This window comes from Lemur catta, chromosome 1, assembly GCF_020740605.2.
Source record: "Lemur catta isolate mLemCat1 chromosome 1, mLemCat1.pri, whole genome shotgun sequence".
NCBI lineage: Eukaryota > Metazoa > Chordata > Mammalia > Primates > Lemuridae > Lemur > Lemur catta.
The window spans coordinates 113,388,237-113,631,006 of NC_059128.1; the positions used below are offsets into that span (position 1 = coordinate 113,388,237).

The 242,770-nt window shown below is 53.0% G+C and overlaps 14 protein-coding genes across 30 annotated transcripts; 9 read left to right on the plus strand and 5 right to left on the minus strand.

Annotated features, from left to right (window-relative positions):
• Positions 1-17,670: 17,670 nt before the first annotated feature.
• TNFSF9 (TNF superfamily member 9) lies at positions 17,671-20,469 on the minus strand. Its single transcript, XM_045551455.1, has 3 exons — positions 20,215-20,469; positions 18,908-18,947; positions 17,671-18,334 (listed from the first exon to the last, which is right to left on the minus strand). The coding sequence occupies exons 1-3, from the start codon at positions 20,467-20,469 to the stop codon at positions 17,835-17,837; spliced, it is 795 nt and encodes a 264-aa protein (XP_045407411.1). The 3' UTR covers positions 17,671-17,834.
• An 18,640-nt stretch (positions 20,470-39,109) lies between these two features.
• TUBB4A (tubulin beta 4A class IVa) lies at positions 39,110-45,479 on the plus strand. Its single transcript, XM_045548657.1, has 4 exons — positions 39,110-39,301; positions 39,834-39,942; positions 40,085-40,195; positions 43,663-45,479. The coding sequence occupies exons 1-4, from the start codon at positions 39,245-39,247 to the stop codon at positions 44,718-44,720; spliced, it is 1,335 nt and encodes a 444-aa protein (XP_045404613.1). The 5' UTR covers positions 39,110-39,244; the 3' UTR covers positions 44,721-45,479.
• A 4,168-nt stretch (positions 45,480-49,647) lies between these two features.
• On the plus strand, positions 49,648-58,464 carry DENND1C (DENN domain containing 1C). 3 transcript variants are annotated; one of them, XM_045548671.1, is made up of 23 exons: positions 49,648-49,784; positions 50,812-50,876; positions 50,959-51,002; positions 51,142-51,191; positions 51,692-51,811; positions 51,899-51,968; positions 52,072-52,152; positions 52,233-52,298; positions 52,393-52,446; positions 52,559-52,669; positions 53,508-53,608; positions 53,694-53,739; positions 53,860-53,961; positions 54,034-54,159; positions 54,950-55,054; positions 55,695-55,785; positions 55,875-55,915; positions 56,142-56,213; positions 56,860-56,901; positions 56,978-57,076; positions 57,261-57,328; positions 57,471-57,678; positions 57,785-58,464. In XM_045548671.1, the coding sequence occupies exons 1-23, from the start codon at positions 49,768-49,770 to the stop codon at positions 58,409-58,411; spliced, it is 2,406 nt and encodes an 801-aa protein (XP_045404627.1). In that variant the 5' UTR covers positions 49,648-49,767; the 3' UTR covers positions 58,412-58,464. The 3 variants fall into 3 exon arrangements, with proteins under 3 accessions (XP_045404627.1, XP_045404636.1, XP_045404644.1); XM_045548680.1 differs by lacking the exon at positions 54,950-55,054 and having other exon boundaries at positions 49,678-49,784; XM_045548688.1 differs by lacking the exons at positions 49,648-49,784; positions 50,812-50,876; positions 50,959-51,002; ... (1 more) ...; positions 51,692-51,811; positions 51,899-51,968 and having other exon boundaries at positions 52,113-52,152; positions 52,238-52,298.
• Positions 56,362-61,345, minus strand: CRB3 (crumbs cell polarity complex component 3). Its single transcript, XM_045548700.1, has 5 exons — positions 61,214-61,345; positions 60,800-60,975; positions 59,985-60,052; positions 59,307-59,450; positions 56,362-58,965 (listed from the first exon to the last, which is right to left on the minus strand). Exons 2-5 carry the CDS (start codon positions 60,879-60,881, stop codon positions 58,894-58,896), a joined length of 366 nt encoding a protein of 121 aa, XP_045404656.1. The 5' UTR covers positions 60,882-60,975; positions 61,214-61,345; the 3' UTR covers positions 56,362-58,893.
• Positions 61,346-63,453: 2,108 nt separating this feature from the next.
• On the plus strand, positions 63,454-77,025 carry SLC25A23 (solute carrier family 25 member 23). Of its 6 annotated transcripts, XM_045548726.1 has the most exons (12): positions 63,757-63,794; positions 64,394-64,514; positions 64,765-64,891; positions 65,474-65,561; positions 65,984-66,095; positions 66,983-67,141; positions 67,227-67,379; positions 67,617-67,724; positions 68,679-68,846; positions 72,712-72,862; positions 73,891-74,071; positions 74,555-75,793. In XM_045548726.1, exons 3-12 carry the CDS (start codon positions 64,861-64,863, stop codon positions 74,796-74,798), a joined length of 1,395 nt encoding a protein of 464 aa, XP_045404682.1. In that variant the 5' UTR covers positions 63,757-63,794; positions 64,394-64,514; positions 64,765-64,860; the 3' UTR covers positions 74,799-75,793. The 6 variants fall into 6 exon arrangements, with proteins under 6 accessions (XP_045404711.1, XP_045404691.1, XP_045404675.1 ...); XM_045548709.1 differs by lacking the exon at positions 64,394-64,514 and having other exon boundaries at positions 63,472-63,794; XM_045548735.1 differs by lacking the exons at positions 64,394-64,514; positions 73,891-74,071; positions 74,555-75,793 and adding an exon at positions 76,936-77,025 and having other exon boundaries at positions 63,460-63,794.
• Positions 77,026-80,557: 3,532 nt separating this feature from the next.
• SLC25A41 (solute carrier family 25 member 41) lies at positions 80,558-86,186 on the plus strand. The gene is made up of 7 exons (XM_045548766.1): positions 80,558-80,799; positions 80,952-81,107; positions 81,616-81,768; positions 81,950-82,057; positions 84,819-84,986; positions 85,074-85,221; positions 86,014-86,186. The coding sequence occupies exons 1-7, from the start codon at positions 80,605-80,607 to the stop codon at positions 86,184-86,186; spliced, it is 1,101 nt and encodes a 366-aa protein (XP_045404722.1). The 5' UTR covers positions 80,558-80,604.
• Positions 86,187-87,618: 1,432 nt separating this feature from the next.
• On the plus strand, positions 87,619-99,054 carry LOC123636019 (KH-type splicing regulatory protein). Of its 7 annotated transcripts, none has more exons than XM_045548810.1 (20): positions 87,619-88,037; positions 89,726-89,822; positions 90,491-90,529; positions 90,873-90,912; positions 91,808-91,857; positions 92,149-92,220; positions 93,052-93,109; positions 93,409-93,583; positions 93,772-93,870; positions 94,209-94,307; positions 94,397-94,499; positions 95,192-95,292; positions 95,411-95,555; positions 95,644-95,804; positions 95,888-95,997; positions 96,409-96,497; positions 96,555-96,779; positions 96,860-96,937; positions 97,022-97,182; positions 98,221-99,054. In XM_045548810.1, the coding sequence occupies exons 1-20, from the start codon at positions 87,789-87,791 to the stop codon at positions 98,227-98,229; spliced, it is 2,160 nt and encodes a 719-aa protein (XP_045404766.1). In that variant the 5' UTR covers positions 87,619-87,788; the 3' UTR covers positions 98,230-99,054. The 7 variants fall into 7 exon arrangements, with proteins under 7 accessions (XP_045404766.1, XP_045404774.1, XP_045404777.1 ...); XM_045548818.1 differs by having other exon boundaries at positions 96,579-96,779; XM_045548821.1 differs by having other exon boundaries at positions 96,579-96,704.
• Positions 99,055-99,320: 266 nt separating this feature from the next.
• Positions 99,321-111,871, minus strand: LOC123636091 (adenylate kinase isoenzyme 1-like). The gene is made up of 4 exons (XM_045548825.1): positions 111,772-111,871; positions 109,010-109,110; positions 100,833-101,024; positions 99,321-100,140 (listed from the first exon to the last, which is right to left on the minus strand). Exons 1-4 carry the CDS (start codon positions 111,836-111,838, stop codon positions 100,075-100,077), a joined length of 426 nt encoding a protein of 141 aa, XP_045404781.1. The 5' UTR covers positions 111,839-111,871; the 3' UTR covers positions 99,321-100,074.
• A 74-nt stretch (positions 111,872-111,945) lies between these two features.
• On the plus strand, positions 111,946-123,057 carry GTF2F1 (general transcription factor IIF subunit 1). Of its 3 annotated transcripts, none has more exons than XM_045548824.1 (13): positions 111,946-112,325; positions 112,409-112,455; positions 113,162-113,234; positions 117,582-117,775; positions 118,558-118,728; positions 120,825-121,009; positions 121,512-121,665; positions 121,763-121,824; positions 121,922-122,041; positions 122,164-122,237; positions 122,322-122,460; positions 122,620-122,737; positions 122,818-123,057. In XM_045548824.1, exons 1-13 carry the CDS (start codon positions 112,314-112,316, stop codon positions 123,023-123,025), a joined length of 1,557 nt encoding a protein of 518 aa, XP_045404780.1. In that variant the 5' UTR covers positions 111,946-112,313; the 3' UTR covers positions 123,026-123,057. The 3 variants fall into 3 exon arrangements, with proteins under 3 accessions (XP_045404780.1, XP_045404778.1, XP_045404779.1); XM_045548822.1 differs by having other exon boundaries at positions 111,947-112,325; positions 121,760-121,824; XM_045548823.1 differs by having other exon boundaries at positions 111,947-112,325; positions 121,760-121,824; positions 122,821-123,057.
• A 3,051-nt stretch (positions 123,058-126,108) lies between these two features.
• On the plus strand, positions 126,109-126,663 carry PSPN (persephin). Its single transcript, XM_045548826.1, has 2 exons — positions 126,109-126,256; positions 126,341-126,663. Exons 1-2 carry the CDS (start codon positions 126,109-126,111, stop codon positions 126,661-126,663), a joined length of 471 nt encoding a protein of 156 aa, XP_045404782.1.
• A 258-nt stretch (positions 126,664-126,921) lies between these two features.
• Positions 126,922-128,654, minus strand: ALKBH7 (alkB homolog 7). The gene is made up of 4 exons (XM_045548829.1): positions 128,332-128,654; positions 127,571-127,744; positions 127,352-127,476; positions 126,922-127,150 (listed from the first exon to the last, which is right to left on the minus strand). The coding sequence occupies exons 1-4, from the start codon at positions 128,533-128,535 to the stop codon at positions 126,988-126,990; spliced, it is 666 nt and encodes a 221-aa protein (XP_045404785.1). The 5' UTR covers positions 128,536-128,654; the 3' UTR covers positions 126,922-126,987.
• A 2,288-nt stretch (positions 128,655-130,942) lies between these two features.
• LOC123636123 (caseinolytic mitochondrial matrix peptidase proteolytic subunit) lies at positions 130,943-136,769 on the minus strand. Its single transcript, XM_045548827.1, has 6 exons — positions 136,452-136,769; positions 136,302-136,373; positions 135,706-135,802; positions 134,101-134,288; positions 133,203-133,308; positions 130,943-131,303 (listed from the first exon to the last, which is right to left on the minus strand). Exons 1-6 carry the CDS (start codon positions 136,647-136,649, stop codon positions 131,131-131,133), a joined length of 834 nt encoding a protein of 277 aa, XP_045404783.1. The 5' UTR covers positions 136,650-136,769; the 3' UTR covers positions 130,943-131,130.
• An 8,605-nt stretch (positions 136,770-145,374) lies between these two features.
• On the plus strand, positions 145,375-159,283 carry ACER1 (alkaline ceramidase 1). The gene is made up of 6 exons (XM_045548830.1): positions 145,375-145,467; positions 154,028-154,142; positions 154,233-154,374; positions 155,283-155,420; positions 158,724-158,861; positions 159,115-159,283. Exons 1-6 carry the CDS (start codon positions 145,375-145,377, stop codon positions 159,281-159,283), a joined length of 795 nt encoding a protein of 264 aa, XP_045404786.1.
• Positions 159,284-165,393: 6,110 nt separating this feature from the next.
• Positions 165,394-227,801, plus strand: MLLT1 (MLLT1 super elongation complex subunit). Of its 2 annotated transcripts, XM_045548831.1 has the most exons (12): positions 165,394-165,557; positions 174,964-175,144; positions 184,577-184,659; positions 207,949-208,092; positions 211,619-211,744; positions 215,594-216,145; positions 219,768-219,855; positions 221,820-221,928; positions 224,179-224,278; positions 224,562-224,633; positions 224,877-224,948; positions 225,107-227,801. In XM_045548831.1, exons 1-12 carry the CDS (start codon positions 165,546-165,548, stop codon positions 225,233-225,235), a joined length of 1,668 nt encoding a protein of 555 aa, XP_045404787.1. In that variant the 5' UTR covers positions 165,394-165,545; the 3' UTR covers positions 225,236-227,801. The 2 variants fall into 2 exon arrangements, with proteins under 2 accessions (XP_045404787.1, XP_045404788.1); XM_045548832.1 differs by lacking the exon at positions 211,619-211,744 and having other exon boundaries at positions 165,520-165,557.
• Positions 227,802-242,770: the final 14,969 nt, after the last annotated feature.

Consider the following 242,770-nt stretch of genomic DNA (forward strand, 5'->3'; position numbering starts at 1 on the left):
TTATTGTGTAAGTAATACATATTAATTATAGAAAAATCAGAAGTTACAGGTGAACAAAAGAAAGAATAATTACTCATATACTCACCGTGAGAACACCATTGCTTTCATTTTTTTTTTACTTTTGTAGACATTTTTCTTTGCCTATGTATATTTTTTTCTTGACACCTTTTTTAAAACTCCTTTTGAACAGAAAAGTCTGCTATTCTAATATTAAGACTTTGATTCATATGAGAATTGGTTACAAATTCAAATTTTCATGTCATCCCATGACAGGTGACAGACTACCCACTTGACCTTCTGCCCAGTTTCAGAAGGAGCTGAATGCTGGCAGCTATGTTAAGAATACAAGGTCAGTGCCTATCAAATTGAAACTAGTCGAAACTAGTCATGACCGTAGGATGGCTACCTTGCCCTCCCCCCGCCCCCCCTTCACAAGTACAGTTGATTTTGCAAGTAATTAAATGACTAGTATAAAATACTCAGGAACATAAGGTAGATGCCATTAAAGACGGATGTGTTGGTTTTAATTTTGTCTAACGTAAATATCTATAATTTACCTTTTTTTTCCTTTGGGTAAATACCCAGTAGGGGGTTGCTGGATCAAATGGTAGTTCTACTTTTAGTTCTTAGAGGTATCTCCATACTACTTTCCATAGAAGTTGCACCAGTTTGCAGTCTCACCAGCAATGTATACATGTAGCTTTCCCTCCCCATCCCCACCAGCATCTGTTGTGTTGGAATTTTTTTTTTTTTTTTTTTTTTGAGACAGAGTCTCACTCTGTTGCCCTGGCTAGAGTGCCATGGTGTCAGCCTAGCTCACAGCAACCTCAAACTCCTGGGCTCAAGCGATCCTTCTGCCTCAGCCTCCTGAGTAGCTGGGACTACAGGCATGCGCCACCATGCCCGGCTCATTTTTTTCTATATATATTTTTAGCTGTCCAGATCATTTCTTTCTATTTTTAGCAAAGATGGGGTCTCACTCTTGCTCAGGCTGGTCTCGAACTCCTGAGCTCCAACGATCCACTCTTCTCGGCCTCCCAGAGTGCTAGGATTACAGGCGTGAGCCACCGCGCCCAGCAGGGACTTTTTGATGAAAGCCATTCTCACCAAAGTTCGGAGTTTGGTGATATCTCATTGTGGTTTTGCTTGGCATTTCCTTGATAATGAGAGACACTGAGCATTTATTCATGTGTTTCTTGGCCATTAGTCTATCTTCTTTTGAAAAGTTTCTGTTTCTGTCTTTTGCCCACTTTAATTTTTCACCAACTGTCTGAGAATTTTATTTTGCCCACTTTTTAAAGGGGTTGTTTGATTTTTTTCTTGCTGATTTGTTTGAGTTCTTTGTAGATTCTGGTTATCAGCCTTTTATTGGATGTGTACCATGCAAATGTTTTCTCTCATTCTGTAAGTTGTCTGTTTGTAATTTGCCTAACAAAATCTGTCTAATCTAGTATATTAACCTAATGTTTTTATGAATTAAAAATGAAGATGACTATATGTGTGGTTCAAAAAAATTTTAATTAAAAAAGTTTTAAAAACCTTTGGTTTGGGTTTTACCATTAGTACTTTATTTCACATGCACTAGACAATGCTTTTAAATTCCCTTCCATCTCCCTACCCCCACCCCTGACTCATCCACTGGTGCCTCTTACCCCTGTGCAGAGACAGGCTTTAACACATTTATTTACTCATCCATATTTATTAAGCACTTACATGTGTCAGGCACTGTTCTTGATGCCCTGAATTCATCGCTGCACTTCAGTGCACAGAATCTCTTGCCCTCATGGAATTTACCCTCTAGCAAGTCAACACTGGGTCTGTCTGGCCTAAGGCTCTACAACCTCCAGGAAACAAGACACCTTCATCTCAAGTAGACACTTAAGATGCATCATTTCATTACATCCTCCTATCAAGCCTGCAAGGTAGTGCGGCAGAGGGTGTTTTCCAAAGATGACTGCCACACAACATCGTCCACCCCAGTAGCCTTTCTGCAGTTGGACCTTCCCCTTCCAGAGTCAGTTTCTCCACCTCATTGAACTTGGGTGGCCCCTGAGGAAGGTTAACCCATTTGCAGACGTGACTCTCAGGAATAGTGTTTAACTGTCCTGACACCTTCTACTTCCTGCCTCTTAGAATCCAGCTGCCAAGCAAGTCCACCATGCTGTCAGAAGCCCAAGCCACACAGAGAAGACACGAGTATGTGCAACACTGGATCTTCCCAGCTCAGCTGAGCCGTCACATCATCCCATCTCTGGTGTAATCCTGTGAGCAAACAAGCTTCCAGATGTTTCCAGCTCCCCAAAATTCAAGTCACCTCCAACCACTGGAATCTTCCGAGCTGAGCCACTAGGCAGAAAGTAAGTCATTGCCACCATCTCTTGCCCTGATTCCTGACCGACAGGATCCATGAGCATAATAAAATGGTTGTATTTGTTACGCAGCACTGGATAACTGAGAGACTCTCCAAAGAAAATAGAACAGAGTGATGTAACAAGTAGTGAATCAATCGGGGGGGAAGTAGCTTTTTTCTTTTTCTTTTTCTTTTTCTTTCTTTTTTTTTTTTTGAGACAGAGTCTCACTCTCTTGTCTGGCTGGGCTAGAGTGCTGTGGTGTCAGCCTAGCTCACAGCAACCTCAAACTCCTGGGCTCAAGTGATCCTCCTGCCTCAACCTCCCAGGTAGCTGGGACTACAGGCATGTGCCACCATGCCCAGCTAATTTTTTCTATTTTTAGTTGTTTGGCTAATTTCTTTCTATCTTTAGTAGAGACAGGGTCTCGCTCTTGCAAGGGCTGGTCTCAAATTCCTGACCTCGAGCGATCCTCCCTCCTCAGCCTCCCAGAGTGCTAGGATTACAGGCGTGAGCCACCTCGCCCGGCCAGGAAAGTAGCTTTTTAAATGAGGTATCGAGTAAGAAGACGACCATTGGCTGTCCCCCGGTTCTTGAGCCTTTGAACTTGAGGACTTGGGACTCAGGTTCCATAATCACGTGAGCCAATTTCTTATAATATATCTCCTTTCACGTATGTATATACATCCTATTTATTCTCTTTCTCCAGAGAACCCAATTTATACAGGCCTCTACGTAGAAATTGTAGATTTAATGCTCCAGTTTGTGGAGTTAGAAAGAGCTCTAGTTGTTTGCTATGTTGCCTGAATCATGGAGCAAATGGTGGCCTGCACTGAATGAAGTTGCCATTCCAGCACTGCCTTGGTGTACCAGGAAGGGCATGGGTCCAGGTGTTTAGGGAGATTGAGATGTCAGAGTGGATTTACCATGTAAGATTTCCCACCCTAGGAACGTGTGGGTGTGGGAGGACACAATTTTCATGATTACTGTGAAAAATAAAGTTTTAGGGGGAGCCCCAGCACCCTTGAAGAGCTCTGTTCTTCTCTGTTAGTGCCAGAAATTACAGTGGGAACTGCTACCATCGAGTTGGGAGACCTAAATATCACTACAACAGGGATACTTGGATGCCAGAGGATCAGTGGACACACTTAATTACCAAAGGCAAGGTTGGCACAGTAACCCTGATGCACAGCAGATTCAGAGCTGCAATCAAAACAGTCCGACTGACAGAGACCTGTGGCACTGGCTGCTTCCTCAAGCTGTTCCTCATAGTGACATAGACGGAAGTCTACTAAATTGTTTTTTGGTTTTTTTTTTGAGAGGGTCTTGCACTGTTGCCCAGGCTAGACTGCAGTGGCATCATCATAGCTCGCTGTAGCCTCAAACTCCTGGGCTCCAGGGATCCTCTGGCCTCTGCCTCCCAAGTAGCTGGGACTATAGGTGCTATAACACCACACCTGGCTAATTTTTCTATTTTTTTTGTAAAGTTGGGGGTCTCACTCTTGCCCCAGCTAGTCTCGAACTCCTGACCTCAAGGGATCCTCCCACCTCAGCCTCCCAAAGTGCTAGGAATTCAGGTGTGAGCCACTGCCCCTGGGCTACTAAATTCTTAGTTGGTCTGCATAAGCAGAAAAGTTCTGGGTCAAGTGAACAAAAAAAGTCTAACACAAATCATAAAAACAGAGTCACAGCCCCTCGGTCAGTCCTGAAACCAGAACTAATTGGGACTAAGAGACCCAGAAATCCCTTGAATGAAAGTGAGTCTTTCTCCCAGCCTTCTGTAAAGGGACCCACTACCTTTGACCCGGCTGCCTTTATCTTGCGAAAGAGAAAGCAAGTAGACCTTTCACGGACCAGTGCACACTGAGTCTGAACTGATGCTAATTTGCAGGAACCCAAAAGGTCATTGTAATCTACCAGTCAGAGTAGGGCCTTTTGTTTTTTTTTTTTTTTTTTGAGACAGAGTCTCACTTTGTTGCCCAGGCTAGAGTGAGTGCCGTGGCGTCAGCCTAGCTCACAGCAACCTCACACTCCTGGGCTTAAGCGATCCTCCTGCCTCAGCCTCCCGAGTAGCTGGGACTACAGGCATGTGCCACCATGCCCGGCTAATTTTTTTTGCTATATATATTTTTAGTTGGCCGGATAATTTCTTTCTATTTTTAGTAGAGATGGGGTCTCACTCAGGCTGGTCTCGAACTCCTGACCTCGAGCGATCCACCCACCTCGGCCTCCCAGAGTGCTAGGATTACAGGCGTGAGCCACCGCGCCCGGCCTGAGAGTAGGGCCTTTTGAAAGTCAGGTATGACAGTGGGCTATTCTGAGATTAACCAAGTGCTGACTCCAATTGCAGCTACTGTACCCGATGTGGTTTCGTTGTCTGAACAAACCGACAAACACAGGTCCTGTCCCTGGTATGTAGCTGTTGACCTGGGAAATGCTTTTCTGCTCCACACCTATTAGTAAAACTCACCGAAAAGCTGTCTGCTTTCTTCTGGCAAGGCCAGAAATGCACCTTTAGGGTCCAGCCTCCCAGCCGGGGTATATCAACGCTCTAGCCCTGTGTCATAATTGACTTTGCAGAGATTTTGTCCAGTTCCCCCTCCTACCCACAAGACAGCTCACTGGTCCCTTGCACCAGTGACATTAGGCTGACTGCACCTAGTGAGCAAAAAGAAGCAACCACTCTGGGCTTATTGGTAAGGTGTTTGTGTGTCCGAGGGTGAGAAACAAAGCCGGCAAAAATTCAGGCGCCTTCCACCTCAGCAAAATGTCTAAGAGTCCAGCAGTGTGCAGCGGATCAAGACATCCCTTCTAAGGTGGAGGCGAAGTTGTTGCATCTGATGCTTCCTATAACCAAGAAAGAAGGGCATTGCCTCGTGGGCCTCCATGCATTTTGGAGGTAAAATACCCCTCATAGGGGTGTGTTACTGCCGCCTGTTTAGCAAGTGACAGCAAAAACCACTAGTTTTTTTTTTTTTTTTTTGGTTTTTTTTTTGGTTTTTTTCTTTTTTAGAGAAGCTGTGTTATCCAGGCTGGTCTCAAATGTCTGTCCTCAAGCAATCCTCCCACCTCAGCCTCCCAAAGTGCTGGGATTACAGACGTGAGCTACCGCACCTGGTGAAAAACTGCTAGTTTGGAGTGGGGCCCAAAACAAGAGAAAACTTTGCAGCAGATCCAGGCTGCTGCGCCCAACCTGCTCCACCAATGGACATGTTACACAATTGCAAAGATGTGGAAACAACCCAAGTGCCCATCAACCCATGAGTGGATTAACAAAATGTAGTATAAGTATACCATGGAGTACTACTCAGCCATAAAAAAATGGCGAACTAGCACCTCTTGTATTAACCTGGATGGAACTGGAGACCATTTTTCTAAGCAAAGTAACACAAGAATGGAACAAACAAACACCACATGTACTCGCCATTAAATTGGAACTGATCGATCAACATTTACGTGCACACATGGAAGTGACACTCATCGGAAATCCAGTGGGTGGGAGTGGGGAGGAGGAGATGGGCAAATTCACACCTAGCAGGCACAATGCACACTATCTGGGTGATGGATGCACTTATGGCTTTGACTCAAATGGGACAAGAGCAATTTAAGTAACCAAAACATTTGTACACCTATAATATTCTGAAATTCAAAAATATATATATATATAAAGAACTTTAAAAAAAAAAAAAAGAACAATAGATTGGCCTTTTGAAGACCCAGCTACGGTGCCAGCCAGGTGGCAACACCTTGCTGCAGGGCTGGAGCAAGGTTCCCCAGAAGGCAGTGTATGCTCTGAATCAGCGTCTGATATATGGCATTGATCTCCCAAAGCCAAGATTCACAGGTGCAGGAATCAAAGGGGTGGCGGAAGGAAGTCATGGCACTGCTTCCCATGACCCCCAGTGACTCACGACCAAATTCTTAGCTTCCTGTTTCTATGACCTTACGCCCCGCTGGCTTAGAGGTCTCAGTTCCAAATGGGAGAATGCCTCCCCCAGGCGACACAATAATGACCCCATTGAAGTGGAAGTTAGGACTGCCACTGGGCAGGGAAGAGAGGGGAAAAAGGAACGTTCTTCCCCAAATGGCACAACTAAAAATTGTCATCATACAGTTTTTTGAGGTCCTTAAGTACAGGAATGACTCTCAGAAGCCACATTTGTACGTCTAAAATGACAACAGCTGTCCGTCTTTTCTACTGAGAAAAAGTGTATGGTCTTTTAGACTGCGAAAGCGAAATAAAAACAGCTCCCAGGTAGTTCCCATATACCGCCACCTAGGAAATACATTAGACTGGGGAGGCCAAGTTATTAAGGAAGTTTATCTTCTTTTCCCAAGAATTTCAATCCACTCTTAAAAAAAAAAAGTCAGGGCAAAAACTTAAAAAAAAAAAAAATAATAAGACTGTCATGTGGGCACTTTGGATTCCTCGTTCCTCTGAATCAAGCCAAAGCAGAGAATTTCTGCTCTGGCTGGGGTGACTGAACCTCACAGCCAAGGGGAAAACTGGGCTGCTACTCCGTTGTGCAGGGAAGGAAGAACATGTCTGCAATACAGGTGATCCCTTAGGCAGCTGTCCCTGACCTTTTTGGCACCAGGGACCATTTTCATGGAAGACAATTTTTCCATGGATCAGGGAGGGGTGGGATGGTTTCAGGATGACTCAAGCACATTACATTTATTGCACACTTTATTTCTATTATTATTACATTGTAATATATAATGAAATAATTATACAACTCACCATAGGTTGGGGACCCCTGCTTTAGGGTGTCTCTTGGCATTACCATGCCCTGTGATTGAGGTCAATAGAAAACTACAATTCAACCCAGGTAGGATGACAAACGACCCTTCAGGAATAAAGGTTTGGGTCAACCCACCAGTTCACAGACCAACAGAGGTGTTTCCTGAGGGCAGAGGCAATAGAAAGTGGATGGTGGAAGAAGAAGGCAGCTATAAATACCAGCTACGGCCATGTGACCAATTACAGAAATAAGAACTGCAATTCTCACGTGTATTTCTTCCTTATTTTGTTATGAATGTGTTTGTGAGTGTGTGTGAGATCACAAAGACCTTTGTTTTCTTCCCTCTGCGTCTTGTCTCATTATTAAACATCAGATGCCCTAGCCCTCTGGGAGGCCGAGCCGGGTGGATCGCTCGAGGTCAGGAGTTTGAGACCAGCCTAAGCAAGAGCGAGACCCTGTCTCTACTAAAAATAGAAAGAAATTGTCTGGACAACTAAAATAAATATAGAAAAATGAGCCGGGCATGGTGGCACATGCCTGTAGTCCCAGCTACTCGGGAGGCTGAGGCAGGAGGATCGCCTGAGCCCAGGAGTTTGAGGTTGCTGTGAGCTAGGCTGACGCCACGGCACTCTAGCCCGGGCAACAGAGCGAGACTCTGTCTCAAAAAAAAAAAAAAAAAAAAAACAACATCAGATGCACTGACTTTATGTGGTAGTACTGAAGGATTGTTAACTTTCCATCATAGCATTTAAGTTACAGGATATCAAGAAGTGACGGCAGGCGAGGTGGCTCATGCCTGTAATCCCAGCACTCTGGGAGGCCGAGGTGAGGCAGGAGGATCGCTCCAGGAGTTTGAGACCAGCCTGAGCAAGAGCGAGACACCATCTCTACTAAAAACAGAAAAAATTAGCCGGTGTGGTGGTGCGTGCCGGTTGTCCCAGCTACTCAGGAGGCTGAGGCAGGAGGATCACTTGAGGCTGCAGTAAGCTATGATGAGCTATGATGACGCCACTGCACTCTACCTGGGGCAACAGAGCAAGACTCTGTCTCAAAACAAACAAAAGTGTGAACATTGCCCAAGGGCTTTGCATGCTCTTCTGGGAAAAAGGTTAGTGCATTTCTGGTTTTACACAGCATAGTTGTACCATGTTAAGTAAAAGTATGCCCTTATAATTGTCTTTATTTGGAAATTAAACATGATTTTTAAAAATGTGTATGAGTGTCAAGTTGACAAGGGGTAGACTTGTGATGATGGTTAATGTTATGTATCCACTTGACCAGGTGATGGTGCCCAGATTTTCGGTTAAACATCAGTCTAGATGATGCTGCGAAGGTATTTTTTAGATGTGATTAACTTTTAAATCAGTAGACTTTGAGGAAATCTGACTTTGAGTAAAATCCCTGGGAGACCCTCCATCATGTGGATGGAACCCATTCAATCAGCTGACAGGCTTAACAGAAAAAGACCGAGATACCCCAGAGGAAGAAGGAATTCTGCCTCCAGATTCAAGCTGTAGCATCCATGTTTCCCTGGGTCTCCCACTTGCTAGCCTGCCCTGCAGACTCCAGACTTGCCAGCCCCTATTCCTGTGAGCCAATTCTTTAAAATCTCTCTATCTCTCTCAATCTCTCTCTCTCTCTCTCTCAATCTCTCTCTCTCTCTCTCTCTCACACACACACACACACACACGTGTGTGTGTGTGTGTGTGTGTGTGTATGTGTGTGTGTGTGTGTATCCGCAGGCCATACAGTCTCTATTACAGTTACTCAACCCTGCTGTCGTAGCATGAAATCAACTATAGACACATAAACAAATGATCGTGGCTGTGTTCCAGCAAAACTTCACTTACAAAATCAGGCAACGGGCTAGATGTGGCCCGAGGATTATCGGACTCCTGATCTAAAATATAAACTGCCTGAAGCCAGAAACTAGTCTCTCTATCTTACTCTGTGTCCTCAGCACCTAGAAAAAATATTGGCACATTAAAGAGCCCATTCTACTAAATGAAGAAGTATCACAAGAATGGAAAAACAAGCCCGATACGTACTCACCACCAAGTTGGTATTAATTGATCAACACTTATGTGCACACATAGCAACATTCACCGGGTGTCGGGCAGGTGGGAGGGGGAGGAGGGGATGGTATAGTCACACCTAACGGGTTTGGTGCTCACTGTCTGGGGGATGGGCATGCTTGTACTCTGACTCTGGCGGGGCAAAGGCAATCTATGTAACCTAAACATTTGTACCCCTGTAATATGCTGAAATAAAAAAATTTTTTTAAGCCCTCAATAAACATATGTTGAATAAATGAATGAGTGAATGTCAATTCCTTTGCACTTAAATAATGAGCAATGGTATTTAAACTTCAATATGTCTCTGAAAGTTTAATAATGGTTTTCCTCGACATTGAGGGACTATCTTCAGAGATTTTATTATTGGCGTATTTAAATATGTTTTAATCTAAAATAAAATAAAATCTTCCTATTTTGGAAGGCTTTTACACTCATGCTGAAGTCTTTTGTTTGTTCTATTATCTATGTTTCTTCGGGTGTTCGTGCTTTTTTCCTGTTGTGGCATGTGGGGTATCTCTTTTATCCTTAGTTGTGTGCTCATCGTTGAGTTTGAAAACTCCCATTCTCCTGCCTGTTCTATTTTCTATAACCTGACATCAGAAGAGGAGTGCTCATTACTTGGCTTTTTTTTTTTTTTTTTTTTGAGACAAGGTCTCACTCTGTCACCCAGGCTAGAGTGCAGTGGCATCATCATAGCTCAAGGCAACCTCCAACTCCTGAGCTCAAGCAATCCTCCTGCTTCAGCCTCCCGAGTAGCTGGGACTACAGGCACCACCATGCCCGGCTAATTTTTTCTATTTTTAGTAGAGACGAGGTCTCGCTCTTGCTCAGGCTGGTCTCGAACTCCTGACCTCAAGTGATCCTCCTGCCTCAGCCTCCCAGAGTGCTGGGATTACAGGCATGCGCCACTGTCTCCAGCCTACTTGACATTTCATACCCCCTAAGACCTAATGATATCGATCCTTAGATCTGCTTAATACATGGGCTGGGGAAACAGTAAAGTCAACGGGGCTGGTCCCACGTTTCTTTCTAAGCAATCACTTTGATAATTGCCCTAAGACTTCCTCCTATTGAATCCACTCACATGACACCTGGAATTTCCTGGAATTTCCTGGCCTCTGAGCCTGTGGTTTCTTCTGATTTTGTTTCTTCCTCATCTAACCTTGATCTTGTCTGATGTGAAACAAAACTTCCAAATTATATGCAGGAGGGGGGTTGCGAGGGGAGAGTGAGAGACAGAGAGAGATGGATAGAAAGATGGAGATAGAGATATAGACAGGTAGTTGAGGGGGGTGGAAATAATGATGTAAAAGAAACAAAATGTTACCAATTTTTGAATCTGGGTAAAAGATAAAATGAGCATTCTTTGTATTTCTGTTATTCATGTAGCTTTTCTTTCAATTAGAAGTTATTTCCAAGTAAATAACTTTTTAAAGGAGCTGCCTACACAGGCTATCTCAAAGTCTTCACTACTTTCTCAAGCCACTCTGGTGCAACGTGATCCATTCATGCAACTCAAAATACCAACAGCCCTTGTAAAACCACCTCGTGAATCCTGTAGTGCAAAATCCAGTGAGTATTTTCAGTTCCCATCTTTTTTTGTTTGTTTGTTCTTTTGTTAATGAGTTGGTTTAATTCCAGGTGACACAGAATTTAGGATAGCACGAAAACCAAAGAGCAGAGTGTGGCAGGATTCTGGGCTGGGTTTACTTTAAATTCACAACTGAAGGAGGAATGACTGAGTAAAAACAACTAAAGAAAGGGTGAGCTGCTGTATCATTACTATTTTTTTTTTGCTAAGGTTTCTTCTTATGGCTAGGCATGGTGGCTCACGCCTGTAATCCCAGCACTGTGCAAGGCCAAGGCAGGAGGATCACTTGAGGCCAGGAGTTTGAGACCAGCCTGGGCAAGAGCGAGACCCCATCTCTACTAAAAATAGAAAAAATTAGCCAGGCAAGTGGTGGCATGTGCCTGTAGTCCCAGCTACTCGGGAGGCTGAGGCAGGAGGATCACTTGAGGCCAGGAGTTGGAGGCTGCAGTGAGCTATGATGATGCCACTGCACAGGTGACAGAGCAAGACTCTGTCGCAAAAAAAAAAAAAATTCTTCTTGAGGGGGAGGTTGTAGAGAGGTTAATTAACAGGTACAAATATATAGTTTAATAGAAGAAATACAAACCTAGTGTTTGTTAGATCAGTAGGGTGACTAAAGTTTACAATAATCTGTTACATATTTCAGAAGACCTAGAAGAGAATAATTCAAATATTTCTAGCATAAAGAAAAGACAAATTTTTAAGGTGACAGATATCCTGCTGTTTTGATCTTTACAAATTATATGAATGTATTAAGTTATCACTGTACCTGGAAAATATGTACATCTATTAGGTATCAAAAAAAGATGAAAAACAAATTTTTGAAGTTAATTTTTAAATGTACAACAGGCTTCAAGACAATGCTTTATTCTAGCTACGGTGGCAAAAGATGTTATGATAGGGAATACAGATGTTTAAGTAGGAATGGAACCAAGGGTCACCATCACCCCAGGCACAAAGAATGGCTTACTTTTTTACTTTTTTGCCAGATTTCTTTCTTTCTTTTTTTTTTTTTTGGAGAGAGAGACAGAGTCTCACTCTGTCAGCCACGCTGGTGTGTAGTGGTGCGATCACAGCTCACTGCAGCCCTGAACTCCCAGGCTCAAGCGATCCTCCTGCCTCAACCTCCCAAGTAGCTAGGACTACAGGTGCACCACACCAGGCTAATTTTTCTTACTTTTTGCAGAAATGGGGTCTTGCTATGTTGCCCAGTCTTGTCTAGAACTTCTAGCCTCAAGTGATCCTCCCACCTCAGCCTCCCAAAGTGCTGGGATTACAGGTGTGAGCCACTGTGCCTGAACTTACAGGACTCTAGACACCCTCCTACCCCTGGCCCTGTGCACATGCCGTCCCTCCCCACCTAGAATTCCCTTCCCCAAACCCTCCTTTTACCTTATGCCCCTCAGACCATCAATGCCATCTCCTCATGACTGGATTGATATAATAATAAGAGCTCTCACATATGGAATCAGATGCCAGGCAATGTGCAATTGAACCCGTTAGCTCACTTAGTACTCCCAAGAACCCATGTGATACAAATTATTCTCCCATTTTACAATTGAAGGCACTAGGCCCAGACAGGTGGAGGCACCTGCCCAAGGATGCACAGACCAGCCAGACCCAGGCCTTGACCTCAGCTCTGTCAAACTCTCAAACGCGTGCTCTGAAGACCTCACTACCCATTTCCACTCCTTCCTCGCCATACGACCCCCAACACACACATATTCATAAGAGCTGCTGGTGGACGTCTCCCAGTTTCTCCACACTGAGTTGCTACAGTGGGCAAAGCTAAGGGTATCCTCTCCGTCCCCATCGCAGACACCAGGAGTTTCCTGAGCAGACCAAGCCAAAGATTTAGGCAGCAATACAACGATGAGAAGCAACCTTGATTCTGCAAGAGAAGTTGGGGGAATGAACTTGAGAAGTGGCCCCTGGGAACCTCAGACCGGAAGTCCCCTCCAGAAGTGGCATACCTACCTCAAGGTTGTGGATATATTCCTGTTTTGTAACATCCCACCTCTTGTAAATGGTCCTGGTTCACACCTCTGCCCCTCATACAAATCCACGCTCCCTGATCACACACCGTAGAAGCCAGATATGTTTAGGAATCGAGAATTTAAAAAGGGAATACGATATATGTAACATATATTAATATTACCCGACTCGGGGGGGTTCTGGGACAGCACTCCATAATCTAGCATACTGACATCCCTGTTTATGTGAATCTTCATGATAAATAAAAACCCTAAATACATTTTCATGGATTTAGTCAAGTTTGGCTGCCAAAGGAGTTAAGACAAACTTTCTGGTTTGGGCCATTTGGGGTTCTTTTTTTTTTTTACAGCTTTATTGAGGTATCATTGAAAATAAAAATAGTATTTATTGAAGGTGTGCAACTTGATGTTTTGATACACCTATATACATTGCAAAATAATCACCACAATCAAGTTAATTAACACACCCACCATCTCACATAATTACTGTTTTGTGTGTGGTGAGAATATGTAAGATGTACCCTCTGGGATTTTATTTGAAAACTGACCCAACTGGAATTCAAATACTGACCTGATATTGGGTGATATTAAACAATTATTAATTTAAAGAAAAATCTACCCTCTTAACAAATTTCGAGTATACAGCACATATAGTATTGCTAACTGTACATTATAGGCCCAGAGCTTATTTATCTTGTATAAGTGAAAAAGGTTTGTGCCCTATGACCAACACCTTCCCGTTTCCTGCTACCCGCAGCCCCTGGCAACAACCATTCTACCCTCTGTTTCTCTGTTTGACTAGTTTAGATTCCCGTATAAATGAAATCATGCAGTATTTGTCTTTCTGTTTGGGAATTTTTAGAATCTCGGATTCCAGATGCTATGATTGCATTTTTCATCTCTGCATAACTGGCACAACTTTGCAAATCCCGCCTTAGTAAGAATGGATTCATAATGTTACAACTGTGTCATGATAACCCCTCATCTATGAGCTGTTGTTTCTTTTATCTTTGTCATACTTGCTCAATATCTCTCTCAAGTGCGCACATATTCTAATCATTGCTAACATTTACCAAGTGCTAACCATGTGCATTGAGTGTGTATTAAATGATCACCTCCTGTAATCCTCCTTTTTAGTTTGCTAGGGCCAGAAATTGGGGTGCTTCAGCAACAGAAATGTACTGTGTCACAGTTCTGGAGGCTAATTGTCCAAAATCAAGCTGTTGAAGGGTTCGGTTCCTTCTGAGGGCTGTGAGGGAAGGAACTGTCCCAGGCCTCTCTTCTTGGTTTGTAGATGGGCACCTTCATCTTCACATGGTGTTATCCCTGCTTGCATCTTGGTCCAAATTCCCTGTTTTTATAAGGACACAGGCCACATTGGATTAGGGCCCACCCTAAGGACCTCACTTTAACTTGATCACCTGTGTAAAGACCCTGTCTCTAAATAAGATGACATTCTGAGTTCCTGGAGGTTTAGACATCAACACAGAAATCTGGGGAACACAATTCACCCCACACTATTCTCTTATGTATTCCATGAGGTTACTAGGAAAAGGACCAGTGCTCCAGGAAGTCCAACTGTAGAACTCACCCTGTCAACCACTCTGCCTGTTAATGGTGTGTGATCTTGGGCTAACTTCCCTGGACCTCAGTTTCCTTGCCTATAAAATGGGAATAAAAATAGAATAGTACCTTCTCATTAAGGTCATCAAAAAGCAATTAGTTGGGGGCAAGGGCAATATACGTAACCTAAACTTTTGTACCCCCACAATATGCTGAAATAAGAATAAAAAAAAAGAAAAAAAAAAGTAATTAGTATCTGAGACAGTAAACATTAATAAATGCATCTATGAATCCTAGCACTTTGGGAGGCTGAGGCCAGGAGTTTGAGGCCAGGAGTTTGAGACCAGCCTGGGCAACATAGTGAGACCCCCATCTCTATAAAAAATACAAAAATTAGCCAGGCATGGTAGTGTATGTCTGCAGTCCCAGCCACTTGGGAGGCTGAGGCAGGAGGATCACTTGAACCCAGGAGCTTGAGCTTGCAGTGAGCTATGATGATGTCACATGCCCTCATGATGTCACTGCCCTTCGTTGCCCTCAGGCAACAAAGCAAGACCCTGTCTGTTAAAAAAAAAATGCATCTGTGGTTATTGTTACTGTTGTAGAATTCCATCTGCATACCCTTGTGTCTTGGCAACATCCTACAACATTATGGGGTCAGGTGCCCTTGCTGTGGAACACACCCACGCCCAACATAACCCAGAAAGCAGGGCAGTCGCTGGCACGCCAAAGCTACCAGAAAAAACACTGAAGGACTTGAGGATCTACATGCTTAGGGGCTCCAGTTGTAGAGGTCAATTAGCTGCACAGAACAAAGCCCACTCCAGAAGAAAATTCATGGGAGAACTTTCAGGCATCTCATAACCCCCAAGTGTAAACACTAGGTATCTTGAGTTAAATAGCATCCCCGTAAAATTCATGCCCTTCCTGAAATTGCAGAATGTGAATTTATTTGCAAACAGAGTCTTTGCAGATGCACTTAGTTAAATTAAGATGAGGTCATACTGGAATAAAGTCAATATTACTGGTATCTTTATAAGGGTCACACCTGTAATCCCAGCACACTGGGAGGCCAAGGTGGGAGGATCGCTTGAGGCCAGGAGTTTGAGGCCGCAGCGAACACTCCAGCCTGGGTGACAAAGCAGGACCCCTTCTCTTTAAAAAAAAAAAAAAATGAAAATAAAAGGAGACTTGACATAGAAGGAAAGCAGCCCCATGACAACAGAGGCAGAGATTGCAGTGATGCATCTGCACAAAGGATGCTTCCCTGGAGCCTTCAGAGAGAGTTTGTCCCGGTTGACACCTTGGTTTTGGACTTCTGGACTCCAGGACTGTGAGAGAATAAGTTTCTGTTGTTTAAAGTCAGCCAGTGTATGGTACTTTGTCAAGCAGTCCTAGGAACAAATGCACTAGGATACTCCACATCACCAGGAAGGGGCAAGTGATAAGGAAAACCCCCATCTATTACTTGGCACAGCAGCCACTTGAGACCCCCACCCCTCACGGAAGACCCTCATCAGCATAATACTAAACTGTCTTCTGGCCCATCGACTAATCTATTACCTGGTGCATCAGCATAACACTGAACCTATTACCTGGTATATCAGCATAACACTAAACCTATTACCTGGCGCATCAGCATAACACTAAACCTATTACCTGGCGCATCAGCATAACACTAAACCTATTACCTGGTGCATCAGCATAACACTAAACCTATTACCTGGCGCATCAGCATAACACTAAACCTATTACCTGGTGCATCAGCATAACACTAAACCTATTACCTGGCGCATCAGCATAACGCTAAACCTATTACCTGCCGGGCATTAGTCACCTGAGACCCCAGCCCTCGGACCACCCCAACTTAATAAAAGTGGGAAAAATTGGGTAGACGGGGCTCAGAATTTGGTGGCGAGACCCCTCTGAGCCCGCCCGCGAATAAACCTCGATTCTCCGACTCTCCGTGCGCCGCTCGGTTTGTCCTCGGGACCACTCGCTGTAACACTCGCTGTAACACAAGTAGGAGACCAAAGTAGCTCCTCTGTCTAGGGCTGTGCGGTCTCATCTGGGAATCCCTGCACAACTTCCTCCCCTCCTTTCTGCACACGGGTCTTTCCACGATTCTCTCTGACAAGCAGTTTCCAGTTCCTGGCTAATGCAGTCTCTGGGGCCAGGTCCACCCACATTCCTGGGGGAGAGACCTGATTGGCCCAGCCTGAGTCACGTGTTCACATCTACCCAATCAACCGGGGCTAAGGAATTACATCACCTGGTGCCAGGGTTGCTATTCAAAATAGGCAACCACCCAGTAGCCAGATGATGACCTGTCAGATTTGCAGCTGGCCTCTGGACCAGAGTTCTAGGGACAACCGGAACCTGGGTTAAGGCTTGGGTTAGCGATAAGGGGAGAAATGTAACAGAATATCTGCATGGTGGGGAAATTATGGGGTTAGAAAAACTGGCCAGGTCTGGAGAGAGGAGGGGGACAGGGCTGTGCTGGTAAACATTTAACAAACGGCTCCCTAGAAGGGGGAGAGAGGTGCCTGTTTATTACAAATTTTACTGGCAGAAATGATGTAGCACAGAATTTACAAATAATGACAAAATATAAACTACTCTTCCTTGCAAGTTCTGTATAGTCAATTGATTCTTGCACAATTTAATTTTTCCCAAATTCTTGTACCCATCCCCTAGCCCTGGTTGCAACTGACAAGTGAATGTGGATTCATGCATTTCTTTCAAATAAAAAGATGTGTGCTGCCACATCTGGCGCTCGTCAATGAAGGGAAAGATTTCTTTGCTGAATCAGATAAGGTTTTAAAACACTAGAGGAATGCTTCCTCAATTTTGTGTGTGTGTGCTATTTATAGTAACAGCTACAGGCAAGATACACTTGTTAAATTTAATCAACAGGCGTGATAGACAGCAGATATTCAATAAATACCATCTGGAGGAATGAACAGAGCTTCCTCCGTACAGACGTACATGTTTCTTTCATAGTAACATAAATACCATTTGAGAGGGTCCACGTTGTCTTCCGATTTCTCCCTAGCACCTACACAAATGCTGGCACGTAGCAGGTGATCCATAAATACACATACAATGTTATGAATTAATATAAAGTATAAGTCCAGCTACTCAGGAGGCTGAGGCTGGAAGATCACCTGGGCCAGCCTCGGAGACACAGTGAGACCTCTGTCTCTAAAAATAAAAACAAAGAGGGAAAAAGGAAAAAAAAAAGCCCTTTCTTCAAACTCAGAGGACTTTCTTAAAAAAAAAAATATATATATATATATATATATAAAAATATATTGTCTGAACTCAGGCTCAGAATAAATACGAAGAGTTCGACTTGGGGCAGGGGTGGGTAGGGGAGAGCCCTCGAGGAGGTGTTAGCAGCGGGGACCCCTGCCCAGCCCCTTGAGGTAGAGGGGCCCTGCCAGCACCAGGGGCCACAACTATGAGCTATGACCGGAAGGGGATTCTGTCCAGGGGGGCAGCACCCAGGCTGGGGGTCACGTGGGCCTCGGCGAGGGGAGTGCGGCTGGGACTTCGGTGGCCACCTGGAAAAGGCCCAAGACCGTGGCGCGCTGGTCCAGCTGCCAGTACTGGTGCGCCTCGGGCCCGGCGCTCAGGTGGACGCCCAGGCGCTGGCCGGGGCCCAGATGCAGCAGGCGGCTTCGGAAACCAGAAACCGAGTGCGGGGCCTCGGAGGACGCGGGCGGCAGGTGCACGGTCAAAGTCAGAGCGGCGGGCCCCGCGGGGGCGTTGGGGGCGGCGGCGACGGTGCGCAGCGGCTGCAGGTGCAGTGCCAACGAGACCGAGCCCGAGTCCGAGCCGGGACGCGGGAGGACGGCCACGCGTCGCAGCTCGGCTTGCAAGAAGACGTAGTAGACGCCGGCCTCGGTCACCTCAAGCTGCCGCGCGTTCTTATCGTAGCTCACGCCGGGCGACAGGGACACGCCGTCCAGGCCCGGGTCGCTGTACCAGCCCAGTGGCCCGTCGGTCAGCAGAACTGCGGGAGGGGAGAGGTCCAAGCTGAGCACCGCCGCCCGGCCCTGGGGAGGAGGTGGCTGGGCCCTGGGCCGGAGGGGACGAAAGTGGGGAGCGAGGTGGGACTGGGGGAGGGGGAGGAAGGGATCGAACAGAGGAAGAGACCTTGAAGTCAGTCCGGAAGGGGAAAGGACTCCAAGAGGGAGGGCGGGGAAGAGGAGGGGTGGGCTGGGGCGAGGTGAGGGACTTCTTGGAGCAGGATGAGGAGGGGAGGCGGGTGTGGATCGCCCATAGCCCGCCAGGGGGAGAGACAGAACTAGGCTGGGCGCTGCGCGAGCCAGTCCCGGGCGCTGAGAACGCACAGGTGGGGAGGCGACGGCGACCACAGACTCAGAGGAAAGTCAGGAAGAGGGGTCGATTACGTTCAAAGAAGAGAAGTGGCAGCTTTCAGAAGGGGCAGGATTGGAGGGTGAGAAGGGTCCCAGCCCAGAGCCTCACTCTCCCGGGGACTCCTGTTCTTGGTGCCCCCCGCCCCGGCCAGCCACCACCACCACCACCACGAGTAGGGGGCAGGGAAAGCGTGCAGGACACTCACCGTCTTCGGCCACCAGCTGTCCGAAAAGAGGAAAGCCCTGCTGAAAGTGGAAAAAAGAAATATGAATGGAGGCTCCCCTCGAAAGTGGGACTCCTGGCCCCACCTACACTGGCCCTCGGAGTCCCCGAGGGTCTGCGCAGACCTTGAGCCTGCGGTCTCCTCCCCACTCCAAAAGAACACAGGCGCCGGGGCGCCAGGCTGGTGGCTCCGCCTGCTCTAAGAACTCAGGAGGGAAAAGAGGACAGATGCCTCTTCTTCCAGCCCCCTCCCACAGGGGCACCAGCGGGGGGCAATCCCCCAGAGGTCTCGGGAGAGGAAAGGGGGGATACCCCAAGGGTCCAGGAGGAAAAAAACGAGGCTCTCTGGGAGTTAGCAAAGGTCACCTCAGTGGTCCCGGATAAGGAAGAATTGCCCCTCGGGTCCGGAACCGAGAAGGGGCTCCCTCCCCTCTGGGGCCAGGGGTGCAGATGGGGGCTCGCGGGGGTGCGGGATGAGAAGGGATGCCTCCCCCATGCAAGATGGAGAGGGAGAACCCTCGGGGGTCGGAGAACTGTAGAGTCTCATCTGGGCCTAGGGTTGTAGATCGGGACTCAAAATCCGGGGTGTGCTGGGCGCGGTGGCTCACGCCTGTAATCCCAGCACTCTGGGAGGCTGAGGCGGGAGGATCTCTTGAGGTCAGGAGTTTGAGACCAGCCTCAGCAAGAGCGAAAACCCATCTCCACTAAAAACAGAAAGAAACTAGCCAGATAACTAAAAATAGAAAAAATTAGCGGGGCATGATGGCGAGTGCCAGTAATCCCAGCTACTCGGGAGGCTGAGGCAGAAAGATCACTTGAGCTTAGGAGTTCGAGACCAACCTGAGCAAGAGCGAGACCTCGTCTCTACTAAAAAGAGAAAGAAATTAGCCAGACAACTAAAAATAGAAAGAAATAGCCGGGCATGGTGGCACGTGCCTGTAGTCCCAGCTACTCGGGAGGCTGAGGCAGGAGGATCCCTTGAGCCCAGGAGTTTGAGGTTGCTGTGAGCTAGGCTGACGCCACGGCACTCTAGCCCAGGCAACAGAGTGAGACTCTGTCTCAAAAAGAGGAAAAAACAAAAGAAAGGAAAAAAGTGGGGTGCGAGATGAAAAGGGGCGCCCCCTCAGTGCTAGATGGGGAAAAGGAGCCCTCCAGGTCCGAGAGGGACAGTTGAGTCTCCTTTCCCCTGCTCCGGTGCAGAAGAGGTGTCCCCAGGGGTGCGGGATAGAGGAGGGGTCCCAGAGGGGCGGCAGGGGTGTCCCCTGGGGGCAGCATCAGGGCGCGCCTCACCTGCTGCGGGTCGTCGGGCGGCAACTCGGGGCCCCCGCGTTGTATCGGGGTGGGCGCCGGGCCGGCCGAGGCGGGGATCCCCTGCACTGCCCAGTAACGGACCACGACGAAGGCGGCGGCGGCGGCGGCGGCGGCAGCGACGACCACGACGACGGCGCCAGTGACCAAGAGCCCCACCACGACGCCTCGTCGGGCGCAGGGCGCGGGCTGCCAGGGGGTCTCTGGGTCAGGGACGGCGTCGGGGCTGGAGTGCATGGCAGGCAACAGGGGACTGCTGCCCCGGCCCGCGCACCGCGCTTTTATACCGGAAGCCGGGCTTTCCGGGGCGGCCCGCGGGGATCCCGGCGACGCGCGCCCCGCCCCTCTCCTCTCCTCTCCACTTTCTCCTTCCCGGGCTGCTCGCTTCCACTCGCGGCCTTCCGAGCTCTGCTCGGTTCCGCTTTCCCTGCCTCGCTCCTTCGTCCTCCACCGCCCTGGTCATCTCTCTCTCTGCCTCTCTTGCTCCGAGTCTCTGGGTGGCTCCGGGTGACTCATGCGCCTCTGTCCCTATTGTCTCTGCAGGGGGAGGGAGGCGATCTCTCCATCTCCGGGCCACATTGTGTCTCTGCCTATCTCTGCTTCTGTCTCTTTGTCTCTGACTCTCACTGTGTCTGTCTCTCTCTACATCTGTGTCTCTTCTCTGTGTCTCTCTCTGCCTCCGACCTGTCTATATTTCTCTTTCTCTGTTTCTTTCTGTGTGAGTCACTGACTGTCACTGTTTCGGCGTCTCTGTGTCTCTCCCTATCTATGTCTCTAGCTCCCTTGGCCTCTCACTTTGTGTTTCTCTGTCTCTCCCTGTTTCTCTCTGTCTCTGTCTCTGTGTCTCCCTGTCTCTGTCTCCCTCTGTCTGATTCTCTCTGTCCCCCTCGTCTCTTTCTCCTCCTTCTTGGTAGCCCCTAAGCCCGCTTAGGCTCCCCCGGGGCTTCCACAGCGGGGTCAGGGTCCAGCCAGGCCTCCACCACTCTCACTCCTGGAGCACACATTCCCCCCACACACCCCGACATGGACCCCCGAGTGTCATGCCCAGCCCCCGCCCCCACTGCACCTTCCCCAGGACCCCTGGGCCTCCCCTGGCCTTCCCCCCACCTGCCCACCCAATGCTTCCCGTCACCGGCCCCTGGAACCCCACAAGCAGAAGGCTGGAGAGTCCAAGTGGAGAAATTCCCCTGACAGGAGAGGGACAGCCTTGAGCCAGATGCAGGAAACTCCAATTTCCCATTTGTTGTCGTAAATGAGGTGGAGGTGGGAGGATTAGCTGAGAAGCGGACAGAACCTAGCCCCAAAAGAGGAAGCTCCCCCGGATTGAGAGGGAGATGGCCCTAGGCTGGCACTGAAGTCCTGGCCTGCCCACACCCGCTGTGGTCCACACTGGCCAAGTCCCCTTCCGCTGGGGCAGCCTCACTGTCCCCATGGGAGAAGGACGTGGGGGACCAGACAATTCATCCCTCGGCCAGCAGGGGTCACCAGCCCATAAAATGCTGGGAAATTTTGACTCAACTGAACAAAGTATCTTGTACTGCCAGTCCTATATTGGATCCCGCATTGGGCCTTGCTGGGGAATTACAAGAAAGCAATAATGATACCAGCGTGGGGCCCAAGCAGATGGCGTGCCATCCAGAACATGTTAGCTATGCAAATTTTAGCACCCCAGCCTAGACCCACAGAAGCTCTAGGAGGAGGAGCCCAGAAATCAGCGCTTGAAGGAGCCCTCCAAACAAACACTCCAATGCTCACTCAAGTTTGAGAACCCACAGCGTCGTGCCAATGTGGTGATTCCTATGCACCTGCTACCCCTCCGCCTGCAACGTTCTTTCCCCTGGCCTGCAGCCCGCAGACACCTCGCCTTTTCACTCTCCGTTCAAACTGTCCTTCCCGTCAAGATAACAGATCGAACTGGGCTCTGCTTTCACTGTCACTGTTCTCTCCTGAAACCCCGCCACAGTAACAGTTTGTTTGTAAACCAAAAAAAAAAAAAGCAAACTAGCAGAGTGGAAATGTTCATTTCCCTAGAATTCCGCCACCCTCAAGACTTAGTTATTGGTGACTTCCGCTAATCGTGACAGTTTGGTGGATGGTGGCTAAAACGCAAATGTTTATCTTTGAGCTTCAGGGGAGTCAGAAAAAATAAAATACAATAATAAAATAAAATATACATGTTGGCCATAGATAAATTTGCAAAACAGACACCAAGTCTTCTCTCTTCCAGAGAAGTGGTTTTTTGTTTGTTTGTTTGTTTGTTTTTTGTTTTGTTTTGTTTTTTTAAGAGAAATTAAAATGGCAGTGTTTCTGGAAAGAGGAATGCAGTTGAGGGTGGGGGAACCGTGCTGAAGACAGGAGTGGTCATCGAACCTGGAACGTGACTTTGAAATTGAGACACACCCAACCCTTGCCACCTCCCCCAGCATCCAGCAACCAGAAGATGAGAAGGTAGAAGATCCCTCTCTTAGGAACCTGGCCAACCAGGAAGATAGATTTAAAGATATTGATGCCAAAAAGGTTTCTCATGATACCATCACCTTGCCAAGAAATTCACAGGCCACTGGCCAATTTGTTTATTTATTTTATTCGTTTAAATTTTAATCTTTTTCATAGATGGAGTCTCACTCTTGCTCAGGCTGGTCTCAAACTACTGGTCTCAAGAGATCCTCCCACCTCAGCCTCCCAGAGTGCTAGGATTATAGACGTGAGCCACCTCACTCGGCCTATTTTTTGTTTTGTTTTGTTTTGTTTTGAGACAGGGTCTCACTCTGTCACTCAGGCAGGAACACAGTGGAGCGATCATAGCTCACTGCAGCCTCCAACTCCTGGGCTCAATCAATCCTCCCACTGTGGCTCCCAATGTGCTGTGATTACAGGGAGGGAGCCACCACGCCTGGTCTCAATCTGTTTATTGTTAATATTAAGCCCTACACCCACAGCAAGCCACAGCCAAGGATTAATTATTTAAACTAACAAGATGACAGAAAGAGAAATTTGGAGGTCATTCTGTTCAGACAACCCAAATGAAATCATCCCTCTTTCCCTCCCTCAGGCCCTGGTTTCATCATCCCATCAGATTTTTTTACTAAGTTTTAACCCAAAATGTCCTGGTTCATTTATTTATTTATTTGCTTACAATTGTTTTCCACATGAACTCACAAGCTTGTGAGTGGCATCTTTATCTGCTTTGTTCCTATTGCACCTCCATTGCCTAGAAATTTACAAGCCTCAGTGATGTTTATGGAAGGAACAAGGAATGAAGGAATGAAAGAACGAACGAAAAAAAATATACCACCTAAAGGTTAAGAACATAGGTTCTTGGCTGGGTGCAGTGGCTCACACCTGTAATCCTAGCACTCTGGGAGGCCAAGGTGGGAGGATCACTTGAGGTCAAGAGTTTGAGACCAGCCTAACCAAGAGCCAGACTCTGTGCTAAAAATAGAAAAATTAGCTGGGTGTGGTGGCTGCACCTGTAGTCCCAACTACTCGGGAGCCTGAGGCAGGAGGATCGCTTGAGCTCAGGAGTTGGAGGTTGCAATGAGCTATGATGATGCCACTGCACTCTACCCAGGGCGACAGAGCGAGACTCTGTCTCAAAAAAACAAACAAAAAAAGGCATAGGTTCTAGAGCCAAGGTCAAGAAACTTCAGTCTTTGAGCCAGATTTGGCCCACAAACTAAGGATTTTTCTTTTGTTTATTTTTGTTTTTAGGAAAAAGCCAGAGGAATAATATTTCGTGACATGTGCAAGTAATTTGAAATTCACATTTCAGTATCCATAAATGAAGTTTTATTGGCACACAACATGCTCGTTCATTTTCCTGTTGTCTATTGTGGCTTTCCAGCTCCTATGACAGAGTTGAGTAGTTTTGACGAGAGACCAGCTAGCCACATGGTGCCAGGAGCCATCACGCCTGTAATCCCAGCACTCTGGAAGGCCGAGATGGGAGGATGGTTTGAGCCTAGGAGTTAGAGACCAGCCTGGACAACATAGGGAGACTCCATTGCTACCAAAAAAATTATTTTAATTAGCCGGGCATGGTGGCCCATGTCTGTAGTCCCAGTTACTCGTGAGGCTGAGGCAGGAGGTTCGCTGGAGCCCAAGAGTTCGAGGCTGCAGTGAGCTCTGATGCCACTGCACTCCAGCCTGGGCAAAAGAGCCAGACCCCATCTCTAAAAAAATAATAATGAGAGTTTAAAATTTTTAAAAATAAAAAAAGAGACTAGCTAGCCCACAAAGCCCAAGTAAATACTGTCTGGTCCTTTTTGGAAAAAAAAAGTTTGCTGCTTCTGCGCTAGAGTCTTGAATTCCAGCTCTTCAGACTGCTTGCTGGGTAATCTTGGGCAATCTGCTTCACCTCTCTGATTCAAGTCATTTCCCACGTGTGTTAAATGGGAATAATAGTAGATCCCAAAGAGTGGTCGAGAGCTTGCTGTGAGCACAGTGCCAAGCACATAGTAAATGCTCAATAAACTGACCTGTTGTTACTGTGATCACTGAACCCTCTCTACAGCTGTGGTATGTCATCATCCCTAATACGTGAGCATAGAAACTAGTACTCCAAAAGATAAAGTCCTTTGGCCAAGGTCTCACAGTGACTGCTCTGAACTCCCCTCTATGCTGGAGGGCTTGGCAGAGTCCTGTATGTGCCCACCAGGGAGGGGAAAGAAAGCCTCCCAGCCTGGGAAAGGCTCAGGCCACAGTCAGGGAGGACCATGACGCTCTGTGGTTGGGACATCTGAGCCAGACAGCCCTGCCCACTTTGGAGCACTCAGCATCACCGTCAACCTCTTAGCACCTCACGTTCAGTGGAGTCACACCTCTGTGCTCAGCAGTCTCCCCGAAGCCAGCGTGGGCCCTAGTGTTCCTCAGCTACAGGGGAAAGGGTTCGCTATCACCAGACCCAAGGGAGGGATTGGGCAGGAAGTGGTTGGTGAGGACAGCACCCTGGTCTCTGTCTGGGGAGCCCCTCTTCTGCCTCTGAGATCAAGTGAACAGGCACCTCCCCAAGGAAGTATGCCTTGATTTTTTTTTTTCCTAGCAAAAAAATAATCTCCTTCTCTCAGAGGCCCTGCAACATGCTCCCCAGCCTCTGCCCATGGGGGCAGAGCGACAACTTTTTCCTGGCCTGAAGCCTCTGTTTCCCCCAGGACAGAGCATATTAGCTGTGTTTGCTGAGTAACTGGCATGGTGAGTGTGACAGCAAGAGACCAAATGGTGAGAAAAGGAAGAAAAGAAGCAAAGAGGGAAGGAAAGAAAGGAGTGAGGTTGGTCTTGGGCCATGGGAGGATATCTTCTAAAAGAGACACAAGGAGGAGAATTACATCATCCAAATTAGTCAAGTCCCTGGTACTGCTGGGTCTGGGTCTCCTTGGCCTTGGGTAAGCCAGGAAAACACAGACCTGGCACCTGCGTGTGTGCACCTGGAGTACTGTGTAAGGATTGCAAGGTATGTTTGTGCAAAGTGATTAAGCTTTGAGGAGTTGGGGTACATACCCCAATATTCTGGGATTGTGGGTTTCCAATGCAATGCCGTGTCCTTGGGGGATGTTTCCGGTTGAGGAACATAGCATAGCACAGGATCTACACTGCTTCGCTTGAGAGCCCAGCTCTGCCTCTTGCTAGCTGTGTGATCTTGAGAAAATCCCTCTACCTCTCTGTGCCTCAGTTTCCCTGTATGTGAAGTGGGACTAACACCAGTGACCACCTCATGGGATTGTTATCCACAATCAGGGAGCCAAGACAGTGCCTGGCATACAGCAGGTGCTCAGTAGGGTTAGCCAAGATTGCTGTCGGTGAATTGAGAGTCCGGTGTCTCCATGTGACAGCTGACTCCGTGGGACTCCATGAACAAGGGTGGATCTTGCAAATGAACCACCGGGGTCCAGAAACTAGTGCCCACATCTAAGCAAAAGGCAGACAGGTGTGGACGTCTGGTGCAACATTGTTCAAAGTGGAAATGACCTCAACAGTCACTGGAAGGAAAATTGTTTCGACAGTCAGGCAGTGGAGGTGGTTGACTCATCTCTCGATAGAGATCTCCAAGGGCTAAGAAAACAAAGCAAAGTACAGGCTGCTGTGTACAGAATGCATGTTTGGTTTCAGAGCAGAGATCTCTTGGTATAAAGTATTTATGGAAGGTATGCAAAAACTGAGGGGTTCAGGGGTGAGAAGATGTGGTGGATCTTTTACGGTATGTGATTTTGCCCGCTTGCATTTTCCGTGGGTTAGCTTTGCTAATGCTTTGTTTTGCTTTTTGAATATTGAGCACAAAATCGTGGTCAACTGTACACACATGAAGAATGAAACCAGTGGCCACAGCTGTTGGAAAGAAGGGAAAATTTAACACCAGTGACATCAAAGACAGGAAATGGTGTTTCCCTGCTATGGCCAGTGGGAAGACACAGCAGTGGAGGAGCCAGGGGTGGGGAAGACCCAGGCAGGCCCCAGGACCCCTTCAAAAGGCACAAGGAGACAACTCACCCTGCTGGGAAGTAAGCCAGCCCGCCCTAGAAAGGGAAGCCCAGCAGAACAGCCACCTGGAAGGGACTCTCCAACTCTTCAGGGGAAGCAGCCACCAGACACAGTAAGACATCCCCCTCAGGACATATACAATCACACAAACCAAGACACACACTCAGACACACAGTGCAGACATACATATAATCACACACATACATACCCGGAAACAAAACCACACATATACAAGGTCGGCCACCAAAGCTAGCCACAGACACACACAGAGGACACAGTGGACATATATTCAGGGCATACCTTCAGGCATACCGAGAACAGAACACACCATCACAGACACACGATCACACACATATCAAAGACAGATGTGGAGATGCACCACACAGGCATACACGCAGTTACACCCTGAGACAGACGCCCAGGGACACAATCACAGATATACGGGGCAGGAACCCCAGCTAGCCACAGACATACACAAGGACACACATTAAGGGTGTACACAACCACACACATAGGTAGACACAGAGACACACAATTCAGGCACACACAAAATCACTCATACTGATACAGACACCTGGAGACAAGACACACAATCACAGACACATACAATCACAATGGAGACAACAGAGACCATGTCACACCCCCAGGCCCAGGTGACACAAGGAGGACCATGGTCACATGTGCTCACTAACACATAAACAGCCTCAAGGAGACTCAAGGACTCTGAGATATGCAGTGAGACACCCTCAGTATCAGGCACCCGGAGACCACCAAAGGCACACGAGTCCAACCTTAATTAAGAGATGCGCAGAGACACCTGAAACCAGAACACAAAAGGCAGCACCATCAAAGGAACCAGGACCCACCCAGAGCTGTTTGGAAGAAAGGACACCCATGTAAGAAAACCCAAGATCCTCCTTCTGAGGAGAACCATGTGAAACCCTAAGACCACCTAAGATCCAGCCCCCAGAAGAAGAGACCCAGGTCCAACTGCAAGACCACCCAACACCCACCACCCTCTCAGGAGACCCAGGTCCAACCTGAAGACCACCCAAGATCCACCCCCAGAGGAGACCCAGATCTGACCCTAAGACCACCCAAGATCCACCCCCAGAGGAGACCCAGGTCCAACCCTAAGATCCACCCCCAGAGGAGAGCCAGGTCCAACCCTAAGACCACTCAAGACCCACCCCCAGAGGAGACCCAGGGCCAACTCTAACACCACCCAAGACCCACCCCCAGAGGAGACCCAGGGCCAACCCTAACACCACCCAAGATCCACCCCCAGAGGAGACCCAGGGCCAACCCTAACACCACCCAAGATCCACCCCCAGAGGAGACCCAGGACCAACCCTAAGACCACCCAAGATCCACCCCCAGAGGAGACCCAGGGCCAACCCTAACACCACCCAAGATCCACCCCCAGAGGAGACCCAGGTCCAACTCTAAGATCACCCAAGATCCACCCCCAGAGGAGACCCAGGCCCTTGCCTCTGGGGACCGCGATCCTCGCCCTGAGGAGCCCGGTCCGCGTGCGGACCCTTCCCTGCAGCGACAGCCGCGCGGACGGCGGGCGCCCCCTGGTGGACCCGAGCCAAGGCCCGGGGCTGCGCGGAGGAGGCGCCCGGGGCCAGGCCTGCCAGTTCGCTCGGGGTCTCGGAGCATCGGCGCAGAGCCGGGACAGGAAAGAGCGCGGAGGCAGCGGCGGCCGGAGTCGGGCTGGGCAGGACCCTGGACGCTGGAGCGGAGACCGTGGGGAGACCCCCCCCCCCCCGCCGCAACCCCCTCGCCCTGGCGCGGCCCGGGACCGCGACCACCCCTGCAGCGGTTCCCATTGGGCCGCGTCCGGCCAATGAGGCGCGGCCGGGGCAGGAGCAGGGCGGCCGTTGGACAGAGCCCCTGCCTGCCGGCCTGGCTCTCAGCCTGAAAGTGACCGCCAAGAAATCGCTCAAGACCTGGAATGCCCAGTGCCCAGCCAGGATGACCAGCGACACAGACACAGCCACGGCCCACGGGCCCCGGAGAAAGGTGGGCCCTTCGTTCCAGGGCGACCCCAAATCTCCCAGCCCCAGCCCACTTCCCTGCCATTCTCCCATTCTCCCTGAGCCCCGCCCACTCCCCAGCCTCCCCCTTCCCAGGTCCTCCCACTTCCCTGCCATTTTCCCTAGGCCCCGCCCACTCACACTGCCATCTCCTCTTCCAGGCCCTGCACACTCCCCTGTGATTCTCCCTAGGCCCCGCCCACTCACCCCCAAGCCCTGCCCTCTCCTCAGTCCCTCCCACTTCCCCGTCATTTTCCCCAGGCCCTGCCCACTCCTCAGCCCCTCCCACTTCCTGTTATTCTCCCCAGGTCCCGCCTACTCGCCGGCCATCCCCCTCCTAGGCCCTGCCCACTTCTCAGTCTGAGGGTCTGTGACCCTTTGCCTTATCCCTTTAGGCCCTGCCCCTTTTATTGTGCCCTACCTTCTTCCAGGTCTCATCCACACATCCACACCCGTCAAGACCCCATCCCAGAGCTGCCGCGCCCCTGGCGTGTGGCTAACGAAGCTACAGGGGCCTCAGTTTCCCCAGCCCTGATCTGCCCACGGTGGTCTTCACCATCCCTGCCAGCTTCCCCCGCCCTGCGGCCTCGCTGGTTCGCGAACTCTAATCCCAGTCCGGTAGACATACCCACCCCATCGCCCGTCCCCTGCCCCCACCCCCGCAGCTGATAAAATCCTCACAACACATGGTCACGGCCACTCAAGCTGGTGGTCCTGCAGCAGAGCCTGTGGCCTGCCGACCCACGCAGGACATCCCCACCGGCCTCGCTGTGGATCTCTGGGACCACCAAGATGTTGGTGGCTCTGGACGTGTTCTGTCTGATGCTGGTGAGCCCCCTCCCCACCAGCCTTGAGCACCCCAATCCTGGAATTCAAGGGGCCTTGTTGGACTCTGTCTTTATCTGAGGGTCGCTTGACTGGGGGGCTGGTGACTCATACTGGGTGTGGTTGCAGGGTGTATCTGTATGTATCTGATCCAGTGTGTGTGTGTGTCTCACTGGGTCTCTGTGTTGCTCCCTGGCTACGTGTTGTTTTGGTTTAGGGGAGGTGTGATGTTTATCCTGTGTGACTGGGTGACTCCTATGCTTGTACTTGGTCTACAGGAGCCTGTGTCTATGCAGACATCTGGATTGGGAGTGGATCCAATGGTATTTGTGTATCTGGGTATGCATCTGAGTCCATATGGGCCTATGGGTTGTGTGTATATTGTTGCATTGTGTGTCTGTGTGTGGCTATCTGAATCTGTGTGTCTGGGTTGGACTGTGTGATTGTATCGTGTAACTGTGTGTGTCAAATTCTAGGCGTGTGTATCTTGCATCTGTGTGGCCTGTGCTTGCCTGAGGTCTAGACGCCAGCTCCTCCTAACTCCCCAAAGGGCAGACCCAGCGACCAAAGCTCCCTCTCTAGAGAGGGGAGGCCAAGCTGGGATGCTACCTTTGCCCCTCCAAGCCCAGGAAGGGAGTTAGGAGCTGTGGGAGGCTGGGTTCCAGCCACTTGGTTCTGCCAGACTACAGAGGGCACAGAAACAGCAGAGTCAAGAGAGGGGTGAAAGGCCTAGGGGGAGGCCTTTGGAGTGGGTGGGGCTGACAGAGAGCTTGGTACCTGCTGGAGACAGCCCCCTCCCATGCCTGGCTTTAAGATGGCTGTGTCAGGAGGCAGGGGCCCCATCCCAGTAAGCTACAGAGCCACAGCTATAGGCATAAACAAATGCACAGATCCCAAACACAGCCATACACACATATCAGCACAACCTACATGTTCATGGACATACACACACAACCTCAGACACACACATACCATTCCCAGATCACACAGAGAAGCACACATACCCCAAACACATATTCACACCACACCTAAGCATGATGCATGAGATGTGGACACACATCTGAATTCATGCACATCCTCAAGCACACAGGTGCATATACCAGGAAAACACACACACACACACACACACACACACTTCCATAGACACACAGAGTCCCATACACACAAAGACACAGAGACTTGCACACACTGAAAAAGACACACTTTCATGGCCACAGACTGACTCACAGCTACATAGAAAGACACATACACCAGAGAGCACACATCCACAGATTCACAAAAAACATGCTCATGTTATGGATGACATAGATATCTATAGGCATGAACACAGACACTCACAGATGCACAGATATGCAGAGCCACAACCATACACACATTCGTTCATACATCAGGACACACATACACATACAGAAAAAGTGAGTTCTCCCACCCTTGTCCCCTCATTATCCTGAGCCCCTTAACCACCTGATTCTAAGACCCACAAATGCCACATCTGCCCATCCTCCCAGCCCCCCACACCACCCACCATCTCACACAACAGGGAGAGGGTGCTGACTGCAGCGGGGATGAGAGGGCCCCATCCATGGATGGGTTCCTGGGGCTCTCTCCTCCTCTGACCTTCTGGCCAGACCATCCTCCCTGCACAGCCTTCCTGCCTTCCCACCTTGTCCATGCTGTGGAGACTCAGGGAGGACAGACTGGCCCGAAGGCTTAAGGAGAGTAGGCCTCAGGTTACTTAACCATGAGTAGGGTCTTCTCTGCCTCCTGCAGTCAGCGTTCCCACCCTGCTGAGTGAGAGTGGTTTGGTGGCACCCCACTTCCAAGGCTTCTTTTGTAATGACATCAGATACCCCCAGGTGTCCCACTACGTCGTCGAGGACTCAGCATTCATCACCATAGGCTTCTTAATCTCCGTCTTCACAGTAAGGGGCTGGCCACCTGCACCCAGTGTGGTGGTGACATGCCACACGTCAAGCTTCACCCTTTTCCTGGAAAAGTGGGAAGCACTGCCCTGAAGCAGGAGGAAGTCCCACCCCTTATCCTAATGAAACGGGAACTCTCACTGCTTGATGGCATAGAAGAAAAACCTCTCCTTGAGGAAAAGGTAAGCTCACCCCTTGTTGACATAGGACAGAAGAAACACCGGCCTCTCTGGCTTAGGCGTGGAGCAGGAGGAAGTTCAGCCCCCTTCCCCTAACAGACAGGAAACCCCCATCGCTAATATGCATAAAGCAGACAGCAGGCCAGACCCCTTTTCTTGGGAGTAAGGAAACCCCCCATTTTCAAACATGGGGGAAATGTCCCATCTCTTTTTCCTGGTGGTGAAAAGGGAAGTCCCACCATTTTCAGGCACTTGGGAGGAAATCTATACTCTCTTCCTGGCGTAAAAGGAAGTCCCGCCCCTTATGGATATGGGACAGGAAATCCTGCCTATATCTGTCCTGAAATAGGGGAAGCCCCTCCCCTTTTCCTGTTGTAACAGGAAGTCCCGCCCCTTTCAGATACGGGACAGAAAATCCTGCCTATATCTGACAAAATAGGGAGAAGGCCCACCCCTTTTCCTGGTGTAACAGGAAGTCCCACCCCTTTCAGGTATAAGATTCCTGCCCATGTGTGACATAAGTTAGGGAGATTACCCACTCCCTTTTCTTGGTGTAAGGGGAAGCTATGCCCCTTACCCTAGTGAAGGAGGAAATCCTGCCCAGTTCAAGCACAGGGGTGGGCAAAGTCTCCCATTTTCATGTGTGGTGAAATGAGAAGCCCCACCTTTCTGGGGGGTTTAGTGGAAAACTCCACCCGTTCCTTTTCCATATGAAGAGGGGACATGTGAGCTGAGACAGAGCATTGAGGATCTCCCACTCTATTGTCCCCCCTGCCCCAGCAGTGATTTACGCCCTACCTCTACCCCACGCCACCCTCCCCTCCCCATGCGGCCCTGCAGATCAGCCTGGGAGAGATGATCCACATTCAGAACCTCCGGCTGAGCCCGCGGGCCCTATTGGGCAGCACCTACGTGGTCATGGTCTACAAGCAGCTGGTCACCTTCATCTTTGGCAGCATGGCCAGCTTCTCCCTGGCCAGCATCGCCAAGATGACCACTGGACGCCTGCGGCCTCACTTCCTGGCCGTGTGCCTGCCAGACCCAGCGTCCTTCAACTGTGAGAGTGGCTACATCACCAACTACACCTACACTGGGCACCCAGAGGCAAGTGGGTGGACAGGGAGGGGACTCTCAGGAAATATCCCCTCCCTATCCCAGCTCCCTGCTGATCTCAGCCCTCTTCCCTGTTCATCTCCCAGGAAATCCTTCTACTCCGAGCAAGCATCCCTCGGGATGTACTGCATGGTTTATCTGGTGGTGAGTGTCGTGGGGAGGCAGGCCACACACCCAGCAAAGCCGGAGAACACTCCATTGTCCCCTCCCATCCCCCTCCCATACTGGGCACCAGCAGTGCCAGGCACGGCTTCCACAGAGCTTGTGTGTGTGCCCCCTGGAGTTGGGACGGCTTCTCTTAAGACTCATTCAGCTTCCCTGTCCTGAAACAGTGACTTCCAGAAAGTTCTGTCTTTCCCCGACTGCAGCTGGAGAGGGCCCGTGCAGGGCTGGGTCTCCACCAGGGCTGGGGGAAAGAAAAGCAGACCCAGCTGAGGCGAAGGTGGAAGGAGTGGCCAGGGAGAGGAGGTGGGAAGGACGTTTGGGAAGCAGCCAGTGATCCAGGGGCCCAGCACACAAAGAGAGCATAGATTCGGGTGCTGGAAGCTGATTGCACCCATCGGAGCCAGCCCAGAGCACCAGGCACCATGGTGGACAGATTTATGACACAAACAGAGGCCGAGGCTACAGGGCACGTGACAGTCACACAGCTGCCTCAACTCTAGCAATATTTTCTTCCTGAAAGACAACCCACTGGACTGCAAGCCCTTTTCTCTCTCTCTTAAAAAAAAAAAAAAAAAAAAGTAACAAAGTAGATACAGCATCCCATAGTGACAAAGAGTAAGGGCTTTGGACCCAGAATGCAGGGCTCTCTTGGCTCTGTTCCCAGCCTCAGCAGTGTATGACGCTTGGGTGAGATACTCAATGTCCTTGGGCGTCCATTTCCTCATCTGTGAAATGGACATGCTGACAGCACCTGCTTCCTAGTTGTGGTTTCACAAGTTAAAATATAACCAACCTGATGCACATTAAGTGCTTAGAACAGGATCTGGCCGTAGATCTGGTCTAAACATCACTATTCTTATTAATAATAGGTAAAGTGGACTCCCTCTGTCCTCTATCCCCACCTCCTGGGAGGATTGGGGGCTGGGGCGCACATCAGCAGTGCCTCGAGGCTCACCCCTGCCCTGGATGGCAGACAGATCACACACAGCTAGGACACAGGCCTTTCCCTGGTTTTGTGGACCTCAGAAAGGGTGGTCAGTTTTGTGAGCAGAATGTTCTGGGTGTCTGAGAATTCCTTCACCTCGCAGAGGTGCTGCTTGGTTTCTCCCTGAAACATACAACAGCCACTTTCTCATTCTTGCTGCTCCGTCAAGGAAGTAGATTAACCTGATGTTTAAAAACAAGAATTTTTTGTTTTCCATTTTCCATGTCAAAATCAGGAGCCCAGCCTCAACTTTTGCAGGGTTCCTTGATGAGGTTGGCCCAGTTTGATTGGAGATCCAATGCTTGCAGGAGGTGGGAGTATTGGGCCATGGTATCGGGCTCACCTGTACGGTGTCAGTTGACTGCTTGTCAAATCCTCCATTCAATATCTAACAGTCCTCCCAACACTGGCTAGTTAATAGAGTAAAATTTTTTTACAATGATGGTTTTGGGGGCCACAACCAATAACCCACCTTACATGGTGAATTCCATTGTCATACAAAACTGGCAGGGTAGAATGTCTTGCTGCACAGGTGGCCACAAAAATGTGGTCCTTCTAGATATGGGCTCCTGGTCTTCAAGGTACTGCCCACCCTCCCACTGTTCCCCAGCTTTATGTGCAGGTACACCCCTGGGGACAGAAGACCAGGTTCTTACGGCCAACCTTCCAGTTCCTCCTCTTATCCCTGGCTCTGGTCACTGGCTACATCCAGACCGTGGACTATTGGCACCACCCCTACGATGTGGTCATTGGATTCCTGCAAGGAGCCTTGATGGCCTTTTGGGTGGTAGGTGTTGCGTGGGACGCCTGGATACCAGGGTGACTGTGCTCACCTCGGAACCGCAGGCACAGCTAGCTCTCCTGACCTTCCGGGATTGGAGCCCAGGAGAAGCCCAGGCTGGGGAGGAGTGTGGGTAACATCACCCACCCCGAACCCCTCTCTTCTTTGTCCCCATAGGCATTCTATATCACCAACTTTTCTACAATTGGGGCAATACTGGGTCCCAAAAGCTCTGAATACTAGAAGCCCACCTCTCCCTTCTCCACTCACTTCCCCCTTGTCCTTCCTCTAGATTCATTTCCTAAGGGCCATCAGTGAGCCCAAGGGATGCCCTGAGACAGAAAAAAGTAGAGGTCCCCACAGACCGTGTACTTCCCAGGGAACTGTGTCTGGGGCTGAGTCCACATCCAATTCATCCCTGCCCTGGTGGGTCGACATAGGAAACCCCATTTTTCTGGGACTGAGTTTATATCCTCAGTCAGCCCCCTCCCAGCAGGGCCACTTCCTTTTTTATTCTTTCTTAAAGACTGTTGATACATTAAAGAAATTAAGAAATGCCAACACAGGGTTTACAAATTCTTGATCTACAATCACACAGGTTGGCGGACTTCCTGTTTCGCTTGGACACAGTGTGTCTCTGTGATCACTTATAACACCACATTGGGTGATAACCTCAAAAGTATAAATCGGAGTCACTCCTCCTCACACTACTGACATTGACATTTGGGGTTGGAAAATTCTTTGCTATGGGAGCCCTCCTGTACATTGTAGAATGTTGAGTGGCATCTGTGGGTGCTCCCTGGCCTCCACCTATGAGATGCCCTGAGAACCCACCAAATTGTAATGAACAAAAATGTCTCCAGACATCAGGAGGCATCCTCTAGGGGTGTGGGGGAACAGAACCTCCCCTGCTTGAGAGTTTCTTGGCTGAGGAAGTTTAGCAACCCTCAAGGGACGCTGCACTCCACTATTATCTGACCTACTGAAGTCCTAGGACACCACACACATTTAAATACACACACTGAGGGCTCTTCAGGAAATGATGGTGGATTGAGCACAGTTTCAGCCCATCTGGTAAACTTGTTCAGACCGAATATGCTTTGGCTGCTGTAGCTGGAGCCCCCCCCCCCACCAATGGTAATTAAACCTGTAAACAGTGTGATAATTGCAACTGAGGAGAAATGGAAATCTCTTCTGTAGGATGAGCAAACCGTACACAAAGTAGAACCAATCACCAAGCATATAGGTTTGGTGTATATGGACCATATTACAGAAAGTTTGCACACAGGGCTTGAAATCTAACTCAGCCAGCCTGAGCAAGAGCGAGACCCCATCTCTACTAAAAATAGAAAAAATTAGGCAAGCATAGTGGTGCATGCCTGTAGTCCCAGCTGAGGCAGGAGGATCGCTTGAGCCCAGGAGTTCAAGACCAGGCAGGGCAACATAGTGAGACCCCGTGTCTACAAAAAATAGAAAAATTAGCCAGGTGTGGTGGTGGCGCCTGTAGTCCCAGCTATTTGGGAGGCTGAGGCAGGAGGATTGCTTGAGCCCATTGAGGTTGCTGTAAGCTAGGCTGACGCCATGGCACTCTAGCTTGGGCAGCAGTGTGAGACACTGTCTTAAAAAAAAAAAAAAAGAAAGAAAGGAAGGAAGGAAGGGAGGGAGGGAGGAGGGAGTGAGGGAGGGAGGGAGGGAAGGAAGGAAGGAAAGAAAGAAAGAAAGAAAGAAAGAAAGAAAGAAAGAAAGAAAGAAAGAAAGAAAGAAAGAAAGAAAGAAAAGAAAGAAAGAAAGAGAAAGGAAAGAAAGAAAGAAATCCAACTCAGCAATAGTATTGTGTTTACCAAGCACCCATTCCCCACATCTCAGCCAATACAGAGAGCCACCCCAGGATGCAAGAATACACCCAGCCAGGTGGTATTGGTCGATTTACACTTTACTTATTTCGGGTTGGAATGAGAGATGACAGTATTTATTTCCATGAGATCCATCAGGAGTTTGCATTGCTTGGAAAGCCACAACACTTGGAAAGAATGATATGAATGGGAAAACTTTCCTTGAGGAAAGATACAACTTGAAGACGACTTTCAATACAGCTGTCTTAATCCTAAAGGAAAGGTTTCAAGAGAAAATGGTGGAAGATAACAGAGGGTTGGAATCTGTACTCAGCAGGATTTAGGAGGCTTACTCCAACTGAAGTTAAGGACTAGTTGCTGCCGTGCTATAATAATGAAATATCTGGAAGATCCACAGTTTTAGATATTCTCTCTCCTTCAACATGTTTAAAGTCTGTTTTAGGTTTTGTTTTGCAGACTTATTTTACATATTATTTCCACATGGTTTAATGAACTGATTCCTTTTTAAATGACACTTGTAAATCATGATAAATTCTTAAATCTAATTCCCAGGTTTTTAGGAGTCAGTAAAAGCTTAACATAGTTATTTACTGCTTTTTATCTCCGTTGGTTTCCGGACTACATTGCAAAGCAGAACAATGAAATCACTTTTTAGTCTTCATGCAACACTGGGAATGTCAAATCTTTATGCCCTTTTTACTACCAGACATTGCCTATGTCTCAGGAAAGCAAAAATGCTGATTTTGGCAAACATCACTGCTTTTAGAGGTGGGAGAATCCGTAGACTTTCATAGACACATGAAACAATACAGGTGTTTTTCAGGCACTGTTAGGTGTGGATCAATGAAACCCTACAATGTCTTTGAGATTATACTGGGGCCGTAAAGAGTGCTAAGCTAGATTGATTTCCTGTGGGAGCTATATTATGCAAGTAAATAAAAAGCGGTTTGCTGGAAAGGGGGATGCATACATAAATACACAAACTGAGTGGTGAGGGAGAGATGAAATCACAGTGGCTGGACAATCGAGCTGTTCTAACCCATATGCAGTCCAGCCCGTCTGGAATTCATTTTGGCGTCTAGTGTGACCTGGAGATCTAATTCAAATTTTTGCCCAAATAATTAATGCAGGGTTTCTCAGCCTCAGCCCTGTTGACTTTTGGGGCTGGATCATTCTCTGGTGGGGGGGTCCTGTGCACTTTATGGGGCAATGAGCAGCTTCCCTGGCCTCCCACCAAATGCCGGTAGCTCTCCTGCAGGCACACACACACCCATGGATGTATGACAACCCAAAATGCCTCCAGACATTGCCAAGTGTCCTCCGGGGGGAGGGCAAAAGTACCCCCAGCCCCATTGAGAACCAGTGGTCAAAATTAGTGGCCTTTGGCCAGTGTGAGGGCCAAACTGCATGGCCAACATGGCTTACCCCACCCCCAACCCACTATACACACAAGTCCTTAAGTGGGTGCACCAAGGCTGAGTGAGGAGGAGGCTTCCTGGGAGGGCAGGGCTGGAGGCTGCCCCCGGAAGGAGGCCCCAGGAGCTCTGGCCTCCACTGGAGGGTCAGCACAGAAAGTCCCAGCCAGCCCCTGATAATAATTATAATCACAATAGATACAATGTGTTGTCACCCTCTGTGTGAGGGTAACCTGAAGCCGTTCCATCATGGTACCCTCCCAGCAGCCCTGGAGGGAAGGCATTCTTCATTACCCCTCTTGCAAATGAGGAAATTCAGGCAGAGAGAGAAGCAGCCCGTGCACAGAGCTAATGAGAAATGCAGAGGCAGGGGAGATTGTTTGTATTAATTATAAATTATAATATGGGAGTAGAGAGGGAGAACAAGGCAACCCCTCCCTCAGAGCTCACTATCCCCCCCAATATGTAAGCCAGCTCCAAATTTTACCCAAGCCAGGCTAGGGGTGACCCCACCTGCAACAAACAGGTGCAAAGCCCAACAGAGGTGTCCAGGGGAACCACAGCTCCCCACCGGCTTCCACCAGCATCCCCCACCAAACACAAAAGGAAAATCCGGGCTTCAAGAAGAGCCCTCCGGGAACCAACCGCCACTCCCAATCCAGATCGCTACTCCAGAGCCCCCAGCTCGCCCCCCACCCAGGAGCCCTCCCTGTTAATGCAAGGGTTCTGGCCAATGGGGAGCGGGGCTGCGGGCAGAGAAACTGAGGCAGGGCCTGCGCGGGGGAGGGGTGGACTTCCCAGCTCCTTGTTTACCAAGCACTCCCCCTTCCCCTGCTCAATTGCTCCGAGTGGCCAGGCCCGGCTGGGGGCGGGGAGGGGTGGGGGGAGGTGGCACTGACGGCGCCCGAGGGGCCTCCTCCCACCCTTCTGCGGCAGGGGTGGGGGCACACGCAGCCCCGGAGCGTCCCAGCCGGTGCCCCCCACTCAGATCCCGCAGGCCGCTGCGGAGGGAGATCCCTGCATCCCCGCCACCCCCACCCCTGCACCCTCCATCCCGGGGAGGGACCAGGGGGCGGAGCGGGCCGGTGACCAGCCGTGACGCGAGCCCCGCCCGCCCATATAGACGCTCCCCGGGGGCGCAGGGACCGTGCTCCGCCGCCAGCCCAGCGCCGCTGCCGCCGCATCCACAGCCCGCGCAGCCGCCGCAGCTTCCAGCGCCCGCGCCACCGCCGCCGCGTCCGCCAGCAGCGCCACCGCCATGCGGGAGATCGTGCACCTGCAGGCCGGCCAGTGCGGCAACCAGATCGGGGCCAAGGTGCACGGGGAGCGGGGCCACCAGGCCCCGGCAGGAGGCGGCCGTGGTGGCCGAGAGGCTCAGAGCGGGGTCCCCGGAGCTGGGGTCTTTGGGGGACAGGGTTCCCAGGAGGCCGGCACCCCAGGGACGGTGGGGGAGGGGTGGCCACGGACAGGGCCAAGCCGGGAACAAAGAGGCCTATAGGAGCGGGACCCGGCCTCTGTGCGCTTGCCACAGCTGGCCTCACAGCTGGACGACTGTCCCCTCCAGGCTCACAAAGAGACCCCGCCCATCCCCCCACCGAGGGCCGCAGCCGGGGTTCGCTGGCACTGGCCGGCTCCGAGAGGGGGTGCTGACTCCGCGGCACCCCGCCCCCACCGCTGCCTTCTCGCTGCCTCATCCTCGTGTCAGCACCACCCTGCCTCTAAGTCCCCCCTCTCACCTTGCTGGGGGAAGGAGGCCACCAGGGAGGGGCTTCAGAGGGACTACGGGGAGGTACCGGGCCTGGCCACCTGCTCCGGGTCTCTCAATCCTTCCCACCACCCCCCTGCAGTTTTGGGAGGTGATCAGCGACGAACATGGCATCGATCCCACTGGCACCTACCATGGGGACAGTGACCTGCAGCTGGAAAGAATCAATGTGTACTACAACGAGGCCACAGGTAGGGCGAAGGGGGCACCTCCCGCCGTGGGGGTGGCAGGGAGCATGTTCCGCCTGGGGGTGCAGGGGGCAAGATGCTCCCAGGTGCCTGCCTGCGGGGTCCTGGCCCTCACCAGAACTGCCCTCCATCTGTCTCCCTGAAGGAGGAAATTATGTCCCCAGAGCTGTCCTGGTGGACCTGGAACCCGGCACCATGGACTCAGTGCGCTCAGGCCCCTTTGGCCAGATCTTCCGGCCTGACAACTTTGTGTTTGGTAAGTCCCCACCAAGGAGCGCAGACAGAGAAGCCTCCTTGCTCCTTATGTTTCCAAATGCTTGATGAAAACCCTCTACCTAGCACCCGCAGAGTCAGCACTGTCAGGGGGCCCTGATGCGGGACACCCAGGCCACCATGGGAGCCCTGGGGAGCAGCAGGGAATCCGAAAGGTACAGAGGGAGCTTCAGGGAAGGCTTCCTGGAGGAAGTGGCATTTTAATTCCACAGTCTGAATGGACAGCAGACTGCCTGGGTGCGACTCCCACACCTTCCACTTCATACATGCAGCAAATAGTGAGCACCTACTGCATACCAAGCCCTGTTCCGGAAGCTGGGGATACAGAGGAAAACAAAACAGCCCCAGTGGAGCTCACATCCTGGTAGAAGGAGCTGGGCAACAGAGAATTTTAAAGAAGTAAAACTCAGCTGATGATGGAGTCAGCTGAGTGACTTTGGGTGGGTTCCTTAACCATCCTGTGCTTCAGAACCCTCATTTCAAAAGCAGGGGTTATAAAATGCCTACCATTCGGGATCATGAGGCTTCACGCTGTGAATATGGGTAATTTTGAACAGTGCCTGGCACACGGAGAGGGAAAACAAGCATTTGGTGTCATTTTCATTATCATTGTCACCATCTGCAACCTAAAAGGTGAGTAGGATTTGGCTTGGCCAAGCAGCATTGCAGAGCCAAGAGATGGGAATGACATATGTGAAGGTGGTGGGGCGTCCACACCCTTTGACAGTCCTTCCGGGAAAGCTCTCCTGGGCCAGGCCTGCCCTGTGCGCGTGCACGCACGCGCACACACACACACACACACACTGGCCTCAAGCCCTAGACTCCACCCTGTCCCAGCCACTCTCCTTCTCCAAGCTTGCTGGCTTAGAGTTTGTGATCTAGGAGGATTGACAAGACAAGCTGTGTGACTTTGGACAAGTGACTTCCCCTCTCTGATCTATACGAAGGTTCCAAAAGATAATGATGCACCTGTGTGGGCGTGGCCCATCATAGGTCCTGGGGGGAAAGGGGTGGGGAAGTATGGAATGAGGTTGGCCAAAGGGCATGAGGAATTCTAAGATAACCCTGGGGCCAGGGGTGGGGGACTCACAGGTGGGCCAAGAGATCTATGGCCTCTGGGAGGTAAGTGGGTGGGGGACAGTGGGGCAGCCAGACCACCTGGCTCCTGGCTGCCCCACTCACTTGCAGTGTGACTTTCTGGGGGTGACCTAACCTCTCTGTGCCTCCCTTCTCTCCCCTGTAAAATGGAAGTAAGAAGAGTCCGTGCATGCCTTGGGGAGTTGGGGAAAGGATTCAGAGACACAGGCCATGCCCCGCATTTGGCACATCTGAGATGCTCCATGTAGTCAGTCTTTGAGGTTCATTATTCTCTTTTGGAAACTCATACAGATTAAAGAAGGGAAGTAACTTGTCCAAAGTCACACAGCTTGTCTTGTCCATCCTCCTGGACTCCAAACTCGAAAGCACCTACTGCATGCCAGATACAATGGTGATGGAGACAAATCCCTTACTTTCCATGAGGTTATGTTCTAGTAGGGGAGCCAGACACAAGCAGAAAAATTTATATGTATGATTGAGTAGTAACAGGTGCTACACAGAAACTAAAACAAGGTAAAGGGATTGAGAATGAGGAGGAGGGTTCATTACAGATCAGGATGGGGCAGTTAGAGATGGCTTCTCTGAGGCAGTGACATTGAGTAGAGACCCTAAAGGAGGCAAGGGAGAAGTCATGTGAGTACCTAAGGAGAAAGCATCCCAGGCAGAGGGAAGAGCCCGTGCAAAGGTCCTGGGGCAGGACCACACCTGACGTGTTGGGGGCATAGCGAGGAGGCCCATGTGGCTGGAGCAGAGAGAGGAAGGGAGGGTGGGGAGGGGACAGGGCAGGTGGTGCAGGGCCTTGTGGGCCACGGGGAGGACTTGGGCTTTGACCCCGGAGAAGGTGGGAGCCATGGAGGGCTGTGGGCAGAGAGGAGCGACGGGACCTGCCTCAGGTGCTTACGGGTACCCCCTGGTGGTTGCTACGGGGAGGACAGGCTGTGGGGTGAGGGTGGGAACCTCACTTATCCAGGCAGAGGAGGAGATTAGAAGAAATATTCACAGTATCACCACCCAATCTTCTAATACTAACCCTTGTCATCCTGGGGCTTGTGAGATTATAGGCAATAAACATGATTAATAAGAAAACATAGGTTTGTCTGTGCCCTCAAGAAAATAAAGCAGGGAAGAGGAATAAGAAACGGGAGGGAGGCTGAGCTCAGTGGCTTACACTTGTGATCCCAGCACTCTGGGAGGCCGATGTAGGAGGATCACTTGAGGCCAGGAATTCAAGACCAGCCTGAGTGAGACCCGTCTCTACAAAAAATAGAAAAATTAGCCAGGTGTGGTGGTGCACACCTATAGTCCCAGCTACTTGGGAGGCTGAGGCAGGAGGATCACTTGAGCCCAGGACTTTGAGCTTGCAGTGAGCTGTGATGACACCACTGCACTCTAGCCCAGGCAACAGAGCAAGACTCTGTTCCCCCCACCCCCCAAAAGAAAAGAAATGGGAGGCATTGCAGCTGTGTAGAGGGTGACCAGGGATAGCCTCATGTAGGCTAGCAAAGTCCTGAAGGTGAGGGAGGGAGGGAGCTTGGGGAGGCCTGGGGGAAGAGCTCACCAGGCAGAGGGCACAGCCCATGCAAAGGCCCAGGGGCAGGACCACACCGGGCATGTTGGAGGCCCAGCGAGGAGGCCCACGTGGCCAGAGCAGAGGAGGGGGAGAGAGGGAGGAGGGGAGGGACAGGGAGGAGATGGGACAGGTTGTGCAGGGCCTGGTGGGCTTCAGAGAGGATTTAGGCTTTTTTTTTTTTTTTTTTTTTTTTTTTTTTTGCCCTGGCTAAAGTGCCATGGTGTCAGCCTAGCTCACAGCAACCTCAAACTCCTGGGCTTAAGCGATCCTACTGCCTCAGCCTCCTGAGTAGCTGGGACTACAGGCATGCACCACCATGCCCGGCTAATTTTTTCTACATATTTTTCGTTGTCCAGATAATTTCTTTGTATTTTTTTAGTAGACACGGGGTCTCGCTCTTGCTCAGGCTGGTCTTGAACTCCTGACGTCGAGCGATCCTCCCGCTTCGACCTCCCAGAGTGCTAGGATTACAGGCGTGAGCCACTGCCTGGACTTGGGCTTTTAATCAAAGGTGGGAGCTGTGGGATGGTTTTCGAGCTAAGCTGGGGCATGACTGGATTTAGGTCTTCCTAGGATCCTTCTGGCTGCCTGGTGCAAAAGTGCAAGGATGGAAGCAGAGAAAACAGTTCCTTATCATCATCATATTAATTACTGATCTTTTATTATTTTTGCTACTGTTGTTATTATTCAATTACTAGGCGCCCTCCAGGTGGCGGGGAGACAGGGTTGAGGGTGGGGTCTCCCCTAGATCACCTGTGCGTCCCCGCCCCTCCCCTCTCCAGGCCAATCGGGAGCCGGCAACAACTGGGCCAAGGGCCACTACACAGAGGGCGCCGAGCTGGTGGACGCGGTCCTAGACGTGGTGCGCAAGGAGGCGGAGAGCTGCGACTGCCTGCAGGGCTTCCAGCTGACCCACTCTCTGGGCGGTGGCACCGGCTCGGGCATGGGCACCCTGCTCATCAGCAAGATCCGCGAGGAGTTCCCAGACAGGATCATGAACACCTTCAGCGTGGTGCCCTCGCCCAAGGTGTCCGATACGGTGGTGGAGCCCTACAACGCCACCCTGTCCGTGCACCAGCTGGTGGAGAACACGGATGAGACCTACTGCATTGACAACGAGGCCCTCTATGACATCTGCTTCCGCACCCTCAAGCTGACCACGCCGACCTACGGGGACCTCAACCACCTGGTGTCGGCCACCATGAGTGGGGTCACCACCTGCCTGCGCTTTCCCGGCCAGCTCAACGCAGACCTGCGCAAGCTGGCCGTGAACATGGTGCCCTTCCCGCGCCTGCACTTCTTCATGCCCGGCTTCGCGCCGCTGACCAGCCGGGGCAGCCAGCAGTACCGCGCCCTGACGGTGCCCGAGCTCACCCAGCAGATGTTCGACGCCAAGAACATGATGGCCGCCTGCGACCCGCGCCACGGCCGCTACCTGACGGTGGCCGCGGTGTTCCGGGGCCGCATGTCCATGAAGGAGGTGGACGAACAGATGTTGAGTGTGCAAAGCAAGAACAGCAGCTACTTCGTGGAGTGGATCCCCAACAACGTCAAGACGGCCGTGTGCGACATCCCGCCCCGCGGCCTGAAGATGGCGGCCACCTTCATCGGCAACAGCACGGCCATCCAGGAGCTGTTCAAGCGCATCTCCGAGCAGTTCACGGCCATGTTCCGCCGCAAGGCCTTCCTGCACTGGTACACGGGCGAGGGCATGGACGAGATGGAGTTCACCGAGGCCGAGAGCAACATGAACGACCTGGTGTCCGAGTACCAGCAGTACCAGGATGCCACCGCCGAGGAGGGCGAGTTCGAGGAGGAGGCCGAGGAGGAGGTGGCCTAGGGCCCCTGCCTTCCTTTCCTGTCTGCCCCACCATGGGGCATCTGACCTTTGACCCCCTAGAGCCCCTCTCTGAGCCCTAGACCCCCACTTCCTCCCTGCCGCTCAGCCTGACTCAGCTCTGACCCTGCAATTTCATGAATGTCACTTTGCCCTGACCCTGGCAACACCTTTGGAGCCCATTTCACCTCTGACCTGCCTCACCTTTGACCTTTGAGCCCCACTTTATCTTTGACCCCCCCTTGAGCTCTGCCAATTTTGACACCCCCAGGACCCCCACTTCACTCCTGATCCCATAAACCCTGCCTTGACCTCTTCACCTTTGACCCCCCCATGAATCCCATTTCACCTCTAGACCTATGAGCTTTGGTTTCATTTAGATGCCTCCCTCTGAGCCTCAGATTCCCCTCACCTTTGACCCTGAGCCCCAGCTTCCCTCTGGCCCCATAAACCCTGCATTTAACTCCACAAGTCTTCCTTCACTTTTGACCTCTTCTTCACCTTTGACCTCCCCCATGAACCCCATTTTGAACCCTCCCTCTGAACCTCTCTGAACCTCTGACCTTGCCTCACCTTTGACCCCCCAGGCCCTAGTTCCCCTCCGGCCCCCCATAGTCCCCAGGTCCTACCTCACCTCATCCCCCTCAGCTCCTGCCCCCTTTGGCTTACCTGGGGTGGTGGGACACCACTGGCACCTGTGAGGAAGAGAGGCTGTCCCCACTGCCCTCCCCACCCTCCTTTTCCCTCCTTTACCCTGGATAAATAAATTAATTGTTATCTTGGAAGCTTCTGCCTAGTTCATTTTTCATCTCCTTGTGCAGCTAGCAAAGGCTTTTCCCTGCAGGGTGGGGGTGGGTGCTGACCTCTCACCTCTGGGCAGAAGAAATGGTAGGGAGGGGCAGAGATTTTGGAGTCAGGCAGACCAGGCTATGCCACTAATGGGCTGTGTGGTGTGGAACAAGCCATTTGCTCTCTCTGAGCCTCAGTTTCCCCACCTATAAAATGAGATCAGAGGTTTTTCCCCAGGAATCCCACACACCCACCACAGGGTTGTTTGTGAGGATTCAAGGAGACCTTGTGGGCACAGAGCTGCTGCTGTTCTCTGTGAGGCATCTTGCAAGTATGGAAGGCAGGAGGAGGAAGCTCTAGGGGAGGGTGCCAGAGAGATGTCCACCTGGGCTAGCACCTGAGTGGCAGTCCTGCCTGAATAACAATGTAGCTCATACACATGGAGCTCTACAGTGTGCCTGGCTCATGCCTCAGCTCATGCAACCCTCAAAACCACCCTGTAAGGTCTGAGCTTTTATCTCCTTTGATACTAAGATTTAGAGAGACAAAGCGTATCAGTTAGCTTTTGCTGAGTAACAAACTATCCCCTAAAACTTAGTGGCTTAAAACAACAACACACGTTTATTTTGCTCATAAATCTGCGATTTGAGCAAGGGCAGGGCAGGTCATTCTGCTCCCTGTAACATCAACTAGAACATCTTAGCTGGAGGCTGAGGAAACTACTTTCAAGGTGGATCTCAACTGACTGTCCAGGTGGCATCAACTATTGGCTCAGAGCTTAGCAGGAGCAGGTTGAACAAAGTCCTCAGTATTCTTCCATGTGGGTCTCTCCATAGGCTGCTTGGGCTTCATCACAACATGGTGGCTGCATTCCCCAAGAGCAAACATCCCAAGAGAGCAAGGCAGAAGTAAATGCAGAAGAAAAATGCATTGAGTTTTTATGACCTAGCTTCAGAAGTGATATAGTGTCACTTGCCCCAGACTCATCAAGGCAGTCACAAAGTCCTGTCCAGATTCAAGGGGATGGGATACAGACTCCACCTCTTGAGGGCAGAGTGGCAAGATTCTAAAAGAGCATGTGGGATGGGAAATAGAGCTGTGGCCATCTTTGGAAATTACCGTTTGCCACCCAGAGTCACATGCCCCTGGTCACATGACTATTAAGCATTCAGCTGAGATTCCAACCTTATCAGTTGAACTCTAGAACTCTGATGCTACTTTGTCAGCCAAAGTTCAGTGTGGGGACCATTCTATGTATATTAAGCAGAAAGGGAGTGAATACAAGAATTTATGGGGCTTGCAAAATCACTGGAGGAGCTCAGAGAGTGGGCTGTAGGCCAGTGTTTCTCAAACTTTACTGTGCAAAAGAATCACCAGAAAATAACTTGATAAAGCACAGCTTCCTGATTCCACCTTCAGAGTTTCAGATTCAGTAAGTAGGTCCAGGGGTGGGGAATGGGGGAGGCTAAGACTTTGCATTTCTAACAAGCTTCACAGATGACACTAATAATATGCGAAGGAGACCACACTTTGAGCAGCCCTGGAATAGGTCATGCTCCCATCTCGATACCCTATAGCTGAACCACCAAGGAGCTGCTTCCTTTCTACAGTAAGAAAGGTGGAGGCTGCTACCAGAACCATGACCTGGAAATAGGTCCAGTGGAGAAAAAAAATTCATTAACATAACATCCATGTCTCCACAACTTTACTTCTCCGCAAAATACACAAGCACGCATGCATACACACACGCACACGTGGGCTCACTTCCACTTTCTAAATCTCTCATGAGCATTTCCAGTAGGTAGAATCAATTCTGTAGCCAGAAGTGGAGATGCAAAGACATCTGGGAAATGTAGTTTTTTAAAAAAATTTCCAGACTCAGCATTAGGTAGGCAAACCAGGGAGAGAGGTAGGTGGGAAGGAGGGATGCTGAGAGACAACCGATTATGTCCACCACATGACACGAGACCACCAGACCCAGGCTAGGGTCCCAGCTGTCTTACAGGCTCCCACCACAGCCAGGAGTAAGGAGGGGTGTAAGGAAAGCATCTTGGACACCAGACTGCAGCAACAACCAGCTCAGCAGGCTGGGCACAGCACTCTTTTTTAATCCTCACCCAATGGATTTGCCATTGAGTATTTGTTTGCAATTGAAGTTCAAATATAAAAAGATGTCCTCGGGAGGCTCAAGGGTATGAGAGGCAGAAAGAGAAGCCCGGAGGTCTCTGCACCCCTATTCTCCAGGTGCCCTTGGAGAGAAAGGGGGACCCGAACTCTGTTCAGGCTCATCCACCTGCATGTTAGTTGGGGCTTTGGAAGTGTTTGTGTGTGTGTGTGCGTGCATGTGTGTGCATGTTTTCACATGCTTGTACACATGCCCCCCTTCTCAGCCTCCTACTAGATAGTGGGGGTCTCATGGGTATAAGTGTGTGTCCTCATAACCCCTTGGGCCTGGCATCTCTTGGGGTATCTGGGGGTAGGTGAGTGTGGGTGTGTCTATGTACCTGGTTGTCTTAGATACAAAACACCATCCAGGCTGCTATAACAACATACTTTAGACAATTTATATTTTTCTTTCATAATTTTTTCCAGGTATTTTTATTGAAAACTTTTTTCAAACGTGAGGGTGTTACCGAAAGTTCAATACTTGTCCCCATGGCCAAACAAAGAATGAAGAATGAGGACAAGCAGTTTGAGGAAAAGGAAAGAGAAATTTATTCATTTGCTGGCACATGAGGAGGATGTCAGACCCTTGTCTTAAAGTACCAACGTCCTCCAGACTGGATAATTGATAAACAACAGAAATGCATTGTTCACAGTTCTGGAAGCTGGGAAGTCCAAGATCAAGGCGCCAGCAAATTCAGTGTCTGGTGAGGGCATATTCCTCCTAGATGGCGTTTTCTATGTGTCCTCAGGTGGCTGAAAGGACAAACAGCCTCCCTCAAGCCCCTTTTATAAGGGCACTAATCCCAGTCACAAGGGTGGAGTCCTCCTGACCTAATCACCCCCCAAAGGCCCCACCTTTTAATACTATTGCATTGGAGATTTAGGTTTCGACATATGAATTTTGGAGGTACACACGCATTCAGATCACAGCACTAGTCCATCAAACTGCATGAGGTTGTAGATGATGGAATTCTGACTGTTTGACTGTGGGTACAAGGTGGTTTCGCACCTCACAGTGTGGCTGTTGTATTTTAATTTTCCTAATATGTCTGCAGGTTGTCGTGTGCATGTGTGTGCAACCATGAGTGGCTGTGTCATGTTCTGTCTTTCAGATTGCAGGTGTGTCCGTGGATCCTTGTGTCTCAACATGGCTACATCTGTCCACCCTGGTGCCTCTGTCTTTCTGAGTCTACAACTCGGCTTGGGTGTGTCCAGCTGTTGTGTGAGTCCAGCTGTGTCTCTCTCTGTGTCTAGCAGGTCCTGGCTGTGTCTGTCTCTTGGTTTCTGCTCTACCTATGTCTGTGTTCTGTAAGTTTTTTGTCTATTACATGGGTCTATTTCTCTGTTATCCTGTCTGTGTCTATGGCTGAGGTCTGTGTGTGTGTGTGTGTGTGTGTGTGTGTGTATGTGTTGTCTCTGTCTGGAACTGCAGTTTGCTGTCTCTCTATACCGAGTCACCTTGCTGGGGTAGGACTGATTGCTCCTGTGTGTGTGTCATCTCTCTGTCCTTGCCGGTGTGCGTCTGTGACTATGTTCTGACTGTAGAACTCACTGTCTGTCCGTGTCTGTCTGTTGTGAGCGGCTGATCTGGACTTGGTCTGCCTGTGTTGGTGACTTCCTGTCTGTCTGTCCCTGTGCCTGTGCTCTGTGATTTCTGTGGTCTCCATGGCCCCTGTGTCTACTCCCCGGCCACCATGAATGGCCAGTGTGAGTGGACCAAGGAAAAGAAGAGTTGAGGGAAATGGAAACATTTTAGATAGACTGTGAATCTTGCCTGCTGCAGGGAAGGAGAGGAAAGGACCCGGGTGTGATGTGGGGACCAGACGTGGCCCAGCCTGGCAGGACCAGAGCTGGGGGTCTGGCTTCTGAAGCTAACCGCTTACTGCCCACCCGTCCCAGAGAAGGCCAGGAGAGGCAGGATGCCTGGGTTTCTCGCAGCAGGTGGGGGCAGGGCCTCTGTCCGGGGACGTCACACGTTAAACTTCCTCTCTCAGCCACACAGGAAGCTGAGCCGGCTCGGGGCCCAGCCCCAAACTAACACAGGCCCCGGGGACCCCTGGGGAAAGTGCCAAGCCAGGCCAGCCCTGCAGGGACCATGGGATCCAGACCCGAGTAAGAGCTGCCCTGTCTGTCTCTCATCCTCTAGACCGAGACTCCCAGACTAGGCCTGGGTTGGGGCAAAAGGGGGCTGGGGCTGCGGCAGGCTGGTGGGGTGGAGTGACCCACAGGGGCAGGTGGCTGGAATCAGGGCAGACACTCAGCTGTGGACTCTACTGGGGTGTGCTCAGGCAGGACTCAGTCCCCTCCTTGCTCCCTCTCTCTTTCCGGTGTCGCGTGATTGTGTCTATAACTCTGGGAGTGCACGCACCCCTCTGAGCGTGTGGTATGTCTCAGTGATAGCTTCCGGGGGTCTGCAGTGTGGGTGATCAGGGGAGAGGGGAGGCTGGGTGTCCATGAGAGTGGGTGATCGTGTGTGACTCGGGTCAACATGGGGGTGAAGTGCCGGAGGACCCCATGTCAGGGACTCTGTTTGCCATTGGTCTCCCTCCTGTTCCACTTCTTGAACCCAAGTCTCAGCATCCTCTGTGTGGTGTGGGGGCAGGGAGGAAGGCAGAGAATGTAGAGCTTAGGAAGTACCAGAGCATCCAGCTCTCCCTTCTCTGACGAGAAATGTGGGGCTGGCCACCGGGACTCTCTGGGATCTCGTACTCGGAGACACACAGATGGCCCCCGGGATGCTCAGACAGTTACCCAGTGACACTCGCAGCCATGCAAGAAAAGACAGGTGTCGTTCACCCTCACACTTGCTCAGCCATACACACTCATAGTCCCACCCCAAAGATGTAAGGACATCTTTTCAGGCAGACACCAGAAGGAATTACACACACACACACACACGCTCACACAAGCCATGCACTCAGCCACACACAGTCACCCACTCTCTTGCTCTGTCCCAGACTTGTTGCATGCATAATCAACACCGCTGCATGCACACCGCCACCGCCACAAGCCCCTGGGGTCATGTGTACGCCAGCATGCACACACACACAATCACACACATGTGCAGAGTGGCAGACAAAACCACACTCATGCACAGAAGCTAGTCCCTGGACCCGCTAAGCCCTTTCATGTCCCACAGAGGGGGTGCCCCTGCCGTGTTTGATTGGTTCTTCGAAGCGGCCTGCCCTGCCTCTCTGCAGGAGGGTGAGTTGGGCACATGTGGGTGGAGGGGGGCATGGAGGGTGGGCCTGGGGCCCTGAACTCAGAGGCCTGCACTCCCCTACAGATCCCCCAATCCTGCGGCAGTTCCCTCCAGACTTCAGGGACCAGGTATTCAGGCTACCTCCTTCCTCCCCCGGGCCCAGGGCCAGTCCCCTGGGGGGAGGGAACTTCAGGACTTAGACCTGGAGTCCAGGGGTGGGGGCCAAACCCAAGTGGCCAAGCAGCCTGTGTTTCTCTCCATCTACAGGAAGCTATGCAGATGGTGCCTAAATTCTGCTTCCCTTTCGATGTAGAAAGGTATGGAAGGACCCAGAGAACCAAGGGACCCCTTAGAGAGACCCCAAGGATTCAACACCCAAAGACTCAGATACCTGGAGACTCATACTCCTGGGGACTCTGAGATCCAGGGACTCAGACACTCAGGGATCCCGACAACTAGAAATCTATATACATAGGGACTCAGAGACCCAGGGATCCGGGGATCCAGGGACCCAGGGACTCAGGGACCCAGAAATCCAGGGACTAAGGAACCCAGGGGCTCAAGGGATTCAGGGCTCTGACACCTAGGGACTCAGAGACCCAGATACCCAGGGACCTATGAACACTAGGACTTAGAATACCAAGGGACCCAGAAAACTGGAGACCCACACACCCAGGGACCCAGGGACTCAAGCATGCAGAGATCCTGCCAACTAGCGACTTATAAACCCAGGGTCCCAGGAGCACTGTTAGGGAGGGTGGGGGTGGCCAGAGAGCCAGGATGCCCAGGTCTCTCTGAGAGCCTTTCCCATCTCCAGGGAGCCCCCCAGCCCCGCGGTACAGCATTTCACCTTTGCCCTCACGGACCTAGAGGGCAACCGAAGATTCGGTTTCTGCCGCCTGCGGGCTGGTGCCCACAGCTGTCTCTGCATCCTCAGGTGTGGCATATGAGGGTCTGGGGTAGGGGGTAGGAAGGCCCTCGAAGCCTAGGGGCGCTTCATGAAACCAGTCCCCTCTCTCCACAGCCACCTGCCTTGGTTCGAGGTGTTCTACAAGCTACTGAACACAGTGGGAGACCTCCTAGCCCAGGACCAGGTGAGACCAGCCCTGCTCTCACTCCTACAGGAGTCCCACTCCCCGCCCCTCCCAGGCCACCTAGCCTGAGTCTTGGCCCTCAGGACCCCCGACTCCCACCCAGGTCTCAGAGGCTGAAGATGTTCTTCTCGATCTACTGAAGCAGTCCCTGCCTGGGTCCCAGCCCTCAGTGGATCTGGAGCCGGTGAGTAGTCCCCCAGCCCTGGGCCCTAGGTGGGTGAGGAGGCTGCGCCCTGGGGACCACACAGCTATACTCTCCCCCAGGGCAGCAGAGTGACGATGTCCAGCGCGCACGGCGTGCAGCCACCTGCCCCCGGGAATGGCAGGCCGGTGAGAGGGGCTTGGGGACCCACCTGAAAGGCCGGGTGTCCAGGTGAGGCCAGCCCCATGACTGATTGATGCCCCCTGCCAATGTCCCCTCCAGCTTTCCTCCTTCGTGGCTCCCGATTCTGACCGCCTGCCGTCCATCCCTGAGAACGTGAGTAGGGAACCGAGAGGGGACTCCGGGTGCGGGGACAGGTCCCCAAACCTGGAGGGGTATGCCAGCTCCTGGTGTCAGTCAACGCCCAGAGCACCTCTCTGCTCCTCAGAGGAACCTAACGGAGCTGGTGGTGGCTGTGACCGCCGAGAACATCGTGGGGCTGTTCGCCGCACTCCTGGCGGAGAGGAGAGTCTTGCTAACCTCCAGCAAGCTCAGCACAGTGAGGGGGTCTCCCAGCGGGCCAGGGGGTGGAGTGGGTCTGGCTCCGCCCGTGGTGGGTGGAGCCTGAGGCCAAAATCCTGGCCCCACCCCTTTGATGGTCAGGGAGAGTTGAATCCTGGCTCCACCCCTATGGGGGAATTGGAGGGAGGAGCGCTGTGGCTCCTCCTCTCTGGGAGTACTGAGTCCAGGCTCCACCTCCTATGCACCATAACAGGCCTGGCTCCGCCCCTCTGGAGGATGAGACCAGAGAGCACTAAATTCTAGCTCTGCCCCTTGGGGAAAGGACAGGTGGGAGCTGAATGCTGGCTCCACCCCTGGGGGCAGGGCGAGAGGGTTGCATTTTAGCTCCACCTCTTTAGGGTGGGGTTAGTGCATTATGGCTCCACCCTAGGGTGGGGCCAAAGTGTTGCATTTTAGCTCCACCTCTTTGGGGTGGGGTTAGTGGGATGTGGCTCCACTCCTAGGGAGCCAGAGCAAGCTGAATGGTAGCTCCGCCTCTTTCGGGGTGGGATCAGTGGAGGCTCGTCCCTGCTCTACCCCTATGGGGTGGGATCCAGGAAGGCTGCATATTGGCTCTGTCCTAAGGGAGGAATTAGAACGGGTTGAGTCCTTGCTCCACCCGCTCAAAGCACACTGTACCCAGCCAAATTCTCGGTGTCCATATGATTCCTAAAAGGGTCCCACTTTTCGCCCCTTACCCAGAAGCGGGGAGGGGAGGGGGGACAGGAGACTGGGGACGTGGGAAATGGAGCTGGGACAGCCACCGTCTCAGAGTGGGTCCTCGAAGTTGGGAGTCCGGGCCCTGACTCCACAACCCCCACCCCATGCGTCTCCAGCTGACATCGTGCGTCCACGCCTCCTGCGGGCTCCTGTACCCCATGCGCTGGGAGCACGTGCTGATCCCCACGCTGCCCCCGCACCTGCTGGACTACTGCTGGTGAGGGAGGGGTCTGGGGAGGGGCGGGGCCTGGGGACAAGGCCTGGGGACGGTGCCCCTGTGACCCCACGCCCTCGGTCCGCAGCGCGCCCATGCCCTACCTCATTGGAGTGCACGCCAGTCTCGCCGAGGTGAGTGCCGACCCCCCGGACGGTGGAGGCGGGAGGGGTCCCCCTCCCTCTGTATCCCCAGATACCCTCCCCTGCCAGGGATCCTCAGGCTCTGAGTGGCTGTCCCGCCCTCCCCCGCAGAAAGTGCGAGAAAAAGCCCTGGAGGACGTCGTTATGATGAACGTGGACTCCAACACCTTGGAGACGCCCTTCGACGACGTGCAGGCGCTGCCCCCAGACGTGGTCAGTGTCGCCCGCTCCCACCCTTCTGCGCACCCCACCCGCCCACTCAGCGCCACCCGCTTTGTCCTCTAGGTGTCCCTGCTGAGACTCCGGCTAAGGAAGGTCGCTCTGGTCCCCGGGGAAGGGGTGTCCCGTCTCTTCCTCAAAGCCCAGGCTCTGCTCTTTGGAGGGTACCGAGACGCGCTCGTCTGCAGCCCGGTGAGCAGCAGGGACAAGAAGGGAGAGGTCTCGTGTGTTCTGGAAGGAATCACATTAATAACGATACCTAGCATTCATAGAATGCTTACTTCGGGCCTCTGTTTCATCTGTAAAAGGGGATCGCAATAGGCCCACCCAAAAGGGTCTTTTGAGACAGTGAAACAGCATATTCCAAGCACTTTGAATCCTGCCTAGCATATAGGAAGCACTCCATAAATGCTAGGTTTTATTATTATTATTATCTCATTTAATGCTCACAACAATACTATGATGAGATGGATCCTATTGCATTATAGTCCCATTTTACATATGAGGTTTGGAGAAATTCCACAGTGGGTGAATGTGGAAGCCAGGACCTTGACCTTGAACTGCTAACTTCTCAAGCCTTCTTCTCTGTTTTTCACAACCATTCTTTACAATCTTTGAGGGGCGGGGCGGGGGTGGCCCAAGGATCATTTGAGCATCTGATGTTCATGTTGGCTCTGCCTTGCAACACATCCCAAATCTGCACCTGTCCCGCCCGCCAAGCACCACAGCTTGTCTTCCCTGCAGCAGCCAGAGACCACCTGTGAATACCTAAATTAAGTCATGTCCCTCCTCTGCCCACAGCCCTCCAGGGCTCCCACCTCCCTCAGAGGAAAAGCCCAAGTCCTCCTTGCGGCCCTGCACAGGGGTCAGACATACAGCAGGTGCCTGATCAATGCTTGCTGCACAGAGAAGTGGTAGAATGAAGGAGGTGACCGGGGACAGGAAAGCCACAGGGAGCTCAGGGTGCGGATGCTTCTTCCAGGGCCAGCCAGTGACCTTCAGTGAGGAAGCCTTCTTGGCCCAGAAGCCTGGGGCCCCCCTGCAGGCCTTCCACCAGAAGGCGGTGCACTTGCAGCTGTTCAAGCAGGTGCGCCAGAGCCCTGAGGGGGGAGCCAGGGCTGGAAGGGGACTGCTGGGTCCCTGAGGGCCAGGCTGGAGCCAGTCTGGCAGGATTCCCAGGGTCCCTGGGTCGGGGGGAGGCAGGACTGCAAGCACTCCTGAGCTCCTAAAGATGGGAGCCCGACTCCTCCTGGGCTCCCAAGAGGGACTAGGGTGGGACGAAATTCCCAGGTCCCATAAGCAGGGATCTTCCTGGGTCAGGGGTGGGGGTCCACGCAGTCAGATTCCAGAGCAGGCAAGTCCTGACTGCTGACTCCCCTTGGCAGGGGCAGGGGAGGCAGGTCAAGATTTCTGCATCCTAGGGACATGGGGGGAGGGCTGGTAAGTAGGCTGGACTCCAGATCCCTGAAGGAGGGGGATCAACCTATTCCAGGCTCACTAGGAAGAGGTGGGTTGGTCTGGAGGATTGAGGTTTGGTCCCTGCGGACAGGTCCTGACTTGCGGGGTGGGGAAGAGGGTTGGATCTCTGGTTCCTAAGGTGGGCTCCAGTGCCCCAGGTCCTAAGGGTGGCTCCTGGTGGGGCCAGGGATGGCTTGTCCACCTCGACAGCAGGCAGACTGCTGAGTCCTCGTGCACAGATGTGTCTGACTCATTGACTCCCACCCCAGTTCATCGAAGGCCGACTGGAGAAGCTCAACACGGGGGAGGGCTTCTCAGATCAATTCGAGCAGGAGATCACCTGCTGCGGAGCCTCCTCAGGTGAGCTCAGCCCTGGAGTCCCCACCCCACCAGCACCTTCACCCTAAAGCCTGCCTTCAGTGATGCACAGCCCTCTCTCTCCACCCCAGGCACGATTCGCTCCTATCAGCTCTGGGCAGACAACCTAAAGGTAATTAATTACACCAAACACTCATTAAGTGTTTCTTATTGGATTAACTGAATCCCACAACAGTCGCCAGGTAGGCTCATGAGCTGGCTCACCCATAGAAGTGAAGAAACAGACATAGATTCAGAGAGGGAGAGGAACTTGCTCAGTATCTCACAGCCTAGGGTGGGGAGATGGAGTCTGGTCCCCAAATGTCCAAGCCTGTCTTCATTGGTATGTTATCCCCCAGAAAGGTGGTGGCGCCCTCCTGCATTCGGTCAAGGCCAAGACCCAACCAGCTGTCAAGAACATATACCGCTCGGTGAGGCTGCACTGGACAGGCCATTCTTGCTGGGGTGACAAGGGAGAGGGAACAGGGGACACTTTGATCACTTAGTGGGGATGAGACATTTTCACCCCAACATTCTAAGTGCAAATGTGTTTATCAGACTAAACCAGCATTTAAACTGTTAACAATTCTTCCCACTTTTATTTTTCATAGTCCATACTCATTTTCATCACAATAATTTCCTGCCTATTTAAAATCGACAGCCAAGATTCACTGGCCAACATCTTTTATCCTCAGAAACAATCCCAGCTTCTGCCCTGTGGTTTTTTGTTTTTTTCCTCCCAAACCGAAAAGTTTCCTGGGGCCAACTTTAGCAGCTCAACATTGTCCATTCTATTCTTCACGGCTTTTGAAACACAAATACCTTTTTGCCATGTTGCTTGGCCACTCCCCCATTTCATTTGGGAGGTTACTTCCTTTGGGAATATTCCTCTTGTAGTCTTCAAAGGGACGAAAGTTTGTGTTAACTTCTCAGATGGTGGCACATGGGGAATCATGGACGTATTTGTGGGACATAGGTGGACAGATGGCAGCTGTCCTAGGAGACAGAGGGCTGAGCTCTCAAACGCCCAGGGTCCAATCACCCTTGCGTCTAATTCTTCCTTTGGCCCCTTCATAGGCCAAGAGTGGCTTGAAGGGTGTGCAGAGCCTCATGTTCAAGGTAAGACCAATGAATGGCCAGTAATACCAAAGGGGGAGGGGCGGAGGGGCTCCCAGCTCATGCATCCTCTTCCTAGGATGGGGACTCTGCCCTCCAAAGGGGGGGATCCCTGAGGGCCCTCAGCCACTCAGATCGCCTGCAACAGCGTCGACCCATCATTCAGCACTTTGGACAGGTGAGAACACCCCTCCTCCATGCACACCTGGAATTATCCCTCCAACCAGACATCTCACCTCCCTCTTCAGCTACCCTAATATTTGGCACCTGCTTCAAACTCATCCTCCTCTGGAAAGCCCCAGTCCCCTGATTCTACAGCTCTTGAGGTCTTACCCCCCACCCCCAAAATCTATCCTTTGCAGAACAGGCCCCTTCGCCCCAGCAGGAGGCTCTGCCTAGAAGAAGGACCCTCTGAGCCCCCAGGGGAGGGGTAAGGCTCAAAGTGGGGTGCCGCTGCTAGAAGTGGGAGGCCAAGACTGATGGGGAGGAGTGTCCCCAAGCTCTCTAGAGCAGCCCGACCAGAACTGGGGGGTGTCAGGCAACTATCTGAGGTCACCTGTCCTCATGCCCAGGACACCTCCTCTGAGTCCTGAGGGCGCCCAAGGCCTGTGGGCAGAGGACGCTCTGGACAGCAGTTTCTTGGGGTCTGGGGAAGAACTGGACCTGTTGAGCGAGATTCTGGACAGTTTGAGTGTGGAAGCCAAGAGCGCAGGCAGCCTGCGACCGAGCCAGAGTCTAGACTGCTGTCACAGAGGGGACCTGGACAGCTGCCTCAGCCTGGTGAGAGACAGCACGCGCCCCATCCCAATCTTCCCCCTCCCACCCAACTTGCCAGCCCCTGCCCCATCTAAAGGCCAGCAACTTGCTGTCCCTCCACCCCGCCCAGCCCAACATACCAGGAAGAGAAGGATGGCAACTGGATGAGGAGAAACCCTCAGAACCCCAGCCCCCATTCCAACCTGTGCACCTGTTGTCCCTGCAACACGCTCAGCCTTTGGATGACACCGGTGCCTCAAAGAACCCCAATCCCCAGCTACCCTCAGAGGCCAACCAAGAAGTCACCTCTTCATCCCAGTCCTGGACAGCGTCTGCAGACCCAAGCAGCCAAGCGGACCCTGAATCCTCCCCTTCCACAGAATCTCTAATCCTTCATCTCTCCCCTCCCGCCAAAGTGGCTGGAGATTCTAGAGCCCAGGAGAGCTCCTGCTCCATGCTCCCCACAGCTCCCACCCAGCCAAAATCTCCAGAAAGCCCCCCACTTCTGGCCCCCACAAAGCCCAGCTCTGACATTGCCTGGACATCCCAGCCTCTGCATTCTTCCTCGGGCCCCAGCTCTCCGGAGACCCCCATGACCCAGCCTCCCAAGGTCCTGCTAACAAGGCATGCTCACCTCCAGCCGCCCAAGGAGCAGGGAGCCCCTGACCCCCCTGCTGCACCCACAAGCAACTGGCAAGAACCCCAGGCCAGGAGCCGGCCCAGAGTCGCTGACCTTAAGAAGTGCTTTGAGAGTTAAAGATCAGGAGTCCAGAGGACACCCTAGTCCCTCAATAAAGCCACAAGAGCCCACAGCTGGTTTTTCCTGGTGAGTTTTTCTAGGGCCCTCTCTCTGCTCAGAAACCCATCCCTCCCACCTCCCTCCCTCCAGGGGCATCTGAAATTCCCTAGGGGGGGATTCTAGGAAGTCCCCTGCCAGGTCCCCTAGGACCCTTGCAACCTTATAATTCACCTCGGCATTTGCTTCTTCTGTCTAGGTTAATGCCCCCACCAGCTCAAAAAAAGCTTTTATTATATCTCACTACCAATTTTATATGAATATATAAAAAGTGAGCAGTCCCCATCCTCCCTTGCTCTCAGGGCAAGGCCTTAGACTTGAAGCAACTCCTTCCCTTCTATTCTTAAGCACAGGGTGGGTCTGATTGCCCAGAGAGGGCTCTGCCTTCCTTCCCCAAAGATCACACAGCACAGAAGTGGGGGGAGGGGTGGAGAGGAAGGGACCTAGATGGGCAGGCAGCCCCACACCGGCTCCTTGGAGTCTTGGGGGGCCCGGGCCTCAGCTGCATGGGAGAACTGCAAAAAAGGAGAGGGGGTTTTCGGGCCTGCGTGGCACAACGGAGGTGGTTCAGCAAGCGGGGAGCAGGTCCCCAGCCCTGGCACCCCAGCTGCAGGCAGAGTCAAGCAGAGGCAGCATGCTGCATGCAGAGCCTGCCAGGCAGGTGCCCATTGCCCCTCTGCCCCCCCATGTCCTCCTGAGCCATCAGAGGCTGGTGTCTTGGTGGCAGCTGCTGTGTTCGAGCCAGCACCAGGCAGTCCTGAGCAGAGGTGGTGGCTGCAGCAGGCCCCAGTGTTCAGATGAGCCGCTCCTCTGGCGGCAACTTGAGGTTGGGGGGCGGTGGCACGCGGGCACCCACCTGCTCCTCGCTGCTGGGCCTGTAGGTGCCCTCCGTCTGCCTCTTCTCACGAAGTTTCCGCACCAAGAGCGCCAGCCCCACAGCCAGGAGCAGGGCACCCAGGATGGAGAAGACCACAATGATGGCGGTGATGGCTTCCTGAGACTGTGGCAAGGGGACAGGTGTGACTCACCTGAGCCTGGGGATCCTGTCCACCCCCACCTGTGCGGCTTCCTCCCCCACATACGCACACACACCTGCCACTTTTGGTGACCTGGTCTAGGGTTCCTAGATCCTCATCTACCTTTTCCAGGGCTCTGGGTCTCCTTCACCTGCCAGGTCTGGGATTCCCCCTTTTCCAAGTACCTGCCACATCTGGGACCCCTGCTCCCACTGCATCTACCAAGTCTGGGCTCTTAGCTCGCCTGCTGCCTGAGGGGCACGTGGGGCTGCTGATACCTGCCATCTGCAGGATTCCTGTGTACCCTCCAGGGACTCCTAGTCTCCCTGCTCTGGGACTTCACATCTCCCAGTTTACCTCCATTATGATATTCTGGTCTCTTCCATTTTGGGTTCTCTGATGCCACCCTGGCCTGCCACCTCTGGGGGTGGGGGGATCTAGTCCCCTCTACTTGCTACATCTGGGACCCCCTAAATAACATCCCTGCTGCCCTCTTCCCACATGTACCCCCAACTCACCAGGGCCCCATTGGAGCTGGAGCCAGAAGGCGAAATAGTGGTGTTTCCATTGGCGGGAGGGGCCGTCGCTGTAGGGGCCGGATAGAGAATAAATCAGTCCCCAGCTGGCCTTGCCATCTCAGCCCAGCCACACCTTCCCAGGGCATTCCCCCAAGACCCCCAGCAGGGCCCACTTAAAACTGCACCATTGAGTCTTTTTTGGGTAGACCGGCCCCCCCACCTTGCAGCCCAGCAGAGCCCAGCAGGGAGTAACCAGCAGTTGTTTGTGCTGAGTTGGGGGCTATTATGCCAGAAGGCGTCCGGAAGCCCAGCCCTGCCCCCTCACCTCTTTGGCCCAGGAACCCTTAAGGACCTGGGCGGGTCTTGCTTTTCCCTGGAGTGTCTGACTCACACCTCCCCCCAGGCTCCCGAAACTCGAATTGAAGGACTGAATGGCTGGGTCCCCACCTAAAGCCAGCCCCCTCCTCCTGGCTCCCAGATCACCCCAAACACCTCAACTACACTCGCGTACACAGAGGTACACGAGTCTCCTTTTCTCCCGCGTTCTCTTTGGAGCCAGGCACCCCAGTCCACAAATCCACCGCCCTCGGGAACTCAAGAGTTCTCCTAGACCAACTTCCACCGTCCAAGGAAGGAGCCAGAAATCCTAAACCCCCAGGCTAACCCTCTAGGCCCCTTCCCAAGGTACCCCATGCCCACTCCCTAATTCTAGAGCCCTCTCTCGGTGCCCCAGGCACCCGGCGCTTCTAAGCCCCGCCCCTAGCAGAGACCCAGGAATCCGGACCCTCCCCCCAGAGCTCCCGCCCGGTACCTACTTTGCCCCCGGGCTTGGCCCCAGTGGGCAGGCAGCAAAGGTAGGCCCAGCGCCAGGAGCAGCCCCAGGCCGGGGTTCGCCATGGGCTGGGTGAGGGGTTGGCAGCGCCGGGGATGGGGCTTCTCGCGCGCGCCTCTCCTACCGCATCTTGCGCCTGGGGTACCTACGACTGGGCACCTGGGGGCAGGAGAAGGAGAGAGGCCCGGGTGTGGGGTTGGGGGCTGGACCCGGGCGCAGGCCCACGGGAGAGGCGACCGGCGCCAGGGCACCCCGAGTCCCGCCCCGCCCCCGCCGCCAGAGGTCAGCGATTAAAGATTAACTCCCAGGCGCGCGTTCCTGGGCTGGGGAAGGGAAGGGGACCCGGTGAAGGGGGCTGGGAGGCGACAGACCAAGCCGCGCGTCCTGCCGCCCCTACCTGGGCCAGGCGTCTTAGACCTCGCTCAAGTTCCTGGTCTCGATCCCTCGCTCGAACCTCGGTCGGTCCGTCGGTCTCTCGATCCGACACCACCGGCTCCGCCCGCTCACGTGACCCGGAAAGTTTAGTCACTCACCTGGGAGGAGAGCGCACTTCCGGCTTGTGCACCTGAGCCTAGATGAGGGGGCGGAGCCAAGAAGGGGGCGGGGCCGTACCCAGGGCGCACCTGTAACGGGAAGCCAATCCCATAATGAAGAAGCGCGCAACTGTTAGAAGGACCTCACACCTGTACTGCGGGCACATCTGTAGAAGCGCACAGGTGTGGAAACACGGGGCATGTAGACACCTGTGTATGAGGCACTCTTACCGAAAAAACACCTGCGTGGTCAAGATCTGTGTGGGGACAAACCTGTATAGAGGACACCTGCACAGGTTCACGTGTAAGCACACTTACAGGCTACAACTGTATTGAAGCACATCTATATGAAGTATAGCTGAATGGAAGCACACCCGTGTGGAAAACATCTGTATAGAACACACCTGCATTATAGCAAACATCTGAGTGAGGCACTGTGGTGCGGTGTCGACCTGTTTGGGAAACGCATCTGCATGGCACATCTGTGACATGTACAACACTTGTCCAGGGGAATTCCTGTGTGGAGATGTATTGTAAATACCTGTATGAGACACACCTGCAGGTAAGTACACCTGTATAGGACCTAGTTCTATGGAAACGTACTCAGATGGGTGTGTACTTGTTGGAACACACCTAGTGGGAGGGAGACTGTATAATGCATTCATGGGTGGAGGAACACCTGTTGAGAAACATACCTGTGAGGTAAAAGAAACCACCTTGTATGAGAAACACCTGCGTAGAATTGCGCTCAAGCGAGGGAAAGACCTGGGAACATCTGTATGAGGCACACTCATATGGAAGCACATCTGTGGGGAGGATCAGCAGGACAGAGGCTCACGTGTATGGAGGCCCACCTGTCAGTGAAGAAAAACACCTATTTGGGGCATCTCCGTGGGAAAACATCTGTATCCTTCATGTTGTGGGCCATCTGCAAGGAACACCTGCGAATGAAAACATCTGCTGGGGGGCCGTTTATAACGGATTCCTTTGCTGGCACACACCTGTTTGAACACACCTGTCTGGGCAGAGGCTGGGCAGGAACGTAACGTGCCAACCCTTGCTGTGGGCATGAGCCCTGGGGAGGGAGAATCGCTCACCCTCCTGTTTCCTTATCTGGAACGTGGGAAAGCCAGTACCACCTACTTTATAGGGTTTTGGCGAGGACGACGCAAAAGGTGAGTAAAAGTCCTGGCATGTGCAACGCACTGAATCAAAAAGTCAGCTATTGTTATTATTAAGTGATCTGGGCGCCCCTCCCCCTGATGGCCAGTAGAGAAACTGCGCCCGAAACTAGTGGGCGGGGCAATCAGCAGGTGCAGCGAGCGCAACACGCTGGGGCCCCGCCTCCAGCGCTTGGCCACCCGGTCACGTCCGGGAGTCTTGAGACCCCCACCAAGCCGCTCTGGAGAGAGCAGCCCGCCCGGCCTCTGGATCGGGCCGCGGCCCCTTTAAGACTGCCTGGCGGGCGGTGGGACCGCGGGGGCCCAAAGCAGCCCGGGGTCACCGGGGAGGCCCCGCCCGGTTGGGCGGGCGAAGTGGGCTGGGTGGGCGGGGCTACGAAGGCTCTGGCCAATAGGGGGCTGATTTGGCAGCCGCGCCGCGTATTGATCTTCCGTTTCCCAGTCTGAGTGGGACTGAGAAAGAAGGCGCGCGGGCGGGACGAAGAGACTGGGGTTGGTGGCGCGGCAGAGGGAGCACCGCGTCTTGATCTTATGTTTCTGTGGCCGAGCGGGCAATGTGACACGGGCGGGCGGGCAGATGGAGCGCTGAGTGGCGCAGGGTTCTTGAGTACGTATGGGGAAAGCGAGAACTTTAGTTCCTGAAGATTAGTAGGTGAGGGAGTCAAGTGGAAAAAGATTACGAAACAATCCTTAACATCGTCCTACTTCACCGCCTTGGAGAAAGGGGAAACTGAGGCACGCAGAGGCAAGACTCTGAAACCAGAGCTGAGACGATTTAACGCCCTAACCCCTCTTCCCAAAAGGAGCTCCGATGCCTCCTCGGCTGTGCAATGCCAGAGCATCCCAGACGTCCCTCCCCACGCCCCCAGCTCCGCCTTCGGCCCCCTCCCCCCAGTGCGGGGCGGGGGAGGAGACGCGAGTTCTGGCGCGGGCGGCGACGGCTAGCAGTCACCACCCCCTGCGAGCGCCGGAGCCCGGCCAGCGGCGCGGAGGCTGCGGAGCCAGCGGCCAAGGAGCTGGCCCTGCGGGGCCCCGGGGGGAGGGGGAGCCGCAAAGCCCCCGCTGAGGCCGCCGTTGCCGGGCCTCCCCTCCCCCCCGGGCCGGCGCCATGCGGGGGGGCCCGGGAGACGCGGAGCGGCGACAGCGCTGGAGTCGCCTCTTCGAGGAGCTGGACAGTAACAAGGATGGCCGCGTGGACGTGCACGAGTTGCGCCGGGGACTGGCCAGGCTGGGCGGGGGCAACTCAGACCGCGGTGCCCAACAGGTACCCCGCCGGGACCCCCCACCTAGAGCCCACGCCCGGTAACCCGAGCCCCTGAGTGGGCCGGCCGGAGCCGCCGGGGACTACCTGTGGCTGGACTCCAGGACCTGTGTCCGGGTTTCCTTCCCCTGACCCACGCGCGTCTGGCCTAACAGGACGGCTCCAGACAGGGGCACCGAGGCCCCGGCCCTGTTCGGCCCCAGGCCAACACCGAACCTGGGGGTGGGGGATGTCTGTCTGAGAACAGAGCTGGTGCCTTCCTGCCCACTGCCCGGGACACACCCTCCTCTGGACTCTGCACAGCCCGAGACGTGCCCTGCTCCCACCTCCAGGAGACACACCCTCCACCCTCCTCTGGGCACCCCCAGCCCTGCAGCCAGCCGCCCGGTGCCCTATGTTTACATTCTCCCGCCTGCTCTATCCGGGGCTTGGCTCATTGCCCCAGGCTGCCTCAAGCCTGGGGACCCAACCCAGTCTGAGACCACCCTCAGCTGGGGGAAATGCACCTATCAAGGAAGGAACGTCCTCCCCTCCCCCTACCTTGCAGGTGTTCCCCGCACCTGTAGCCTCAGATGCCCCTATATCATCTCCACCTCCTCCAGTGCAGCCGCCCACTTCCCAGATGGGAATACCAAGGCCGCCACGCTGCTCAGCTTGGATCTCTACTGGCCCACATTGCTCAGGGCTGTCTCTCAGGGGAGCTCCTGAGACCACCATGTGGACGTAGGTTTTTCTTTTTTTTAAGAGCCAGCTAGGAGGACAGGCTTTAGAGACCAGAACCCAAGGTTACCACTTCCTGGCTCTGTGACCTTGAATGTGTTACTTGACCTCGCAGAGCCTCAGATGGCTCATGGGGAAAACTGTTCAACTGATAAGCCACCTCGCATACCTATGGTAGCCTTGGGCATCTTGCAGGGAAGTGAGCTGATTGAGGGAGGGGAGTGACGTCTTCTGTCCCCTTCTCCACCGCCAGGGCATCTCTCCTGAGGATGGCGCTGACCCAGATGGCGGGCTGGACCTGGAAGAATTTTCCCGTTATCTGCAAGAGCGAGAACAGCGCCTGCTGCTCATGTTTCACAGTCTTGACCGGAACCAGGACGGTAAGGCTGGCTGTCCTGCCTGCGGGCCAAGGTTGGGGGAGGCTGGGGCTGGGGGGCCTGGAAGACGTCAGTGGGGTTAGAACTGGCAGGATGGGAAGAAGGGGGAGGGCCGCTTCTCCCTGATGACTCACAGGCTATTTCGGGAGCACTCCTCACCCCCAGCTAGGTGGTTCCAGGGCCAGCCAACCCAGCCCACCTTCTTCTCCCTTCTGGGGCAGAACCCCTCGCTTCTTTTAGATTCCTTATATAGGGGCAGAGACTGCCCCCCACCACCCCCATAGCATCCTCTGGGTTTCAGATATTGCTTCTCAAGCCCCTGTGACATAGAGACCAATATAGTTACTGCTGGATTCATTCATTCATTCACGGATCAGAGGAACCCCCCAATATTTCCCAGTTCCACCTCTTTGACCCCAGTGGGTCAGGGATCCCCTCAAAACCCTGCCGCAAACCTTGCCCTGGGTTTCTGGATCCCCTGGTCTTGGTAGACCATCTCCATTCCAAGCTGTCCTGATCCCTGGTCCTGGGGTCCCCCAGGGTCCCCACATACACACCATTCCCCACCTTGGGCCCTCTCACCAGGTCATATTGATGTCTCAGAGATCCAGCAGAGTTTCCAAGCTCTGGGCATTTCCATCTCGCTGGAGCAGGCAGAGAAAATTCTGCACAGGTGAGTCATTAGGGGTATGGAATCCCAGGTAACTCAGGACCCTGTGACCCCTCGGCCACCTTGAACTTCTGGGCCTTAGCCCCAGCCCCAGGGAAGACAGAGCTGAGAGGTTGGGGCTTTGGAGTCAAACAGACCTGAGGCCCAGCTGTCTCACCTCTCTGAGCCTCAGTTCCCCCCTCTGTAAAATGAGGACAGTAATCCCACCTCCCCAAGATGTCCCCAGGATAGGCTTAGTATGAGGAATCGATACTGGACAACTGTGGAATGTGAGTAGACCTGTACTAGACACATGGCAAGCTCCCAGTGTGTGGAAGCTCGCTTTCCTCCCAAAGCTGCAAATCCCAGCAGAACCTCACCCCAGCCACCCAGCCCCAGGCACTGAGCCTGTCCTCACTCCCATTCTCCCTGTCCTCCACCCCCAGCATGGACCGCGACGGCACAATGACCATCGACTGGCAGGAATGGCGCGACCACTTCCTGTTGCATTCGCTGGAAAACGTGGAGGATGTGCTCTATTTCTGGAAGCATTCCACGGTGAGGTGGGGGTGGCTTTCCCAGCCAGAAGACTGTGCCCCTCCCCTGGGGTGGGGGGCATTTGTTCCTGTCTCCCCAGGGCTTGGAAAGGCTACGCCAGAATTCTCTAGAAGGCACTAGTAGCAGCTACGAGATGAGACCCTCTCTTCCTCCACTTGGGGTGCAGGGGTTCCATTCAGGACATCTCTGCTATCTGATTGTGCCCAGTCCTTCAGACTTACTTTGGGGCCTCTGGGGGCAGCCTATGGGGGCTGGGGGTACAGAGAAGAAAGAGCTCCCCAGATGGGATGCCAGGCTTCCCACCCTCCACCCACACAGCTCCCCTTCTGCCGGGTTCTTTTTGCCTAAATAAAGGATTCTTGTGCTGAATAGAAAAGTTGGAAAGCCACTGTCTTTGGAGGATCCAGTGGGATCCACCAGAGCTGGGGGAAGGGGTTGCTCTTGATCCCCAGTTCCTGGGTGGGAATCCACAAGTAATGCGTCTGGTACGATCTGATGGCATCTGTGGGAGGATGTGTGGCCCTGGAGGGATCTTCTGGAATCTTTACATGGGAGACCCTTGATTGGGATCCTTCAATGGGATCTGATTAGATCTGGAGAGATCTTTACGTGGCAGGATGCTTTGGTGGGATTTGGTGGAGCCTTTGGTGGGATTTGGTAGAGGTCTCCAAGAAGGATGTGAGGACCTTACAGGGAGACTGCTAGGCTGGATGTTTTGGTGGCATCTGGTAGGATCCAAGAGGCGTCTCCTGGGCTCTCTAAGCAAGAGTCGTTGGCAGCCTCTCTGGGGTGTCCTGGTATTCATGGAGGAGACTCCCTCATTTAGGACTAAGCCACATGTCCTTGTCCCTCCCATGGTATGACATCCCCAGCCCCTGTACCTTCAGGTCCTGGACATTGGGGAAAGCCTGACTGTGCCAGACGAGTTCTCGAAGCAGGAGAAGCTGACGGGCATGTGGTGGAGGCAGCTGGTGGCTGGTGCGGTGGCGGGTGCCGTGTCACGGACAGGCACGGCCCCTCTGGACCGCCTCAAAGTCTTCATGCAGGTGAGGGACCCTGCAGAAACCCACCCACTCCCACAGGTCTGGGACCCTGGAGGGGACCTCAAAGCCGCCTTATGTCCCCATTCAGGTCCATGCTTCCAAGACCAACCGACTGAACATCCTGGGGGGCCTTCGGAGCATGGTCCAAGAGGGGGGCATCCGCTCCCTGTGGCGCGGCAATGGTATTAACGTACTCAAGATCGCGCCTGAGTCAGCTATCAAGTTCATGGCCTATGAGCAGGTGCGAGCAGGCTCAGGGAGGGGTGTGCTTGGCGTGGGGTAGCCTGGGCTAGACATGAAGACTTATGGGATTGGCTTGGGGACAGGAGACGAATGAATGCAGGTCCCCGGGAGTGGGCATCAGCCCCTCCGCATGATGTCCCTAGCAGGTCAGTTCCATGGAAGTCAGGAGAACAGTGGAGTGCAAGGAAGGCTCAGTCCCCACCATCCTACCCATCCCTGTGTCTCCCATCCTCAGATCAAGCGGGCTATCCTGGGGCATCAGGAGACACTGCACGTGCAGGAACGCTTTGTGGCTGGTTCCCTGGCTGGTGCCACCGCCCAAACCATCATTTACCCCATGGAGGTAAGAAAGAGGGACCCTGGCAGAGGGCCCATTGCAGGGTAGGGAGCCCTCCGTACCCACCTCACACCGCATTTCATGATACCACTGGGATGGTACCTGGGCCTCTCTCTGGTTCAAACTGCAGCTCATTAGAGGAGTGCTGTTTCATGTACAGCCTGTCTGGTTATTTGAGATATATTTTCTGGGGACAGCAGTGTTGGTTTATCACTGTTGGAAGGGTCATCATGGGAGCCAGCTGTTTACGAATATGCCTCTGCTAAGGATAGGATGCTTGTTCCCAGGGGCGGCATTTCTAAGTGTCTAGCTGTTTTCAGAGAAACTATTTCTGGTTTCAGGTTGTACAGTGTATCATTAGGATTCTGAAAGTGACGGAAAACTTAAATCACATAAATGAAGCCTGGAGATGAGCAGTTCAGGCTTGGAGTGGTAGCTTCAGAGTGTTGGGGACCCGGTTCCTTGTGTTTATCTTGTTGATCCACCACCTCATGGACCAGCATAGCTGCTTATGCTCTACTCATCACATCCCACATTCCAGCCAAGGAGGAGAAACACCTCCCCACCTCTAAGGATGCTTTCTGAACCTCATGCATACCTCTTTCTTCTCCTTCTGTTTTACCGGCTAGGACTTAGTGACATAGCCACATACCTAAGGAATCGGGGAAACAGAGTCTTCATTTGTAGTGGCTGTGTGTTTGCTGAAAGTTACAGTTTCTGTTATTAAGGAAGAAGGGAACAAAATAGTGGGACACAGTGTTGGCTGCCACATGCCACTCTGGTAGGTGTCACCATTTCTAGCTATAGAGATTCAGGGTTAGCAGAAGATTGTAGGTGTTTTTTGTTAATTCAGTTATTCTCAAGGCATCGAGGAGTAGCGATTTCTAGATGACTTCATTCCTGGATGTGGTGATTTGGGGGCAGGGGCAGCTTTTCCAGGGATAACCAGGTCCTCCCCAGGTGCTGAAGACGCGGCTGACCCTGCGCCGGACAGGCCAGTACAAGGGACTTCTGGACTGCGCCAGACGCATCCTGGAGCGTGAAGGGCCCCGCGCCTTCTACCGTGGCTACCTGCCCAATGTGCTGGGCATCATCCCCTACGCCGGCATCGACCTGGCTGTCTACGAGGTCTGTGAGCAGCCCGCCCCTCCCTCCCTTCTCCCCTCTGGGATGTGCTCACGGGACACCCCTTCCCCTGGGGCTGGCTCGGTTGACCTCCCGTAGCTAGGGATGGAATGAGAGCACCTTGGGCTTTGGACTCCTCAGGAACCCCTCCAGGCACTGGGCTCTCCCACTCCTCTACTTCCCGCAGTGAGAACCTTTGATTTGCAGTTCAGCCTTCGTGGATCCCCCAAAAGCCAGGGACCCCTCTGGCTCACAGAACTGTGAGTGCAAGAAAAGACATGTCTCAAAGATGTACACCTTCCCCAAAGCATGTATCAGACCTAGCCTCTGTCTCCAAGCCAGTGTCATTTTCAGGGCCCACCCATTTGAGCATCCCTCACCCCACGACTAGCATCTTGGAGGCCTTGATCAACAAAGGCAGGAGCAGGGAGTTTTTGCCATTTTTTCTTCTGGAGGCCTCATCTGTTGCTCTTCTCTTCTCCTGGTGAGATCACCAGGTTCCCCCTGCCCTCCCAAGTCACAACAGCCCAAGGTGTCCCCAGGAGTTCCCCCCAAAATCTTTGTGTCCAAGACAGGGCCAGCACCATGGATATGCAACGTATGAAGTTGCTATGAAGTCTCTCAGAAGGGCCCAGTGCTTAGTTTGTTTTGAGATAGAGTCTTGCTCTGTCACCTAGGTTAGAGTGCAGTGGCTTCATCATAGCTCACTGTAGCCTCAAACTGCTGGGCTGGAGAGATCCTCCTGCCTCAGCCTCCCCAGTAGCTGGGTCTACAAGCACATGCCACCACGCCTGGCTAATTTTCCTATTTTTAGTAGAGATGGGGTCTCACTATGTCGCTCAGGCTAGTCTCAAACTCAACTCCTGGCCTCAAGCAATCCTCCTGCCTCAGCCTGCCAGAGTGCTAGGATTACAGGTGTGAGCCACTGTGCCGGCCGTCATACTTGGTTTAATGCTCTGCTGCTGCTGTCTTAAAATTCTTAATAATTTTCCAATAAGGGACCCTCCATTTTTATTCTGCACTGGGTCCTGCAAATTATGTAGCTGGCCCTGATCTAAAATACTCTCTAGCACCCATCCATCCTTGTCCTCACCAGCACCCCACATCTAGACAGCAAAGTGAGACAAGGACATTGCTCACTCATTCATTTGTTCCTCCACCTTTTCGTTCACTCATGCACTTAGCAACTGTTCACTAAGCATCCACTGGGCGCTGGGCACTGCGCTAACTGCTGCAGGTGTGGCGTCTAATGAGACCAACGTGCTCCCTGTCCTCCTGGAGTGCCCATTCCAGAGAACAAGGCAGTCAGGCAGCAAATAAGACAGTGTCAGCTCCGGATAAGTTCCCAGAAGGTAATAAATTGGGATTCGTAATGGAGGTAGCGGTGGGCAGGACGGGGGTTGAAGAACCCCCCTGAGGAAGTGTCGTTGAAGCCATGAGTTAAGTATATCTTCAGAAGGGAGTGCGACCCCAGCAGAGAGCACAGCAAGGTCTGGAAGCAGCAATGAATGTGACCTTTTAGAAGAGTAGAAATCTCAAGTGGCTGGAGAGAACTGATTAGGGCAGAAGACGGCGTCAGAAGATCATGCATGGATTCAACAATAAGGGTATATTATCCTAAGTGCAATAGGAAGCCATTAATGGCCATGAGCAGAAAAAAGATGCAAACTTATTTAATATGTTCTTCATCAAAAGGCCCCCGTTTGAAAGTCTTAAGAAATTTTAGAAACCTTGAGCCCTCTTAGAATTTCAAAATCTAAGGCCGGGCGCGGTGGCTCACGCCTGTAATCCTAGCACTCTGGGAGGCCGAGGCGGGTGGATTGCTCGAGGTCAGGAGTTCGAGACCAGCCTGAGCAAGAGCGAGACCCCATCTCTACTAAAAATAGAAAGAAATTGTATGGCCAACTAAATATCTATATAGAAAAAATTAGCCGGGCATGGTGGCTCATGCCTGTAGTCCCAGCTACTTGGGAGGCTGAGGCAGGAGGATCGCTTAAGCCGAGGAGTCTGAGGTTGCTGTGAGCTAGGCTGACGCCACGGCACTCACTCTAGCCCAGGAAACAAAGCGAGACTCTGTCTCAGAAAAAAAAAAAAAAAAAAAGAATTTCAAAATCTATGTTAGCCTCTTAAAGGCTCTGAGAAATCCTACAGTGAAGTGACTTAACTATTTTTCTTTTAGCTCAGTGTTGGCCATAGTTATCTAGTCTTCAGAACCTCTTTTCAACAGACAGCTCTTAATAACCCATTAAACATGTTTGGCAAATGCTGCTCCAAATGCAAAAGAAGGCTACTAAAATTACAAAGGCAATAAAGGTAAACACTTGCATTTTTCACCCAGGCTATGCCCGGGCCAGGCATTACTAATCCATCACAGCTCTGAATTCCTCTCAACACAGTTCCACTTCCAGGCAGCCATTACCAATGGATTAGAATTGATGTAGGAAACGGCCAGGCATGGTGGCTTGGGCCTGTCATCCTAGCACTCTGGGAGGCTGAGGCAGGAGGATGTCTTGAGGCTTGTAAAGGTGTCACTCTACTCTCTGACTCTGTTGTCACCTGGCTGTCTTAATACATGTACATCTCTTTCTGTGTCCAGTCAGATTGGACTAGGGGGCCCACCCTCTTCAGCTTAACTAATTATATCTGCAAAGATTATTATTTCCAAAGACGGTCACCTTTTAAGGTACTGGGGGTTAGGACACCCACATCTCTTTTGCAGGGAGACACAATTCCACCCATAACCGTGAGTTATCAAGCAAGTTATCACAGCCAGCAGAGCTCAGTTTCGCTGGGCACTTCTGGGAGGCTGCATAGGACGTGCCCTGCCAGAGAGGTGAGGGAGCTGGGGTATGGATAGCCCACGTCGGGCATTGGAAGGTTGCTTCTGGAGAATTCTCCATATCCTCCTGCCTGGTCCTAAGTGGGCAGAGCAGCCCAGCCCAGATCCAGAGAAAGTCCTCAGGGGGAGCTGGAAGTTGGCAGATCTGAACTGAGGTGCCAAGGGGAGAGGGTGGGGCACCCTCCTTGGGCCGCGTATCTGTCTTCCGCGGCTGCTGCAACAAATGACCGTGAACTTGGTGGCTTAAAACAACACGATGTGTCATCCATCTCACAGTTCTGGACGTCAGAAGTCCAAAGTGCCCTTCCTGGGCTTTATAAAATCGAGGTATTGACAGGACTGTGTTCCTTCCAGAGGTTCTAGAGGAAAATCTGTTTCCTGGGCTCGAAAAAGCTTCTAGAGGCTGCCCGTGTTCCGTGGCGCGTGGTCCCTTTCTGCATCCTCAAAGCCAGCAGCGTAGAATCTTCCAGTCCCTCCCTCTCTCCCTCTCTCCTCTGCTTCCATCTTCACATCCACCATCTACTCTTCTCTTCTAAGGGCCTGTGATGGCCTCGGGCCACCCAGGTGATCCAGGGTGATCTCCCTGCATCTGAAGGTCCTTAACTGAATCGCACCCGCAAAGTCCTTTGTGCCACATCAGGTAGCATGTGCTCGGGTTCAGGGGTCTAGGGCATCATTAGTCACACGGTACAGGGATCATTATTCTACCTGCCTTAGAGAGTCAGGCTGAGGCTTGAGTGAGGGTGCCCAGGAGGTACTGAGTGCCTGGCTACTATGAGCTGTCACGGGATGCAGAGCTGGCCAGCAAGGTCCTAGTGTTAGTCTGATCCTCTTCCCTCCTGCTGCAAAGGCCCCCTGGCCCAGCCCTGGGGAGATAGGAGGGGGACGTGAGAGGGGAATTTTGGCCTTACCTAGCCCCCCACCTCCTCCCAGCATCCATTGTGGGTGCTCCACTCCCACCCCCAGCTGTCCAAGCCAGGGTCCTGGTATCCCCCCCAAACCGCCCTACTACTCCCTTCTCCACTCCAGACCCTGAAGAACTGGTGGCTCCAGCAATACAGCCACGACTCGGCAGACCCAGGCATCCTTGTGCTCCTGGCCTGCGGGACCATCTCCAGCACCTGCGGCCAGATAGCCAGTTATCCCCTGGCCCTGGTCCGGACCCGCATGCAGGCCCAAGGTGAGGCCTGGGCGGGAGGATGGGACAAGTCCAGTCTGACCAGGCGGGCAAGCCCTGGGCTGGGACCCTCCAGCATTTAGATGGCCTGTCCAGGTCTCAGTTACCTATTTGTGACCTTGGAACGGGTGTCCTTGATCCTTACGGAGCTGTGGATTAACCGGGAGGGCAGACGCGCTCGGTACTGGACGAGCTCCCCAGCAGCCTTAGCTGGCAGGCCACCGTTGGCAAATGCCTGGCATTTCCAGGCTGGTAACTTAAGCTGTAACTTGCAAGCCTGGGTTCTGGTGACTGGGAGGCTAGGAGCAGGGTAAGGAAAGTCAGGGCCCAGCTGATCATTGATTTTGTCTGTAGTTTTCTTTTATGAGTTCTTCTCCCCTAACACACACCGCACCCCCATCCTCGAGCCTCCCATCATCCGTGAGTCTGTTTTGAGAATTTCTTCGGAAATTTTAGCGTTTTGTGGAGTTTTTTTGTGATTTTTCACTGGGGATGTGTCAGGGCACAAGACAGATGTGGTCCCCACAGACCTAGAGCTCCCAGGCCGGAGAGGAAGGATGATGCTAAATAAATCATTCCACAATTAAGTATTGATGGAGGGTTAAATGAAGGGGTGGAGGACTTAGGCTGACTTAGGCTGGGGTGCCAAACAGGGCTCCCCTGAAGAGCTGGCTTTGGAAAAAAGTTCAGAGGATGCATAGGAGTTAGCTGGGAACAGCGGGGCATGGAGTTCCAGGAAGAGGACATTTCTACCCCCCTCCTACCACACACACACACACACACACACACACAAACACCTGCTCTGTTTCTAATTGTCCTCCAACTTGGGTCCCGAGATTGGGGTGAAAGGGTGAGCTGCCAGTTCCAAGGCCAGTAGAAGTCCTGACTCAAAGTGGTAGGTCCCACTGTGAGTCTAACCTGCTTCTCTCCTGCTGCAGTGGACACCTGGCCCAGCCCTGGGAGGGGAGGTGGTTGCAGGGGGGAAGTGAGAGGGGAACTTTGGCCTTACCTGGCCTCCTGCCCCCTCCCAGCCTCTGTCGAGAGTGGCCCCCAGGTGTCCATGCTGGGTCTGCTCCATCACATCCTGTCCCAGGAGGGCGTGCGGGGCCTCTACCGGGGCATTGCCCCCAACTTCATGAAGGTTATTCCTGCTGTGAGCATCTCCTATGTGGTCTACGAGAACATGAAGCAGGCCTTGGGGGTCACATCCAGGTGAGGGACCCGGAGCCCGGCCCCTGCCCTGCGATCCCTCACCCAGGTCATGACGTTCCCCACACCTCTGCTGATGACCTGACCGACCACTGGATCCCGACACTCCAACTCTAGATCCCAGATCCCTCTGTACTGTAACCTCAACTGTGGATCCTGCACTTTGGCAACCTGAGTCTGACACCCAAACCACAAGATCCCAGATTATCCACACCCCAGCCCTTAATCCCTACCCCCCCAGATCACTGGATCCTGCACCCCTCCAATCCCCAAGGGGAATCCCACGTTTCCCTGTCCCATCCACTGTGTCCTTGACCTCCCTGTCTTAACCACTGGATCCCACTTAACTCAGCGAATGGATCCCGATACCCCAACCACAAGAGCACATGTCACCCCCGCCCGTACCTCAGCACCCAGATCCCAGCTCCCTTGGGCACCAGATCCGGTGTCCTCGTGCAGCACTGGATCCCAGATCCCCACCCCCAGATCCGCATGCCTCAAGCCCTGGCTCTCCAAGCTCAGCCACTGGATTCTGGACATCAGGAAACCTCAGCCACCAGATCCTGCCAATGCAATGCGAGATATTGGGGCCCCAACCACTGGATTCCTGAATTTTTTTTTAACCTCGACACTGGGTCCCAGATCCTTCTGCTCTGACTGCTGGATCCCTAAATTTCAAGCACCACACCCTCGGCCCCCAACCATGGGATCCCAGATTCCCAAGTCCTGACCCACCAGATTCTGGCTCCTCAAATGCAGGAGCCCAACAGCACAGCAATCTGCACCCCCTGGATTCCAGATTTTAGAACACAGATTCTTTCGCCCCATATCATTGGCTACTAAGCCCTCACGCACAGAAGGCAGACCCTGGCCCTGGGTCCCGCCCTTGATTCCCGGTTTCTCATCTGCATAGTCCAGACGCTGGGTTCCCAGTGCTCAGGCTCCATAATCTAGATCCCAACAGCCCAATCGCAGCCTCCTGGGTCCCACACAGCCTCATCCCAGACACACACCAGAGTCCAGCGCCCCCAACATGAGACCACATGGTCTAGAGACCTGTAGGGAAGCCCAGATCCCACCTGCCCCACAGCGCTGGAAAACCTACAGGATTTGTCCTAAGTCCTCATATGGGACATCCCCAGGCGGCAGGAGAAGGGGTGCCTCTCCCACCACCTGCGTGGATTCTGCGTCCTCCCGCACTTCCCAGCCCTGTGGGGAATCTGGTCCTGAAACCACCCCACACCCTGCGGCATCTTCCATCCCCTTCCCACCGTATAGGCTCATAACCCCCAGGGCCCAAGTCCCTTTGGATGATCCAGTCACTCATGCTTGGGGGCTTCACAAGTTAGAAGCCAGGAGCAAATCTGCATAGCCCACCCTTCCCTAAACCCAAACATCCAAATTATGCAAAAAAAAAAAAAAAAAAAAAAGCCAAATCCCAAAACGCATTCTAGGTCTATTTTTGTAGCAGAGAGAGGAGCAAAACCTCCCTCACCCTCCAACCCAAGCCCCATCCCCCTGCCCCCCTACATTCTGCACTTTATAGTTGGATTCTGAGCTTAGGATAATTGGGGGACCCCATGAACAGACTTAGAAAGAGGGCCTGGGATGTTGGGGGGCTGGAGGACTCCCCCACGGCTTCCACCTCCACCACGCCCCATCTCCCTGCCTGTGTGTCTTATTTCAAAGGAAAATAACAAAAGGAATAAATTCTCTAAGCTCTTTTATTGTGGTTTTTACTGAGAAGGGGTGGGTGGATGTGGGACCCCTTCAACCTGCCCCCAGGGAAGGGACATGGGACGGTTTCCCATCACATACAGTTCTAAGGGCCAGGAAATGACTCTTCTTCAGCCTCAGTTTCCACATCTAAGAGAAACAGGGTGGGGGAGTCTATATTTATGAATTCTTCTAAGTTTATTACATATTTTTTTCTAATAGCATAAGTGTATTGGTTTCCTAGGGCTGCCATTACAAATTACCACAAATTGGATGGCTCAAAACAACAGAAATTCTTATTAACCTTTTTTAAATCATATACAAGACATAAAATTTAGGATTTTACCCATTTTAAAAAATTTACTATTTTTTTCCTTTGGAGATGGGGTGGGGTCTATGTTGCCCAGGCTGGTCTCAAACTCCTGGCCTCAAACCATCCTCCCACCTCAGCCTCCCAAAGTGCTGGGATTACAGGTGTGACCCACCGCGCCCAGTTCATTCTAACCATTTTTAAGTGCACGGTTCTGTGGCACCAAGAGCACATTCACGTCATTGTGCAATAACGTCCCCTTCCCTCTCCCCTCCAGCCCCTGGCAACCTCCATTCTACTTTCTGTCTCTGTGACTCTGACAACTCTAGGGACCTCATGTAAATGGAATCATACAGTATTTGTCATTTTGCATCTGGTTTATTTCACTTACCATAACGCCTACAAGATCCATCCATGTTGTAGCATGTGTCAAAAATTCCTTCCTTTGTGTGGCTGAATAATAGTCCACTGTATGGATGGACCACATTTTGTTCAGTCATTCGTCCGTCAGTGGACACTTGGGTGGCTTTCACCTTTGGGCTACTGTGAATAAAAATCCTGGAGGCTACAACTGTAAGAGGATACATTTTTGTATTTTGCAAAGTGCCTATATCCAAATAAGGTCACATTCACAAGTCCTAGGAGTTAGGACTTGAATTAAACCATACATTTGTGGTGGATAAAATTCACCCCACAACAAGTGATTCAAATTCATTGCAAAAAATGGAAAATTCAGAATATCAATTAGATAGATATAAATACATATGTGTATGTCTCAAAACCCCTACATAACCACTGTGAGGCTATTAATTTTTATTCTTCTGAACTTTTTCCTGCGTAGACTGTGATCGTCAGCCTTCAAGGTATTCCCCAACGATTCTTCTTCTACTATTTATGCTCTTGTGAAGTTCCCTCTCTCATTTTCCTGGGGTGAGTCCCTTTGACCAAGAGAATCCAGAACTGATGGTATATTACATCCAAGATTGTGTTATAAAAGACACTGCAGCTACTATCTTGGTCATATCTCTCTCTCTCTCTCTCTCTCTCTCTCTCTCTCTCTCTCTCTCTCTCTCTCTCTCTCTCTCTCTGTCTCTGGTATCATGTGCTCTGAAGGAAGCCAGTGATGACAAACTCCAGCCAGTAGCCATGTAACTGAACTTGGAAGAGGATCACATCATCTCTGGCCAACCCCACAAGAGACCCTGGAGAGCCCACCCCTTGGAGATCCTTCCATCCAAACAACTGGATCTCAGATCCTGGGTCCTGAAATCTTAGACCTTTATCCCTCAAACACTGGATCACAAGAACACCCAGCTAAGCTGTTACTGAGTTCCTAACCCTCAGAACCAAACCTGCGTGAGATGATAAATGTTTATTTTAAGCTGCTAAATTTTTTGGAGGGGGTAATTTGTTACACAGCAATAGCTAGCTAATACATACACATATGCATATATTTGATTTTTCACATGCTTGAAAAAGGGATCAGGCCGGGCATGGTGGCTCATGCCTGTAATCCTAGCACTCTGGCAGGCCGAGGCCAGAGGATAGCTTGAGGTCAGGAGTTTGAGACTAGCCTGAGCAAGAGCAAGACCCCCGTCTCTACTAAAAATAGAAAGAAATGATCTGGACAACTAAAAATATATATTAGCCGGGCATGGTGGTGCATGCCTGTAGTCCCAGCTACTCGGGAGGCTGAAGCAGGAGGATCGCTTGAGCCCAGGAGTTTGAGGTTGCTGTGAGCTAGGCTGACACCACGGCACTCACTCTAGCCTGGACAAGAAAGCAAGACTCTGTCTCAAAAAAAAAAGAAAAGAAAAGAAAGAAAGAAAAAAAGAAAAAGGGATCAAACCTTGCTAACTATTTTGTGTTTTTACTTCCTCTAAATTATGTCCTTATATCCCATGACAGTCTGGCTGCAAACTAGGAAGCTCTGCCAACTAACATGCAGTATGACCTCTGACAGACTCAGTTTCCCTCCCTATAATATCAGGGGTGTTTCAACCAACATCCTTAAAGCGAAAAGAACTGATATTTAGTGAGCAAGTACTAGGTGCCCTCACCCTGTGACAAGCCTTTTAATGTATTCTCTCATTCATTTATTCATTGAACACTTACTATGTGCCAGACCAAGTTCTAGACAGGGGATACAGAAGCGAATGAAACAGACAAACATCTCTGCCCTCACAGACCCTACATTCTAGTGGGGAGACATCAACAATAAATAACATGAATAAATATATAGCAATGTAAGAAGCAAACAGGAAAATAAATAAAAGAGGGAGAGAAGATACTAAATATCATAGGGCAGGCCGGGCGCGGTGGCTCAGGCCTATAATCCTAGCACTCTGTGAGGCCGAGGCGGGTGGATCGCTCGAGGTCAGGAGCTGGAGACCAGCCTGAGCAAGAGCAAGACCCTGTCTCTACTAAAAATAGAAAGAAATTATCTGGCCAACTAAAATATATTTAGAAAAAATTAGCCGGGCATGGTGGCACATACCTGTACTCCCAGCTACCTGGGAGGCTGAGGCAGAAGGATTGCTTAAGCCCAGGAGTTTGAGGTTGCTGTGAGCTAGGCTGACACCACGGCACTCACTCTAGCCTGGGCAACAAAGCGAGACTCTGTCTCAAAAAATAAAATAAAATAAAATATTGCAGGGCAGAGTTTTAATTTTAAATAGGGTAGTCTGGGAAGGCCTCATAAAGGTGACAGTTGAATAAAGACTTTAAGGTGGTGGGGAAGGGAGCCGTGGGAAGTCTGGGGGGAGAGCATTCTGGGAAAACGGCACAGCTTGTGCAAAGGCCCTAGGGCAGGACGGCACCTGGCATGTTGGAGGCACAGAGAGGAGGCCCGTGTGGCCGGAGCAGAGTGAGGAGGGGGAGAAAGCAGGGAGGGAACAGGGGAGAACTTGGGTTTTGACCCAGAGGAAGGTTGGAGTCATGGTGGGCTGTGGGCAGAGGAGGGAGGGGTCCTGACTCAGGTGCTCACAGGCGCCCTCTGGTGGTTGTTGCGGGGACAGACTGGGGCAGGGGAAGGCAAGGGAGGGACCAGGGGAGCAACAATGGGGCAGATCAGGGTGATGGCCCCACGTGGACATTGAACAAAGCAGCCAGAGTGTGGATATATTTGGAAGGTTAAGCCAACAGGGTTTGATGATTTGAGTATGGGCACGAAAGAAAAAAAGGAGTTAAGGTGGAAGTCGAGTATTTCGACCTAAGCAACTCAGATGATGGAAGTGCCCTCAGCTAAGCCTCTCATTGGATCCTGCTGATGATACTATGTAGTAGAGTTTATCGTTACTTCCAACTTCCAGATGGGGAAACTGAAGTTCAGAGAAGGAAAGTAGGAACTCCAAGATTGCACAGCAAGAAGCATTCAAGATGCGATTCGAATCAGGAACATCTGACATCAAACCTAGGCCAGTCTCACTTTGGGGACCAACTGTGTCTCTCTCTCTCAGAGCTCCAGAGCCATCTCATCCTCTCTTGCTTAGTTGCTGTGACAATGAAATCCAGTGTATGAGTTTCCTTCAGCTGCTGTAACAAGTGACCACAAATGTAGAAGCTCCAAGCAACACGGATGTATTATTCTGGAGGTCAGAAGTCTGTCATGGGGCTTGCTGGGCTAAAATCAAGGTGTCAGTAAGGCTGGTTCCTTCTGGAGGCTCCAGGGGAAAATCCATTTCTTGCCTTTTCCAGCTTCTAGAAGCCACCTGCATTCCTGGGCTCATTACCCCCTTCCTTCCTCAGTGAGGAAGAAAGAGAGAAAGAGAGAGAGAGAAAAAAAAACAAGACAAAAAAACAGTGGCTCATGCTTGTAATCCCAGCAGCACTTTGGGAGGCCAAGGCAGGAGAATCACTTAAAGCCAAGAGTTCAAGACCAAGGCTGGGCAACATAGCAAGACCCCACCTTTAGAAAAAATAAGAAAAATTATCTAGGCATCATGGAGCGTGCCTATAGTCCCAGCTACTTGGGAGGCTGAGGCAGGAGGATCCCGCGAGCCCAGGAGTTGGTGGCTGCAGTGAGCTATGATGATACCACTGGACTCCAGCCTGGGTGACACAGTGAGACCCTGTGTCAAAAAAAAAAAAAAAACAGAGAAAGAGATCTGATCTCCCTTTTTTTGTAAGGGCACTAATCCCATTATGGGGGCCCCATCCTCAAGAACTCATCTAGCCCTAATTGCCTCCCAAATGCCTCACGTCAAAATTCCATCTCTTTGGGAGATAGGATTTCAACATAATAATGTTGGTGAGACACAAAATTCCACCCACCACAAGAATGTAGTCAACGGGATCAGGCGGGGATCAAGATGTGAACCTTTGTGGGGGGGTGCAGTGGGGAGAAGGATCATCGCTTTGCCTGCCACACTGAGCAAGGTCACAGGGCTTCTATGACCTCACTGTCCCCTAGGCACCCCACCCACTAGACACTTCCACATGGTAGCTGGACGCTGGACGGGCAGACGACTCCTCAGGAATTTGAATCCAGGTGTCTTAACCTCTAGCTGCCATGGGATCGCCTCCCGAGGAGGATCAGCAGCCTTGTTTGGGGGTCCAGACCCTGCTGAGGACGGTCAAGGCCCTCATCATCAATGTCCCACCCCCGCCCCCGCCCCCCTCGCGGAAGCCAGGCTGTACTCACGTGTATGGGTACGTGTTCGGGCACGTGCGCGAAAACAACCTCGAGCATCTGCCATCCCAGCAGGTGAGCAGATCTACAATTCCACCGTTGAAGCGGCAGGTCTGGGTCAAGGGGACAGGGCGGGTCTCTCACCAGGAGGGTGTCCCAGAGGCACACCCAGGGGAAGGAGCGCCAGCCTGGCCGAGAGTGGGCGAGGGCTGGCTCTGCCCTTGCAGGTTCTAGACACAGGAGAGCAGTTGATGGTTCCTGTGGAGGTCTTGGAAGTGGACAACGAGGGGACCTTGTGGAAGTTTCTGCTTTCGGGAGCCATGGCGGGGGCGGTGTCCCGCACGGGCACGGCCCCTCTGGACCGCGCCAGGGTGTACATGCAGGTGTGTGTGGTGGCGGCGGCAGAACACAGAGGTGGGGACCGGAGGAGAGGACACCGACGGGGTTTAGGATGATGTGGAGGTTGGAGCCAGGGGTTCCCGTGCCCTGGTTGAGATCTGGGTTGCGGGGCACCGCGGGGCAGATGCAGACGGGGCATGGACTTGAGTTGGGGGAATTTACTAGGGACAGGACCCAACACTGCACCAAGGCTGGGGCTGGAGATCAGGGAGCTGGGGATGGGGAGGTCTTTGGACGGGACTGGAGAGAAGATGGAAGGTGGGATCAGACAGGAATGTGGGGTGATGCTGGCTTTGGGTCTGGGTTGGTTTGGACACTTGTAGGACTGGCGGGGGAGGCGATGGAGGGGAAACCAGCTTGGAAGGGAGATGGGGCTGGGGCTGAGAGGTTGAGGAGGATGGTGGGGGCTGCGGCCCAGGCTGGGATAGGGACAGGGACGGGGTGCAGGGCTCTTCACGGGGCTCCTCCAGGGTCCTCCCTCCCCCTGCCCAGGTCTACTCCTCCAAGACTAACTTCATGAATCTGCTGGGGGGGCTCCGGAGCATGGTCCAGGAGGGGGGCATCCACTCACTGTGGCGTGGCAACGGGATCAATGTCCTCAAGATAGCCCCCGAGTATGCCATCAAGTTCTCCGTGTTTGAACAGGTGGGGAACTGGTGGACTGGTGTCCCCAGCTCAAGCCCAAACCCCAAACCCCTCCCGTAGCCCCCCAAAAGTCCAAGTCCTCATCCAAGACACACGTTCACCCTTCAGCCCCCTCCCCCCAGACGGGTTTCCAATCGGAAGGTGGCCGGCTTCGCTCTCACACTGTTCTCTCCCGTGGCAGTGTAAGAATTACTTCTGTGGAGTACACGGGTCCCCACCCTTTCAGGAACGTCTCCTTGCCGGCTCCCTGGCTGCAGCCACCTCCCAGACACTCATCAACCCCATGGAGGTAAGAGAACGACTGCCCGCACAGAGGAAATACCACAGAAATTAGTTGCCATCTTTCTCCTCCCCTACTTAACCTGTCCTCTTTGTGATGCAATCAAGCTCACTGCAGCCTCGAACTTCTGGGCTCAAGCGATCCTCCTGCCTCAGCCTCCTGAGTAGCTGGGACTACAGACGCCACCACCACACCCAGCTTTAAAAAAAAAAAATTTTTGTAGAGATGGGGTCTCACTATGTTGCCCAGGCTGATCTCGAACTCCTGGCCTCAGCCTCCCAAAGTGCTGGGATTACAGGCATGAGCCACCTCGCCCAGCCCCTCCTCCTTCTTGATGTGAACTATGCATCAAACTTTTGAGCAGAAAGTACAGAGAGTTTCCATATACCTCTCCCTCCTCACACAAAGTTTCCTCTATTGGTAACATTTCACATTACGGTGGCATATTTGTTACAACTGATGCATCGATGTTGATACATTATTATTAAGGGAAGCCCATAGTGTACATTAAGTTTCACCTTTGTGTCATACAGTTCAGTGGGTTTTTGACAAACATATAATGTGTCCACATGAATAGTTTTGCTGCCCTTAAAAGCCCTGGTTCGCTACATACTCACCACTCCCTCATCTCCTCAATCCTTGGCACCACTGATCTTTTTACTAATATAGTTTTATATTCTGTCTTTAACTTTTTTTTTTTTTGAGAGAGAGAGAGACAGGGTCTCTGTTGCCCAGGCTGGAGTGCAGTGGTGTCATCATAGCTCACTGCAGCCTCCAACTCCTGGACTCAAGAGATTCTCCTGCCTCAGCCTCCCAAGTAGCTGGGACTACTGGTGTGCACCACCACACCCAGCTAATTTTTTAAAATTATTATTTTTTAAGATGGGGTCTTGCTATCTTGCCCAGGCTGCTCTCAAATTCCTGGCCTCAAATGATCCTCCTGCCTCAGCCTCCCAAGTAGCGTCCCACTGCACCTACCTTCCATATAAACTTTTTTTTTTTTAAAGAAACAGGGTCTTGCTCTGTCACCCAGGCTGGAATGCAATGGCCCAATCGTAGCCCACTGTAATCTTGAACTCCTGGCCTCAAGCAATCCTCCCAAAGTGCTAGGATTACAGGCGTGAGCCACCACACCCAGCCTGTATAAACTTTCAAATCAATTTGTCAGGTTAAGAAAACAAAATCACCTATTAGTATTTATTTGTGTCTCAGTGGGATGGTGTTCAATTTATAAGTTTAGAGATTTCTGCCGACTATATGATGCTGAGTCTACGTATCCAACAACATATTCCACTCATCTGAGTCTCTTTGAATGTCCTTTAATGACATTTTAAGGTTTTCTTCCTATAACTCTTGCACTTGTCTCGTTAAGCTTCTTCGTAAGTACATTAGTGTCCTATTGTTGTGGAACAAATTGCTACAAATTCAGCAGCTTAAAATGACACACATTTGTTATCTCACAGTTTCTGTGGCACTGGTTAGGTGGGTCTTCTGCTTAGGGTCTCATCAGGCCAAAACCAAGGTGTCCACTGGGCTACAGAGGAACGTATCTGAGACTTGGGGTCCTTTCCCAAGCTTCCGGGTTGTTGGCAGGATTGAATTCCTTATGATTGTAGGACTGAGGTCCTCAGTTCTTAGGGACCACCATTGCTCTCTGCCACATGACCATCTCCACACACAAGGCAGTTTGCTTTTTGGTCACCCAACAGGAGGCTGGGTGCGGTGGCTCACGCCTGTGATCCCAGCACTTTGGGAGGCTGAGGTGGGAGGACTGCTTGAGGCCAGGAGTTTGAGGCTGCAGTGAGCTGTGTATGATGACGCCACTGCACTCTAGCCTGGATAACAAAGGAGCCCTGGAAGGGAAGGAAGGAAGGAAGGATGGAAGGAAGGGAGGGAGGGAGGAAGGAAAGAAGGAAGGGCAGAGAAGGCCCAATAGGAGAGTGCTTCCTGTCTCTCTGACTTCTTGTTTCTGGCTACAGACTCTTATTTTAAGCACTCACTCATTAAGTTAGGCCCACTGAGGACAATTTGTCTTTTGATTACCTTAAAGCAGCAGTCCCCAACTTTTTGGCACTGGGGACTGTTTTCATGGAAGACAATTTTTCCATGGACTTTAGGGGGTGACAGAGAGATGGTTTTGGGATGATTCAAGTGCATTACATTTATTGTGCACTTTATTTCTATTATTATTACATTGTCATATATAATGAAATAATTATACAATTCACCATAGGTTGGAGACCCCTACCTTAAAGAAAACAGATTAGGGGCCTTAATTACATCTGCAAAACCCATCACCTTGTCCTTGTAAGGTAACTTCCTCAGGAAAGTGAAATCTCATCCTGTTCACGGGTCCAGCCCATGCTCCAGCTGGTGAGAGCATCATATAGGGCATGTTTATGGAGAGGGGGTGCTCTTGGGGACCACCTTCAAATGTTGCCTGCCACACTAGGTGTTCTATTTTTTGCGCAATTGTAGAGTTCGCAATATTGGAGTATTTCATCAAAATTCTGATTTCTGGAGGCTTTTGGAAAATTGGCAGGTCTGGCCACCTGGGCCCCAAATTCCCATGGAGGAATTTGGCAGGAACTCGGTCACAGCTAACAGACCTCACTTGGCTCACGTCACTTTTCTGGCCTTCTTGGTCTCTTTGTCAGCAGGTGCACATCTGAAATTCAAAATTTAGAGAGCAGTCCAGGGAGTCTGATGGATCTGTATTTGAAACCCAGGTCTAAATCAAATGAGTTACCTTGAACCCCACCCTTCCCAGGTGCTGAAGACACGGCTGACCCTGCGCCGGACGGGGCAGTACAAGGGGCTGCTGGACTGCGCCAGGCAGATCTTGGAGCGGGAGGGCACCCGCGCCCTTTACCGTGGCTATTTGCCCAACATGCTGGGCATCGTCCCCTATGCCTGCACCGACCTGGCCGTCTACGAGGTGTGGGTCCCAAGAGGGGGTGACGGTTGTGGGGGGAGGTAGCCAGGCTTTGAGTGTGAGCTTTCTCCTGGCCCCTTTCGCTTGCAGATGTTCCGGTGCCTCTGGCTCAAGTCAGGCAGGGACATGGAGGACCCCAGAGGCTTGGTCAGCCTGTCCTCTGTGACGCTGTCCACGACCTGTGGCCAGATGGCCAGTTACCCACTGACTTTGGTGCGCACCAGGATGCAGGCCCAAGGTCAGCTGGCCCCTGGTAGCCACCGCATTGCCCAAGATCTCTGGGCAATCTCATCTCCCAAAACTGACCCCCAGACTTTCCATGTTGGATCCTGGCCACATTCACTGACCCCTGAGCCCACCAACACTTACCATACTCACCCAAAATCTGACACCATCCCTTAAAAAATCACTAAAACTAACATCCATCTCCCAGATGACCCCTACAATCTTCCCAAAATGCGACCCAGGCCCCCACACAGACCCCAAAGACAAATACTCCCCAAATGATCTCCCAATTCTCCAAATCAGCCCCAGCTCTCAACTGGCTGCTCAAGCCAGTATAGTTTCTAAACTCACCAAGTCTGATCCAAAACTCATGCCCACTTTCCCCCACTACCCTGGGAATGCCCCAAATCTGAGTCCCCTAAATGGACTCAGCCAATTCACAATCCTCAAAACCAATTCACAAATCTCAAAACAGGGCCTTAGACCACCATCCTGATCTTGAAAATGTCCCCAAACTACCCCAGGGCACACTCCCCAAATCTCTAGCAAATCTCAGATGTTCCCTCCCAAATAAGTTCTAATGTCTTCTAAGATGTTCTCTAAAATGAATCCCAAAAACTCATACCTGCTTGATCCCCCCAATCCTCCCCAAACTGACCCATTTCCTCTATGAATCGTCCAAACTCCTCTCCAAATGACCGCTGGGCCCCTACCCATGGCTTCAGCCCTCACTCCTTTACGTTCCAGCCTCGCAGGAGGCGGAGTCATCTCTGGCCAAGTCCTGAGCCTGCCTCTGTTCCTGCAGACACCGTGGAGGGCTCGAACCCCACCATGCGAGGAGTCTTTCGGGGGATCCTAGCCCAGCAGGGCTGGCTGGGGCTGTACCGAGGCATGACCCCCACGTTACTGAAGGTGTTGCCAGCAGGTGGCATCAGCTATGTGGTCTATGAGGGCATGAAGAAAACCCTGGGCGTATAGACTGTGAGCTGCATTACACTTTCTGGGCAGAAATGGGACAGAAGGACTCTTCCCCTCCATGGCTCCAAAGAGCCCTCCAGGCTCAGGCCCTGGGGCAGTTTTTGGCGGCAAAAGCAGGCTGGAGACACGGGTCAGAAGATTCCTGCCCTCACCACCCCCACCACAGGGTGCAGCCTGGGACTAGAATTTTGGGCTCCAGTCTTGCTGCTTGTAGCTCGTCCTGGCTCCAGGGCGAAATGGTCAACGCGCAGACAACCCAGAATAAAGAGATGGCTTTTGTTGGATGTGTCTGGGATACCTGGGTCCAGGAGGGGGAATTGGGGACCTTAGGTCTCTGGGCCCTGAATGGAAATTGGGAGCTTGGATGATGCCCGGGTCCAGGAGAAAAGTTGAGGGCCTACGGTGGGAATTTGGGGGCTCAGATTCCGGGGCCTTATGTAAAGGGAGTGTGGGGTGTGGAATTAGGGGCTGGGAGCCCTCGGTCCTTGGAACGGACCTAGGACTCTTGAGTTCCAGAGGGGAGCTGGTTCCATGAGTCCTGGAGAAGTGGAAACTGTAGATTCCTGGAGCGAGAGAGGAGAGAGGAGGGGGGTACAGGGATCCCGGTTTCGTGCTCTCTCGCCGCCCCACCCCAGAAGGACCCCATGTCCAAGGCTTCAAACAGGCCACGTGCAGGGCCCACCCAGCCTGGCTCTTGAGGAGCTAAACCAGACGTCAGGCCTGAGTTCAGGCAGCCGGTCGCCACCGCCCACGTCGACTGCCATTCACTCCAGCTCCCGCTAATCCCCTCTCGCAGTCCGGTGGCCAGCTCCGCCCCAATGCAGCTGGGCTTCTACTGGCTCCCACCAAAACCGGGCACCTTTATTTCCTTCATAGCCATTTGTCCCAAGCAGTGTCAGTCACCCCCAACACCCGCTCAGCCATTGGCTTAGATGTCAGGACCAGAAAGGGATTCTGGTTAACACGGAAAGCAATCAAGTCCAAAGCCAACCTTATCATCCAGAACTCGTCAGGGATTGGACTAAATTGGCTGCCAATCTTTACAAGTACCGCCTTCCATCTGTATTCATTGGCTTGAGTGAGCGAGTATCAGGCCAATCGCCCGCCCAACCCGTCCAAGGGGGTGGGTCTTTCACCAGGCCCCGCCTCTCAGTCCACGTGACTCTTTGGAGCCGTCAATCTGGTTCTGAAGTCGCCCCGCAAATCTGGAACTCTCGCGTCATTGGGCCTCCCGCCTTCTCGGATCGCCTTGATTTGCCCGCCCAGCTCCGGCAGTCCACAGCCCATTGCCTCCGAGAGTTGTCGGTCACTGAGCGACTCCCGCCCACTGCCTCTCGCTGCACTCCGATTGGCCGCTCGCCTTCAGAGCCCGCGATTGGTGTCCGGGGTGCAGCAGGTGTCTCCCATTGGCCCACCGCAGCTGTCCGTCCCGCCAGCGGCGGGAGGGGGCGACCCTCTCCCCCCTCGTCGTCTTCCCAGCGGCTGGGTTCCCAGAGTGCTCCGCGGCCGTGTGGAGCGAGGCCTTGTTCCCGCGTTGAGCCGCCGCCGCCGCCGCCTCCTCCTCAGCTTCAGCCTCCGCTCCAGGCCCGGCCCCGCCGCGCCATGTCGGACTACAGCACGGGAGGACCCCCGCCCGGACCGCCGCCACCCGCTGGCGGGGGCGGGGGAGCTGGGGGCGCCGGGGGCGGCCCTCCGTCAGGCCCGCCGGGCGCAGGGGACCGGGGCGGCGGCGGCCCGGGCGGCGGTGGCCCAGGCGGGGGTTCAGCCGGGGGCCCCTCGCAGCCGCCCGGTGGAGGCGGCCCAGGAATCCGCAAGGACGCCTTCGCCGACGCCGTGCAGCGGGCTCGCCAGGTGAGGAGGCCGCGGGCCTGAGGGGCGCGCGGGCGGGGGAGGGGGCGAGGGTCACGTGCGCGCGCGCGCGGGGTCGCTAGGGGGGGCCGGGGCCGTCACGGGGTCACGTGGGCGGGAGACGGGGGCCTGGCCCTCCCGCGGCACCTCGAGTGGGCTCCCCACGGGTGACCCCCCCTGCAGGGGGTAAGGCCGCACCAGGGGTCACCGAGAGCGGTCCCTGGGTGTGCAGGGGTTCCTGGAGTTTAGGGTCTGACTTTGGGAACCCCCCCATTAGGACACGTGAGGGGCATGCTTTGCTGTCCACGTTAGGGCAAATGATTATGTTTGACCGCAGCCCAACCCCGTTTCTGTCTCTTGCCTAAGAAGAAGGGACTTTGGGGGGGTCGAGAGGGGGCGTCCTCCTCTCGAGTCTGGAAAGTGGGTAGGGGACCTTTATGCGGCCGGTGTGGCTGAGCGCTTGGGCGAAATGGGGAAGATGGGCATAGGGACTGGCTCTTGGATGCTTTTGGTAGCTTCACCCGTGGTCTGTGTTTTTTTGGAAAAGAGAGGAGGGTCCCACCAGTCTGTTTTGAGTCGTGATGACAAGGAGGTGTCACATGCTTGGGTGTCCGACCTCCCCAGCTCCATTCGCTACCTCCCCACGGCCTGGAGGGGTGGGGGCCCAAAGAATGGGAGGACTTTGCCGCCCTTTCAGGAAACTGACCTGCTGAGGCTGATTGAGTGCTCTCCGGGGCTGTCCCAATGCCTCCGGGCTGGGACTGACTCCTCCCAAGGTGGGAGGTTCCGTTAGGTGAACGCCTGTGTGGTCTCTGGCTTCCTCACCTTTGGCGCTGGGTGGGGTCCTAACAGTGCATTTGATCAGGTTGTCCACCGAACTGTCTTGATTCTGGGGCAGCTTTAACTGTGGGAGTTAGAGCTGTCATTTGGGGTGGGGTAAGGCCCATCTGGGCACCCCAACAGCTTTGGCTCAAGGTAAGCATTAAAATTGAAAAAGGTAGAAAGACAGATCCTGAGCTCAGATTTGGGTTTCTAAACCACAGACAGACTCTAGTCTTAAGTTTGCTGAATTGAGGTTTAAGTTGTTCTTTATGTGCCTAAAATGTAGCATGTGTTCCAAAGGGGTCTTTTGTTTTGGTCAAAAGAGGATTTTTGATGCCTTGACACAACCGCTTCCCTCCAATGTATTCGGTAAATTTATGCAAAGATTTTGAGAGTGAAGGAGATGAAGGAAAGTTGAACTCTCCAGCATCCGAGAAGAACCGGGGTACAATCACACTGTCTGGTTCTCTGCTCTGGGGCCACCAGCAGGAGGAAATGTCTAAAAGCTCTTGCTCCTGGAGGTGACCCGAGGACCTTCCTGGCACCCAAGCATCTGTTCCTTTCACCCTTAGAACCAAGTTACTGGATTACAGCCAGGCCACAAACAATTTAGACACAAATTCCAGCAAAAGGGAAAAGGGGAATTTTGATATTCCTGGATAATTTGTGAGAGTATGGAGGCTTTAGGGAAGCACTGCTTGTAGGATGCCTTAACCAACAGGCTCTTTCCCACATCGTCGGGGGAGCAGCTCCCAGGCCTGACAGCGAGACCCGATGGGTTTTCATAACCCAGGGATGTGCTGAGAAGTTGACCTGAGCACCATGGAGGGTGGCTTTGGTGGTAATTCTTATTACTACTTTACTTCTAGATCGCAGCCAAAATTGGAGGCGATGCTGCTACAACAGTGAATAACAGCACTCCGGATTTTGGTTTTGGGGGCCAAAAGAGACAGTTGGAAGATGGAGGTAACTCACTCCCTCTGCTGCTTTTATCTTGGGGAGGAAGGGCTGGGGGCAGAAAGAGGAGCTTTTGTTTGAGTGTGGTTCAGAGTTCAGGGGGCGGGGGGACCACTGCTGTTAGGTCTTTTATTAAAACCTCAGCAGTCCTAGCTTTGTTCATTCTTTTTGTTCAGTCTGCCATCCTGAGGTATCAGGTGGCGGAGAGGAGGGCAGATTGCTTGTGACTAGGTCGAAGTTGTAAGTTGCCAAGATGATTCCTCCCTTTCTGGGAGGCTGAGGAAACGTGGGGTGGGTTATTGAGGCCTGACGTGAAGTTTTGGCGGCCCTGGGTCACGCAGCATTGGAGAAGCAGCCAGAGAGCAACTCCTGGTCAACGCTAGGTCTATCCAGGACCCTGTGTGCCCTGAGACAGGTCTAAGCCTAAATCGGAAGGACCCGGCTGTGGCCGTCATTGTTCACTTGATTAAAAAGGCTTTTTTACTCTTAAGTGTTGGGAGACGCGAGTGAAGTCTGGGTCCCCTCTGGGGTTGTTCTCTTCTGGGTTTCTCTCTCTGCTCTTGTGTTGGGGGTGGGGGAAGAGGGAAGTTGTTTGCCCAGGACATGTGGCACCAGCATCAGGTTTGAGGCAGTGTGGGTGGGTGGGTGCTGCATCTGACATCCTCTCTCTTTGACAGATCAACCGGAGAGCAAGAAACTGGCCTCCCAGGGAGATTGTAAGTCCATCGGGTGATGCAGCCAGAGGGTGGCTTTGGGTCTTCAGAGGTTTTTGGGAGCTGGGGGCTGAAAGCACTGAGTAGGCAGCAGCTCTTCTTTATGGGGGCTCCTGGTGTTTATAGTCTGGGGCCCATAAATTTTAGGGATCCCAGGACCCCCTGGAATTGAAGCAGAACTACCCTGTATGTGCTTTCTTGGGCAGGGCTTCATGGCGCCCAGCAGGCACCTGAGCAGGCTTGAGACCACTGTGACAAGCACCAGTTGCCCCTGGGGCAGGCAGTGTTGGGGTGCCCAGAGAAGAGGAACTAAGCCAATCTTTCTTTTGGGTTTTTTTCTCTGTAGCGATCAGTTCTCAGCTTGGACCCATCCATCCTCCCCCGAGGTAAGTCGTGGTTTGGGTCACACATTGGTTTCTCATCTGTCGCTTGCTGTGTATGGTTCTGCCCAAGGCTGCACTGGTCAGGGTTTTATCTCCCACCACTGGTTGACCAGGGAGTGCACAAACAGGGTGGGAGGGCAAGGGAGCTGTGTCTGTTCCTCATGCCTCCTGTCTGCAGCGCTTTGGGGAGGAGAGGCTGTGGCAGTCCACTGTGCGGACTGAAGGGCGGTCTCTGCACCCTGGTGCTTCCTCCACTGGGCCGGGACTCCCAGCAGCACTGACAGCCATCCTCCTAGAAGAGGCTGGGAAGGCCCTTGTTTTTCTCGTGTGTTTTATGCATGTGCTTGTCCGCTGGATGTCGGCAGAGCGTAGGGGGCTTTGCTACCTTTTTGCTGCCCCAGGTGGACTTAGATAAATCTGATGTAGGTTGTTTGTGAGTGGTCACGCTTTCTCTTTTGTCTTTTTAATGGGCCAGTAGTTTTGTAAAATACAGTGAAAACATTTACTAGGAAAATGAAAAGGATACAGAGCCAACTACTTTTATTATTACAAGAGTCAACACGCATAAAATGACTATGTCAGCTTGCTGTAAAAGCATCTTGAGTTCTTGCTCTTGCCCTGAGTCAGTGGAACAGCACCGGGCCATGGGTCACACTGCCCATCCTGAGCCTCTCATGGCACAGATGGGGAAACTGAGGCCTTGAGGTTTTGTGACCTGTTTGTGGTCAGACTCTGCTTAGGCCTGTGGGGTCTTGGTCTCCACGTTGTAGGAAGCAAGATCTGCAGCCAGAGGTGTCAAGGGCTGGTGGGCGCAGGTCCCTGTCTTCAGGACATCTTCTGGGTCGTCCGTCCTCCTCTTTTGCCACTTCAGACTGACTTTCAGTGTCTCTCTTTGTAGGACTTCAATGACAGAAGAGTACAGGGTCCCAGACGGCATGGTGGGCCTAAGTGAGTGTGGGTCACCTTGGTCGGGGAGGCCCAATACCGCTCCCCTCCCTCTCAGGGACGGTGTCTCCAAGCCCCTGCCAGCCCAGAAGCCCTGGTCTGAGAGGGGCTCCTGTATCCTGCTGTCATTTGTCCCTCTGTCTCCCTGTCTGGGCAGGTGGCTCAGGGGAGCTTGGGATGGCTGCTGCCCTCCTGAATATCCGAGGGGCTGGGGACCCTGCATGCAGGGTCTTCTCAGCTCTGGCTCCCTCAGTCAGTCTGTGCTTTTCTCCTTTTTTTACCCCCTTTTCCTAGTCATTGGCAGAGGAGGCGAACAAATCAACAAAATCCAGCAGGACTCAGGCTGCAAAGTACAGATTTCTCCAGGTACGAGAGGACCAGGTTCCCGCCCGAATGGAGGCGGGGGTTGGGTTGGGCTCTTTGCACTTTGCCTTAGTCCCTTAATTTCTTCTTTAAACTTACCTTTTCCTGGGACCATATAGGTGTGACAAAGGCTGTCATTTGTAGGTGCTTAGTGTGTGCTGGGCTCACACAGCTAATACAGCCCCACCATGGGTAGCTGTGACTTTTTTTTTTTTTCCACTTTTTATAGTTGATGGGAATGGACTGAGGTAGAAGGTCTAGAATTGAGCACAGAGTGCCTTGTTGCAGCCACCGTGCCCCAAACCATTGCAGTAGGTTGCTGCCTAACTGAGATAATTCTCGGGCGGGAATACACGAGGCAGGGGTGGTGGGCTAGCTTGGAGGTCAGGCCTGGGTTTCAGTCCCAGGTCTGGCTGCGCATCAAGTTATTACCTCCTTGAATCTCAGATTCCTAAGCTGCAAAATGCCAGCTCGGCAGGGGTTTCTGGGGGACTTGGTCTCAACATATGTGAGGTGCGTTACCTGTAGAAGAGGCTCGAGTGATTCCCAGTGCTAGTGGGGGTGGCCTGTGTCTTGGGCCTTCTGGAATATGCCTCTCCTTCCACCTGATCTTTTTCCCTAAAAGTTGCTCCCCTACTGGACTTCAAGCTTCCTGACCTTGGCCTTGTATCACGCAGCCTCCCAGGTGTTCAGGGGCGGTAAATTGATTTGTCAGGTTGCCGAATGGCAACAGAAGTGCCCGTGGGTTATTCTGAAGTGTCCTTGTCTCCAGGGCAGGCCTTTCTGTGCCCACAGACCACGCAGGGCGCTGACCCTATCTCTTCTTCTCTCTAGACAGTGGCGGCCTCCCTGAGCGCAGTGTGTCCTTGACAGGAGCCCCAGAATCTGTGCAGTAAGTCCTGGGCTAGACCTCTCATGATGAGGGGAACAGGCAGAAGCCCTCTCAGTGCACCTGAATGGCGGTGTGATTCCCATGCCACATCCTCCCCTCCTGCCCCTTCCAGAGAGTTGTAGGAACAAGTTGATTCCCCAGAGTCCTGAGATCTGGGAAATCTTCCAGCCTAGGCCCCAGTGCCTGGCCCCTCATCATCTCTCAGATACGCACGTTGGGGTCACCTTCCCTTTGAGCTGGGTGGGCTCTCTGGCCAGTGCTCTGTCTCAGGTGGAAGCACCCATTCTTCCCCTTCCCAGGAAAGCAAAAATGATGCTGGATGACATCGTGTCTCGGGGCCGTGGGGGCCCCCCAGGACAGTTCCATGACAACGCCAACGGGGGCCAGAACGGCACGGTGCAGGAGATAATGATCCCTGCAGGGAAGGCCGGCCTGGTCATCGGCAAGGGCGGGGAGACCATCAAGCAGCTGCAGGTGAGGGGGGGTCCCGGACAGCAGCCCCCAATCCTGGCACTTTTCCTCCCTGTGTCTGCAGCCCCCCACCCCTGCCGGCTCCTGTGCCAGCAGCTTTTATCCTTTTGCATGATGCCTACCTCCTGCCTGCACCAGCCCTGGAAAGTTCTGTGAAAGCCCAGCACTAACCGTTAACATTGGTTGTAAAGGAACGCGCTGGAGTGAAGATGATTCTGATTCAGGATGGTTCCCAGAACACGAACGTGGACAAGCCTCTCCGGATCATTGGGGACCCTTATAAAGTACAGGTGAGTGTGCTTGGTGGGGGGTGCAGGGGATTCTGGAGGGGGGCGGGCCGGGGGACCAGTGACCCGGAGTGTGCATTCCCACGGCTTGTGCGAACAGGTGTAACGTGGAGATTTCGAGATCACTGGCTTTGAAGTCAGCTCTGACCTTCCATTTTCTCATCTGGAAAACGGGGCTATTGTCGATGCCTGCCCCTTAGGGTGGCAAAGAGCTCAGTGGGGTGCTGTGCTGGGTGCAGCAAAGATGCATGGTCACTAAGGCCCATGTCTGCTGCGGGGGCCTGGCGGGGCACTGAGAGGCGGCAGGACTTGCCCACAGCGACTGTGCCCCGTGTTTGCAGCAAGCCTGCGAGATGGTGATGGACATTCTCCGGGAACGCGACCAAGGCGGCTTTGGGGACCGGAATGAGTATGGCTCTCGGATTGGTGGGGGCATAGATGTGAGTGGGGCCCCCGTGGGGGGTGGCTCCTCTTGGCCCAGGGGCAGCAGAGCTGCAGGACAGACCCAGCTGACTGTGTCCCCCCGCAGGTGCCGGTGCCCAGGCATTCCGTGGGGGTGGTCATCGGCCGGAGCGGAGAGATGATCAAGAAGATCCAGAATGACGCGGGCGTGCGGATCCAGTTTAAGCAGGGTCGGGGCCTGGACAGCGGGCGGGCGGGTGAGGTGGCCAGTCTTACCCTTGCCACCAGCAGCCGGCCCCTGGGAGGCAAGCTCTGAGCACTTGGCATCATGGTCAGCCTGTTGGCCTCCTTGGGGCACCTCCTTCCTCCCAGTCCAGCCATCAGGCACGCCTGCCCTTCCCTGTGTGGGACAGCCACATGACAGCTGCTGGACCTATGATCTTTCCAAGTCCAGATGGACTGTGTTTTCTTGTTCCCATCCAATCCCCCCGTTCAGTCTCCCACCAAACAGCCCACCCTGACAGGGCAGCCCTGTGAGCAGCGAGCTGGGTCGGGTCACTGTCCTTCAGCTCCGGGCTCTGCTCAGCAGGTCTGGGCAGCCTGCGGCGAGGAGCAGGCCCTCTGCTGCTCCTCGGGGGTGGATTGTTCTGGGGAACTCATGGGTTAGTTCTGGGGTACCACACGCTGGAAGAAGCTTCAGCCGCCACCCTATTACCTTGGCTGTTGGGTTTCCTTCTGGGGATGTGGGCCTGCCCCTGCCCGGATCCTGCATGCGTGGAGTCAGGGAGAGCAGGCCGAGTGTAGATACCATGTCACACGCTCTGGGTCCGCACAGTCTGCCCTGGAAAGGCCATACTGCAGGGGGTTGGAGGTTGGCTTTTCTTTTAAATTGTTCTCTCTGCTCTCTTGGTGCTGGCCCCAGATGACGGGACAGGTCCCGACAAGATAGCCCACATAATGGGGCCCCCAGACAGGTGCGAGCATGCGGCCCGGATCATCAACGACCTCCTCCAGAGCCTCCGGGTAGGGCCTGGGGGGTGCTGGGGGCAGGGGGTGTTGGGAGGAGGCCAGCCCAGCCTGCTGGGGAAGCTCAAGGGCCAGCTAGCTTCCTGTGTTGACCCTCCGCCTTCCTGTCTTGCAGAGTGGTCCCCCAGGCCCTCCAGGAGGTCCTGGCATGCCCCCAGGGGGCCGGGGCCGAGGAAGAGGCCAAGGCAACTGGGGGCCCCCTGGCGGGGAGATGACCTTCTCCATCCCCACTCACAAGTGCGGGCTGGTCATTGGCCGAGGTGAGTGTGGCCCCTCTGTGCTGTCCGCCCCCCACCCCACTGGCACCCGACACCCCCGGCCCTCCCTTCACAGTCTGTGGCTATGCAGGTGGCGAGAACGTGAAAGCCATAAACCAGCAGACAGGCGCCTTCGTAGAGATCTCCCGGCAGCTGCCGCCCAATGGGGACCCCAACTTCAAATTGTTCATCATCCGGGGCTCACCCCAGCAGATCGACCACGCCAAGCAGCTCATCGAGGAGAAGATCGAGGTGGGCTCCCGGGTAGCTTCAGGTGCTCGGGCCACGCACCCTTCACCCTCCCTGCTCACCCTGTCTGCTCCTCCTTCCTCCAGGGTCCTCTCTGCCCAGTGGGACCAGGCCCAGGGGGCCCAGGCCCTGCCGGCCCCATGGGGCCCTTCAACCCTGGGCCCTTCAACCAGGGGCCACCAGGGGCCCCCCCTCAGTGAGTATTGCTCCCAGCTCCCCAGGCTTTGGGGTGTGGGGGTTGCCGTGCGGGCCACGGGGGTGACAGGCCCCATTTCCAGTCACCCTCAAGAGAAGCCTAGCTTTCCCGTTGGAGCCCTGCTTGTTGAGGTCAAGTCCAGCCCATTTTTGTAGATACTGTTGGAAAAGGTGCTGTTCTTTCCTGCTGTTCACTTTCCACCTGTAAAGCCCACACTCCTTCGGAGACAATGTTCTGTGCATAGTGAATTTTGGGGGCTCGTGTTTTATATCCTTGAGCCAACACTGTCTGTGTCCTTTGCATTGCAACGTGGGGCCTGCCCTCCCCAGACTCCCTGGCCTTTGGCCTGCCTCCATCCCTGCCCCCAGCCCGGCATCACCATTCACTTGTCCCCTCTTTCCTCTTGTGCAGCGCCGGGGGGCCCCCTCCTCACCAGTACCCACCCCAGGGCTGGGGCAACACCTACCCCCAGTGGCAACCGCCTGCGCCTCATGACCCAAGTAAGTGGCCGCCGCCTGGGGGAGGGCAGGACCTGGTCCCCACACCCACCCCCTCAGCCCAGACTTATCTTCCTCCCGCAGGCAAAGCGGCTGCTGCAGCCGCAGACCCCAACGCCGCCTGGGCCGCCTACTACTCACACTACTACCAGCAGCCCCCGGGCCCCGTGCCGGGCCCTGCACCAGCCCCCGCGGCCCCGCCGACCCAGGGTGAGCCCCCACAGCCCCCACCCACCGGCCAGTCGGACTATACGAAGGCTTGGGAGGAGTATTACAAAAAGATTGGTGAGTCTGTGGCGCGGCTAAAGGGGGGTTCAGTCCTGGCAGAGAGGGTGCTCTCTGACCCTTCCTGGTGCCCCCCACAGGCCAGCAGCCCCAGCAGCCCGGAGCACCCCCGCAGCAGGACTACACAAAGGCTTGGGAGGAGTACTACAAGAAGCAGGGTGAGCAGCCGCCCGTGGTGCGGAGGAGGCAGGGGGCAGGCGGCCCTAATACACTGCCTCTCATACACCCCTGTCCACCCACAGCACAAGTGGCCACTGGCGGGGGTCCCGGAGCACCCCCAGGCTCCCAGCCAGACTACAGCGCGGCCTGGGCTGAGTACTACAGGCAGCAGGCCGCCTACTACGGACAGACTCCAGGTCCTGGCGGCCCCCAGCCACCTCCCACACAGCAGGGACAGCAGCAGGCAAGTGGGAATTGCCACCCTCCTCCTCCTCCTTTTTCCTTCCAACCCCCGGCCACCGTCCATCCTGCCTTAGTGGGTAGCGCCGGAAATCCCTTCCCCTGCGGGGTGTGCCCTTGATGCCTGCAGCGGGGGCCGTGTGGCCAGAGGTCTCCGGGAGTCCCCACACGCCGCCGGGGGAGCGTACGCTGGGTCCAGAGGTTAAATGAAGAGGCCTCCCTCCGCCAGCTGCTTGTTCCTGTGTCCCGCTGTCGTGATGCTGGGGGAGAGCGCAAGACAGACTGGCGGAACTTTGGAACTGCTGGGTAGTCCTGGGGTGGGGCAGGCGGGCGCTCAGCGGCGTCCCGTCGGCTGCCGATCACCCGCAATCTGGCCACTTGGGAAGAAAACGTCTACTTTTTTCCCTTCTTTGCATCACTTTTTTGGTTTTTGTTCTTTTTATTCTTTAATTTTTTAAACCCAAGATCTCTTTTCCCATGTCCAAGTGACTGTGTTGCAGGTGGCCTGGCTCCGGCAGGGACGAGGGGGCTGGCCAGGGCCCCCGCCCCGCTGGGCTCGGCCTCTGTGCTCGCCTCGTGTCCCAGTCTTGTCTGTGAAGTGGGCATGAAGATCGTTGCCACCTTCCAACCTACCTCACAGGGGTGTTGTGGGGACACCGTGATCTCTGACATTGTTCATGTTGTGACGCGCCGGGAGCCGCCCACCTTCCTGAAGACAGAGGGCACCCCCTCCCCTCCAGCCCTGAGTGCGCTTCTCTCTCCCCTGCCTCTGCCCTCTGCGGCCCCTGCTTCTCTCCTCCTGCTGTCCTGTCCTTCCTCCTCCTCCATCAGGGAGCAGCGTGTGACTTCATCTGAGGCCCCCGAGCTCTTGACTAGACAGTTAACAGACAGCGTCCTTCCAGCCTGAGCCAGCCAGCCGCAGTTTGGGAGGGGGCTTCCTGGCCCCTGCGCTTGCGGGTGTTCCAGCCCCTCTTCCACCACCCCCTAGTGTCCCGCCCTCCCCTCCCATAGTGACCGATTCCTATCTCTTCCCTCTCCGCAGGCTCAATGAATCGAATGAATGTGAACTTCCTCATCTGTGAAAAATCTTTATGTTTTTTTCCATTTTGTTCTGTTTGGGGGCTTTTTTTTTTTTTTTTTTTTTGGTTTTGGTTTGTTTGGCGAGAGAGCGATGGCGGCCATGGGGGGTGCAGGGGGAGCCCTCCAGTGAGCGGCTCTGGGGGCACGGCGGGGGCGTGCCAGGCCCTCGCTCTCTCTCACATTCTGTGTGTGTCTCACATGCTTTTCCTTTCAAAATCGGGATCCTTCACGTTGAGCCAGCCATAAAAGATAGCGAGAACTAAATCTCTGCCAAAAAAAACTTTTTTTAAAGTTAAACACACAAAGCAAAACAAAACTTATAAAATTATATATATATATATAAAAAAAAAAACTATACCCCCCCACCCCCAGCCTTCCCCAAACTGCCTCTCTGAGGATAAAGCAATTCATTTTCTCCCTACCACCCTTGGCCCTCTTCTTGTTTTTAAAATAAACTTTTAAAAAGGAAAAAAAAAGTCAACTCTTGCTATTTCTTTTTCTTAGTTAGCATTGGAACATTCCTTGGACCAGGTGTTGGTATTGCAGGACCCCCCAGCAGCCGAGCCCCCCTCCCTTCCTCCTCTTCCTCCTCCTCCTTCTCCTCCCCTCTGGCTCAGCTCCCCGCAGCCCCGCCTGTCCCCCCTCCCAGGACTGGTCTGGTCTGTTGTCTTTTCATCTGTTCAAGAGGAGATTGAAACTGAAAACAAAATGAGAACAAAACAAAAAAAAATTGTATGGCAGTTTTTACTTTTTATCGCTCGTTTTTAACTTCACAAATAAATGATAACAAAACCTCCCCTTGTCTGCTGGATGCTGTCTGTCTGTCTTTCTCTTTCCCCCACTTTCTCCTTAGTTCCCGTAGAGTTTTGAAGCAGATACTTGTTCTTTATAGATGTGGGGGGAGGGGCAGGAAAGCCTGATAATGGTGATTGGACTTTATGAGCTTTGTGGGGGTTTTTGTAAGAACACAAATATAAAATAGTTTTCTGCAGGTGCATTGTGCTTTCTTAACTCTCACTCTCCCTCCTTGCTTTTTTTTGGTTAAATAAAGTGCTTTTTGTTTAAAAAAAAAAAAAAAAGAAAGGTGCATGCCGGCCGAAGTTGTGTTTGCTGGAGGAACAAGGCTCAGCCGGTGAGATGAGGTTCGGTCCCCCGAGACTTTGCCCTGCTGGTGCAGGAAGGGGATGGCTGGCTGTGCCCAGCAGTACTGTCTTCCCGAGCCCAGTTCACCCCCCCAAGAACATGGGCAGGAGGCCCCCTGGGACAGGTGTTCCCATGGATGCGGCTGCCACGGCAGAGCCAGGCGCTGTGCCTCACGGGGCGGCCTGGCCCCAGCCTATTTTGCTAAGGTTCGGAGCCCTGAGGTGGAAGCTGGCCTGTGCCCGTGCTCGGTGGCAGGCTACAGCCTCCCCAGGACTACGGGACTGGACAGGAGGTGGGAGGGGGCACTGAGGGGCCACCTGAGCTATCTGCCCTTGGGAGGGCATCCCGAGGCAGGGTCTCAGGTCAGGTCAGTGGTACCCACTGGCTGACAGCACCAAGCAGGAGCCACTAACAGCCACTGCCTCTAGTGGGGCTTCCTAGCCCCCAGGTCCTCAGCCAGGTGTGTCAGGCACCTGCCCCTGTGGGCATGCTTGTTGGTGGCCTCTGGTCAACCCACCTAGTGGGAAAATGCACCTGGGAAGAGAGAAGCTGTTCCTCTGAGGTCACGAGGGCATTGGCCCCCTCGCCAGAGGTCTCACCTCTAGGCCCCGAGCCCCTCTTGGACAGGTTCTGGGCGAGGGGCACAGCCAAGCCCCCAGCCCTTCCTGTCTCACTACAGACTTTCGATGACGGAGCAGCACTTGGCAAAGATGTTCTCTGGTGCCTCTTCTGCCAGGATCTAGGGAAGGGGGGACACATCAGGTCTGAGTCCCGAGGCAGGGACATTCTCTCCCACTTCGACCAGCCTGGGAAGAGCCCAGGCAGGTGAGGTGAGAGGGTCAGGAAAGGTGGGGAGAGCGTGGTCCCACGTTACTAACTGCTGTGCAGAGATGCTTCGGGGCGGGGGTGTGTGTGGGGAATCACCCTCCAACTCCCCTGTCCCCTCCTGAGGGAGCCAAGGCTGGTTCTGGGGAGCATGGCTGTCCCTAGATTGAGCCTGGGCTAGGGCAGGAGAAGGCACATCTCAGGTGTTTACCTTCAAGTGGGGACAAAGACATTGCCAAAGTCCTTTTGTCTTCCAAACTGGAAGGTACAGGAGCTGGGTGGGTAACCTTAAAAATGTTAAGCTATCACCGTGCCCACCTTGAGGATACAGGTGGGCCGATTTGAGCCGCACTGACTTTGACCCTTGGCCATGACCTTACATTCTTTGGCTGGGTTCTAAAATGTCTTGGCAGCGTTCTGGAGTCAGTCATCGTGCTTAGACCTTAAACACCATCATAGCCCCGAGGGCTACAGCCTGCACTGCCTCCCAGAAGAAAGGACAACCCCCAGAGTACACGCCTCGAACCAGCCCCCCGGTGACCCCAGGCTGCTCAGGCCCGACTCACTCCCGGGGGGCCGGGGCTGCAGCGAGCAGGGAGCACCTACGTTTCGCAGCAGGTTCTGCTGGTAGAAGGTCAGGAGAGGCTCGCACAAGGTGTAGTGCGTCTCCAGGCGCTGGTGGATGGCTGGCTCCGAGTCGTCCACCCGGTGTTCTACCTGGCCCCTGTGCAGCACGCGCCGGACCATGGTCTCCATGCAGCAGTCGAACATGATGACGACGTTGGGGGCCCGGCCCACCTAGGCACCCAATCAAGGGGACCGTGAGGGTGGGGCTAGGTGCACTGGCCCTCGAGCCCCAGCTCCCCCAAACACCGGCCATCTAGGACCATCACACAGGCAGGTAAAACATCATCGGGCCTCCCTGGCCTATTTTATTTTTTTACTTTTTTTATTTTTTTTTATTTTTTATTTTTAGTAGAGACGGGGTCTCACTCTTGCTCAGGCTGGTCTCGAACTCCTGACCTCGAGCGATCCACCCGCCTCGGCCTCCCAGAGCTAGGATTACAGGCGTGAGCCACCGGCGCCCGGCCTATTTTATTTTTTTAGTTTTGAGTTTTACATAGTTATCTTCTGGAGACACAGCACAGGCTGTTTGCAGCCAAACCACACAAACACACACACACACACACACACACGCACGCACACACACACACACACACACACACACACACACACACGCAGGAAGGAGGGAAGCGTCTCCTCGCTGTCCCCAGCGACCCAACTTCACCCTCCCCGGAGGCAGCCCAGCCACCGGCTCCTTGCGTCTCCCTCTGCAGCTCTGTCAGGTGTGTAGAGTACAAGCAAATGCGGTCCTAATGTTCTTTCCCACCTTTTTATACAAACGGGAAAGACACTGGCTTGCATTTATACAACCAGGAAAGACACTTCTTTCATTTAGCAGAGTTCAGATGGTTCTACGTTGGCATGTAAGGCATTTGCTGATCCTTTTTGTTGTTGTTGAGACAGGGTCTCGCTCTGTCTGCCAGGTTGGAGTGCAGTGGTGTTATCATAGCTCACTGCAGCCTCCAACTCCTGGGCTCAAGTGATCCTCCTGCCTCAGCCTCCTGAGTAGCTGGGACTACAGGCATGCGCCACCACACCCAGCTAATTTTTCTATTTTTGGTAGAGACAGGGTCCCACTCTTTTTTTTTTTAATTTTTTATTCAGCTTTGTTCTGTTGCCAGGATAGGGATCTCACTCTTGCTCGGGATGTATATATTTCTATTTAACCCAGCAATTCCACTCCTAGGAATCTACCTCAAGGATACTAGTGAAAAGATGAAATGAGATGTGGTTATTCTTTAGTGTGGCATTATCTGTAGTGGCAAAGGATTGGAAACAACTTCCTGTCCATAGGAGGTCAACTGAATGCACAATCGTGTGGCCACATGATAGAATACTACGCAGGTGTAAAAAGGAACAAGGAAGCATGGGCGTGGTTGCTCACGCCTGTAATCCTAGCACTCCGGGAGGCCAAGGTGGGAGGATCGCTCAAGGTCAGGAGTTCGAGACCAGCCTGAGCAAGAGCGAGACCCCATCTCTACTAAAAAAATAGAAAGAAATGATCTGGACAGATAAAAATATATATACAAAGTATATATACAAAAAAATTAGCTGGGCATGGTGGCATGGTGGTGCATGCCTGTAGTCCCAGCTACTTGGGAGGCTGAGGCAGAAGGATCACTTGAGCCCAGGAGTTTGAGGTTGCTGTGAGCTAGGCTGATGCCATGGTACTCTAGCCAAGGCAACAGACTGACAATCTGTCTCAAAAAAAAAAAAAAAGGAACAAGGAAGATCTCTTAATGCTGATGTGAGATCTTCAGGATCTATTGTAAAGTAAAAACAAAGTGAAGCATCGTGTATATATAGAATGCAAAGGAGAAACACACACATGCAAACACCTACTTCATATTTACAAAAAGAAAGAGCAGGCTGGGCACAGTGGGTCACGCCTGTAATCCCAGCACTCTGGGAGGCCGAAGCAGGAGGATCACTGGAGCTCTAGAGTTCAAGACCAGTCTGAGCAAGAGCAAGACCCCATCTCTACTAAAAATAGAAAAATTAGCCAGGCATGGAGGCACCTGTAGTCCCAGCTACTTGGGAGGCTGAGGCAGAAGGATCACTTGAGCCCAGGAGTTTGAGGTTGCTGTGAGCTAGGCTGATGCCATGGTACTCTAGCCAAGGCAACAGACTGACAATCTGTCTCAAAAAAAAAAAAAAAGGAACAAGGAAGATCTCTTAATGCTGATGTGAGATCTTCAGGATCTATTGTAAAGTAAAAACAAAGTGAAGCATCGTGTATATATAGAATGCAAAGGAGAAACACACACATGCAAACACCTACTTCATATTTACAAAAAGAAAGAGCAGGCTGGGCACAGTGGGTCACGCCTGTAATCCCAGCACTCTGGGAGGCCGAAGCAGGAGGATCACTGGAGCTCTAGAGTTCAAGACCAGTCTGAGCAAGAGCAAGACCCCATCTCTACTAAAAATAGAAAAATTAGCCAGGCATGGAGGCACCTGTAGTCCCAGCTACTCGGGAGGCTGAGGCAGGAGGATCACTTGAGCCCAGGAGTTGGAGGCTGCAGTGAGCTCTGATGACCCCACTGCACTCCAGCCTGGACCACAGCAAGACTGTCTCAAAAAAAAAAAAAGAAAGAAAGGAAAGAAGGAAGGAAGGAAGGAAGGAAAGGAAAGGAAGGAAGGTAGGAAGGAAGCATGGTAGGAAGGAAGGAAGGAAGGAAGGAAGGAAGGAAGGAAGGAAGGAAGGAAGGAAGGAAGGAAGGAAGGAAGAGCAAAAGGACAAACCAAGAACTAATGGAAAAGGATCCCTATGGGGGAAATAGGGGAAAGAGGGTGCAAACTGGGGTGGGAGTACACAGGGATAGAAACAAGATCTCTCTGGATGTACCTTTCTATGTGGCTTTGACTTTGGAATCATGAAATAATTTACCAGTTCAAAAATTAAATTTAGAAAAGCAATCCCTAAACATTGAAAAACAAACTGAAACAAATGACCCAACTGTGTATCAATTTCATTACATAACTACACAGAGAAAATAATTATTTCAAGTGACCCAGTATTTGTACTGTGCATCCATGGAGGAAGAGTCCGCCCTCCATATCTGTGGGCTCCACATCCATGGATTCAACCAACCAAAGATTGAAACTATTCAGGGAAAAAAAAAATTAAATCTGTACTGAACAAGTACAGATTTTTTTTTCCTTGTCATTATTCCCTAACAATACAGTGTAACAAGTATTTACATAGCATTTACATTCTATTACATCTTACAAGTAACCTAGAGAGGATTTAGTGTATGGGAGGAGCTGTAGGTTATATGCAAACACTACCCCCATTTTATAGCAGAGATTTGAGCATTCGTGGATTGAGGCATGCAAGGGAGGGCCTGGAGCCAAGCCCCACCAGATATCTCAGGACAACGGTTTTTTGGTTTTTTTTTTTTTTGAGACAGAGTTTCACTCTGTTGTCCAGGCTGGAGTGCAGTGGGGTCATCAGAGCTCACTGCAGCCTCCAATTCCTGGGCTCAAGTGATCCTCCTGCCTCAGCCTCTCGAGTAGCTGGGACTACAGGCGTGTGCCAGAACGCCTGGCTAATTTTTCTATTTTTGGTAGAGACGGGCGTCTCACTCTTGCCCAGGCTGGTCTCAAACTCCTGACCTCAAGCAATTCTCCCACCTCGGCCTCCCAGAGTGCTGGGATTACAGGCATGTGCCACCATGCCTGGCTAATTTTTTTCTATATGTATTTTTACCTGTCCAGATCATTTCTTTCTATTTTTAGTAGAGACGGAGTCTAGCTCTTGCTCAGGCTGGTCTCGAACTCCTGACCTCGAGTGATCTTCCAGCCTCGGCCTCCCAGAGTGCTAGGATTACAGGCGTGAGCCACTGCACCCGGCCAAGACTTTTTTTTTTTTTTTTGAGACAAAATCTCACTCTGTGGCCCGGGCTAGAGTGCAGTGGCATCAGCTTAGCTCACAGCAACCTCAAACTCCTGGGCTCAAGTCATCCTCCTGCCTCAGCCTCCCAAGTAACTCAGACTAACAGGTCCCACCATGCCTGGCTAATTTTTTCTATTTTTAGTAAAGATGGGGTCTCACTCTTGCTCAGGCTGGTCTCGAACTCTTGACCTCAAGCGATCCTCCTGCCTCAGCCTCCCAAAGTGCTAGGATTACAGGTGTGAGCCACTACGAGCAGTCCCATATGGGCTTTTCCACTCAGGGAACACTGCCCACACACAGAGGCCACAAACACTTCCTTCTCCTGGCGAGGACAGCAATGGTGACGTGGTGTCTTTGGTCTCTCCCATGCCTCCTGGGCAAAGCCACTGGTTGATTCAGACTGTGTTTCCCACATCTGCAGAGGGCCAGTGTTTCAGATTTGGAATTCCATCAACTTCCTTTTTCTACTTAACTTTTTTTTTAAAGACAATGATATCACTTTGGTCAATGGAAAGTCAATGTCACCTGCAATGGCGGTAACAGTAAAAATATTAATGAATACACACCAATGTTGATTTCCTGAATTTGATGTTGGATGACCGTCAGGACATCCTTATCATGGGAGCTGGGCAAAAGGTGCATGGGGCCTCTCTGCTATCTCTGTAATTTCTTGTGAGTCTATCATTAATAAAGAGTTTTTAAAAATATATAAGTACTGGGTGTGGTGGCTCGCATCTGTAATCGCAGCACTTTGGGAGGTCAAGGTGGGAGGATTGCTTGAGGCTAAGAGTTCGAGACCAGCCTGGGCAACATAGCAAGACCTGGTCTCTACAAAAAATTATAAACTAACCGAGTATGGTGGTGCATGCCTATAGTCCCAGCTACTCAGGAGGCTGAGGCAGGAGAATCGCTTGAGCCCAGGAGTTCAAGGCTGCAGTGAGCTATGATGACACCACTGCACTCTACCCAGGGTGACAGATTGAGACCCTGTCCAAAAAAACAAAAACAAAAACACAACATTCTCAAATCCTCTTTTATTCCACATTGCAGCTGGCACTTTCGGAAACACCAACCCAGACAAGTGGCCTCCTGTCCCTGGGTGTTTTGGGGACTATGCCTGGATGCTCCCACATAGTCCAACCTAATTATAATAATCAGAGCTGCACATGCATCCCCTGGGCATGTTCTCCCCACTGTGCCATGAGCGGGAGTGGAGTGGAGTGGAGTGCTGCCGGGGGGCAGGAGGGGTTGCTGCGTATTCATTCGACCTACACTTACACACGGCCACCACGGGCCATGCCAGGCTCCGAATATAAGCAGCCTTGGGCCTCGGCCCCTTGGAGCTGGCATTCTCGTGGCAGATGTGATTGAAGCAATCACACAGACATGTGAAACTGCCACCAGAACAAGCTCACCCTGCCCCAGGTCGTAGAGATGCTTCCAGTTTTTCTGTCCATGTTGGCAGAAGAGGAAACAGAGGCTCCAAGAGTTTAGTCATTCTCATGGGCTACAGGATAAGGGAGGAAGTGGCCGAGTGGGATTAGAACCTCCGACTCCAAAAAAGCTTAACCAGGCAGCCCTATCGCCCACGGGGCAGGAGGCAACCTCAGGAAACCTTTCCTCCTTGGGCTTCGGTTTCCCCATCTGTAAAATAGGAGTTACAGCTCTGGGGATGCCGGGCAACTCAGAACCTCTGGGCAGATGCTAAGGCAGAGGCCACCACAAACTCAAATGCCTGCAGGGAGGACGGCACACCCCTTCCATGGTCTCCCGGTGAAGAGGTTACAATCTGGACGGGGGAGTGGGGCTGCCTGGACTTCAGTCCTGCCTCTGCCACCTCAGTGGTGTGACCCTGGGCAAGCTCCCCAATTCCACTGCGAAAGATCAGGATGCTAATGGGGCAGGCGCCTGGAACATTCAGGAAGATGAGTTCATCCGTGCAGTGTTGGGAGCAGCGCTGGGCTGGGTGAAAGCTCAGGGAGCATTCATGCTGCTGTTGCCATGGGGACGTGCAGGCCTCGCGTTGCCAAGTCAGTCGGTTTTCAAGAGGAGCTGCGGGTTTTGATGTGGAAGCGCCCCATTGTGGAGTGTTGGCCGAGAATGCAAAAAAGGAAACGCGAAAGGCTGCACGGTCCAGACCCAACACGTCGGTGGTCGACCAAATGGGGGTCGGGGTTTGCAGCCTCTGCTCTGAGACTTTGCGGCCACCTGTGGAATCCCTCAGTTGGGCACCTGCTGTGCTGGCCTGGGTCTGAGGCCGGCAGAGAATCGAATTGGCCTTTGCCCTCAAGGAACTCCCAGTCCAGGAGAGGGCGCCCGAGACTTGCTCATTTTTTTCCTTTCCTTTTTTCTTTTCTTTTTTTTTTTTTTGTTGAGACAGAGTCTCACTTTGTTGCCCAGGCTGGAGTGCAGTGGCGTCATCATAGCTCACTGCAGCCTCCAATTCCTGGGCTCAAGTGATCCTCTTGTCTCAGCCTCCTGAGTAGCTGGGACCACAGGCACATGCCACCATGCCTGGCTAATTTTTTTTTCTTTTTTCTTTTTAGAGATGGGGTCTTACTCTGTTGCCCAGGCTGGTCTTGAACTCCTGACCTCCAGCGATCCTCCTGCCTCAGCCTCCCAGAGGTGACTTGTTCTTTAACCTCATCAGAATGATCTGGACAGAACTGCTTTAGTGGAGGAGTGAGCAAAGGGCAGGGCTCTGTCCCCTGCCCATGGGGAGTGCTGCCCCAGCCCCCATGACCTCTGATTCTATCAAAGTGCCAGGACTTCTTCCAAAGGGATTTTAACTGGGATCTAGCAAGTCCTAGAAAAGCCTACAAGGCCTGCAGGGCAGTTTCTCTTTTCCAGCTTAACCATTTCTAAACGGAATCGAAGTGATCCCCCCCATCCCCTACAGGTCCACAGTGTCATTGCTGTTCAGGTGCTTGCCCAAGACCTTTCAAAAAGTCCACACTGATGTGTAAAAACAACCTGGGCTGGGTGCAGTGGCTCATGCCTGTAATCCCAGCACTTTGGGAGGCCAAAGCGGGAGGATCACTGGAGGCTAGGAGTTCAAGACCAGCCTAAGCAACATAGTGATATCCCTGTCTCTACAAAAAATAGAAAAATTAGCCAGTCGTAGTGGCACACACCTGTACTCCCAGCTACTCTGGAGGCTGAGCCAGGAGGATCGCTTGAGGCCAGGAGTTTGAGGCTACAGTGAGCTATGATGATGCCACTGCACTCCAGCCTGGGTGACAGAGCGAGACCCTGTCTGTAAAAATTAAAAAAAAAAATAAAGGCCAGGCGCAGTGGCTCACGCCTGTAATCCTAGCACTCTGGGAGGCCGAGGCAGGTGGATTGTTTGAGCTCAGGAGTTCAAGACCAGCCTGAGCAAGAGCGAGACCCCGTCTCTACTAAAAATAGAAAGAAATTATATGGACAGCTAAAAATATATATCAAAAAATTAGCCGGGCATGGTGGCACATGCCTGTAGTCCCAGCTACTCGGGAGGCTGAGGCAGGAGGATTGCTTGAGCCCCGGAGTTTGAGGTTGCTGTGAGTTAGGCTGATGCCACGGCACTCTAGCCCGGGCAACAGAGTGAGACTCTGTCTCAAAAAATAAATAAATAAATAAATAAAATAAAAAATAAAAATAAAAAAGCTGAAGAAATTCAAATTCACTCCAACTTGCCCAGTGCCAGCTCCTCCCCCTCCACTCAGCATTCCAATGTCCCCCTGTCACCACGTGGACCGCACAACCCGAAATAGCCCACTCCTGTTCCTCCAGATCGTCATTCTGTTTGCTGTTGTTCACTCCCCTTAACCACGACCAGAAATGTCTTTGTTGAGAGCAGGAGCTGCGTCTGTCTTGTGAACTTAGGACAAGGCTTGTCCTAAGAACTATTCAGAGATGGGGGGGGTTAATAAACTGATGAATGAATAACTACATTCATTCATTCATTGGGAGGAGGCTGAGCCCACCTGCTACTCAGTGGGCAAATGATTCATCCACCAGGTGCCAGGAACCAGGCAGGAAGATACTGAAATAACTTCCTCCTTGTCCTCAGAGAGCTTGCTAGTGTCTTTCCTGGGTTCTAGAAGCTTCCAAGGCCCTGACTGTCCCTTGATAACAGAACGTTCCATTTTCCTCTCGGCACCTCCTCTCCCCAGAGGCTCAGCCCCCCTGGTCTGCAGGCAGCACAGCCTTACCCCAGGTGGGGAGGGACACACACGTGCACACACAAACACACATACGCACACACTTTGGGGCCACTTACGATGCGCTCAAACTCCTGGGCCTGCTTCAGCTCCCGGGGGAAGCCGTCGATGAGGAAGCCCCGGCTCTCCGGGTGGGACAACATGTTGTCACTGACCATATCTAAGACGATGCCCTGGAAAGGAAGGGGGTGGATTCAGTGCCCGACGGCCTGTCTCTTCCCCCGAACCTCAACCTGGGGTGTCCAGTTTCTACAAGGGTTAACCTAGCAAGCTCTGGTCCTCAGGTGATGATGAGGTGACAATGTCCACTAAGAGCGCCCTGGATTCTGGGTCTGCTCTGATGTCCTAGGGAGACCACTGCTGAGAACTGGGTGGCCAGCAGATGACTAGGTGGGTGTCTGCCAGACGCCGGGCTTGCTGGGTGTCATTTAATCAGTGTATGAGGTACTGAGTTTCCCTGCATGTTACAGGGGAGGAAGCAGCTTTGGAAGGGGCCCGTGATAATTGCAGAGTCACGAAGGTAATAAACACTTGCTGATTTTATTGTGTGATTCTTAAGTGCCAAGTGTTCTGCTAAAAACGCTTGATAGGGGTGATGTCATCCCAACCTCTCTACGGCTTTGTGATGTGGTCTCCCCATTTTACAGACAAGAAAATAGAGGCTCAGCATGACAAGGTGACGGCCAAGCCAGGAGCTGAGGTCTTCCTGGGTGGCTTATTCCAATGTACCCTCTTCCTCCCTCTCCTCCTGGCCCGTGAGCTCTCACCGTGGGCACCAGGGGCCCCTGCCGCATGATGTCATGGATCTGTCAGCCCCGATGGGTGCCTCTTTGGGCCTCCTGCCGCAGCTGCTGGCCCAGCCCCACGTGGCAGAGGCCATACTTGGTGGCCATATACTTGCACTGCATCCCTTTGCCACAGCCTGGGCCACCCATCACGAAGATGATCAGGGGGGACTTGAGGATGTCTGTGGTGCCGGGGAAGAGGGAGGGGGTGGGTTAGTGCCTGGAGTTGGGGCAGGCAGTGGGCCTGATGTGATTGTGTCTACAGGTTAGTTAGTAGAGCATGTCCTTGAGTGACACTGGATGCAGGTCTCTTGGCATACCCTCTTTTGCCCTAGAGTGGCATTTGTAGGTACATGTCTGTGCCCAACAGTATAGCCAGGCATGTTGTGAGTAGGTGCTGCTGTGGATGAAGATGTGAACTTGAACCTGCAGTCCCTTTGCACAGGGTATCTCCCTGAAGCATCACAGTGACTCTATTATCCCATTTCACAGTTGAGGAAACTGAGGCTCATCCCATACCCCCATCCCCTGCTTTCATTCTGTCCCAGCCAGCCCCAGGGGTCTCCTTTCGGATCCTTGAACTTGCCAAACTTATTCCTCCCTGGCTGTTTCCTCCACCTGTAAAATATCTACCTGGCTCTGTTCTGTAAGGAAATTTCTTGCTAACCTCCCATAAGCAAGGACATGCAAATTGTACCTATGTCTAGCACCTAAAACTAAGTCCTATTCCATTCCACACTAATAATGAATTACAAGTTTCTCTCACAGGTGACAGAATGGGAGACAAAACAGAATCAGACATTCTTCCACCTACCCAGGGATATCTACAAAATCAATGCTTCCTTCACTCCCAGATTTTATGTAAAATGTAGATTTCTTGGGCCTTGAAAGATTGTAGCCACTACGTCATCAGCCCTCCCTCCCCTCATCTTTATCCTTCTCTCTTTAAATGCCTTTAAAATGCTGAAGGTTTCAACCTCCCCATCAGAAAAACAGCTTGTCTGCGGTGCGTGTTTGTTTTTTCCAGGTGCGTCCTCAAAATCTTGGCTTAATAAACCTCCATTGATTGATATTTTTTGCCTTGGTCATTTATTTCGGTTGACAGTTCCTTCTGGTCACACCTCAGCCATCAGCCCTTCTCTAAGCCCTGTCTAAAGAACCTCATTTCCTCCACAGCAATGGCCACAGTCAGTCCTGATTTCCCGTTTCCTTGTTCTTGGTCGTTCCTCCATCCCCCGCCGTCCCCCCGCCTCGTGCCAGACACTGTACCCCATGAGGGCAGGGACTATTTCTGTCGCGCTCACCCTGTATTCCCAGTAGTTGGCACAGTTCCTCCCATCTAGTAGTGGATGAGGAATAAATGAATGTCCAAGGCTACCAAACACATCTACGGAATCTGTCGTTTATGGTCCAGTTTTTGTGCTTTGCTTAGCCAACTCCTATGCAACCCTCAGGGCCTAGCTGAAACCTCCCCTCTTCCCTGAGCCCTCAGAGCCGGCTGTGCTGCTTCTGTTCCCTCCTGGGTTGTAGATTCCCATGTTATGAGTCTGTCTCCTCCACCCCCCTGTGACCTCCAAGAGGACAGGGAGCTGGTTGGGCAGATTCTCTCCTTGCTAGGCCCAGAACCCAGCAGGTGCGGGAGCATATCCCGGAGGGGATGAGGAAGGGCTGAGCCATGAGCATGCGCAGTTGTGTTACTGCCATGGCGGGGTGTCTGCCCCTCCCTCCCTATCCTCGACAGCCTCCTTCCCCTTCTCCCAGTACCCCAGCCACCCTGCCATGTTACCCTTCTCCTGCGGCCTCAGAGGCCTGCCTGTCTGGGGCAGCTTGGACCTGCACAGACCCATCCCGCCGGCAGCCCCTCGGGGTGGTCACGTCCCATCCCCACCCAGGCTCGGACCCCTCCAGGCTCAGCTCAACGTCACAAAGGACCCTGCCCCAATCACTTTGCGGGATGATGGGGTCCCCTCCCACCCTAGAGGAGGGGCAGGAAATGAACCCCAAGCATGCTCAGGAGGAGCGGGGTTCGACCCCACCGAGTAAGCCTTGGTTGCTATGGTGATGCAGCCTCCTTGGACTCGCTTCCGGAGGGCGGTAGCTCATGCGCAAAGCGCCCGGGAAGCCACGAAGAGGGACTCCTTTCTACCTCCCTACCCAGGATGCTCCGCGGAGGGGGCGGGGAGCCTCGCGCGATGACGTCACGAGGCGCGGCCCCAGATGAGTAGATTAACGCGCTATATAAGAGTGCGCCTGCGACCGGAAGCAGTTCGTTTTCCTCGGACTCAGCGTGGTTTGCTGTGTCTGTAAAGGGGCGGGAGGAGGAGCACAGGTGACAGTGCATTCGGATGGCCACAGCCGCCGAGGGGTTTCACTTCCAGGTTAGGCGAAGGCGCAGACGGATCTGGCCGGGCGCTGCTTCCGGGTGGCTGTTCTCAGGGCAAGTGGTGTCTAAGGCTTGAGGTCCTCGCTCGCCAAGCGACACCGAGAAGGCGCTTCCCCGGGGACTGAGGGACGTGAACTCCGGGGTAGACACAAAAGAATCCGGGTCGCACCGGACCGGAGCCCCCGACCATTGCCCATGGCGGCCCTAGTGAGTATGAATGAGGCGGGCGTCGCGGGTCCCGTTGGCGACCTCTGCAGCCCGCACTCACCATCCGCCTACTCTCTCCGCAGGGCCCCGGCAGCCAGAATGTCACTGAGTATGTCGTTCGAGTTCCCAAGTAAGTCTCTGGCCCCACCGCCCACTCCTCACCCCGCAAAGGAATTAAAACCTTCATGAGCTTTCTAGGCGTTTATGGCCCTGCCTGTGGTTCTCCCTCCAGACTGGGAGCGACTAGGAGGGCAGGGCTGGGGTTAAGCTGAGGCCTTTTTGGGGTTGTCACTGTTTTTTGAATGAATGAATCAGTGCATTTCATACACAGCACGATTCAGCCCCTTGGCCTAGCATTCAAGGCCTGTATGGTCTCTTCATGCCAGGACTGTAGCCCTAAGAACATATTCTTCGTTCTGTTTTCAACTAGTCAGGTTTTTGTCCTTTCCAGGCCTTCGTTCATGCTGTTCCCTCTTCCAGGAATGCCTTCCTCTCCCCCTCACCCCCGCAAACTGTGACTGTGTTGGGCGGATTCTTGTTGATCCTGAAAAACCCACTTCCGATATTTTCCTTCTCCAGGAAGCACACTCTGCCTTCCTCCCTCCCCAGGGCTGAGTTCTCAGTTAAACCTACACCTTGTATTTCCCCCAAATCTTTGTCCCTCCTGCTCTTTGCATGGGGTCAGGAGGGGATGGATGCAGCTTCTCTGACAGACTGGGAGTCCTAGTACTCTTTTAAAAATCCCTAGCATTGCCCAGCACAAAGGACTGACCTAGGGTGGGTTTGTTGATTGAATGATTGATTGAATTAACACTCCCTCTTCTTGCCCGCTCCAGGAACACAAACAAAAAGTATAACATAATGGCATTTAATGCAGCTGATAAAGTCAACTTTGCTACTTGGAATCAGGTAAGTTCCTGGTCTTGGGGGTGGGAGGTGAGAGAACATGACCCTGGACTTGATGGTTGTAATAGTTGCTCTTTTTGTTCCCTTTTCTTTTTTATCCACATTGCCAGCTTTTAAGTAATAGTTGCTCAGATCTGATAGTAATTAAGGCTCAGTTTCCTCAATTCTCCCCAAGTGGAGGTAAAACAATGACAGAGGCCCAGGCTGAGTTGCTGAGTGTTTCTGTGAGTAAGCTTTGGTAGTCCCCGCAGGAGGCCTTCTCCTTAAAGGGGAACATCTAGAAGTTGTGCCTACTGATGGGCATTTTTGGCCTGGATTTATCTGGACAAGGGAGCGGGCTGGGCTGGGGGCCACATCTTACAGACAGCCCCAGAGTGCCCACTGTCAGAGGCTCTAGAAAGGACTTTAGATTCTGGCAGGGTAGCATGCAACTGTCGTCCCGGCTACTCGGGAGGCTGAGGCGAGAGGATTGCGTTCAGACCCAGATGGAGCAGGCAACAGAGCAAGACCCCATCTCGGAAAAATAAAAATGAGTCGTTACTAGAAAGGACTTTGGAAGCCATTAAAGGGTTGTCAGCTGGGAAGTCATAGAATGATCTGGCCACTAAAGGGAGACAAACTATGGGTTTGAGGACAGATGACAGGAGGTCAGGGTGGAGGCAGCTGCCCTGGTCCAGGCAAGTCCTGGGTGGGCATTGGAGCCAGTGGAGGGTCTGAAGGGTGGCCAGACTCTAGAGTGTTTTGGAAGTGGAACCAACAGGTTCTGTTGGTTGATTGGATATTGAGGGGTGAGGAAGAGGTAATCACAGATGATTCCATTTACTGAGAGAAGCTTGGAGAAAGTAGAGTTTGGATGGGGTCTTTGAGAATTCAGTTCAGGACATCTTGTATTTAAGCTGCTAGTTGGACAGCATTAGCGGGTAGTAAGCGCTTGGATGTATAAGTTGGGAGATGGGGATGGAGAATATGGGTGTTTGGGTGGCATTTGAAGCCACAGAAACTGGGCCAGCTCAGCAGAGGAGTTGGTCCAATGTCTACAATTGGCAGCTTCAAACTCTCCCACAGTGGGGCAACTCCTGGTGCACCTCTTTGTGAGCTCAGTTCTGTCTTTTGATTACTTTAAAATATCGCTTGGCGGGGCTTGGTGGCTCATGCCTATAATCCTAGCACTCTGGGAGGCCAAGGCGAGTGGATCACTCGAGGTCAGGAGTTCGAGACCAACCTGAGCAAGAGCGAGACCCTGTCTCTACTAAAAATAGAAAGAAATTATCTGGTGAACTGAAAATATATATAGAAAAAATTAGCTGGGCACGGTGGCGCATGCCTATAGTCCCAGCTACTTGGGAGGCTGAGGCAGTAGGATCGCTTAAGCCCAGGAGTTTGAAGTTGCTGTGAGCTAGGCTGATGCCACGGGACTCACTCTAGCCTGGGCAACAGAGCAAGACTCTGTCTCAAAAAAAAAAAAATCACCTCATCCCTGGGAGCCAATGAAACTGTACTCGAGAGGTGATAACATTTCTATGTGGATGTTGGGCAAGTGAGTGTTTGCTCAGGGCACCCGCTTCCCAGGGAGGAAAGTCATCATCCATTTGAAAGGTTGTTGGGGCCCTGCCTTCCGGAAGCTCCAGCTACACATTCATATGCAAACATACTTTCAGCTGGGCACAGTGGCGGTGTGGACCTGGAGTCCCAGTGACTCTGGAGGGTGAGACAGGAGGATAACTTTTTTTTTTTTTTTTTTTTTTTTTTGAGACAGAGTCTCACTCTGTTGCCCGGGCTAAAGTGCTGTGGCATCAGCCTAGCTCACAGCAGCCTCCAACTCCTGGGCTCAAATGATCCTCCTGCCTCAGCCTCCCGAGTAGCTAGGACTACAGGCATGTGCCACCATGCCTGGATAATTTTACTTATATATATATATATATATTTTTTTTTTTTTTTAGTTGTCCAGCTAATTTTTTTCTATTTTTTTAGTAGAGATGGAGGTCTTGCTCTTGCTCAGGCTGGTCTCGAACTCCTGAGCTCAAAGGATCTACCCGCCTCAGCCTCCCAGAGTGCTAGGATTACAGGCGTGAGCTACCACGCCCAGCCAAGGAGGATCACTTGAGCCCAGGAGTTTGAGGCTGCAGTGAGCTATGATGAAGCCACTGCACTCCAGTCTGGGCGACAGAGCAAGACCCTGTCCATTCATTCATTCATTCATAAATAAAATGAAAAATAAATTAATTATTAAAAAAACAAACAGATTTTCAAAAACATTCAGTCCATAGTACTCCATCCTCACCGTTGAGTTATATGGTGATTTTAGATCAATGTTCAGTTTTCCTTGGAGTTTTTAAATGTGCTATAATTTTAATGTTTGTTTGGTTTAGTTTTGTTTCTTTTTTCCTGAGACAGGATCTTGCTGTGTTGCCCAGGCTGCCCTCAAACGAGTGCACCCAACTCGGTTCATTTAGTTTGCTTCACCAGCTCAGTCCAAAACTCTCCTCTAGTTGTGTAAATCTCACTGTGTATTCTCTCAGTTCCTTCCCTTAGAGTTTTCCCTCCCAGTTTTCCCTCCCTGCCAGAGCCTGCTGACCTGCACTGTCTGCACTGGCTGCTCTCCCCCTGCCCTACGGCCTCATCTGGGTAGGGTGGTGTGGGGTCTTCTGACGTTTTTCCTGGGTTTTCTCCCTCTGTCTCCCCTGATTTTCCATTTCATGGCTCCTACGTTGTTGTCTTTCCTGTTTCACTCCTTGTTTTAATGAAGCACACCCTGGAGTAGCTCCCTGGAAAGGAGGTGTAGGAAGTATGCTATGAGTGCTTATGTCCCTAAAACTAGCTTTATTTTTGCCTCATGGTTGATAGCATGGCTAGGTATAAAATTGTAGGCCAGTAATCATTTTCCCTCAGAATTTTGAAAGCATTGCTCCATTGTCCTTTTGCTTTCAAAAGCTGTAGCTGTTGAGGAATCTTTGCCATTCTCATTCGTGATCTAATGTATTAGGAGTCAGCAAACTTTTTCGTAAAGAGCCAGTTAATAATAACGATGTTCGGCTTTTTTGGCCAGTCTCTGTCCCTAGTGATCTGCTCTGCCATTGTAGAATGAAAGCAGCCATAGCTAGTAGTAAATGAATAAGCATAGCTGTGTGCCAGTAAAACTTTATTTATAAAAACAGGCAGCCAGCCCATGCCAGCTTCTGCTTTATACGAAACCTGTTTTCCCTCCTCCCTGGGATCCCATAGGATCTTCTGTTTGTCCCCAGTGGTCTGAAATCTCATGACAATGGGAAGTAATGTGGGTCTTCTTCAGTTAATATGTCTCGGCAGCTGTTCCATACAGTTGTCTCTTTTCTTTTGTTTTTGTTTCGGGCTGCATAGCGTCCATTGTATGGAGGAACCCCAGTGTATTTAACCAGACTTATTGATGTGCATTTAAATCCATTCCCAATCTTTAGCTACAGCAAGCAGCACTGCAATACTGCGGTCCTCAACCCTCAGGCCGTGGACTCCTACTGGTCTGTGGCCTGTTAGGAACCTGGCTGCACAGCAGGAGGTGACTACTGCTGCAAAACATTATTTTGTGTGTTTGTCATTTCAACCTCTGCTATATCTAGAAGAATCCTTAGGGTAAGCTGTCTGTGCATTTTAAAATGCAGTGTAGACTGCTAAATTGCCCAAATATTGACCTTTTTTTTTGTGTGTAAGACAGTCTTGCTCTGTTGCCCGGGCTAGAGTGCCGTGGCATCAGCTTAGCTCACAGCAACCTCAAACTCCTGGGCTCAAGCAATCCTCCTGCCTCAGCCTCCCGAGTAGCTGGGACTACATATGTTCACCACCACGGCCAGCTAATTTTTTCTATTTTTAGTAGAGACGGGGGTCTCACTTTTGTTCAGGCTGGTCTCAAACTCCTGACCTCAAGCAGTCCTCCTGCCTTGGCCTCCCAGAGTGTTAGGATTACAGGCGTGAGCCACTGTGCCCGGCCTTGCCCAGAGATTAAAATTTGGAAAAAACTCATCCTTTAATGGCATCTAAATTCATGGGGCAATGCAGAGTCAAATGGAGAGTTCCAGGGAGGTAGTTTTTATTTTTTTTTTGTTTTTGTTGTACCACTCCAGCGATCTTGTTTCTTTTTTTTAACTTTTAATTTGGAAATACTTTCAAATTTTCAAAAAGAGACGCCACAAGGCTTCACCCAAGTTCCTTTTACCCGGATTCACGGAGCACTAACGTTCCGCTCCCTTCTTGCCAAGCAGGAAGTTGGCTTTGAGCCTCCGGAGCTCAGCATGGGGAGAGCATAGGGTCTTCCTGGCAGAGGGCACAGCCTGAGCAGAGGCAGGACCCTGAGAGGTTTCGCTTCTTGTTCCCCCGTAGGCCCGGCTGGAGCGGGACTTGAGCAACAAGAAAATTTACCAAGAGGAGGAGATGCCCGAGTCGGGTGCGGGCAGCGAATTCAACCGCAAGCTCCGGGAGGAGGCCCGGAGGAAGAAGTACGGCGTCATCCTCAAGGAGTTCCGGCCCGAGGACCAGCCCTGGCTGCTCCGTGTCAACGGCAAGTCGGGCAGGAAGTAAGTGGTGGGGCGGGGGGCGGGGAGTTGCCAGCCCCAGGGGCCAGCCTATATCCCCCCTCATGCCACACACTTTGTGGGATGCCCTCTCTGAACCTCAGTTTCCCACCTGTAGGATAGGGGTGCCAGCATTTCTGCCCTTGCAAGGTTTTATTTTTGCAGATGAACCGGGTTGTGGCTCGTGCCTGGCTCTGTGGCAGCTCTGAGTGCCACAACGCAGGAAGCCCAGGTGGCCGGCCCTGAGGCAGGGTGGTTTATGATGTTTGGGACGCCTGCACGAGCAGGAGGGGTGAAGATTAGGTTGATGAAGGGCGCTCCAGGCAGAACAGTATGTGATCGTGACAGACGGTGGGCCGGCTGGCGCAGAGCAGTGGGTGCCGGGATGTGGCTGGACCCTGGGCCCAGGGGAGCCCTGGAAGGCTGTAGGCAGGGAAGAGTACGCAGAGCAATATGATTGTCTGGACAGTGGGCACAGAAGAAGATGTGGCAGTGGGAGGGGGCCCCAAGGAAGCTGGGCAGTTGTTTAGGTTCCAGGAGATGTGGCCCCAGTCGAGTGTCCCTTCAGGTCCGGCCATGCCTCCCTGTCCCATCTTGGTCCCAAACCCGGGTCCCAGCTGCAGCCCATGAGCCATGGAACCAGAGGCAAATCTAGATGGGTCTGACCCCAGGGCCTCATACAGTGCGAGCTCTCCTTGGAGAGCCCAGGCAGGTGCCTTGGAGGAGGCAGGGCCTGGGGATGCAGGCAGGGCCGGGGCTGGCCCCCTGACTGTGGCTCCCCGCAGGTTCAAGGGCATAAAGAAGGGAGGTGTGACAGAGAACACGTCCTACTACATCTTCACCCAGTGCCCGGACGGGGCCTTTGAGGCCTTCCCTGTGCACAACTGGTACAACTTCACGCCACTGGCCCGGCACCGCACGCTCACTGCCGAGGAGGCTGAGGAGGAATGGGAGAGGTGAGTGAGGTCGGGGGGCCGGAGTGCGGGAAAGGGAGTGTGTTGCCAGGCCCTGTGCTGGGAGCTAGGGACTCGGTGGTGGCCGGGACAGACCCCACGCCCCCCTCACGAGCTCTCAGTGCAGGGGGGAGACAGACTCGGGACCCTCAGGGCTGCGATGGCGGTGTTCAGGGCACTGTGAGGGCCAGTGTTGGGGCCCAGAGCACGGATCGGCAGAGCAGGGTGGGTCCAGCTGCCCCCTCGGTTTCCCCGAGCCTGCGGCCAGCTCCTCTTCGGGGGTCCTGGGAGGGGCCTCCTGAACAGTGGCATCATGGGGGTCTTCAGGTGGGGTGAGTAGAATGATTGGCACGTGGCTGCAGGGACGTGGCGCACAAGGCTGGAGCAGAGTGACTGTGGAGGGGGATGAGGCTGCACTGGGCCTCGAACGCCAGGCTGAGGACGAGACCCCCTCAGGGCCCCCACCACCCTGGGCACCCACAGGAGGGCACTCTGAGCAAGTCTGCAAAACTGCATTTGCGTGTGTCCAGGGTTAGCAGATGGTGATGGACTTTGTGGCTCCCAAAAGGTTAAGAAACACTTTTTTCCCCCTTTGCTTAATCATTTTGTTTAGTTTTTACATTTCTGAGTGAGTTATAGTTCGGCTCACTCCAAAAGCAACCCAAGTAAAAGGCAGGCAGGGCCCAGCACCCTCCCCAACCTGGATTGGTGCAGCGTCAGGCCTGCAGGTCCAGTGCACCCTGCTGCTCTGTCTGCTCGGCTGCTCAGTTCCTGAGGCCCCACCAGAGAGGGCAGGAGGGCGGCTCGCTTCTCTTTTCTTTCTTTCTTTTTTTTTTGATTTTTTTTTTAAGAGACAGAGTTTCCCTCTGTCACCCAGGCTGGAGTGCAGTGGTGCAATCACAGCTCACTGCAGCCCCAATCCTCCCACCTCAGCCTCCTGAGTAGCTGGGACTAAAGGCTCACACATGCCTGGATAACTTCTTCTTTTTCTTTCTTTTTTTTTTTTTTTTGAGACAGAGTCTCACTCTGTTGCCCGGGCTAGAGTGCTGTGGTGTCAGCCTAGCTCACAGCAACCTCAAACTCCTGGGCTCAAGTGATCCTCCTGCCTCAGCCTCCCGAGTAGCTGGGACTACAGGCACGCGCCACCATGCCTGGCTAATTTTTTCTATATATTTTTAGTTGTCCAGTTAATTTCTTTCTATTTTTTAGTAGAGACGGGGTCTCACTCTTGCTCAGGCTGGTCTTGAACTCCTGGCCTCAAGTGATCCTCCCACCTGGACCTCCCAAAACGCTGGGATTACAAGTATGAGCCACTGCACCCAGCCTCTGCTTTTGGTTTCCAGAAGTGTTCTTAGTTGTTTCATTTGTTGTATTTTCTTTCAAATTTGCTTTGTAAGTTCATTAAATGCAGTCTCATTCTTTAAAACATCCACGGGCAGTGGGACCATGTTACCATGTTCTAGTGTTCTGATGGAGACATCAGTATGCCTTGTCATTAAAGAAAAAGTCACCCAGGCCGGGCATGGTGGCTCATGCCTGCAGCCCCAGCACTCTGGGAGGCTGAGGTGGGAGGAACACTTGAGCTCAGGAGTTTGAGACCAGCCTGAGCAAGAGCAGGACCCTGTCTCTACTAAAACTAGAAAAATTAGCTGAGTGTGGTGGTGGCACATGCCTGTAGTCCCAGCTACTTGGGAGGCTGAGGCAGGAGGATGGCTTGAGCCCAGGAGCTGGAGGTTGCCGTGAGCTAGGCTGATGCCACTGCACTCTACCTGGGATGACAGAGTGAGGCTCTCAAACAAAAAAGAAAAAAGAAAAAGTCACCCATAAACTGTGATAATAAGAGACCAATGCGAATGCATCGGGGAAGATTCTGTGAGCCCAAGAGAGGTGCGAGAAACCAGCACCATGTGACCGTCCTGGCATGAGTCGAGGGAGGACTGGTGTCGTCCTCCCTGTGTGATCTGAGGCGTCCCTGCCGCCTGCTGAGTCCCCAGGAGGGTGGGGTCAGAGCACCTTTGCAGTCATGCTGCAGTGCCCCCAGGCCCGCCTGGTGCAGGCGCAGGGCTGGTGGCCTGTCGTCAGCCCCGTCTCCCCGCCAGGAGGAACAAGGTGCTGAACCACTTCAGCATCATGCAGCAGCGGCGGCTCAAGGACCAGGGCCAGGACGAGGAGGAGGAGGACAAGGAGAAGCGCAGCCGCAGGAAGCCCAGCGAGCTGCGCATCCACGACCTGGAGGACGACCTGGAGATGTCGTCTGACGACAGCGACGCCAGTGGTGAGGAAGGTGAGGCTGGGCCGTCCCGGAGGTGCCTGGGCCTTAGTTCTTGGAGGTGACTGGTGGGTTAATGCCTCTGAAAGGAAGGTGTCACTCACAGTGGCGCTGGAAACAGGAGGCTCTGGAGGCCATCCAGGGAGGCAGGGCAGGCTCCCAGGGCACCAGGGCTGTGGCTGTAGTGGGAACCCACGTAGGGTCAGCCAGTCTGAATGGTTCCAGGGCATTCTGGACTGCAGGGGCTGTGAACTGGCTGGCTGGCGCCTGGCTGGGGGCGATTCAGGGCAGGGGTGATCACCTGGCGTGTGAGCAGTAGAGGAAGCGCTTGGGGGTGTGGGCTCTGGCCTGGGGCATTTGCGTAGGAGAGGCCACCCTGGGCCAGCTGGCTGGCCCTGGAGGGGCGGTGTCCACAGCCAGCCAGGCCCTGGAATGTCAAAGCACCATAAGATATGAGAACCACAATGCCCGTGTGCCCCGAGCCACCTCCTCTTCCTCCCACGCCACCCCCCGCCAGGCAGCAGAGCCCCCAAGGCCAAGAAGAAGGCGCCACCCACCAAGGCAGGCAGAAAGAGGAAGAAGAAGAAGGGCTCGGACGATGAGGCCTTTGAGGACAGTGACGACGGGGACTTCGAGGGCCAGGAAGTGGACTACATGTCGGACGGCTCCAGGTGAGCAGCTGGGGAGGTGGGTGTGCCGCCCAGCCCCAGTCATTCACGGTGGCTGTGGTGCCTGCACTCACCCTCACGCGCTCCCATCTCATAGCAGCTCCCAGGACGAGCCAGAGGGGGTCAAGCCCAAGGTGCCACAGCAGGAGGAGGGCCCCAAGGGTAGGCGGCAGCCGTCAGGGTCGAGGGGGCTGTCAGGGCTGGGAGGTGGCCACCTGTTGGCCGCTCCTGCCCACACCCTGCCGTCTTCCCCAACCAGGAGTCGATGAGCACAGCGACAGCAGCGAGGAGAGTGAGGAGGAGAAGCCACCAGAGGAGGACAAGGAGGAGGAGGAGGAGAAGAAGGCGCCCACCCCGCAGGAGAAGAAGCGCCGGAAAGGTGGGGCCGGAGTGGCCTCAGCATTCGAGGCTCAGGGTGGGCTCCCTCATCTGCAACAGTGGCAAGGGTGGGTGCAAGGTCAGGGCCGCTCTGGTCCTGAGCCCCGGCCTGTGCCCCTGCAGATAGCAGCGAGGAGTCAGACAGCTCAGAGGAGAGTGACATCGACAGCGAGGCCTCCTCGGCCCTCTTCATGGCGGTAAGGCCCAGCCGGGGCGGGAGCGGGGGCGGCCCAGGCATCAGGTGTTGGCCTGACATCCCCACCCCACCTTGACCTCTGCAGAAGAAGAAGACGCCCCCCAAGAGGGAGCGGAAGCCCTCGGGAGGCAGCTCGAAGGGCAACAGCCGCCCAGGCACGCCCAGTGTAGAGGGCGGCAGCACCTCCTCCACCCTGCGGGCCGCCGCCAACAAACTAGAGCAAGGTGAGTGCCCGGCGTCCTCCCGCTGCCCCAGGAGGGTACAGAGAGGTAGGGACGGAGGCCTGTCTCTCCTTGAGCTTCTTGTCTCCCGATCCTGGCACTGCCCAGCCCAGGGTCCTGCCTCCCCATTCCCAAAACTCAGCCCTGAGCCTGCTCTGACAGGGAAGCGTGCAGGCGAGACACCGGCAGCCAAGCGGCTGCGGCTGGACGCGGCACCCCAGAGCCTGTCTGGCAAGTCGACCCCTCAGCCGCCGTCCGGCAAGTCGACGCCCAGCAGCAGGTAAGTTCGCGGGGATGGCGGGGAGGGCAGGGGCAGCCAGGGAGAACCTTGCTCACGCCACCTTCCTGCTGTCTGCTCAGCAGCGACGTGCAGGTGACTGAGGATGCCGTGCGCCGCTACCTGACGCGGAAGCCCATGACCACCAAGGACCTGCTGAAGAAGTTCCAGACCAAGAAGACGGGGCTGAGCAGCGAGCAGACGGTGAATGTGCTGGCCCAGATCCTCAAGCGCCTCAACCCCGAGCGTAAGATGATCAACGACAAGATGCACTTCTCGCTCAAGGAGTGAGGCCGCCCAATAAACAGGCTCTTCCTCCGCGACTTCGTGGCTCTGTGTGCTCACTGCCGCATGTCCACCACCCTTTCGCGTCCCTCCCTGAGTCCCAGTGCCCCGGTGTTACCAATTCCAAAAAGCCTAAGCAGTGTCCTCCAGCCCCTTCTGGAACCTTCAGATGCCTGTTAGACCCTCTCATTTCCCTCCTCCTCCTCCTCCTCACTTTACCTCTGTCCCACTGACTGAACCTGTGTGCTCCCCTCTGGGTAACTTCTACAGCTCTGCCTTCCCCTTTACGAGGCCTCTCTTCAGCCTGATTTGTCCACTGCGCAGCCCATTAGGTATTTAGTTCGTTAGTGACTCCATTTTCAATTGCTCAAAGTTGTCCTTGCCTCCTTTGCAGGTCACTGCTATGTTCAGATAGTTTATTTATTTATTTATTTTTTAATTATTATTATTATATTAGAGACAGGGCCTGGCTCTGTTGCTCAGGCTGGAGTGCAATGGCATCCTCATAGCTCACTACAGCCTCCAACTCCTGGGCTCAAGTGATCCTCCTGCCTCAGCCTCTCCAGTAGCTGGGACTACAGGCACGTGCTACTGCACTTGGCTCATGTTTTAATTTTAAGCATCCTTTTCTTTTTTTTTTTTTTTGAGACAAAATCTCACTCTGTTGACCAGGCTAGAGTGCTGTGGCATCAGCCTAGCTCACAGCAACCTCAAACTCCTGGGCTCAAGCAATCCTCCTGCCTCAGCCTCCCAAGTAGCTGGGACTACAGGCATGCGCCACCATGCCTGGCTATTTTTTCTCTATATTTTTAGTTGTCCAGCTAATTTCTTTCTATTTTTCAGTAGAGACGGGATCTTGCTCTTGCTCAGGCTGGTCTCGAACTCCTGGGCTCAAATGATCCGCCCGCCTCAGCCTCCCAGAGTGCTAGGATTACAGGCATGAGCAACCACGCCTGGCCAATTTTAAGCATCCTTGTAGTCTATCAGACGCATCTGGAATCTGAAGTTCATGGGCCTCCTGTTATTTTCTTGTGCTTTGTAATTTGGGACAGGCGCTCATGACCAGCTGGGAGCTCTTCGTCTGTGAGCATCCTGTGTGGCCTACTTTGCAGGCAGGTCCTTCCAGATGGTACTGCCTTCGCCTCTGCCAGCCACCCGCGGGTGCCATCCCACGCCCATTCTATGTGTGTTTCTCAGCTCAGGGACTCTGTCCCTAAGTGGCCACTGAAGCCTAACCCTCCTGGTTTCTGGGCCTTGTCTCTAAGCTCCCCAGCGATGTTTCTGGGGTTACCCTTACCTCCATCGGAGTTTGGTTATGCATTGCCAGGCACTCTGTATGAGAAGGGCTTTTCCAATTCCTGTGGCTGGAAATAGAATTTGGCTGCAGCCGCCACTTCAGAACGCCTGTTCTGAGTGACCCGTCAGGGGGCAGGATGTCAGGCTTCTGTCTTGCCTGTGGTTGGAAACTGCAGGTGGAAAACCCCACCCAGTTCTGCAGGCTCTTGGCTGCCCAGTGGGGATGCCTGAGATATCAAGCTAATTCCTAGGAATGTCCCCGTCAGTCCAACCTCCCTCCCTATCCTCCGGCCAGGCAGGAAAGCAGCTCTGGCCCCTTGCCCTGGTGGTTTCTCCCCTGCTGTCCCTGTCATGTGGACCTTGGTCTAAGGCCTCCCCACCAGGAGGCCAGGCAGTGGCTAGGGGCGGGGGCCTTGCATTCAGGGGGGAACCTGGGTTCAAATCCCAGGTCTATTGCTTAATTCTGGGTGACTTCAGACAAGGGACTTCAGCCACATCATCACTGCAGCAATGCTCCATGGCTAGAGTTCAGGGCACCTCCAGTGCTGCCTAATACAGACACAAGCCAGCGAGTGTCCCTGTGCCGGCTGCTTCACCCACCTGTGTGGGATGAATCTGGAAGCAGGTTTCCTGGGGCAGAAGGGTGTGATTTACAATCCCAGGAGCAGCTGTTCATTCAAAGAGCTGCTATGACTTTACGCCACGTGTCGGAGAGTGCCTGGGTCACCCACAGCTGTGTGCAGGCAGGTTCTCTGGTTTTTGCCAATCTGATGGGGTGCAGTCTCCGAGTTCCACCCCACTCTCCTGTGCGTGGGGTCGAGCCCCTCTTCACACACGCACAGGCACATTGTATGTGCATCCCCTTGGTGCAGAAACGCCCAAGACTGTGCTACACACCAAGCGCCTGTCCATCTGACCTCAGAACGCTGTGTGGGAGGACTTTGGAATTGCTCCCTTGTCCTCCTGGTGAAGGGACAGAGGATCACCTCCCCAGGGTCACACAGGGCTGGGCGTGGAAGCCACCGGAGGATGCACCTCCCTGTGACCTGCTGCTGCTTCTGTCACTGTGCTAGTCGCGACTGTGACCTGGAGGGCCTCTACCTCCCCTCGGGCTCAATGCTCTTGGATCCCAGGGTGGGGCTAGTCTTGGGGTTCCCAGCTTCGCCTTCCAGAGACAGGAGTCCCTTCCCCCGTTGTCCCAGCCCTTGGCTGTCCCCCAGCCTCTCCCTTTTCCTGTTTTGATGCTGGCTCGGCCAGGCCCGGAGACAGGGGCATGATGTCTTAATCCTCCAGGTGGGAGCCATGATGGGCTCACCCACCTGCCAAGCCACCCTGCCCAGCACACACATCTGCCGCACCTGGCACACAACACGTAACGGGGGGCTCCTGACCCCTGGCACCCTGCCTTAGCAGGGAGGGACCCCACAGGGGAACCCATGAAGCCCCCTGCCTCCCCCTCCAGACAGCAGGTGGGGTGGGGACACTGGTTGCCTGCCCTGGGCTCAGCCCCAGCTGAAGGCATAAGACTCGTAAATCAGGGGGTATCAGGGGCGTCGGAAATGGGTTTGTGGAATGCCGGGGTGGGGTGGCTGGGGGGTGTGGACCCTTAACTCTTAGGAGAGCGGGAAGCAGGGCAGGAGGAACCGATGCCTGGCCCAGAGGACGCGGTAGCAGAACTGGTGTGGGACATGGGGCCTTCTGGCTGTGGCGGCCGGCAGGGAAGAGGTTAGCCCCCCAGCCCAGGAGAGGGTATAAATTCAGAGCACAGGCACCCTCAGGACCTGCCCGTCACAATGGCCCCAGGGATGGCCCTGCTCTGCTCTCTACTGCTGCTGTCACTGCAGTTGGGCCTGGGCTGGGGCCCCAATGCCAAGGGGACTCCGATGGTCAAGGGAGAATCATTGTCTGAGCAGGCGGCGGATGCTAGAGGGACCCGGCTGGGTAAGGACCCCCAGGGGCCCCTGTCACTTCCCAACTCCTTCCTGCCCAGACCCTGCTGGGTGTCAGCGCCCTTCTCTCCCACAGACGCCCACTGCTCCCCTGCCCGCCTGCGCCGAGCACCAGCCAGCCCGTGCCAGCTATGGAGCCTGACCCTGCCAGTGGTGGAGCTGGGCCTGGGCTACACCTCGGAGGAGAAGGTCATCTTCCGCTACTGTGCCGGCAGCTGCCCCCGTGGTGCCCGCACCCAGCATGGCCTGGTGCTGGCCTGGCTGCGGGGCCAGGGCAGAGCCCACGGCGGGCCCTGCTGCCAGCCTACCCGCTACGCTGACGTGGCCTTCCTCGACGACGGCCACCGCTGGCAGCGGCTGCCCCAGCTCTCTGCAGCTGCCTGTGGCTGTGGCGGGTGAAGGCGCCAGCCTGGTGCCCTGGAGCCTCGTGCCGGAGGAGCTCGGCTGACTTATTTATTGGAGGCTCAGGTGCAGAGAAGACCAGGAGAGGACATATCCCAGAGTGGCCAGCAATGAGCACAATAAAAGACACCACCCTCCTGGCCTTGTGACTGTGTGTTCAGCCTCCCCCGCTCCTGGGGTCCCCGCGGGCAGGTGCCACCCTGGGCTTCCCCTGCATATCCCAGCCCCGGCAAACAGCCAGCACGAGGGTGGCTGGGTTGTCCATTCTCCACCTTTATTCACAAATCCAGTCTCTATGGGAAGCTGGGGGACGGCCCGGGGTCAGCAGGCGGGGGGTGGCTGTCCCCGCTCCCCTGGCCCCATCCCCTCTGGGAGGGAACGGCAGATCACGGAGATGCGTCGGCCCCGGGGAATCCGACGCTCCCCAAAAAAGGACTCTTCGTCCCGAAGGATCTCATGGGAGAAGTCGTAACGGGCTGAGCCCCTGTGAGAGAAAATGCAGGCTGTGTGACTGGCGGGAGGAGGCGACCCCTGCTCCAGGCAGACCCAGGTTCCAGCCCGTCTGCTGCCTCCCGAGACACCTTGGAGTATCTGCTGGGGGGGCTGGATTGAGGGAAGTGCTCAAGGCAGTGGGTGGGCATCTGGAACGCTCCTGGAGGGGTGGGGGCTCCCTGGCTGGTGGTACCTAAGGATGTAGAGGGAGCCTGGCTCCAGCAGGAGTTCCAGCCACTCCCCCGGCTCCTGGGTGTGCACCAGCCGCATGACGCTGGAAGACAGGAGAGACAGGCCGGCAATGGTGGCCCCGCAGAACTGGAAGAAGGGGCATAGTAGTGGGTCAGGCTCTGGCCTGGCCTGGCCTGCCTACCACCCAGCTGGGCACTGCAAGGCGCTGGCTTCTGCCCACCTTGATGCTGTCCACGTGGGGCTTGATGTAGCCCCGCGGCTCCAGGTCCAGCACGTGCACCGGGGAGAGCAGGGTCTGGCCAGGGCCAAAGGAGGCCGCCTGCACGCGCTGCAGGATGACCCGGCTGGCCTCTGACCAGCGCGACTTTTCTGTCTCCCGGAAGCCGTGGATGGCCTGCACAGAGGGCTTGGGTCAAGTCTGGGAGCTCACAGGGAGGACAGGGAAACTGAGACACGGAGGGGCAGAGCACAGGGCAAGGGGCTCGTTCTCCCAGCCTGACTCAACCCCACCCTCAACTCGCAACCACCACCCTATCTAGGTCTCAAATCCATACAGGGAACCCTGCCCCAGGGCCTACCTAGGTCTGACCTCAGTCCCTTGCACCCACTCTCAGGCTCCAGTTCCTCATCCCCAATGCTGGCCCTGTCCCCAAATTCAATTCTCAGCCTCTGCGCACAACTGGATCCCACCAAGTCTCCAGTCTCTGTCCCCAACAGCTGCCCTGCCTCATCTCGCGCCACACCCATTTCCATCTCTCGGTTCCAGATCATGCCCCCAAAGTCCCTTTCCCCCTGGTCCCGCTGGTCCCACGGCCCGGGTTTCAGCCCCGCCCCCCCGCTTTAGGTACCGCTTCCAGTACGCCCCGCCCCCAGCACTCATGCCCCACCCCTTTCACCCAGGCCCCGCCCACCACGGCTTTTGAAAATCCCGGTCCCGCCTCTGACGCCCCGGCCCCGCCCTCACGCCGCCGCTGGCCTCACCGCGTCCCAGTGGTCGTATTCGTAGCGACGGCGGCGCAGCTCGGGCTCCAGCTCCCGTCTCAGCGTCTCCTCCTCGGCCGCGCTCAGGAAGCCAGGCCGCACCACGGCCGCGTCCCGCAGGCGGGTCAGCACGGCCGGGCCCGAGCCCCGCACCCACCCCAGCCCGGGCAGCGTCCTCAGCGCCAGCCGCCCACTCCCGGCCATAGCCCTGGAGCCGGGTCGTGGAAGCTGTCAGGTTAAGGGCAACGCCCCCGCCCCAGAGCCATTGGCTGTGACTGCGCCAGTTCCCCCCAGAGATTGGCTTTCCTCAGAGTCCCGCCTCTCGCTCGAGGCTACTGGTTACTGCTCGGCTCACCCTCTTAAGCTATTGGCTCCCCCCGAATCCGCCTTCTCTCCCGCGCTATTGGGCAGCAACAATGCAGTGGCTTAGACCATTGGCTGTGCCACAAGTCCGTCTGTTGCCGACCCTAGCACGGCCGCTTTTGTTATCCGAGAGCCATAAAGGTCCAACCTAGTCGGTCTTCGCACAGGGGCCAGGGCAGGATCTGGCCAGGGGCCTGGGGTCAGGGGTCAGAGAAGGATTTGGGCCAAGGCTAGGGCTAGAGGTTAAGGGTGGAGTACAGTCAGGCTGAGATGAAGGGGTCAAGGTTACAGGGGTCAGGGCACTGATGTCAAGGGCATGATTATGGGGTTGGGCCACATGTATACAGTTAGCGATTGTGGTCAAAGGTCAAAGCGAGGCATCATCATTCATTTCCCCTTTTCAGTAAGTATTATTATGTTTTTAGGTTTGAAAATGGCATTATGGTTCTCTTTAAAGATTTCTCATCTATTCATGCTGAAATACAGATGAAACGATGTCTGAGATTTGCTTTCAAATAATGTGTGTGTGTGTGTATATCTACTTTTATTTATTTATTTTATTTTATCTTTTTGAGACAGAGTTTCACTCTGTTGCCTGGGCTAGAGTGCTGTGGCATCACCCTAGCTCACAGCAACCTCAAACTCTTGGGCTCAAGCAATCCTACTGCCTCAGGCTCCCGAGTAGCTGGGACTACAGGCACGCGCCACCATGCCTGGCTAATTTTTTCTATATATTTTTAGTTGTCCGGTTAATTTCTTTCTGTTTTTTAGTAGAGACGGGGGTCTTGCTCTTGCTTAGGTTGGTCTTGAACTCCTGACCTGGAGCGATCCTCCCGCCTCAGCCTCCCAGAGTGCTAGGATCACAGGCCTGAGCCACCGCGCCCGGCCTACTTAAAATTTTTTTTTTTTTTAAGAGGCAGGTTCTCACTCTGTCGCCCAGGCTAGAGTGCAGTGGCACAATCATAGCTCACTGCATCCTCAAACTCCTGGGTTCAAGTGATCCTGCCTCACCCTCCCCAGTAGCTGAGACTACAGGTGGGCTCCACCACACTCTGCTAATTTTAATTTTTTTATAGAGATGTGGTCTTGCTATTTTGCCCAGACTAGTCTCAAACTCCTGGCCTCAAGCCATCCTCCCACCTCAGCCTCCCAGCGTGCTGGGATTACAGCCATGAGCCACTGTGCCTGGCCTAAATAATGTATATATTTTAAATGGTCCATAATGAAAAGTTCAAACAACTGTAACTGATGAATGTAGCCCCTCTCCAATGCTCTGAATTTTAAAAAACAAAAAATTGACCATAATTCTCCCTCCAGCCACATCTCTGGTGAAGGCTGTCTATCTTTCTAGCTGCTTTGGGCCGACAGCTTAGAGGTTTTGGAGACCGCTCTCTCTGTCACATACATCTCACATCCTACCCCTGCCTTTAAAACCTAGCTAGAATCTTCCTAGCACTTTGGGAGGCCGAGGCAGGAGGATCACTTGAGGCCAGTATGAGACCAGCCTGGGGAACATAGCAAGACCCTATCTCTACAAAAAATTTTAAAATTAGCCAGCTTGTAGTTGGGACTACAAGCCACATGCTTGTAGTCCCAACTACTTGGGAGGCTGAGGTGGGAGGATGGCTTCAGCCCAGGAGTTCGAGGCTGCAGTGAACTGTGATTGTGCCACTGCACTCCAGCCTGGGCAACAGAGTGAGACAACTCTTCTAAAAAAAAAAAAGAAGGTGGTATGCAGGTGTGTGTGTGCAAGAGTTAAAAGTTTTACATAGTGTGGTCAGGGAAAACCTCACTGAGGTGGTGACATTTGCCCAAAGACCTGTAGGAGGTGAGAGACGGAGCCTTGTTATCTGGGGAAAGAGCAGTCCAGGAAGAGGGCACAGCCAGTGCAAAAGCCCTGTGGCAGGTCTGTGCCTGCCATGCAAGAGGAACCACAGGAAGGCTGCCTTGGCCTCCCACAGTGCTGGGATCACAGGTGTGAACCACCGCGGCTGGACTGACATTTTTTTTTAACTGTCTACCCCCACAGCATGAAGGCTCTCTGGGAACAGCTTTTTGTGTTTTCTTCACGATATTCTGTGGCCTTGAGAACCATGCCTTTAGTATATGCCTAGAAGAGTTTGCTGAAGGAAGGGAGGGTCCGAGTCTCGGCTCACAGTGGAAGCAGGAGGGTGAAGTGTGCACCTGGTGAAGTACACACGTGTGCACACCTTCGAGGAGAGCGACGGAAGGTGCCTCAGACACGGAGCAAAGAACACGAAGGTTTAATTTAAAATCACAGTGTCTCAGCCAGGCTGCCCTGTCCACAGGGATTCCTCAGATCCAAAGTTCCTCAAGGGGCCTCTCCACGCTCAGCAGCGAGGGGTCAGCAGGGCTCACACCGGGGTCTGGCTGCACCTCGTCCCTCACCGTGACCCTGGAGATGAGGCTCAGCTCTCAAGAGCTTGCTGGGACAGGCTCTGCCACCGTCGCTGCCACCACGGGCTCCTTCTGCACCAACTCGGGCTCGTCGTCACCATCCTGGGGAGGGTGGACCAGGACCTTGTCCAAAATGCCGAACTCCTGAGCCTCCATGGGGCTCATGTAGCGGTCCCTCTCCATGGCCGACTCTGGTGGGGAAAGTGGGACATGGTACACGTGGGGGTAAGAGGAAAGACCTGGGGCCAGATCTGGCCTGAATGTTCCTGTCCCCCCCACCCCAGATTCCTATGTTGAAGCCCCAACCCCCAATGGGAAGGTATTTAGAGATAAGGCCTTTGGAAGGTAATTAGGGTTAGGTGAGGTCATGAGGGTGGGCTCCCCATGATAGGATTAGCCCTTCTAAGAAGAGACTTCAGAGAGTGTCTCCAGAGGGACTCGAGAGTGTCCCCCCTCACATGTGGGGACACAGTGAGAAGGTGGCCACCTGCAAGCCAGGAGAGCCCTCACCAGGAACCGAACCAGCTGGCACCTTGATCTTGGACTTCCAGCCTCTAGGACTATGAAAAACAAATCTCTGTTGTTCAAACCACCCAGTCTGTGGTATTGTGTTAGGCAGTCCAAATTGAGTAAGACATGTCCTCATTCCTCCAATTCTTCCCTGTGTGTCCTTGGCCTTCCTCACTCTGAGCCTTGGTTTCCCCATCAGAAAAATACCTATTTCAATTTTTTTTAACTTTTTATTGATGTATAATATATATCCAGGAAAGGGCGTGATTCATAAATGTACAGTGAGATGGATTTTCAGACTTAACATACCCACAGGACCAGCACCCAGACCAAGAAACAGAACATCACCAGTGCCCTGCAAACCCCACTTGGGGCCCTCAGTCACTAATCCGCACCACCTCCTCCCTATACCCCAGTTACCCCCACCCTAGCAGCACAGATTAGCTCTGCCTGTTTCTGTCATTTAAACCACTGTTAAGGTACCCATGCCACTGGCACCAGGCCAGTTTGGGGCTCCTATGAACCAGATTGCCATCGAGTCACTGTACACATCTTTCATGGACACAAGTACCCATGGTCACACACTGAGCAGGGGAACCAAAGGGAACGTTTCTGCATGTTTAGCCTCAGCCAGTAACGCCAAATAGCTTTCCAAAGTGGGCGTCCCATTTTGATGCCCACCTGTAGTAGCTAAGCATTCCAGTTGCTCCGCACCCTCATCAGCGTTTCCTGTTGTCCGTGTTTTTGTGTCTTACCCATTGTAGAAGATGGAAATGGTATCTCACTGTGGTTTTAATTTGCCTTTCCCTAATAACTTTTTCTTTTTTTTGTTTTTTTGAGAAAGGGTCTCACTCTGTTGCCCTGGGTAGAGTGCAGTGGAGTCATCATAGCTAACTGCAACCTCAAACTCCTGGGCTCAAGCGATCCTCCTGCCTCAGCCTCCTGAGTAGCTGGGACTATAGGTGCACACTACCGGGCCTGGCTAATTTTTCTATTTTTGTAGAGACGGGGTCTTGCTCTTGCTTAGGATGGTCTCAAACTCCTGAGCTCAAGCCATCCTCCCGCGTTGGCCTCCCAGAGTGCTAGGATTACAGGCGTGAGTCACCACGCCCATTCTCCCTAATAACTATTGATGTTGTTATTAAACATCATCACTAAAGATGATAAACATCTTTCCTTACTGGCCACTTGAGTCTTCTGTTTTGAAGACCATGTTCAAACCTTTTGACCTATTTTCAATGAAGTTTTTTGGTGACGATTCTTAAGTCTATATTCTGAAAGGGCTTAGAATAGTGGCTCTTAACTGGATGTGACTCTGTGGGTACCTGGTGATGTCTGGAGACATTTTGGGTTGTCACAATTGGGGGAGGCTACTGGCATCTGGTGGGTGGAGGCCAGGGATGATCCTATACACCTGACAGTGCCCGGGACAGTCCCTACCACAGAGAATGATCCGGCCCTGAATGTCCACAAGGCCGAGGTTGGGAAGCCCTGGCTGAGAACAACGCCTGGTAAGTCTGTCCGCATTGAATAAAATAAAGTAGGGCAGCCGGGGGTCTGCCTGGGACAGGGGCACTCACCGATCACCTGCAGGCTCTGTTTGGTGTGTTTGGCGTAGATGTTGTAGAGCTGTTTCTTGAGCTTCATAATCTCCTCCGCCTGGATGGCGATGTCTGTGGCTTGGCCCTGAGGGACATCCCAAATGCCGTGAGAGGGCAAAGGCCAGAATCAGTGTCAGCCCCTCAAGAGGAGGCTCGAGGTGAGGACTCGGGAGCCCTCCCTGGGCTTCCAGCTTCTGGTTTTCAGGCAGGTGGGACAGGGATCTGCAAGTCCCTCCATGTCCTACATCATCCGTGCTGCCACTAGGAAGGCTTTCTGACTGTAGTAAGTATATTTTCTGCACCTGGGTCTTGCAGACTGGGGAGGAACAGCCCCTTCCAGGGCTAGCTAATTCTTGGACACAGGCCACAACTCACCTTTTACCTTTTAAATGCTAACCAGCCAATCCAGAGCTCACAGCCCCCACCACTTCCCTAATTGGGCTCCAACACACTGGGCCACTGTCCTCCCCCTGCCCTAATTTCTCCAGGGCTGAGTACCAGACAGTTAGGGGCAATCTCTATACCCCAAAGTGATTCAAACCAGCTAATCCTAAGTCTGCTCACCCCACCCTGCCTGTTCCTTCCTGTAGTGGCCACAGTAAAGGCTTCTGCCCGTGTTTCCCCTCACTCCCTCTGCCCTCAACTGACGCTGGTGCATCTCCATGTAACCCTGCCTGGGGTGCCATGGCTTGGCGCACCCCCTCCTCTTGGGATCTGAGTAACAAACTATCTTTTCAGTGGCACTTGTCCCCCGATCCGTTGGCCTCACCATAACTGAGTGACTAAAACTGACACCCACACCTGACTTCCACCCAGCCAGTCCTTGTGCCCAGACCCTGTCCTGCATCCTGACAGCAGCTCACGGCCTGGCACTCACCCGGGCACCCCCAGATGGCTGGTGGATCATGATGCGGGAGTTGGGCAGTGAGTGGCGCATGCCCGGGCTGCCCGCGGCGAGAAGCAGGGAGCCCATGCTGGCGGCCTGGCCCACACACCACGTGCAGATGGGGTTCAGGATATACTGCATTGTGTCGTAGATGGCCAGGCCTGCAGTCACCACGCCACCTGTGGGCAGGGGTGTGAATGAGGGGCTGTGTAGAAGCAGCCCTTTAAAGCAGAGGTCACAGAAGCAAATGCCTCTGGGGGTAGGGAAGTGACAGAAACAGGCAACCAGGTGGGGGCAAAAAGGACAGCACTGTGCCAGAGTCAGCTGACTGTTGCCACACAAGCATATGGGCCCACCGTGACCAGATCCACCAAACTTCCAAGAGAAACTAGAAACCAGAAGAGGGTGTCGGCTAAGAGTGAAGGCTCTGGAGCCAGCCCGTTTGGGTATGAACCCTAGCTGGGCAAGTTATCATCTGTGTGACCTTGAGCAAGTGACTCAGGCTCTCTGAGCCACAGTCCCTCCAAGCAGATTGGAGATAACTAGATACTACCCCCACATGAGGTTGCTGTGAGGACAAAAATGAGTTAAATACGTATGAAGTGCTTTGAAAACGCCTGGCTTACTAAAGTGCTCAATCAAAATTGGCTATTCTGTAAGCCAGGCATGGGGGCTCACGCCTGTAATCCCAGCTTTCTGCGAGGCTGAGGCGAGAGGATCACTTGAGCTCAGGAGTTCGAGACCAGCCTGAGCAAGAGTGAGACACCATCTCTACTAAAAATAGAAAAATTAGCTGGGTGCAGTGGCACCTGCCTGTAGTCCCAGCTACTCGGGAGGCTGAGGCGGGATTTTTGCTTCAGCCCAGGAGTTCGAGGCTGCAGTAAGCTACTGATTGTGCCACCATACTCCAGCCTGGGTGACAGAGCGAGACCCTGCCTCCAACAAAAGAATTCAAAATAAAAAAGCGTTTTAAAAAATTGGCTATTCTCGGCTGGGCACGGTAGCTCATGCCTGTAATCCTAGCACTCTGGGAGGCCGAGGTGGGAGGATCATTTGAGCTCAGAAGTTCGAGACCAGCCTGAGCAAGAGTAAGACCCCGTCTCTACTGAAAAAAAAAAAAAAAGGAGAAATTAGCTGGACAACTAAAAATATATAGAAAAAATTAGCCGGGCATGGTGGCTCATGCTTGTAGTCCTAGCTACTACGGAGGCTGAGGCAGGAGGATCGCTTGAGCCCAGGAGTTTGAGGTTGCTGTGAGCTAGGCTGACGCCACGGCACTCTAGCCCAGGCAACACAGTGAGACTCTGTCTCAAAAAATAAAATAAAATAAAATTGGCTATTGTCTTTTTTAAAAGGTCAGCCAGCTCAAGTTGGCGAAACACTACATGTGGGATCAAAGAGGCCACATTCTGAGCAGTGTCCCTTAAGCTTAAAAGCAAGCAGCAGGTACCTTTTGGCGGTTTCAAGACACTTGGGATTCTGAAGCTATGCACCCTTTCCTCGGAAAGCAAACATCCCTGACTGCGGATTTTGGTCCCCTGAGTCTCCTGTGTGTCCCAAGGAGTGACCTTGGCACCCAGAAAAGGCCCTGCTCACCAGGGCTGTTGATGTACATGTGGATGGGCTTCTTGTTGCTCTCCGACTGCAGGAACAGCAGCTGCGCGATAACAAGGCTGGCCACGCTGTCATCGATCTGCAGGTAGAGAGGGTGGCGGGTGTCCCCAGATTGGGGGCGGGAAGAGACTTTTAAGGAAGGGGGCTGGGGAGAGGGGAGGCTGAGGATGGGTCAGGGAACCAGGAAGGGGGTTCAGAGCCCAAGTAAAAGCGGTCCGAAAGGATTCAGGACCCAAAAGCAGGTGGGCGGGTGGGGGTATGGTTGAGACCTAGGGGGGTTGGAGCACAGGAAGAGGGGAATCCGGAGACCGGAAGGGAAAGGATCAGAATGGTCGGGGGATGCTAGGCGTTCAGGGAGAGGCAGTCAGAGATCCGGAGGGCAGGAGCAGAGAGTTTGAGGAAGGGGGCAGGGGACTGAGGGCCAGGAGAGGAGTCAGCGGGGGAGGGGAATGGGGGAGAGGGGAGGATTTGGGACCAGAGGGGAGACTGGGGAAAAGCCAAAGGGGAGAGGTCAGGGCGTCCGGGAGGAGGCGCGTGGGGTCGGGGCAGGCACAGAAGGTCCCGCGCGGGGCGCTCACCGGGCCCATGACGCACACGATGCGCTCCCGCAGCAGCCGCGAGTAGATGTCATAGGCGCGCTCGCCGCGGCCCTAGCGGGGGAAGACGGAGGTGAGGGGTCAGAGAGCTGCCCGTCCCCGCAGCCCCGAGCCCCCGCCCAGCCGCTGTACCGTCTGCTCCACCACGATGGGAATGAGCGGGAGAGCGCGGGCCGCCGTCGCGTGCAGGCTCCGCGGCAGGGCCAGGCGGCTCTCGGGTGTCCGCTGCGGCGGCCGCTGCGTGGGGAAGAGAGCGGTGAGGCGAGGCCCCAGCGCGGGGCACCTGCCAGCCGCCAGCCGGGCCCCCTCCGCCAATACTCCGGGCCACATCCCCGCGCGCGTCCGTCTCGGCTTCCGTCCGATGGCGGAACTACAACTCCTGGCGTGCTTTGCGCAGGAGAAAAGCACGATCGCGGCGTCGCCTACTTCCGGGACGCCGGGCGGGCGCTGTTAGGGGCGGGGCGAGGATGGATGGGGCGGGGCCTGAAGGGGGAGGAGCCAGAGAAGACAGTGGAGCCCGGGCGGAGCTGGAGAGCGTTTAGATCTGCCGGTTTGAGTCCCTTTACCGGCCAATTTGTTTTAGGTTTTGCTTTTTAATTAAAAACGATACACATTAATATATATTTTGAGACAGGGTGTAGCTCTGTCACCCAGGCTGGAGTGCAGTGGCCTGATCACAGCTCACTGCAGCCTGGAACTCCTGGGCTCAAGGGATCCTCCCACTTTGGCTTCCCAAAGTGCTGGGATTACAGGCGTGAGCCACCGCGCCTGGCCTCCTCTTAGTTTTCTACTTTTTTTGTTTCTTATTTAAAAAATCAGCTCCAATGTGCCCACAGCTCATCTTGTAAGTGGGAGCCCAGAGGTTGGTGTTGTGGACTCTGCAAAAGCCTTCCTAGGAGGAGCGGGTATTTTGGAACTGGGCTTTGAAGGATGGGTAGGAGTTTGTTAGCTGGGGAAAGGCATTCCCAGCAGAGGAATGCGACTGGGCAAAGAGTGGAAGGAGGAAGATTCCTGGTAACGTTGGGACCTCTCTTCCTCCAGACCGTCTCCAGGTGGATTCTTTTTCATCTTTCAGTTCAAATTTCACCTTCTGAGAGGTGGCACTTATTTTGTCCCCAGAGTCTAGAATGGTGCCTGACACACAGTAGGTGTTCATCACAAACACAATGAACCAAGAGATGAAGATAAGGTGATAAGGGAAGAAGTTTAGGAGGAGAGGGCTTTGGAGACATCTGCAAAATAATGATAACCTACCTCCTAAAGTTGTTCTGCCTAACATCCTCAGAAAGGGTCCAGAAATGTAATAAGTGCTGAATCTGAATTAGTTATTGTTGTGTTATATCAGGGACCATGGGGGGATGAGAAGTCCTCCCAGATTGGGGGTCTCTTTGAAGTGGGTTTTTACATATAAGTAGGAGTTCACCAAGCAAATAATGCCTAAGTGCTGGACTCTTAAACTTGATGCTGGGTGCTCTAGATAAGGGTAGTTTTATACCCCCTGTGACCTTGAGGGAACTTCAGTCTGATGAGGAGATAGAAGAGAACACAGACACTCCCAGCCTTGTAGAATCAGGGGCAGGACAGAGGGAAGGACATGAAGGTGGAAGAGTTTGAAGGAGGCCTTGAAGGTACCAAAGGCAGAAGGCCCAGACAGAGGCAAATGCTAGCAGGTAGGGCCTCCCTGTGGGGAGCTGGTATCTGGGCTCAGAGGGTGGTGCCCAGCAGTCTGGAAAGTCACCTTTATCTCCAGCTGGGACTAAGGAGGTGAGTGGGCAGTGGCTGTCCCAGTTTCTGCTGTGAGTCAGGTGGGTGGCCCTGCCCAGCTTGTTCCCCCAGGGGCTCCTGCTCCACCCTAGGGAGAAGGGCCAGGCCACTAGCTGCCACCCCACCCCTGCAGCCCCTCCCTCGGGCACTTCCCACACCCCTCTGCCCTCTCACCCTCTGATGTGGGGTCATCTTTGTTGTTTCTTCCTCTCTGCCTTCCCTGACTCCCTTTGTTTCATCTTCACCTCTGCGCAATTCAACTAGTTCTCACCTCCTTCATCGGTACTATCCTGGCCTCCTGACAGCTCCCTGATGGGTGTCCCAGCTTTACTCGTGTCCCTGTTCCCTGCAGCCTGAGTGACCCTCCAAAAAGCTAAACTGAACCATGGCTCCCCAGGACCCCTGCTGACCACTGCCCCCATCGCCTTCCAGCCTCCCTTCCCTGCTGGGCTGCATTCTGTTCCTCAAACACACCAAGCTCAATCCAGCCACAAAACCTTTCCTTTGCTCTGCCTGGAGTCTAGCTCCTTCCCAACATGTAAATCTCAATTCAAGCAGCATCCCTTAGAGACGCCTTTCCTGACCACCTTTGCAAACATCCTGGGCACTCTCTAGAATGTTTGCCTTGTTTAATTGTCTTCTACACATTACCACTGTCCAAAACAATTCCATTAATTCATTTTTTTTATTGTCTGTAGAATGTTCTGCTATCTTATTCATCTCTGTGGTCCTTACGATAGTGTTCATCAAACCTTTCTGATTAGGACTTACAAGGAGAAATATATTCTATATAGTGTCTGAGTACACGAAAGTATAAAAGTTTTATGAAATGATACTTATCCTCTCTTTTAATTCTTTTTTTTTCAGAGGCAAGGCTTACTCTTTTGCCCAGGCTGGAGTGCAGTGGTGTGATAATAGCTCACTGTAGCCTTGAACTTCTGGGTTCAAGCAATCCTTCTGCCTCAGCCTCCCGAGTAGCTGGGACTACAGGCATGTGCCACCATGCCTGGCTAATTTTTTTCTATATACATTTTTAGCTGTCCAGATCATTTCTTTCTATTTTTAGTAGAGACGGGGTCTCGCTCTTGCTCAGGCTGGTCTCGAACTCCTGACCTCGAGTGATCCTCCCGCTTCGGCCTCCCAGAGTGCTAGGATTACAGGCATGAGCCACCGCGCCCAGCCATTTTTCTTTCTTTTCTTTTCTTTCTTTCTTTCTTTTCTTTCCTTTCCTTTCTTTTTTTAGTAATGGTATCTTTCTGTGTTGCCCAGGATAGTCTCAAACTCCTGGCCTCGTGATCTTCCCACTTCAGCCTCCAAAAGTGCTGGGATTACAGGTGTGAGCCACCGTACCAGGCCTTATCCTTACTTGGAGCAATGTCCTCTGATATTTTCCATTCCGTTTCATTTAAATTAGTGTTTCTCAACCTTGGCACTATTGAAATTCTGAGTTGGAGAAATCTTTGGGAAGAGGGAAGGTAGGCTATCCTGGGCGCTGCAGGGCGTTGAGCATCATCTCTGGCTCCACCCGCTTTGTGCCAGGAGCACACGCCTCCCCCACATCATTATAATAAAAATGTCTCAGACATTGCTACATGTCCCACAGGGGGCAGAGTTGCTTCCAGTTGAGAAACATTAATTTAAATTGAAGTGGGTAGTGATCTGAAATTGACAAAAAAAAAAAAAAGCAACTTTTAACAGTGCCTGGCACATTGTAGGGACTTCATAAATATATTTTTTTAAAAAGATATACATTTTTAATGTGTCTTAAGTCTTTTTTTTATACTGATGAGTCCTTGATATGTTGCCCAGGCTGGTCTCCAATTCCTGGCCTCAAGCGGTAGGATTACAGGGTCAGCCACCTCCTTCTAATAAGTATTTAATGAGTGTTTATTCTTCCTAACTTTGCCCAGTAAGTTCTGAATGAATGAATATTTTGGCTCTCAGCTGCAAATCAGCCCGTCCTACTGGCTTTTTTTTTTTTTTTTTTTTTTTAATCATTCTACGATCAGAGAGAAGCTCTGACTGCTGGGATGAATGCAGATGGGCCTATTGAATTGATAGAAATCGAAAATTAAAAAAAAAAAGAAAAGGATGTTTAGGTACTCCAATAATGCATAAAATAGAAGAAAAAAAGAAAAGAGAACTGAAGAGGCTGTGGATAGTGAATATTCCAATAAGCAGCTTGTGGACATTGCTACAATTTCTCTGGGAACTAAGGTGACATCAAATTTCAAATTTACACTGTCCACTTCTAGTTATTAATTTTTTAGAAAATGCTCAAAGGAGTACACGAAGATTTGGCTACAAGATTGCTTATGGCAGAGTTGTTTATACACTTGTTGTTTCCGTTAGCCTAACAAACCACCTCGAAATTTAGGGGCCTGAAACAACCACAGCTTATTATTTCTCACGGTTTGAGAATCTGAATGGGGCTCAGTTAAGTGATTCTGCCCGACATGGGGTTTGCTGGAGGTGAAACATCCATGATGAACATTCTTCAGTCATGTATCTGGAGCCCTAGTTGGGCTGGCCTGGCGTCTCTCTCTCTCCACAAGGCTGCTTGGGCTTCCTCACAGCATGGGAGTCTTTACTGCATATATGGCAATGGAGTTAGTGGATGCTACCTGTCTTCTTTTTGAGACAAAGTCTTGCTCTGTTGCCCAGGGTAGAGTGCCGTGGCGTCAGCCTAGCTCACAGCAACCTCAAACTCCTGGGCTCAAGCAATCCTCCTGCCTCAGCCTCCTGAGTAGCTGGGACTACAGGCATGCACCACCACACCTGGCTAATTTTTTATATATATTTTTAGTTGTCCAGCTAATTTCTTTCTATTTTTTTAACGGAGATGGGGTCCCACTCTTGCTCAGGCTGGTCTCAAATTCCTGAGCTCAAATGATCCATCCACCTCAGCCTCCCAGAGGGCTAGGATTACAGGTGTGAGCCACTGCACCCGGCCTACTTGTCTTCTTAAATACTTGGCTTGGAAGTCACACAGTTGTGCCTCTGCCACATTCTATTGGTCAGAGCAAATCACATGGCCAGACCCAAATCTAAGGGGAAGAGGAGGGGACAAAAACTCACTGTTAGGAGTGGCAGGGGGCATAGCGAGATGGGAGGAATCGATGACAGCCATCTTTGGAGACAGTCTATCACACTGCAGTAGCAGAGAGTTGGAAATAAATGCTCAGTAAGATGACACTAGTTAAATGACTTAAATTTTCAAGTTAAACCAAATTATCAAGTATCCATATGGTGGAATATAACTCATATTTATTGAGTGCCTACTCTGGTTGAGGTTTATTAGCTAGGTATGACAGTGAGGGAGAGAAGTACCAATGACTTAGATAGGATAGAAGTGTCTTTCTCTCCAAGCAGCTGTCTAGATTCTACAGTGGGGTGGTGCTATCACATGAGGTTTCCATTGGCCAGCGCCTAGTCATATGACCACACTTTGCCATAGAGGATGCTGGGAAATTTGTTCATTCACTCCATTGACATTTACTGAGCAACTACTATGTGCACAGCCCTGGGATATGGCAGGAATAAAACAAAACAGACAAATACTAAGAAAGACAAAAATTCATGCCTTTGTGGAGCTCACCTTCTGTGTCACCCAGATGCCCCCTTCAAGGAGAGACTCGCTGCCCAGCTGAGTGACATATAGCCAGCATAAGCCTCCAGCTTCCACTGTTATGTTCAGTCTTTGCTGCAAAGTCTTTTCAGTCCCATCCATCCCGAGGCAGCCCACACATACTGCCTGGGCGAGGAAGAGGAAGAAAGATCTGGGCATTGTGACTTAATGTGGGACACCCTGAGCTCCCTGTTGGTTGGAAAAGGCTTTTTCCAGCCTCAATCCCAGTTCCCTTTCTCCCTTTTCCCAGTCCTGATTACTTCCTTTTTTGGCAGCCCTTAAGTCCTAATAAAGATCTCACACTCCAAATTCCACCTCACTATCCTCTTCCTAAGAACCCAGACAGTGACCGAGGGCTTCATCATCCTTTCATGTGGCTGCGGTGCATTCCCTGATATAAAAGACCCATAATTTGTTTAACCAGTCCCTTGTAGATGGATGTTTCCATCGTGATGGTAAATTTGGTTTTCCTCTTCTCAGATTTGTCTTAGAAGAGACCCCTCCCTCTTGGGGAGCACTGGAGCTCAGTCTTTGATCTTTTCTTTGTCCACACACCCCTCAGGAATCTCATCTGACCTCATGGCTTTAAGTACATGTGTTGGACCTGCATGCTTCCCAGGTGTCTTCCTCATCTAGATATCTCTTCTGAGCTCCAGACCTGCCTCCTTCCTACCCTCTGTCAGATATCTAATTAAGCACCTCAAAATTAGCATGTGTGAGCCTGGTTTCATTCCCACCTTGTCACTCCTTCATCCATTCACTTGCTTATGTGAAAAAGTCTTCCTTGGCTGGGCACAGTGGCTCATGCTTGTAATCCCAGCACTTTGGGAGGCTGAAGCAGGAGGATCGCTTGAGGCCAGAAGTTCAAGACCAGTCTGGGCAATGTAGCAAGATCCTGTCTCTCCAAAAAATAGAAAAATTAGCCGGGGGTGGTGGCGGGTGCCCATAGTCCAAGCTACTCAGGAGGCTGAGGCAAGAGGATGGCTTGAGCCCATGGATTCGAGGCTGCAGTGAGCTATGATCACACCACTGCACTCACTCCATCCTGGGTGACAGAGCGAGACCCTGTGTCTTAAAAAAAAAGAAGAAGGTTAACCTCAGAATACCCATTTGGGGTTACTGGATTTTGGAAGATGTGAGACAATGAGGAACGACATAATGCCATTTTGTGGCAACGTTTTTGAAACTCTCTTTTGGAGGGAAGAATAGGGCAGAGGCTGAATTCAAGAGAAACTTCCAAATTAGTGTTTCTAGATTTAGCAAATAAAAATACAGGAGGCCCATTTAAATTTGAATTTCAGATACACGAGGAATAATTTTTAGGATAAGTGGCTCCCATGTGGTATTTGGAATGCATCTATGCTAAAAAGTTATTCATTGCCTGTCTTCTCTGAAATTCAAATTTAAATGGGCCTCCTGTATTTTATCTGGCAGTGTGTCTCCAAGTAAGTCATGGAGTTAACCCATGTTAGAAGATGGTGTGATGGATTTCTTGAGACTTTTAGGTGGCTTGGGGACCTGGCTGAGGCTGAAGGATCACTTGAGCCCAGCAGTTGGAGGTTGCTGTGAGCTAGGCTGACACCACAGCACTCTAGCCCGGGCAACAGAGTGAGACTCTGTCTCCAAAAAACAAAAAAAACCCTATTAGGAGGCATCGTTGGAACACTCAAGGACTGTGAAAAGCTCTGAGTCAAGTTGGCCTGGGTTTGAATTCTAAGTTCCTCCCCTTCCTAAGCTGTGTGACCTTGGACAAGTGAATTCCCCTCTCTGATCCTTGGTTTGCTCACTTGTAATATGTAGAGGAGGAGGGATCGGTCCCACTGTTACAGAGGCACACAGAGATACAGCATGTCAAGGGCTTAGCTTGCTGCGTGGCCCGGAGTAGACCCTCAATAAATTGTAATGGTTTTTCTTATTAGAGCTGACCTTGAACTTTAAGGCAACCTTGTGGAAATAATAACAATAATGGCATGCTTTTACTAATGGCTTACCAATGCCAGGCTCTTTTCTAAGTGCTCAGCATTCAGTATGATCTTATTTAATGTTCTTCACTGCCCTAAGAGAGAGGAACTGTTTTTATCTCCAGGTTACTAGCAAGGAAAGTGAAGCCCAAAGAAGTGAAGGAATTTATTATAGCTCATATCATTAGAAAAGGGTACCGGGCAGCGAGCCAGTTCACCTCTCTGAGCCTCAGTTTCCTCCCCTGTAAAATGGGAATAATAATAGTCCCACCCTTTCAGAGCTGTTGTGAAGACTCAATGAATGGACATAGCATTTCCCTAGGAAGATAAACGTTGGTGATATGTGGACCTGCATTCAAAATCACTGAACTGTGTGGCCAGTAATGTCCTTTTTTTCAATTCTCAGTAGTTAGAGGAAAGAGATTCAGTCTGTGCTACTATGTTTTATGCCTCTTAACACTCCCTTTGTTTGACCAAAAGAAGTCCTTCAGCAAGCAACAGTATCCAGATGGAAAGTAGTGGCATTATTGGTTTACATTGTATTTTTTTTGTATTTATTTTTAAATAAGCCTGTCTTCGCAGCAGGTTGCATTTACTTTCCATTCACAGTAGGGTTACAATGTTTCCTTTTTCTTTTTCTTTTCTTTTCTCTCTCTCTCTCTCTTTTTTTTTTTATTTTTGAGACATGTTCTTGCTCTGTCGCCCAGGCTGGAGTGGAATGGCGAGATCATAGCTTACTGCAACCTCAAGCACCTGGGCTCAAGCGATCCTTCCACCTCAGTAGCTGGGACTATAGGTGGGTGCCACCACGCCTGGCTAATTTAAAAAAAAAACAACAACAAAACAAACAAAAAAAAACCTTTTCCTTTTTTTGGTTAGAGATGGGGTCTCACCATGCTGCCCAGGCTGGTCTTGAACTCCTTGATCGCCTCAAGCGATCCTCCCACCTTGGCCTCCCGAAGTGCTGGGATTGCAGGCGTGAGCCACCACCGTACCTGACTGCCTCACAGAGGCTTTGAAGGTGGCTCCTGGTGGACGATGGGCTATTCTGAGCATATGAGATCTCAACCACCCAAGAGAAATGGCTTCAATCCAGCCCAACTTTCCATAGCACATATGAGGCCCTCAAAGGGGAAATGAATGGGCAGGATCACATGGCCAAGGACTCCAAGGGAGCTGAGCTGAGCCCCTTGGGGTGGGCACCCGGCTGTGCTGCTCCTGACGTGGGGCTTTGGATGGTGCCGAGATGGTAAAACCTAGTGGTTAAGAGCTTAGAGTCCAATGCCAGGCTGCAGTTACTTCCTGGGTGCCCTCTGCAGGTGACTTCACTTTCTGTGCCTTGGTTTGCTTGTCTGTAAAATGGGGACAATGAGAGTGCTCATCCCAGTGGATTCTGTTATTATTATTTTTTATTACCATTCTAAGAACAGTTCCCGCCCCTGGACAAGTGAGCTGGGATGGGAGGCCTCCCTGCCCACCCCCACCCACACAGCATGTGCCCAGGGCCACTGCCACTGCACAGCCAGGCCGCCCTGGTGCAACCGGGGAGCAGCCTAGCAGGTTTTTCGTCTCGGCCTGCCGCGGGGCCCGGAGCTGTCCTCTCCCCGCCTTCCCAGGGCCTGGCTCTCCTAGCCTCCCTTGCTACCAGTGGGCCACTACCCAGTGCCAGGCGCAGCCAGCGGGTGGCCGGCACTGCGTCAAGATGCCCAGTATCTTCGCCTACCAGAGCTCCGAGATAGACTGGTGTGAGAGCAACTTCCAGTATTCAGAGGTGATAGCTGAGTTCTACAACACGGTGAGGGCCGGAGCGCGGGTGGGTGGGGTGGAGGAGTCTCACCAGACAGATGCGGGTTCGAACCCAGTTCCTCCACATCCTCGCTGGGGAATCTCGCTGGAGCAGTTCACCTGTCTGAGCCTGGGTTTTCTCAGTGTCAGCCAAGGGATGCCGGCTGTCATTCATTTGCTTGTCTTCCCTTGGCACCGGGCTCTGCGGTAGGTTTTGGAAACAGCCCAGGTGGCCAGAGCTGGTCTCTGCCCTCCCTGAGCAGAGAATGCCGAGCGACTTCAGGCATTTGCAACCCAGGGTGATGATGCTGTAATGGGAGGACGCACAGGCAGCTGCCAGGAAGTGGGGGACAGAGGAAGCCCCTGAACCAGAAGGGTGGGTCCAATTAAGCAAAGCTTCCCAGGAGAGGTGACTGTGTCTGTCTTGTTCTTCTCAGCTACACCCTCAACCCGGGGTGACCAACCCGTCCCAGTTTGCCTGGGACTATCTCAGTTTCTGTACTTCAAGATCCACCTCCCTGGAAACCCCTCAGTTCTGGACATGCCAGGAGGGCCGGTCACCCTTCCCCTAATCCCTGCTAAAGCACTACATTAGAAGTGCTCGAGAATCTTGGATGCAAAAATGGCAATGGCATTTAATCAAAGCTTGAAAGACACAGGTGCCCAAAGACATGTGTGCGGCTGTGCTGTCCCCGTGCAGGGCACCGGGGACTCAGCGGTGAAGGAAGCAGGGTTTGCCTTCCAGGAGCTCCTGCGATGGTGGGTAATCTACACCTAGTGCTTAGCTCTGTGACCTGGGCACAGTTCACGCTCACTCCGTAGACGGTGAGCGGATCCATCATGGGGACACGGGCCTTTCCCAGGTACTTGCTGTGTGCCAGGAATTGTGCTAACCATTTTACATGAAACCTCTCATTCAATCTTCACAATGGCATTGGGAGTTAGACATGATGTATATAATATAGACTTCACCCCATGTTCCAGGGGAGGAAACAGGCATTCGGGGAGTTTGCAAGATACACCAGGGTCACCGGGGTAGGTAGAGTCAGGATTGAGACTTGGTGAGTGGCACGAGACTTTTTGGGGAGGTGGCTGGGAGGCTCAGTCCCAATATTCCCTGGGTGGCTCTGACCCTGTTATCTTTGATGTTGTGGCTTCCCAGGGCTGGGAGGTGGGAGTGTGAGACTCAGGGCTCCTCATGGAACCTCTCCCTGGTTCTTGTTCTTCCTTGGCCGGAGATATGATTTCTGGCCCTCAGTAGTCCCACCTGTAAAATGGGAGGGAGCTGAGTGTGCTTGTTCCCAGAGGCTGGGGAAATGGGTAGGGATGTCAGAGCTCTTGTCTCTGGATCCCCCAGCAACACCTGTGGTCCAGAATGTTCTCTGTTCAGCTGGCCCCAAGGTGGGGGCCCCCACGGAAGGCGCCGAGAGAGGGCTGACTCAGGTGTGGGCTGGGCCCAGGTATAGCTGTGTGTTCTTATTTCATGCAAAATCCTCCTCCTCTCTGTCGTCCATTCACCTATCTCAAAATGACATAAATTGAGCAACCTGTAGTTACTCCACGAGGCTGCAGGTCTCCAACTCTCTCCTGGTTGTGACACCTATGAGGAAGGAGATTTCACATTGTCATCACCTTGGCCTTGCATTTCCAGATATTTATCAAGGACAAAGAAAAGTTTCACACAACAAGACTTACCTTCCCCTGGTGCAAACACACTTGGGTATTTTCTATTCTATTTCACCCCAAATGCTCTGACTAAACAGGTTACAGGATGAAAAATAGCATCAGGGTTATGTTAGACATTGTTCCATTCTGTCTCTAGTTTAGGGCTGGCTGTTCAAAGGAAAAAATAAAAATAAAAAGAGGCCGGGCGCGGTGGCTCACGCCTGTAATCCTAGCACTCTGGGAGGCCGAGGCGGGTGGATCGCTCGAGGTCAGGAGTTCGAGACCAGCCTGAGCAAGAGCCAGACCCCGTCTCTACTAAAAATAGAAAGAAATTATCTGGCCAACTAAAAATCTATATAGAAAAAATTAGCTGGGCATAGTGGCACATGCCTGTAGTCCCAGCTACTCGAGAGGCTGAGGCAGGAGGATCGCTTAAGCCCAGGAGTTTGAGGTTGCTGTGAGCTAGGCTGATGCCACGGCACTCTAGCCTGGGCAACAAAGCGAGACTCTGTCTCAAAATAAATAAATAAATAAATAAATAAATAAAATAAAATAAATAAATAAAAATAAAGAAAAGGTTTCCCTAAAACTTTCTCATCCAAAACTTGTCAATAGCCTAAACCTGTCACCGTAGCTAATAAATCATATAGTTCTAAACAGTGGGGTGGCAATCTTTTTCTCTACAAGACTAGCTGGTAAATATTTTTGGCTTTATGGGCTATGCAGACTCTGTTTGCAAATACTCAACTCTGCCAGTATAGCTGGGAAGAAGCCACAGATAATATATAAATAAATGGGCACAGTTGTGTGCCAGTAAAACTTTTGCCAACTTCTGATATACTCACATATAAAACAATAGCCAAATAGAAAGCAATAAGTTTGGGGCCTTTTTTTTTTTTTTTTTTGCCTCTCACTTCAGGGATTAAAAACGAGTTTATGTCTAGTGAACGTGGGCACACTCACCTAGTGTAGTTTCCTGTGGGCAATCTGACAACTTATGTTGGGAGATGGATTTACAAGTGGCCCTTCCCATCCCGACTTAGTCATTGCAGCTCTAGGAATTTTTACCAGAGACATAATCCCCATAGAAAGCAAGATTTATATATACAGTCATCCCTGAATCATTTGTAATTGCAGCAAATAAATGAGAAAAAACACGGAAGCTGTAACATTACCACCGATGCAGGGAGGGTGGAATACATTCTGGGGAAATACTATGCAGGTATTTAAAAGCATGCTTGTGATCTAGACAAAATGCTCTAGACAAAATATGTAGCAGAAAAAATTTTAAAAATCTGTTTACATTGGCCAGGTGTGGTGGCTCACACCTGTAATCCTAGCATTCTGGCAGGCTAAGGTGGGAGGATCGCTTGAGGTCAGGAGTTTGAGTCGTCTCAGCAAGAGTGAGACCCTGTCTCTACTATAAAAAGAAAGAAAGAAAGAAAGAAAAAATTAGCTGGGCAACTAAAAATATAAAAAATTAGGTGGGCGTGGTAGCATGTGCCTCTAATCCCAACAACTTGGGAGGCTGAGGCAGGGGGATCGCTTGAGCCCAGGAGTTAGAGGTTGCTGTGAGCTAGGCTGACGCCACAGCACTCTAGCCCAGGTGACAGAGCGAGACTCTATTTAAAAAAAAAAAAAAATCTGTTCACATTGCCTTCATCATTATCCACTGATGAGTCACCACTCACAGTTGGAAAATACTTCTCTGAAGAGGAATCTTTTGCTTTTTTGCTGCTCTGCTTTCAAGGAGCTGAGTTTGGGGTTGAGGAAGCAGGGTCAGGGTTGCAGAAGAAGAAAACACCAAAGGACTCAGTCCAGGTGTTGGGGGAAAAGGGCACCTAGGAATTTGGTTTTGAAGGAATAGTAGGAGTTCGTCAAGCGGAGTAGGAGTTCAGCAAAGGAGAGCAGAGGAAAAAGATGTACTCAGTTCTGGAAGGAAAAGAGGAGCTGGTCGGCTTGGGAACAGGGGGAAGTTTGTTCCTGGCTAGAAGGTGGGGAGAAATGAAGACAAACACATTTTGCTTGCTGGGTTGGAGTGTTTGAAATTTATCCTGTGTCCATTGATGAACTCACTCATTCATTCAAGCAAAATTTGCTGTAAATCAGCCCGTGCTGGGTGGGTGATCCTGGGGTCCCAGAGTGGCTCAGTGCTCCCAGGCAGTGGGAGGTTTAAAGTTAGAAACAGATTCCTCCAGCTCCGTGGTTAGCTTGAGGCAGATGGAGGAAAAAAATGCCAAAAGAGGGGGCAGTGGGGGGTGCTGCAGGCTGGGGTGTGAGGCCTCTGCTTGCTGAATGGGGAGGCAACATCAATGACACTGCAGACACCAAGTCTTAAAGAATGAGTTAATGTCCCATGTAACTGTCTTGAGACAGGACAGCACAGCCTGTCGGGAAATAGCTAGTGGCTCGAGGCCAGAGCCCAGCTGTCTGTGAGTGAGGAACTGAACTCGAGAGAACAGGAGATAAAATAGCTGCTAAACAACCTAGGGGCCAAATCAGGCATGCCAGGTGGAGGACTGTGTGCTCTATCCCGAGGACACTGGTGGCCTTGGGTGGCTCTTGAGCAAAGGAGAGTCATTATGTGGCATCATCTGGGACACCTGATTGTGTTTGGCACATGGGCTGGGAGAGCAGGGAAGGGTCATCTAGTAGGAACAGAAGTCAGGGGTGTGGGAGGGTCTGGCTCGAGCAGGGCAGGGGCAGAGGCCAGGTGTGGGCTGCTGCAGTTGACATTGGCCTGGTAGCCTCCAGGAGTGGCCTCCTTCTGGGTCTCTGCCAACTTAGGAGAGTTTCAAGTGGAACAGGTGGAAGTTTCAAGGCTCCCCAGCTCCCAGAAGCTGCTGTGATCCTGAATTTTCTCCCCCGGGGGTCCTGCTAAAGCTTTAGAGGCTCTGCATCTCATCCTCTGCAGAAAACTCCTCAGACACTCAGGTACAGAACAAAGGAATAGCATTCCTGGCACAGGGAACTGCACAGGCAAAGGCATAGGGGCGGGAAGGAGTAGGAGGTGTCTGGGCACGCTAAAGAAGGGATGAAATAGGAGAGTCTCCTCTTCTGAGCCACCTCATTGCTGGCTGGTGCTGTGTGGTTCCAGCCCTGGCTGCTCCCCAAATGCTGTGTGACCCAGGGGAGGACCTGCACCCCTCTCTGAGCCCCTGGCTGCATGCAACTTGAGATCCAATCACACCTCCCTCTTCTGCCTCCATCCTCATCAATATCCACAGCAAAAGCAATGAATGACCAGGCGCCTCCGCTGTGCCAGGCCCTGCAGAGAGCAAAGTGATCACAGTCCCTGTCCTCAGGCAGGGGCAGACACCATGAGTCCAATAATTACATGCCAAATCCGGTGGTCTAGCCCATGACACATCTTGGGGCGTGGACCCGATAGGTCCTTCTTGGCTTCTTTTCTCCTTTGGAAAAAAGTGGGTGTCAGTGATCCACACCCTGCTGGCCTCCTGGGGCTGACGGAGGGGTCTGAGTCAGTCGGGGAACAATTTCTTCTTCGTTCAACAAGAACTGATGGAACATCTGGTATGTGCCTGGTGCTGTTCTAGGCTCTGGGGACACAGAAGTGACCAAAACAGACAAATCCCCCTGCCCTGGTGGGGGCTGAATTCTGGGGATAGGGAGACAGACATTAAACCAAAGTCAAGGCTATGGGATTGTAGATGGCGGTAGTATGTGCTAAGGAAGAAAATCTCCTTCATTCATCCTTTTCTTCAGCTAATATTTACTGAGCAGCTATCCAAAAAGGGGGCAACTGTGAAGCCCTATCTCATGGGACCAGGAAGGGGATAAAATAGCTGCTAAACACCCCAGATATCCACCAACAGATGAGTGGATAAACACAGTGAGGTCTGTCCATGCAATGGAATATTATTCAGCCAGGAAAAAAAGGAAATCTGGACACAGGCTACAACATAAACAAACCCTGAAAACATCATGCCCAGCAAATCACAAAGGACCACACATTGTATATTACCATTTACAGGAAATGCCCAGAAAAGGCAAATTTGCAGAGACAGAAAGTGGATTTGTGGTTGCAGGGGCCAGGAAAGGATGAAGGATTGAGGATGACTGCTAACGGGGACAAGATTTCTTTTGGGGGTGATGAAAATGTTCTGGAATTAGATGGTGGTGATGGTTCCATACTTTATGACTGCACTAAAAACTATTGAATTTGTTTCATTTTAAAAAGAGTGACTTTTATAGTATGTGAGTTATGTCTCAAGTTTTAAAAATAGAAATATATGTATTTAAAAAAACCCCACAGCTCCTGGTACATCCTAAGTGTTGAATACATTGAAGCTATTTTAGAAGTAAACCTAGAGAGATGTGAAAATTACATTCATTAATTTATTTGACATTTATTCATGTTATTGAACAAATAGCACTTATTGTAATCTTTGTAAAAAATCTCATGAAGTAGGTACTCTCATGCATCCCATTTTACAGACGGAGGAAATTGAGGCTCAGAGAGGGTAAGTTTCTTTCCCGGGGTCACAAAGCATGCAAATTTCAAGTGTGTGAAAGTTGTAAATGCCTGAAGAGGTTGGTCCCAGAGTCTCTCACTTCACCACGGTGCTGTGAGGCCACTTGATTACTGATTAACAATCATATTTATCTCACTTCATGCAGTTGAATTGTGTATCGTGTCTGGTGTACACACCATCCCCCCCATCCCCCCGCCCGGCACCAACATTAACAGGCACATGTTGAATGGATGCAGGTGTTTGTGTGTGTGTGTGGGGGTGGTTTTAACCAATGACAAAAGCCAGGTGCCAGTGGTGAGAGTTTGAGTTTTGGCAATGAGGAGAAAGGGCCAGGAGGTGTTTGGAGATATTTATTGACTCACTGGATCTAACACATTTTTCTAGGGTATGTACAAGTCGCCCCAAGTGAGAGGTGCTAGGGACACAGTCGGGGATCAAACAGAGGTGTCTCCTGTCTCAGGGGAGTCCCAGTCCAGTGGTGGAGGGCAGACGCAGACAGACAGGTCAAGAAATGAAGGATTGGAATCCTGAAATGAAACAGTGTGTGGGGAGAGAGGCTGTTTGTTGGGGGGCTGCAATGTCAGCCTGGGGTGAATGAGAAAGGGTCCCCCCACTGCCTTTTCCCAAGGCTAAAGTGAGGGGTCAATTCAGGCCACTTTCTTCCCTTCCTTTTGCGCTAAGGTATTCATTCAGTCCCCTCTCCGGGCCACTCATTCTGCCAGTTACTGTTAATAAAACAGCAAACAATTCTAGAATAATTGCAACCCCATAATACACAGCCACTACAGCATGTGTGCTGGGCACCTGTGTATATTATTTAGGTGCATTCTGTGTACACATGATTCTCTACAACAACTTATTGAGCACCTACTGTGTGCCAGGCACTGTTCTAGACATGGGTGGGGGAGTTGGGGAGGCTTTCAACAGCAGTGGACAAAACAGGCAAAACTACCCGGCCCCATGGCACTTAGCTCTGTCATCCTCATCACAGCGCCTGGAAGGTAGGAAGGGGGAAATGAGAAGCATCTTGTGTCCCGAGATCCTGGTTGGACACACCCCAAGAAGGCAGGGGCTTTGATTTCAGGAACAGGTTTGGCCCCTGAGCACAGAGTAGTAGGGACTCAAGGAATGGTTGTTGAACAAATGAATGAACAAGTGAATGAATGAAGGGAGACAAAGTCACCGGGTGGGGCCAGGACCCAGAGAGACCAGCTCATGTATGTCCAGACTTCGGGGCTGGGCTGGCTCCGGGCAGAATCCCAGATGGGTGTCTCTACTGCCTCACAGGTGGGGCAAGAAGCCGGGGGACATGGAGGTCCAGCCCAGAAGGGCAGGGAGAGAGACTGGCATCCGGGCAGTGTGATAACATCAGAGACCCTGGAGCTGGAGCCGCCAGTTAGTCACTGTCTCCACCCACTGCTCTTTCCTCGCTCTGACACTAGGGGCATTGTTGGTAACTCCTTTCTCAGTTCTGCTGGGCTCTGAGCTTGGAATTGCTATACAATGGCAGGTGTGTTAGTATCGCCCTCGACAATAACGACAATAGCAGCAGCCTTTGCTATTCATTGAGCCCATACCATGTCCATGGCAATGCAGTTCTCCAATGCCTGGCCTTGTGCGTGTCCCTCAACAGCCTACAAGGCAGCATTGACGGTTCCCTCCCGTGTTACTGATGCAGGACAGAGAGGCCCAGAGGCATGAGTCATGCAGCCAGGCTGCAGAGGAACCCTGTCTTCATCATTGCCACCCGTCTGGTCCTCCCACCTTTCGTGGCAGGGGTTGAAAGCAAGCTTCAGAGTCCCACAGAGCTGTGCAACCTCAGAGAAGTCATTTCACCTCTCTGAAACTCAATTTCCTCACTGGCAAATGAGAACCAGAAAGTTGTATGGTCAAAATATGAGAAAGTAACAGCCATGCTGCCTTTTTTTTTTTTTTTGAGTCTCTCGCTCTGTTGCCCCAGCTAGAGTGCAGTGACATCATGATAGTTCACAGCAACCTCAAACTCCTGAGCTCAAGGGATCCTCCTGCCTCAGCCTCCTGAGTAGCTGGGACTACAGGTGCATACCATAACACCTGGCTAAATTTGATATTTTTGGTAGAGATGGGGTCTCGCTATGTTGCCCAGGCTGGTCTCAAACTCCTGGCTGCAAGTGATCCTCCTGCCTCGGCCTCCCAGAGCACTGGGATTACAGGCATGAGCCACTCTGCCCGGCCAAGTAATTGATCCGTTGATGACCAGTTGACAGTCAACGTCAACTGAAAGGTTCACAGGTGAATGATTACCAATTGCCTGAAATGCAGCAGGGGACCGATTGGCTAACGACTGAGGTTTTGGACAGAGGGGGCAGCCCTCCCTTCTCTGCCTCTCCTGTCTGACAAGCCCCCTCTCCATGTCTCTTTCCGTTCCAGTTCAGCAATGTCACCTTCTTAATCTTCGGGCCACTTATGATGTTCCTGATGCATCCCTATGCGCAGAAGCGTTCCCGCTATATCTATGGCATCTCGGGCCTCTTTATGCTCGTAGGTAGGCAGATGCAGGGCTGTGACAGCAGGGGACAGTGGGGTGGGGAGGGGCGAGGCCCCTGACCACCCGCCCTTGCCTCTGCCACTGCAGGACTGTTCTCCATGTACTTCCACATGACGCTCAGCTTCCTGGGGCAGCTGCTGGACGAGATCGCCATCCTGTGGCTCCTGGGCAGTTGCTACAGTATATGGATGCCTCGCTGCTACTTCCCCGCCTTCCTAGAGGGGAACAGGTGCAGTAGGCACTCGCTGTTTGGGCAGGGTGGGGCCTGAGTCCTCATCTGACCCTGCCTGAGCTCACCTGGGCCTCACTCAGGTCCCCTCCCCTGAGTCCCTCTGGGGCCCTTGGAATCCATCCCCTGACCACCCTGTGTCCTCTCCTGACCCCCCTGACTTCCCTGGCTTTCCAAGGACCCTCCCCTGATCTTACTTGGTTTCTTATAATTCCTCCCTTTATCCCACCCAGACAACCCGAGACCTTGTCCCGACTCTGTGGGAGCCACCTGGGGGTCCCAGGGACCCCTCCCTGAACCTATCACCCAGCCTCCCTGGAATCTTTCATCTGACCCTCCTGGGCCCTCCAAGTCCCTCTCTTGACCTGACTGGTCCACCCCCACCCCAAGCCCCTCTGAAACCTTCTTGGGACTTCCAGGACCCCCCCCCCACCTCACCCTATCACCCCCAGGGCCTTGCCTGATCTCTCTTGGGTCCCTAAGAACCATTGTCTGATGTCTCTTAAATTCATCTGGGCCCAGGGATCCATCCCCTCAGCCCGCCTCGGCTCCTCTGAATGCCTTACCTGACCTCACCTGGGCCCTGGGAGCCTTCACTGACACTCCTGGGCCCCTGCGAGACCCTCAAGTGATCCTCCCACATCGGCCTCTCAAAGTGCTGGGATTACAGGCGTGAACCACCATGCCTGGCCTGGGTTTCCCTTGAGACCCTGCCTGGGCCCACGTGGGCTCCCTGGGAACCTCTGCTGAGTCTACCTGGGAAACTCAGGACCCTCTTCTGAATCTAGCTGGGCTCCCTAGAACCCTTCCTCTTTCTCACCCACCTTGGCCACAAGGTCTCTGGGTGACCCCACCTAACCCTCCAGGACCTCCCCTTCCCACATGCAGCTGGGCCCCTTTGTCCTCAGGCCCCAGTTCATCCGCCTGGTCTTCATCACCACCATGGTCAGTACCTTTCTGTCCTTCCTGCGGCCCGCGGTCAATGCCTACGCCCTCAACAGCATCGCCCTGCACATCCTCTACATCGTGGTGCAGGAGTACAAGAAGTGAGTACAGGCTGCAGGTGTCCGGGGAGGCGGCCCCCATACCCACTCTGAACCCCTCTGATGTTCGCTGTGTTCTAGGCACTGAGTTCTCTTTGACTCCAGGCTCAGGGAGGGGACATCCCTTCTTCCAGGTCATCCACTAATGTATGGCAGGGCCAGGATTTGAACCTAAGTCTGTCTGACTGCAGAGCTGTCCTTTTTGTTTTGTTTTGTTTTGAGATGGGGTCTCACTCTGTCTCCCAAACTGGAGTGCAGTGGTTCGATCATAGTTCACTGCAGCCTTGAACTCCTGGGCTCAAGTGATCCTCTGCCTCAGCCTCCTGAGTAGCTGGGAGTACAGGTGTGTGCCACCACGCCTGGCTAATTTTTCTTATTTTTTGTAGAAACAGCGTCTTGCTATGTTGCCCATGCTGGTCTCAAACTCCTGGCCTCAAGTGATCCTCCAGCCTTGGCCTCCCAAAGGGCTGAGATTACAGGTGTGAGCCACCACACCTGGCCAAGAGCTTGTCCTTTTGAGGATGAAATCCCCAAAGCATACATATAGGTAGACATAATTGTCCCCTAAACCTCCATGCCCCCACTAACCAGCCACGACACCCATTGATATTTTGTCAACTTCTGTTCCATATTTCCTTCAGATTTCAAACCATTTCACCCCTAAATTTTTCAGGATATGACTCTTGTGATAAAGAATCAATTCTTCAAACTATAATAGGTGTTAGCAGGACAGAGAGGGGGCTCTCAAATGGGGCCATTTTTTTAATATTTTTAAATTTTGTTCCTTGAGAACCACTTGAAGTACAAGTGGAGCCATTTGAGGAAAGTTGAATGAAAACGTTATTTACAATGGAGAAGGCGGGATGTAGGAAAATCACTAGGACTGTTAATGATCTTTGTGTTAATAAGTGTGAGAGTCTATGATCATCTGGAGGCCTGGGCCAGGAGGCGATGGGAGAGGAGGCAGGATGGAATAATTGCAAGAACTGGGAAGGACTGGTCTCCATGAAGAGAGCCTCCTTGAAGGAGCTATGATCTCCAGTTGCTGGTTGCAGCCAGTATAAGGCAGCCCCACAGGGAGGAAGCTAGGGAAATCCATACTCTAACAGAACCAAATAAGTGGTTTCCTGTGGGGCTCCCCATTGGCCAACCCAAATGGAAACCATTGGCCTACTCAACTGGAGACCATTGGCCAGTCCACTGGAAACCACTGGCCAACCCAACTGGAGACCACTGGCCAACCCAACTGGAGACCATTGGCCTACCCAACTGGAGACCACTGGCCAACCCAACTGGAGACCACTGGCCTACCCAACTGGAGACCATTGGCCTATCCAACTGGAGACCATTGGTCAATCCACTGGAAACCATTGGTCAACCCAATTGGAGACCATTGGTCAATCCCCTAGAAACCATTGCCCTACCCACTGGAAACCACTGGCCAATCCAACTGGAAGCCTAAGGACAAGGGAGCCTGTGGATTTGGTCCACATATGTCACCCTGCAGGGCACTAGAGGAGAAGGGTAGGGATAGACCTGGAGGGGGAAATGGGAGATATGGCTCACACATGTCTAACAAACATGCCTTCAAAATAGTATCTGATACTCAGTTCTATGTACATCCCCTCAGTTTCTCAAAGATGTCCTCTTATACCTGGTTTTGTTGAAATAAGAATCCAAACATGGTCTTTTAGGTTTCTTATTTCATAGCAGTCCCTTCCTCCTTCTCCCTCTCATTATACCTCTGATTTTTCACAGCAGCTCAGCCATTGGTTATGTAGTGTGATTCATGTTCTAGATTTGGCTGACTTTCCTTCAGTGTCTTTTAACATGCTCCCTTATTATTATTTCTTTGTATTTCCTGCAAATTAATTGTTAGATCTAGATTTAGGTGGAGTTTTTTTTTTTTTTGCTAGAATATTTCATGAGTGGTACTGGGTGCTTCCTGTTGCATTCCATCACAACCCGGCAGTGAGTGATTGTTCCACATGGAGTGTTGTTAAGGTGGACCAGGATGGTGTCACCGGGTCCCTTCCTTATAAAGTTTCCACCTAATGGCTTCAGCAACCATAAGTACATGCTGCCTTGATTCATCATCTCATTATGGGTTGCAAAAGGGGGATTTTCAGATTCTATCATTCCTTCTGCATTTATTATCTGCACCTCTTCCATCAAGAAGGACTTTTGCTCATCAACCTTGAAATACAGTTTGAACAAGAAAGGCTGGATGGTGGATTGATTCTTTCCCTTTACTTATCCATTTCCAGCATAATGAGTTGGTGCCGCCTTAGCCTTCTCTAGTAGGGGACCAACAAAGTGGATTTTAAAAAGGATTCATGATGAACTCACAGATTTTTATAGCTCTAAAGTATTTCAATTCATTGCAGTCATTATTCTATTTTTTAAACTTCTTATTTTGAAATAATTACAGATTCCCAGCAAGTTGCAAAAATAGCAGAGAGTCCCATGTATCCTTCTCCCAGCCCAATGGTAACATCTTACGTAATCATGGTACAATTTCAAAAGGAGGACACGGATGTCAGTACAATACTGTCAACTAGACTGCAGACTTTATTCAGATCTCACCAGTTCTTACTCATTATGCATTCTGATGTTTAAACTGTCCCATTTTAGGCTATGGGCAGAGCCTGTGCTTTTAACCTTGAAGAAGTTGCTGTCTCATTCATATCTCTGATATGTTTTTTCCCAAGGGACACCAGGGTTCACTCTGCTGTCAGGGGAAGCACAGATTCTTTTTTTTTTTTTTTTTGAGACGGTCTCACTCTGTCACCCAGGCTAGAGTGAAGTGGCATCATCATAGCTCACAGCAACCTCAAACTTGTGGGCTCAAGGGGTCCTCCTGCCTCAGCCTCCTGAGTAGCTGGGACTACAGGTTTCAAGCTCCTGGCCTCAACTGATCCTCCCATCTCAGCCTCCTGGAGAGTTAGGATGACAGGTGTGAGCCACTGTGCCTGGCCTTTTTTATTTTTTGCTTTTTTTCCCCATGTATTTTTTTCTTTGTAAATATTCATGGGGTACATATGCAATGTGGCTACATTGACACACTGCATTGTGGTGATGTCAGTGCCTCCAGTGCATCCATCACTGAAGCAATGCCCCCTGCACCCACCAGCAAGCATTAGCTCCAAGCAGGGGCCATGCACCCTCCCCCCTGCACACTCACTGCATGCTCCTTCCTTCCTCCCAGCCTGTGAGCTTCATCTCCTCGGACGGAAGAATTTCCCATCAGCCCCTTTGGGTGCTGCTCTCTGAGTCGGGCCCTGGGTCCCCTTCCTCCCTTTCTAGGAACACCAATAAGGAGCTTCGGCACCTGATCGAGGTCTCTGTGGTTCTGTGGGCTCTCGCCCTGGCCAGCTGGCTCAGCGACCGCCTGCTCTGCAATTTCTGGCAGCGGATTCATTTCTTCTACCTCCACAGCATCTGGTAAGCACCTGCCCTGGGGCCCGGGGGGCCCAGGATCAGAGAGAATCTCAGGTGTCTGAGCTCAGAGCAGGGGGAGCCTGGAGCATGGGTGTGGGGATGCAAAGGGAGGAGACCCAGATGTGGAGATGGGGGGGGGAAAGGTCGTAGTCCACGGCCACACCCAGAAGGTCCCTTGGGATGGTCCTCATCTGTGAGAAGGAGGGGTGAGGCTGGGGCATGTTATACCTTCACGCCCTGCCCCTGCATTCCACAGGCACGTGCTTATAAGCTTCACCTTCCCCTACTGCATAGTCACTCTGGCCCTGGTGGACGCCAGCTACGAGATGCCGGGTGAAACCCTCAAAATTCGCTACTGGCCCCGGGACACGTGGCCTGTGGGGCTCCCCTACATCGAGGTCCAGCGTGACACCAAGAAGTGCTGAGACCTGCCAGCCTTGTGACTAGCCAGCTGCCCGCTGGCTTGCCTGTGTCTTGAGGAAGGAGGCCTGGATCAAACTTGAGCCTGAGGGACATTTGCGGGTCCTTTCTCCATTTTTTCCTTCCCTGTCCTCCTTGTCCTGGGCTGACCCTCCCCACAGCAGGGGATGGATTTTATGACATCTCTGATGGCCCTGGGATGTGGGGCTGCCTCGCACATCCCCTCACCATGACCTGCCCCCACTGTCTTCTTTCATTTCTTCCTCTGTGTCCACAGCTTCCCCACGGCCACTGTCATGTGACCTGGGGGGGCTGGATCACCAGGTGCTGGGATGACTGATTGATGTGGCATCATCTGGGGCTTGTTGGGGCTTGTTCTCTGAGCACCCTTATAAACATTGGTGGTCACTACCAGACTCCCTGGCTCTGTCTTTGGCCATGGCAATGTGCTGGGTGCTTGTCAGGGGGCATCCCAGAGAACAGACCTGACTTCCAAGCACCTCATTCTACATCCACACATGCGTGCAGAGACCTTGCAGACCCTCCCACGTGCTCCCATGGACCTTCGAGGTCCTCAGATTCACAGCTGAGGAAAACAGAGGCCCAGTCTGGGCAATCTGGATGCTTTGGGGACACAGGGCCATCACAGAGGAGGGTGGCCAGCATAGGTTCTCAAAGCAGTGGTGGGGTGGTGGAGGAAGGATGGTTTCCATGGCAGTTAAGAGCACAGGGCTTGCAGACAGGCAGACCTAAGTTTGAACCCCTGCATCACCATGTTCTAGTTGTATAATCCTGGGGAAGTGGTTTTTCCTGCCTCTGAAGCTCAAGCACCTTTTCTGCAAGATGGAAATAATATTCCTCCCCTCATAGGGTTTCTGTGTGGATGAAACAAGCTAATGTATGTGAAGTGCTTAGCATAGAGTCTGACAAACATCCATCCATCCATCTTCCTTTAGTTCATCCACCCACTAGGTTGGCCATAATAATAAAAAAAAAAAGCAAACAAACACTGCCCCCCCCCCAATGGAAAACAGGTGTTGGAGAAAATGTGAAGAAATCAGAACTCTCATACACTGCTAGTGGGAATGTAAAATGGTGTAACTGAGGAAAACAATTTGGCAGTTCTCCATGAGTTCCATTCATCTCTTCATGAATGGGTGGATCAACAGAATGTGGTATAGCCATGAAATGGTGTATCACTCAGCCATGAAAAGGGACGCAGCTCTGACACAGGCTACAACATGGAGGGACCTTGAGGACATCGTGCTCAGTGAGAGACGCCAGACACAGAAGGATACACAGTGTGACTCCATGTATATGAAATGTCCAGAACAGGCAGATTCCACAGAGACGGGACATAGATTCGTGGTTGCCAGGGGCTGGGTGGGGGTTAGGGACTGAGTCCTTAATGGGGATGGGGCTTCTTTTGGGGTGATGAAAATGTCTTGGAACTAGTTAGAGGTGGTGGTTGCACAACACTGTGAATATTCTAAATGCCACTGAATTGTACTCTTTAATGTGGTTAATGGTTAATTTTAGGTCAAGTAAATTTTATATCAATTAAAAATTTGGAAAGCTCCCAGAGTCAATCATGGATGAGTTTAGGTCATGGGGCCCCCCACCTTTGAACCAATCCCTGTAGCCAGAGGGATGCAGTCCTTTGATTGGCCAGGCCTGGTCATGTGATCCCTGGGTTGGGGGGAGAAGGGAGGGAGGGAGGGGTGAGAGTTTCCCCCTTCCCCCATTATGTTAACTGAGAGTCGGAAGAGAAGGCCAGTGGGGGCTGAAGTCCTCCCTCAAGCATTAAATCCTGTCATGAATTGGCACTCTCCCAGAAGGGTGCTGCCATTTTTAAATTTCCACAGAAGTATCTTACGTTGGCCCTGGGGGGAACCCTCAAATCAGGGACCATTACCAGAAGAAAGGGGGTAATGAGGATAAGAGAGGGAAAATTCTGAATGTCTAATGTATTGCCTGTTTTCTGGGGAAATGCTTGGTTTTTACCTATTTTTGCTCTGCTCCAAAACCATGCATGTCTCCGTAGAAGGGTCATATGCCCAGTATGATATTAAAGGTCTTCTCCAAATTGGAGTTTATCTGGGGTAGGTCTCTACTCACTGGCCACAGGGCTCTGCTGCAGCCTCGTCACCGTCAACATTGCTGTGTGTACATTTGTGGCTGGCTGCGGCTGGACCGTCTATGGGGTGAAACATAGGGGAATACCAAATGTCAAGGTCTCCCCGAGGGTATGATGTACGTTATTCAGGTGATGGTTACACTAAAAGCCCCAACCTCACCATTACCCACAACATCCATGCACTTGTACCCTCTAAATCTATTAAAAAAAAAAATTTATTAAAAAGAAAAAATCTCCCTCCTGGGTGCAAACAAACTGAACCACGAGAGGGCGGTAGAGACTTAGTGTGGTGGCAGTTAGTGACAGACTGGAAGTCAGATCACAAACATCCAAAATGTTACTTTGTGGCCGTGAGATCTTCTACACTACCTCTGTGTCTGTTTCATTGTTTGCAACACTGGGAGAACATGTTCAATAGATGCTAAACAGATTTAACACCACCCATCATGCATTCTGCCAAATCCTCACATTATCATCTGCTATATATTTTTCTTTAAATCTACCCTGTTTACATTGATGTATTTAAAGAGGAAACATTGTGTCACCTCCATGAAGAGTTTGTCAGATTAAAGTAGCCATATAATTAGATACAGTAACAACAAAAAGTGTTATTATTGTAACTGCGGCTCAAGTGATTCTTAAACCAGGCTGCAGATGGGAGAGGATGTCCCTGTCCTATTCCAGACTAATAAAACCAGAATCCTTGAAGGTGGGGTCTAGGTACTGGTATGTTTTTTCTTTTTGAGACAGGGTCTCACTCTGTCACCTGGGCTGGAGGGTAGTGTCGTCATCACAGCTCACAGCAACCTCAAACTCCTGGGCTTGAGGGATCCTCCTGCCTCAGCCTCCCGAGTAGCTGGGACTACAGGTATGCACCACCACACCCAGCTAATTTTTTATTCATCGATTATTTTTTGTAAAGATGGTGTCTCACTATGTTGCCCAGGCTGGTCTCCAACTCCTGGCCTCAAGCTGTGCTCCCACTTTGGCCTCCCAAAGTACTGGGATTGCAGGGGTGAGCCGCCGCGTCTGGCCCATTTTAACCATTTTGAAGCACACAGTTCAGCGGCATTAAGCACATGCACATTATCATGCAACCATCACCACCCTCCATTTCCAGAACTTTTTCATCTTCCCAAACTGAAAGTCTGTCCCCATGAAACACTAACTCCCCACCCCCTCCCCAGCTCCTGGCACTCACCGTTCTCCTCTCTGTCTCTGTGAATCTGACGACTCTGGGGACCTCCTGTGAGTGGAATCACACAGGATTTGTACTTTTGTGTCTGGCTTATGTCACGGAGCATGATGTCCTCAAGGGTTCATTTATGTTGTCGCATGTGTGCAAATTTCCTTTGTTTTAAAGATGAATAACATTCCATTGTATGGATATACCACATTGTGTTTGTCCATTCATCTGTCAGTAGACACATGAGTTGCTTCCGTGTTATTCTTTTTGATGCTTAAAGTGTTCTACCTCAGCCAGTGAGAGCCCAAGGGATGCAGTTTTGAAAATCCCCATTAGTTCAGAACGTAATTTAAGAGTAGACTCTGGCCAGGCATGGTGGCTCACGCCTATAATCCCAGCATGCTGGGAGGCCAGGAGGATCACTTGAGGTCAGGAGTTCGAGACCAGCCTGAGCAAGTATGAGACCCTGGCTCTACTAAAAACAGAAAAATTAGCCGGGCATGGTGGTGCCTGTAGTCCCAGCTGCTCAGGAGCCTGAGGCAGGAGGATCGCTTAAACCCATGAGCTGAAGGCTGCAGTGAGTTATAATGACACCACTGCACTTTACCCTGGGGCGACAGAGTGGTGTGGGGGCTGAATTCCTGAAGCTCGTCTTTGCAACAAATGTAGTCTGAAGGTCCTTTCCTGCAAGTTTCTCTCAGACAGATTGTTATCTCCCTTCCCATTTTTGATCCTTTACCTGGGGCAGCGGTCCTGAAAGTGGAGTGAGCCTCAAAACCATCTGGAGGGCTGGTTAAGCTACTGACTGCTGTCCAAGCCCAGAGTTTCTGATTCTATCAACAAGGTAGGAGACCAGAATTTGCATTTCTAACAGAGTACTCAGGTGAGGCTGACACTGCTGGGGACCACTTAGAACCACTGATCTACTTACATCCAGTTATAGGATTAAAAATTTTTTTTTAGTTAACTTTCATTATATTTGAAAAGAGTTTTTTTTTTTTTTTTTTAAGTTGTACCAACATCAGAGTTGCTGCTTATTTTCTCAGCATGGTCTGCATTTTTTTTTTCCTTTCCAGCAAGACCTGCCCTAGATTAAAAAGCATGGTGGTGTTACCATGACAGCAGTCTGGCCTTCTTCAGAGTTTTTGTCTAGACTTACTTCCATTCCAAAGTTATTGATTTTCCAGCACTGATCTTCAGTGCAAAGCACCAGTGCTTGACTGACACTTAAATGAGAAGTGGCGGGCAAAACAACCCAAACAAACCCAAATAACCCAATTTTTAATTAGAAGAAGGAATTTAAAATAACTGAACAAGGCTCCCCCAAATCACAAGCAGACAGATGTCTTACTGTGAGAGGAATAGGTGGCTTACAAGATCCTGAAAGAGAGGGGGGTATGCCTGTTTCCAACTTAAATCGAGTTTAAAAGAGGCTGTGAAATTTTGTGATCCTAGGTAATTTAAAAAGTTTTTTCGGAGGCTGGGTGCGGTGGCTCACCCCTGTAATCCCAGCACTTTGGGAGGCCGAGGTGGGAGGATCACTTAAGGACAGGAGTTCGAGACCAGCCTGGGCAACATAGCGAGACCCTGTCCCTACAAAAAAATTAAAAACCAAAATTAGCCAGGCTTGGTGGCGGGCACCTCTTGTCCTAGCTACCTGGGAGGCTGAGGCAGGAGGATCCCTTGATTGAGACCAGGAGTTATAGTTTACAGTGAGCTATGATCTTGTCACTGCACTCCAGCCTGGGTGATGGGGTCAGACAGCATCTCTTAAAGAAAAAATTGTTTTTTGGAGGGATTAAAATTATTCAAAATTTCGCGGATAAAATGAGACCCTCTCTTTAACAACTTTATCTTTATTGACAAATAATAATTGTATATATTTATGGGGTACAATGGGATGGTTTGATACGTGTACACATGGTGGAATGAACAAATCAGGCTAATTAACACATCCATCACCTCACATACGTCTCATTTCCTTGGGGTGAGAATATTCGAAATCCACTTTTAGCAACTTAAAAATACACAGTACGTTATAACATAGTAACCTTGCTGTGCAATAATAGATCACCAGAATTTATTCCTCTTGTGTAACTGAAAAAAAAAAATGAGGCTTTCCCGATCATTTCGATGGAGCACCATTTCAAATTTGCACCATTCAAAATCACCTGAAGTAGAACCACACAGTACTACTGTCCTGGTCCCTATTTTACAGATGGGCAAACCGAGACTCAGGGAGTGGGGAGACGGAGTCTGACCAGTCTTGCCAAAGCAGATCCACGGTTTAGAAAATTAATCTCTGGTTCCAGAGCCAGGGGCTCATTCCATCGCATAGTAGCCACACGTGGCCAGGAAACAAGTGTCCCTGAGCTCCCTGCCCGGAGCTCGAACCCGCAACCTCGGCTGCGGCCCCAGGAGGCTTTCGCCCTGAGATGTGTCGGCCCCGCGGCAGCGCCCCCTGCGGGCCGCAGCGCGCAGGCGCGGCGCTCCAGGCCGCCCCCGCCCCCCTCCACGTGCGGCGCACACCTCGCGCTCCGCTCGGCCCGGCTCGCCTCGCGCCTGCCTCCCTCCCTCCTCCCGCCCCCCCGCTCCCGCCTTCCCATTGGCTGCGGGCTTCGTCCCTCCGACCGCAGCCCGGCAGGCCCCCGCCAGGCCGGAAATCCCGCCCAACGAGCGGCCGTTCGCGCCGCCGATTGGGCTAGGTGGCTGTCCGTCGGGGCGGGGGCCCGAGTCGGCGGCGGGGGGCCGTGGTCGGTGCGCGACCCGGGCTGGCGGTGGTTTCCGGTTCCGCGGGGCTGGCGGGCGGGCGGGCGGCCGGGAGCGGTGGCGACGGCGGCGGCGGCGGCGGTTGACAGACAATGAGGGCGGCGGGGCGGCGCTGAGCGGCGGCGGCGGCGGCGGCGAGCGACGCGGGGCCCGGGGGCGGGGCGGGGCGCCAGCCATGGACAATCAGGTGAGGAGCGGCCGCGCCGCCCCGGCGCAGCCCGCCCGGCCCTCTCCCTCCCTCCTCCCGCCCGCCCGGCCCTCCCCGGTCCCGGCCTCCCCGCCCTCGCCCCGCGTCTGTCTGCCCCGCTTTGTGCAAGCCCGCCGCTCCCCGGGCCTTTATGTGGGGCGGGGTTTCCCCTCCCCCACCCGCGACCCCTGCCCGGCCGGGGAGCCTCGGACCCCCTTGAGGACCTTAGGCTGGCTCAGAGTCCCCATGGACGGCCTCGGGACTCCAGCCTGGCCCAGAGCCCCTTGGGACGCCCCTGGGAACCCAGCTTGGCCCAGAGCGCCCTGAGATCCCTCTCAAGAACCCCAGTCTCAGCCAGAACCTCCTGGGACGCTCCTGGGAAGTCCAGCCTGACCTAGAGTCCCCACATCCAGCTCTGGGGATCCCAGCCTGGCCCAGAGCCTCCTCGGACCCCCTCGGGACCCTTCACACTCCCCGGATCTGTCCTGCACCCCTTTGGGTCCAGGGCCAGCCTGTGTGTCCTTATCTCTCTGGACCGTTTGTCCTGAGTTGCCTCAAACTCCCTGACCCCCTAACCTGCCACCTGTCTGTCCTCCCTTAAACCTTAGCTCACGTTTGAGTCCCTGCAGGACCTCTGGAACCCTGGTCTGCAGCCTTTCCCTTCGTTGAGCCCAGGCCCAGCCTAAGCTTTCCTTCCCCTCATTCCCTACCTGGGCCTGCCCCTGCCTCAGTTGGAGCATCCCTTTCCCCTCAAACACTAGCCCCAGCTTGAGCTCCCTCTGACTTCCGGGGACCCAGCCTTTCCTGCTTAGCTACAAGAACTCAGTCCAGTTTAGTGTCCCCTTCCTATGGACTTGGGTTCACTTCTTTAGACTCCTAAGAGGCATCCTCCTGCCTCAGCTCACCTCTAGTTTCAGGCCCTCCTCACCCTCCCTCAGACCCCAGTGCCTGAGGGGCTGTCTCTTTCACGTCTTCTCTGAGACCAGGACCAGGGGCAGTTTCTTCTCTGATCTGGAGCCCCCGAACCCTTCAGACACCAACTGCCCGCCGTTCCTGTCAGCTTGGGCCCTCTTTGCCCCTGGGATCCTGATTTGTGCTTTGCCACATTTAACCCCAATCCAGATCTCTCTCCTCAATCTGGTCTCTGGCTTCGCAGTCCTGTGATCTCTGTGGAACCACTCGGCTCTCCTTATGTTCAGGGTTTTCCATTCATCCCAGCACCTCCACCTGATGCGTGTTTCAGCCCCTGCCGTCTCCCTCCCTCCGCCTCATTTCTTGTTCCTTCCCCAAGATCCTAGAGCCTCAGTCTAAACCCAGGGTGGGTTCCCCTCCCTATACTCTCCTGACAGCTCCTTCCATTTGATCTGTGTTGGTTCCCTTAAACCCGAGGCCTTTCTGGCCCCTGGCACCCCCTTCACCTAACTCTGTTGCCTCTTCTTCGATACCCAGGCCCCTTTCCCTCTCTCTCAAGCTCAGAACCACTGCTGCCCCCAACATGGGATCATTTCTCCCCTGGTCCCTGCTGCCCCAGCTTTCCAGGGGCACGAGGCCAAGAAAGGTGCTATGGGGGTGGCGGCTGAAATCTCCGCTGTTAGTGAGGGCAGGTTGGGGCGTCCCTGGCTCTGGCGCCACTGAGGCGGCTCTGTCTGGTAAGGCATGGTGTGGTTTCGGGGTGAGAGGCAAGGGGCCTCCCTCCTGCCCATCCTGCCGCCTGTGGCACAGGGTCATTGAGGCGGGTGGTTTGTGTTTCTGGCACCCACTCGTCATGGTTTCCCTTTTGGCTTTGGTGTTGCTGCCTTTCTCTCAAGAGGTAAGGAAGAGTTTTCCGGCAGTTGATCTGTGGATTTCCACAGCATGGTGTGAGTTGATTTTCTTTGAAGAGACAGAGCTTCTTGCTTCTAATCTGTATTGAGTTAAAAACCCAAGCAAAATGTTCCTCCAGTGTCTGCTTTCAATGAAGCCCACCTCTGGGAAAGTCTTATTGGGTACCACAAAGGCGTAGAGTGTGGCCCCAACTCTCACCCCTGAGTCCCCAGGGGTGATGTCTTCATTTGAAGTGTGTCCTTTGTCCTTGTGATGTGCTAGGTTGTGGAAGTCTGGGCAGCTGTCACTTGGAAATAGGTGGCATTCTTGGTCTGTGACAGAGGGAAATAAAGGTCTTGGTTCAGGTTAACGTCAGGGAGAGCTACATTTGCACTGCCCAGTGGGATAGCCACCAGCACCTGTGGCTACTTTAAATTTAAACTACAATGAAAAATTTAGTTCCTTGGTCACACCAGCCGCATTTTAAGTGCTCAGTTACCACCACTACTGAGCTGCCAGCCACCTCGCTGGGTAGCATGGACCCGGCATTTCCATCATTGCAGAAAGTTCCACCGGACAGTGCTGGTCTACATCTTTGCAGGAGTATTTGCAAGGGAAGCCGGTCCCAGAGGGAAGTGTGCGTGGACCCAAAGTCTCATTCTCTTTCCCCAGCTGTGATTGCATGCAAATCTGGGAGAGGCCCAAGAACTCTGTCCCTTCTGAACAGAGCCAGAGGCCCCTGGGGAAACAGCAGAAAATGGTGTCTTTTACCCAAGTAGGTGAGTTGGCGGTGAGCGCCCCAGCATGACTTTTGGCTCCAGGAAAATGCTTTGAATCCAGCAGAATCCTGGCCTCTCCCCCTCCCCCCAGATGCCACAAACCTGTAAATGCTTTATTATAGTGGGAGCAGTGTGACTGGGTGGAAAGTGGCTGGCTTCTGGAGGCTTCCATTCTCTCTTGCATGTTTTACTTTCCTCTAGGACTTTCAGATACAGCTAAGAAGTGGGATTTCCCAGTTTGCTCTGGGCTCTCAACTTCTTAGCATTGACATTCCACGGCCAGGAAAGTCTTTTTGGGTCTCCTTGCCCCAACCCTAACCCACATGTTTCATTCCCTGCCTGCCCCCAAACCTGTGCTGGTTTTGTGTGTGGTTTTTGTATTATTTTTTTGGCAAGGGGATGAGTGAGTTCTTCGCTCACTTAAGGGTTGTGTCTGGGAGGAGTGTGGTTTATCTCCAAGGCGGGGGCCAGCAGGAACTGGGATGTGACATGATGTGACATGGATAAGGCCAAGCAGATAATGAAAAGATTGGGGAAGGATCCGGGAGCCGGTCACTGGGACCGGGGTTGCCGGAGAGCTGGGAGGTGGTGTCTACGTGTCCGGGTGGTTGTGTTCTCCAAAGGGACCAGGAAGTGCCCTCTTCACAGAGGACTGGGCCTGGCACCTGGGGCGGGGCAGCCCAGGCAAATCAGATGGTCAGATTGCTGCTTGCCAATCCTTCAGTGTCTCCTGAGTTTGGATTTGAGAGCACCACCTTGTCATGGTCCTCTTTGGAAGGGAAGATTTGTTTCTGATAGCGGTGGCCTCAAGCAGCTGTCAGCCGCCCATTCTACAGACGTAGAAATGCAGGCCTAGGAAGTCCCGAGAGACAGGTCAAGGCCTGGTAGGATTCTTTCTCCAAACCTATCATAGAAAAGCTCAGAACTACCCAGAGCACTGACTTGAGGGTGACAGATTTCCTCCCCTGTTCCCAGTGCTAAAACTATTGCCTGGAAAGTCGACCTGCCAATTTTCTGTCCTTAAGTTATTGTATCGTAAAGTACTTGAGAGCGGGGACCAGAGTCCTGTTTGCCGGTGTGTCCTCTCTAGTGTCTAATGCAAGGTTTTGCGCTCAGCTTTGCCAACTGCTGGTTAAACAAGAGTCCCTTTGCAACCAGGCATGCCTGGTCTGATGACAGATGACTTAATTGGGGTTGTGCAGATTCAAAATATCCTCCAAGACTGCCCCCCACCGCCCCCGGAGAACTTGGGAGACACTCGGGACACTGTAAGTCTGTGAGTACCTTGTGCGGAAATCCTCTGTCCCGGCCTCTCCTGACAGTTCGGTGTATTTGCATATCATATGGTTTGCACACCCATCCATAGAGAGTTTCCAGAGAGAAATTCATCAAACCCTTCCTCGTCCTGTTGTCATTAACCTTGTGTCCTGGGTCAGAGGGACAAGGAAGGGGGCTGTGCTGGCCACCAGCCCCCCGAGTGCCAGTGGTTGGAAGACCAGGGCCTCGGGCAGCTGTCAGTGAGAGGTCCCTGTTTTCTGCTTTAGAGAACTGTCACAGAGGAGATCCATGATTCCCATCTTTCAAACATCCTAATTCCATGGCTACCCCCAAGAACTCCCCGCTGGGCCTGGAGGGAGAAAGTTCCGCAAAGAGTATTTTATCTGATCTTGGTTTGGTGTCACTCCTGGGATGGTGCAAGCCCCATCACCTTTTCCCAATTGTGCACGTGTGGGTCCTGTTGCCTGCAACCGCGCTGGGTCCAGGAGGACCTCGAAGTTAATTCAGGCTGAAGAGGGAAAAGACTCTTCAGTGCGCCCTCCTCCTGGGAGGGGAGGGGATTGGTGCATCAGAGGGAATTAGAGGCAATAGCCAAACTCCAGGCATAATTATACCACTTGGTAAATGTGAGTTCCCAGAGGAAAGGGCATCTGTTGAAAAGTATTCCCACCAGAAAATTCGGGGAAATTTTAACAGATAAACTAGCTGTTAAAGACCTGCCTTCTGGGGCCCAGGCTTAGGGCAGGGCTTTCGGGGAGCAGGTTGGTTGAGTGAGGAAAGGGCTTGGACTCGAAGGAGCTGTTGGAACAAGGTGGGCACCTTTCTCTTTGCCAGGTGAGGCCGTTGCATCCACACCTGGAAAGATCTGTACTTGTTAGTGCAGAAGTGCCTGGGAAGCCGCCCGCTAGGATCCATTCGCCTTGCTGGTCTGATTTAGGATTTGAGCCCTTTAGTTCCAAGTGCCCTCTGCCAGCTGGCCTGGAGAGAGGACAGTGTCCCAATTGAGGCCCTCTGCCCACACCTAACTGTCCCCAGATGGCCCTCACAGGCTTTGTGCCGCTTCCCCTGTGCACTGTCTTTCTGATGATTTCTGAATGTGTAAAACGGCTGATGCTTTCTGGGGCGGTCATGGAATGTTCCCCTGTGTTCTGGGTTTCTGTTGGGGAGTGAACGACAGGGTGATACCAGAGGTGTAGGGAAGTGGCAGCCGCTGAGGCCGAGACCCCGGGGTCATTTCCAGCCACCTTTCTGGAGGTTCCTCGAAGTGGTCTCCATGCAGCAGGCTGTCCTGGTGCCTTGAAGGAACTTGCTGGGGTTGAGACTGCCATGTGAGCAAGTCAGGAGACAGCTACCGACGAGCCAGGTTCATTCATTCCAAGATGTCCTCGAGAGCTCAGCCTGTCAGTTGACCTCATCGCCCAGGCACCCTTCCTGGAGAAACAGCTAATTGATTTGCTTCAATTCTTTGGTTCTAATGGCCAGGGAAGGCGTCCAGGTGGAGTGGGGGAAGGAGGGGCGTAACCCTTGGCCGTGGAATTGGCTTAGCTGTGCTAATACATTCTCATGACTTGACAAGTCCGAGTACTTGGCCGAAGCTTAGCTTCTTGCCTCCAGTGAATGTAGCTCAAGTGTCTCACTGAATCAGAGATTGCTTTTTATTTTTACTACAATGGCACAGAATCTGTATTACCCCATCATCTTCATTTCTTAGAAGATTCCAGCATTCGGGGAGAAGGCCCCAGAGTGCAGAGGCTGGGTGCTGGGACCTTGAATCTGTTGGCTGAGTCTGCGGTGTGCCCTTAACCAGGGGTGTTGAGGCTGAAGCTGGCGCCAGCCCCGGGGCATAGATGTCGCCCGGGCAGTGCTTTGGGCATGGCCTACCGGCTGCAAAGATCACCCATTGCTGCCTCAGAACCTTCCTGTTTACTTTGGCTGCTGTGGCCGAGTTCTGGTGCTTACATTTTTCCCCTTCTCCAATGGAACTGTGGTCTTTCGTGCTTTCACAACAACTGCTCTGCCGCCTGTGCGCCCTGGGTAGGAACTCCATGTCATCAAAAATGCTGGGAAGTCAGCAGCCGTCTGAGCAGCCAGATTGAATAAGTCATCCCGAGAAGACGATATCATTATGCAGGAGTTACCTCTCAGAAGCAGAAGCTACTTTCCAGCGTAGTGGCGGTAGTGTTCTGATGATATATGTTTAGTTTTCACCTGTAACTCTCCCGGCAACTGAAAGTTTGTCTTCCTGTCTCTCAGCATGAGCACAGGTCAGGGAGGAAGGCAGAGGCCCACGTCTGCAAGCGTACATGGTGATTACAGCCTATTAGGAGTAATATAAATACTGTGTTGGGTTTGTTTGTGTTGAACAGTCTCCATATGCAGCGCTATTCAAATAGAGGCTTGCGGTTGATTTGAGTATCACTTGTTTATCCAGACTTTCAGCCCTCGTCTCTAGCTTTTGGCTGGACATTTTCACCTGAATTCCACAAATCCTCAGCGAGCACCTGGGGTTTATAAGGGCACCTGAGCTCCCATCCCTGCCCCTCCTGCCGTTGCTGACGTCCCTGCTGCCTGGATCTTGGAGTTGTTCCAATTTCCTCCACCCTTCGGTCCTGCCAGTTCCCCCTATTCCGGGCTCTATTTAATCTCTTTCTCTCTTTTTACCCCCCTTTTGAGACAGAGTCTTGCTCTGTCACCCAGGCTGGAGTGCAGTGATATCATTGTAGCTCACTGCAGCCTCAAACTCCTGACCTCAAGCCATCCTCCTGCCTCGGCCTCCCTGAGTGTTGGGATTGCAGGCATGAGCCACTGTGCATGGCTTATTTATCTCTTTTCCCAGCCACTCCCCCTGCGTCATCTGGGCTCACTGGACTGCCTGCCTGTCTGCCCTAGTCTGCCTCCCCTGGGCTGTACACAGATTGCCAGAGGACTTTGACTCAAACCATGTTTCCTCATCTCCGTCATCCACTTCTCATTGGTCCTCATTTCTGTTGTGTCCGATCTGGACGTTCCGCTCGGGTCCCCGCCCCTCCCTGCGGTGTGCCTGGTCCCTAGTGAGTCCCTGTTCCCTTTCCCTGCAGAGCCCCAAAGGGACAATTGTCCTGAGCCAGGGGAACTCTTTCTGCCGTATTGTTTTTCAATTAACTAATTTTTTAATTGACAAGTAAAATTGTATATAGTTATTGTGTATAACATTTTTAAGTTAACATTTTAAATTGCATCCATCCTCTGCCTTATTTCTTACACCTGGCTTGCTGCACACTCAGAGCCCAAAGCCTCTCTTGCCAGCTCTGCCATGACTGGAACCTCTCTGTCCTTATCTGCCACTTTGGCCCTTCCTCTTGGGAAGCACCACTGAGAACTCCCTGACCTGGAATGCTCTCTGGTTTAATTAATCCAGTGTTTTGGGGCCTCAGGTAGTTCCAAGGTAGAAGTTAAGAGGATGAACGAGATATGGTGGTCCCTGCTGCCAAAGTGTTTACAGGGGCCTCAGGGGACAGCAGTAAACAGCCCAGGAGTGAGGGACAGGACGAAGTGGGTGCTGTGGAGACCGAGAGGGCACAGTTGATCTCTAGTGTGGGTCAGAAAGGGCCCTGGGGAACATAGCACACAAGCTGGGACCGAGAGATGAGTAAAGTTTCAGGATGGGTTTAGGATACCCCTAGCTGCAGGGTTAGAAGGAACGAAGGCAGATGGGAGTGGACATTCCCGGAGTGTTTCGGGCTGGCCAGCGTCAGATTGAGCTGGAACACAGGGCGTGTGCGTTTCCTGTGTTTTCTCAGTTCTGGGACTCGAAGACGTGCCATCAGCTTAGGAACGACTTCTGTGTGTGTGCACGCACACGGGGGGCAGGGGGGGGGGTGCTCAAAACACGAACCTTGCCCATAGACTGTAAATGCATTCTGACTTCAGAAGGGTTAAACCGTGAAAGGAAGATGAGCATTTCAGACTTGAGGAGACACACGTGTGGAAGATGGGAGGTGTGCCGAGGGGCTTGGGCTTGATTCTGAGGGAGTCACAAGTTGTCAGAGCTTTAAAACGGGGGTGGGGTGGGGGCAGTAGGATCCGTCTGTGCTGCTTTCATCGAGTGACAACTGAGGGCAGAGAGGGAGGGAAGCCAGTCGGGCGCTGGAGCACTCAACCATGAGCAGGGGGTCTTAGGAGGGCCTTGGAATTCCAGACTAGAGACAGGTACGGAGCGATTTGCAGGATTGCAGCCGCAGGGACGCACGTGGGCAGTTGGCGGCGAGCAGGAGGGTTGGAAGGCGCAGTCGGGAGCTGACTGGTGCGGGGCCCTAGCGGGCTGCTCCGTGGGAGTTTCACTGGGAAGTGTGGGACTCACGCCATAGCCTGCCTCACTCCTGGTTATCTCAGCACTTAGAAACAAGTGTACAAGTGTCCACTTGGCCTGTGCTTCATTTTGTAACTTTCTTGTATTTGATACGAGGTGTCTGTGCTGTATCTATTAAAAGCCTGGGGAGGTTGTCACAGACCAGGGTGGATGTTTGCCGTAGGTTCCCTGTCAGTGGTTTTGGCCAACCCAGGTATTCAGAGTGCTTTGAAGGCTTGTGGCTTTGTGCTCAGTGGAGTGGAACGGGCCTGCGCTGCCTTACATTTCAGGGCAGAAACTTAGTCTTGTGCATGGGGAAGGGCGCTTCCACCGGGGACCTGTCACCAGGTGGCTACGGGCTCACCTCTCTGTTCTCACTGGGAACCGTCCGTCCTGCCAGGGTTTGAGCTGACAACTTAGAGGATCTCAAGGGTCTTCCAGGATGGGTGGGGATGAAACTGCTTGGCTCAAGGTGCTCAGGTGGCTTGGCCAGGAAGGAGATGGAGTGGGCAAGTGAGCCCGCCCTTGGGTTACGCAGACCCAGACTCGGATCTGGTCCCTGCTCCTCACTGGTCCCTGCGACCTCATGCGTCCTGCTTAGCAGCTCACTCTCGGAGCCTAGGTTTCCCCATCTGTGATGTGAGGTGACTGCCCTGCGGTTGCATTGTCGTATTCAGGGAGATCTTGGTGGGGGTTCCAGCTCCAGACAGAGTCCCCTGTTAGAGCCGAGCAGGCACAGCCGTTAGCGAGGTGCTTTCTGATGATAAGGAATGCTGAGAAGGAAGGACTTTGCTGTGATGAGATGACAGTTTGTGGTGGATGCTTTCGGATTGGGTGGTTAAGGAGGTGATGCTCAAGCTGAGAGCTCAGGGACAAGAGAAACACCAGTGTGGGAGATCCAGGCAGAGGGAACTGCAGTGCTGTGGCCCAGAGGCAGGCATGAGCTGGGCTGATTTGAGCACCAGCCAGGAGGCTGTGCGGGTGGGACAGAGGAGGGGGGAGGGGGAGGACACTCAGGGCCTGCGTGGGCTTGCTGAGGGGAGAGGGCGCAGCTGTGCCCGTTCTCTGTGCTGGTTTGGGAGCGTATCGCCTCTCTCAGAGTCTTTCCATTGAATGAGCCGAGCTTTGAAAGTGCCCGACAGGTGAGGTGGCAGGACAGCCGGCAGCCCCCTGCTCTGGGCCTTGTGCTGACCCCGTTCCCGTCTCTCTCTCCCTCCAGTGCACTGTCCAGGTCAGGTTAGAGCTGGGGCACCGTGCCCAACTGCGCAAGAAGCCTACCACGGAGGGGTTCACCCACGACTGGATGGTGTTTGTCCGTGGCCCCGAGCAATGTGAGATCCAGCACTTCGTGGAGAAGGTGGTCTTCTGGCTGCACGACAGCTTCCCCAAGCCCAGACGTGGTGAGTGGCTCCCAGCCTTGAGTCCCTATGGCACTGACCCACGTGACTTCACTCCTGCCGATTCCTGTCCCCCTGCCCTCCGGGAGCAGCAGGACCCCCATGCGGGGAGCTTCTGGCTCATCCCACAGTGTGACAGCATCTGAGCCACTCCTCCTCCTGCTGTTGACTCAGTTGTAGGAAAAACTGAAGGGAAGTGGTGGCTGTCTGTCGTGTTATCAGTTAGACCCGGGGTCTGAGAAGAAGCTGGAGAGCATAGCCGGTTGCTAGTGCACGGGAAGGTGACCTAACCCAGCTGTGCGTAATCAGGAAACTGCTTACTGGACCTGAGTTTGGTTGGGGTGCCATTTTAAGAATGCATAATATTTGGGGCAGAAAGAATCCAAGCAGCTCATGTCACTGCTGTCTTGTCTCTTATATGTCACCTGCTCCACTTCAGGCATCAGGCTGCCTTTGGTTAAACACATATACTGCAGTTACGTATTCCGCCAGCATCTCTAGCCGTGGTGTGGTGGCCCGAGCCTCCCTAGAGGGCACAATCTGATGGGGCAGTGAGGCGGGAACTCACCCAGTTTATGATCAGAGGGACTTCCTGGGGAAGTGACCCTGGGGGAAGGCGGGGTGGGGAATTTGAGGTTGGTGGTCTTGGGAGCTCCATGGGGGCCGGGGCCATGTTTGGTTTTCAGATTATTGAGTCCCCAGTGTGAAGCCCAGGGCGTGGCATGTCACAGAGGCCCAGTAGGTGCTTTTTGAGTGGATGTATTGATAAGGGAACGAAGGACTTTCTGTAGCAAAGGGCTTCACAGTGGGGAGAGCCGCTGCAGGCTGCCAACCCCTCCACCTGGCAGCACGAGGGTTTAGGTGGTTCCCGGGGGTCACGGGCTGAGCTGGGCACAAGTGTGATGTTCTTGGGCTGAAGCCCCAGGGACCCTGGCCCTGTGCTTACAAGTGGCTTACAGTCTAGTGGAGAAGTGTCAGATGTTAGAGAAGTGGAAACTTGCACTTCCAGAGGGACGTCCACCCAAGATTCCTAGTGACACAGGAGCCATTTCTTTTTCTTCTGGTTCCTTCCATCAGCCTTTGGCTATTCCTTTCCGTCTCGTTTCCCCTTTCCTGAGGCTTTACCTTCTCTTCTTTTCCTTCCTTCCTTCCTCAGCCTCTTAGAGGATGGCAGCTATGGCTCCTGAGGACGCAGATATTTATAAAGGACCTCAGTAATGAGAACACATGCCATCTCTGGAGCACTTCCTGCTAAGCTCTTTTCGTATGCAGGATCGCGTTTCATTCTCACCACAGCCCTCTGTTGCAGATGGGGAAACAGGCTCAGGGGGCAGGCCGCCTGCCTGTGCTTTGAAGGGGTCGGCAAGCTGGCCCATGGGCGGGTCTGAGGCTGCCTGTTTTTATTGGCCACGGCCACACCCATTCGAGAAGGTTGCTTTCATGGAGCAGAAACTGGGGCTGCCCTCCTGGGCCGGACGCCTGGCTGTCTCCTGCAGCACGCACTCCAGCTCTTCCTCACTGTGTCCCTGTCTCGTCTCCTCCCCTTCCCTCTGTCCCTGGAGCACAGGGATGGGCCCTGGACGATAGTTTCTGTCCACTTTGAAACTGTTTATTTCCTCTTCATTCCCCGCCTTGTCAGTAACCAAGCAACTCCTTGAGGTAACATTGATGGAGGTCTGCGTCCCTCACACTTTCTCTCTGCTCCAAGCTTTGCGTTCTTGGTGACTACCCGGCCACGTGGGGCCTCTTAGAATCCCTGGGAGGTAGGTGTGGAAGCAGAGGTCACAGAGCAGCCCAGTCATCTGCTTGAGGTCATGCAGAAGCAGCGCATTCTCTGAGCCCCAAGTCCGTGGAAATGGGGTGATGGCTGAGTCTCCCTCTCCCCAAGTGGCAGTTTGTGGCCAGCCCTTAGATTAGTAGCTGGACCCTGCTGGTTGCAAAGTCTGTCCCTGCGGCCAGTGTGCAGAGGGCGCCTGCATTGGATGCATCGGAGTAAACACCTGGTTTGCTATTTGTTGCATTGAGTAAAACTCTGCTGGACTCAGAGTCAGTGAACTGACGGCAGGGCTGCAGCCTCTGGAATGATACTTGATGTACTGAAAAAGTATCTTTTATATATCAAATGCTCCACATTATCACAAATCAAACAACAGAAACATGTAAGGTACAAAGTTGCCATTTCCCATGTGCTCCCTGGTCCTACCACCCAGGGGAAATCTTTCTAGCCCTTTCTGGATTGTGTTTTTATTTTATTTTATGTTATTTTTTTGAGACTGGTTGTTGCTCTAGAGTGCCCAGGCTGGAGTACAGTGATGTGATCACAGCTGACTGCAGCCTCCAGCTCTTGGGCTCAAGTGATCCTCCTGCCTCAGCCTCCTGAGTAGTTGGGACTACAGGTGCACGACACCATGCCTGGCTAATTTTTCCATTTTTTGTAGAGGTGAGGGTCTTGCTGTATTGCCCAGGCTGGTCTCGAACTCCTGGCCTCAAGCAGTCCTCCCACCTCAGCCTCCCAGAGAGCTGGGACTATAGATGTGACCCACCACACCTGGCCTGGATCGTGTTTTTAACATTAGCTAATTTGCTTCTTATTTCTTGATTTTTCAGATGTAAACAATGTTTATTGACTTGCCAGCTTGAATGGTTGGAATTTGTCTCAAACTGCCCCTTTTCCCACCATCTCCTCTAAGTTTTTTATAGTGCAGTGACTTGCTCTTGCGTTGTGTGTCTCTGTGACTTTGAATGTTGACGTGAGCCTGTTTACCTTTGAGGTCCCTCACAGTCCCACAGCACCCTTTTTAGGGAGTCCTCTGGCTGCTGGGGCTAAATCACAGTTTCTTCGCCCAGTACGCCTACACAGCCACATGCCTCTTAGCCTTTTTTTCTGGTTTTGGTTTATTTTTCTCTTTAGCACCATCTTAGCATATTATTTGTATTAATTATTTATCTTGCCCATCTCCCTCCAAGGCAAAGAGTTGTGTCTGTTTGTTTGCTGTTACATTCTTGGTGCCTATGGAGATACAGTAGGTGCTTACTAAGTGTTTACTGAATGAATTAATGGATTCTTCTACTCTGTCAGCTTTTGTCAATGTCTTCTGACTCTCCACTGAGGAAGATTAGGATACAAGTACCCCTATGTGTCCTTGACCCTGCTATGCCCACCCCCACTTTCTTTTTTAAGAGACAGGGTCTCCCTCTGTTGCCTGGGCAGGAGTGTAGTGGTGTCATCACATCTCACTGCAGCCTCCAACTCCTGGGCTCAAGCGATCCTCCCGCCTCGGCCTCCCAAAGTGCTGGGATTATGGCTTTTTTTTTTTTTTTTTTTTTGTTTAGCCCTCTGAGTATTTCACTCTGGTTGCCTTTGACTTCTCTAATCACAACGGACCCTTCTCCAGGCCACCTCTAGCCATTGCCCTGGGCGTTTTCTCTACTGCTCTCCTGGAGGGATTTATTGCCCTATGTTTTGGTTTATTTTCTCATTTTGCTAGAGCAATTTTTCAAGTAATATCCCAAGAGATTAATTACTTAGGAAATTTCATAAGAAAGATGTGTGGGCAGTAAACTCTCTGAATCCTAGCATGTTTGAAAATGCCATTATTCTCTTCTCACAACTCAGGAATTGTTTGGTCAGGTGTGATTTTCTGGTTTGAGAATTACAGGTGGAGTATCCCTAATCCGAAAATCTGAAATCGGAAATGCTCCAAAATCCACAGCTTTTTGAGCTGCTGACACGGTGCCCAGAAACTGCTCGTTGGGGCATTTTGGATTTAGGATTTTTTGCGTTAGGGATGTTGAACCAGCTGAATGCAAATATTCACAAGTCTGAAAAAATCCAAAATCCAGGACACTTCTGGTCACAAGCGTTTGGGATAAGGAATAGTCCACCTGTGCTGTCACCTAGGGCTCTGCAAACGTTGCTTCCTTCTCTCTGAAAGTCTGATGCCATTGGGTTCTCATTCCATTACACAGGACCTATTTTTTTTCTCTAGAAGCATTTAGGGTGTTTGTTAGGGCATTGCTTTATGACGTGATGGGATTTTTATTGTCGGTGTTCTTTGTGTTTTGTGACATTTGATTCCTTCATTTTAGCTCTGGAAAGTGTCCTTCTATTTCTTTGACAGTTTCCTCACATCTATTTATTTCCTTTGTTTTCTCTTTCTGGGATGCTTGTCACTTAACTTCTCTATGCCTCAGTCTTTTCATCTGTAAAGCGAGAGGGATCTTCTCTGCTGTGTAAGATTGTGAAGATTCTGTGAACCAAGGTGAGACCCACGCTTGATGCTCAGTGGGTGCTTAAATATGGTAGCCATTGTCTATTTGTCTAATCTGCCAAATTGTTTCTTCTTGTCTCACCTTTTAATTTTAAAAAAGCATCTTTTTGCTCTACTATCAGGGAGATTGCCTTTATTTTCTAGTCTTGCTGTTGAATTAAAAAATTGTAAGTAAAAAATCTGTAAAATCTAAGAACCCTTTCTTAGTTTTATTTGTTGGGTGTATCTCCTGGAATCCGAGGACATTGACTCCTAGGTTATTTATTTACTTTTTTTTTCTTTTCTCTTTTTCTCAAGTTCCTTTATGGTCTGCAACGTATTTCCATCTCCTTGGCCTCTTTCTCCCAGGTGGGGATTCCTTCTGAGTGCTCTTTCAGGGGACAGTGTGTTCCATTACCCAACAGGCTTGATGGTCCCAGGGCCTCCTGGTTTCCTAAATGAGGAGGGCTTCGCTCAGGGGTCTAGTTTCCGTGCTCCCCCTGACAGCCAGCTCTCCTCTGGAGACAGAGCCGCCTGGGTTTCCCAAGAGGGAAACTCGACACTGCCTGTGCTCTTGGTGGGGGCAGGCGGGAGGGAGGAGTCCCCACGCCTGTTGTTCCAGACACAGCCTTGCAGTTTGCCTCTTTTTGGTTTCCTTTTTGTTATTTTAAATAACTGCTTTACTGAGACATAATTCACACACCATAAAATTCACCTTTTTAATGTGTACAATTAGTGCCTTTAGTGTGTGCACATAGTTGTACAGCCATTCCTGCCAATTCCATCAGCTCTAATTGCAGAGCATCTCTCTCGACCCAGCAGTCACCCCCTGCCCCCCGCCCCCCAGCTCTCACCCTCGCTCTCACCCTCACTCCCGCCGTCCCCCCCAGCCTGTCCAGGCCCAGGCTATCTCCACCCTGCAGCACCCCATGGCAGACTCTGGGCCGCAGCTTCCTGTCCCCTTGCCCAGCCTGCCCTTGTCCACTTTCTGCTGTCCAGAACCGTGCTGACTGCTGGCATCTCCTCTCTCCCCTCTTCACCCTCAGGGCTTTGTTTCATGCTGTGTTGGTTCCTGTGGGCACCCATGCCAGGGGGTAGGCCATTGCGTCTGCCTGCTCTCCAGCCTTGCGCTAGAAGCCCATACCCTTTCCTTATCTCTGGAGGGACAGATGCTTTTCCAGCCTGGAAGTGCCCGTTCACATGAGAGGCCTTTGGAGAGAGAAACGCAGGGCAAGGGCTCTACTCTGAAGGGGTGGGGACAGAGAGTAGATTTGGAAAGATAACAGGTCCTGACGTGGGCCTTTGCTTGTGGTTGGATGGGGTTCAGATGGGGGTGGGGGTGTGGGCAGGAGACGGGGCATAGGGTGGGGTCTGCGAGCAAACCCCAGGCCCTTCCCTTGTCTAGGCCTCCCCTGCTGGGGGGTCACGGGTGGGAGCAGCCCACCCTTCCTCTCTGTCCTGACTCCGCTTTCCTTCCTGGGTTCAGGTTGAGTATCGGGGTGCCTGTCGGGTGCCTGACCCTGTGCGAGACTTCAGGGGTGGAAGGCAGAGTGTAGAGCGCTCCCAGCCAGTGTGGTTGGGCAAAGCACCAAGCAGGCAGCTCTCTGCAGCTGCAGGGATGCCACGGCCTCTCTCCGCCTGCTCAGACAGGATCGAGTGGACCCCATGGAGGCTACAGCCATGACCTGGCCTCCCTGTTTAGGAGTATTTGAGTACCTTCTGTCCCTGCACCACCTGAGGGAGGTGCGGCAGGTGGTCTGCTGGGCAGTGTTTGATGGGTACTTATGGAATGCTTCCAGTCTCACGTCCCAGCTCCAGGCCCTGGGGACCTGAGTGAGACAGAGCTTACAGTCTGGAGGTGTGGATCAAGAATGATGCGAGAAGTCCTGCAGCAGGCTGGGCATGGTGGCACCTGTAATCCCATCGCTTTGGGAATCTGAGGCAGGAGGATCACTTGAGCCCAGGAGGCTGCAGTGAGCTCTGATTGTACCACTGCACTCCAGCCTGGGCAACAGAGCAATTTTTTTTTTTTTTTGAGACAGAGTCTGGCTCTCTTGCCCGGGCTAGAGTGCCATGGCATCAGCCTAGCTCACAGCAACCTCAAACTCCTGGGCTCAAGCGATCCTCCTGCCTCAGCCTCCCGAGTAGCTGGGACTACAGGCATGTGCCACCATGCCCAGCTAATTTTTATATATATATTTTTTTAGCTGTCCAAATCATTTCTTTCTATTTTTAGTAGAGGCGGGGGGGTCTCGCTCTTGCTCAGGCTGGTCTCGAACTCCTGACCTCGAGCGATCCTCCTGCCTTGGCATCCCAGGGTGCTAGGATTATAGGTGTGAGCCACTGCACCGAGCCAAGATTTTATCTCTTTAAAAAAAAAAAAGAGTTCTACAGCTGAGTGATGCAGGCTTCCGGGGATCCTGTGGGAGGGAACTGTGACCTGGTGGGGTGAGGGACTCAAAGCAGGGGTCCCAGAGGAAGTGATCTGTGATCTGAGACGCTCACCATGGCTGGCTTGCTGGGCTGCTGAGGGCTGGGGCAGAAGGCGGTGAAGCTCCTTGCGGGTTGCCAAGGGCAGTGGGGGGCCACATTCTGGTTACCCCAGTGGGAGCCTGAGGCAGGATGTGAGATGCATGGCTCCAGGACAGTGGGCTGCATTCCAGAGGGTTTTGGAGGTGGACGTGGTAGCCCTTGGTGACAGGTGAGCTATGGGAGAGGGAGTCAGATGGCCTCATCCTTGGGTGAGTGATGGGCCCTGAGCTGGAGGACGCTGGGGTGGTGCAGGTTCAAGGGGCAGGAGGAATTGGTTTGGGGAGGGCCTCATTGGAGGTCCCTGTCCAGCATCCCTGGTAGAACCAGGACATTGGAGGAGCAGAAAGAGGTGGCTGGAATAGAGATCTGGGCTGAGGCCACGTAGGACAGCTTTCTGCAGGCTGTGGGTTCTCTCTGTGGACCCAGAGTTGCTCTGCAGGCAGGCTGCTCCTTCCCTCCAGGGGGGCAACCAGCAGTCTGAGGGTAACAACTCCCCCAGGAGTCAGCACCAAGGGGCCAGAGGGGTTGGAGTCAGCACCAAGGGGCCAGAGGTGTCCTCTGGGCCTCCATTGTCATCCCAGCCCCTGACTCTGTCAGACACAGATAGTGGTGGAGTGAATGGATGAATGAATGGGTGTGGTCCTTGCTGCTGTTTGGTAGCAGCAACGATTCATGTGCAGACCCTGATATCCAGGTGACAATGGCATTCGGATTGCCCAGCATGGGTAGCCAGGGCTACTGCTGGCTTCTGGGGAGGCTGTGCCACACGGTCTTGTGGCTGTTTGGGGAATGCCCCCTCCCCCAGCAGGGAACTCAGGCCACCAGCTGTGTGCAAGGCCTTGCCCTCCAGGAACTTACCTCTCAGTTGGGCAGGCAGCCGGTGGGGGGAGCAGGGCTTGAGCTGGGCTTTCAGGGAAGGTAGGTATTGGGGAGGGGAGGTAGGGTGGAGGGAGCCCTGGGAGCAGGACCTGGGGCCCTGGGCCAGCTTATAGCCTGGCGTCCATCCCTGCAACTCCAGTCTCTGGGGCCAGGTGGGTAGGGGTGGGTGGGGGGAGGCAGGCTCTGGGAGCCCCTTCCCTGCTCCCCTGCAGTTTGCAGACTGGGGCCCCCATGCAAAGCTGTCTAGTCAGCCCTGCCTTCGAGGGTCCTTACTCACCCCAGACCTAGCTGCTTGCCAGTTTTATTTGGATAGATACGTGACGTACACAAGGTTAGATATTTGAGAGTCTTATTTTTATTTGAAAGAAAAATCTTACGCTTTGAATTAAGAAAAGCATGTTTCATTATGTTCCATTAACTGTTTTCCAGCAATTTCTGGCCCACTTAAGAATTACCTTACTAGTGCAGACGTATGTGTATAAAGGTTTTAACAATTGGCACCACGTTAGGTGAAGTAAGCCAGACACGGAAAACAGACACTGCGCGGTCTGACATGGAGAATTTAAAACAGTCAGACGCAGAGAAGCGGAGAGCAGGGTGGGGGTTGCTGGCGTGTGGGGAGCGGGCAGCAGGGAGATGATAGAGTGTGGTTCTGCGAGGTGAGTTCTGGATGTGCTATACGGTGTAGCGCCTGCAGCCAGCAGTACCGCAGTGCATGCTCAGAGTTGCTGTGAGCTTGGCTCTTATGTTAAATGTTCTTAGAAAACAAAAACAGCAGTAATGGGGTGAGAGGAGACTTCAGGAAGCCATGGACTTGTTCTCGGCCTTGGTGGTGGTGATGGTTTCATGGGTGTCTGCGTACCCCCAAACTCATGGAGACGTAGATATTAAATATGTGCAGCTTCCGACGTGTCAGTCACACCTCAATAAAGCGGGTAAAGACACCTACAGACCATGGGTAGGATTTCTTCCCACCTCCCAGTCACGGTTGCTTCTGCAGAGGAAGAGGTGGGGGCCAAGGGATTTGATCTCTGCTGCTCTAATTGTTTTCTTAAAAGCGGAAAAACATTATTTCCAGGGCGCTCGCATAGCAAGAACATGCGTGTCAAAACTTCGATGGTTTATTCTGGAGGGTGAAATTACAGGAGATTATTTTGTATGCACTTTGCTGTTCTTCATTTCAATTTGTTTTTTTTTTTTTTTTTTTTTTAATCTCTGGGGTTAACGAGGTTCTATTCGCATCACTGGGGAGTGTTCTCATTATGCGCTAAAATAGAACCCAGGTGGAAGATCCTCCTCCATCTCCCAGCGTGCGCATCCCTGGCACAGAGCGGGGTTCAGCTCCCATGTTGGAGGCTGTCGAGGCCGGGTGTGCGGCCCTGCCTGGGAGACGGAGCCCCACTGGGTCTCACACCTCACTCAGGTCATGCTTACTGACCCCCTGCATGACCTTCTCTGGCCTCAGCTTCCTTGCCTGCTGCAGGAGCAGGTGCCCTGGGTGCAGAGGGTAAATAATGCCCCTTCCTGCTCTCCCTCTGCTGACCACTACGGTGGCTAGGTCACCTTTTCCCTCCTCTTCCCCTTTCATTCCCCAGGGCCCCTTCAGTGACTCTCCCTGGGGAGCTCAGCCTCCAGAACAGCCACCCTCCTGAGAGCCCCAGCTAGGAGGTGGCAGGGGTGGGGTGGGGTGGGGTAGGGGGCGCGAGCTCCTGCTGGGGCTGGGCCTTGAAAGAGGCAGGAAGCTGATGGATGCGTTTTTTCCTTTTCTTTTTAGTGTGCAAGGAGCCCCCCTACAAAGTGGAGGAGTCAGGGTACGCTGGCTTCATCATGCCCATCGAGGTGCACTTCAAGAACAAGGTAGGATCCTTGAGCAGCAGCGGGCAGGATGCATACCCCAGTGGAGGCCCTGGGCCAGGGACACCAATGACAGCTTGCAAAGGAGGTGGTAGAACTGGCCGTTCCGTGTGAGGGAGTGCTCTGGTCCCCAGTGCGTACAGATGCACCAGTGAGCGCCTCGGGGAGTATATGCTGGTTGCCATCCGATTGCTCTTGACCTCTTGACACAGGTGGCTGTGCCCCAGGGTGCCACTTCTCCAGGGGAGCAGCTGGCCACAGCCAGTCTAGTCTCCTGGAGAACACATCTGCAGCGACATAGGTTCATCCATGGTCCTAGAGGTTAGTCACTGGGCTGTACGAAGTGACAGAGATCTGGAAATAACTTAAATGTCCATCAATGGGCAGCTGGTTAGATAAATTTACGGGCAGAATCTTTGATGACCTGTGGGGAGAGAGAGTTCTTTTTTTTTTTTTTTTTTTTTTTTTTTTTTTTTTTTTTGAGACAGAGTCTGCTCTGTCGCCTGGGCTAGAGTGCAGTGGTGTCATCATAGCTCACTGCAACCTCAGACTCCTGGGTTAAAGTGATCCTCCCGCCTCAGCCTCCCGAGTAGCTAAGACTACAGGCACATGCACCACCATGCCTGGCTAACTTTTCTATTTTTTATAGAGACGAATTCTCACTATGTTGCCCAGGCTTGTCTTGAACTCCTGGCCTCAAGTGACCCTCCCACCTCTGCCTCCCAGAGTGCTGGGATTACAGGCGTGAGCCACCGCGCCCAGCCAAAATTCTTAATATTGCTGAATGAAAGAAGCAAATTACATGAATGATATTTATAGGAAAAAGGAATTACATACATCAGAAATGTTAATAAGGGTAATCTGAGTGGTGGGATTGCAAGAGATTTTTATTTTCTTCTATCTGCATTTTCTAAACTTTTTTTTGGTCCGGTAATTAAAATAACTAAAGGGCCTGCCCCTGCTCCTCTTCCCATCACCAAGGGGCTGGCAATGGCATTTCCTGGCTCCGGGCAGCTCCGCCACGGCCGGCTGCTTTCCCACAAATGCAGCAAGACTGGCGTGGCGGACACACTGCCGTCTCTGGGGAAGAAGGGCTTCCCGGGAGGCCTGCAGAGTGCCCCGCTTGCTTACCAAGTGCATGGTGTACACCGGCCATGCGAGACGAGGGGCAGGAATCGCACTGTTCCGCAAACCACCTGGCGGTAAAGGCCTCTAGGAGTGGCGCTCGGATGTGCTGCCCCACAAGGAGCCAAGTGACCTTTCAGCACATGTGACCGGATTTTAGGTGCTAGGCCTTCCAGGGCCTGTTTGCTGAAACCCAGGTCGTCCTAGGGCCTTTTGGGAGCTGAGGCTCCATTGGGAAAAGAGCCAAGCCTGTCTGCCGGGACACCTCCAAGGGCGAGCCCCAGAGCAGGTGAGCAGCTGGGTTCTCCAAAGCTCCCTTTGGTGAGCGTGTGGAAGGGGAGTGATTATAGCAGCTGAGGCACCAGAGTCCTTGTGGCCAGTCTGCACTCACCCCAGGGTGACTTGGATCAAGTTCCTTGGAGTTCAGAAGCAGTTTGGGGCCCCACAGGCCAGTTAGGCCTTTTGTGTCCCCTGACACCTGCCTGGCTCCTGACACAGCCTGCCAGCCACACAGGCAGTGGTGGCGGCAATTCCACTTCCTGGTGCTCTCAGGGGTCTGCCAAGTGGCTCCAGCCAGCACCTGGCTCAGCAGCAGGGAGTTGCCTGCGTGACTTTCGGGGCCCCCCTTCCTGAGCCAGGCAGTGCAGTTTGTCTCCTGCTTCTCGTCCACACGCAGTAGGGTAACCTCAGGCCGGCTGTCCCCGGGTGTTGCAGAAGTACATTCTGAGCATGTGCTGTGTCCTGCAGCGCTCACCTGAGCCTGAAGTCCAGACTTCAGTGCTGTTTCTGGACCTAGTTCTCCGAGGTTCCGCTGTGTTCATCTGCCCCTGGTAGGGAAAGGAAGTGGGCAGCCCTCTGGTCATGGGATTGACGCTGCTGGGCTCAGCACCTCCCCTGTGCTGCGTGGCGAGGTTCAGTGCGCCCTTTCTGCGGGTGTTCTCTGTATCCCTGCCTGCTCTTTGGGGGTTCTTGGGGCTTTACCTGCGCTGTACAGACCCCGTGGTCCTCCAGAGAGCCTGTTTGTTGCCTTGTTCTTTGGAAGGCACTAGGCGCTGCCCCAAGCACGTTTCCACTTCTCCAGGCTCCCCTTTAGGGGGAGCATGTGCGCAGGCTCCGCGCGTCCAGCTGCTCCCAGCAACATCTGGTTTCAGGTGAAGATGTTTTGTTTAAGTCTGGTTTATTGAGGGGTAATTTACATACAGTAAAATTCTCCCATTTTAGGTATAGCAAGTTTTTCAGATCTCAGCATGTGTTTTCATTTGAACTCTGTTGGAGGAAGGCCAGGTTTTCTGTTGGAAAAAAAAAAAATAGGGCACATTGCTCAGTGTTTATTTCTTTGAACAATTCCTGCAGAGGCTTGGTGGCTGGAGCCAGAGCTCCGCTGTGAGTCTGTTCTGAGAATTACAATGTTGCCTCTCCCAGGACAAAGGCTGGCTGCTTCCTTGTGCTCTGCGCCCAGTTCACTGGCCTCCTTTCTCCCTGATGGCGTCTGTGCCACAGAGCTTAGAGGGCCCTGCACTCAGAGAACCCGGGAGGTACAGCCACCACGGGCAAGGCCTGGGGAGACAGTGCTCATCACACCTATGGGCGTGTGTGTGCTAAGCACGTCCTTACTCTCCAAACAAGCCCCAAAGGAAGGTAATTGCCGCAGTCTGGGTGGAGGACCCCCTGGGTACACACTTGGTCAGGGCCACATAGTAATTGGCGGAGCTGGGATTGGAACCAGCTATGCACAAACACACACCTGTTGCTTAAATACCTGAGACATGGTTTGCAAAAGCTGGCAAAAAAACCCCACAAAAACCTCCCTGAAACAGGCATGCCCTACAATGATAGTTCTTAATGAATTCCGGCATTTACTTACACCTAGTGCCAGGGACAGGTTTTTTTATGTATTGTGTTCTGCAAAGATTGTTTACATGTGGGTCCCTACTTTAGACGTTTTGAAAAGCTCAGACAATTGTAGAAAAGTTGGTTAATTGTAAAAGCAGGTGGTACAGATCAGAGAATACGGCATGCTATTTGGAACAGGGTTGTAGTGAGTGGATTTACAATGATTTTTCTACCCTGACGTGGGCAAGGCTTGCATTTGGTTGTTTGCCACGTGTTTGTCGGCGGTAGGTAAGGTGAGTGGAACTTTAAGGTAGTGAGGCGCTAGCGCAGTGACAGGTTGGGCTGGGTCTGGGAGGTGGTGGTGTTTAGACTGGGAGGGAGAGAGCAGTGAGGAGCATGCTGGGTGCAAATCCCAGGCCCTGGCCATGTCTGTGGGCAGGTTACTCCTCAGGGCTTCACTTTCTCCATCTATAAAATGGGTTCGTGATTGTATCTGCTTCTCAGGGCTGCCGGGAAGCTGCAGAGAGAGACACTAGGTAAAGCACTTGGTCCCGGACCTGCACATGTTAACCATTTCCCAAGTGTTTGTTGTTGTTACTGTTGAGCTGATGTCGGCTTCTTTCCCGTTTCCTGGGCGGGACAGCAGGGTGGAGGGGGGAGCCTCGGAGACTTCAGACGGCCTAGTAGGGGTTGAGGGTCCAGCCAGGAGAGTGATGTTGTCCAGCTTCTCTAGTGAGTGGGCTGGGTCTATAACCAGAGCAGCAAAGGTGCTTTCTCAAACACAGCACCTCTTCTTGTACAGGCGTATAGCATGCTTGACCTCGAATGTGGCATTGTCTGCAAAATGAAGGAACTGTGTTTTATGTGTTTTATGTGGTGTTCACACACTAGAACTTAACCGCAGCCACGTTTTGTTTGACTTGTTGGTGGGATGCTCTTTTACAGATAAATCACTCCTTTCTCTCAAGGAAAAAAAAAAAATTGGAGGGCTTTGTCTGAGTACAGAAGTAATATATGTGTGTTGTAAAGAAACTTTTCTGAAACAAGAAGATGGCATTGCCTTGTTCTGCATCTGGGGATGTGTGCATTGGGCAAGTCGGATTTTTTGCTGTTCTGTGCGTGTATGCAAATGACTGAAAGCTGAGAGTATTGATTTGCGGTTTACAAATAAACTTCAGCGAGTAGGTGAATTCGAAAATGCAGCATCCACAGATAATGAGGCTTTGCTGTACCAGTTTGTGCATCCATTCACCTGTTGGTAGACATTTGGGCTGTTTCTGCCTGTTTGCTGTTGTGAATAGTGCTGCTGTGAACATTCGTGTACGTGGACTTGTTTGAACACCAGTTTTCCGTTCCTTTGGGTAGATACCTAGGGATGGACTTGCTGGGTTATACAGTGATTTTGTGTCTAACTTTTTGAGGAACTGCCAAACGGTTTTCCACAGGGGCTGCACCATTTTTATGTTTCTATCAGCAGTGTGTGAGGGTTCCCATTTCTCTGCATCCTCAACAATGATTGCTTTCTGTTTTTTAGTTACAGCCATCCTACTGGGTGTGAAGCGGTCACATATTGAGGTTTTCATTTGCATTTCCTTAGTGATCAGAGATATTCCACATCTTTTCACACGCTTGTTGGCTATTTGTATATCTTTGGAGAAACATCTTCATACATGCATTGCCCATTTTTGAATTGGGTTGTCTGTTGTCTTGTTGCTGATTATAGAAGTTCTTTGTATGTTTCGGCTATTAAACCCTTGCCAGATGTGTGATTTGCAAATATTTTATCTCCTTTCCTAGGTTTTTTCACCTTCTTGATAATGTCCTTTGATGCACAAAAGTGTTAAATTTTTATGAAGTTCGGTTTATTTTTTCTTTGATTGATCAGACTTTTGGTGTCACATCTGTGACTCTGTTGGCAAATATGTTTACTTATGCTAGTTTAATAGTTTTAGTTCTGATGGTTAGATAATCGATCTGTTCTGAGTTGATGTTTGTATATGGAGTGAGGGTGAGGGCCCAGCTGTGTTTTTTTGCATGTGGTTTTTCGGGTGTCCCAGCACCATTTGTTGAAGAGACTCTTCCCACTGAGTGGTCTTAGTGCCCTTGTTGGAAATCAGTCAGCCACAGATTTTTGGGTTTAAAACTGGACCCTTAATTGTTTTCCACTGGTCTATATGGCTGTCCTTATGCTAGTACCATACTGTTTTGATTATTGTAGCTTTGTAGGAAGTTTTGAAATCAGGAAGTTTTGAATCATCCAACTTCGTGTTTTGGTTTTTTCCCCCCCTTCAGTATGAGTTTGGTTATTCTGGGCCCCTTGTGATTTTATATGAGTGTAAGGTTTGGCTTTTCCCTTTTTTCAAAAAATCCCATTGGAATTTTGATAAGGATTGCATTGACTCTGTATATCACTTTTGAGACGTCTTAGCAATATGAAGTCTTCCAGTCCGTGAATATAGGATGTCTTTCCATTTAATTAGGCCCTTTTTAATTTTTTTCAGCAGTGTTTTATAATTTACAGTGCATATTTCACCTGCTTGGTTAAATTTATTCCCAGATATTTTATTCTTTTGGATGCTGTTGTAAAATGGAATTGCTTTAATTACCAACTGACTTTTGTGTGTTGATATTCTACCTTGCATCTTTACTGAATTTGTTCATTAGCTTTAGTAGTTTTTTTGTGGCCCCTTTGGGATTTTCTGTATGTAGAATCGTGTCATCTGCAAGTAGAGATGTTTTTACTTCTTACTTTCCAATCTGGATGTCGTTTGTTTCTTCTTGTTGCTTCACCGCTTTGATTAGGACTTCCGGTACAATGTTGTATAGCAGTGGTGATAGTGGGAATCCGGTGTTATTTCTGATCTTCAGGGGGAAAAGCTTTCAGTCTTTTACCATTAGTGTGATATCAGCTGTGGGTTTTTCATAGATGCCCTTTATCAGGTTAAGGAATTCAAAGGGTGGAGAGGAAAAGAAGGACCAATTCTGTTTACTGTACTCATAACATTTCTGACATCAAATGTGTGGATTTTCCTCACATTGCAATTCTCCAGTTCTCTGGGTGCCCTACAATTTAATTCGATTATGGTACTAACTACCTGGAGTTAGTGCAGACCCCCAGGTTAAGGGCTCATTCTCACAAGACGGCCCCCACTTCAGATGCCAGTTGCAAGTCCCAGGTTGCCGCCTGTGCCTAACTGGCCATAAATTGGGGGTTCCCCCTCTGTACGTTAATTTTCTATAATGGTTCACAGAGCTTAGGGAGACATTTGACTTCTGTTACTGGTTTATTGAGGATACAATTCAGTAACGGCCACACAGAAGTGATGCACAGAGCAGGGTACCAGGGAAGGGGCACAGAGCTTCCCTTCCATGCCCCCTGGATTCACCACTGTCCCACCACCTCGCTGTACTCACTGACATGGGAGCTCTCTGAACCCCTTTGTTTGAGGTTTTCACGGAGCCCCATTATGTGGGCATGATTGATGACATCACTGGCCATGGGTGATTGGGCCCAGGAGGCCAGGGGTAGGGCTGAAAATTCCAACCCTTTAGTCACGTGGTTGGTTCCTCCGGCAACCAGCCTCCATCCTGAAGCTATCAGGGGCTTTCGGCCACCAGCCCTACAAAAGGATGCTCTAATCGCTTCAGAGATCTCAAGGATCTTAGAAGCTCTTGTGTCAGGAACCCAGGACTAAGACCAGATATTAAAACAAAAGATGCTCCCATCACCCCTGTCCCTCAGAAGGTTACAAGGGTTTTTAGAAGTTCTGTGCTGGGGCCAGAGGAGACCAAATATATATTTTTTATTGTGCTACACCTTTTATTACTGATTTGCTGAGTGTGTGGTTTTTTAAAATCATGAACAGGTGTTGAATTTTGTCAGATGGTTTTATCTGCCTCTCGAGAAAGTTGTGTAGGTTTTTTCCTTCCTTTTATTAATGTGATATATCCATTGATTTTATGTAGAACCACCCTTGCATTCCTGGGATAAGTTCCTTTTGGTTATTGTGTATAATCTTTTTAATGTGCTGTTGGATTGGGAGTTCTGGTATTTTGTTGAAGATGTTTGGATCTGTATTCATAAGGAATGTTGGTCTGTATTTTTCTTGTGGTTTCTTTGGCTTATGGTACCAGGGTAATGCCGCATAGAATGTGTTAGGAAGTATTCCCTCCTCTTCTGATTTTAGTAGAGTTTGAGTAGGATTGGTGTCCATTCTTTCCATGTTGAATGTTGGTAGAGTCCATCAGTGAAGCCAGCTGGTCCTGAACTTCTCTGTGGGAAGTTTTTGATTATTGATTCAATCTCTTGTTCTAGATCTGTTGAGATTTTCTACCTCCTCTTGAGTCAGTTTTAGTAATTCGTTTCTGGGACTCTGCCAGTTTTATCTAGATTATCTAGTTTGTTGGGATGTTATTGTTCATAGTATTGTAATTCCTTTAATTTCTGTAAAGTTGGTAGTTTACACTTTTATTTCTGATTGTGGTTATTTGTATGTTCTCTCTTTTCTTTTTTTTTTTTTTGAGACAGAGTCTCACTCTGTTCCCCGGGCTAGAGTGCCATGGCGTCAGCCTAGCTCACAGCAACCTCAAACTCCTGGGCTCAGGTGATCCTTCTGCCTCAGCCTCCCGAGTAGCTGGGACTACAGGCATGCGCCACCATGCCCGGCTAATTTTTTCTATATATATTTTTAGTTGTTTGGCTAATTTCTTTCTATTTTTAGTAGAGATGGGATCTCGCTCATGCTCAGGTTGGTCTCGAACTCCTGAGCTCAAACGGTCCGCCCACCTCAGCCTCCCAGAGTGCTAGGATTACAGGCATGAGCCACCGTGCCCGGCCCTTCTGCTGCCTTTGGGTTTTATTTGTTCTTTTTATAGTTCTTCAAGATGTAAAGTTGTTGATTTGACATCATTTTTACTTTTTCATGTTGTAGGGATTTATGCCTTTAAATTTCCCTCTGAGCACTGCTTGCATTGCAGTCCATACATACGTTTTGGTATATTGGGTTTTGTTTTCGTGATCTCAAGGTATTTTTTAATTTCCCTAGTGATTTCTTCCTTGACGCATTGGTGGTTTTATTAGAGGTCTCTAGAGAGACAGAACCAACAGGAGATGCGTGTGTGTGTCTGTGTATAGGGGAATCGGCTCGTGTGACCGTGGAGGCTGAGAAGTCCCACACCAGGCCATCTGCAAGCTGGAGACCCTGGCATGTCAGTAGTGTGGCTCATTCCATGTCTGAAAGCCCCAAACCGGGGGTGCCAATGGTATAATTTTCAGTCCAAGGCCACAGGCATGAGGACCCAGGGGGCCTGGAGTTCTGATGTGCAAGGGCAGGAGGAGAGAGGGGAAATCACCCTGTTGTCTCCTTTTCTTGTTCTCTCTGGGCCCCCAGCCAGTCAGGTGATGCCCGCCCACACTGAGGCAGATTGTCCCCCGCTGCATCCACAAACTGGCATGCCATCACCTCTGGGAACCTCTGCAGACACGCCCAGAACTTGTGTGTTACCAGTTCTCCGGGTATTCCTTAATCCAGTCAGGTCGACACCTAAAATTAACCATCAGAATGGCCCTTGGTGGACATTTGTTGAACGAGTGTCCAAATGGATGAACCAGATTCATTCCAGAGGCAGTAGCTGTTATACGTCCACGTGTCAAAAACCTTGTGGCACCCCCCCACCTTTTAAAAAATTGAGGTGAAATTCATATAACGTGAAATTGACCATTTTAAAATAAACACTTCAGTGACATTTAGTACATTCACAGTGTTGTGCAACCACCATCTCTCTCTAGTTCCAAAACATTGTCATCACCCCAAAAAGGAAACCCCATGTCCAGTAAGCAATTGTTTCTTATCTCCCCCTCACCACAGCCCCTGGCAGCCACCCATCTGTGTTCTGTCTCAGTGGATGTGCTGCTTCTGGAAGTTTCATGTAAACACAGTATGTGACCTTCGAGTCCGGTTTCTTTCCTGCGTACAGTTATTTATGAGTTCATCCATGTTGCAGCATGAATAAGAACCTCATTCCTTTTCATGGCCAAGTACTATCCCACTGTGTGGATAAACTATACTTTGACCATCGATGAACATCTGGGCTGTTCCCACCTTCTGGCTCTTGGGACTAGTGCCACTGTGGATGCGGTGTACATGCATTTACTCGAGTACCAGTTTTCACTTCTTTGGGGTGTGTACAGTCAGCCTTCCGTATCCATGGTTTCCGCATCCATGAATTCAACCAACTGCAGATAAAAAATATTTGGAAAAAAAATTCCACAAAGTTCCCAAAAGCAAGACTTGAATTTGCCGCACACAGAGTACTGCATTGATTCCAGGTGAATCAATGATGCGTAGGTGTTCTATTAGGTATTATAGGTAATCCAGAGGTGATTTAAAGTACACTGGAGAATGTTCTTAGAGTTTATGCAAATATTGTGCCCTTTTATGTAAGAGACTTGAGCGTCTGCAGATTTTGATATCTGAGGGGCATCCTGGATCCAATCCTCCACAGACACTAGGGGCTGACTGCATCCCTGAGGGAAATTGCTGGGCCCTGTAGTAATTCTGTGTTTAATTTTTTGGGAGCCCTCCAAACAGTTTTCTGCGGTAGCCAAACAGTTCTGCATTGCCACCAGCCATGCAAGGCATTTCAGTTTCTCCACATCCTTGCCAGCATTGGTTCTCTTCTGTTTTCTGTTTGTTTGTTTTCAATCATAGCCATCCTAATGGGTGTGAAGTGCTCTTATGGTGGTTTTTTTTTTTTTTTTTTTTTTGAGACAGAGTCTCACTTTATTGCCCGGGCTAGAGTGAGTGCCGTGGTGTCAGCCTAGCTCACAGCAACCTCAAACTCCTGGGCTTAAGCGATCCTACTGCCTCAGCCTCCCGAGTAGCTGGGACTACAGGCATGCGCCACCATGCCCGGCTAATTTTTTCTGTATATATATTTTTAGTTGTCCAGATAATTTCTTTCTGTTTTTAGTAGAGACAGGGTCTCGCTCTTGCTCAGGCTGGTCTCGAACTGAGCTCGAGCGATCCGCCCGCCTCAGCCTCCCAGAGGGCTAGGATTACAGGCGTGAGCCACTGCGCCCGGCCCTTATGGTGGTTTTGATTTGCATTTCCCTCATGGCTCACGGTGTTAAGCATCTTTTTCTGTGCTTACTGGCAATTTGTACATCTTCTTTTCTTTGAAGACATGTCTATTCAAGCCCTTTGCCCATTTTTGAATTGGGTGGTTTTTCTTTTTGTTGTTGAGTTGTAAGAGTTCTTTATCTGTTCTGGATAAGTGGCCACTTTTCAACGTTGGCAGCAAAGCACATTGCTGGGCAGACTGAATGTGTGACGTGAGCATCCCTGAGTTGGGGGCACCAGTTCTCCAAGGGGTGTCCAGGTGGTCTCCCTCCCATCACACATGGACCAGAGGCCTCTGTGTGCTGTGGCTGAGTTGTTCCTTTGGAAAGTGAGCTGGGACCTTGACAGGGGGTTGTGAGAGCCCGTTGGTGCTGCCTGGGACATGGCAGTGGTACCCAGGATGGATTAATTGGTTCCTATGTATACTAGGGCCAGTCAGGTGCAGGGGTCTTGCTGAAATGCTCCCTTTACATCTAGTGGTTGTCCCAGAAGTGGTCCCAGGTATTTTATGCCCTTCCTGTTCCAATGAGTAAGTTACATCTCGGACCCTGGGCTGTCAGTGCATGTAACTTAATTTTTGTTTTTTTAAATAGCCACAATCAAAAGGGTCAAAAGAAACAGGTGAAATTAATCTTAATATAATTTAACCCAGTATATCTAAAATATTACAATTTCAACATGTAATCAGTGTTTTAAAATTATTAATGTGGTATTTTACATTCCTTTTTTTCATACTAAGTCTTACAGATCTGGTCTGTGTATTGTACTTACTGTACATGTCAATTTGCACACAAAAGTTTCATCAGAAAGACTTGATCTGTATATAGATTCCATAAAATTCACAAAGTAGAATCACACACCCAAGTCTCTCCAAACATACATAAAAATCTTCCAGTAACTAAGCCAAGTATGGTTCCTGCCAGGGAATGTCTCATAGTTATGATTTTTTTTAATTAAAAAATTTTGAAATAATTTTAGACACAGAAAACTTGCAAAGATAGTACGGAGAGTTCCTACAGACCGCACACCCTGATTCCCTTGACAGTGATCAGCACCGAGTAGTTAACATTGGTGCAATACCATCAACTGAACTGCAGACCATTGGAATTCTGCCATTTTCCACTAGTATCCTTTCCCTGTTTTGGAATCTACTCCAGGTTGCTAGATTGGTCTCTCTTCTCAGCCTTCCCTTGTCTTTCATGGCCTTAATAATTTTGAAGTGTATCAGGAAGGTATTTTGTAGAATCTCCCTGAGCTTGTATTTGTCTGGTATTTTTTCACGACTAGTCTGCGGTTATAGATTTTGGTAAGAAGACCACAGAGGAGAAGTGCCATTCTCTGCATGTCATAGGAGGAGGTGGCAGATTTTCACGTGGCTTATGGTTAACAGGTGATGCTGACCTTGATCTCCTGGTTGAGGCAGTGCCTGCCAGGTTGCTCCACTGTCCAGGTGCCGTCTATGCCTTTCCACTCTCTGTGAGTTAGAACCGAGTCACTAAGTGCACCCGACACTCAAGGAGGAGGAATTAAGGCCTCCATCTTGGGCCCAGGAGCACAGGTTAAAACGACCAGGTAACTAATACTTATTTGGGGGGGGGGGGATACTTAGAAACTATGCAGATGACCTGTTTCTTTTCATACAGGCTGCGTATCCCTAATCCAAAAGTCCGAAATGCTCCAAAATTTGAAACTTTTGGAGTGCCAATGTGACACTCAAAGGAAACGCTCATTAGAGTATTTGAATTTCCACTTTTTGGATTAGGGATGCTGAGCCTGGAGGTATAATGCAAATATTCCAAAATGTGAAAACTCTGAAATCCGAAACATTTCTGGTGCTGAGCGTTTCAGATGAGGGATACTCAACCGTAGTTCTGTCTGTTGAGCCCTCCTCAGTGGTGTTCTGGTGGTGACATTCAGTTCCTTCATTCCAAAAAATGGGAATTTTTTGGTGTAAGAGTTGTCCCTTCTCCATTTATTTATTTATTCAGTCATTTATTTATATCAATATGGATTCATGGATATCTATTTTTTTCTTTGGGTTATAATCCAGTGCCATTGTTACTTTGTTCAAATTGTTCTCGAGTTGGCCAGGGGATGGGAGCTCCCTTTTTGAAGTCAGCCCCCTCTCCTAGCCTCAGTCCCTTGCAGCCATCTCATCTGTGTTCTATTCCCGTAGCTTATGGGGTGTGTTGTGTCTGTTTCTCTCTCTCAAACAGCTTTATTGTGATATAGTTCCCATAACCTGCAATTCATCCATTTCAAGCCTACTGTCTGATGGTTTTTGTGTATTCTGAGGTATGCAACCATCACACCTTCACCACCGTCGAATTCCAGTGGAATTGCTGGGTCTTTTGGTCATTCTGTGATTAACTTTTTGAGTAACTGCCAGACTGTTTCCCCGCAATGGCTGCACCATTTCACATCCTCACCAGCAGCCCCGAGGGCTCCAGTTTCCCCACATCCTCACTGACACTTTTTTTCTGTCTCTTTGATGACCGCCACCCTGGTGGGTGTGAAGCGCTACCCAATTAGGCTTTGCCTCGAATCTTGTCTCCCCGGTGGCTGAGGACGATTATCTTTTCACATGCTTATGTGCAGTTCATATATTTTCTTTGTTCAAGTATCTCTTCAGAATTTTACTCCTCCCTTTTTAAAAAATTGGATTTGTTTTCTTATTACTGAGTTTCAGGAGTTCTTTATATACTCCAGATACAGGTCCTTTATCTGGTGTGTGATTTGCATATATTTTCTCCAAGTCTGTGGCTTGTCTGTTCTCTCACCAGTATCTTTTGCCTGGCGTAAGTTTTAGATTTTGCTAGTTTATTGTTGTTTTCTCTTCTGTGGATTGTGCTTTGGGTATTGTGTCTGACACCCACCCTCTGCCAGAACCAAGGCCCACACTGTTCCTCGCGCGCTGCCCAGTGGCGGCGTGCACAAGACTGCTGCCTAGAGAACCAGAGGGGACCACTGATGGGGAGATGGCACCTAGCACGGGAGGCTGTTGTCATTTATTCTTTGCAGTTGAGGGTTTTAAAATATTTGTTTACAGTGAGGAGGAAGAATTGCTTTTCTTCTGTCACTTGCTGGAGTTTCATTGGTTTATCCACGCAACAAATACTCACGAGGCCTAGGGCCCAGTGAGGACCAGAGTGGACATGGTCTCGTTTCCCATGGAGCTCTGTCTCAGGCTCATGGTGTGGGGGGAGAGCAGACATCCAGCAGAGGAAGTGAGGGCCTCAGAGCAAGTCATAGGCTCATGGAAGCTGCAGCGCTGGGTGTCGAGTGCAGATAGCAAGGGTTGGAGGAGTTTCTCTTAGGAAGCCAGGCTGACTAGAGACCATGTGAAGCCAAGAAGACGAGGAGGCCTCTTCCAGGTGGAAGGACAGCTATGCCATGGCAGAGTCACGGTGCCAAGAAGCAGACTGGGGCAGGTGTGGGGAGGTGAGTGCAGGTGGGCAGGGCTGCTCAGCCCCAGCACTGCGGGGGGCTGCCAGGGTGTGATCACAGGGGGCACCCTCTTAGCCCTCTGGGTTCATCTGCCTCTTTGAGCTCTTGTGACCGTGACTTCAGAATCCCCAGCCAGGTGCCTGCCTCTCGCCTGCCCCCCACTGTTGTGGAGTAGATCAGTCACATTATAAAGCAGACTGGCTCAGTCTTTTCCAGAAATAGTCCAGTGACTGCCAAATAGGAAGTGCTCGTCTGTGCCCCGGGGTCAGTTAGGAGCAGGGTCTGGGCCTCGGGAGGGTCCACAGAGGCTCCAGGGCTGACCTCGAGGGCGTACAGGTATGGGGGCTTGGTCTTGGGCGGGGCAGGGGCCTGGCGGCTGTGCAGGGTGGCCCACACCCACGTTCAACTCGCAGTTTGGGCCAGGTGCACCTCTTGAGGGCCCTTAGCCTTGTCACTTGGTGACCCCACCATGGACCTGCTTCGTAGGAGACTGACTTCTGCGTAGTTGATTTTTTGTTGTTGTTTCGTTTTGAGTCATTAGCCGAGATCAGCAGTTGGCCTCAGGAGCTCTCCTCCAAGTCATCATTTGATGTGACTTAATCTTCCTGGGCAATCTTCTTAGATCCCACTTTTGTCTTTTTCAAAGCGAAGCTGGTTGCCACTCAGTTGCGAATTCCTGGCTTGGGGTGCATGGCAAAGCCGAGAGGAGCTGAGGAATCAGTCATCAGAGATGGGAGAGAGGTTGTCTGAGTTCAGAGTGACCTACTCCGTCACTTCTATGTCTGGCGTCAGGCCTGCAGCCCTGGCCGGCGCACTATGGGTGTTTGCAACGTGACTAATTGGCCGCCAAGCTCTTGCACGTGTGGAACCCAACACCAACAGCCAGGGCAGAGGAGAGTGCGATGGTTCGGGGCATGAAAACTCGCCCTGCTGTGGCTCCACCTCCTCTGCCCTACGCCTCCCTTCACCATCAATTTAATGACACATTTTAGAAGGAGGAAAAGAAACATGTTAAGGCTACACTCTGATGTTAAGAGACAGTCCAATGCTCAGAAATGGCAAAATGTGAAAAAGAAGTGTATTTTGGTTATTTGCCACTAGTATTAAACATCCTCCCCCACCCCACACCAAGCTATTACTGGACAGGAGCTGTCAGCATTGCGTAGCTCTGCTCACAGCAGTTATCTGAAGGCATGAGGAGGGCGTCTTGTACATTTGGTACATTTTTTTGGGAAGTTTGCGCAGTTTTATGTGTGAAGGTTCTTAGAAGTGAAACAGTGCTGGCTTCAGAGCCTTAAAACCCTCTAAGGCATCTTCTTGGACACATCCTAGGTTCCTGGTGTTGGGGGGCCCTGGGCAGCTGCACAGGCAGTTTGGCAGGGCTGGGGACATGCTGGGGGAGGTACCACGGTCACCAGATCCTGATCCCCCCCACCCCCTTTACGGTGGAAATGGTACTTGCTGCCAGGCTTCCCCTGCCTTCCCTGTTTTTAAACGGAGAGTAGGGGAGCTGATCCCAGTGGCGTGGGCGGGAGCCCTCTGGGGCCCCACTGTGCCCTCTCCTCCCCGTGCCCCTGCTGCCTGGCTCCCACGCCCTCCAGGGCTTTGCAGAGTTCAGGAGGTAGCAGCCCCTCCTCCAGCCTTCGGAGCTCCCCTCCAGGGACAATTGGCCGGGTGCCGCAGCTGAGGGAGAAGGCCCTCACTAGTGGACTGTGAGGAGCCAGAACAGAAGGGACATTGTGTGAGGACACATAGGGAAGGTCAGGGGGCTGCCGAGTTGTGACAAGCTGCGTGAATGTGCACCGGCCGTGCGGCTCAATTTGTCTTTCCCCATGGCATCTTTCTGTTCCTCCATGTGGGACCCCAGTCCTTGCTGGATTTCCTAGTGGGGGGGGGTCTACAGCCAGGTGGAGAAGCCCCTCAAGAGACCCCAGCCACAGCTCATCACAGTCACCCAAGGCCCCCCTGGTGGCAGGGACAGGCGCTTCCCCCCTGGAATGCCAACTGCTGGGCCCTGGAAAAGGGGGTGGAAGAATTGGCTTGGGGTTGGAAGCACGTGTTATGTTCCCCAAATATCATGGGCTCATCCTGGGGACGCTGCCTCCTGTCTCCCGTTTCATTTCTTCTGGTCCATTTTTTCTGGTCGGTCTGTCTTGTCTTGTCTTGTCTTGTCTTTTCTTTTTTTTTTTTAAACAGATGGGGTCTTGCTCTGTCGCCCAGGCTGGAGTGCAGTGCTGCTATCACAGCTCACTGCAGCCTCCAACTCCTGGTCCCGGGTGATCCTCCCACCTCAGCCCCTAAAATGCTGGGTCTGGGGGCATGTGCCACCACACCTGGCCTGGGTTTCTTTTTCAAACTGCTTTTTCAAGCAGCTTTCTCCCTGTTTTTGGTGTTAGCTTGGGGAAAAATCGTTCAGTTAGGTTTCCAGATGAGAGAAGCCATCTTAAAGCCTAAAGTTGTCTGGCTGTTTCCATGGGAAGCTCCTTACAATGTAGCGCTTGCCTGTCTGCTTTCTGGTCTGGGTGTCTAATTGCTTATCGATGGAGGAATGTATTCGGCTTATCAAAATCTCAGGTCACATTGGAGCGTGCAGAGTAAAAACCGGAACTCTGTCCCATCCATCTCTTGCCCCGAGTATTCTGCATTCGTATCGAAAGCCTGCCTTTGAGGCAGAACAGTGGGGCCGGGTGCACTCACTGCTCTGCAGTTTGCTCTCTCCTGGCAGCATATCTTAGGGAGTTGAAGTCCGTGTGTGAGATACTCGGCACATCTGGGCACCTGCGTGTGGCTGGGTTCTCATAGTCCCACTGTGCAGGTGAGGAAGCCAAGGCACAAACAAGTGACGTGACCTGTCCAGGGCTGCGCAGGAAGTGGATGAGCCAGCTCGGCTCGAGAGCCTGCCCTCGAAGCCACCTGCTGTGCCTGTCAGTTTCTCTCAGGGGCGGCAGAGGACTCCACAGTGGAGTTCACAGTTCAGAGGAACAAAAAGAGAACATCCCGTCCTTCCCTGACCAGGGCCAGCCCCTTCCTGACAGGCATGTGAGTACCTTGCTGCTTCTGTCTCACACAGGGCTATGGTGACTGTCCGCCCTGTACCTGTCCTGGGCAGGCCCCGGGTGCACCTGCGGGAGTCTCTGCCCCAATCGCAGCATAGGAAGGCAGACGTGGTAGGGGTCCTGCTGGCCAGAGCCACTATTGTCCTTTCTCCCTCTTTTTGGTTTGATTCCTCCTTCTCACGGACGCTCAGAGAGGTGCAGCAGCGCAGCCAGGGTCACATAGCAAGTTGGTGACAGGCTGCTTCAGCACCCAGGAGGTCTCTGACCCCAAACGAAGCCCACAGTTTTCAGCCCATTTTGTGGTGTTTTTCTTAAACCTTTTTTTTTCTGAAGTTTTTCTTCTAATTACAAAGGTGGGTCTGTGCAGGTTGCAAGGAATTGAAATCCTCTCCAGCCCACTTCCTTGAAGTAACCATGGTATGCAGTGAGTTGTCTGTCCTTCGAAAACATTTTTTTTGTCTATATGAGCGTGTGTATATGAGTGAGTGGGGGTGTGTGCGATGTGCAGCTTTAAACTTGCTGTCCTTGGCCATCTCCGTGTCGGCACAGGTAACTCTCCCTTGTCCTCCGCGCTGTCTGTGGAGTGCACCTCGCCACATGGCTCAGCTGTGGTTTGCCGGCCTGTTCCTGCTGAGGGCATTCGGGCACCCCCGGCATCCCCCCGCGGCACAAGGGCCTCGGTGGCCTCGTCCATGTACTTGCACTCTCGCGTGGCGTCCCAGCCAGGCCGAGCACTGGGGGTGGGATTTCAGTACGGGCTGTGTGCTTCTCAGACAGCGCTTTTCCACATTTCTTGCCTTGCTTTCTGCCAAGGTTGGCCCGCCCGGCCCAGCCCCATTTGCCGTGGGCTGGGGAATCCCGAGATGAGCGCGTCAGAGCTTTATCTAAAGGAAGGGTGCGCAGCTTCTGATGAGTAGACTGGTGTGTTTGGCTTTTATTGCTTCTGCGTGGCTTTGGCAAATGATCAAACCCCACAAAACCTCGGTTTCTTCTCCTGACGGCTGGTGAGAACAGTGACTCACTCCTAGAGCGATTGTATGGATTGAGTAAGGCGCTGCGTAGCTCAGTGCCTGCTGCTGGGGCGGCCACCTGAAGCAGAGCGAAGCCTGGTGGCCCAGGAGGACTCCAGGGGGGTCAGGAGCAGAGGGTTCCTTGGTGGGGGAGGGCAGGACATGTTCACCCTCTTCCCAGGCAGGCTAGGGGGGACACAGAATGTTGAACTGACATTGAGCTGTAAAGCAGGTGGGATAGAGCCTAGCATATATATTTAATTCTCTTTTTTAACATAGGAAACTGAAAAAAACATATATATGTATGTATATAGAAGTACAGAGAATGACAGAGCAACCCCCCATCCCCGATCAGCTTCAGCAGTTGCCGACTTGCATGCCATGTTTTCTCTTCTCTGCCCCTGGGAGTGTTTTGAATCAAGTCCTGCACATCGTATCTTGTCATCTATAAATATATCAGCACATGCCTGCAAGAGAAGACTCTTTAAACAAAACCTTACCCATGATACCATCATGCCTAGAAACTGGTCAATTAATAGTTCCTTAATATCATCACATCCAGTAATGTCAATTTCTTCTGTTGTCACACACACACACACACACACACACACACACACACACACACACTCTCCCTCTCTCTCTCTCTCTCTCTCTCTCTCTCTCTCTCTCTCTCTCTCTCTCTCCTGCCAGTACTGGGGGATGACTGTGTGTGTATGTATATGTACGTATATTTTTTAAAATAATCTATTCAAATCGGGGTTCCAGTGAGGTCGGTGTATCACTCTTGATTGCTCTCTCTTAAGCCTCTTTAAATCTTTTTTCTCTCCGTCTCTTTCCTCCCTCCCTTACGATTTTGAGAAGAAGCTATAATGTTTGTCCCACAGGGATGTTGATTGCAGCCTGTGGTGATGTTTCGGTGTTTCCTGGCATTTCCTATAAACTGGCACTTGGATCTAGAGCCACGATCACATTCAGGTTTAACTTTATTATTTTTTAAAGCCCAGTGTATGTCTGTGAACCCCAGGGCCTCACAAGGGCATGATAGCCGGGGGACAAGCCTCGGCCAGGCAGAGATGGCTGGGTGACAGCCTGGGGTTGTCAGGAGCTGGGAGACCCCACAGGAGGGCTGGTTCCTCTGCTCTCACACCCAGGCAGGGAGGTAACTCTGGGTGTGGGGAGGAGGGAGCAATGGCCTCTCCCGACAGGAACTCCGAGTGTGGTCAGCAGCCATGGGGCTGTGGCCTTGGCCTTGGTGTGCCCTGTGCCAGGGCCAGCCTGGCCCCTCGAGTCCCATGCCCCTTGCCTTAAGGAGTGCAGGCAGGCGTGCGGGGTGCACGGCCTGGACTGTCCGCCGTTTGGCGCTGTGGATGGGTGTGCATGCAGCAGCTTTTGGCACTGGCACCAGTTGGGCCAGTTCCTCTGCATCTTAGTTTGCTGAAGCTGGAGAGATGCTGGCTTGTGGCCAGTGGCCTGGGAGTGGGTGGCTCCTCCTGGCCTGGCCTGAGAATGCTTGAGTCCAGCAGGCGGCTGCTAGTGCTTAGAGTGGGGCCACACTGGGGTCCAGCTGGAGTAGCCACGGCTATTACCCCAGGCCTGCCAGCCGACAGCCCATCTGTGACTCTGCCAGTCCTCACGGAGCTGCTCCTGGGCCTTGGAGGGAGGTGCTGCCACGTCCCAGCCTCTCGGGAAGCTGGTTTTCCAGAGGGGCGTCAAGGGAGAGAATCACAGCCCTCTTGGGAGTTCCTAAGCATCACAGATCCTAGGTCTCACCCAGAGGGAGCACCAATTAGCAGCCATCCTCAGCGTGCTGTGACTCACACAGCAGCGTTGCTGGTGTCAGAGTGCGCATGGGGTGCTTCAGGGCTGCAGGTGCCCTGCCCTCCAGGGAGCCATAAGGAGCATGGCCTGATCTCCTGCTGCTGTGCTCCCTCTTCCGTGTGTGTGTGTGTGTGCGCGCGCGCGCGCGCGCGCCGTAAGGAGCATGGCCTGATCTCTTCCTGCTGTGCTCCCTCTTCCGTGTGTGTGTGTGTGTGTGTGTGTGTGTGTGTGTGTGTGTGTGTGTGCGCGCGTGCGCGCGCCGTAAGGAGCATGGCCTGATCTCCTCCTGCTGTGCTCCCTCTTCCGTGTGTGTGTGTGTGTGTGTGTGTGTGTGTGTGTGTGTGTGCGCGCGCGCGCGCGCCACGCACGAGGAACCTCTCCAAGATCCAGGGTGTCCTGAGGGCACCTGCCTGGGGTGAGTCCTGGCTCTGCTGCTGACCAGATCTCCGCCCTCTGTTTCGGTTTCTTCATGTGTGACATGCGGACACTAGGAGTTCTGTGTTGGGGGCTGTGAAGCATCCACATGTATGAAGTGCTTAGAAACGTGCCTGGCTATGATTGAGGCTTCTCAAATCCTGCATGACACAGTACGGTCAGTCACATGTCACATTGTTGCTGGTGCCGTGGCTGTTTCACCTTTGTGCCCTGACTGTCTGTAAAGTTAAAGACCCCTCCTCGGTCTTGGTCACTGCTCTGAACACGTGATAGGCACCAAAGAATTCGCCCTTTAAAAGTGCACAATCTGGTGGTTTTTAGTATATTCACAATGTTGTGCCATTGTCACAATTTTCTGATTCCGGAATATTTTTATCACCCCTAAAGGAAACCCCATACCCATGAGCAGTCACTTCCTATGTCCCCCTGCCCCAGCCCCTGGCACCCACTAATCCACGTCGTGTCTCTGTAGATTTGCCTGTTCTGGACATTTCACGTGAACGCAGTCATATAATTTGTGGCCTTTTGTGTCTGTCGTCTTTCCTTAGTGCAGTGTTTTTGAGGTTCATCCACATTGTAGCCTGTGTCAGAGCATCCTTCCTTTTCAGGGCAGAGTAATATTCCACCGTGTGGACAGACCACACTTGATTTCTCCATTCATCTGTCCACGGACATTTGTGTCATTTGCATGTTTTTTTTGTTTGTTTGTTTATTTTGTTTTGTTTTGTTGAGACAGAGTCTCACTCTGTTGCCCGGGCTAGAGTGCCGTGGTGTCAGCCTAGCTCACAGCAACCTCAAACTCCTGGGCTCAAGCAGTCCTACTGCCTCAGCCTCCCTAGTAGCTGGGACTACAGGCATGCGCCACCATGCCCGGCTAATTTTTCTATATATATTTTTAGTTGTCCAGCTAATTTTTTTCTATATTTAGTAGAGATGAGGTCTTGCTCTTGCTCAGGCTGGTCTTGAACTCCTGACCCTGAGCGATCCTCCCACCTCGGCCTCCCAGAGTGCTAGGATTACAGGCATGAGCCACCGCGCCTGGCCCGTTTCCACTTTTTGACTGTTATAACACTGCACTCACCATCACATTGATATTAACTGACCAACACTTAAGTGCACATATAGTAGTAACATTCATTGGGTGTTAGGCAAGTGGGAGTTGGGAGGAAGGGATGGTATATTCATACCTAATGGGCGCACCATCTGGGGGATGGACACGCTTGAAGCTCTGACTTGGGTGGGGCAAGGGCAATATACATAACCTAAACGTTTGTACCCCCATAATATGCTGAAATAAAAAAAAATTAAGAAAAGATAAAAAGAAAACAATCCCTGGAACAAAATAAAAAAACACTGTACATGAACATAGGTGTCAAGTTTTGTGTGAACACGTCTTCATTGCTCTTGGGGATATAGCTAGGAGTGGGCGTGTGGTTCACATGCTTAGTCTGTATTTGACGTGCTAGCTGCCAGGCAGTTTTCCAAAGTGGCCGTGCTGTTTCACATTCCCTCTAGTGCGCAGAAAGGTTCTATTTTCTCCACATTGACAACACTTTTCTGTTTTTTGGTTTTTTTTTTTTTTATCATAGCCATCCTAGTGGATGTGCAGTGGTGTCATTGTGGTTTTGATTTGCATTTCCCTAGTGACTGGTGACGTTAAGCATTTTTTCATGCACTTTTTGTCCATTTGTATGTCTTTGGAGAAATGTCTATTCACATTCGGTGCCCATTTTTAAATCATGTACTTTGTCTTTTTATTGTTGTAAAATTTTTTTGGATGTTCTGGATACTAAACCTTATTGGAGTAATGACTTGGAAATATGTTCACTTCTTCTGCAGCTTGTCTTTTCACTGTCTTGATGGTGTCCTGTTTTACAGCACAAACTTTTAAAATTTTGATGAAGTTTGATTTGTCTAATTTTCTTTAGTTGCCTGTGGTTTTGGTGTCATATCTAAGAAACAGTTGCTGGCCATAATCCTAGCACTTTGGGAGGCTGAGGTGAGTTCAAGACCACCCTGGGCAATAGAATGAGACCCCCCTCTCTACAAAAACATTTAAAGAAAAGCATTAGCCAGGCATGGTGGCAAATACTTTGTAGTCCCAGTTACTTGAGAGGCTGAAGCAGGAGGAGGATCGCTTGAGCCCAGGAGTTGGAGGCCGCAGTGAGCTATGATTGTGCCCACGGCGCTCTAGCCTGGGCAACAGAGTGAGACTTTGTCTAAAAAAGATTTGCCCAATCCAATGTCGCAATGTATATGTATGTTTTCTTCTGAGAGTTTTATAGTCTTAGCTCTTACATCTAGGTGTTTGATCCTAGATGAGTTGTTTTTTTGTGTGAGGTGGGGTCTGCCTTCATTCTTTGGCGTGTGGGTGTCCAGTCATCCCAGCACCATTTGTTGAAGAGGCAATTTGGTCCCCATTGGATGGTCTTGGCGCCCTCGTTGAACACCGGTTGCCCGTAAACGTGAACACCCATTGTTCAAACTTCGGTTCCTCAGTGCAACACTTGGGCTTGTCTCAGTGAGGTCTCTTGCATTCCCCCCACCCCGTTTTCCTTACTGGCCTGGCGTTGCTGCTCCAGGAGCACATCTTCGTTTTGTGGAGCCCGAGGCGGACTCTTTACATGTCTCTTGCTTTGTCGAGGTTCACAGAAACTTGACCCTGTGCATTCCCTCTGAGGCCCCAGAAGGAACTGGTGCAGACAGCCCCCTTCCCAGCAGGCCAGCCTGTGCCCTGAGCCCCCAGCCTTTTCTGTGGACACCACGCCGCTCGGTCAGAGCCTTGCTCACTCACAACTACTCCTCGCTCACTTGTCCCAAAAATCCGTTGAGCGCCTGCCCCACGCCAGGTGCTGTTCGTGCTGTAGGGCAGCAACCAGAATGAAGGTCCCTGTCTTGTGGGGCAGCGAGGGTGCAGGATGGCTCCTGGTATGGGCAGAGCCTGCTGGAAACTGGGTCATGATCTTGCCTCTGTGTTCTCTTGACGCCTTGGGTTCTGGTCCCTGTCATTTGCGTCTCTGTGTTAGGCTCCCTATTGGGCGTGGCCCTTGCTGGGAAGGAGAGGGGGGTTGAGATGGTGAGATCAGAGGCTGGGGTGAGGTCTCAGCACTGCCACTTGTTAGTTGTGTGTCTTCGAACTTCAGTTTCCCCATTTGTCAGTGGGTCCCGTGAGGATTGAAAGGGCAATGCGTGCACGTGGCTGCTTCTGCCAGCGGGAGGAATGTTCCTGCTAAGCGTCCAAGCACACTGTTATTAATGATCTTTGCTTCTGTAGGTTGAGTTGTTTTGAGGAAGAGGAGGCACCAAGGGCAGAGCAGAGGAGGGTCTGGGGGGAGGAGGAGTGGAGGCAGGTGAAGGAGGGAGGAGGGAGCTCCGTCCCTGTCCCTCGGCCGGGGCCTCCTGCCCCCCGCCCCTCTGACATAGACTTCCCTGTTTTCTTTGTTGAAGGAGGAGCCACGGAAGGTTTGCTTCACCTATGACCTGTTCCTGAACCTGGAGGGCAACCCGCCCGTGAACCACCTGCGCTGCGAGAAGCTCACCTTCAACAACCCCACCACTGAGTTCCGGTACAAGCTCCTGAGGGCTGGCGGGGTGAGTGTGCCCCGAGTGGGCGGGCAGGCCCCTGTCCCGCCTGGCCCAGTGGCTGCTGTGCTGGCCGAGGCTGTCCTGGCCTGGCTCCCATGCTGGAGGCGTTGCTGCTGGGGGGCGCCTTGGGATCTCCCGGGTGCAGGTGCCTGTCCCACAGGTAGTGCCTGGTGGAGCTGGAAGGGGCCAGGTGCTTGAAGTCCGTGTGGGGCGTGGATGGCTATGGATGAGTTGCCGGTTATCCCGCGGCCTCCCGGGTGGCTGTGGTTAATTAGCATCTTCCTGTAGGAAGTGGCCGGGGAAGGAATGGGCGCGAGGCCGGTCTGTCCGCGTGGCCAGGCCTGGAGCCGGCTCATAACCAGCCTGGCAGGGCCACCCAAGGAGGTGGCAGGGGCTCCTCTGTGGAGGGCCCTGCCCTGACCTGTGCGTTGCCCATCCCCTTTTGTCCTGTGAGGCCAGACGCCAGTGTCAGCTGAGAACTAGGGCTCTCCAGTGAGTTGTGTGGTGGGATGCCCGTGTGGTGGCCTGAGTGGAGCCACTGGGGCCTTGCAGGCTGGGTGTGGTACGGGAGCCGGGGACGGCTTGTGGAGGACGGGGTGCCTGGCTGCAGGTGGGTGTCGTGTGGAGGTATGTGCAGGCTTGGTCACGGCACAGCACAGCCACCTTGAGTGACCCAGGGTCACAGAGCGTTTGCTTAGATGTCACTCTGCGTTTCTGATGGAGTGGGGCCAGGGTTGTGTGTGTGTGTGATATGTATGTGTGTGGTGTATCTGGGAGAGGTGTGTGTGTTACATATGTGTATGGCATGTGTCACCTGTGTCATGAGTATGTGCTGTGTGACATGTGGGTTGTGTAAAGTGCGTGGCATGTGTCACATGTGTGATATGTGTTGCCTGAGGGGTGTGGCATGTGTCATGTGTGGTGTGTTACATGTCACGTGTATGTGTTGTGCGTGGCATGTTTATACGTGGTGTGTGGCATGTTGTGTGCAGTATGTGTCATGTGTGGTGTGTTCATGCGTGGTCTGACATGTCACTGGTGTGTATGGTGTTCATGTGTGGTGTGTGACATGTTGTGTGTGCGGTGGGGACAGGCCCACATCCCGAGGGAGTGGGGGCTGTGGGGCTGCCTCGGAGCAGCCCTTTGCTCTCCACTGAGTACGGTTGGGTCTGCAATGAACTTTGCCCTTTTTCAGTGAAGGGAATAGTGTGTCCGTGGTGGGAGGTTTGAGCACGTCCTGCCGTGTTCCTAATAAACACGCCTCGTGATCCTAATCGGCAGGTGAGGGAGGCGCTGGGCAGGCCTGCGTGGACAGCGCGGGCCCAGTGCCTTCCTGCCTCTGCCTTTCCACCTGCTTCTCGCACCCTGGACTTCCCACCACGTTCGCCCGGCGTCTCTGGGCCTCCTGAAGCCTCCGTAGTCGCATTTCTCTGGGAAGCAGCATCCCGGGCCTCTTGGGCTACAGCCAGGCCCTCACTCCCGCTCCCATGAGCGGAGGTTCCCTTTGTTCACAGGAGAGGAAGGCTCTGAGGGCAAAGCAGCCACCGAGGGGTGGGGAGGAGGAGGAGGCGGCTGGGAGGAAGGTCTGGCTCAGCCTGTGCAGGGTCAGAGAAGGAGGAAGGGAGGAAGCGGCCTTGGCCCTGGTGGGCAGAGCGAGGTGTGCAGGCACCGTGGGTGGTCTCTGCCCCGGGCACCATTTGCCCTCACAGAGGGCTGCCCAGAGGAGCTGGCAGCTGGTCAGGAACTTTTTGGGCCTTTGGGGCTTGCCCTGGGCTGACGATCAAGGCGCTCTCTAGCCCCAGGAGCAGCCTGAGGCCTCCATAGGACGGTGGTTCTTGTCAGGTGCTTGCCAGGACCAGGTGACCGTGCTTCTGTGTTCGCCGTCCTGAAGCCCAGAGTGTCTGTCTGGTAGTGAGTGGCCGCAGCTCCTGCCCCCATGGCTGTCGGTGTTGGGAAAGCTGGAGGAGGCGGCCCTCCTCACTCCCCTCACAGCTCTTGAAATTCCTCCCTCAGGGCTCCAGGCGCTCCCTCCAGAGTGACTAGGGTGGGACTTCCCGCTCTCCCAGCCCTGCGCCCTCAGGACTATGTCTTGTCCCTGCCCTGTTGGTCAAGGATCTGTGTTTCCATCGGGGAGATGGGTCCCCACGGCAGCACCCTGTCCTAGGTAGGAATGGATCATTGGTTCGCTGTACCTGTTCTTTTTGCCGAGGGGCTTTGTTACAGTGGAGAGAGAGGCTCTGCGTTATCCTGATGTCGTTGTCAGTCTCGGGCATTGATTGCAGGCAACTGAGGGTGGGTTAACGCGAGAGCAGGAGGAAGGCCCCGCGCTTGAGCAAGCCCGCACCTCCCGGAGAGCAGCCCATCGGCTGGGCCTCGACTCTCCCCAAAGCACAGAGGGTCTCCCGTGGCGTATGTTCAGGGAGCTGGTACTGTCCAGGCACAGCAGGGGGCAGATGTGCTGCAGGTCTGGCACTCTGTGGTGTTGTGGGCAGATAGGCTCTGAGGAGCAGCCCTGACCCGGTAGCCTGGGGGCACCCGTGTCCCCGTGACCATGTTATGTCGGTGTCCTCAGATGAAGGGGTTGGCTTCCGAGGAATCATAGGTACTCATTGGTATTTGTGGCACTGCTTTGGCTGAATTCGGTACTTTTTGTTAAGTGCGTTTTCTGCTTTTGTCCCGTCTCAAGGCCACATGCAACGACTCTCTGCGTGACTGGCCCCGGTGGTCACATTAATCTGCAGTGTTGGGATTTTGAGACCTTGCACTGGGCTTCCTCTCCCTGCAGCTGGTGTCCTAAGGGCCTTGTTGGACCTGGGCAGGTGTTTCCTGGGAGTACCTCCTGGAAGGACTGTGGCCTTCTGACATAGCCAGGAGCAAGCGCCTCCCCCTACAGGCTGGCCGCCTCGCTTGTGCACCGCCGCTTCTGCAGAGAATGTTGGCTCTCCACCTCATGAAGGCCTCCTCCTGCCGTGGTCTCAGCCTCGGCCTTGCCACTCATGCTCTGGGTCAGCTTCAGTCACTCACAAGAGCGGGAAGACTCGTCCTGCCGGGCATGTGGGACCCGCCAAAGTTGCATCCGTGCAAACCCTTTGGAGATTGGTCTCTGCCCCACAGCCGCCTACCTTGAGTGCCCGCTGGCTTCTGGCCCTTTCAGTCCGTGCCTGTGGTCTCTCTGAGCCTCGGCGCGTAGATCGGGCTTTGGCAGCAGCTGCCTCCTCATGCTTCTTGGCGTGCTCTGCCAGTCTTCTCAGCCGGCCCTCCGGTCCACTGTGCCCTGGGTCTGCGCTGCCCGGCCATCCTGGGACCCTGGGCTTCTCTTTGCTCTCTGCCACTGAGCCTGCTTCACCCAAGAGTGCTCAGCACGCAGCCCCTGCAGGGGAAGCGCCTGTGATTCTTCCAGGAAGCGGAGCTCAGGCGCTCCCTTCTCCCCTCGCCCCAAGAGGGAATCCCCTGCCTTGGCCCACTCGGCTTCCTTCCTCCTGTCCGGGTGGTCCCTGCCCGTTGATAACGCCTGTCTCTTCTCTGTCACTAGGTGATGGTAATGCCCGAAGGAGCAGACACGGTGTCCAGGCCCAGCCCTGACTATCCCATGTTACCCACAATTCCACTCTCTGCCTTCTCTGACCCCAAGAAGACCAAACCATCCCACGGCTCCAAGGTTAGTGAGGCGGAAGGCCCAGTCGCGTGGGGGCCCGGGGGCCCTCCCCGCACCGAGCTGGGCCTTCCGCACCTGCACTCGCTCCCTTGGTGTCTTCCTCTTCGAGCTCTCTGTGCTCTCCCTTGCTGCTCACTGTCGCTTCCTCAACGATTTCAGGAATAAGCCAAGTGATTGTGGGCTCTTTGCCCTGTCCATCTTGAGGCCAGAGACCCTGTCCAGTCCCCTCCCCCTTGAGCTCGGGCTGGGCCTGGGGACTGCTCGGCCGAAGCCCCAAGAGTGCTGCAGACGACTGGCGGGGGGCTGCTGGGCAGAGTGCTTCCATCCTGGGCCGCGGCTGCTGCCTTCGTGGCTCTCCCGCGTGCCGCTGGGCTGCCCCTGTGCAGCCGTGCCAGGCTTTGCTTCTCCGGCAGTGGCTTTCCTGGGGGCAGGGCAGGGGTGTGTGGGGGCCAGCCATCCGGATTCCGAGGAGGAAGAAGCAATTTATCGGCTCATCTTGACCCAGTCGGACAGCTGGCACTCGGCCTTTCCGAGGCCTTTCTCTCTCTCTGAACCGTCCCAGAGCCGCTGCTCACAGGATGAGCTAGAAAGCCCCTCGGATGGTATCACCTTGTCCCCATAAACCCAAGAGCGTGCATTCCATTCCTCAGCAGCCGCCCACTTAGTGCCGCCGTCCTTAGGGGCCCTCGGGCCACTCCTGGGCACCACGTCCCTGACCACACGCGTCTCTCCACTTCTCTCTGTGTTCTTCTTGCTTCACTTGCCTGGGGCTGGGAGTGTTTTGGGCCTGGGGCGCCCCAGGAGGGACAGGCAAGGCTCTCGGCTGTCTTACTGCCTTCTGCATGGGCACAGGCAGGGGCTTTTGGCCCTTTCAGCAAGGCCAGCAGGTCTCGGAAATCGTCAGATCCGTCAGAGTCTTGGAGTAGGGGACGTGGCCCTGGGGTCTGCCCAGGCCAGTTTTCCCTGCACCTCATGGAGGTGAAATGAAGGTTCTTGCTAGGGGTCTTGGCTGCTTCCTTCTCAGCCACTCAGGGTTCTTTGGAAGTCCATGCAAAACAGGAAGAAAACGCATTTGCTATTTCTTCTGTCCTGGTCATTTGAAAGTCACCTGGACCCTGTGAAGAGATGTCCTCCCTGCAGCCTGCAGGGCTTCGTCAGCCGGGGCTGCTCATGGCATCTCTTTCAGTAGTGTCTCTGAGACCCCCGGGAGCCCCGGGCCAGGGCTGTGTCTGCCAGGCTCAGGAGGCTGTGGGCAGGGTCCCCCGGCTCTGCCCTCTCTGCATTTGGGAGCCTTCTCCAGCCACCTGGTGGGGACACTTAGGAGGGTCTGTGTAGGTTTTTCAGGCAGCACGAGGTCCTGCTGAGCTGCTTCTGTCCAACAAAGCCCCTGGGCCTTACTGTCACAGTCGTAGCATCGGAGCCACAGCCTTGCTATGTGAGCCCTTGAGCCGCCTCTTCCCTGGCTGAGACCTTCCTTTGGGCGCCACCTTTTGCCTGGACAGTCGCAGAGAGGCCTAAGCCCAACTTACTGAGGCCAGGAGGGAGGGGACGGGATGGGCCTTTTGGGGCTTTGCTGATCGGAATCCCTCGGGCTGGGGACTGCTGGTGAATCTGGCTGCTGCAGCTGTAGATGACTCAGTCCCTGGTGTCTGTCCCCACCTCACAGCCCCCACCCAGGGGTGGCATCGTGGCCTCCTGGGAGGAGTGTGTTCCTCTGACCGCCTTGCCTAGGCTCGTGCTGTGAGGGTAGTTGCTCCCTTCAGTTCCCTGCCCCCGGCACGCCCAGACCTGCACATGTGCAGCTGCTGTGACACCTGTGTCACCCTGTTTGATGTCAGGCACTTGGCCTGGTTGCTCTTTCTTTAAATCTCTGTTCTTAACCATTTGGGGGTCATGGACAACTTTAATAAGAACATAACTTTGATGGATTGTCACCCCTAGGAACGTCCACATTGTGCTCAGAATTCAGCACGTAATTTCAAAGAGCCCATGGCCTTGGAGGCCTGTGCATGCCCCTGGGAAGGCTCCTGGCTGGGCAGGCCCTGGTGGCAGTGGTGGCTTGGCTGACCCCAGGGCCAGAAGCCCATGGTGGGGCTGCATCAGAGGCCGATGGTGTGCCCTGTGCATTTGCTCTCGTTCCACCCTTGGTGGCTGTGACATCAGCCGAGCTCCTTCGGCTCAGACAGGCATGTGTCCACTGTGAGAAGGGGCCAGGATGGCACATGGCATCCCCTGCTTCATGCCTCCCTCCTCCAGGGAGCAGCCTGCTGGGGAGTGGAGCCGCATTCCGCATGCCATCCCCAAGGGGGACAGCCCTTGAGAGTGCTGCCAGGGCCAGGCCGGCCGCGGGAGCTAGTGGTGTGAGCAGCCCTGCCCACTGCCCAGGGCATAAGAGCCAGGCCAGGCAGGGGCAAGGGGGTGGTAGAGGCCCCACAGCCACTGGGGCTGTCCCTGAGCCTTTAACGCCGGATATGTTTTGTGGATTTGCAACAAGGAGACGCAAACCGAGTCGACCAGACATGTGGCAGCTGCTTCGTCTGCCCCTGTGGTTCTTTGCTGGGAGTAGTCTGTCCCTGGCCACTCAGGTGGCTTTGGGAGCAGGTAGCAGAGGCCCCCTGATCAGCCTGCCCCTCCGGGGCTGAGCTGAGGAAGTGTGGCCGCCTCCATTCTCTCTGGTGCTCTCGCTGGTCCCTGGGAGCCTCTGCCCAGGGCTGTGTGGGCCGCCCTCGGGTCTGGCTGCTGCTGGTTTCCCTGTCAGGGAGGCCAGGTGAGCATTTACCCAGAGAGCCTCTGGGGCCCCCTGTGCACCTGGCCAGCCGCTGTTCCACAGTCCTGGATGTGTGTGGCGACACAGGGTGTTGGTAGGGAAGATATGGCCCCCGCTGCAGGGAGCACTGGTAGGGTATGGAGGGGAAGGACAAGACGGACACGTACGAATAGCAAAGCTCAGGCTGGCGTGTGGGCTATGCCACTGTCAGTCGCCAGTGCTGGATGCAGCCCCCTTGGTTGAGCACTCACTGCCAGGCCTGCGCCATCACTGGGGAGGTAGGTGCTCCTGCCCTCGTTCAGAGGAGACGCCTGACTGGGGTCCCGCGATGTCACTCCCTGGGCCTATCTTCCAGCTGCTCTCTGTCTTTGCCCCACTTCTGTCCCCAGTGGGAAGCCCTAGAGTCTGGGCTCCACCCTAAACCCTCCTGAGACAGAGACCAGGAGTATCCTTCCTGCTTTAGGAAGGCTAGCCAGGGAATTTCCATTCCAAGAGGTCTAGGAGCTGTTTCTGTGCAGTGCCTGGGAACCCAGTAGGCACTCAGTAAATGCTGACTGCATGACTCCGGTGAGCAGCTCTTCCCAAGGATGGTGGAGCTGGCTGCGCAGCGGGAGTGTGGAGACGTGGGGAGAAGGGCCAGGCCGCAGTGATGGAGCAGGGGCAGCTAGCCTGTGTGCTGGGGCAAGAGGAGGCTGCAGCGAGGGGCGGGGCCTGCCGCCAGGGCCCCCTGGCCCAGCGGGCAGCTGCAAGCATTGGCGGGAGCGGGGGCAATTGTGGCTGGCCGTGCTCTGTCTGACTCACGTGTGCTCTTCTTGAATCCCTCAGGGAATGTCAGTTCAATTCAGAGGGGACTCTTAGCCTGCAGTCGCCTGGGACCTGCTGACACTTCCTAGTAGTTTAAAGGGACAGCTCCATATAAAACTCTCACCTGCTGCCTTATTTTTTCGCTTTATGGAAGAGTTTCTCTAGCTGAGGCTGAACCAGGTGGATTATACTTTGTAGGGGTCAGGGGTGGCGGAGCACAGTGGCCCTGAGATGCCGTGTGACCATGTCTCTCCCCTTGCCCCCCACCCTTGGCCTTGCAGGACGCCAACAAGGAGAGCAGCAAGGCCTCCAAGCCACACAAGGTGACCAAGGAGCACCGTGAGCGGCCCCGCAAGGACTCAGAGAGCAAGAGCTCCTCCAAGGAGCTGGAGCGCGAGCAGGCCAAGGGCTCCAAGGACGCCGCGCGGAAGCTGGGTGAGAGCCGCCTGCCCAAGGAGGAGAAGGCGCCGCCACCCAAGGCTGCCTTCAAGGAGCCCAAGATGGCTCTGAAGGAGACGAAGCTGGAGAGCATGTCCCCCAAGGGGGGGCCACCACCCCCACCCCCGCCCAAGGCTTCCAGCAAGCGGCCGGCCACCGCGGACTCGCCAAAGCCTAGCGCCAAGAAGCAGAAGAAGAGCAGCTCCAAGGGGTCCCGGAGCGCCCCGGGCACCTCGCCCCGTACCTCCTCATCCTTCTCAGACAAGAAGCTGGCCAAGGACAAGAGTGGCACTCGCGGGGAGAAGGGGAAGGCTGAGAGCGAGCCCAGGGAGGCCAGGAAGCCCCTGGAGGTGGAGGAGTCCAACTCGGAGGACGAGGCCTCCTTCAAGTCAGAGGTGAGAGCGGGGGGGCGGGGGGCAGGGAAAGGGGGCATTGGCTGACGGGCGGGGCATCTGGAGCCCAGAGCTCAGGTCCTCACCAGCTGATGCTCCCACTTGCTCTCTGTAGCTCTGGGCCAGCCTCTGTGCCTTGTTGCGCCTCAGTTTCCCCTCTGCCAGGGTGGTGGAGGCTGCCCTGGGAGAGCTCCTCTGTTGATGGGCCTGGTGAAGCACAGCCTTTGGGTGTGCAGGGTCAGAGCTGCGTCTTCATGCAGCCCCCTGCATAGGCAGGGTCTCGGTGGCTGCCATGGGGTGAGCGTGTCTCACAGTTGTGCCTTGCCCGGCCACAGCAGCGTCAGCCTGGCAGGAGTCCCTCCCTCTGCTGACTGGGCATCGGCGACTCATCCTGCCCTCTCTGTCTGGAGATTTCCTGATGGCACCTGAACTGTGCCTAGCTCCTGCCCAGGAGGCTGGTGGGGTCGGGCAGCATCGGCCTTTCTCTCCCACCCATGGCTGCCACACACATGTGGGGCCTGGGGGTGACGTTCATGTTCGACCTCACTGGTTTTCTAAGCACGGGGCCAGGACCCCTCTCAGAGGGCAGCCTGTCACCACGAGAGCTCTGGGATTGTCCTGCAGCAGCCTGTCCAGAGATGACTTGAGCCACAAGAGCCAGTGGCTAGTCGGCCTTGGAGCCAGCCTTTGTGTGGGCCTCAGATAGTGGTGGTGTCTTCCAGTGCTATGTCTGGCATCTGGTGCTCAGTGCATGCATGAATGAATGAATGAGTGAATGTGAGGGATCAAGCCCCTCACCTTTACTGCCAGCCCCAGCCCCAGCCCCTGCCCCCGACAGCCTTTGGTGGCTTTCACATCCTTAGTTGCTCTCCAGTGGATGCTTTGGTTCCAAGGCTGCTGTTGGGGCTCTGCTGGGACTTTGAAAGTGGTTCCCAGAGACGAAGCCAGAGGGGGTTTATGTTGTCAGCGCTGATTTGTGGGCGCCTTGTTGAAGGTGACAGCACTGGCTGGGGGGTGACTGGCTCACGGACATCCACGGGGCTGGTGAGGCTGAGTGCCCAGTGCTTCTCATGCCAGGGCTGCCTGAAGACACGGTGTCAGCTGCCTGTGACCCTGAGGCCTGGTGCTACCTCCCAGAAATCCCAGGCCTCGTGGGCCCTCCCAGCTGCTGGAGGTTCTGTGGGTCCCTCGGTGGCACCTGAGTCTGCTCTGTCCTCCATGTGTGCATAAGCCACAGCTCTGGGCAGGTGCTGGGGGACATCCTGTCCCACGACCAGGCATCTCCAGGCGTGGCGTCTCTGGGGCACCACAGGCCCTGCCCTGCAGACTGGCCCCGACAGTGTTTCTACTCCGTGCTGGGACACCTGTGTTCCTTGGGGAACTTCCTACTACCTTGGGGCCGCCACTCCAGGTGGGGGCTGGATGTGTGGTGTCTGTGCTCGGGGCTGGAGGTGCTGGGGGACACTTGGGGGTCTCCTCTTGGCCAAAGAGGCCCATCCCACCCGCTGAGGGACTTCTAAGAGGTCTCTGACATTTCCTAGCCCATGGGGCCCTGCCTGGCGACTGGCTGGGCCAATCCCTCCCTGGAGGCAGCGTGAGGCTGCGCTACTGGGGAGCTGTGGCCGCCACACACAATCAGAGTCACCTCCTCCCCGCCATGCTGTGACTGGCCCAGCTCCCCACTTCCTCCAGCTGTGGCTTTGGAGTCTCCTTGGCCCTTGGGCTTCCTGAGCCAGTCAGTACTGTGCACACACGGGCCCGTCGTGGGCCCTGGGTGCTCTGTGTGGCCTGAGCACCGTGTGTGCTCTGGTAGCTCTTCTGACCACACCACCTCCAGGCCCTTGGCTGAGACTATTTCTGGATTCTTCTTCTCCCTGCCCCTTGGGTTTGCGTGGAAGGAAAAGGGCACACGCAGCTGAGAAGCTCTTCTGGGGCCCTCCCCACATCCTGTCCCTGCTGACCCTGGGGGGTGGGAGTGAGAGCGTGCATGGGGTGGGTGGTCTAGGACCCTCCCCCAGCCCACCTTCCCACATGGGTGCCCCCTCCCCGAGTTCCAGAGGGCAGAGGGAGGACTATGCAGGCAGCTGGCAGCTCCTTTGTAGATGGGGAAACTGAGGCTTAACACGGGACCACGTTGCCCAGAGTAGTGAAGCCAGTTGGTGAGGAGGCTGGGGTTGCTTAGGGCAGGGCCCCTGAGGCAGTCACCTTGTACCTTATTCTGCCCCTCCCCCAGAACAAGCACTCCGGTGTGCATGTGTGTGGGCCTGGCCATCTCGGCATGTGTTGGGGAGTCAGGCGGGTCTGTGTGGCATCTCCCTGAGTGGTGGGAACCCTGCATGGGATTTCCCAGGGAGGGTTCCCCAGAGAACTCCATTTGCCAGTGGGGGGGCTCGTAGGAAGGGGCTGGCATGGGCGGGGTCAGGTGCAGTAAACCCTGGAGAAGACCCCTCCCACGCTCCAGGCACCTGCTGAACCCTCTGCATCTGCTCCTGCAGGGTGGGGCTGCCTACGCCCGGATCCCATGGGGAGGGGCTCCTTTCCCAGGGTCTTCCTTCAGGCCCGCTGGCTCCCTCCTCTGGCCCCTCGCTCCTCCTAATGAGGGCACTCAAGCCACTGAGTTCCCCCAGATGGGTCCCCTGAGGTGAGGGGGCTGCGCATCCCCCAGCCCATGGCCAGACCTGCTGGGTCTGAGACAGCCTTCCTGGGGCCTGGGAGGCTCTGAGCCAGGGCAGCTCTCCGAGCTGCAGACTCTTCTGCCCTCCAGAGCCCGTCGGGTCCCTGGGCCCGCCGAGTCCCCTGGCGCACACACCTGTGGGGCAGCCCCATTCTGGCCCAGCCTCAGCACTCAGTGACTGATTCCTGTCCACCTGGGAGATGCAGCCCCAGGCCTCCTGTGCACAAACACAGATGCATGCACGCGTGTGCACCTGCTCTGTGACCCTCACCAGGGCATCTTGTCTCCTTGTGTCCTTGTTACCATTGTTTTGGCCTTTACTGCCCCCTGGTGGCTGAGCCCAGATGGATGGCTACAGGAGGAGAGACAGGCCAGGCTGGTCCACGGCATCTGTCACAGAGTATAGTATGCACACGCTCTGCAGCACCTGGGCAGGGAGATGGAGCCGTCTGTCATCCCTGAGCCCCAGGACAGCATCTGGGTCTGAAAGAGAGGCTTTCACTCCCAGTTCCGTTCCAGACCTTTTTGGGACACCTCCCTGGATGAGAGCAGGACCCATACACCTTTGAGACCTCAGACCCTGCCCCAGCCTCTCTCCCTGAGAGCTGCGTAGTACCCTGTGCTCCTGCCCAGGCAGGTGGGAAAGCCCAGAGGTACTCTGAGCTGTCTGCTGGCGCTTCCGGAAACCTAGAAGTCCCTCAGTGAGGAAGTCCGGTGGTGTCCTGGGGCGGGGGAGGTGGGTTGCGGGCTGCGCGTGGCCCTGGGTGTGGGCTTCCTGCAGATTCTCAGGAGTGGCACAAGTAGGTGCCTTCAGGACCCTGGGGGTGTCTTGGGACAGACCGGCTGGGTGTCAGTGCTACCAGAGGACATTTGCAGTGCCGCTTTCTCAGCTGTAAGGTGATGGATCTTCCGTTTCTCCCCTCCCCGCCCCCGCCCCTCCTTGGGGTGAAGTCCGCCCAGTCGAGCCCGTCCAACTCCAGCTCCAGTTCAGACTCCAGCTCAGATTCGGACTTTGAGCCATCTCAGAACCACAGTCAAGGTGTGTAATGAGAGCTGCCGGAGGGGGGACCCACGGGAGCAGCCCCGCTCCACCTGGAGGCCAGCGGGTGGGGATCTGGTAGGAGTCGGAGGACTCCCCACCCCCTGCACGTGGTTGACTGGCAGCAGGGCCTGTTCCATGCTGAGTTTCGGCCAGCAGCACACGCCAACTCTGGAAGCTGCTGCTGCCACCAGAAAGACTCGTTAACAATTTGCTGGAGGCAGGGGAGAGCAGGCCAGAGGCCAGGCTGAGCTGCCCGGAGCTGAATGTGGGTTCCTTAGCATTCTGACATCTGTCTAGGCTGGGCCCCCAAAGATCCCTGCCCATAGGCTTTTTAGTGGCTTGATGGGGTCTGTATTTAAAAGCAAAACAGGCCGGCATGGTGGCTTACGCCTTTAATCCCAGCACTTTGGGAGGCTGAGGCGGAAGGATTGCTTGAGGCTGGGAGTTTCAGACCAGCCTGGGCAACATAGCAAGACCCTATCTGTACAAAAAAACAGAAAAATTAGCTGGGTGTGGTGTCATGCACCTGTCGTCCCAGCTACTCAGGAGGCTGGGGTGGGAGGATTGCTTGAGCCCAGGAGGCTGCAGTGAGCTGTGATTGCACCATTGCACTCCAGCCTGGGCGACAGCGAGACTCCATCTGGGGAAGATAAATAAACAAATAAAAATAAAAGTAAAACAGGACCAGGTCGCTGGGCCTTCAGTGGGTTATGGGGCGTGTTGCTCCTCCTGGTGGCCATTGGTGTCTGTCCTTGGGCCCATCCTTGTGCTGATGAGGGGCTGGTGCCCTTCTGATGGGGGCCCTGCCAACTGCCAGAGACCCTGGGTTCCAGCCCCTCCTTGCTCCATGGGGTGTCCCCTCTTCTGCCCATCCCACCCCTCCCCAGGGCCCTGGAGATGCTGGGTGACTGTGGGTGGGGCAGAGATGCAGACAGCCTGCCTGCAGAACATCTCTGCCCTCTCCCTGCAGGCTGCTCGGGGTGGGGTGGGGAGGGTGCTTTCTGGGGAGAGGGCATAAGGCCTGGTTGGCTGTGCCAGCCTGCCCTGAATTGAGAGGGCCCTGGGCGAGCCACCTGGAGCCCACCAGCCCTGGCCCAGACCCCAGCACCCAGCGTCGGCCAGTGGCAAGCTTCCCTCCTAGTGGGATGGACTGAAAGTCTCCTCCCCATGTGGCTGCAGTCCGGGGGGGCGGGGGACAGGCGCGTGGGGGGGTCTGGCCTGGAATTCAGCCGAGCAGTGGCGAGGAGGCTGGGGGATGGGGCCCTTGAGCCGCACTCCCTCCAAGTGCTCTTATCTGCTGGGAAGGGGGGGAAACCTGCGGAAGCATGATCACGTGACCAAGGTAATTGAGGGCTTTGTGTCCCTCTGTTGCCTTGGTAACAGGAATATAAACCAAGATGCCGTCTGTAGGGGACTGGAACCCTGGGCCTCTGGAGAAAGGGGCGGACGGGGGGCCGGGCGCAGCAGAGGGTACTGCCGAGGGGGCGGGCTGGCCCAAGTCAGGGTGCAGGCTGGGCAGGGGGATCCTGTGGTCCCCAGGCAGAATGTCTGCGGCCCTGGCTTCGGCTCCTGAGCCCTCCCCAGCAAGGGCTGGTTCGTCCTGGGCTCTCAGCAAAGCTGGTGATCTCTGCACCTGGGAGCAGAAGAGGGGGTCTCCCCTGCCTGTGGCAATGGACGGGCCCCACGGCCCTGCTGCAGGACAGGGGCCCGAGGCCTGCGAACAGGGTCAGGAAGGTAGGGAGGGGAGGAGATCCAGGTGGTGCTTCAGGAAGGGGGCGGCCATGGGCACGGGACAGTGCTTGCAGTGGGTGGGCAGGTCCCGACAGAGCCACCTCTCAGGCAGCTGGTGTGTGCACCAGGGTCGTCAGTGTCAGGAACCTTGGTGTGGCCCTGCGGGGGAGGGGCCGCAGGCTCAGCCGAGCCCTCCCTTCTCTACCCCTCCCCCACTCTCCCTACCCCAGGACCCCTGCGCTCCATGGTGGAGGACCTGCAGTCGGAGGAGTCCGACGAGGATGACTCTTCTTCAGGCGAGGAGGCTGCCGTCAAGACAAACCCGGGGAGGGACTCCAGGTGACTGGGCCCAGCGGGGAGCCAGCAGGCATGGGTGGGGGCCTGGCGCCAGCCATGGAATCAGCAGGCTGTGGGCAGGGCCAGGGCTGGAGGGTCCCATGGGAGGATTGGGGGGTTCCCCAGGCAGCCTCAGGGCAGCCTGGGCATCAGGGTGGGCCGGAGCCGTGTGTTCTCTCCTGGTTACCCGAGTAAGGGACCTCAGGTAGCATCCTAATTGGTGGTTGCCGGCAGGTGTGGGCTGCCTGGCAGCGAGGGTTGGGGGGTTCTGAGAGAGGAGCCCAGTCACCGTCAGAGAAGGGGGCTGGGAGAGCAAGTTCGTGCCCTGCAGCCCAAGGCAGCCCTGTGTGGAGGGTAGGGGCGGGGAGCAAGCGGTTCTTCTGCTTTCGGGCTAGGGGACCCCTGAGTTTCCTGTGTGTGCTCCACAAGATGAGGACCCACTGGGAACCCTGGCCTGGGTCTTACAGATGCCTGGTGTGGGGAGCAGCTTTCACTGCCCACGGGCCCTTCCTCTGCACGGTGCAGGGTGGGCTGGGGCATGTCCTTTGGATACCCCTGGCCCCTTGCCATGATCCCATTGGGGAGGGACCTTGGCCCCAGACACACAGGCATTGGGAGAGGTCTGGGGGTGTCCAGGGCAGTGGCTCAGTGTGCGTACAGCCCTCCTCCCTGCCAGGCCGAGGCCTCCAAGCCTCAGTGGCTCCTCTTCAAGACAGGGTTGGTCATCAGTCTGCGCCCAGCAAGGCGCACAGGGGCCTTGGAGGAGTCCGTGCTGATTAAAACGCTTTCCCGAGAGCCGTGGCTGTGGTGCCCTGACTAGGCCTCCCTATGGGCAGCGGTCCACACGCCGGCACACTCACAGGGGCTCTTGGCCTTCAGGCCTGAGGCCCCAAAGGAGGACAGTGACTTCCCTGGGACGGGTGGTGGCTGCTGGCTTCTGCCTCCTTTGGTGACGTTCAGTGCTGATTCTTCTTGCGCCGAGAGCTGTGAGTGGGGACAGGCTGATGGTCCCGTTCTTGAGGGGCTCACAGCAGGGCACAGAGGCCTAGGCAAGGAAGTGCCTCTCTAGGTCCTCCACGGGCAGCTGTGAGGCCCTGGGCAGGGCAGTGGCTGCCATTGCCAGGGAAGGGGCCACGCAGGCTGTGGCGTCAGAGCCAGTACTGGCAGAGCCCCCACTCACCCGCCCTGCTCTGCCCCCGAGAGGCTCTGAGTCTGCGCCGGCACCCAGCTGCCACCTGTGGGACACAGGGCAGAGGCAGGCAGGAGCAGCGGACAGGGAGCGTCGCCTGGGCAACTAGAGCCAGACCTGGGGCAAGACCTGCAGCCGCCACAGTCAGAGTCCCCGAGTCTAGGAGGCAGCCACGCTCCCCGACGCTCATCACAGGAGAGGTTCAGGGAGACGCGGGAGAAACAGGCTAGAGCATCATGGCCTCCAGTGCCTTCTGGCACTTCGTTCAGCAGCGAGGCCTGGAATGTGCCATGTTTTAAATATGTTGTGGAATGACAGAAGTCAGGGCTGCCTCTCACAGGATCCAGTCTAGAACGTCCCTGACGTAGTGGGGTCCCAGGCGGCCAGCGAGAGAAGTGGCTTCCGAGCAGAGCTTCGCAGGTTCAGGCTGGGGGGTTTCTGGATGTGGAGTGACCAAACGCCTCCCCATCGGTAGTCGTGGACGTTTGTCCCATGCAGTCCCCCTGGCAGCCTCTCACAGATGAGGAAATCGAGGCAGGGGTGCAGGACCCACCTCCCAGGAGGTGGGAAGCTGAGAGCCGGGGCTTGTCGCCATCACTGACACCTGTGTTTAGGATCCCCCCACCCCCCAATATAACCCAGGAAGCCTGCGTTCCCGAGTGCACGGGTGGGCGGGTCGGCTGGCGGGAGGGTTAAAGCAGGGCGGAGGGGGAGGGCGGTTTTCCGCAGGCAGCCGCGGACCACGTTAGAGGAATGCACCCAGCCAGTCTCGCTGGGGGCCAGTGGCTTTGCACCTGGCAGGTTCTGGGCCTTTCTGGGCCAGGCTCGAGGCAGCCCCAGAGCCTCTCAGAGCCTCGGTGCTCCTGGGCTGCTTTCTCCTCTGCGGCTGCTTGGCGCGTTCCTTTCCTTTCCTTTCCTTCCTTTCTTTCCTTTCCTTCCTTCGTTTCCTTTTCATCAGCGGTAGCTGCGCAGAGCCAAGGGGGGTTGTTGGGGGGACCCAGCCTGGCACATGGGAGGGGGCTGGGTGTGGTGGCGGGGACCTGACAAGCAGTGTCGGTATTCAGGTTGAGCTTCAGTGACAGCGAGAGTGACAACAGCGCTGACTCCTGCCTTCCCGGCCGTGAGCCCCCACCCCCCCAGAAGCCACCCCCACCCAACAGCAAGGTGAGCCCGCGAGGCCATGTGTGTGCCCCACCATCGGGGCTGCTCAGGTGGCCTTGTCCCCATCCCAGAGGCTGAGGGTGGTGGGCACGGGGACGCTCGGGTCACGGCCAGGCCCCAGGATGGTCAGGCCCTGACTAACCTGCCCTGTGGGGCCATCCACAGTGTCCCCAGACGGGTTTGGACAGGGCCTTGGTACCGTCCTGGGAGGGCTGGGGGTGGGGGCATCCCTGCAGCAAGGGCCAGACGTGGGTCAGCTCAGCAGTCATCTGGGGTTCTCCTGCAGGTGTCAGGCCGGAGGAGCCCCGAGTCCTGCAGCAAGCCCGAGAAGACTCTCAAGAAGGGCGCCTATGACAAGGTGGGGGCACAGCCAGTGGGAACCCCCCAAGCACCCTGAGCCCCCAGAGCCAGACCGTCCTGGGTGAGGGTGGCTCTCCCTCCTCTGCCTGGCACTGCCGGAGAAGGCGCCTCCAGCCCCGAGCTGACATACACCCTGGTGGCATGGGCCCTCCTGGGGCAGAACTGGCCACCTCTGCTCGGGGTGGACAGCTGGGACAAGCTCCTCCGCAGCCCCTCTTAAACTCCCCCTCCCCCACTGCAGGCCTACACGGATGAGCTGGTGGAGCTGCACCGCAGGCTGATGGCCCTGCGGGAGCGCAACGTGCTGCAGCAGGTACCGGCCCCTCCCTGAGCACTGGGCGGATGAGTCCTGAGGGTGGGGCGCCCTGGCTGCATCCTCAAGCAGCCCCGCCCTCCTGGGGGCCAGTGGGGCGCCCGTGGACCTGTCCTTGGCGCCCCAGTCCCTGAAGCCACCCTGCCACCGCCTTGCAGATCGTAAACCTGATCGAGGAGACTGGCCACTTCAACGTCACCAACACCACCTTTGACTTTGACCTCTTCTCCCTGGATGAGACCACCGTGCGTAAGCTGCAGAGCTACCTGGAGGCTGTGGCCACATGACCCTGGGCTGGGTGCCGGCCCCCCACCACCGGGGTCCTGGGAGGCTGCGGCCGGGCCCTGCCTGCCCTCCTCTCTGTCAACTCGCCTGTCCGCAGCACTGCCTTAGTGACCGCCCTGTCCTCGGCCCTCACAGCCAGCTGCACTTTCCTCGGCGGCTCCCCACCCGCCTCCCCGGCCCCTGGGGCCGAGGGGGGTTGGGCCGGCACTGCTGCTCCCTGCCACACAGAGCTGCCCCCCGGGCTCCCCTCGGAGAGCAGCTGCTGTGGAAGGCAGCTGTGGGCCTTGTTCCCCGAAGGGGAAGAGACGGTCGCGGCTGGGGGCCCCTCGCCTGGCCTTGGGACCAGCCCCTGCCCCACAGCGGGCTGTGTGGCACGGTTTCGCTGCCTGGGTCTCTCTCAGCAGCCGGACCGACTGCTAGGGGCTGTCCCCAGGCTCCCCAAACAGTTCAGAACATGCCCCCCACCCACCTGGACCTCAGAAGGCCCCGCCTGTGCGTCCGAGTGTCGTCCGTAGACCGAGCGCAGGCCTCTCCGCCAGCTCCCGCGCTGGGACTCCGTGCTGTATAGTTCTCCTATATTATTTGTGTGTGTGCACCGTCTGTGCAAGAAGCAGCATCCAGGTGTGCCTGTCGGGGCAGCAGTGCACGTGGGGTGGGTGGGGTGCGTACGGTGGGGCTTGTAGGTTAAGATGTCTCCACGGGTCTTGTGGTCGAGGTGCATGGAGGAGTCCTCCTTTGCTGTTCCAAGGACGCCACCTCCTTGCCGGGGCTCCCGGGCCGGTGGCACTATGTGGGGTTGGTGAGTCCTCAGGGCGCCAGGGAGCCGCGAGCTCCGCTCCAGGTGTCTGCCCAGCACCACCAATTTCCAGGGACGGAGTCAACACCCTGGAGCTCATCCTCCTCCCATAGGACCCTCTTCCTCCCTTTTGTTGAACAAGTCTTCGAACTTTGAAAAAAAAAAAAAAAAAAAAAACGAGCTTTTGCCAAATAAGACGGGATAGTTTGTGGAGTTTTCCGAGGCACATCGGACTCCGAGTCCACCCTTTGAGTGTGGGCCTCGGCTGAGCAGGCCAGGTCACTTGGCTGAACTGGCCCCCTAGGCTGCCTTTCTCTCCGTGGCCAGCCGGCCTCCCACCGCCGCGGCCCATGCTGGTGCCGAGCCTGAGACTCACTCCTTGTTCACCTGAGATCCTCCCAGGGCCGGACCGGTCCTCCCCGGCTCACCCTTCCAGGGCCGAGGACTCTCATGGGGCCCACTCCCCTCGGGTGCATTCCCGGGGGCTGGAGGCCTGTTGCCTCTGCTTCCCCAGACCTTGATCTGAGGCTCCTCTAGTCCCTACCCCCGACTTCAGAGTCGTTTCAAGTCCTGGTGCCCTGACCAGATGGGGGAAGAGCTGGGGCCCCGCTGGGGGCTGCCTTCTCTCCAGCCCATGGTTAGATGTCTCCTCCCCCCAGCTATGATTTCAGCCATGGGGGTGAGGGCTCCATCTTCCTCCCCTGAGGTCCCTCATCTTGTCCTTGCTCTGATTCTGTCAGACAGATCCTGAACACTCCTTGGGGTGACCCCTGTCTCCAAGGCTTCCCCCAGCTCCACCTATCTGGGGAACACCCCAGAACCCCTGGGGAAAGGCCTGAGATGTGTGGAGGAAACCTCCGGGGCTCCTGGCCAGCTGCTCTGTCTGTGTCCCCGCCCTACTGCCTTCAGGTATCAGGAAGAGAGAGGCGGGCCCCACACCCCTCTGCCCTTCCAGGCAGGCCGGTAATACTCAGAGTGGAAGCCTTCCTGTCTGCTCCGGAAACCCTCCAAGACATTGGACGGGAGGAGCTGGCCTGTGGCGGGCGGGAGGTGGCAGCTGCTCTGCCCTCCATGTACAGAGGCCGCCAGGGGTCTCGGGCCCTGGTCTTCTCCTTCATGAGGATCCCTTGGGATCCACACAGCGACGTGAACAGCCTTCCACTCAGCCGGAGGAAGGCTGGGCTCCTGCCTGCCCTCAGCGGCGGCGTCTGGCCCTTCCTGCTGCTTCCAAGGCCCCCAGAAGCACCGACCCCGTCTCAGTTACCTCCTCTGGCTGGAAGGCCTCACCGCAGTCCTCCAGAGCTGCTCTGGGCCCAGGGCTGGCTCCGTGACCACCTGATGGACATGCCGGGCGCCCAGGGCCCCGCCCTGCCCCCACTGCCCCAAGGCTGGGCCCAAGAAGGCTCTGGGGATGCTTCCATAGGAAGGGGCCCGGCACTTTGTGATTGCCGTGTGTTTTGTTACACCACCCACCCCTAGTGCAACCCCCCGTGTTTTGCTCTCTCCTGAACAAAGTGTAAACCGACGCCGGAAAGCAAATGGTATCGAATACCTTTCTTTGCCCATAAGGGTTTTTACAAAGAATGTGTCTCACTAGGAACTAGGACACTTCGGCCGAGACCAACTCCTGGGTAAAAGGAATAAGGAGAATTGTGTTTGTAATGAGTTAACAGGATTGTTTCTGTCCTGGATTTTAAACTTTTTGTTAAATTGTGAAATTATGGAGGAGTTTTATAGAAAAAAAGTGAAATAAAGTCAGATGGGAAAGCAGACCTGTGCATCTGTGTGGTTCCTACTGCTGGGTTGGGGGGTGGGGCATAGGGTGCCCTGTCCCCACTCTTTCTCCCAGTGCCTCCAGAGCAGTAACCAGGCCAGGGAGGGAGGGCCAGGGCTAAGCCTGGGGGGCAGTGGGAGCAGGGGCAGGGAGTGGGTTGGAAAGCAATCCTGATATAAGATAGGTGGGTGGATGGAGTTGGTTGGATGGATGGATGTGGGTGGGTGGGTGGAGTTGGATACATGGATGGATGGATGTGGGTGGGTGGGTGGGTGGATGGAGTTGGATAGATGGATGGATGGATGTGGGTGGGTGAGTGGGTGGAGTTGGATAGATGGATGGATGGATGTCGGTGGGTGGGTGGATGGAGTTGGATAGATGGATGGATGGATGGGTGGAGTTGGATAGATGGATGGATGTGGGTGGGTGGGTGGAGTTGGATAGATGGATGGATGTGGGTGGGTGGGTGGATGGAGTTGGATAGATGGATGGATGGATGTGGGTGGGTGGGTGGATGGAGTTGGATAGATGGATGGATGGATGTGGGTGGGTGGGTGGGTGGATGGAGTTGGATAGATGGATGGATGGGATGTGGGTGGGTGGGTGGAGTTGGCTGGATGGATGAAGGTGGGTGAGTGGGTGGAGTTTGATGGATGGATGTAGGTAGGCGGATGGTTACAGATGAGTTGATGGATGCAGAGTAAGTGAATGGTTGGGTGGATGGATGGGCGGATAGACAGATAGAAAAATGTGGACAAAGACATCCTTTGCCAGAAGCCCAGATGCCCGTGTGCCAGTGTACCTGTGGTGGGTTTTTCTCTGGCCTCGGTGTGGCAGAGCTGAGTGGGCCTCTAGGAGACAGAGCTGTCACTGGGCCTGTCTGAGCATATCTGTCCACTTGGGGCTCGAGCTCCACCCAGAGGAGCAGCAGTTCATTCCTGAGTGGCCCACACCAGAAGTTGATGCCCTCTGGCCACCCTGCCCATTGTGGCAGCCGCTGATGGAGGTCACCAACAGAGATCTGCAGGCTTTGGGGGCCGGTTGCAGATCTGAGCTTCTAAAGTAGCATTAGGGAGTGAGAGGGTCTATGGTGGGCCCCCAGGGTTCCTGGACCCCCCAGGACACAGTGGAAGGACTGATAATGTGTAAAAATATTGTAGAGCTTTCACTAAGGGTTATCTCGCGGACTCTTCACAATCACTCGAGGAGGAGGCACTCCTGCCTCAATCTCCACTGACAGATGAAGAAATAGCCTCAAAGAGCTGACTTACCTAAGATGATACTAGCAAGCGTTATTTCCGCAACTCAGGCCAGGTGCGCATGACATCGTAGCTGTTGTACTCGTGTGCCCACTCACCAGTGGTCTGGACCACTGACGGGCTTCTTGGAGAGCTTTATAGAAAGATGCCACAGCCTATCCTTGGAAGCTGTGATTCTGCAGCTCTAGAGCAAGACCTCCAGAAGGATCCACAGGTCAATTTGAAACCTACGCATTTCACAGTAATAACTGCTTTGGCTGCATTTTACGAGTTTTGAAATGTCATATTCTCATTTAAATTATTTTCTAATTCCCATTGTAACTTCTTTGACCCCTAGATTATTTTAAAAGCTTCTTTTGCTTAATTTCCAAACAATTGGTAATTTTCTAATTTTATTCTAGTTGGGATCTCCTATGATCAGAGATCATTTAGTGATTTATTTCAATTCTTTGAAATTTGTTGAGACTAACTTTATGGCCTAGCATAATGGTCTGTTTTAGCAAATGTTTCTTATATTTGTGAAAAGAGTGTATATTCTGTTCAGTGTACATTGTGTTGGATGTCATACTTTATAAGTGTTAGGTTACTTTTCAAATATTCTATATCATCTATTTTTTCCTTTAATTCTGCCCCATTTTGAAGTTATGATAGTATGTATAAATTTCTATTTGTTTTAGTTTCCTGGCAGATGAATCCTTTTTATTATAAATGCCCCTTTGTATCTCTGGCAGTACTTCTTGTCTTTAATCTACTTTGATATTACTATAGCAACTCTAGTTTTCTATGTCCCATCTCTTTATTTTATTTTTTTGTACTTTTTGAGACAGGTTCTCACTCTGTCACCCAGGCTAGAGTGCAATGGCCTCATCATAGCTCACTGCAACCTTGAACTCCTGGGCTCAAGCGATCCTCCTGCCTCAGCCTCCCGAGTAGCTGGGACTACAGACATACACCACATCTGGCTAATTTTTCTATTTTTAGTAGAGATGGGGTCTCGCTTTTGCTCAGGCTGGTCTCGAACTCACGACCTCAAGCGATCCTCCTGCCTCGGCTTCCCAGAGTGCTGGGATTACAAGTGTGAGCCCCTGTGCCCAGCAGTATGTTAGTGTTTTTGATGACTAACACTTCCTTCCAATTCTCCATCTCTCTGCTTAACATTGCTCACCTGTTCTGGCATGTTGTCTGCTTTCTACATTAGTGCTCTTAGCATATTCACCATTCTTATTTAAAATGCATAGTCTGATAATTCCAGAATCTGTGCCATATCTAAGCCCAGGTATGACACTTGCCCTGTCTCTCCAGACTGTGTTTGTTCTATTTCCATTTAGCGTGTCTTGTAATTTTTGTTGTTGTTGAAAACCACACATGATAATATAGCTGGGTATTTCTCCAGGGAAATAGCTCTATTTCCTCGGGTGTCAGTTCTTCTAATTACAGCCTCTGTCTGTTTTGTTTTTTTTTTTTTTTTGAGACGATGTCTCGTTCTTGTGCCCTGGCTAGAGTGCCATGGCATCAGCCTAGCTCACAGCAACCTCAAACTCCCGGGTTTAAGCAATCCTTCTGCCTCAGCCTCCCGAGTAGCTGGGACTACAGGCATGCGCCACCATGCCTGGCTAATTTTTTGTATATATATATTTTTAGTTGTCCAGCTAATTTCTTTCCATTTTTTTAGTAGAGACAGGGTCTCGCTCTTGCTCAGGCTGGTCTCGAACTCCTGACCTCGAGCGATCCTCCCGCCTTGGCCTCCCAGAGTGCTGGGATTACAGGTGTGAGCCACCGTGCCCGGCCCAGCATCTGTCTCTTGATGTTTCTGTTCTGCTTCCTTGTGTACGTGACTTTTGCAGAATTCCCCTGAGCGTGCCCCGGGCTGGCGGCTGATTCCAGCCCACGTGGGAGCCTTGCACGTGGCTGCACACCCCACCTGAGCCACACACGGCCTGCTCTGCAAGCGTGTCTGTGGGATTCTCTCTATACCTCTTCTACGAGTTGGGTGCCAGGTGGGGTTTAACATGCACCATTTGAACCACGAGTCTGTCTCTCAAGTGGTTGTGGTGAATCCAGTGTGTGAACCCCTTGGGCCCAAGCGTCCCCTGACCCCATACACAGGAGCTGGTCTCAGCCCTTCCTCTCCCTCATAGGCACCTCAGGGTGATTGCAGGCCGCAGGGCCATGTCCCTGCACTGTCTCTAAAGAAGAGGACAGGCCTGCCCAGCAAACCCCACATTTCTCACTTAAGAGAAGGTGTATATTTTTCAAAGTAAAAGAAAAGAAAGCCCAGAGCTTTCTTTTTTTCGTCCAGAGCCTTCACTATGAAGCCAGGGTGAGGAGTCCTTTTAGCTCAGGCACTATTGACACCTCGGTGCTGCACAGTTCTTCCTGGCGTGAGGGGGTGTCCTGAACACTGCGGGGTGCTACGTAGCACCCCGGCCTCCATGCATTCCACACCAGAAGCATAGCTCCCCAGCTGCTTCCCGGACACAACAACCGCAGATGTCTCCAGACACCAGCAAGTGAGCCCTGAGGGTAGACTTGCCACTGCTCCAGTGAACGGATTTTATTATTCAATTTAAAGCACCTCCCCAGGGAGAAGCATGCTGGTTAACACCAGGTCCCCTCGCTGGGACTGGTTTCCCTCCCTCTAGGAATTGGCTCCTTGACAACGAGGGACACAGAGAGAGGAATTGCAGCCCATTTCACAAAGAACGGAGCCCACGTACAGGGCCCTTTCCTGGCCGCTGCTAATCGTCCTTGTAAAACTTTTCGATCTCAGGTTGGTACATCTTGGCCACGACACCCCGTTTCAGTTTCATGGTCGCCCCTGCAACAGAAGCAAGTCCGAAGTGGGGCCTTCCCACCCACCACTCCTGGGAGGTCCCCACACCACAGCTGGCAGCCCCCACCACCCAAGAGGATAAGGCATCAAGGCGTCAGAAGGCCAAGGCCATTGTAGGGACTCAGGGGACGGAGGGGCACGGGGCAGTAGGATGCTTTGGCTGGGCAGCCAGTGGAGGAGGACTGGGTGCTGGAAGCCCATCCCAGAGTGCCCTGAGAATTCCCACATGTGAGACTTGGCGGAGGTGCTGGTTAAAACCGCAGATGCCAGGCCAGGCACGGTGGCTCACGCCTGTAATCCTAGCACTCTGGAAGGCTGAGACCAGACAATCGCTTGAGCCCAGGAGTTCGAGACCAGCCTGGGCAACATAGTGAGACCCCATATCTATAAAAAATGTTTTAAAAATTAACCAGGCATGGTGGCACATGCCTATAGTCCCAGGTACTCGGGAGGCTGAGGCAGGAGGATCACTTGAACCCAGGAGTTAGCGGTTGCAGTGAGCTATGATGATGCCACTGCACTCTAGCCAGGGTGACACAGCAAATCTCTGTCTCAAAAAGAAAAACAAAGAAGACTTAAAAATGTTTTGCTGACTGGTACAGGCAAGACCACGTGGCCACGGCCTGCCAACCCAAGCCACCCATGTTCAGCCTCAGCCCAGGGCTGGTAGGATGCCAGTGACCATTTGGGACCCCACCCAGGTGGCTCACCAAGCTCCCCGGCACTGATGGAGAAGTCTGTGTCAAGGATGACCCACTTGACGATCTTGGTGCTCTCTGATGTGGCTTCTCTGTTGATAGTGTTGATGGCCTCAGTGATGAACTTCGTAACAATGGGGTCCTGGTTGTTGATGATATCCGACAGCCTGGTGGAGTGGCTCTTGAGCTGGCGACAGAAAGCCACAGCCTCGTTGGTTAGCGCGTCCTGAGGCTCTCCTGTCTCCTCGTTGACCTGGCACTGCCGGAGGGGACGGGGTCAAGTCGCTCCCAATCCACCTCCACACCTGCCACTTGCACATCTACCCCCGAGGGCCACCGAGGGCCCCTGCCCCCAAACCTCAGCATCCTTATCTTACAACAGGACAGCAGCCCACCCAACCGGCTGACATGCCAGAATGTCACAAGGCCCAAGGACTGCCCCGAGGCACCTTCAGTGTGAGCAGGGCGCACAGGTATGGCTCATACTGGCCCACCAGCACCGCATAGTGCACGATGGGGATGAGCATCCTCACCCACTCCTCAATGGGGCTAGGGTTGATCTTCTCCCCAGAACTGAGAGTGATAATATCTGTGTGCAGAAAGCAAGGAAGGTTTTGTCTCTGAAAAGCTACATCAAGTTGGCTGTCAGGGAGGCCTAGGTGGGGGCTTGGGGTGGGGGAAACTGTCCCAAAGCAGCCCCAGCTTGCAAGGGGCCCTCTGCGTGCAAACATCAAAGATGCATCCCAGGCATACAAAGGACACCCCTTCCTCCAAGCCGGACGTCAGCCCTCATTTCAGACTTGTGCTGTGTGCAACCTGCACCACTGTCCATGGCAGCCCTGCCTTGCTCACCGTGCACATTGCCCATGATGTACAGGAAGTTATTATCATCCAAGAAGCCCAGGTCCCCCGTGTGCATCCAGCCTAGGGAGTCAATCTTATCTTTCGTCCCTTCCTTGTTGTTGAGGTAACCCATGAAGATGTTCCGGCCCCAGATGCAGATGTCCCCGACGCCATCCTTATCTTCCTTATTCACCTTGGTGTGGGTGTCCAGGAGCGCCTTCCCGCAGCTGTGGGGATTGGGCAGGAAGAGGGAGTGTTAGACACGGGCGGATACCATCCCTCACCATAGTAGGGACTCCCCCGTCCCCTGCTCACAACCCCTCTTCCTCTTATCCACAAAACCACTCAGATCCTAAGTCTTCTCTGTCTTCCTTCCTTTCGGCTCCTAGAGTCCCACGGATCCAAAGTGGGGCAGATGGAGAAGGAAAATAGGCTGTACACCTGCAGAGTGGAAGGAAAGCAACCTGGCCCAGCCCAGCTCTGAGCCAAGCTTGATGAGCACATGGAGGTTTCACACCCACCCCCTGTCCCTCAGGAGCCGACAGACCAGCCCAGGGGACAACGGAAGACATGGATAGGCCAGGTGCAGTGGCTCATACCTGTAATCCCATCATTTTGGGAGGCTGAGGTGGGAGGATCACTTGAGCCCAGGAATTTGAGAGCAGCCTGGGCAACATAGCAAGACCCCATCTTTTTTTTTTTTTTTTTTTTGAGACAGTCTTTCACTCTGTTGCCTGGGCTAGAGTGCCATGGTGTCAGCCTAGCTCACAGCAACCTCAAACTCCTGGGCTCAAGCAATCTTCCTGCCTCAGCCTCCCAAGTAGCTGGGACTACAGGCATGCGCCACCATGCCCAGCTAATTTTTTCTATATATATATTTTTAGTTGTCCAGCTAATTTCTTTCTATTTTTAGTAGAGATGGGGTCTCGTTCTTGCTCAGGCTGGTCTCGAACTCCTGAGCTCAAACAATCCACCCACCTCAGCCTCCCAGAGTGTTAGGATTACAGGCGTGAGCCACCGCGCCCGGCCACAAGACCCCATCTTTACAAAAAAATTAAAAATTGGCCGGGCATGGTGGTGAGCCCCTGTAGTCCCAGGTACTCGGGAGACTGAGGTGGGAGGATCGCTTGAGCTCAGGAGTTGGAGGCTGCAGTGAGCTATGATGACACCACTGCACTCCAGCCTGGGTGACAGAGTGAGACTGTGTCTCAAAAAAATAAAGAAAGAAACTCAAGGCAACTTTTGGATAGAAATGGTTGCTGTTGAAGGTTTCCAGGTGGGGAAGAGAGAACAGTTAATACAGTCCAGGCAAGAATGAGGGCTTCCACCACCCTGTTTCTCTCTTTGGAAACTGGAGGGCTGGTGCCTCAGTTCCTCCAAGGCTGAGGTTCCTACCAGTGTATCTGGACACCATCCTCTGTTCTCTTTCTCCCCAGGCTGTCTGGAGACGTAGGGCAGCCTTGAAACTGGTCCTGGCTAACACTTGGGACACACACTGCTATGGAATGAATTGTATCCCATCCCACAGGCTAGGTTGAAGCCCTAACCGCCACGCCCCCTCCAAGGTGATAGTATTTGGCAGTGGGGCCTTTAGGAGGTAATTAAGGTTAGATAAGTTCATGAGGGTGGGGCTGCCTGATGGGATTAGTGCCCTTACAAGAAGAAACCCAAGAGAGCTTGCTCTGTCCCCACTATGTGAGGACACAGCAAAAACGCGGCTGTATGTAAAGCCAGGAGGAGAGCCCTCACCAGGAACTGAACCATCTGGCACCTTGATCTTGGACTTCCAGCCTCCAGAACTGTGAGAGAATAAATCTGCCCCCATGAACTAATCACTTCCTAAAGGGCCCACCTCCTAATACCATCACCTTGGGAGTTAAGATTTCATAATGAATTTTAGGGAGACACAAACATTCAGACCATAGCAGCCCCTGAACCCCCTCTTAAAGAAGTGATTAATTGTTTTAGAGACAGGGTCTCACTCTGTCACTGAGGCTGGAGGGCAGTGGTGTGCTCACAGCTCACTGCAGCCTCCAACTCCTGGGCTCAAGCGATCCTCCTGCCTCAGCTTCCCGAGTAGCATGCGCCACCATGCCCGGCTAATTTTTCTGTTCTTGGTAGAAATGGTGTCTCGCTCTTGCTCAGGCTGGTCTCAGACTCCTGGGCTCAAGTGATCCTCTCACCTCGGCCTCCCAGAGTGCTGGGGTTACAGGCGTGTGCCACCGCGCCTGGCCATAAATTGTTGTTTTAAGTTGCTAAGTTTGAAGGTGACTTTCCTGAAGCAATAGAGGCACTCATATATAGTGGTTCTCACCTGAGATACCAGGGTGTCAAAAATGATTTGCTGTTAGTAAGGATAACAGTCTGCAAATCAAAATACGAATCAGAAGGGGCTTGAGCTCATCCCCCATAGGTCCACTCGCCCGTTTGTCTTTGGACATGTGCTCCTCAGTGGGGGACAGCCAAGCGGGGGGACAGCATTCACTAGGGACCGCACGTGCCCTCAGGGCACCCAGGTGGGGAGAAGGGGTGGTCCAAGCTTGGCCCTCGCCCTGACCCTCTGTCTGCCCATCCCTCCGCCAGGACCCACCTCATCAGCCGGAAGGCCTTGTGGCTGGACACGGAGTGCATGCCCGTGCACTCAGTCAGGCCATAGAACTCGAAGATGGGTATGTTGAGGCTGAGGAAGAAGTCCAGGATGGTCCTGGGGAGCCCCCCCCCCATGTTGAAGAACTGCCGGCAGTGTTCCAGGCCGAAGAACTTCCTGGTTTGGTCGAAGGTCAGTGTCTTGGCCAGGCTGAAGGACAGTGGAAGATGGCTCTCCCTGGAGAAGCAGACACGGGGCAGCAGAGCTCGGCCTCAGGATGCCCAGGCCCGGCCCCGGGCAGCCCCTGGCATCCCAGCCTCACCCAAACATCCGCTTTGTGTTGGTCTTGAGCCCCAGCCCCATGGCCCACTTGTCGATCTTCCTCCGCAACAGGGTCGAGCCCAGGTGTCTGGCCTTGAGGCTGTCAGACATCCGGTCCCAGATCCCGGGGACACCGTAGAATGTGGTGGGCCTCACCTCCCGCAGCGTGTCAATCAGAGAGCCCTGTGTGGGATGGGACGGGGGAGTCTGGGCCAGCTGAGGCGGGGCCCTCAGTCGTGTCCCCCCATGGCCCCTGCCAGACTGGACAGAGCTGCCCATGGCGGCCCCCACCCCCTGCCCCGAGGTGTTTGAAATCCCAGGCTAGGAGCTAGGTCATGAGTGACACAGGGAGGTGGTGACGGCGGCCACCAGAGCTCAGGCAGAGACCACCCTGCACAGGTGGATGTGGCAGAGTCCCTGGCACCATTCTATTTCCTATGCCTGCAGATCTGACAACTCTAGGGACCTCCTGTGAGTGGAATCACACAGGGTTTGTCCTTCTGTGTCTGGCTTCTCTCACTGAGCACGATGTCCTCAAGGTCCATCTATGTTGGAGCAGGTGTCAAAATCTTCCTTTTCATGGCCGAGTAATATTCCATCATATGGATGGACCCCATTGTGTTTATCCAGTCACCCGCTGAAGGACACTCACGTACTTTCAATGGCTCCATTTAGATTCCTGAACTTGTAGTTTTTGTACCTGGGGGGGGGGGTGCCTCCCATTCTCCGTAGCCTTAGGTCTCATCTGTTCCCCACTTTTCCCTTTGCAGATGGGGAAACTGAGGCCCAGAGATGGGGTAGGGCCAGCTGAGGGGTGGGCTGAGGATTCCCAGTGTGGACTGAGCCCCCCACTCAGGGCAGCCCCTCATCCACCGCCCTCCCCGCCACCACCTTGCCTGTGCCCACCCGGCGGCGGCGGGCGGGGCTCCGTTCACCTTCAGAGCGTCCGGCTGGGCAAAGTAGAGCGCCCCGGCCACCAAGATGGAGACCCAGATGTCAAAAATCTGAGACCCGATGTAGCTGAGCGGGAGGTAGCTCACCACGATCTCTTGCCCCTCTGGGGGGCACTTATAAGAAAGGCTCTGAACGGTGGCTGCTGTGGTCCAGGTGATCTGAAAGGCAACTTACCTGTCAGTCGCCTGCCGGCTGGGCCGACTCACTCTCAGTCCCCGGAAGCAGCCGCCCTAGCGGCTGGCTGGGGACAGAGCTGGGGACCCAGGCCTCTCTGGGCAGGACACTCACGTTGTCGTGGCTCAACATCACGGCTTTGGGGGGGCCCATGCCCGCCATGCTGAAGACCAAGGTGCAGCACTGGTTGGGCTTCTGGGAGTCAATGACCTTGTCCAGCCTCTTGTCCGAGATCTCTTGTGCGAGGTCCAGGAAACGTTGCCACTGCAGAGAGGCCCCGGGAAAGCCCCCAGAGTCCCCGTCAACCCAGCGTCCTCGGCCCCAGGTGGGGGACTGTTGGAGCTCTTAGCCTCACCTAGCACAGAGCTTCCCCCTTCGGCCCCCCACCTGTCCTCTCCCTGGCTGGGGCGCACCGAGTACAGGTTCGTCTGCTCTGAGTGGATCACCTCCTTGTACTGCACAATGGCTTTGAGATGCATCAAGCAGCCCTGGATCTGCAAGACACCAATGGACTCAGCCTCAGGGTTTGTAGGCACAGAAGCAGGTAACACCCAAGCCTGCAACCATCACCACTATCTACTTCCAGAACATTCCATCCATCCCCCTAAAAGGAAACCCTGTACCCATCAGCAGTCATTCCCCTTCCCCAGCCCCTGGCGATCACAAATCTGCTCTTTTTGGTGGATTTACATATTCTGATGATTTCCTGTAAGTAGAATCACAGTCTGTGGCCTTTTGTGTCTAGTTTATTTCACTGAGCAACTTTAGAAAATCCACTTGGAAGCCTGGATCAGAGCTTCATCGCTTTTTTATAGCTGGATAATATTCCACGGTGTGGACATACCACATTTTGCTTATCCATTCACCCGCCGATGAACATCTGGGTTGTTTCCACTTACGGGTGATTGTGAATAATGCTGCCATGAATATTTGTGTACCAGGATTTTGTTTGAACTCCTGTTTTTAATTCTCTCTAGGAATGTTACTGCTGGGTTCTGTGGTCATTCTGTGTTTAACTTTCTGAGGAACCGCCAGACTGTTTTCCACGGTGGCTGCACCATGGTTTGTCGCGCCGCACTCGCCTGCAAGGACGACGCAACAAACTGGAGTTCTTCCAACAGCAGTTTAATGAGGCATCTAGTCTAGTTACATGGCGAGAGACCCCGAACAGGAAGGACAGTGGGCTTATATACCATTGCAGGTAGTCGTGGCGGGAAGTGATTGGTAGAAGGCCCTGACAAGGCTCCCAGCAATGATTCTATTGGCTATGTGCTCACCCGTAATCAGAGACCGCTCCCAACAATGGTTCATGCCCACAAGCCACGCACAAAAGGCTCCAGTGTCTCCATGTCCTTGGCAACACTTGCTATGATCTGCCTTTTGGATTCTAGCCATCCTACTGTGTGTGAAGTGGGATCTCGTGGAAGTCTGGATTTGCGTTTCCCCGGTGACGAATGACATTGGACATCTTCTTACGTGTTCATTTGCCATTTGGATATCTCCTTTGGAGACGTGTCTAGTCAAGCCCTTTGCCCATTTTTAAATTGGGTTGTTTGTCTTTTTGTGGTTTGTTCCCCAATTGTTTTTTAATCTAGTTGTCCACACGTAAAAATTGGGGAGATTTCACATTCACGTCCAGAGTTTTCTTGGAAAAAAAGTGACCCCAAAATGTTTTTAAAATATGACTCAAGCCAGGCATCGTGGCTCCCAGCACTCTGGGAGGCCAAGGTGGGAGGATAGCTTGAGGCCAGGAGTTCTAGACCAGCCTGAGGAAGAGCGAGACCCCGTCTCTACTAAAAATAGAAAAATTAGCCGGTGTGGTGGCACCTGTAGTCCCAGCTACTTGGGAGGCTGAGGCAGGAGGATCGCTTAAGGCCAGGAGTTGGAGGCTGCAGTGAGCTACAGTGATGCCACTGCACTCCAGCCTCAGTGACAGAGCAAGACACTGTCTCAAAACAAAACAAAAAAATATATATATATATGATTTTGTGACACCCTTGGGGTTGTGGGCTGGCTCTGACAGTGGCACATGGTGCTCATTCATGCATTCACCAGCTATTCAGTGAGCAGCTACTGTGTGCCAGGCTCTGCTCTAGGTGCTGGGCACCCAGCAGTGAGCAAGTCAGACAATACTTCCTGCCTTCGTGGAGTTTATGTCCTTGGGGGTGGGCGGCTCAACAGACAATAACGGAAATGGATAAGCGAATGTTAGAATCAGCTAGCGCAGGATTCAGTGTGACAGAGAGAAACGAAAAGGGGAATCGGGATAGCTGGGGCAGGGGTTGGAAGGTGGCACTTTTAGAGAGGGTGCTCCAGGACATTCTTAGGGCACGATGACATTTAAGCAGAGACCGGAGGAAGGTGAGGGAGTGAGCCGTGGTGGTATCTGGGGTAAGAGTGTTCCAGGCAGAGGGCACAGCCCATGCAAAGGTCCTGGGGCAGGACCGTGCCTTTGCCTAAGCCGTCCCTTCCCACCAGGCTCTCCTGGCTCCCAAAGGCTGGAGTGTCACTGACCTGCATGACCTTTTGCAGCTGGCTGTCATTATCCACCACAAAGACGTCCATGTCCGAATTTTCGGCAATGATCTGGTAGGCTTTTGGGGTGTTGGTGGACAACATGCCAACAGACAAGCCTCTGGAAGCAGAATGCAGGAGGCAAGGGCTTGCTGGGTGAGTCCTTCAGGGAATCACAAGGTTCTTGGGAGTCCCCAAGACCCACCTCTGTTTGAACGGGGGACTCAGGGACAGCCCCAGCCTGGGCTCTGCCCTCATCAAGGGGTTCCCCAATGTTGTGGACGGGTAGAGGGAGGGCTCAGCACTAGACACCCCTGATAAGTGGGGAAGGCTTTCTGGAGGAGGGGCTATGGGAGCTGGGCTTCACAGGATGTATATGAGTTCACTGGCTAGAGAATGCCGGAAAGGGTAATCTGGGTTATGCTTAGGACTGGGCTGTGGACAAACATCACTGAGTACAGACACAAGTGGAGCTGTGGTCAGAGCTCCCTGTCCTGGGGACTCTCCCATGACACCCCGACCGTCTCGAGAAAAGGTGGGCTTGTGGCCTCCATGCACTGTGGGGAGAGACCTTACCCTGCCATGATGGCGCCAATGCTGGTGATGGCCCACTCCTCTGAGTTTAGTCCCATGATGCCCACGCCGTGGAAGCGCTCCAGACCCAGCTGGGAAGGGAGGCCCTCATGAGGTGCCTAGAGGCTCGGCCACCACCACCCCCAGCCTGCTCAGGAGCCTCAGCCTTGGGCTCCCTTTTCTCTGCTGACCGTTTGTCCTTTTTTTTTCCCCACTCTGATAAAATAACCCATCCTCCTATTACGAGCTACCACATATTCATCTAGAGCAGGGCTTCCCAGCCCAGTGGCGATTCTGTCCCTCTGAGAACCTTGCCACCCCTGGAGACATTTTGGGTTGTCACACATTGGAGGAGGGAATGCCAGTGGCGCAGACAGCAGCGATGCCACCAAGAAGGATCCAGCCCCAAAGGCCAATAACACTGAGATTGAGACATCCCAAGAAAATACAAACAGAATGCCTGCCTGACATTTTTACACATAAATATTTCAGGCCAGGCGTGGTGGCTCACGCCTGTAATCCTAGCACTCTGGGAGGCCGAGGCTGGTGGATTGTTTGAGCTCAGGAGTTCGAGACCAGCCTGAGCAAGAGCGAGACCCTGTCTCTACTAAAAATAGAAAGAAATTAGCTGGACAACTAAAAATATTTATTAAAAAAATTAGGTGGGCGTGGTGCCGCATGAGTGTAGTTTCAGCTACTCAGGAGGCTGAGGCAGGAGGATCGCTCGAGCCCAGGAGTTTGAGGTTGCTGTGAGCTAGGCTGACGCCACGTCACTCTAGTCCAGGCAACAGAGTGAGACTCTGTCTCTAAATCAATCAATCAAGCAATCAATCACAAAGTCAGGGCAACACTATCTAGGGCTCTGTTATGACAGCCTGACTTTAAGTATTCTCTGCAATGTCAAATATAACATCACTATCCCGTTGTGTAGTATAGAGATGTCATGATTTAACAATCCCCCTTCTTGGTTGATACTTAGGTGGGTTGTTGGGTTTTCCTTGTGTGCTTGTTTCGCTTTTATTAGATAAAATGTTGGGTGGCTCAAACTCTGCCTACGCACGTGATCCTTTGTGCCAATGCCTGGATCAATGAGACCAATCAAGATGGTGCACGTCTCGGCTCCACTTGCTCCTTGTGGCAAAACAGGTGAGTCCATCAGATCCAGGGGGCGCCTTTCCCAGACTCTTGGGTACAACTACCCCCCCTTGTTTCTCTTCTAACAGGCATCTCAAACCCAACACAGCCCACATGGGATTAGTGACGTTACCCCCCACCCCAAAACCTGCTTCCTCCTTCCACTCCTACCTTCCACAATCTCAGCCAATGGCAGCTCCATCCTTCAAGTTGCGTGGGCTAGAAACCTTCGTTATTCTAAGTGAGCTTCATTTTCTGAGACACCCAAGAAATCCTGTGAGCTCTGCCTGCAGAATCTGATCCCTTCTCACCCCCCTCTCCTGCTACCACCTTGGTCCAAACTATTTTCATCTCAGTCTCAACTGGTCTGTTTCTATGCAGTCTGTCCTTCCTGAGTCAGCCACCACAGGGCACATGTGAGCACCAGAGTCAGGTCTGATTTCTCCTCTGCCCAGAGCCCTCCATGGCTCCCACCTACCTTGGCCAGAGGTTGGGGGGAAGCCCAAGTCTTCCCTGCACCCCACAAGGCCCTGCATGACCTGCCCCATCCCCTCTCTCCATCCTCCCATCCTTCCTCTCTCTCCCTCCTCACTCTGCTCCAGCCACACAGGCCTCCTCACTGTGCCTGCAATATGCCAGGCATGATCCTGCCTCAGGGCCTTTGCATGGGCTATTCCCTTGACTTGGAATACCCTTCCCTCAGATCTCCCTATGACTCCCTCTCTCACCTTGTTTAAATCTTTGTTGAAATGTCACTCTCTCAGCAAGGCCCTCCTTGGCTGCCATATTTTAAATTTTTAACCCTCGCCCCTGGCTCTGTTGACCCCCCCTCCCTGCCTTAGGTTCCTCTGGGTTACTGACCACTGTCTACCTAGTGCTTACTTGACTTACTATGTTGACTTGGGCAAGTCTCTTGAGGTCTCTTATCCCCTTTCCTAATCTGCAAAATGGGCATTCATTCATTCAACAAACACCAGAGGGCTGGTGCTCCGCTAGAACAAGGCAGTCTGGCTTCCTGACCTCATGGCACTGAACAATTAAACAAAGAAACAACCACGGTACCGGGCGACAGTGAAG

Coding starts and splice junctions, on each gene's coding strand:
- CRB3 (XM_045548700.1), bottom strand. CDS start 60,881: ATGGCGAACCCCGGCCTGGGGCTGCTCCTGGCGCTGGGCCTACCTTTG. Junction 60,053..60,799: donor GGGCCAAGCCCGGGGGCAAA/GTAGGTACCGGG, acceptor CGGCCCCTACAG/CGACGGCCCCTCCCGCCAAT. Junction 59,451..59,984: donor CCAGCTCCAATGGGGCCCTG/GTGAGTTGGGGG, acceptor CCCTTGCCACAG/TCTCAGGAAGCCATCACCGC.
- LOC123636019 (XM_045548779.1), top strand. CDS start 87,789: ATGTCGGACTACAGCACGGGAGGACCCCCGCCCGGACCGCCGCCACCC. Junction 95,293..95,410: donor ACCTCCTCCAGAGCCTCCGG/GTAGGGCCTGGG, acceptor CCTGTCTTGCAG/AGTGGTCCCCCAGGCCCTCC. Junction 96,498..96,554: donor GCCTGCGCCTCATGACCCAA/GTAAGTGGCCGC, acceptor CCACCCCCTCAG/CCCAGACTTATCTTCCTCCC.
- GTF2F1 (XM_045548822.1), top strand. Junction 122,238..122,321: donor CCTCGGCCCTCTTCATGGCG/GTAAGGCCCAGC, acceptor TGACCTCTGCAG/AAGAAGAAGACGCCCCCCAA. Junction 122,738..122,817: donor AAGTCGACGCCCAGCAGCAG/GTAAGTTCGCGG, acceptor CTGTCTGCTCAG/CAGCGACGTGCAGGTGACTG.
- TNFSF9 (XM_045551455.1), bottom strand. CDS start 20,469: ATGCACTCCAGCCCCGACGCCGTCCCTGACCCAGAGACCCCCTGGCAG. Junction 18,948..20,214: donor CGCCCGACGACCCGCAGCAG/GTGAGGCGCGCC, acceptor TTCCACTTTCAG/CAGGGCTTTCCTCTTTTCGG. Junction 18,335..18,907: donor ACAGCTGGTGGCCGAAGACG/GTGAGTGTCCTG, acceptor CCCCTCCCGCAG/TTCTGCTGACCGACGGGCCA.
- MLLT1 (XM_045548831.1), top strand. Junction 175,145..184,576: donor CTTCCCCAAGCCCAGACGTG/GTGAGTGGCTCC, acceptor TTTTCTTTTTAG/TGTGCAAGGAGCCCCCCTAC. Junction 219,856..221,819: donor ATCTCAGAACCACAGTCAAG/GTGTGTAATGAG, acceptor TCCCTACCCCAG/GACCCCTGCGCTCCATGGTG.
- LOC123636123 (XM_045548827.1), bottom strand. CDS start 136,649: ATGTGGCCCGGAGTATTGGCGGAGGGGGCCCGGCTGGCGGCTGGCAGG. Junction 136,374..136,451: donor CCATCGTGGTGGAGCAGACG/GTACAGCGGCTG, acceptor TTCCCCCGCTAG/GGCCGCGGCGAGCGCGCCTA. Junction 133,309..134,100: donor AGCCATCTGGGGGTGCCCGG/GTGAGTGCCAGG, acceptor GATGTCCCTCAG/GGCCAAGCCACAGACATCGC.
- ACER1 (XM_045548830.1), top strand. CDS start 145,375: ATGCCCAGTATCTTCGCCTACCAGAGCTCCGAGATAGACTGGTGTGAG. Junction 154,143..154,232: donor GGGCCTCTTTATGCTCGTAG/GTAGGCAGATGC, acceptor CTGCCACTGCAG/GACTGTTCTCCATGTACTTC. Junction 154,375..155,282: donor GCCTTCCTAGAGGGGAACAG/GTGCAGTAGGCA, acceptor CTTTGTCCTCAG/GCCCCAGTTCATCCGCCTGG.
- PSPN (XM_045548826.1), top strand. CDS start 126,109: ATGGCCCCAGGGATGGCCCTGCTCTGCTCTCTACTGCTGCTGTCACTG. Junction 126,257..126,340: donor TGCTAGAGGGACCCGGCTGG/GTAAGGACCCCC, acceptor TCTCTCCCACAG/ACGCCCACTGCTCCCCTGCC.
- DENND1C (XM_045548671.1), top strand. Junction 50,877..50,958: donor CCCTGCCTCTCTGCAGGAGG/GTGAGTTGGGCA, acceptor ACTCCCCTACAG/ATCCCCCAATCCTGCGGCAG. Junction 52,670..53,507: donor CCTCCAGCAAGCTCAGCACA/GTGAGGGGGTCT, acceptor ATGCGTCTCCAG/CTGACATCGTGCGTCCACGC.
- SLC25A23 (XM_045548709.1), top strand. CDS start 63,639: ATGCGGGGGGGCCCGGGAGACGCGGAGCGGCGACAGCGCTGGAGTCGC. Junction 64,892..65,473: donor TCTTGACCGGAACCAGGACG/GTAAGGCTGGCT, acceptor CCCTCTCACCAG/GTCATATTGATGTCTCAGAG. Junction 66,096..66,982: donor ATTTCTGGAAGCATTCCACG/GTGAGGTGGGGG, acceptor CTGTACCTTCAG/GTCCTGGACATTGGGGAAAG.
- ALKBH7 (XM_045548829.1), bottom strand. CDS start 128,535: ATGGCCGGGAGTGGGCGGCTGGCGCTGAGGACGCTGCCCGGGCTGGGG. Junction 127,745..128,331: donor AATACGACCACTGGGACGCG/GTGAGGCCAGCG, acceptor CCCTCTGTGCAG/GCCATCCACGGCTTCCGGGA. Junction 127,151..127,351: donor GGCTCCCTCTACATCCTTAG/GTACCACCAGCC, acceptor TTTCTCTCACAG/GGGCTCAGCCCGTTACGACT.
- TUBB4A (XM_045548657.1), top strand. CDS start 39,245: ATGCGGGAGATCGTGCACCTGCAGGCCGGCCAGTGCGGCAACCAGATC. Junction 39,302..39,833: donor GCAACCAGATCGGGGCCAAG/GTGCACGGGGAG, acceptor ACCCCCCTGCAG/TTTTGGGAGGTGATCAGCGA. Junction 39,943..40,084: donor GTACTACAACGAGGCCACAG/GTAGGGCGAAGG, acceptor GTCTCCCTGAAG/GAGGAAATTATGTCCCCAGA.
- SLC25A41 (XM_045548766.1), top strand. CDS start 80,605: ATGGGATCGCCTCCCGAGGAGGATCAGCAGCCTTGTTTGGGGGTCCAG. Junction 81,108..81,615: donor GCGCCAGGGTGTACATGCAG/GTGTGTGTGGTG, acceptor CCCCCTGCCCAG/GTCTACTCCTCCAAGACTAA. Junction 81,769..81,949: donor AGTTCTCCGTGTTTGAACAG/GTGGGGAACTGG, acceptor CTCCCGTGGCAG/TGTAAGAATTACTTCTGTGG.
- LOC123636091 (XM_045548825.1), bottom strand. CDS start 111,838: ATGAGCTACCGCCCTCCGGAAGCGAGTCCAAGGAGGCTGCATCACCAT. Junction 101,025..109,009: donor CCCAGGAGTTTGAGCGCATC/GTAAGTGGCCCC, acceptor TTGGGTGCCTAG/GTGGGCCGGGCCCCCAACGT. Junction 100,141..100,832: donor AGCAGAACCTGCTGCGAAAC/GTAGGTGCTCCC, acceptor CCCCTTCCCTAG/ATCCTGGCAGAAGAGGCACC.